The following is a 288,358-nucleotide window of genomic DNA, read 5'->3' as shown; positions in this document are numbered from 1 at the left end:
CATCATCAAGTCAATGCTTTCTTCCCAAAGACTGTAGCGTTGTGGGACTGGCTGCTGGAGATCTTTGGACCTTAGCTGGTCATGTGGCAAGGTACATGGTGCTTCTCCTGGCCTCTCTGTTCTCTCCCAGCCGCTGGGTTCCATTGAATTTCACCTTCTTATTTCTGTGGCATTCTCTATCTGTGTATGAATTTCATTCCACTTATAAAAGGCTCCAGTAATAGGATTAAGACCCATTCTGATTGAGTTGGGTAACACCTTCTTAACTGAAGTAACCTCATCAAAAGGTCTTCCTTACGATGGGTTCACACCCACAGGAATGGATAATTGGAGAACATGATTTTCTGGTATACATAGCTACAAGCCATCACAGGGGGATTCTAGTCATTGGTAATCCTTGAGCTCCCTGGTTTTCCTATCAGATGGCAATGTCTTCTCCTTTCTCTTGCAGGTTCTGTTGACTTCCAGGTTCTGGCTCCTCCCCAAGGCATTCTCTTTATAAGGCCTCCAATTATAGGATTAAGACCCATCCTGATTCAATTGGCCACATCTTAACTAAGAATAACGTCTTCAAAAGGTCCTCTCCACAGTGGGTTCACACCCACAAGAATGGAATTAAGAACATGTTTATTTGGGGGGTATAACAATCTACCATAGGTAGAAAGGGAAAATAATTCCTGGAGTTAAGATCCTAACCCACCAGGAGGTCTATGACATTAGGTGGCAGGGGTTCTACTCTTTCTTTGCACAATCTGCACACTCAGGGTTTCCTTGCACCTGTGTATCGGTTGTATTTTTCATGAAATCACAAACATGATTCACATCATAGACATTTTTATTATTTTGATTTATTTTTGTTATTGCATTTTTATTCCAAAGATGGGAATTTGCATATGTAGTATATTCTTCCAGCAAAAAATGAAAGTAAAGTGTCTTGTATTAACAGGGTAGATATAAATTATGTCACTTTAATTAAGGAGGAGAGACCTTGTTGATTGCTTCGGATTGCTAAAACTGCCGAAATGCAATATACCAAAAATGGATTGACTTTTACAATGGGGATTTATTAACTTATGATTTACAGTTTTAAGGCAATGAAAATGTCCAAATTAAGCATCAATAGGATGATTTGTGGTCTCTGAAGACAGTCTGCCAGCATCTGGGACACCTCTGTCACATGGGAAGGTGCACAGCTGGCATCTGTTCGTCCTTCACTCCCATTTTTCATTGCTTTTGACTTCTGGTTCCAATGGCTTCCTCTGTGAAGTTCTTTGGGTCCTTGCTTGCTTCTCTAGGGCTCTTTCGCTAAACTCTCTCTGGGCTCTTACTGTCTTTTATCCTCTCCTAAAGGATTCCAGTAAAAGGATTAAGACCTACTTTGAATGGGGTGGGTTACATCTCAATTGAAATAACCTAACTAAAAGGTCTCACCCACAATAAGTCTGTACCCACAGGAATGGATTAAAAGAACATGGCATTCTTCTGGTGGCACATAACAACTCTGAAGTTGTTACTTCAAACCAGCACATTGATCAAACAATACTTAAAGTAAGCTGGATTCTAAAGGAGTTGCTCCTTTCCTGAATGATATACTATTCAGTTATAAAATGTATAACAAATAACCTCTTGATATTACTACACTGGTTAGATTTGGTATTTTACATTGTGGTTCATGACACTTGTCATTTGATTATATCAGAATGCTATTGCTGAGTTCATAATTTAAATCCACAATCATTATGTAATAACTAATAGTCATGAACCATTAATAACCCACAAAGTAAGTATATATGGAAATAAATTCAAGATTACTAAGTAATGATAAATTGTTTTATGGAAATTTTTTATTTTAGTTATGAAAATGTCATAAGTACCAAATTTTAACTATTATTAAAATTTAACAGCTGGTTACTATCATTACTTTAAAATGTTATAAATTCTAAGATAAAATACTAAACTTTAAAATTATTTCTCCTCACTGGAGAATTAGCTTCTCTAAATTAAATTTTACTTAAAACCTACTTTAGGATCTACTATATCAAAAGAAAGGATGTCAAATAGAAGACTGTTCCTATAGAAAATAAAATATTAAGGTAAATAGTGAAGTAAAAAGTTTCATTTCTAGAGGGAACAAATGTTAAAATAAATTTAGTTTGAAATGCTAGTGATCAATGAAAGGGTGGGGTAAGGGGTATGGTATGTGTAATTTTTTTTTCTGTTTTCATTTTACTTTTCTGGTGTCTTTTTATTTCTTTTTCTGAATTGATGCAAATGTTCTAAGAAATGATCATGATGATGAATATGCAATTATGTGATGATGTGAATTATGGATTATATATGTAGAACGGAATGATCATATGTTAAGAATGTTTGTTTCTTTCTTGTCATTTTTTAAAATTAATTTAAAATAAATTTTTTAAGTGTCATTTCTATGAAAACCAGACGTAATACTATTTTATACAAATGTATCATGTCCTATTTTATTAATTATCTATCATTGTATGACAAATTTTCCCAAAAACTCAGTGTCTTAAACCAACAAACATTTATCATCTCATGAGGTTTCTTAGAGTCAGGGATCAAGAAGCAGCTTCGTTGGGTGGTTCTGAATTAGGGTTCCATGAAGTCTGTGGTAGACTGAATCACGTACCCCAACTAAGACATCCTCTTAATCTTAATCTGCATCCCTGTAAACCAGACCTTTGAAGATGCATTATCAGTTAAAGTGTGACTCATCTGTGAATAGGCGCTTCTAAGATCCTATTTAGGTGTGTCCAATCCGAATTCACATGGCCTTTAATCCAAAATTCTGAAGCCTTACAACAAGAAGCCAGAAACCAGAGAGAGCCAAAGGGAGAAGCAAGAAGGCAGAGAAACCCACACAACGGGGGACCGAGCAGCATCAGCATCTGACAGAGGATGCCATCTCCAGAATACTGTAGACTTTAGGAAGAAAGTGGGGTCTTGCCAACACCTTGGTTTTGACCTGTTGGCCTTCAAAACCGCGAGGCAATCAATGTATCTTGTCGAGATCAACCCATTGTGTGGTGTCTGTCATAGCTGCCTAGCGAGCTAAGACGAGGTTGCAGTCAGATGTTGGCAGGTCTGATTCACCTGAGGGCTTAAGTGAGGCTGGGTTTGTAAATGGCTCACCCACAAAGCTGTTTTCAGGAGACCCCCAGTCCCCACCATGTGGGCATCTCCATGGGGTTGTTGATGACATGGTAACTGGCTTGCCCCAGAGTAAATGATCCAAGAGAAAGGGAGAAGCTACAGTGTTTTTTATAAACTAATTTGGAAGTAACATACCATTGCTTCTGTCATATTCTATTTGTCACACAGACTAACCCGCTTAGACTGTGGGAAGGCACATATAAGAATATGAGCAGGAGGGACAGCATTGGGGGCTATCTTGAGGCTTGTCCACCACACCTTCCATCTTTCTCTTTTGTTCCCACCTGGGATATGGTCATGATGCCTTGTGGTTCAGCAGTCATTTTGTGACCATGATCCAATAAGCATAAGAATGGAAGCCGCACACCGAGCAGGACACAGCAGAAAGATGGAGGGGGTCTGGGTTCCTTCATTTCCTTTTTGAGCCTTGAATCTGCCCCAAATTGACAACTTCCAATCTGGTTATGTAAGAAAAGTAAACCCCTAATTGTTTGAGCTACTATAGGTCAGGTCTTCTGTTATTTGCAGCCAAAAGCATTTATAAAAGATATACTCCTCTATGAAGGTATAAATCCTTTATTACCTTGAGCTTCTTGGACTCATATGCAATATTAATAATCCATATAGGTGCTTTTTACTGCACATACTGTAGGCCAAGCACAAAGGTAAGTTTCACAATTCACGATCTCATTTAACCCTCACCTAAGAGTCAGATTGTATTATTATTACTGAGTTCTCTTTAAAAATGGTATAATTGGGTACAAGAGAAATGAAGAGTTCACCTTGGTCACACAGTTAGTAAGTGTCCAACTTACTATTAGAATAGCAGAGTCCACCTTGCCATTCTGCAAATAACTCCAGCCATTGATCTTAATTTTTTGGAAGGTAGATGATATGCCAGGCCTAAAGCTTTGATGCTACCTGTGAAATGTCAATTGAACAAGTCTTGGTTCATAATGAGTTTTATATCACCTGCATCACTTAAACTAGCATATGGAAATTTGAGCAGGTTAATCTTTTGGAAAACATCAAAAGTGGCCTTTCGGGCTTTGAAATTCAAAGTAGCCTACGTATTGTCTATTTGGGAAATATCTAGACAAAATACTCTATATGATATAGTTACAAGAAATTGACTATATAATTGTGCATTATAGCATATATGACTATATAACTATATAATTGTGAGTTGTCCGCTGGTGCTACCAGGAGGGAAGTGGATTTTGAAAGAAAGAAGTGAAGGAAGGAAGGGAAAAGCAATACAGAGAGGACTGAGAAATCACCTCTTGTAGGTGAAATCAGGTGGGTTTCTTTGATTTACTAAATATTGTAGAACAGTACTGTTCAGTAGAAATATAGTCTCAAATGCAAGCCACACATGTAATTTTAAGTTTTTGGTAGGCACATGTGAAAAAGTACAAAGAAAGCTGTGAAATTAATTTTAATAATATATTTTATTTTACTCATGATGTCCAAAATTAACATTTTAATGTAACCAATGTTTTAAAAAAATTACAAGATATTTTACATTCTTTTTCTTACCTTGCACTAAGTTTTGAAATCTAGTGTGTATTGTTCACTTACAGTTTATCTCAGTTTCATCTAGCCACACCTGAAGTACTCAGCAGCACTGAATACTTGAGAAATGATCCATACCTGAGGAAATTGAGGGTCTGGATGGAGTCACTTACATAAGCACTTAGAAGATGAAAAATTACTGTATTATAAAAATATATTAATTTTTTAAAAGAAGGAGAGAGAAGCAAATAGAAGATCAAGAAAAACAGATATAGGGTGGGCCATGGTGGCTCAGTAGGCACAAATGCTTGCCTGCCATGCCAGAGGACCCGGGTTCGATTCCCGGTGCCTGCCCATGTTAAAAAAAAAAAAAACCCAGTGCAGAAGAAAATATAATCTAAGGGACCAAAATGTTCTATAATGGCTTCCTTTAAAATAAGTCAATAAAAATATGAATTTGATAAATAAGAACTCAAAGATGAGGTGAAATACAAAACAATGATATGAAAAGAGAGCTACAATTCCAAGAAAACAAACTAAAGACCACAAGACTAGCATAATTAATATGTTTCTCATATATATCTATCAGGTAGGCAAAAGAAACCTCTATGAGGTTTCTTAAGACGATACAGATATCATAAAGACAAAGAAATTAAAGATCACATGGGTAACTACAGTTTTCTGGAGATGCAACCCATAATCCTCAAATTTTCTCTCATTTTTATGTGAGACCTGTTTGTCTTGCCATCTTAACTGCAGATTGAGGGCTCAGTTCTTGTGTTACGTTCACTTTTCTGTAGCCTTAAGTGAGGGCACTGATGGATGAAAGTCTGTAGTACCTTTTCTTGGAGGAGCTTCGCTCTAAGACCTTCTCTGAGATTTCGTTTCAGACTTTGCTTCACCACAATGGGTTGGATGGAGGCAAAGTAGGAGGAGAGATAATGCTATTTCCAACGGAGCAACAAATTTCCCTGGAGTGCATGTTTCTGTTAGAGAGAGTCAACGCTGGATGCGCAAACACCGACACCCCCCCCCACACGCACACACATTACACCTGGAACATCGGAAAATAGCATTTATGGAAGATCTGTCTTGCATCAATACCCAAAACAGAGTGAAATGGAGGAGCGTGGATTCAGAGAGATCAAAAGGCAACTCTATGGTAATGCGGATGAGAAATGAATTAGATTGAAAACATTCAGAAGGAAGGAAAAAAGGAAACCAATCATATGGAAAGGAAAACCCCCAGAAATCTCTGCAGACACAAACAATGAAAGATGGGGAATGGACACACTTTATTTAATTTAGGAGACTGAAAGATGGATAATGTTGTCTGCTGTGTGCTAAAAAGATTATTGATTTCCAGTACGTGCAGGGAAAAGATGAACTCATTTTGGGGCATACAACTTCTTGAAAAAGTGAAAAGTGAAGCAAATAATACTGTTTTTATATCATTAACCACCTCAATTTGTTATATATATTGAAATTTATTATATATGTATGTTATATTTGTTATATATATATTTAAGAAAAACTCTAGAAGCACATGCATTAAAATATTTAACAGTGATATTTCCAAAATGGATTTTATGGGTAGGTTAATTTTTAGCTTGTACTTTCATTTTTCAGCTTTTCTGTAACTGAACAGATATTACTTTTATGCTGGAAAAAGGTTGCAAAAAAAGGATATATCAAAGTATATAGTACCATATTGTAGGCAAAGTGTCATGAAAAAATATTAAATAGATTTTTTTAGGCTTTGAGGGATATGTGTATATATATATACATATACGGTGTTTTTTACTATATCTTTCTATATTATGTATATGGGTTGCTGTACAGATTAAAATACAGGTGTTTAAGTTTTCTAAAGCAACTTAGAACCAGTATTTTGCTACTTCAAATGCAATGTAGAAACCTCACTACCATAGAAATTCCTTTGTCCTTGGTCTTTTGTAGATTTATGTAATACATATATATTTAATGCAATAGGCATTAAAAAAACATTGAAAACTTCATCAGACACTAACATAACCTTTGCTTTCAACTATTAAAAATATTTTAAAGAACTAAAGAGAAGTGAAATAGTCTATTACATTTACTTAGGTTTTTACTATTTTTGATGCTCTTCCTTCATTTCCAATGTTCCTGATATCATTTGCCTTCTATCTGGTGAATTTCCTTTAGCAATTCTTTTAGAGCAAGTCTGCTAGAAACAAATTCTTGTAGCTTTCTGTTATCTGAGAAAGTCTTTATGTGAATTTCATTTCTGAAGGGTATTTTTGCTGGGTATAGACTTGTGGGTTGGGGGGGGGACGGGGAATCAGAAAAGAAAAAATGATAAACTCCACCCTAGCTCAGTCTGTCATCTTCCCTGACCCACCTGCTACTACCTACTTCTGAGCATCCTCAAATAGCTGCTTCATGCATTCTGTCCAAGTCTTATAGCTGCAGTCAGATACAGAAACAGGGTGGGGTGTCCTTACTCCATCTTACCCAGAACCAGAACCCTCTCCCCACCATTTTCAATTAGGGAGAATAATTCATTTGATTAGTGGAAGCTGATATTCCTCTTTAGTGTTTTCCAGTAAGTGGAGTCACTTTTAACTAGTAAGTTAAAGATCACACCCCAGCTGCCCCATTTCCTTTGTTCTTCCTTTTTTGACCAGCTTGCACCACAGATAATGAGCCCTTGCTGTTTCTGTCTCTTCTTGGTGTACACATGTAGGGCAGGCCCAGGGTCTCTTCCAGAGAGCTCTGGCCATCCGCCTTCTCTTCCCTCCTGATGCCCCACAGAGTGTGTGAGGCTGGCCTACAGTTCTCACAGCTAATGGGTTAGGTTAGGGTCTGCTGTGTGAATCCACCTCTGCTCATGGAAGGTCTAGCTTGGGGAAAGGAGGGCCCCACTTTACTGCCACCTACTGTTCTGCAATCCAGCTTTGCCAGAAAGTCCCAAATTCCAGGCTTTGTCACCTGCTTGATGCATTAATTAGTTGATACTTTTTTTCTAGTTGGACACGACATCCCTTATCTAGCTGACTAAGAGACAGAAAGCCTCTTCTAGCTGCTTTAAGCAAAAGTACTTTGCTGTCTTACATAAATTAATAGCTCAATTTCAGGCTAAGCTAGAACCAGGAGCTCAAACAGCTTCATTTCTCTTCACCTCTCCACTGCACTTTTCTGTTGGTGTTCTAGTTTGCTAGCTGCCAGAATGCAACACACCAGAGATGGATTGGCTTTTAATAAAAGGGGATTTATTTTGTTAGTTCTTCAGAGGAAAGGCAGCTAACTTTCATCTGAGGTTCTTTCTTACGTGGGAAGGTTCTGGGTAATCTCTGCTGGCCTTCTCTCCAGGCCTCTGGGTTCCAACAACTCTTCCCCGGGGTGATTCCTTTCTGCATCACCAAAGGCCTGGGCTGAGCTGCGAGTGCTGAGATGAGGTATGCCAAGCTGCTTGGGCTGTGCTACTTTGAGCTCTCTCATTCAAGCACCAGCCAATTAACTCAAACGTAATTCACTGCAGCAGGCACGCCTCCTAGCCGACTGCAGATGTAATCAGCAACAGATGAGGTTCATGTACCATTGGCTCAAGTCCGCAGCAACAAAACAAGGTGCCTTCACCTGGCCAAGTTGACAACTAAATCTAACTACCACAAATGGCTTCAGTCTCAGGCCACATAGCAGCTCCCAGGAGCTCAAAGAGCAAATAGGCAGACTTGGACTAGAGACATGAATGAAGCTGATCTGGATAGGACTAAGGTAAATCAGAATACCTGGTAAAGGACGATAAGGTCCATATTTTAAAACTTCAACTTCTATGAGCCCAGAGGGAAAAATGTTTATTTGGGGCAACATTTGTATCTTGGGTAGTGGATTATCTAATTTAACTTCTATGGTCAGTTTATCTGAACACAATAATTCCATAGAATCTTGAATAGGGCATGAGATCTTGTTAGTTTGTCCAGGTTAGTGTGATACCCTGATATATTCCAGAGAAATTGGGGCAGAGAATAAAAAAGTATTTGCAAAATCCCCCTGGGGGTCTGGGGAGAGAGAAGGAAATATTCAGGTTCCCCATCGAATTTCTAATATTCTCACAAGCAATGGGGACAACCAACTCAATAGGCTGAGCCCTTGATCTTGGTGTTTACCCTTATGAAATTTATTCCTGCAAAGGAGAAGCTAAGCGCACTTATAATTCTGCCTGACAGTCACCCCCAGAGAACCCCTTTTGTGGCTCAGATGTGGCCTCTCTAAGCCAACTCAGCAAGTGAACTCACTGCCCTCCCCCCTACGTGGGACATGACTCCCAGGGGCGTAAATCTCCCTGACAACGTGGGACAGGACTCCTGGCATGAGCCAGGACCTGGCATCATGGGACTGAGGTCTTCATGACCAAAACGGGGAAAGAGAGAAATGAGACAAAATAAAGTTTCAGTGGCTGAAAGATTTCAGAGTTAAGAGGTTATCCTGGAGGTTATTTTTATGAATTGCATTGATATCCCTTTTTAGTTTATGGTGTATTGGAGTGCTGGAGGGAAGTACCTGAAACTGTTAAACTGTATTCCAGTACCCTTGATTCTTAAAGATGATTGTATAACTACATAGCTTTTACAGTATGACTGTGTGATTGTGAAAACCTTGTGTCTGATGCTCCTTTTATCCAGGGTCTGGACAGATGAGTAAAAAAAAAAATGAGGATAAAAACAAATAAGTAATAGGGGAAGATAAAGGACAAAAAATAGGATAGACTGAAATCTTAGTGGTCAATGAGAGGGACGGGTAAGGGGTAATGAGATGCATGAGTTTTTTCTTTTTTCTTTTTATTCCTTTTTCTGGAATGATGTAAATGTTCAAAAAATGATCCTGGTGAGGAATACGCAACTATGTGATGCTATTGTGGGCCATTCATTTTATACTAGGTATGGACTGTATATGTGTGAAGACTTATCAATACAAAATATTTTTTAGAAAAAGAGCAAATCTAATTTGTATAGAAGATCACCTATAGATAGTGAGAGCCAGCATAAAATGCTGGGATGGCAGCAGGTTGACCAACTGCCCCAGGACAAGAGGACCTACAATTACAAAGAAATAGGGTATCCCACAAGGCGAGTACGGAGTTCACATGGCCTGAAAACTCAGCTACAGCTCTATATTAAAAAAAGAGTTCTATAGGCAAAGATCTGCTGCCATGATGTAACCAAGAAATCAGGATTTAAGGGATGATTTTGATGACTGAATCATTACACAGATATTTCCTTTTGTTTTCTGGTATATTGGAGTAGGCAGAGGGAACTTCTTAGAATCCCGAAATTATAACCCAGCTGCCTTGATCTCTGATAATGGTTGTAGAGCCCTTATCTTCTGCCCCTGTGACTGTAAAAACTTCGTGACTAACCTTCATTTGTACCCAGTTTTTCAACATTAGAGTCTCATAATCACTGAAGACGGTCCCTAATGTTCATTAATGGTCTTGGATCAGCCCAGAACTAACCCACCCCAAGCCCAAAGTAACCTGAAAATCAAGACTGGACCTAACCAAAATGGGTCCACCTGACATGAGCAGTAGCTTTAGACTTAAACTTACAAGTCACCTATACCTCATTCGGCCATTTTCTCACACATATTCTGTGACTAAGCATGTTATCAGTCTGGGTATGCTCAGTAATTACATCATCCTAACTACGTCATCTGGGGACTTTGTGCTCATTATCTTAAACCCTGCCCTTTTCTCTAATAAAATTATAAGACTTACTATAGTTCAGACAGACAGATTTTGGGCCACCTGCTGTCTTATTATGCACCAAGTAATACTCTCTCTTTGAAAAAAAAAAAAGTGAATCACTCTGCACCTACAAATCCCAAAGGAATAAGAACTTCCCAATAGTTCCCACAAAAACCTTAGAATTAATTGAAGTTTATTGACTGATTGGGGGGCATGCCTGTACCTGCTTTCCCTACCAATTCTATAAACATATATTCCTAATGATCTTTTATGAGAGTGTTCAACACTTTAAGTTCTTTGTATTTCCACAGCAACTGAATGTCTTCCTCATCTATGGGCACTCCCCTCTCTATTCTTAGCACTCTTTAGCTCTCTTAAGGCTCCTAAGACGTTCTTTTTCCACCATGTATGTGTATACACACCGATGTACAGGAAAAGAACTCTTGGACGACAGCGCAATCTCATGTTTCTTTGTGTCTCCTAGCCTGGTGCCTTGTGCATCTCATTCCTTCAGTTACTCATTCATTCATTCGACAAACATTTACTGAGCCCACCACACAATCGACCAGTAATCGTGACAGGTGCAACAGGCATTCAAAAAACCTACCGAATTGAACAACAGCAGTTTCAAATATCCTTTTATACACCAGTAGGTCTCTTTAACATTCATGCCCCACGTTTTAAATTCCCAGATTGCGACCTTCTCATTTCCAGGGTGCTGTTCCGTAAACAAATGCTCTGACTGTTCACCCTTTAAATCTATTGACCAGCATCCGCAATTCCCGCGGTCCTGTGAATTCCTTAAAATGCACCCCAGCGCTACACTTCACAGGATTCTGGACAGAGTTAGTTAATCTGTGAAGCGCAGGAACTTTTCACAGGACTGGGTAAATAATTTCCTTGTCAAGACAACCACAGTAATGAATATGCAAATCACGGCAGGCAGCAGTAAATTCTTTCCAGTTCCGGGTGCGCCCAGAGACTTCTCCCCGACCATCCTCTCGCCAACCGAGCCGGGCGTGGGCTCGCGTGGGACGCGGAGGGAGTCGCCTCGCCTCACGACTCTCGAAGGTCAGAAAGTCGCGACCCGCAGCCGGGAGCCCCGCCCGCGAGCTCTAGAGCCCGCGCGCGGGGCGGGAAGGGCGGGCCCGGCGCCTCCGCCCACGCCCACTCCAGCCGCCACTCAGGCGCCCGAGCCGCGCGTGACCCGAGCCGGGCGCGAGCCGCATGAGCGCGCGTGTAAACCAGTGACCGCCTCGGGGATGGACGGCGGAGCCCTCGCGGGTGAGAAGCCGAAGCGCCCGCTGAGCTGCCGGCGACTTCTGCTCTTCCTGCCGGCCGGCCGAGGGGGAAGGCCGAGCGGCCCCCGCGCCGCTGCACGCCGCTGCTGGTCCGCGCTCCCGGGCGGTCTGGGGGCGCTGCGTCCCCGCGCCCCGGCAGCTCGCGCCGGCGCGTCACGTGCCTCCCCGCTGCTCCTCCTCCTGCTCCAGCCCTCCCCGCGCCGCCCGCTCGGAGGCTGGCCGCGCTCGCGCCTCGGTGGCCCGGCGGTACCCGCGCGTCCCGGGCCCTCACTGGCCCGGCGCTGCAGCGCGCTGAGGCGTCCCCGGTGCCTCGCTGCGGGCGTCTCCTGTGCCGCCGGCGTCCTTCAACCGGGTCGCGCCCGGGCGGCTGCGCTCGCTTCCTCTAGCAGAGGTGAGGAGCCGGGCGGGGAGAAGCTAAACGGGCTCGCCCGGTGGGGCCGAGGACGGTGGGCCAGGGGACGGGCCGGGTCTGCGGCCTCCGGGCGAGTAGGCCCGGCCGCTCTGCGGCCGAGTCAGCTGAGGTCACTTGGTCGCTTCCATGGGCGGGGATCTTGCCCCGCCCTTTTGGTACGCGGTAACTTCATCACCTGAGAAATCCCAGTTACTCAATGCCACGCAGTAGGTGGGTGGCACAAATCCTAACCGGGTGTTGGGGGAGCCGAGCGTGCTGGGGCGGTGAGGGGGCGCGTGTCTGTTTTCAGAGTGGAGCGCTCCTCATTTTGTTGAGCATCTTGCTAGCTGGCAGCTCAGGTTAGGTGGGTGTCAGTGCAGCACTCAGGAGGTTTGCAAATTTGATGAATGAAATTCTGGGAAATGAAGGTTTTTTTTTTTTACAATTTGATTTCAAACTCTAATGAGTTCCTTAATCCATTCATTAGTAGCGCCCTCTCCCTACACTTTTCTAGGCTCTTGGGTTGTATCAATCAACAGATCTTGCCCTCGTAGAATTTAATCCTAGCAGAGAACTTTTTCGTGTGAAATTTGTGTATACATGTGTAATTTAAACCTATAATTTATGCATGCGTGTCTAATTTTATTTAGACATTTGATAAGTGTAAGAGAAAAACAGAGGGGGTAGGGTAAAGGTTGGGAAGCAGGATGGCCCTCCAGTTGTGAATTTAAATAGCGTGATCAGAAAATCTCTCTTTAAGAAGGTGGCATTTGATTAAAGATGAAGGAGGTGGGGGAGATTGTACCCTACATGAAATTAGGAAAATCTAAACTGATCCAGTTTACCAGTTAGCAAACTGTTGCTTTTTAAAAATCGTTTGGGGTAAGCTTTATTAATTACCAAACGACAAAAATAGCAATTTAGGTAGTCTCTGTATATCCATCAACAGCCATCAGTAATCACGCATTTTATCAACAAATGCCCAATAAGTGTTGAATACATCTAAATTTTAAGAATGCCATTGGCTGAGTGAGAACTGATGAGTAGCACAACAAAAGTGAACAAAGCTTTACAGATAGAGGATTTGAGTAGGGAACTATTAGCAGGAATTACAAGTTGGAGATGGGTTTGGTCTGAACTTTCTCTTTTGTGGCTCTTTTTTTTGACAAGCTGGTAATTTCTGATGTCTCCTCTTAATTCAAGGTTATGGGCCAGCAGGAAAGAGTGGTGTTTGCCAGTTTTGTGTGAGCAGAGTGGTACTGGTTGTATTTGGCTCAAACGATCTCATCTTTCAGAGTCATCTTACAAAATATAGAATACCTGCAGAGACCAAGTTAAGGACCCTTTTAAGTCAGGGATGGTGCCCAATAACCATCAGCAAATGAGGGTTTGGTTGTTTTGTTTCCTGCTTAGTGGTTCTTTTGGTGTCGAAAAGTTTTCAGAAGGGCTGTTTATATTTAAGTATATTATGAACAGGAAAATTTGCATTTGCCAAGGGTGACTTTGAGTGTCTTTTGTGTGTATTTTTAATATGTTGAAAGTCCCCCAAAAGGGGAATTAACATATTATACTTTAATACAGCTTAATCTGCTTGCTTCCTGGTTATTGGTGGGAATTCATAGTTCTTAGGTCTCTCTTTGTTGCCATGATAAAAGAGGAAACATGAGATGGGATATTTTTTTTTTTTTTTTAAAGGAAAGACAGAGAGAAGGAAGGAAGGATAGAAGGAAGGAAGAAAGGGAAACATTTTTAAACATTTTCTTGTTTTATTGTATTTTGTTTCTCCGTTTTTTGTTACATGGGCTGGGGCCGGGAATCGAACCGAGGTCCTCCGGCATAGCAGGCAAGCACTTTGCCCGCTGAGCCACCGCGGCCCGCCCCAAGATGGGATATTTTGAATGCAGAGTATTCTTGGGTTTTCAGGCAGTGCCCTACCTTTTGTCTACATGTTTGGAGTGCCAAGTAGGAAGTGGCCGCCCCTTTTTCCACTTTTCAGAAGGCATTATTTTGTGTTTTGTTTTGTTTCAGTAAGCTTGTTATTTCTGATCCCAGTCAATTTTGGAAAAGAAAAATCTGCAGTATCCAAATAGGCACTGCTTAGAAAATAGTTGCAATAGTTTGTTCTGTTTTGAATATGTGTGGAGGTGTGTTTTGAATGTGTGTGGGGGGGGTGGGTATCTTTGTTTTAGATCACGTGAATGATCATTCTGTTATTAGAAGCAAGGAATTTGGAAGTAGAATAATCTGGTCACTTTTCACAGTTTTGAACTAACTCATAGACCAGTAGGGCTGAGTTCTGAGCTGGGACAGGTGGCTTATGGAGGGTCCCTAAAGAAGTGTTTCATTCATTCATTCATTCACCATTTCTTTAGGTCTGTTTTGTGTCTCACAAACATTCAAGATCTCTTCTTTTGGAGGCCAGTTTAGTCCCAGGGATGGAGGAAAAGAATGGAAAAAGAGGTACCTTAGGTGAAGGGGAGAAAGAAAGAAGTTGATGTCATATTTTCTTTGTAGACAATCTCAAGATCGAGATCTTTAAAAAGTCATAGTTTTTTTTTTAATGTATTCCTTGCTTGCAGTATGTTATACCTTCTGTCTGATGCTAAAGATACAAAAATAACCAAGACTGTTCTTGGGAAGCTTGGATTAACAGGAGATACAAGAAATAATGTAATAATGTCTTAAATGCCCTGATAGAACTATCTGTACTGGGCTCTGAGAACGCAGATAAGGGTGGAGGTAATTGAGAGAACCATGGTGTGCACCATTTTGCTATGCCTGAGCATAATGGGTGCTGAGTGAATTCAGTTTCAGTGAAGAAGGGTAAGAAAAGGATACTTAAATTTTACCCATTGCAAAAGAGGAGCAAATCAAGCCAGAGAAATAAGTCCCAACCCATGAAAATGCAGGGAACAGAAAAATTTAGGTGGCTAGAAAGCAAGCTGTTTAGTAAAGCTGCCGGAATGCAACACACCAGCAGTGGACTGGCTTTTATGAAGGAGATTTATTTAATTACAAATTTGCAGTTCTTCCAAGGAAGGGCAGCTGGCTTTCCCTATCACATGGGAAGGCACATGGCGGTGATGTCTGCTGGCCCTCTCTCCTGGCTTCTTGGTTCAAAAGGCCTTCCTCAAGGTGATTCCTCTCTGTGTCTCCAAACGTCTGGGTCTGAGCTAGCTCTGAGCGACATTGTGCTGGACTGTGCTGAGCTCCTTCTCTCTCTTCTGACCTCTTCTTTTAAGCCTTGCTGACTGTGGAAGGCATTCCCCTTAGCCTGTCATGGATGAAATCAGCCATGGATGAATTTCACATGCTGATAATTTAAGTCCAGCGCAGCAGACCAGCTAGGCATCATCACCTGGGCAAGTTGACACCTGAACCTAACTACTACACAGCAAAAAGTGTTTAAGTGTGGTCTGAATTAGAAAGGCATTGCCAAGGATATTACACTCTAGGCTAGTGGTTTTTGTATCTAAGGACCCCGCTTTTTTTTTTTTTTTTTAACAATTTTTATTGTGAAATACAACGTATCTTTTAAAAAGCAATACATTTCAAAGTACATTTTAACGAATAGTTATAAACAGATTTCAATGTTTGATATGGTTACAGTTCCATAATTTCAGGTTTTTCCTTCTTGCTGCTCCAAGACAATGGAGACCAAAAAGAAATATCGACATAAGGATTCTGTAGTCATACTCATTTGTTAAATTCAAATGTCTCTGTAATAATTCCTCCTCCTTTGATCTTTTTTATACTCTTTAGGGATATTTGGGTTGTGCCCATTCTAATTTTTTTCCTGTTGAAAGAGGGTGTCGACAATATGGGATAGGTGATGGAACTGGTTGATGTTCTTAGAGAGACTGGCACCTCTGGATTTCAGGACTTATCTGGCCTAGAAACCTATCTGAAAGTTTTAGGTTTCTGAAAAGTAAACTTAGTGTGTGAGACATTCATAGGGTCTTAGACAGAACCTTGGGTGTTCTTTAGGGTTAACAGGAATGATATTACTTGGGGTTTGCCAAACCGTAGCAATTGAAGTTTGCAAAAGAGTAGCCTCCAGAATAGCCTCTCAACTCTTAGCCTTATTTTGTTACATTTATTTTCCCCCTTTTGGTCAGGAAGGCATTGTTGATCCCATGGTGCCAGGGCCAGGCTCATCCCTGGGAGTCATGTCCCATGTTGCCAGGGAGACTTTCACCCCTGGATGTCATGCCCCACATAGGCAGGAGGGTAATGATTTTACTTGCAGAATTGGGCTTAGAAAGAGAGAGGCTACATCTGAACAATAAAAGTACTTCTCTAGGCATAGCTCATAGGTGTAATTATAGGTAGGCTTAGCTTCTGCACTACAGAAATAAATTTCATAAAAGTAAGCCTCAAGATCAAGGACTTGGCCTATTAACTTGGGAGTCCCTAGTGTTTGAGAGAGTATCAGGGGTTTCCCAGCTGGGAAAAGTTAATAGTTCCATATGTTTTCTTCACTCCCCAACTATATAATAGTTGTATTTTGTGTTTTGTTGGTCTGCAGAGTGCTTGGTGCAATATGGAGTATTAGATCTCTTGCACCAATCTTCCTGCTGGCTGTTACCACACCCACTGTCCTCTTCCCAAGTTGCCAGTAGGTTGGGACCCAGCTTTGTAAGCTACAGGAAGACATCAGGTGTGTAGGACCAAGTCCATCTCATGTGTTTGTGTACTTGTGATTTTCTTTTTAGGGTTTTTAGAGTGAAGGCTTAGGCATGTTAGTTGATGAGCTGAAGTGTCTTTTTGGTCATTCAGAAGAATTGTTAAAGAAACCCTTGAGTTGCTAAATGACTCTTCTCTCTCCTGCTACTGTTTTACAAAATTTGACCTCAGACTGGGGCCAGTCCATGGCACATTTAGAAAAGTAAGACAAATGTATAGCAAGAATTGTATAGCTATACAAATGTATAGCAAATGACTTTGTGCCAGTGAATGGATATTTTCAATCTCAGATACCTATTTCTTATAATTTTCAGCAGTCAGTTTTTCCACAGTATCTTTCTTATCAACCTTTACAACAAACTGCGTACCCTTACCCTCCTAATCCAGATGTGCTGCCAGAAGTTCCTTGGACTTATGCTCCGTGGCAACAAGAGCCCTTTCAGCCAGGACATTGAAAATAGTCTTTTTCTGTCTACTGAAATAAAGGAAATTTAACAAGTTCTTCCAAAAAAAAAAAGAATCTCATATAGCTGTCTTTATTTTGTGGGGGTGTGTTAGTATTAGGGCAACAGTAAGCAACTATTCTCGATGTCCTTTCTTGACAAAATTAAACATTCGCAACCCAATTGTTCCTCTCTTTTTTTCAGTTTAAAAAGACATCTTGAATTTATTATTTTTCTGTATTTTGCATCTGATTTTTATTCATTCGGCCCTTCTCTGCCTTTTGACTGGAGAGTTCAATCTATTTACACTTAAAATCACTTCTGATAAATGCAGGACTTTCTTACCATTTTGCTATGTTGTTTTTATAAGTCATATATTTTTTGGCCTTCAGTTCTTCTGTTAATGCCTATTTCCATATATATTTGTTGTTTTTTATATTGTACCATTTAAACCCCTTCTCATTTCTTTCTGAATTTATTTCTTATGTCTTTCCTTTGTGGTTACCATGGGGTTGAAATTTAACATCCCAAATCTGTAAATCATGTCTGATTTGATACCAGCTTATTTTTAATAGCATACGCATACATGTTCCTCTACCTCTTCATCACCTCCACCTTTTTGTTGTTGTTAAAAGTTTTATCTTTGTACGTTGTATGTCAAAAACTACTGATTTATAATTACTTTTCAGGTATTTGCATTTCAGGACCGTAAGAAGTAGGTAGTAGAGCTACAAAACAAAAAGTAGTACTGGCATTTTTAATTACACACACCCCCAGTAGATTGGCCCTGGCATCAGGTACCCCAGGATGCACACAGGGGCCATTCATCTCCCTCTCGAGCTGGGCCAGGTGCCCATAATGAGAGCACAAGCTGGCTCCACCATGCATTGTGGAGGGAGTGGGGGGCGGGCCAGCAAGGTTGCCAGGAGCTGCTTCTGTGACTTTTGAAACTACATTTTCTTGATTTAGCATTTGCACAGTTAATGCAGCCTTTTAACTGTTTGTCATAGTTTCAAGGAAGGTTACTGTCTTTAAGATTCCTCTGCCATCTGTGCCCAAGGGCATCGGAAACAGTGGCCACGCTCAGAGCTGGTCCTCCATGATCTGAAGTAGCTAATCAAAGGTAGAGATGTGTGATCAGACCACCCACCCCTGGGTTAGCAAGACTAGGTCTTTATGTTCCACGCTGTTACCAGCAAGCTTATCCAGGGGCTGAAGCTCCAGTACCCACTGCTGCCACAAGGCTGGGGGCTAGGGGGTGGGAGCTGCTGCTGGGAAGGTGGGTATGTATTGAGTTGACCCTCCCTTTCTCCCACTCTTCCCTGTCTGCTGCACAGGGTTCCACTAGGCTGTGCAGTTCCAGAGGAGTTTATTCAAGGCAGTTCCTGCTAGTTTAATAGTTGTTTTGGTGAAGGGACTGGAGCGTCCTACTCTGCCATCTTCCCACAGTCCTCCTGCTCAACCTTTTAAAATTAATTAATTTTTTTTTTTTTTACAATGGGCACTCTTGTCTTGTTGCCAGTGTTAGCTGGAATGCTTCCAATCTCTCACCATTAAGGATGATGCTGGCTGTTGCTTTTTCATATATGCCTTTTTTCATATTGAGGAAGTTTCCTTCTATTCCTGCTTTTTGAAGTTTCTATCAAGAAAGGATGCTGAATTTTGTCCAATGCTTATTCAGCATCAATCGATTTTTCCCTTTCAATTTGTTAATGTTCTGTATTATATTGATTGATTTTGTGTGTGTGTTGAACCACCCTTGCATTCCTGGTACAAACCCTACTTGGTTGTGATGTATAATTCTTTTAATGTGCCATTGGATTCAGTTTGCTAGTTAGTATTTTGTCGAGAATTTTTGCATCTATGTTCACTAGGGAGATTGGTTTGTAGTTTTCCTTTTTTGTAGTATTTTTTTCCAGTTTTGGTATTACAGTGATGTTAGCTTCATTAAATGAGTTAGGGAGCACTTCTTTTCTTCAATTTTTTGCAAGAGTTTGGGAAGGATTGGTGTGTTAGTTCTTCTGGGAATGTTTGATAAAATTCCCCTGAGGAGCTGTATGGCTTGGGCTTCTCTTTGTGGAAAGATTTTTGATAACTGATTGAATCTCTTTACTTATAATTAGTTTGTTGAGATCTTCTATTTCTTCTCAAGTCAGTATAGGCAGTTCGTGTGTTTCTAGGAATTCGTGCATTTCATCTACATTGTCTAGTTTGTTGGCATACAGTTTTTCACAGAGTTCTCTTCTGATTTTTAAAATTTCTTCACAACTCATGGTAACAACCCCCCTCTCATTTCTGATTTTGGCTGTTTGTGTCCTCTTTCTCTTTTTCATTGCCAGTCTTGGTAGGGGTCCATCAATTTTACTGATTTTCTCAAAGAACCAACTTATGGTTTTGTTGCTTTTTTCAATGTTTTTTTTTTCCTTTTCCAAATTGTTTATTTCTGCTCTAATTTTTGTTATTTCTCTTCTTTCACTTACTTTCCAGTTAATTTGCTGTTCTATCCCTAAATTCTATAGGCGAGCAGTTACGTAGTCAATTTTTGCTCATTCTTATTTTTTAATATAGGCACTTAGGGCAATAAATTTCCCTCTCAGCCCTGCCTTTGCCACATCCCATGAGTTCTGATATATTGTTTTCTCATTATCATTTGTCTCCAGATATTTACCAGTTTCTCTGCAATTTCTTCTTGGACCAGTTATTATTTAACAGTGTGTTGTTTAATCTCCATGTATTTGTAAACACTCGGGTTCTTTAGTGATTATTAATTTCCAGCTTCATGAAGTTTTAGTTAGAGAAAGTGCTTTCAATAATTTCAATCTCACTAAATTTATTAAGACTTTTTAAAAATTTTGTGTCTAAGTATGTTATCTATCCTGGAAAGCATTCCATGTGTACTAGAGAAGAATGTATATCCTGGTGTTCTGGGGTGTAACGATCCCTGTGTTCTATTAGATCTCATTCATCACGTTGTTTAGGTCCTCTCTATTCTCACTGATCTTCTGTCTAGTTTTTCTGTTTATAGTGGAGAGTGCTGTATTGACGTCTCCCACTATTATCGTTGAAACATCTATACCTTTCGTTTTGCCAATGTTTGCCTTATGTAATTTGGAGCTTCTTGATAGTGAGCATAAACATCTATGGTTGTTGTTTCTTCTTGGTGAATTCTCCCATTTATTAATCTGTAGTGTTCTTCTTTTTTTTTTTTTTTACATGGACAGGCACCGGGAATCGAACCCAGGTCCTCTGGCATCGCAGGCAAGCATTCCTGCCTGCTGAGCCACCGTGGCCCGCCCTGTAGTGTTCTTCTTTGTCTCCTATGATGTCTTTACATTTAAAATCTATTTTGTCTGTATTTAGTAACATAGTTCACTACTATAGCAAATTTGATATTTGTAATGACTTTTTACTTGTTATTTTGAGAATGCAACCAGTTTTGATAGTTAATCAAATGGTATTTAATGTACTGTTAATATTTAGAATTCAGGTAACTCTGATATTTGTATTTATAGTTTTTTTTCCTTCCTTGCTTTAATTTTAAATTGGTTTATGAAACATATTGTACAAACAGGCTTTGCGATGATTACTTAGATTTTTTTTTTAATTTGCCTATGGATGAGCTAACTAAGCTATCCATTTTAGGTGAATTTCCATATGTTAATTGTAAAAATATTTGTATCTTTATATTTTCCTGAAATCAGGAAAATATTTAGTAGTATAGGTCATATTATAGCAATGCAGATATTTGTAAGAACTACTTGATATTTTGAGAACATTCATAGTTTTAACAGCTGATCAAATGGTATCTAAGTTAGTTTTTAATACTTATAATTTAAGAACTTTGCTATCTGAATATGTAGATTTTTTCCTTGTTGCCTTAATTTTAAATTGGTTTATGAAACTTACTGTACAAACACAGGCTTTACAATGAGTATATGGATACTTTATTTAAATATACCTATGGTGGGCGTGCCACAGTGGCTCAGCAGGTAAGAATGCTTGCCTGCCATGCCAGAGGACCCGGGTTTGATTCCCGGTGCCTGCCCATGTAAAAATAAAAAAAATAAAAAAATATATATATACCTATGGTAAGCTCACTATGATATCCATTTTTGGTTGTTCTAAGTGTATTGTTTGTTTTCTTAAATAAAAAATATGTTAAAAAATCTATTTTGTTTGATATTAGTTTAGCTACTCCCACTTTCTTTTGGTTACAGCTCGCATGGAACATCTTTCTCCATCTTTTCACTTTCAATCTATTAGTGTCTGTGATAGTTAGGTTCTGGTATCAACCTGAGCCAGTGATCATGCCCAGTTGTCTGGCCAGGCATGCACTGGCCTGACTGCCACTGCATGGATATTTCGTGGCTGGTTTCCTCAACCATTTTTGGGGGTGCAGGTGGGGGTGCATGGTCCAGGAATCGAACCCGGATCTCCCACATGGAAGGCAAGCATTCTACAACCAAACCACCCTTGCACCCTCTTCAACCTTTTTTTTTTTTTTAATACGTGGGCAGGTACCAGGAACCAAACCCAGGTCTCTGGCATGACAGGCAAGAACTCTGCTTGCTGAGCCACCATGACCCACTTAACCATTTTTAAATGTGCGTTTCACTAGAATCATTTATAGTCAGTGTTGTGCTACCATCAGTGCCATCCATTACCAAAACTTTTTCATAACTCAGAACAGAAACTCTGTACCTGTTAAGCTATAATTTCTCATTTCCCCCCACCACTCCCTGGACCCTGCTTTTGTCCAATCTACTTTCAATCTGTATTGATTTACTTTTTTAGATATTTTATATAAGTAGAATCATATATTTGTCCTTCCATGTCTGGCTTATTTCACTCAATGTAATGCTTTCATAGTCCATCCATGTTGTCGCTTCCATGTTTTAGGAACTTCATTCCTTTTTTATTGCTGAATGATATTCCATTTTATGTATATACCACATTTTGTTTATCTATTCATCTATCAGTACAACACTTGCATTATTTCCATCTCTTAGTTATTGTGAATAATGCTACTGTGAATACTGGTGTACAAATATCTGTTCAGAATCTCTCTTTTCAGTTCTTTTCAGTTTATAACTAGAGATGAAATTGCCAGGTCATAAGTGTGCTGGTTTGGAAGGATGTGTGTCCCCTAGAAAAGCCATGTTTTAATCTAAATCCCATTTCATAAAGGCAGAATAATCCCTATTCAAAACTGTATGTTTGAAACTGTAATCAGATCATCTCCCTGGAGATGTGATTTAATCAAGAGTGGTTGATAGGCTAGATTAGGTGACGACACATCTCCACCCGTTTGGGTGGATCTTGATAAGTTTCTGGAGTCCTGTAAAAGAGGAAACATTTTGGAGAATGAAAGAGATTCAGAGAGAGCAGAGCAGAATCACATAGCCACAAGAAGCAGAGTCCATCAGCCAGCAATCTTTGGAGATGAAGAAGGAACATGCCTCCTGGAGAGCTTCATGAAACGTGAAGCCAGGAGAAGAGGCTATCAGATGACACCGTGCTTGCCATGTGCCCTACCAGATGAGAGAGAAACCCTGACTGTGTTCGTCATGTGCCTTCTCACTTGAAAGAGAAACCCTGAATTTATCGGCCTTCTTGAACCAAGGTATCTTTTCCTGGATGCCTTTGATTGGACATTTCTATAGATTTGTTTTAATTGGGACACTTGCTCGGCCTTAGAACTGTAAACTAGCACCTTATTAAATTCCCCTTTTAAAAGCCATTCCGTTTCTGGTATATTGCATTCTGGCAGCTAGCAAACTAGAACAATAAGATAATTCTATGCTTAACTTTCTGAGAAACCACCAAACTGTTTTCCACAGTGGCTGCACCATTTTTCACTTCCACCTACAGTGTACAGTGTTCCTCTTTCTGTGCATCCTTGCCAGCATTTTATTTTTTTAATCATAGCCATCCTAGTGGGTGTGGGGGTGGTATTTCATTGTGGTTTTGCTTTGCACTTTCCTGATGGCTCATGATTGTTGAGTATCTTTTCATGTGCTTAATGGTCATTTGTATATCCTCTTTGGAGTAATGTCTATTCAAACCCTTTGCCCATTTTTTAAATGGGTTGTTTGTCTTTTTGTTGTTCAGTTGTAGTGGTTATTTATATATTCTGGATATTAAGCTCTTGATATCAGATACTTGATCAGATACATGATTTGCAGTTATTTTCTGCTGTTCTGTAGTTTGTCTTTTCATTTTCTTATGATGTCCTTTGAGGTACAAAAATTTCATGTTTTGATGAAGTCCACTTTATCTGTTTTTTCTTTTGTTGCTAGTACTTTGGGTATCATATCTAATGTCATGAATGTATTTTCTTCTAAGAGTTTTATGGTTGTAATTCTTATGTTTAGGTCCTTGATCCATTTGAAGTTGATTTTTGTGTATTGTGAGTAGGGGTCTAATTTCATTCTTTTGCATGTGGCTGTCCAGCTTTCCCAGAACTATTTGTTGAAGAGATTGCTCTTTCCCCATTTCATTACTTTGGTACCCTTGTCAAAAGTCAGTTGGCCATAGATGTGAGGGTTCATTTCTGGACTCTCAGTTCTATTCCACTGGCCTGTATGTCTGTCTTGCCAGTACCACACTGTCTCAATTACTGTGGCTTTGTAGTAAATTTTGAGATTGTGAAGTGTGAGACCTCCAACTTTGTTCTTCTGTTTCAAGATTGATTGGGCTATTTAAGGCCTCTTGCAATTCCATATGAATTTGAGAGTCGGCTTTTACATATCAGCAAAAAAAGCTGCTAGAATTTTGATAGGGATTGCAGTGAACATGTAGATCGCTTTGACCAGTTTGTAATGGTGCCAGAAATGCAATATACCCAGAAATGGGTTGACTTTTATAAAGGGAATTTATTAAGTTACAAGTTTACAGTTTTAAGGTCATAAAATATCCAACTAAGGCATCCAAAGTAAGATATCTTGACTCAAGAAAGGCCGATCTGGGAAGGCACATGGCTTGTGTCCCTGGTCCTTTGACTCCTGGTTTCAAACAGCTCCCCAGGGGCATTTTCTTTCTGCATTTCCGAATGTTTCTGCTGTATCAGTTCTGAAGCTTTTTCCAAAATGGTTCCCTCTTAAAGGACTCCAGTAAGCAACCCCACCTTAAATGGATGGAGACATATCTCCACGGAGACCATCTAATCAGAGGGTCCCACTAGCAGTTGGGTGGGTCACATCTCCATGGAAACAACTTAAATCAAAAAGATCTAATCCAACAATATTGAATCAGGATTAAAGAACATGGCTTTTCTGGGGTATACAACAGTTTCAGACTGGCATAGCAGTAGTATTGCCATTTTAAGAGTGTTATATGAAATGTCCAGAATAGGTAAATCCATCAAGATAGAAAGTAGATTAGTGGTTCCCTAGTGCTAGGACACAATGAAGGGATGGGAGTATTTAGGGGTTGGTGCTTAAAAAGTGTGGGATTTCTTTTTGAGGTGACAAAATGTTCTAAAACTGATTGTGGTAGTGGTTGTACGGTTCTAAATAGAGTTTAAAAAATCATTGAATTGTACACTTTAAATGGGCAAATTTTATGGTATGTGAGTTATATCACATTAAAAAAAATAGGCTTTTGATAGATGCCTTTGTTTTTCATGGTGCTGGGTTAATTTTTTTTTTTAACGATTAAGTCTGTTTTAAATGTTTCTGTCCTTTCCATCCTAGAGCTAAGCCTCTCAGCTGGGTCCCTGCAGCTGGAGCATAAAAGAAGAGATTTCACCGCTTCTGGGAGCAGAAGGCTCTACTTTGACACCCACGCTTTAGTGTGTTTACTTGAAGAAAATGGTAATCCTCTATTATTGCTAACTCAGTGCCATAAAAAAGCATAGATTACGACTTCTTTTATGGTTTCATCTCATTTCTCACATTTCTCCTTGACTTTTAGGTCTACAGGTAGCCTTTTGTTCAGCATCCAAAGTACATTCAAATCCTCATTTCTCGTTTGAAATGTATTCCATTGTACTTTTGAGTTTTCTTACACATTCTCTCCTTGTCCAAATAAAGTATATTTTTATAACATCACTGTGGAAGTATAGTAACATAGATAAAAATTGAGGCACAAGTCAGCAGAATGCAGGTTTGGTTCCTATGGCAACTGTGTTTGAAGCATGATGGCAGTAGTTTTATTACTATGAATCTTGTGTGCTTTCAGAAATTTTGTGAAGTCAAAATGTTGCTGAGCAGTGACTATCAATAATTTCAGTTTGTGTTCTTTTTTTCTCTTTTTCATCATCAGGCTAATGTTTTCCCTTACTGCTGTTGAGTTCATTAGCATAAAACATTGTCTAGCATATATGACATTCGTTGATGGTTCGCTTGGTATATACATAATGTTCCCGTACTTCATCTTATTTGCACACATACACAAATTATAATTCTCCATAGTATGACACACATATTCTCAAAGTCAGAATTTCAAATTAACATAGATTATGCCATTGAAATAAAGTATTTTTACTTCATTGTGTAGTTATTTATAGAGCTGTACACATCCATATCTGAAAAGCTGTCCTCTCTAGATGTGCTTTACACGTCCAAGACAGAATGATGGAGTGGATTATTCTGTGCTTATGTGGGAGAGTAAGAAGCACTGGGTTCTAGCAAAACTCTGCTGTTTTTTAGTTGCAAAACTTAAGGAGCCCTTTCATCTTCTCCTTTTCCATTTCCTTGTCTTCAGAACGGATATAATTCCTGAGACCCTTTTGACTGATGAATAGAGTAATGTACGTGAATGCACTTTGGAAAACCTATGAAATGCTGTGTAATAATTTTTACAGCTTTTCTTGTCAAATTTGAAGCAGGAGGCCTTTTGCACCAGAACTTCTCTCAGCTCAGAATTTTGAAAGGTTAATGGAAAGGGGAGAAGTTCATCTAGAATTATCTTCATTAGCAGAAGTCTTCCTACTTTTCTTGATTTCATACCTTGTCCTGTGCATATTTTCCTCTTTCAGAGCCAGTGACTTGTGGGCCCCCACGGAAGTGTGAGTTGTGAAGTGAGCTGTCTGTTCAGCCTGGCCTCGGGACTGGACAGATGTGGGGTCTGAATCCGCTGGGTTAGGATAAGGCGAGGAAGGACAACTTCCCCTCGCCCATTTTTTCCAGAGCTGTGCCTCCTGATAAACATAACTTCCTGTGTCTGTGACCTGACTAACCCTTCCTACATAAAATTAATTCCTACCTGATAACTCAGTAGTTATCTTGCTTTTTATATTCTGCTTTTTTCTGCTTTTTCTTATCCCTTTTCTCCTCCCCCAGGTGGTTATAAATTACAAGGCTTTGGAGTTTGTCTTATAATCAGCGTAAGTTCTTCTTCTGTCTTCAATTTTTCTTTTCCTCATAAATGCTAAGCTTAATTATGTTTAGCTTTCAACTCTTCTTAATAAAGTTTCAAAAATTGCAAAATACACGTTTGTTTTAGAAGAATTTAGAAGACAGAAAAGGAAAACAAGAAAAGCTACTTGCAGTCCCCGTACCCCAGAGTTAAACCATGTTAACATTTTGGTGGGTTACCTTCTGGATGATTTTTTTAGATGTAGATGACACACAGGGAAATAAAGCAAAGGATTTTGAGTAGTTATTGGAGTAGGTCTCTGGATGCCTTTTTCTTCTCCTTTAAATCTGTTTTTTTATTTTGTTTTCATTACAGTCCCAGCTTAACCTCATCCGAACATCATTTTAATTACAATATTATTCAAACAAATATACTAGTAATTAATTACAAAAATCAGTTGACTCTGATGAGGTTCTTCGAGATGGATATGACTAATAGAAAGAATTGTCTTCCAGGAACTTGGTTTTTAAGCATTTTATTAGAATTTCCAATATAAAATAAGTCACTATCTGAAATTATTAAAAACAGTAATATTCATGTTAAATCTTTATGTTATTCAGTTCAACATTACTTATATCAAAGAATACATTTTTTCTCGTCAGGTCCCCCAGACTGAAGAGAATTGTAGAAGAAAAATGAAAGAACTGATTTATTTTTTTAATAGTAAATAAGTTAACTAAGCTAAAATACTATTTGTCTTTATATAGTTGATCATTTTGACTCACTTATGCTGAATGTAAAATAATTTCCCATGAAAGTAAATGATTTTTAAAAATAACATATACATTTCTAATAAAAGAAATCATGTCCATACTAGAAAAATTTAGATTCCACAGAAAAAATTTTAAAAAGAGAAGAAAAATTGCCTAGAATCTTACTAGCCAAAGATTAACCAATTTAATATTTCTATATGTTTCTTAAATTACGAAAACAATTATTACATCTATAGCTTTGAATCTTGATTTTTTTTTCATTTAACATCACATTGCAAGCATTTGATGTTATTTTTTGAAAGCATGATTTTTTAGCAGCTAAGAAGTACATATTAGAGATCATCTGGCAGCCCAGCCACCTCATTTTACAGGAGGAAACAGACTCGCAGGTTTTAGACTTGTCCAGAGTCACGGACTTGGTGTAGCCTGAGACTCCAGAGCATGCTGTGTTTCTACATGTCCCCATGACTTCATAAGCTTACTTCAGATTTTCCCCTTTTCTCTGAAGGACAAAGCTTTTTCTGAGTGTCCTTCTTTGTGCTTGCACAGGGTTCACCAGTCAACAAGCAGAAATCGTCATGTCTGCCTTGGTCAAGGTCATGGCAGCCAACTTGGACATCGTCTACAAGGACATGGTCACCAAGACACAGCAGGTCAGCGTTGGCCGGCGGCACGCTTGAAATCTGAAGGCCAGATACATTGTTTTGTAAAAAATATGGCTATCATTTGTAATGTCATCTTTGGGGGTCATATTCAGTTGAAAAATAAATAGTGATCTTTACCATATTTGAGAGGCAAATGATTACAGTGGTGTACACAAATATTTTCAAAGCAGTTAAATCAACTATAATAGAATCATCATCCCTGAACAGCTCACTCGTCAGTCAAACCTATTTTAATAAGCGGTCATGTGGCCAGAGTTATAGCAGCCCGTTCTTGAGCCACCAGACTCCTAGTGTCATTCTAGTAACTGATTCTCTTGGTGACGATACCTGATGGGTGTTTTCGGAGTAGAGAGTGATTTTTCAAACCTCCTTTTTCTTGCCCGTGTACTTCTAGTGTCTTCAGTAAGTTGATACTAGTTAGAGAATGTAGGAGATGGAATTCCTCGGCTAGACTAGGTTATATGTTGTTTTCTTTCCCTAGGAGATCACTCTTCAGCAAATAATGTCGCAGATTGCTAACGTGAAAAAGGATATGATTATTTTGGAGAAGAGTGAATTTTCAGCCCTCAGAGCCGAAAATGAGGTAATGCTACAGAGCCATTCGTACTTCGTATTAAGACATTGAGATGCAATTGTCCGGCGCCGTCTCGCTCAGCTTCTGGTCCCCGGCCGGCGGAGGGAACAGGAGGGAGAGAGAGACAGACGCAGACAAACCGACTCAAGTGACAGACACGGGTTCGAGACACGCTGCAGTTGTGAGCACAGACCTTTACTGGAGCTAAGCTTGCAAGCTCTGTTACAAATTCCGCGCGGGACAGAATACCCCGCGGGGGAACAACCTCTATGCGGCCGTCAGGTACGGCTCCCTATGGGTCGTCTCCCCCCACCCTGTCCGGGTAACCTCTTATATACTGTGCCCAAACCCAATAGGTTAGTGCCACGTATACAGAGGTGATTGGAAGATAGGGTTGGTGGGCGCGTGCGTCATACGCGGAAACAGGATGCGGGCGCCATCTTGACTCACTCGATGGGCGGGGGGAACTCTAGAGCAGGCCGCAGCGTGTCCACTAGGCCAGACCCAGGAGGCGGCTCTCCACATTCTCCCCTTTTTTTATTTATTTTGACCCAGTGTCTCCATTGATGAGTGTGCTCCCGTGGGCCTGAGTGGCCCACTACATGTTTTGGTGCTTTGGGGAGTCTGGACTAGGCTTGCTAGGCACCAACCAGAATGCCACCTCATATAGAGACCAGAGAGCCCGTGAGCTGGAAACCACGTGACTCTCCCTGCAGTGCTTCGCCTCGCAACTGGGTTATGAGGGGGTTCGGAGAGCGGCGACCAGAGTCGAGGGTGTCGCTAGGTGTCTCTGTGCAATGGCTGGAGTCTAGTCTGGCCAGGACTGCGACTTCGCCTAAGAGATCAGCCTACGACCAAAATTATGACTGCTGGTGCCGCCTTTTATACCCGGGACACAGCCATGGGCCTTGCAGCGGGTCTTGCTTTCGAGCGTCCCGCCCTGAGTGGCCGGGATGGGTCATACGGTGAAATGGGGGACTGGGCAGCAGGGCGGTCGTTGTCAGGAGCACCAGGGGCGAGTGACATAGCCAACATGGTAGTAACACGCAATTGCTGCTGTGTCTGGAACAAGCGTTCTAACAAGCATTTAACAGTGACTAATCCCACTAATAGTCCCACCGCTACGAGAATCCAAGTAGTCAAATTGGGCCAAGAGAACCAAGAGGTGACTCGGTTCCACAGACTTTGTACAGTCTCGCCCAGTTTGGAAAGGTCGAAGGCAACGGGGGTTAACTTGATCTTCCCAAGCACTTTAAGGTCTGATTCCACCTGTTGGGAGAGCGGGGGGTATTAAAACTGGTCCCCCCTTCTAAACAGTCGAAGGGTGACCGGCGTTTTCGTTGCCATCTCGTCAGTCGCCGCCGTCATCAGCAGAGTTGGAGGCCTGATCTGATGGTTCAGGTTGAAGGCTTGTTGGTTTTTTGGGCAACAGCTCCGTGGCCTCCTCGGGCGATGTCACGGTTCTCACCAGTCTTTCCGGAACCCACACTGGTTGACGTCCTGGCTCCTGGGGAAAAACACAAACAGAGCCTCTGGCCCAGCTGAGCACGGGGTCAGGGCCTTGCCACTGTCCCGACAGGACATCCTTCCATCGGACTAGACCTCTATGTGGAGGACTCGGAGTGGTGTGTTGAAGGGCAGGTGTCATTCCCTGTGAATTTTCATTTAAAAAATTGTACGTAAACAAGGCTATAGACAGTTGAGCCTTTGGGGACAGGCCGTGACCTATTCCCCCTTTCTGTTTCTTTAGTAAGTCTTTGATGTCTAAGATGAAAATAGACCAATGCTCTGGCAGAGCTGAGAGAAGGGGCAACCCCATCTGAACAGGTCCTAAGGACTCCATGCAATTATTAATGGCTCTTAAATCATGTAACAATCTCCATCTGCCTGATTTTTTCTTTATGACAAAAATAGGGGTGTTCCAAGGTGATGTGGAGGGAATGATGTGGCCCTTTTTTAGCTGATCTGACACTAGAGTGTGTAATGCTGAGAGTTTTTCCTGTGATAAGGGCCACTGAGGCACCCAGACTGGAGTCTTAGTTTTCCACCTTAGTTTTATAGGTGTGGGTGGGAATCTCTCCTCAGTGGCCCCTAGGAAAAACCCAGGCCTCGTCTGTCAGAATTGGAGACAGCTTGTATAGGCCTTGCGCGCCCGTGCAATGAGGCTCCTAAGCCTTTGCCGGGGACATATCCCATTCCTTTTAACAAGCGCTTAGAAGTTGGAGAGCAGCCACTGGTCAAGGTAACGTCCATCTGGGTTAGAATGTCTCTTCCCCACAGGGAAACGGGCAGGGCTAATACATAAGGCTGAAAACTACCTTGATGTCCTTCCTCATCTGCCCAGTGGAGGGCAGTGGCACTCAGCATGGGTGCTGAGACCTGGCCTATTCCTCTAATGGTGTCCTCCGCCTTGCACGTCGGCCAGGTGGAGGGCCAGTCTTGTTGTCTTATAATTGATCGATCGGCCCCGGTATCTAGCAGGCCCAGGAAGGATCTGCCTTGTACCTTAATAGTCAGCATGGGTCGAGACTCCAGAGACATATGGAGGCCCTCAAAAACTTCTCCAGAAGACCCAAATCCCTTATCTCTTCTCTGTCTGGGTCTACTCGGAAAGAATGTATGTAAGCTGGGTAAGAGCAAGAACTGTGCCAGCTTATCACCTTTTGCAATGACCAGAGTACCTTGCTGAGATTGTACCATAATTTGGGCGTAACCTGTGAAATCTGAATCTACAACGCCTGGTATGACTGTTAGTCCTTTCAGGGCTGTGGATGCCCTCCCTATTATGAGCCCAACAGTCTTCGTTGGTAAGGGCCCTTTAAAGGAGGTCCCTATCAACTGGACACCCATGGAGGGGGTCAGTACGAGTCTGGAGGTGGCACAGAGGTCCAGTCCTGCTGATCCAGGGGATGCGCGAATTTGGACGGGTGTTGTGTCGCCGGATGGCATGCAGGGGGGAAAGAGTAGAACAAGGAGATCAATCTGTAACTGACTGTGAACAATCAATTGAGATAACTCACTACCTTCGGACCAGCCTGCAGGGGGCTCCGGATCTCGCAATGGAGGGCAGACGGAATTACCTGATGCTGCCACTCGAGGGAGCCCTTGCCTACCATCCACCGGAAGGCGCCGCGTCTCTAGGGGCGCAGCGGTAGGCGCGGGCGGGGCGGAGGGCAGCGGGGGCGAGACCGGGAGCCCCCCCAAATCGATCAGCAGAGGTGCGCCTGCACTCTCGGCCTCGTCACCATCTGACTCTGAGTCAGAGTCGTCTGAACTAGCGCCAGACTCTGGCGGCTTACAAGTGGGCGGCTCACTTTCACAGGAGCCGTCCGCTAAAAGGGTCTTTAAGGGAGCTAACAAAGGTAAACTTCCGGACTGCCCCATGTTTGCAGTCGGCACTGTACTTTAATCACTCGGAGAGCTCTTCCGAGTCCCCGGGGCTACCTGAAAGCCCGCGGGCCTTAACTCTCACGTAATAAGAAGTACTCACCTTCTCGCGGTGATCAGGCGCGGGAAGTCCGCTGCGAGCTCAGGATGCACGTCCTTCTCAGTTCAAGAAGAGACAGTACGGCTCTCCTTGCAGAAGAGGTGTCGAGAGAGGAGGGTTCCCCGTACGGGCCACCACTTGTCCGGCGCCGTCTCGCTCAGCTTCTGGTCCCCGGCCGGCGGAGGGAACAGGAGGGAGAGAGAGACAGACGCAGACAAACCGACTCAAGTGACAGACACGGGTTCGAGACACGCTGCAGTTGTGAGCACAGACCTTTACTGGAGCTAAGCTTGCAAGCTCTGTTACAAATTCCGCGCGGGACAGAATACCCCGCGGGGGAACAACCTCTATGCGGCTGTCAGGTACGGCTCCCTATGGGTCGTCTCCCCCCACCCTGTCCGGGTAACCTCTTATATACTGTGCCCAAACCCAATAGGTTAGTGCCACGTATACAGAGGTGATTGGAAGATAGGGTTGGTGGGCGCGTGCGTCATACGCGGAAACAGGATGCGGGCGCCATCTTGACTCACTCGATGGGCGGGGGGAACTCTAGAGCAGGCCGCAGCGTGTCCACTAGGCCAGACCCGGGAGGCGGCTCTCCACATGCAATGTCTTATGTCTGTGTAAATGCAAACACAGAAGGCTCAAATAAGTGTACATCTCAGTGAATTTCTGCCAAGTGAAGAAGTAGAGCACCGTTCACTCCCTGGAAGTCCTCCCCTTGCCCCTTCCAGACCCCTCCCTCAGAGGTAACCGCCACCCTGGCTGATGTTGCCACTTGCTATCTGAGAGCCTCATCTAATGGAATCGCACAGTGGGTCTTCTTTTATTCAACATTCTATTTCATGTAGTGGTATATCACTGTCTAGAGTATTCTTTTTTATAAATCTGCTGCAGCTTATTAATCTCTTCTACTGTTGAGGTACATTTGAATTGCCTCCAGTTTTTATGTTGTAATTAATGCTGCTGCAAATATCCCCTTAGCTTCTTGAAGTGGGGATCAGCATTTAAATAAGTGCTTTGGTTTTCAGTCCTATTTAAAAGTTCCATAAGGTCAAACAGAGATGAGAGGTCATTCTGGAGTTTATTCTTATGCAGTATATAGATATCCCTTTTTAGTTTCTAGTGTATTAGAATAGCTAGAAGGAAATAACTGAAATTGTTGAACTGTAATCCTGTAGCCTGGATTCTTAAAGATGATTGCATAAGCTTTTATAGTGTGACCATGTGATTGTGAAAACCTTGTGACTGACACTCCCTTTATCCAATGTAGGGACAGATGAGTAATAAAACAAAGACAAAAATATAGATAATGGGGGCAGATAAGGGTTATGGGATGTTTTGGGTGTTCTTTTTTTATTTTTTGGAATAATGAAAATGTTCTAAAATTGATTATGGTGATGAATGTGAAACTATATGATGATGCTATGAACCATTGATCGTATACATTGGATGATTATATATGTGAATATGTCAATAAAATTGCATTTAAAAGAAGTTTCACCTGTTTAAAAAAAATAGTTCCATAAGGGAAGATCATTTATTTGCTAATTTTAGCTTCATTAAAAAACCTTCTAGCAAAAATGTAAAGTAATTCTCAAAGTTGCTCTTGAAATCAACTATTTAAAGACAGAATTAGTTAACAGTTGGAAGAGGTATTAAAAGAAAGCAGGGCTTTGAAGGCAAATACATGTGTTAAGAACAAATTGCTTACTTGTTTTACTAATATTATGTAACCTTCCAGATGAATTTAAACTGTGACTTCAAGATACACACACACGTATTGCAGTACCATTTGAACATGACATGTAATCATTTTCTGCTAAAAGAATATTCAGTTAATATTGTGTCCTGAATGTAATCAAGATCTCATTGAACAAGGGAAAAACTTGTGCGTAGATACGTTTAATCATTTTGATTACCAAGTTTTGTGTTTTTCTTCTAACCTTTAAACAATATACAATTATCTTTTACTTGTTTCTTTTTAATACTTTTAGAAAATAAAGCTTGAACTACATCAGATAAAACAACAAGTAATGGTAAGATCCTCTTCTTGACTGTTTGCTTGTTTGTAACTACATAAATTTGTGTCATGTCAAAAATACTTTATGTGTTCTTTCAAACTTAATTCTATGTTAAATATTTGTGTAATATATCAGAAGTACACATTGGAAGATTTAGCAGAGAACACAGCCAGTGAATAAATTATCAAATTGATATCCGTAACCAAATTCATTAAGAAAATTATGTTCTAGGAGAAATTAAGGTTTTTTTTGTTTTTTGTTTTTTGTTTTTTTTTATTACATGGGCAGGATTCGGGAATTGAACCTGGGTCTCTGGCATGACAGGCGAGAATACTGCCACTGAGCCACTGTTGCACCGCCTGAATTAAGTGATTTTTAAATCAAAATTTTTCTAGAGTATCCATGTGGAATCTTCAGAGACTCATAAAAGAGATTGTAGAGAATTATCTGTGATTTTAAAATGCTTACCATGCTAGCTGATTTTTTTAAGTAGAACATTTATGTTAATGAAGAAAAGGTTTTGATGAGTATCCGAAGACATTCGGATATATAAATCAGTGTTTAATATTTTACTTCTTTGAGTCCATCTCTGCCTTCCAAAGTTGTCCAAGGAACAGCTTAATCTATAAATCCCACAAGGAGACTCTGTTGAGAATCTTAAGGTTGAAAGAAACAAAAAACCCACCCCAGGCTGGCTTAATGCAAAGGGTGTTATTTGGTGGATGTGTGCAGTGGAGTCCTAAGGCAGGGTTGGTCAGCACGTGGCTTAATCAGAGTCCTCTTGTCCATAGGTCCATCTGGGCGTCCCTGGGCTCTGCCTCTTCACTGGCTCCCTTGGGATGGGCGCCTGGAGGCAGCAGTTCCAGGCTTCCCAGCCTCAGAAGACTTCAGATTCTTATTTTGTATTTCTTTCTTGTCTGCCCTCCTCCTAGGATGAAGTGACCAAGGTCCGAACAGATACCAAATTAGACTTCAGTCTAGAAAAGAGCAGAGTAAAAGAATTGGTATGTTCTACTATTGAAAATAGCTTATGAATTAGTTAATTTATTCTCAGGATGGAATGCTTGGGCAAGTCTGAGTATATATACCGTTCACAAGTACTGTTAAATATTTACCTGTGTTCACTGTGAGACAGGTTTTTTAAAAAATCAATTCTATTTTAGATTGAGACTTCAAAATTTAATACTTTCAAAATTAACATTAAAATTAAAATTTTGGTCAAACTGAGTTCGAATCTTTTTTGGTTGATGTAGAGATACTGAATTATTAGTGGTTAGTGCATCACTTAGGTATTAGTGAAGAAATAAAACTCAACCTTGATCTATTCAATACTGATTTGAATCTCTACAGGCCCAAATTTGACAGAAATGGTATTTATGATCTCAACCTTGAATCATATTAAATTATCCACTTTAAATAATAATACACTCTACAGTGAAATACCAGATTTAAAAATGTTTCTATATAATCTTTTAGATGCATTGAGGATTTGTATGTTTTTTGTGAAGGCACTTGTTTGGTTGTCTCTAGTGATTTTTAACCCCTTCAGAATGTTTATCTTCATGTGCTCAGGCTTTATTTGTGTTTGATGATGTTAGTGACATACTTTTTTTTTATTCTTGGCACGCTGAGCAATAGACCATATAAATCACTTTTCCCTAATACACACCTGGATATGCATGTAAAAACGAAGTGCTCAATTGGTTCATTTTCTCACTTTTCACAATTTGCTTTTAACCCGAGTGTGCTATAGTGATAAATGAAGCGAGTGTTGAAACTCTAGCAAGTACTTGACTGTGTTTTGGGGTACCTCTGGTTTTCAGTAGCTGTCACACCTCGTTATCTGAAATGATTATCACACCCGTGTTGCCCATCTTTCTAGTCTTAAAGCACTTTTCAACCATGAAGATTAAATCATCAAATCATAGATTAAATAATCAAATCAAAGATTAAATCATCGAATCATATTAATGACCACAAACTCATGGCCAGCCCGTAGAAGAGAAGAAACTCTTTTGGGTACCTTTTTTCTTATGGGTTTGGTACTTGGGGAAAATTCCAAATTTATCTTATTTAGGAAGATGATTTTGTGCCTTTAGCTAACCACACTGGGAAGAAATACATCCAGGAGATTGGGAGGTAAGGGACCTGCGGTGGCTTTATAACCTAGTCGAGTTGTTGCTCTCGGTCATCCTAAACTTAGATGGCTCTGAAGAACAGTGCAGTAGTGTATTATTATGCAGCTACCATGCATTTCACATGGATTGATGAAGATGAATTGTTTGGCCCTCTCATTCCCTTGGCTAATAAAGTTATGCTTCTATCGCAATTGAATTAACTTTGGTGATATTTGCAGCCAGTTTCAAAGGTAGAATGGCCTGTAAACTGTGCTGAGGTATGGGGGAATGGAGCCATGTAGATGTTGTTTTTAAAATCATGACGCTGTCAGGATTTAGGCTTTTCTGCCGTGCAGTCCATATTGCATAATGAAGACTGGAGTTTCTGGTGTGCAGAAAACCCAGCTCCACCCTGCCCTCTGCTGGTCATCTGAGCCATAGCACTCTCCTTGTCTGAAATTCTAGTGTTTCAAGGTAGGGGTGAGCGCTGTTCTTTTTTTTTTTTCTTCCCTTCCTACATCCAAGTTATGTTCCTTTTATCCTCTATGCCCTTGGTGGTCCTGAGGAAACATTTTAAAGCTGGAAAGTTTCAAGATATTCCAAAGGATTAATGTTTTCCCCCTATAATAATGTTTAGGTCTTAAAATTCTTCACTTAAATTACATATTGTCATTTTGCCAATTAAATCGTAATGCACACCACTAAGGAAATATGTATGAATTTAATCGCAGTGTCAACAAAACAGGGCTGAATCTCTTCACAGACATTAATAGCCAGAGGCAAAATGGATTTAGTTCTGCGTGGAACTAGTCCATTCCTGTAGTAACAGTAGGTTGTAACCACATCCTAGTAGGTTTGGTTTATTTTTTTTTAATATTATTATTAAACCAAACATGAGATGGTTTAGTGTACTTTCTTGTATCTTTATATTTATATCATGTTTTACAGTCTCAACCAGTGTCCTTGTCACAGAATAATATTCCTTGAACTTATTTTTTTCTCCAACTATATGTTTCCTATCTTTTATCTAAGCCTCAGGTATAGCCTGCTTTGTTTGTGGTTAGGTGGGGTAGGCTCCTCAATTGAACTGTTGTCTGCCATTTTCAACACTTTCACAGCCACAAAGTATGTGACTCAGCTCCCATCTAGTCGATTGCAGGGAACACAAGTGTAACAGTGGGCGGGACCTAGCAGCTTCACAGCACAGGGGTGAGAAAGAAAAACATGGCAGGGAGAGCAGTGAAGAACGACAAAAGGGACAAAAGAGTGAGTATAAATAAAAAACCTCAACTCAGATATACAAAGAGAAAGACAAGTAGACTACTTTATCCCGGAGATTATTTCCTGGTATTGCATATTCTCGGAAATACTGAGCACTGAGTATTTAAGACGCCAGAAAAGGAGTAAATCAGCATCTGACCCATGTTCCGTGTTTGTTTCAGTATTCATTGAATGAAAGGAAGCTACTTGAAATGAGGACAGAAGTAGTGGCATTGGTAAGCAACGAGTTTTCTTTGACATCTTATTTATCTTTGCTTCATCCCACACCTGGTTACTGTTGTTTGACATGTGTGGTCAGAGTATACGCTCAGATTTTCATGTCGGGATTTTTTTTGTACTTAACTTAAAAACAGTTGATCACCTTAAGAATGTTTTACTCTCAGTCATTGAAGAATGTGAACATAAGGAATATAGACTTTTTATTATTTTTTTAAATTATGATACTCATTCTTTACTGTGTTACCTGGAACCTCTAGAACCTTCAAGAGCTTCTATGACAAAATTGTGATTATAAATGTGTCTGGAATAATTTTCTACTCCTTCACTCATTTCCTTATTTTGTACCTGAATAGGTGGCCATAGGGAACTGATTACTTGCTGTGGGATTTTTAGCAAAACATTTCCAGTGTCTTTGTGCATTAATGCATTCATTATACACCCACTTTGTCACCTCAGCCAAGCTGACTGCCTTTTTGGGGTTAGATATGTACCTGCTTTAACTGATTTATATTTGGGAACAGTCCCAAATTGACTTTTGGTATAGCCAAGTCTCACAATAATGAAACACTCACTGTTTGAAAAGTTTAAAAATATGTGAGTAGAAATGGTGTCAAGGCCAGCACCGTCAACCTTTCAGTTATATGAGACTCCATTCTTTCTTTATTTTTTTAAACCATTGTTGAGTCTACTATACATGTTTCACTAAGGGGAAGTCATAAGTATGGGACAGATGCATTGCCAGTGAGAACAGACTGGCTCAGTAATGTTATTTTGTCGAGCAGTTTATGGTTTATAAAATCTTTTTCTCATAGACCATCACATTTGGTTCTCTCAAGAGCCTGTAAGAGGGGAAGCAAGAGAGGCCTAGAGAGGGTACAGATCCCTGCCAGTGAATGCATCTGAGGATAAGAGGCCCCAGACTAGAAACCTAAGTCTCGGTAGTCTGACATCAGGTTCTCCTTTACCTGTGCCCTGCTGGGAAGGAGCTCCAGGACTGACAGAGAAGAGGGCATCTCAGGCCTGGTCTGATGCGTGAATCTCTCTGTTTTCAAAGCACGCCCAGCAGGACCGAGCTCTTGCCCAGGCAGACCGCAAGATAGACACGGAAGTCGCCGGCCTCAAAACCATGCTCGAATCTCACAAACTTGATAACATTAAGTATTTAGCAGGTAAGCTCTTCTACATCTAGTTATTTAAAGCCACCCGAAAATATCCTGTAAAATAAGTCAATGACAGATAAAGCATTTCATTGATCCTAGCACACACATTTTTTTTTCATGCTTTTAACATCTGTGAAATTGGAAGGAATCTTACAGTGAATGGAGGAGCATACGTTAATTGGCATTTTTTTCTTAGTAGTAAATAAAATGGTGCATTTTGTAACTGATGGGATCTTAAATTTGATAAGATAATTGTAATTGAATGCAAGTTATTTGAGTTCTTAGTGATGTTCAAGACAGGGAATATTTAGCTGATAAAAGGGGAGGCTTTAGCGTTTGTGATCCATGACCTTCAGTTGGTGACACCCTTTTTTAAGGGGTTATTTTGCTTTTGCAATTTTTGAGCCAAAAGAGGGGATGAAAATTCATGTACCCCCCCTAAAAAATCACTTAGCCATTATTTTAAGTCAAAGTGAACATTTTGGATGAATCAAATATTTTAATGATAACATTAAAATATTATTTTTAATAGTAACTCTACTTCTATAGAGTAAATTTTTGCTCTTTCTAGCAAAACTTTCCTTTATGTTACACGCACATATACTCTGTGGCTACAGAATTGTTATGGTTCTAAAATTTCTTTGAAAAGTTTTCTTGAATAATAGGTACATCTGTACTTTGAAATGATGATTTCAGGATGTGGAGTTCGTTTTTATTTTACTGGGCAGGTGTTTCACAAATGGCACATCAGTGAGCAGTCTGATTTTCTTGTTTTGTTTTTGGTGGATGAGTGTCTTATATGTTTTCTTAATAAAAGGAGTTCTCTCAGGTAACTGTTAATGGAACTAATAGTACTTTCCATTTATCTTTACAGGGTCTGTATTTACGTGCCTAACAGTAGCTCTGGGATTTTATCGTCTGTGGATTTAATAAAGTCTATTTAAAGAGATAGCTACTGTTTTTCCTTAAGAGTACCAGATGGATGTGGTTTTTCTCATTTCAAATTTTAGCCCCTGATTTTGTTTTAACACATACCATTTATTTGTATGCAAATTATGGGCCTGCAGCCAAGGTAACAACCTAAACTCTCCTTTCATCTTTCTGTTTGGTTGACTTTCTGTGCTGAATAATGCTGGGCACAAGCACTGAAGAGTCCACTCTGCCAGACCAGTGAGCTTAGTCTAACCTGTTGTACATCCCAGTAGTAAATAGCTTATATCATTTTCTACTATTTTAAGCCTTTTGTCACATAGAGGATTTGGAGTCTCTATTTAAATGGCAGAACAGTTTAATAAGTGCTAAGGGATCATTGAAACTAAACCAAGGCCACTAAATCCTCTTTACCTAATGGGCAAAACCTTAACATCTGTGAAGTCCCCAAACCAATTTTTTTACTTCATAGTATTGTGTTTCAGCTCTCATTGTTGGTTTGTTCATGACACAGCTGTAATTTTACACCCAAAGGGGGTTTATTTGTTTTTTTCAACTTTTCTGTTGTGTTAGTAAGTTATTGATATAGTTTTTTGTGTGTGTGCTTTCCAGTTACAAAATTGTGTTGCCTTATGAAGGATTATAATGTAATAGGAACTCCTTTTTACCCTTAGAATGTTAAATTTCCTTCCTTCCCTCTCTCCAGGTTCCACCTTCCTTCTCTCTTCCTTCCACTCTCCTTATTTCCTTCTTTCCCCCTTCCCTCCTTCTCTCTCTGCCTACCTCATCTCCCTTTCTCCCTTTTCCTCCTTCTCTGTTCTCTACTCCCTCCCTCCTCCTTTCCCTTACCTAACCTCCCTCTCCCCCTTTCCCTTTCCCCTGCTCTCTACTCCCTCTATCCCTTTCCCTCCCTTCTCCTCTCTCTCCCTCTCCCTCCCTCTTCCTCCCCCCCCCCACTGTCTCCCCCCTCTACTTCCATACCTAGAAAAGTTAATAATTCTTGGCATAGAACTCTACTTCAGTTTGTGGGCAGGGTCCCCTCTTCTGGTCCTCATTTACTTTTTATACACCGAAGGCACAGTTTTCCTTCTCTAATGATAAATTGTGCTGGTTTGAAAGGAAGTATGCCCCCTAGAAAAGCCATGTTTTAATCAAAATCCCATTTCATAAAGGCAGAATAATCCCTATTCAATACTGTATGTTTGAAACTGTAATCAGATCATCTCCCTGGATGATGTGATTTAGTCAAGAGTGGTTGTGAAACTGAATTAGTTGATGACATGTCTCCACGCATTTGGGTGGGTCTTGATTAGTTTATTGGAGTCCTATAAAAGAGGAAACGTTTTGGAGAATGGGAGATTCAGAGAGAGCAGAGAATGCTGCAGCACCACCAAGCAGAGAGTCCACAAGCCAGCGACCTTTGGAGATGAAGAAGGAAGATGCCTCCCGGGATGCTTCCTGAAACCGGAAGCCAGGAGAGAAAGCTAGCAGATGATGCTGTGTTCGCCACGTACCCTTCCGGCAGCGGAGGAAGGCCTGACTGTGTTTGCCATGTGCCCTTCTGCTTGATGGGGAGACCCTGAACTTCATTGGCCTTGTTGAACCGGGGTGTCTCTCCCTGGATGCCTTGGATTGGGCATTTTTTAGACTTGTTTTAATTGGGACATTTTCTCGGCCTTAGAACTGTAAACTAGCAACTTATTAAATTCCCCCTTTTTAAAAACCATTCCGTTTCTGGTATATTGCATTCCGGCAGCTAGCAGACTAGAACATAAGTGTACAATGTTCACTTTTTAGAAATGAACCTTATGCCTTTGCCCATTACCAGCTCAGATCATGGGCTTTCAAGGTTATAGAATGGAGGGCAGGCCTCCTCCAAATCCCACCTGTCTCTTTGGCGGTTACTTTACTTCCATGTGTAAAGCAAATACTTTCCTAGATACAACTGTGGACATTTGGAGACACACATTCTCTTCTTACTTAAATGACTGGCAGCTGGAAGAGAATAAGCATTTTAGAAATAACATTGCTAGAACATCTTCTTTCTCCGCATGTACACATGGGTAAAGATTTCCTTATTAAATTGGTAGAATAAGTTACCCATTGTCACTGTCCCAGCCAAACCGGTAAGAAATTTACCTTTTGTCATTTGTCATCTCTAAATTTTGGCAAGTATAAATCGTTACCTTCTTAGAAAACATTTGTGTAGAACTAAGATCCTGCATTCCAAATAAATATGAAAATCAAATATTTTTACATTAGTGATTGTCAATTACAAAGTGACCCATCATCATTTAATCTTCTCAGTGAAGATCCAGCTTTTCTTACCTGCTGAAACATGTTATCGCTGTGCAGGCATACCTTGTTCTATTGTGCTTCGCAGGTACTGTGTTTTGTACAGATTGAAGTTTCGCTGAAGCCCTGCACAAAGCAAATTTATAAGCATCGTTTATCCAACAGCATGTGCTTGCTTCATATCTCTGTGTCACCTTTTGATAATTCTTACAATATTTCAAACTTTTTCATTATTATTATAACTAGTACAGAAATTTGTGGTTAGTGATTGGCGGTGCCAGCCAAGAATCACCCATTTAAGACGTGAACTTAAGAATGTTGAGTGTGTTCTGACAGCTCCACCAGTTGACCGTCCCCCATCTCTCTTCTTCTCCTTGGGCCTCCCTAGTGCCTGAGGCACAACAGTAATTGCAGTTAGGTCAATTACTTGCAGTTATGGCTATTGTAAAACTACAATAGCCTCAAGTGTTCAAGTGAAAGGAGGAGTCTTCAAAAGGCTATAGCTGCCATAGATAGTGATTCCTCTGATGGATCTGGGCAAAGTAAATGGAAAACCTAGAAAGGATTCGCCTTCCTAGATGCCATTAAGAACATCTGTAATCCACGGGAGGACGTCAGAATGTCAGCATCAGCAGGAAGTTGAATCTAACCTCGTGGGTGACTGCAGGACTGAAGACTTCAGTGGAGAAAATAACAGCAGATGTGGTGGAAACAGCAAGAGAACTAGAAATAGACATGGAGCCTGAAGATGTGACTAAATTGTTGCAATCTCATGATAAAACTTGAAGGGATGCAGGGTTGGTTTTACGGATAGAATCAGCTTCAGGTGAAGCCACGAACATTGTTAAAATGACAATAAAGGCCTTAGAGTGATGCATCAACTTAGTTGGTAAAGAAGCAGGAGAGTTTGAGACGATCGACTCCAATTTTGAAATAACTTCTGAGTAGGATGCTTTCAAACAGCACCACATGCTACAGAGAAATCTCCCATGAAAGGAAGAGTCCATCAATGCGGCAAACTTTGTTGCTGTCTTATTTTAAGAAATTGCCAAGCCACCCCAACTTTCAGCAACCACCACCCTGATCAGCCAGCACCATCGGCATGAAGCAAGACCCTCCACCAGCAAAAAAGATTATGACCCACTGAAGGCTTAGATGATGGTTAAGCATTTTTTAGCAGTAAAGGAATTTTTAAATTAAGATCTGTACATTATTTTTTAGATGTAATGCTATTGTATGCTTAATAGACTACAGTATAGTGTAAACACATCTTGCTTTTTTTCTGAGTTCCCTTTATCGTGATGGGCTGGAACCAAACCCACAGTGTCTCCAGAAGACACTACCCATTGAGCAGCTACCCTAAGTATCAAAGGCTTATTTATGTAAGTGTCATCCCATTAGGAACTGGTTTGTAACTCCTTGAATGAAAATGTAACTGTTTCTTAGGAAGAGTGACCAGATAGGGCTTGGGGAACAGAGCACCTCTGCAGTTGCTCCTCCAACACAATCCCCTAGAGGAAAAAGGACCTTACACGAATTATGTTTCAAAGCAAACACTAATTTGTATAGGCTGAAAACACAGCAAAGAACCCTTGTATCCTGATAAAATATATTTTTAAAACAACATGGTAGTGGGACATTCTTTCATCCTCCAAAAGAACCCCCACGACATGGCATTCTTGCTGAAGCTAGTGAGCTGCGGTTCTGTCACTTTTGGGGGGGCTTTGATTTTGCTGTATAGTTCAGAGCAACCTCTTTTTTTTACATTGGGAACAACGCACTCTCCTTTCGATGGGATTGCCTGCAAAAGGCTCAGGACTGTGTCCTGTCTGTTTAATCGAAGGTATTCCATTTGAAAAGCATTAGAGCCAAAAATGCAAGTGTATCCTGCCCCCTGCTGGCTGGGCATCTGTGAACAGTGTACGCAGGCTATTACCTAGACGTAGAATTAAACTTTGCCGAGCTACCCTGCCTTACAAAGATGAGGCTCACCTTAGAAAATTCGGTACTAGCACTGAGGAGGGAGAAGACGCCTACAAAACCTGCAGACTACCTGGTGTCTAGCATCTGGGAAAACTAACCATAGCTAGATCCTGAAACGTCACCCCTAGACACAAGGTTGGCTGTTTCAAGCAGAATGGTAAATAGAATCTCATTCCTCAGTCCCTCTTCATACCCGGGGGGAGGAGGGGGAGTCCCTCTGCAGTCCTACTTTCCTCCCTCCCCTGCCTTTTATCGTTGTTGAAAGAAACTTGGATGCCAGTTTCACCCCTGCTCCGTTAATAAGCAACACCTGTCAGCGTGCACCGTTCTTCACTGAAAGCGCTCATTTTGGTTTCTGTGTTGATTTTTTTGCTTCTCATCTGAGTTTCCAGTTTAATATCTAAAAAAAACTAAATCTGAATATATCTATTTTCCCCTTAAGCATGCCAGGTACTTCAGTCGAGAAGTCACAAGTTCAAGAAGAAAGGCTTGACTCAAACCAAAAGTCTTGCTGGAATTTGTCTCTTAACCAAAACCTAAAATCCTGAGTCCTTTTTCTCTGCTACAGTGAACAAGTCTGTATATGCCAGGATCTTCCATCTCAGCATTTATACTGTACTTTCCCTTCTGTGGCCGTACTTAGTGACATTGTCTTCCCTCTTATTTCCTCGTCTCCTTTCCATCCTCTGCCTGATAGTCAGCACTGGCGAGCATTTCTCTAAGCCTAGTGTGTAGTGGTCTAAGGATTTTGCCTCATTTCTGAACAAATACATAGAGGGCACATATTCAGAAAACTCTGGTGTTTATGTAAGTTTATCAGATTTGCTGTCAAAATTATGCAGATTTTTGACACTAAAAAATGTGTTCACTGAAAATAATTTATTCTTTATGTATATAAAATGAGAATGTTTTATTGGTCTTGTTGGATTTTTTTATTCAGAAAATATCTTTCTGCAGATTCACACTTCTCTTTTTCTGATTAAAACCCAAATCATTTCTTAACCACATCATTATGTAAGCAGAGTTACATTTTATTATATGATAGAGTGAGTGTAATATTTTTATCTAAAATAAAGTATTTATTTCTATGTGACTGATACACTTTTTTTTTTTTTTTTAAACATGGGCAGGCACCGGGAATCGAACCCGGGTCCTCTGGCATGGCAGGCAAACCTTCTTACCTGCTGAGCCACTGTGGCCTGCCCTGATACACTTTTCTTATTGTTCAAATTGAATATGGAAAAGTAGCACCACCTGTGTATGCTGTGTTTCAGTTGTTATCCTGTCCAATTGTATAATGATAATACTGGTGTATAATAAGTAAATGTTGTCTAATTTAGATTACCTACCTAAAAATCTATCTAAAATTTTGGATTTACGTAGAAAATAAATTTTAAAATGTATCATTTATGAAATAAATTTTCATTCTTCAAAACAATTCCATTAGTATGCTCCTTAATTACTAGTTTGAGGAAAGATGATGAGATTTGTACACAAGTTTTTAAAAATTTCTGTAAGGACTCAGATTGCGAGTGATAGAAATCCAAATCAGACTAGCTTTAACAAAGAAGAGTCGGTTTTTGTGGTTTACATGGCCAAAGTTCTGTTCAGTTGCAGCTAATAAAACAGTGGCTTACATCTAGTGCCATTACTTACTTAAGTTTAGACATAGGCGATCCTCAAGGCTCAATAATGCCTTTTAAGGGCCCAGATCTTTTCATCTTTCCACTCTTACTTTCCTCAATGTGTTAGATTTTCATTTCGGACTCAGGATTTACGGGATCACAAAATGATCAAAAGCAGCAAGAAGGGAGTAAGAGAGCTCTTCACAGGCGTCTCTCCTTTTAATCCTTCCCAATATCTCTTCTCCCTTGGAAATCTTGTGTCTCAGAGGCCAGGATCAGGGCACATGGCCACCTGTAGCAAGAGAGGTTGCAGGAGGGGATGTTTTCAGCTTCTCTGGTAGGAAGAAAGAGGTGGTTGTGAAATCGCCCAATAATGTTGGTTGCAGTGTTCATGAAACTAAAGCACAGGCTGTACACTAAATAAAAAGAACCGTAAAATTAGCTTCACATTACCATTATTTAATGGTTAGAAGCACCAGGATGTCCCTTCCTTTTATTTCCAGTGACACATGGATAATTTTATTTTATTCTGTTTCACATAATGTTTTTACTAGTTTTCCGACCAACTCTTCAATTCCATTTTTTTTTTTTTTATTTTATGACTGGTTTACAGGGCCCCACTAAAATTCTGGATTAACTAGGATGCTTGAGGGGAAAAAAGTTGTTCGTTAACAAATTCATATACACACTTAAGTATTTCTCAAACTGCTCCCCTCAATATACAGGGTTATATATCCTTGGCTTTACCACATTATTTTTTTTATTATTTATTGATATATATTACATACCATGTAGTCACCCATGAATACAGTCAAAATGGTTCACAAAATCATCATATAGCTGTGCATTTATCATCACGATCTATTTTTTTCTTTTTTGTGAAAACACAAATTTCAAAGCACATCGCAAGAATTAATTGTAGGACAGATTTCAGAGTTGGTATGGGTTACAATTCCACAATTTTAGGTTTTTACTTCTAGGTGCTCTAAGATACTGGACACTAAAAAATCAGTATAATAATTCAGCAATCATACTCATTTATTAAATCCTACCACCTCTGTATAACTCCACCATCACTTTTGATCTTTTCCCACTCTTGAGGGATATTTGGGCTATGCCCATTCTAATTTTTCATGTTGGAAGGGGCTGTCAATAATACAGGATGGGGGATGGAACAAGTTGATGTTCTAGAGAAGCTGGCTCGTCTGCATTTTAGGACTTACTGGTCCAGGGGCCCATCTGGAGGTTGTAGATTTCTGGAAAGTTACTCTAGTGCATGAAACCTTTGTAGAGTCTTTTATAATGCCCTAAGTGTTCTTGAGGATTAGCAGGAGTGGTTTTGATTGGGGTTTGGCAGTTATGATAGGTAGCAATGTCCTAAGCTTGTGTAAGTGTGACCTCCAGGTTAGCCTCTCAATTCTGTTTGAACTCTCTCAGCCACTGATTTAGGATTTACGTTTCTTTTCCCTCTTTTGGTCAGGATGGCCTCATGGTGTCAGGGCCAGGCTCATCCTTGGGAGTCATCTCCCACACTGCCAGGGAGAATTTCATCCCTGGATGTCATGTCCCACATAGGGGGAGGGCAATGATTTCACTTGCAAAGTTGGATTTAGAGAGAGAAAATTTCCCACATTATTTTAACCAAACATAACATAACTCAGGCACAACTGCCTTCCCCTTAAGAGGGGCAAAAATAGAGTTCCTAGGCCCAAGCTTCTTTTGCATCAGCTTCCCTTCTCTTGCCTGGAAAAGCATTTATACCTGCTGGTTCCCGCTTTTCTTACTATTGCCTACAAGAATAACTCAAATCAGAGATACCTGATCACTCATGGTTGTTGAAAAAGTGTATAAAAGTAAATTTATGTGGAGTTCCAATTATGTGAAATGTCCAGAATAGATAATATGTAGAGATAGAAAGTAGATAGTTTATTGATTGTTGAATGCTGTACCCTGACGGGAACTAAGGAGGTGTGCCTGCACATCAGTATGGGGTTTCGTTTTGTGGTGATAAAAATATTCTGGAATTGGATATGTGTTTATGGTTGTACATCTCTGTGAACATACTAAAAAACACTGAGTTACACACTTGAAAGAGCGAGTCTGTGGTATGTGAGTTATAACTCAATAAAACTGCAATTAAAAAAAAGTAAGTCTGTATTTGGTAGAATTTAGGTTGGGGAGGGATGGTTGGTGCAGGCAGTGGCACTCAGGCGTGTTCAGGGGGTGATGGATTTAGAACTCCTTTTCTGTACAACGTGTTCTTTGTGGGATGCAAATAAGAGGTATCCAATTCCTTCATCCCACTTAGGAACAATCAGACCAGCAGAAAATATGATTGGGTGTATACAATTAAATCACGAGATCAAGTGCTCATGAAAAGAAAAAAAGCCATTGACCCAATCATGATCAGTTATTTCTGAGTTTTCTCTACTAATATTTACGTGAATTCCTTTGGTTGGGGGTGAGCCACCAGTAAGTGCTATTAGAGAAGCAGTAGCAAGTCCCAAAAGTCTAAGAAAACTCTAAGGGAAAAAGTTTAAGGTTGAGAAAACTCAATCAGCTTTTTTTCCTTCAAATTAATAAAAATGTGATTACATTGTTTTAACAGTGCAATATTTGGTACACTTGCTAAATACCAGTTTTAAGATTTTTATTATGTGATTAAATTTATGATTATACCCTGAGTGATTTGATCAGTGAGTGGAAAAGTATTTGCAAAGTCCCCTTCAGGGAATGGTGAGAACGGAGGAAAATTCAACCTCCCCAAGTTGAATTCTTGATATCCTCACAGCAGTGTGGACAACCAGAGCTATAGGCTGAGCCCCCAGTCTTGGGGTTTGTTCATATGAAACTTAACCCCACAAAGGATAGGTCAAGCCTACTTAAAATTAGGCCTAAGAGTCACCCCCAAGAGAACCTCTTTTGTTACTTAGATGTGGCCTCTCTCTCCAGCCAACACAACAAGCAAACTCCCCACCCTCCCCCTGTCTCTGTGGGACATGACTCCCAAGGGTGTGGACCTTCCTGGCAACGTGGGACAGAAATCCTAGAATGAGCTGAGACTCAGCATCAAGGGATTAAGAAAAACTCTAGAATGAGCTGAGACTTAGCATCAAGGGATTGAGAAAACCTTCTCCACCAAAAGGGGGAAGAGTGAAATGAGACAAAGTGTCAATGGCTGAGAGATTCCAGAGTCAAGAGGTTATCCTGGAGGTTATTCTTACACATGAAGTAGATATCACCTTGTTATCCAAGATGTAATGGAGAGGCTGGAGGGAACTGCTTGAAAATGTAGAGTTGTGTTCCAGTAGCCGTGTTGCTTGATGATGACTGAATAATGACATAGTTTTCACAATGTGACTGTATGATTGTGAAAACCTTGTGTCCAATGCTCCTTTTATCTACCTTGTCAACAGATGAGTAGAACGTATGGAATAAAAATAAATAATAGGGGGAACAAATGTTAAAATAAAATAAAATTAAAAATTTATGATTATAAGTAAGTTCTCACATGAACTATTTCAGTGGCTTGATAGTGGACCAGGAGTCAATGGTAGAGGGATATGGGGGAAAACTAAAAATGCATGCTATGGCCAATAGTTAACAGGCAGTTAAGATAGTCCTAATGGTCATAGGTTGCTAAACCCCAATCAACATCACTCCTATGGTCTCTTAAGAGCAACCTGGGGCTCGAACTGAGACTATATAAAGGTTTCATGCACTAGACTTGCCTTCCTGGAACATATAATTCCCAGAGGTTTCCTAGATAATCCTGAAACCCAGAGGGACCAATCTCTCCAGGATTATCAATTGATTGCATCTCCCTGTGCTTCAGTGTGGACAACCCTTCTCAGCATTAAAGAGTTTGGAAATGGTATTCTCAAAAGAGCCCTATGGAGTGGGAGAGGGATTACAGGAGAGGGAGGAAGTACAAGAGAGAAAATGGGATTTAACAAATGAGTATGGTTGCTGAATCATTATCTTAATATTCCTTCTAACTTCCAGTGTTTGGAGCAGCTAGCAGGAAAAATCTGAGATGATGGAATGGTAGCCCATGACAAACCCTGGGATCTGTTCTGTAGGTGCTTATTGAAGTATGCTTTGAAAATTATAGCGTTTTTCTTTCTTTGCTTTGTCTCTGTTATATTTTATAATTTAAAAATTTTTAAGAAAAACTATTTCATTATGATAAAATATATATTATGTAAAATTTGCTAAAGGGTAACGTTCAGTGATATTAAATGTTGTGCAACCATCACCACTGCCCAATTCAAGGATGTTTGTTTTCATTACCCCAAAAAGAAATACCCTATATCTGAATTTTTCCTCCCTACCCCCATTCATTGGCAACCACTAATCTACTCTCTGTCTCTCTGAGTTTGCCTATTCTGGACATTTCATATTAATAGAATCATACACTATGTGACCTTTATCTGGCTTCTTAGCATAATGTTTTCAGGGTTCATCCGTGATATAGCATTTATCAATACTTCATTCCTTTCCCCCCATGGCTGAATGGTATTCCATTTTATAGATATACAACATTTTTTTTATTCATTCATCTGCTGATGGACATTTGGGTTGTTTCCACCTTTGGGCTATTGTGAATAGTGCTGCTATGAACAAGTGTGCAAATTTCTGTTGGAGTCCTTGCTTTCAGTTCTTTGGGATATATACCTGGTAGTGGAATTATTGAGCCATATAGTAATTCTATGTTCAATTTTTTGAATAACCGCCAAACTTTTCCACAATGGCCGCATTTTACATTCCCACCAGCAATTTCTGTGTATCCATGCCAACACTTGTTTTCTGTTTTTTATTGTTGTTGTTGTTATTGTATAGCTGTTCTAATGAGTTGGTATCCTCATTGTGGTTTTGATTTGCATTTCCCTACTGACTAATGATGTTGAGCACCTTTTCATGTGCTTATAGGCCATACGCATATCTTCTTTGAAGAAACATCTATTCAAGTCCTTTACCCTTTAAACACCAGTTTTTACAGGCAAATAATTTGACAACTACTAATATGATGACTCAGGAACCTGGAGTTCTGTTCCAGCCTTGCCAATTACCCTACTCTTAGGAAAATCATTTAGCCTTGCTCAGCTTTATTGCCCACATTTCTAAAATAACAACTGTCATAATACAAGGAATGCCTCCAGAGCATTTGCTGTATGCCACGTTCTGTTCTCAGTTCTTTACATGCTAATTTAATCTTCATCACATCCCTATAAAGGAAGTACTATTAATCATCTCCACTTTACAGATGAGAAAACCGAAGCATAAAGAACTGTAGTAACTTGCCCAGGTAATATGTGGTGACTTCAGATTCACATCCAAGCATGTTGACTCCAGAGAATAGATAACCCTGCCCATCAGATCATACTCCATTGGATCAAATGAGGTCAAATGTGTGACAATGGCTTGGTAACCATAAAGCCCCATGCATTCATAAAAAAATGTAGTCAGCATGCAATAACTGGATTCATTTACTTGTGTTTGCTAGTAGTACTACTTATACCACCACCAAACAAGCAAGTTTTCCTTAGCAACCATCCCAGGGTACAAAGACAGGCAAATATTTTTTAGAAATATTTTCCTTAGCAACCATCCCAGGGTAGAAAGGCAAATATTTTTTTAGAGAGATGCAGTACCCAAGCAAAAGAACATAATCCTTTGAATTTATTGGGTAGAAATTGCCGTAAGTTTGGAGGAATTTAGATAGCCCAACAAGGATTAACATAAATTCTTAAGTGTTATATATCATCAACCCTTCACTTAGGTCTCAGGATGGCTGTGAACTTCCATATTTTTATTTGGGGGTGTTATATAAAGGGATTGATGTTGGCATAAGCCCACTGTTTTGGCCTTTGAGTTGCCCAAAGTTTGTGAATTACTTAAAATAACTCCTTATAGTTTTCAGCCCCCTTCTTTGGTGACATGATCATTAACTAGGGTATTTTATTCTTAAGCTCCATCTGTGCACAACATGAAAAAATAAAAACAAATTTCAGCAGCTTTTCAAAAGTTTCCCAGAAAGCTGGATTACCCAAATCCTGACCAAGTCCTTGGAAGCATTAACCTCTCATCCAAATCCTGTGCTTTATCTGTATAAAACCTTCTCTCCTGCTCTCAGTTTCCCATGTCTGAGTCTCAAGCTAATCAGGATGTCAGATCTCAAGAAGGGTGGGAGGAAGACTGGGCACACTTGCAGAGGACAGCACACTCTTCATCCCAACCTTCTGTAGCTAAAAAATAAAATATACAACTTCGCCAGAACAGGCAAATCCAAAGAGACAGAAAGTAGATTGCTAGTTGCCTGGGCTTAGGTGGGTCGGGGGAAACCCAGTAACTGCTAATGGGTATGGGGGTTTCTTTTTGGGGTAATGAAAATGTGCTAAAATTGATTGTAAGGCTGCAGAACTCTAAATATACTAAAAACATTTAATTATACGCTTTAGTTGGGTGAATTGTATGGTATGTGAATTGTATGGTATGTGAATTGTATTCCAATGAAGCTCTTATTAAGTATATAACTCCAGAAGGCAAATCCCCATATCTTTAAAAAACAAAAACAAAAAACAAGCGTGTGCTGAAAGGAGCCTCAAAAATTACCTGTCCATTCTACCCTTTCGATTATTTACAGATGAAGAATCAAAGACAGAAAATTTTAGCGATTGACTGCAGAGAGTCACACGGCTGGTTACTGATGAACCCAACTAGAATCTGAGTCAGCAGTTCCCCTCCCAGGCTCACCACGTGACTCCCAACTGGTGTCACCGAGGAGACAATGCGTTGGTTGTTGTAAATCCCTAAATTACTTTTTATTAGGGTTCAGTAATAGCTGTGCAATAACCCAGTCACCACCCCTGTATTTTAAATGTTTAACGAGGGGCAGCACAGACTCTAAGTCGGCACAAGGAGGGAACCTGAAATCCTCCATTTAGGGGTGGGGCAGGGGCAGGGGCGTGCATCTCTGTGTCCCAGGGGCTGGCCTCAGGCCAGGCACGTGGGAAGGGCTCCCAAAGGTCTGTGGCAGCCAAGGGGGAGCCGAGGCACCCCCCACTGAGCGCAGGGAGGCTTCTTCATGGGGTGCCACGGTGCGGCCAGAAGGGGGCGCCTTCCGCACAGCTCGCTGACCCCGGCCACACCCGGAGCCCAGCCGCTGGGGCGTGGACCTCAGTCACTCCCTCCCCAGACCCCACCCCTTGGGCTGGCCCAGGCCTACGTAGGCATGTTTGTGCCTCAGAGACCCACAACTGTGGACGCTCCCCGTGGGCTTCCAGTGCTACCTGGGTGAGGCCCGGCCTCTCTGTTTCCCCTCGCTCAGGCCCGCCAGCCTCAGGCTGCTGTGCCTAGAAGGCGGGGTACCCGGTAGCCAAGGGGCCCTGGACTGAGACTCACCAGACTGGAGTGTGCAGTTCTGGGCAGGCCCGAATCATCCAGAGAATCTCTTTGGACCTTAGTTGCCTCCTGTGTAAAATACGGGGTTTGGAGCAAGTGATTTTTGACTCCTTTCTAGCCCACAACTATGATTCCAAAGCACTTTGATCTTGGAAGGCCAATGAACAAAGCCCCCAGACCCAGTACTCACTGAATAATAAAATTTAAGTGTATCAGGAAGAGGCCTTGTGTTAAAGGGTACCCATTACCATCATTAAGAGATACATGGGTGAACAAAGAGGGAACCTGTTGGGGGCTTTTAATCTTTTGTTCTGATTTACTGCCATTTTGCCCTGTATCTCCATCATTCTTTGTCAGAACTTGCCTCATCTGGGAAGCTGTGGGTCAGCCCATTCTTCTCTGGGTCCCTCCTCCCCTTGGGGTACTGTGGGGTGGTTAGGAGCCTGGCCTCCCTTTGAATCCTGTGTCCTTGGGCAAATCACTTAAACTCTCAGCCACTCAGTTTCTTCCTCAGTGAAGTAGGGGTAATAGCAGTAGTACCTGGCTCATAGGGTCATAATGAAGGTTGAATTGGTGTATGTACACAAAACCCTTAGAGCAGCATCTGGAGCATGGGGAGAACTTCCTAAGTGTTAGTGCATTAACAATAAGGGGGTCTGTATTAGGGTTCTCTAGAGAAACAGAACCAATGGGAGATATCTGTATATATAGGATTTATAAAAGTGTCTCACGCAACCGTGGGGACACAAGAGTCCAAAATCCATAGGGCAGGCAGTGAGGCTGGAAACCCAATGAAGGGTCTTGACGAACTCCACAGGAGAGGCTGGATGGCTGAAGAAGCAGTGAAAATTCTCTCTTCTCCCTTCAACGTCTTGCACTGATTGGATCAAATCCAACTGACTGATTCTCTGGTTTGTGGAAGACACGTCCTTAGTTGATCAAGATGTAACCAGTCACAGATGCAACCAACTAACTGATGATTTAACAAACCAGCCTTCTGATTTATCAACCAGCCATGAAATATCCTTCAGTGATGGTTAGTCCAGTGCTTGTCTGACCAGACAACCGGACACCATCACCTGGTCAAGTGGACACCTGAACCCACCCATCACAGTCCACCCCTTGTTGACTTGGCAGTTGTATATACGCATCACCTTAAACCATGCTTAATCTGTAAATAGAACATAATAACAAACATATGTTTTGCCTAACTCAACTGTTAGTGCTTGCTTGACCAAACAACTGGGTACCATCACCTGGCCAAGTTGACATCTGAGCCCAACCATCACAGGGTCCACCCCCTCTTGTTTTTTTGTTTTGTTTTGTTTTTATGTATGTTTTATTTTATTCATTTACTTATTTGAATAAGTAGTACATTCACATGTTCAAAATCCTAAAAGTACAAAAGGATGTATATCTAGTGATGGTTGCACAATTCTGCAAAAATACTAACAGCCATTCAATTGTACACTTTGCACCCCTCTTGTTTTACAGATGAGGCAACTAAGGTCCAAAGAGATTCTCTGGGTGATTTGGGTGTGTGCACAGACCAGCCCTGCTCAGGCCTCCTGAGGCCATCCAGGGCCCCTTGGATGGCTCCCTTACACCCCACCTCCCAGGCACAGAATCCTGAGGGTGCCAGGCCTGGGAGAGGGGAAGCACAGTGCTGTTTTATAGCAGGTTCCAAACATATTGGAAGGACCATCTCTGGTTCACAGGTTTCCCTCCCCAGCACCTAAATAATGCAGGGAGCTCTGGTCTTCGATAAATGCATGTTGTCTATTTCCCACAGCAATCTGTTTCAAATTGGGAGAAAGTCCTTCATCAGAATTGTTATCAAGGTTGCTGTGCCCTTATTTTAAATTCTAGATGATTGCTGAAGAGAGGAGTTGTCGCCTTCTCGATGTGTTTCTTTCTCTGGAGACTTGTTTCCTGTTTTCCCCTAAAGTACCCTTTAGTTTAGGACCTCCCCGTCCTGGGCTTCAGAATACAAGTTTAAATGAGCCCCATTACTCTCTGAGGGAGGTGGCTGGGGAGGCAGGAATGTGTGTGGCGGTGGAAGGGCGGCTGATAGCGGATGTGCAATGGAGATAACAGTACAATGGAAAAAAGGCCAGAGCCCAACCCCCCCCTTAAGTGTTGGTGTCCAGTGAGGGGGCACAAGGCCTGGGAATCCCCAAGGTTATGAAAATCCTGAGTTTATGCCACAGCATATGTCTCTTATGAAAGGTAGGTCTGCTGCTGCTTCATTCTCGCTGCACTGACAACTGGGATCTGACAGATTGTTCCTTTTGTGATTATAAACCGTCTTTGGAGTAGTGTAGTGTAGGTGGATGCAGTTTATAGAACGACTTGGACCCATCAGCTCAGTCCCAAAAGGAACGCTTGCTTTCCACTCTTCCACTGTCGTCCTTGCACAACAACAGAATATGTCAATCTGTTTTGGGGGAAAGGAGAAGAGAAAGCACATCATTCAATGTAAGGACATGAAAAAATACCAGGATGCAGGGCCAGCCCTGAATAGAATTCAGCAGGAATTGTTTGTCTTCTGTGCATCCTGCCACCTCCTTCTAGATCTTTCTTTAACCCCCCACCAACTCCCACGGCACCCTGCCTCCCGTCAGATGCTCACCGCCTTCACGTATTCTCAGTATCCTACCTACCAAAAACAAACACAAGATTATAATAATATAATAATATGTTATATATAGCAATATATAATGTTTGTTCAGTTGTAACAAAGGCACCACACTAATGTAAGATGTTAATAATGGGGAAAGCTGTGGGAATGGGGGGAAGTATATGGTAACTCTGTACTATCTGCATGGTTTTGCTGTAAATCTATAATTGTTCTAATAAGAAAAAAAGGAAAAAACAAGCACAAGACCCTCTCCTCCCACTCATTTATGGCTTCATTATAAAGATGGGTTCCATAGGGTTCAAATCCTAATTCCTCTGCTTTCTAGTTGTCTTCTTTTTTTTTTTTTTTACATGGGCAGGCACCAGGAATTGAACCCGGGTCCTTGGCATGGCAGGCAAGCATTACTTACCTGCTGAGCCACCGTGGCCCACCCTCTAATTGTCTTAATTGGTGCAAATTACCAAATCTCTCTGATGGAAGAGAAATCATAATGCTTACTGTATAGGGCAGAGTGCTTTCAGCTGCAAGTAACTGAAAAGTCTACTCAAATGGTATTAACTAAAAAGGAAATGTATTGACCCGAAGAAATGGAAATTCAAAGGCGGGGCAAGCTGATTGGACCCTGGTGTTAGGGACCCAGTTTTCTTTCTGCATGTATGTCTGCCCTTCCATCCCTTGTGTCCATCTTTAGGCTGCATCAGAATGGCTGCCAGCAAGACCGATGGCCACTCCCTGCACCTGGACTTTTTATAACTGATACCCAAGAAATGCTTTGAGCTGATTAGCTTAGGCCTGGGTTCCTAAACCCATCACTAGCAAGGCTGGCATAGGATTCCCATGATTCCTATGCCAGCTGGCATAGGAACCACAAAAAACGGTGGTTCTCAAACTTGAGCATGCTTCGGAATCATCTGAAAGACTTTAAAGCAGATGACTGGCCTCAGGTCCAGAGTTTCTGATTAAGTAGGTCTGGAGAAGGAGCTGAGAATTTGCCTCTCCAACAAGTTCTCAAGTGTGGTTACTGCTGCTAGAGCTCACTTGGAGAACTACAAGTATAGACTAATCAGGGTTACCCCTAGACTGGAGCCAGGTCCCCAAAGTGCACAATGAGGAAGGGCTGAAATGGATTTTGGGGAATTAACTGTACTGTTCAAAACCTTGCAGAATAATGAATTGAGAGGCTACTCTGGAGGCTACTATTATGCAAGCTTCAGCTAGATATTGCTATTTATCATGGTTTGCCAAACGCCAACCAAAACCGTTCCTGACAACCCCAAAGAATACCTAGGGCTCTATCTGAAATTCTACAAAGGTTCCATGCATTACGATTAACTTTCCAGAAACCTAGAACTTCCAAATGGGTTCCAAGGCCAGACAAGTTCTGAAACCCAGAGGGGCCAGCCTCTCCAGAATGTCAACTAGTTCCATCCCCCAATCCCATATTACCAACAGCCCTTTCCCACACGAAAAAGTTAGAGTGGACATAGCCCAAATACACCTAGAGATTGGGAGAAAGATCAAAGGAAAAGGTGGAGTTAAACAGAGAAGATAGGATTTAACAAAGGAGTATGACTGCTGAATCATTGTATTGATATTTCTTTCAGTCTCCAGTGTCTTGGAGCAATGAGAAGGAAAAATCTAAAATTGTGGAACTGTAACCCATACCATACTCTAAAATCTGTTCTATAACTACTTTTTACAATATACTTAGAAATTTCTTGCTTTTTTGGTATATATGATGTTTTCACAATAAAAAAATAACAGTGATGCTAATAAATTATAATACATTAAAAGGAAAAAACCTTGCCGAGTAACTGTGGAGATTGTTTCAGTAATCAATTTCTGTGTAATGAAATATCCCAAAACTTAGTGGCTTAAACCACCAATGTATTATTATTTCTAATGGCTCTGTTGATTGACTGAGTTCAGCTAGGCAGTTTTCACTTAGGTCTCACATGCAGTTGCAGTGAAATGTTGCCGGAAGCTGGCATCATTCAAAGGCTGGCTCGAGCTCAATTTCTAAGATGGTTTCTTCATTCACATGCTGGGCACTGGGTGTGAGATGTCCAGAATAACTAAGGTCAGGGCAGGAGTCTCATTCTTCTCTCAGCTACTTCACATGGCTAGCTTGGGCTTCCTCACAGCATGGCGGTTTCAAGATAGTTGGATTTTTTTTTACACGACAGTTGACTTTCCCCAGAGCGAGTGTTCCAAAGGACCATGGCAGAAGTAGTAAGGCTTCTTCTGATCAAGCCTTCGAAGTCACACAGCATCACTTTTGCCACATTCTATTGGTTACACGTGAGTCACAGGGCCAGCCCCAATTCAAGAGGAGAGGACCACACAAGGCATGAATTTCCAGAAGCTAGGGTCATTGGAGGTCATCTTGGAACCTGTTAAAGGAGATAATTCATGTAAGGCCCTGAGGATGAAATCTAAGTAAGTGCTCAGGAAATGAACCTGTTTTTTCATTATTATGTTACTGTTCCCATCAGGGGCATTTGCTGATTGTGTTTCACCTGTTATTGAAGAATGCAAGACTTTCTTAACAAATAAGGGATTTTTTTCAAGCATTAGCCAGGAGATGAGGCAGAATTTTTTTTGGAGAGCGATCTCTCCAGGGTCCCCCAAGCCATACAGTGTTTATTTCGCTGACTGTGGATAAGATTGGCACTCTCAGTTTATCTGCTATAGAGTAGAAATGCTCTTTTTCTATTGTTTCTATATAACTTCTATATTAGAATGTTGTCATTTGATGAAAGTTTTTTTTTATTTTGTTTTGTTTTTTTTGCCTGGGTTCCTGCAGATTAGCTGACTTTACTAGGAATCATGAGAGATCTTTTATTTTGTATCCATACTTAGTAAAAGTCCTCAAGGGGTCTTATTCACACTTCGATTATGGAAATCTTTTTGAACAACTGCCTATCAAGTTATTCTATATCGTTCCCATTGAGCCACCTCTTTCGTGATGACAAATACCCCTTTGAACTTTGAACAACCCTAAGAATCAACAGTTGCAGACTGACCTGATAGATGGAATGATTTTTCTTCATTTATTTCTTCCAATCATGTACATATACATCTTAGCTTTATACTTATTTCCTATGTGGTTTGTTTTTTTTTTCCTTTAGAGTGTGAAAGTGTGTTGGCTTTTTATTCAACGGAATCAACAAGAAAAACTTGAGAGCTTTTCCGTTCCTGCTTGTGGTTGGGGGTGGAGGGAGCAGGTGCAGCCTATTAGGAGAAGAATCTACTGGTTCAAAGGAAAAAAGAACAAGGAGAGTCTGAGGAGCTGGAGTATTTAGTCTGTCAGCTAATGCACCCATCCAGCCCTGCCAAGCTACGACGTGTTTAGACTTGAGCTTTAAGGGGAAGGTTGCACAAAAGCAAGTTCCTGGGATTTGTTCTGCAGTCTGAGTAGGCTGGGGCATTCTCACTGGGCTATTTTTGTATGAAAAGCTGTCTGGAACCATCTGAGACTCCACTAACCACTGTGGTTTACTGTAATATGGCTTCTATTCATTCTCTCTTGCATCATTTCCCATCCATTTCATGCTTCAAAGCTTAACTGTTTGTGCACACATATATGTCTGTGTGTTGTGTTCCAGAGTTATGTTACCATGGAGAGTTGTTTGGTAAGGGCTTCTTATGAATTACTAGAGCTGAACATATAAAAATGCATTTAGAAAAATCAAAGTTCTTAAATGCATAAAGTATCTGGGAGGACACACAAAAGTTTTGTAGCAGTAGTTACATCTGGAGGGGGAAAGAAAGGGAGATTTACTCTGTGCTGTATACTATTTATTATTTTTTGCTTTTTACCATGAGCATGTGATACTTTTTTTTTCTGCATAGGCAGGCACCAGAAATTGAACTCGGATCTCCGGCATGGCAGGTGAGAACTCTGCCTGTTGAGCCACCATGGCCCGCCCTGTGATACCTTTTTTAAAAATAAAAATTAAAGTTGAAATTGCCAAAGCGTCTCTTGAGAATTATTCCCTGACTCAAACATCCCGCTTGACTCCTGCACTCAGCAACCCAGGGATGAAATTAGGAATCTCTGAACAATCACAGATTAACTGTGAGGAAGGAATCCGATTTGCTTTGTGGGCACACATACATATCCTCAAGGGCACTATCAGTTGGAATGGACAAAGTATAGTGAGAGGAGATGCCATGTCTTTCAGATTCAATTCAGTTACTAACACAGTGTAGAATAAGTTGTAATCAATATTGACTTTTGTGCTGATTTGAATGTGCTGTGTAACCCCCAAAAGCCTAAGTTCTTTTAATCCAATCCTGGGGTGGAGGGAAAACCTATTGTTGGGAGGGACCTTTTGATTTGGTTGTTTCCGTGGAGATGTGACCCAGGACATTCAAGGTGCATCTTAATCTCCTTGCTGGAGTCCTTTAAGGGCGAGACATTTTGAAGAAAGCTCAGAGCTGAGAGAAGATAAGAGAGAAAGAAAATGCCCAGAGAGACGTTTTAGAGAGAGAGACAAAAATGCCCCTGGAGGAGCACACAAGGACACACAGAGGCCCAGAAACATTTTGGAGAGAAGGGCTAGCAGACATCACCATGCACCTTCCCATGTGACAAAGGAACCCCGGATGCCACCGACTTTCAGTGTCAAGGTATCTTTCTCTCGATGCCTTAACGTGGACATTTTCATGCTCTGAGAAGTGTAAATTTTTAACCTAATAAATCCCCTTTGTAAAAGCCAACCTATTTCTGGTATATTGCATTCCAGCAGCTTTAGCAAATCGAGACAACTTTAAACACATTCTCATCTGCCAGTATTGCAGAGAAAATGCAGCTGGTGGCATAGTAGCAGCTTGCTGATTGCTGGAGGCTAGACGTTTCCATCACATCTTCAGACTCCTGCGGTTACCTTGCTGTCAAGCCAACATGAAACAGCTCACCAAGGTTGGACAAAGAAGCTGCAGACCTGGCCAGGAAGAACATTCAATACTTTCAGAATGTGCCTTAACATGTTGATTCTCTGAGAGATGCATGGCTCAGATTTCAGCATTTTGTGGTGACCTAGCCATGTGTTTTTCTATTTTCCTTGCTGAGCTGGGGGCCTACTTCCAAACCAAGAGCACAAATTACAAATGAACATCCCCCAAAGTATTTCCTTTTCCATCTTTACTATACTGGAATCCGTTAAAATAAAGAGAGTCAACACAGCACATTGCACTGTCATTATTTATTCAATGTGGGCTCACTGGATTGTCCTGGACAGAGTTGTATTCGTTGGACATCCTTTGCCAACTCAAGAGAGAGGAAAATGGGATAAAAAGGCAAAGCATTGCCCATCACCAAAACAACTAGAGAACTGTGCAACCTGCCAACATTGCTCCTGTGTGTTGAACTTGCTTTCAGCACTCTGTTAAATATACCACACCCTATCTCTGAAGCAGTTATTCCCTTCCTTTTGAACAGCAAAGTAATGGGAACTAGAAAAGCTTCTGTGGTCTTGGCAAGGCTTAGTGTAAATGTTTCCGTTAAATCTGGTGAAGATGAAGATGGGAGAGGAAAATCTGTCAATTCATTATGCTTTAGTGCTAGCTCTTCATTAAAGCTGCCTCTTCCAGGTGCAGCCATGCTTTCCTATACATGGGATAGTGCCTCACACCTAGACAACTTACTAAAGATATAATTTTGCTGCGCAGATTATTGTTGCATAATTCAAATATGTTTGAAATTTATGGTGGAGCTTCACTTAATGCCGAATAGTTTCCTATGGGAAATTCTTTCTTTTGCACATAAAGCTCAGCATTTTCTCCTGAAGACATCATGCAACCCCATTTAACAAAATGGGACAAGGTGTTTCAGAGGATTTCAGTACAGTTGAGAGAAATGTGCCAGCTGCCAGCCGTGCCAGACACTTTTCACACATTTTCATATCTCATTGTAAAATCACCCCGTGATGCTAGGTGCCCTTGGCCAAGTCACTCTTTTCCTGTGCCCTGGCTACCTCCCCTGTAAAGCAAGGTCAATAATGTCAGCCTGGCTGTGCAGAAGAAAGAGTCCAGGCTGAGTCAGGGACAGGGCTGGGATTCCCCACAGGCCATTCTTGCCCAAATACAAGCTTTCTCCCCCAACAGCACTGCAGTGCCTTTCAATGCCCTCTTTGATACTGCAGATCAAGCATGGCTCCTAATTTGAACAAGGCTTCCAGAGAGGCTGACCAGACCATGAGAATGGGCACCTGGATTGGGGAGGGGTTCCAGTTACCAACAGTACAAGGGTGTCTGGAGAGCGAGAGGGGTGATCCCCACGGGTTAACAGCTGGTGTGCAGGTACTGGGCTTCATGGGCAGAATTGCAGTCTCTAAAAGGACTGAGGAGGAGATACCAAGACAGACCCTTAGTCGTGGAAGATATAATGTGAGCCATGGAGGCACTGACTCAGAAGCAGTGGGATCCAAGGATCAAGATGGAAAAACAATTGGTAGGGACACAAGGCAGGACTTCTGTCACAGGAAATATAGTGGTGGGCCAACAACTAGAATCAGGTCAGAAGAGCACCAGCACCAGCCTGGCTTGGCACCCTCATCTACCCTCATCTACTAGGTGGCAGACTCTATTCTAGTTGCCATGGAAATAGCAGGGAACAAAATAAGGTCCCTGCCCTTAAGGTGCTAGAGTATAGTGAGAGACCAAGACAAATGAACAAGGAAATATGTCATCTATGCAGAGATGATAAAAATGATAGAGAAAAATTCAGCCGAGCAAGGGGATAAGCAGTGCTGGGATAGAGTTGGTGCTTACTATTTTACATAAGGTAGTCAGGAAAGGCCACACTCTGTGGGACCCTTGAGCAGAGACTTGAAGAAAGGGAGGGAGGGAGCCACATGAATATCTGGGAGAAGAGATTTCCAGGCAGAGGGAACTGCAATTGCAAAGGCCCTGAGGCCCTGTGTGTTTGAGGTGTTCAAGTAACAGCAAAGAGGCCAGTTTCTCAGGTTGCCTCCCCCAGGAAGCAGCATCTGAGATAAGGATTGGCATGCAGAATGCTTATCAGGAGTTCTCTTGGAGCCAATGGAAGGAAGGGGAGAGGAGGGAAGGTGGGGAAGAGAGGAAAGTAGAGGGGAGGAATAAGAGGGGAGGAGAGGAGAGAGCAGGGAAGGAGAAGACTGGGCAGAAGACACTGATGAGCTATGATACAGTCCAAAAAAAAGAGCCTCAGATAGCCCTATGGGAGTTCTAAGCACAGGATGACCCTCCCTTCGGAGCTGTCCTTGGTTGGGGGAAGGGGACGAGACCTTATACCCCAATTAATTCAGCCTCAATCACAGGCTGCCATCAGATGGAAGTTGGGAGGGGATGGTGAGTTAGGCTGCTCTCCTCGGCCCAGCAGCCCTTCCAGCAGCTGAAAGTCTGCTATTCCTGAAGGGTGATCTGGATCCCAGCATCCACCACAGCTAGTGTGACTAGGGCAGAGCAAGCAAGGGGGCAATGATGTAAGACGTGATTCGAGAGGTGTCCAGGGGCTAGATCATGTAGGCCGTTATAGCCCATGGTGAAGACGTGGGCTTTTATCCTGCAGGAGAGGGGAAGCTGCTGGAGCTTTAGAGAGAGGAAAGATAAGCTCTAACTTATGCTTTAACCTGGTGTGCCTGTTTGAAGCTGTTATGTACCCCAGAAAAGCCATGCCTTTTTCCTGTTCCAATCTTGTGGGGGCAGCCATGTTTCTCTTAATCCTGATTCAGTATTGTACGGTGGAAATCCTTTGATTGGATTGTTTCCATGGAGATGTGACACACCAATTGTGGATGTGACCTTTTGATTATGTGGAGGGGTCACTCTGCCCCTTAAAGATGGATTTTCACTAGTTTACTGGAGTCCTTTAAAAGGGGAAACATTTGGAGAAATCTTAGATGTAGATACTTGGAGAACAGTTGCTTCAGAGCTACCATGAGGCCCAGATATTTGGAGATGAAGAAAGAAAACACCCCCAAACCAGAAGCCAAAGGACCAACAGATGCCAGCCATGTGCCTTCCCAGCCAACAGAGGTGTTCTGGACCCGTTGGCCTTTCTTGAGTCAAGGTATCTTTCCCTGGATGCCTTAGTTTAGACATTTTATGGCCTTAGAACTGTAAACTTTTAACCTAATAAATCCCTGTTATAAAAACCAAGCCATGGGCAGGCCACAGTGGCTCAGCAGGCAGAGTTCTCACCTGCCATGCTGGAGACCCAGGTTCAATTCCTGGTGCTTGCCCATGCAAAAAAACAAAACAAAAAAAGCCAACCATTTCTGGTATATTGCATTCTGACTGCATTTAACAAACTAATACACCTGGTCACTCTGATTGCCATACGAGATAGAGTGTAGTGGGACAGGGAGGAGATAAGAAGACCTGTTAGGAGGTACCTGCAATAATCCAGGAAAAGAAGAGGTAATGGTGGCTTAGATTAGAATAATACTGATGATCATTGTGAAAAGTTGTTGCATTCAGGATATGCTTTGAACATAGAGTCAATAGAATTTGCTGATGGATGGTGAGGGGTGTGGGAGAAAGGGAAAAACAGGGATAACTCCATTGTCTTTCTAGAGCAACAAAATGGATAGAATTACCATTTACTGACATGGGGAAGACTGTATGTCTTAGTTTCCTGCTAAGCAAACTGTTCCGCTATAACAAACTATCACAAAGGTAGGGACTTAAAACAGCACATATATTCTCATACAGTTCTGGAGGTCAGAAATCTAAAATTAAGGTGTTGGCAAGGCTGCATTCTTTCTGGAAACTTCGTGGAGTATCCATTTTCTTGACTTTTCCAGCTTCTAGAGTTTGCCTGTACTTCTTGACCCATGGCCCCCACCTCCATCTTCAAAGTTCATCATCCTACCTCGTGTTCTGTTGTCAATCACCTCTTTTTCTCTCTCTGACTCTAATCCCCCTGCCTCTCTCTTATAAGGACCTGTGATTACCTTGGAACCATATAAACAATCCAGGATAATCTCCCCCATTGCAAAATACTTAAATTAATCATATCTGCAAAGTCTCTTTTATTGTATGATATGATATATTCACAGGTTCTGGGGATTAGGATATGGACATCTTGCAGGAGAAGTGGGCTATTTTCAGCCTACCACACGATGGAAGGAGCCAGTTTTGCAAGTTGGAATCAGAGCCCAAGTTTGGACTTATTAAGTTTGAGATGTCTTGTTTAATGTCCAAATGGAGATGTTAAATCAGTAGTTGGATAAATGAGTCATGCTGATAGGAGAGGTTTTGAGCAAAAATACAAATTTGGTACTTTTCACCATTTCAAGCCACCTATCCATATAATATCACCCGGAGGGTGACTGTAGAGAGAGGAGAGAAGAAGCTCAAGGATTGAGCACTAGAATATTCCAGTAGTCAGAGATTAGAGAGAGGGGAGGAACCAGCAAAGGCAAACAGAGGGGGTGATAAGTAAAGTGGCAGGAGAGAGAGTGGTGGTTCCGAGGCCAAATAACAAGAGTTTTAGAGCAGAGGGCAATGTGCTTCTGGAAGGTCAAGGAAGATGAGGTCTGAGAACTGATCATGATATTTAGCTGATATTAGTAACCTTGACAAATGCAGTTTCAAAGGAGCAGTGGGGTGAAAGCCTGATTGGAATGGGTTCAAGAGATAATGGGAGGAGAGGAACCGGAGAGTGGGTATAGACGATTATTGTGTGAAGTGTTTTGTGGAAATGAGGCAGTAGGTGAAGGCTTGGGATCAAGAGAAGACTAGTGAGCCTAGGGTTTCCAGTTCCAGAGTCTGGGCTGAACAAAATCAAAGGACAGGAAAAAGAGACCCAAACAAAAGTTAGAGATTAGAGGAGGAAGCTGAGCAAATCGTGGGGAAAAGAGCAATATAGATGTGTCATTCCTTATACAATTAATATCTTCCTACAGATGCTGAAAAGTTGGCTATTGGTTGAATTTTTTGAAAATGTGATCTTATTTTAACTACACTGGGGAAATTATGTAAAGGAAACTAGTGTGATTTTTCATGTGAAAACTCCTCTCCAAATATAACTGCTTTATGAGAATTTCCATGTATCAGTTTTTCCAAACACTGAGTTCACCTATAATTATACTTTTGGTTTCCCACTGCATCTAGTGTGAAACTAAATCTAATTATATAATATTTTCTTCAAAGGATCTTAAACTTTATATTAAACTCAGGCCTTCAAAATATGACTATGAGATTAAAGAATGGCATGCAGTTAAAAAAAACAAAAACAAAAAAACTAAAGCATGGAGCAGGAAAGTTATTTTCCAGATGTCACTAAGTGCCTGGCCAGGCCTGGCAATAAGACAAAAGAACAGAAATTCTAGTTGCCTCCAGTACCCAAGGGAGAAACATACCAGAGAGAAACAAACCAAGAGCAATAAGGAATAGTTTCAAGGCTTTGGGGAGGACTCTAAGAAAGTAAAGATCCAGCATCTACTATAAACAGGATCCTGGCCATGCTCATAGCATGGAACAGGGGGACAAGGGTGTGTCCACCCCAGAATGCCTGCAGAACACTAAGGAAAAGATGCCTATCTTATGCTTGTAGATTCAAGGCTGTAGGGTATCGCCTTAAAAGTGACATCTTGAAAGTGGGCACCCTACCTCAGGGCCTTTGCACATGCCTCTGCATGGACACCACTAACTCAACTTCAGGTCTCATCTGAAACATCACCTGATCAGGAAAACCTTTTCTGAACACCCAACCGGTATCATTCCATCTGGATCCATTTGTAGTAGTCAAGTAATTTGAAAGCTACAAATAGTTCTTTGGTATAACTTAAGAGTAAAATATAAAATAATGGTACAAATTGTATTTTATTTTAAGTAAATATAAATACATTAAATAACATAATATATTAAAATACTGTTAGTAGCTCATTAAATGAGGTCTCATTGAAGTCATTATAAATACTTTGTGAGCTGTACCACTTGTGAGAATACGGAGGCCCAATGCTGACCTAAGATTTGGGGCACTTCCAGATCCGCTGTGGATAAAAGGCACTATGTATGCCTGGAGGGCACTTTACCTGCAGGAATCTGCAGAGCCCACTCCCTCTTTTCCTCTGGGTGTGTGTACACATCAGAGTTGCTATTCCTAAACATCCAACATTAAGCAGCAGCAACCACCCAGGCTGCACAGTTCTATCCCTCTTACCTTATTTTGTGCTTTTCCATAGTATTTATTATCTGCTGACATTTTATGCATTTGTTTGCTGGCTGTCTCCTCACACTCCATTAGGCAAGGGAGTCTATTTTGTTCACTGTTGTATCCCCAGAAGAATGCTGGTGAGTAGTGGTGCTTGGTAAATATTTGTTAAATAAAACGATGAATCAGCCATCGATCAATGGCAGGCTGTTGGGAAGGTCAAGCTGCCAGGCACCGGTCTGAGAACCCACAGGCCTCCAGAGGAGCCTCCTGCTGCCACTGACCTCCCGCCCCTCTCATTTTGTAGCACAGATGTGGTCTCCTGGCTTCTCTTTGGGTTCTGGGTTTTGGTGCACCTGCCATTGCCCGTTCCTCTCTCACCTTGTCCTGCCTCTGACTTTCTGGTCCCTCTTGGATGAAATCTGGCCCTGTTCACATGCTGCAGCCTCCAGCTGCTTTCTCCCAGCCCTAGCTGCCCATTGGAGCTGTAGTTCCATTACTTTGTGGAATAGAGTGGTTAAGCAGCACTGCATCCAGTTCCTGGAGAGAGGCTCACCTGCTTACTATTCCTGCTCCTTCTCCAAACTAAGTAGACTGCTCAGCACGAACAGTTTTCCTGCAGAGAAGCATCCAAACAATCATTTCTCACTGGGAAACATTATGATTTGTATTGTGGGAACACCCATCAACTTTCCCATTGCTTCATGGAGGCCATCCTCTCTAGGATTTCGTGTACCATATTTCAGCGAGGCTCAACAGAGAATGCATGTATAGGGAGACTTCATAAGATCCTGTATCATTTACTATTTAGGTATTCACCTGAAACGGGAAAGAACACAAGTGACAGAGAGAGAACTGGAGCTTAGTGTCACCTTTTGAGGCTGCTTCACCAATGCTATTTTCTTTCTCTCAAGGCAAGATACATGCCAGACACCTTCATTCAAATGCTCCTACTCCAGAAACAGAGCAAGAACACCCCGCTTCTGTTGGTTTGTCCAGGTTAGAGTGATGCCCCAATAAATCCCAGAGTGATTTGAATAGTGAATAAACAAGTATTTCCAAAGTCCCCTTAGGGGAATGGGGAGAAGGGGGAAATATTTAACTTCCCCATTTGGAGAATTCCTGATATTCTCGCAAGCAGTGGGGACAACCAAATCAATAACCCAATCTTGGAGTTCACCCCTATGAAATTTATCCCTGCAAAGGATAGGCTAAGCCTACTTAAAATTAGGCCTAAGAGTCACCTCCAGAGAACCTCTTTTGTTGCTCAGATGTTGCTTCTCTCTCTCTAAGCCAACCCTGCAAGGGATTCACTGCCCTCCCCCCTATGTGGAACATGACTCCTAGGGGAGTAAACCTCCCTGGTAACATGGAACAGAAATCCTAGAATGAGCTGAGACTCAGCATCAAGGGATTGAGAAAACCTTCTCAACTGAAAGGGGGAAGAGAGAAATGAAACAAAATAAAGAGTCGTTGGCTGAGAGATTTCAAGTAGAGTTGAGATGTTATCCTGGAAGTTATTCTTATGCATTATATAGATATTCCCTTTTTAGTTTATGGTGTGTTAGAGTGGCTAGAGGGAAGTACCTGGCTGTGATCCAGTAGCCATGTTTCTTGAAAATGATTGTATAATGATATAGCTTTCACAATGTGACTGTGTGATTGTGAAAACCTTGTGTCTAATGTTTCTTTATCTAGGGAATGGACACATGAGTAAAAAATATGGATAAAAAATAAACAAAAATAATAGGAGAAACAAAGATTAAAATAAATTGAATAGATTGAAATACTAGTGGTCTATAAAAGGGAGGGGTATGGGGTATGGTATGTATGAGTTTTTTCTTTTTTCTTTCTTTTGCTGGAGAGATGCAAATGTTCAAAACATGATCATCGTGATGAATACACAACTATGTGATGATATTGTGAGCCATTGATTGTACACCATGTATAGAATGTTTGTATGTCAAGATGTTTGTATGTTTGTTTATTAAGGTTTGCAATAAAAATATTTAAAAAGAAAGAAAGAACACCCAGCTTTCCCAGACTGCTGATTTCTATCATGTTCTCAATCTCCCCAAAGATAACCATAGCTGGGATATTTTGGACCTACTAGTGGAGGGCTTCAGATGGCTTTGGATTTGCTGTCCTAATATTGTTTCCTGTAATGCCAGGGAGCCACGGGCTTGGCCGTCACCCTGCAAACACCACACATCACTGTTTTTTACCACTGCATGTACTGGGCTCAGCCATCAAATACCAGTTGCCACCAAATCATCCTACTCCTTGGGAGCAATGCCACCCACAAGTACAAAAACTGGAGAAAACGCCCTTGCAGTTACTAAGGAGCTAAGGATTTCCAGCTTCCATCTGTGGCTATCGTTTTACACTGGTAGATGTCAGCTGTCTCTTTCTAAAGTCTTCCCATACCATGCTGTTTACTCAGTACTAGAAATTTTTCTGGGTGAGACTAATCTTGGGATGCAAAATGTCTTCATGCATCGACATAAGTCCAACACTTAGCATAGTGCCTGGCACAGAAAGACCTAGCAAATATTTGTTGAATGAGTAAATGAATACATGAATGATGTGCTCCGTGAAGGTTTCCTTCCCTCTAAGGCAATATGGCATTAGATTTAGGAATGGTTTTTAGAGACTGGTTGGGCTGTAACTTACTAACTGAATGACTTTAGGATATTTACAGAACCTCCCAACTCTCAGTATCCCTGTTTATAAAACAAGGATGTGAGGATGTCACGGTCATTTGTAGAGAATGAATGAGATTCTAAAACACAGCATGTGACATACTTAGCACAGTATCTGGCACATGGCAAAAGCTAAATATGTTATTATTATTATTATTATTATCATCCTCATCATCATATCACTGTGTCTCTTTCAACCCTATTTTCCTTATAAGGCCTAAAATTCCTCCATCACAGATCCAGGAACCAAAGAGAACAAACTACTATCTTTTGTATGTCTGGGAAATGTAGTTCAATATTATAAAATTATTCCTTTTCAGTTCCAAAATTTAGTAAACTGATTCTGAAGTCTATATAGAGTTGTAAAGGACACAGAAAAGCAATGAATTTTTTAAAAAGAACAAAGTTGGAGGAATTACCCTAACTTGATTTCAAGACTAACTATAAAGCTACAGTAAATAAGACAGTGTGGTACTGGTATAAGAACAGACATATGGATTAATGGAATAGAATGGAGAGTCCAAAAATAAATCATCACAAATACAGTCAAATAAACTTGATTCTTAACAAAGTGCCAAGATGCTTCATTAATCTAAGGATGATCTTTTCAACAAAATGTGCTGAAACAATTGTATATCCATATGGGATACACGAACCTTGACATTTACCTCATACCACACCCAAAATTTAACTTAAGAGGAATCAGAAACCTAAACATAAAAGCTAAAACTGGAATTTTCTAGAATAAAACACTGTAAGAAAATCTTCACAATCTTGGGTTAGGCAAAGATTCCTTAGATGGGACACAATATGCATGAACAATAAAAGAGAAAATTGAAACATACTTCTGATATTCATATATATCTGAAAAAAGACTGTATCCAGAATTTATAAAGAATTATTATGTCCATAAGAAGACAAACGTCCCCCCAAAAATCTGGACAAAAATGTAGACAGACATTTTACAAAAGATATTCAATGGCCAGCAATCATATGAAGGATGCTCAACATTTTGGTCATCAAGGAAATGCAAATGAAAACCACAACAAGATACCACCACATACTCACCAGCATGGCTTAAAAACAGTCAATACCACCAAATGTTGACAAGAATGTGGAGCAACTGGAACTCTCATACATTACTTGTGGAAATCCAAAATGGTACAACCACTTTGGAACACAGTTTGACAGTTTCTTGTAAATATACTAACCCTATGACCTAGTAATATCACTCTTAGGTATTTATCCAAGAGAAATGAAAACACATGTCCACACAAAGACTTGTGCACAAATATTTATTGCGATTTTATACATAATACCAAAAAAAAAAAAAGTCACACACAAACAAAAATGGAGATCACCAAAATGCCTACCTATAAATAGGTTAACAAATTTTGGTATAGCCTTATGATGGAATACTACCCAGTGAGAAAAAGGAGTGAACCTAATATACAGAGAATGGTTGAATTCCAAAAACATTTTGCTGCACAAAGGAAGCCAAACACCAAAGAGTATATATGTATATATACGTATATATATATATACGTATATATACATATATATACTGTGTGATCTCACTTATGTGAAGTTCTAGAGATAGTGAAGATACCTGTAATGACAGGCAGCAGATCAGTGATTGCCTGGGGTCAGAGGTGGCAGACGAGTGGTTGAGTAGAAAGGAGCAGGAGGGAATATTTTGTGGTGACAGAAATGTTCTGTATCTTGATTATGGTAATGGTTTCACAAGAGTATTTATTAGTCAAAAATCCATCAAACTGTACACTTAAAATGGGACATTTCATTGCGTGTGAATTATACCTCAGTAATGTTGATTTCACAAAAATGAAAGGCGGTTTTGAAAATAGAAGATTGAAATAGAATGGAATACAGTGTCTGGAAGTGAAATATATAACTATCTAAAGTATTTGTGGAGGATCAACTAGATGCCAGTGGGGTGTTAGATGCTATTGGGGTGTTAAAGAAGATAAAAATGGCAGCTATTGTGTGGGAAAAAGCTGAGATTAAAAGCAAGAGTTCTAGCATGTGCCCAGTTGACCATGAGACCTGTTCTTGTCACTTTTCTTCTTCAAGTTTCAGCTGCCTCAGTGATCAATGAAGAGGGTGGACTGGCTTGCACCCAAGGTCCTGCCCAGCTCTAATGCTCTCTGCTTTCATGTCCAGTAGGGATTTGCTAATTGTAGAGAGAGAGAGATTGGAAATGGAAAGATCTATCGCTTAGGTCAAACAGACATAAGGTGTACCTTAAAGATGTGAACAATATTCACATTCATCATACTCATTATTTGTCTAAAAGAAACCATGCCAGAGTGGGCCATGGTGGCTCAGCAGGTAGAGTTCTTGCCTGCCACACCGGAGACCCGGGTTCGATTCCTGGTGCCTACCCATGCAAAAAAAAAATTCATGTCAGTTTTTCGCAGTGAACTTTTACTAAGCATTTACATTTTATGTTCAGAGTTAGCTCCCTTTCTGTTTCTCTCTCCTGCTTTCAACCCCTTCCTCCCTCCCTTTCTGTTTTTGTTTTTGTTTTTCTTGTGACTCCAAAACCTGTGCATCAACAGTCCCCCAAAACTGCTCTAGCAAAGGTCAAAGTAACCTACTTTCCAATTAAAAACTCCAAAGCACTCTTTTAAGCCTTCATTTTGAATTCTTGGCCAAACTCAATACTGTTGGCCCCTGTGATCTAATGGAACTTGGGTCCTGAGTCTCTTCTCTTCTGAGCCCCAGTCCATCTGTGCTGCCTCCTGCTTCCTGGGTTGCTTCCTCTCAGCTCCTCTTTCTTGGTTCATCCCTCCCAGTGGTTGGCAGACAGTCGATATCTAAGTCTTTGTGGGCCATATGCTCCCTGTCTCATAGTCTTGTTTTCATTTTGCTTTGTTTTTTTTAAAAAAAAAAAACTTAAAAATGTAAAAACCACTTTTAACTCCCTGGCTACAGGGAGATGAGCACCATTCCTGGGCCATTTCACCCACGGTTGTGGCTCCAACACCCACTGCAATGGAATGGCCTAACCAGGGCCATCCTGGAAGGTCCATCTCTCCATGAGAGGGTGTCAAGGAGGCCATTTGTCTGCATGCCAAGAGAAGTTTCAGCTGAAAAAAAGAAAAAAGGCAAAGTGCATGAACAGATAATTCACAGACACACACAAATGTCAATAGCTCTTAAGTGCATTAAAAGATTCTCAACCTCATACGCAATAAGAAAAAGGCAATGTGGTTTTCTTTTTCTTTAGAGTTTTTATTTTGAAATTATTTCAAATTTATGCAAAAATAATACAAACCCCGAAAAAGAATACCAACATACTCCTAGCCATGCACCCCAGATACCATTTCAACAATCTTAGCATTTTGCCACATTTGGTGTGTCATTCTATCTATTCATCTACACATCTATGGATCCATGTATCTATTTGTCTACCTGTCTATCTATCACCTATTAATCTATCTTCTGAACAACAAAGTGTTTTTTTTGGTCTTGCAGAATAGCAAAAATGAAAGAGATTGATAAAGTGTTGGTAAGGAGTTGGAGAAATAAGCATTTTCCTCCTTGGATAAAATGCACATATCCTCTAACCCAGCAGGTCTACTTCTAGAAAGTTAAATGAAAAAAGGCAGGATGGAGGATATATGTAAATGTACCACGTGACTGTCCAGGCACAGTATATTTCTGATCTATAATAAACTTGAGAATGCTTGGGGGGAGGAAATGGTGACTTGACTTCCGGTAAGATGGCGGACTAGAGGCAGCCGGGGCCGCCCGTCTCCATGTAACGAGAGACACGGTAGAGAAATGACTGGTCAGCAGATCAGGACTGCGAGTGATCATGGAGGGTCTTCTGCCCAGCAGAGAGAGGCCCAGGATGAAAAACTGAGAGATTGGGAAGGAGAGAAAGGGGTGAATGCGCTCAATCACGACTCTGCATACCCCCGCAGCTGATTTTCCTTTTGGCTTCACAAGCTGGCCGTGCCCGTGGCGAATGTGGAAGATGCCTACCCATGTTGGCGCCTGGGTTTTTTTGACGAGGACTGGGGTCGGGGGTGGGGGCTGTTGGGGGCTTCCCCGGGGTGGGGGGAGGGGTGGGAGGAGGAGGGGGAGATGTGGAGTGCGCGGTTCAGACATCCTTCCTGCAAGAGAGATGCGTTTGGGCTTTGGTGCCGCTCCCCTTCCCCCTCGGAGGCCTGAGGACCACAGGTGTGTGAAGCTGAAATCCCGGCCCCACAGCCCAGCGTTCTCCGGACAGGGGGGTCTGGGGGTCCCTAGACCCACCCGCCGTACAGGAGGCGTCTCTGCTGGGGTGCGTGTCATCCAACCCCCAGTCCCAGAGTTGGCAGCCCAGGCTGGAGTCCCGATTCCAAATCTTAGACCTGGGAGGTGAATAAATCTCAAAATAACCCTATTAAGACATTAAAGTGCCTCGTCCACAAGAGGTTATAAAGCAGGTGAAGGCCCAGGCAGACGTGACCCAGACAAACGACCAAATTAAATCAGCTGAGGAGACACAGAATTTGGAGCAGCTGCTTAAGCTTGTCCAGAAAGAAACAAAGGACATCATGAAGGTACTGGGAAAGCATAAAGGAGAGGCGGATATGGCTCAAACAAATGGCCAATTTAAATTATCTGAGGGGACTCAGAATTCAGAACAACTAATTAAGGTTATTCATAATGATTTGAAAGAGGTTATTAGAGGAGCATAAAGAAGAATTTGAAAGAATAAATAGAAAAATATCAGACGTCATGGGATGAAAGATACTGTAGAGCAAATTGAAGACATTTTAGAGACTCACACTAGATTTCAAGGGGCAGAAGAAAGAATAAACAAATTCGAAGACAGGACAAATGAATGTTCAAAAGAACAAGTGGCAAGAAAGATGGGAAAAATGCAGCTTGATTTCAGGGAAATGATAGACAACATGAAGCATACAAATACAAGAAGTATTGGTGTCCCAGAGGGAGAAGAGAAGAGTAAGTAAAGGGATGGGAAGGCTAGTTGAAGATGTAATTGGGAAAAACTTCCCAACCCTTATAAAAGACATAAACAGCCAAACCAAACAAGCCCAACAAATACCAAATAAAATAAATCCAAATAGGCTTACTCCAAGATATACTTATCAGAATGTCAAATCTTGAAGAGAAGCAAAAAATCATGAAAAAAGCAAGAGAGAAGAGATTTATTACATATTAGGGACACTACATAAGACTGAGCTCAGACTACTCGATGGACACCATGGAGGGAAAAAGGCAGTGGTATGATACATTTAAAATTTGGAATGAGAAAGACTTCCAGCCAAGAATTCTTTATCCTGCTAAGCTGTCCTGCAAAATTGAGGGAGAGATTAAAAGTTTCACAGATAAACAATAGCTGCAGGAATTTGCCAGCAAGAGACCTGCCCTACAAAAATTATTAAAGGGAGCTCTGTTGACTGAAAGAAAGACTAGAGAGAAAGGTCTGGAGGAGGGTACAGAATTGAAGAGTATTACCAAGGGTAACTTGAAGGATAAAAAGAGGGAAAAGAATATATAGATCTGATAAATCAAAATACAGGATAAGACACTGGACCCAAGAATTGCTTTTACAGAGGTAAATTTGAATGTTAATGCACTAAACTCACTAATTAAAAGACACAGATTGACAGAATGGATGAAATAATATGATCTATTTATGTGCTGCTCATAAGAGACTTATCTTAGACCCAAGAATACAAACAGATTGTAAGTGTAAGGAGGGAAATAGATGCTCTATGTAAGCCGCACCAAAAGAAAGCACAAGTAGCTAATAATAACGTTAGATAAAATAGATTTTCAATGTTACGGTATCATGCGAGATAAGATTTTCGTGTTAGTTTTAACAGCCTGTGTATCTTTATATTTTCTTGAAATAAAAACCTGAAAATGTTCTGTAAAAAAACAAAAACAAACAAACAAAAATGCTTGGCATGGAGTAGAAACTAAAGGGTTAGCTGTCCAGGGAGGGAAAGAAAATAACTTTTTCACTGTGTATCTTTTTGTATTGTTAGAATATTTTTATCTTATGCATATAATATTTTTACAAAAATTTGTTTAATAAGTAATAAAAATGGATAATCTTATAAGCAAAAGAGAGGAAAGATTGAGTTAGAAGGTACGTTAAAGATTGTCAAATCTAACATCATCATCTGCAGATGATGACATAGTGCCCAGAGAGGTTCCAAGGCTTTCCTAAGATTTCACTCTTGTTGGTAGAGCTGGGAGTTGAATCCTGCCTCCTATTTGTCTGTCCAGCACTTGCCGTTCCCTTACATACTGCTCTTCTTAAGTGGCCTCCTTGAAGCAGGTAGTTCATCTAGATAATTTGGACTTGATGAAGTAAGGGAAATGAAAAGTATTTTTAAGATTAAACATTTGAGATGTATTTTCTTTAGTTAAAAAAAAAAAGCCTGTTCTTGTCATTTAAAATTACCCAAATTCTAAATGCTTTGGTATCTAGAAAATTGGTAGAAAATGTAAATCATGCAAAAGTGTATTGTAGTGTTGTCCCTTTAACAAACATTCTGCCCTCCCCAAGATGTGGCAGCTACGAGTGATTCGCATGGACCTGCCCTCACTCCCAACTCCAGCAGTTACCCTGACTGATCTAAACAGTCATTCTTGCCACAGTGATTTATTTAGGAATATACAGGCCTAAGCCAATCAACCCTTGGCATTCCCCTGGCCACAATAATTCATTCTGAGTTGCTCCAATCAGTGTTGAACCTAAAAATTTGCCGAGAATCATGGGACACAAACCCCATGGCTTCTGGATGCTGCTGAGGCTAGAACCCCTGCAGCCTTTTTGCCACCATGAGGGAATCCTGCCTAAGAATGCAGCTGATGCAATGGAAGGCAAAGTAGAAAGATGGAAAGAAATCAGGTCCTTGCAGGTATTAAGTTGCCAATTCAAACTAATCCTGGCACTGTCAAGCTGCCAATTTACACTATACCTTTAGACCTACTGATTACATGAGCAAAAAATCTTTTTTAATATTTAATCTAATTTGAGTTAGGATTTCTGTCACTTTCTCAGTGAAGAGACTGACATGTACTTAAAGTAAAGAAGTGAAAGTATCCCCCACCCCAGGTAGTAATCACTGTTAGTGAATTGGTATGTGTGCTTTTTTTTACATACATGCATATAGTTTCTTTTAAGTCATAAATTATAATGCTTATATTATTTCACAACTTGCTTTTTTTCCTGATCAATTATATGTCATGGATGGTTTCCCTATCAGTACAAACAGCTCTGTCTACCTGCAACTTAATATACCATGGTATGGCCAGAACAAATTTACCAAACAAAACTCTAATTTTAGAATTTTAGATTGTCTCTAATCTCTGCATTATAAATAATGTTATAATATATACAGTTGATCCTCATTATTCATTGATTATGCTTTCATTCATGGACATTCATGGACAGGCTCAGAGTGGTGACAAATTTGAGTTGCCCGGTATGCACTTTCCTAGCTGAGGTCAAACAAGGTGACCTTGCCTTCTGTTTCAGTGGTCATACAGTAAGCAAGTGTTCTTTATTGCAGTATATTTAGTGCCATGTTTTTCACAGTTTTGTGCTTTCTGTTTGTGATTTTGTTGTTTAAAATGGTCAACAAGTGTGGTGTTGACATGCTGTCCAGCATTCCTAAGCAGAAGGCTGTAATGTGTATTATGGAGAAAATAAGCCTATTTAGATAAGCTTTGTCTAGGCATGAGTCATGGAACTATTGGCCAAGAGTTCAGTGTTAATGAAACAACAGTAAATATTAAATAAAGAAGTCTTTAAACAGAAACACATAAAACAAGGTTAGGTATTGATCAGTTGGCAAAAATGTGACCAGAATCTTGCAAGAACTTAACCCCATATTTCCCTAGGAAATTGCTAATTTGGTTCTTGCAGCAACTTTATAGAACATAATTACCGCAAATAATGAGGATCATCCACATGTATGAGACCTTCTGGTTGGTTAAATGTATGGACTCTGGAACCACACTGCCTGAATTTAAACCCTAGCTTCACAAATTACTTGCCGTGAAGACTTGAGTCAGTTATTTAACCTTCCTAAGCCTCCCTCTGAAAAATGGAGATATTTATAGGCCACCTTGTGAAGCAGCAAATGAGATGTTCCGTGTAAAGCACCCAGCATAGGATCCGGTACATAGGAAGTGTGCAGATAAGTTTAGCTATTATTACCATTGAAATCAATTCCTAAAATTGGACTTTCTAGGCACAAGGGTGTTTGCCTTTTAAACTTTGATAGATGCTACCAACTGCCTCCCAGAAATGAACCAACTGACCTCTCCCCAAGTCCCCTTTTACTCCCACTGTTATTAATAATGGATCGTTTTTATTTTTGCCAATCCAATGGCAAAAAAAAAAGTTATTCCCTGCTCACTGTATTTTTATTGCCTATCAGCCATTATTGCTAATGCATGAGTTGCTATGTGCATTTAGGATATTAAACTATGTCTAATATGCATGATAATAGATAATATTTTATTCTAGTCTGGTAGCCTTCTATACGTCTTTTGACATATAGAGTTTTATGTTTTGTTTTGTTTTTATGCAGTCAAATCAGTCCAATTTTTTCTTGTGGCTCCTGGATTCTATTTTAGAATTTTTGTTGTTGTTCAGGATTTTTAATGCTCATTTAGTTTTTTCTGTTCAGGGCAGGGTCACTTCTGTGCTTGGGGCACACCATGGAGGTTTTGTCTGGTGCAGCCTGGGCCTCCTGGACATTATTATAGCTGCTATAATCATTTCAGCCTTGGTCTGAAAAAAGTTTGTACAGCCCAGCCTGGGGCTGTGAACTGTGTCTGTGTCTACAGTGCCCCCTGCTGGGCACCACAAGACACCCACCCTAGAATGAGTACTTGGGGCTAAGAGAGGGAGAGTCTCTAGTTCTATGTTAACTCAGTCCTTGCTTAGCCCTGGCAGATAGGGAATGAATAAGTCACGGCCCCTGCCCTGGACGTACTTACAGGGCAGTGAAGGAGGCAGGCTCGTAAGCAGATAATTTCAGTTTTTCTCCTATGGCTGATTAGCAGCATGCTCTACCCTCAGAAAACATTTCAAGGTAGTAATGACAATGGCTCCATTTCATTTCATTATTACAGAGCTATAGTTTGCAAAAATGAATCCTGAGAATTATGATCTGAGATTTCACAACAACCAAAGAGTTACCTGCTGTGGTAGCTTGGAGTGAAGTGCTCCAGAAAAGCATGTTCTTAATCTTAATCCATCCCTGTGGGTGCAAAGTCATGGTAGGAACCTTTTGGTGAGGTGACTTCAGCTAAGGTGTGGCCCGCCTGAAGCAGGCTGGGCCTTAATCCTGTTATTGGAGTCCTTTGTAAGCAGTGTGAAATTCAGACACACAGAGGAGAAGCTAGGGAAAGAAGCTGGAAGTCAATGGAATCCACAGAAACTAGGACAGGCTACTATATGCATGGCCATGTGACAGAAAAGCCAAGGACCAAGGATTTCCGGCAGTCAGCCCCAGAATGCCACAGTCTTAAGGGAGAAAGCATCGCCTTGCTGACACCTTGATTTTGGACCTCCTCTAGCCTCAAAACCATGAGCCAATAAATTTCCAATGTTTAAGCCAGGCAGCTAAAACGCCTTCTAAATGAGACAAATAAAAATAGCATGGTATACAGAAGGAAGAGATTGGACAGCAGTCAGTTCCTTGGATTCTAATCTGGGTTGTGCCAGGAACAAGCCATGAGTAGTCACTAAACCTCTGTGCTTGGTTTTTTTCCTCACTGGCTTTCAGGGTTTTGGAGTAAGGGGGATGGTAGGAGGAGGGGAGGGGAGGACAGAGATGCACAGGGCTTTTCTGATGTTTGTTTTCATTTTCAAATGTCACAATGAAAAATACTTTGGATGTTTTACACTTGAGATAAAACCCATATTTGTTTTACAAGGTGCTTTGCAGCCTGCCTCCTGCTCTGGTGCCATTCCCATCTCTCAGCTACTTTAATTCTGTTCCCAGAATGGCTGGCTCTGCGTCCTCTGTTCACTGCAAGGTCTTGGTGTGTTTGCTTCCTTTGTGTGGGGCTTGGCCTTCTCCCCATCACCTCTTCACCCCCTCACCTCCCCTTTCCTGACTCCACTCAAGCCCCACCTGTGCGTTTCTTGGCCCTGCCCCCAGCCTGGATCACTCATCTTTCCCACCTACTAAGACAACCCCAAAGGCTTTTCTTAGACCTCGGTTGGGTCTTTGCTGATACCCTTAGAAGCCCCACCTACGTCCTACTAATTATATTAAAATACATCCCTATTCTAAATTAAATATAATTTTATAGTGCAAATATTTTTGAAAGGATTTGTCCTATATTGGTGCTTCAGAAGTTGATGAGTCATTATATTAATTCACAATTATCCATATCGGCAATAATTGTATTTATCTGGGAACTGTAGGAAAGTGGAAACATCTAGTTTATAAGTAGCTTTCATATGTAGTAAATTTTTATAAATGCTAAAGTTGATTGGATGTGGTTGACCTAATGTGATATTTGTAGACATTTAATTAAACCATTATACAATTGATATTGTCATTTACTTTTCCTATTTTGGACACGATATATATTTTTTTCAGGATTCAAAGTTTATTTTCATAGTTCCTGAGAGATTCTGTGGGCTTAAGCTTCTTTCCATGGCACCTAATGAATCAAACACCCTCACGGCATTCTGAGACTATTTCTGTTGTAGAATTTAGTACCCTCCTCTCTGTGCAACTGTCATTTACTTGTGTCTCTCTCACAAGCCTGAAAATACCTTGAAGACCTAAACTCTGCCTAATCTCTTTCTCTTTGTTTCCTACCCAGAGCACAATGTCTGAAAGACAGCCAATATTCAATAAAAGCTCATCTAATGAACAAAAGAGTGGGGTTTTTGTTTCTTTTTTTACAAATTCAACTTTTAAAAATTACTAAGCATGGTAACAATTAATGTTTATATTTTACATCTTAGATGCCACGAACAGGGAAACACAAAACAAAGAAAACCCCTTGCCGTTTGGATATTCTTAAGGAATGGAAGCAGGCCTTAATTGCCAGTAAGTAACTTAACTGAACTTTATCTCTTTTGCCCTTTCCCCTAGGCCTTTGTGCAAGGAGGGGAGCCTGGATTGGGCTCAGGACAAAGGTTTAGAGTAAATGCTAGAGAGAAAAAGCCAGGGAGGAGAAAAACATCTACATTAGAATGGTGGAAATGTCTGGCCTCTGGAAAGAAGTGGGCATGTCAGTAGATGGAAGGAGAAATGAAAGAAGATACTGCCTATATATAACAATGTAATAATGATGAGATAATAAACAAACAGGCAACCAAGCATGTATTGAGAGTTTACTAGTGCCAAAAGCAATGGTACGTGCTTTGTGTGCATTACCCTCATGTCAGCTCTGGGATGTAGTCATTATCCCCTTTATACTGATAGAGAAACCTGGACTTAAAAAGATTAAGGGAGGGCTGGCCATGGTGGCTCAGCAGGCAAGAATGCTTGCCTGCCATGCCAGAGGACCTGGGTTCGATTCCCGGTGCCTGCCCATGTGAGAAAAAAAAAAAGATTAAGGGAGGTGAGGGTGAAGGTCACATAGCTGGTGATGGCCAAGCTGGGATTTGGGGGGGGGGGGTGGCCCTGGACTCACACCCCTAACATCTACTGCCCCTCTAGCAATTTGGGCTTATGTGTGTCTGTCATCAGATCATGGACCCCTGAAAGGCAGAAATTTTATTTTCATCTTTGTGTTATTGGTAGCTTTGTTTTTAATGGACGGATATGGTAACTGCTTTCTAAATATTTTTCCTTTTGATTGAGGATAGTACATCAGACTTTCCAAATTCATTTCTCTTGACATTCATTACACTATTTATTTGAGGGGAATAACTTCTTGGAGTAAGATATGTTCTGCTAAACTTATCAAATACTTCCATGGTATTTTACTCTGTGCCAGGCAGAATTTAACTTGATCTGTGAATATTAACTCAGCTAATCCTCTCAGGAGCACTTTCAAGAGAGCAGCAGACTACAGCCATTCAGGAAGTGAACGGCGCCACCTAGAGTTGTGCAGTGCTCATCCCATACAACCATATGTGGTGACGCTGCTCAACCCTTAATTATCCCATTTTACAGCTAGAGAAACTGAGGCATAGACATGTTAGGTATGTGAAACTTTCTTAGTTCAGGGTTTAATAAAATCATGATAACTATATCATATTTGCCAAAACGATATAAAATATCATTAATTCAGCTCATTTGCAACGGTGTTTGCAGAGGGATGGAAGAATTTATATTGCTTGAAAAATGTATGAATTGTAGAATTATTCCTGAGAAATTTAGTTCTAGTACATTAAACTGCATTTAACCAATAAGTTAACTACCAAAATTTCTCAGGGGAAACACCATCATACTTTTAATGAATGTTGATGACTCACAGGAACAATTAATGTGTTAAAATCTTTTAAAAAAAAGAAAAAATAAATAAAGCTGGCTTTATTTAGTCAGTTAAACACGCCCCCCATTACAAGTCTGTTGACTAACTTGGCAATTTATTTACTAAGCAATTTCTTCTTAAATAACCCAAGACTTTCTCATGTTCCAAATGAATGTATTATTAATTCAGAATTAAGTGAGTTCAACTTAATAAGGTTTTGCTATAGTGTAAAGGACTACATCAGTCGGAGAAAAATATTTCTTAACTTCTGACTTAGAATAACTCCTAAATCAATGATAAGACTGGATGTGAACCCAGTTTGTGGCTAATTTAATAGACATCTTTTGTCCATTTCTAGATTAAACTGCTCAGTTAAAAAGAATGGACAGACCTTTTGGCTAGTTTCTAGAATATACTACTCCACTAAAAGAGCACAGAATTCCAAGTAAAGTTTTCCTAAGCATATATTAATATTTATTATTATTCTTATACAACTGGAATCATGCTCCACATATGGTTTCAACTGGCTTTTTTTTTTTTTTCACTGATCAATATATCCTGGGCATCTTTCCATGTCAGTATAATAAAATCTACCTCATTCTTTCTAATAGTCTTTGGGGAATAGAGGTATCTTGATTTGCTTCATTTCAATGGATTTTGAAGGACATGCTTTTTCAAAGGGCCATTCCTGCACAGTCTACACTCTGAATCCTGAAATCTCTATGGAGCCGGCTGTTGTCACTCAGCACAGCGTAAATAAGAGCCAGGTCTGAGCTGCTGACCTTCTATGACATGCAACCTCTGCACACTTCTGACTTTGTAAAAAAAAAACAATCACACAAAACAATCATACTTCCATCCCGTTAGTGCCCACCTTGGTACATCACGGTGTCCGCTAAGGTCAAGAAAATGACCACCATTTTACTGCTGCAGAACCTGAAGTTCAGAGAGGCTAAATGACATATCTACTATTATTTAATTAGCTAAGGGCAGAAACAGGTTACAGTTAGGTCTGGCTCCAAAGCCCAGGCTCTTTTCATTGTCTAAGAGTCTAGAAAATAATTTCTAGTATTATTCAACATACTCTGATTAAAACAGGTAGAACTTAAATTGAGCAAACCTGATTACTGAAGATTCAGATATACGGTCTCTAAATAATTAGGGTGTCTGCTAAACCAAGGAATTCATTGCCGAACCTTTTTTGAGCAAAAGCTTCTCATCTGGTGTAGCTTTTACTCAGTTCCCAGATGAAGGATGTTTCCAACCGCTGGTGTTAGAGAGTAGATTCACACTGCCTGCTTTGTTCAGCTTCCTTTTGTTTGTTTTTGTTTTCTTAAACTTTTTATTTTGAAATTCTAATTCCAAAGTCACAGGACTTTTGCCAAAATAATACAAAAAAAAAAAAACCATATGGAGAATTCTAACATAACCCCCTTCTTCAGGTAACCAGATCCACCAATTTTAATATTGTGCCATATTTTCCATATTATTCTTTCTTTCTTTCTTTCTTTCTTTCTTTCTTTCTTTCTTTCTTTCTTTCTTTCTTTCTTTCTTTCTTTCTTTCTTTCTTTCTTTCTTTCTTTCTTTCTTTCTTTCTTTCTCTTTCTTTCTTTCTTTCTTTCTTTCTTTTTCTTTCTTTCTTTCTCTTTCTTTCTTTCTTTCTTTTTTCTTTTTCTTTCTTTCTTTCTTTTTTCTTTTTCTTTCTTTCTTTCTCTCTTTCTCTTTCTTTCTTTCTTTCTCTCTTTCATTCTGTCTTTCTATCAGTCCATCATCTATCTATGTTCTAAGCATTTGAGAATAGGTTATATACATCATGGACCTTTAACAAAGAATACTTCCGTGTGCATTTCCTAAGAACAAGGGCATTCACTTATGTAACCACCTTAAGTGCCGTTGTCAAGTTCAAGAACAACTTCCTTTTTGACAGGGTCTCATCCTCATCATGAGAATATGTTGATTTAAAATAGGAGTTAAGCAAACCAGGAACTAAAAGAACCTCACAAACAGTTCTTTATAGAGCCAACCCGATCCTAAATCAACTACAGCCTCTTCCCCTGTAATTCAGAAGAAGCAAGAACACTGAGAGGGAGCCTCTATAATCCCTGACACACATAACAAAAGTCAGAATGCTGGTTTGATTTCTTAAAATATTCCCTGAGCAAATAAGCAGGCAGGCGTTCCGTGTGTTTGTGTGTCCATGTGTATCCAATTACTTATAGAACTGGACTCAACTACTCAAAAAAAACACACACACATTTAAGACGGAAAAATCCTCGAAAAATGGCTGTAACTAGCATATCTGAGGATTCTGTTCCTTTCTCTTACGAGGTGCCTTTTGTCTCTTGTTTATGCCAAGAAGAAAGGGCGCTGTTTACGTTTTGCATCATCCCCTTCACGTGCTCAAGTCCAGGACCGTCCTCACCGGACTCACATGTTGTTTTGGCAGCCGGTGTGCATTCTTTCTTCTTTCCACTGCTTAAAGGAGCCGCGTTCAGCCAAGCGAAACTGCCGCTGTCATCCTGGCAGCAGCCCGAGGGACAGCCTGCGTGTTTTGTTTGCGTGATGTTCTGCTTGGGTCTGTTTTGAGTAGCTGGACGTTAGATTGGGGTGATTAGAGAAGGCTCGATAATACCATCCAAATACGATGTGCAAACCCAAAGCTATTATCTTGTTATTCGTTGTGAACACCAAGAAGAAAAAAAACAGTGATGATGTCCACTAGGGCTCGAGGAATCTGCCCTGATGGAAAGGTCGAGATTTTCCAGGTCTGATGCTCTTCAGTGACTTGGGTCAAACCATCTAACTTTGCTGTGATGACAATTAATATCAAACACCCTGCACAGTTACTAGGGATTCAGTTATAAACAAACTTCTGTTATTGCTATTATAAATAAGTCTGTAATTCAAATCACATGCAGCTTCATACACTAAATAGTTTTGAAAGTTTGGGAAAAGCAACTCCCTTAAACACCATGGCTGTGATGCAATAAGAGATTGAGGCTGCACAACACACTGGGAAATTGAATTGGCCTTATTTTATTATCGCAGCCAAGCCAGCTGCCTTTTTAAAACTCAGACTCTGATTGGAACCTTTGATCCCTCTCTTTCAATGCTTTGCAAATATAATTGTATATCAGCATTAATGGAGATCTTTCTAAATTATGGGGCTAGTATTATGTACAGGGTCCAGAAAATCAGGGTTACAAATAAAGCTGTCCCTTCAGTTTTACATGCATGTCATTTACCAGCCAATTGGGGTAAGTGAAATGCATTGCATATGGCATTCTGGGGTCTGTGCATTGAGGCAAGATCATGTTGCTGTATGCAGTAAATTATAATTCAACACATAGTTATTGAACATTTGGACACTGTGTTTGCCCTCAGTCTAGAGATTGCCAATTGAAATAAACAATGGAAAAGAGATAAAATCCTACTGGCTATCTTTCTCTCTCTCTGTGTGTGTGTGCTGGTTGGTAGGGTCAAATTTCATTATTTTTCCATGTGAATATCCTGTTGTTGCAGCACTATTTGTTGAATCGTGTTTCTTTTTTGTTTGTTTGTTTCGCTTGTTTGTTTTGTTGGGGAAGTGCATGGACCAGGAATTGAACCTGGGTCTCCCTCATGGCGGGTTAGAATTCTCCCACTGAACTACTCTTGCAGCTCCTGGCTATCCTTTTAAAAGGGTTCCCCTCTTTTTCTCTCCACCCCCATATCATGTCCCTATACTGAGTGGCTGGTCTCAATCACTCAGTGAGCTTGGCAAGATCCAATAAAATATCTCTGTAAGGAATTTATTATCCAGTTCAAGAGAAAAGATATGGATACTTGAAAGAGCTAGAGATCAGTTCGAGACCATATTAAATCAAGTGCTAGAGTGTGAGTGACAAATGAATGGGAAATTTAAAAAGGAAAAAATGACTGGGCTCAGGTTGGTGGGCCACTGAGCTGACCCTTGAATGAAGCAGAGGAGAAAAATGGGCATTTCAGATTGGAAAATAGACAAGCCTGAGCAAAGCATGGCGGTAGCATGAAAAATTTTTGCATTCTTGTTTCTCTTTGTCCTGCCTTCATATTTTTTCTGCTGCTTCACACATTACAGTTCCTTTAACTCCAGCTAATAAACTGCAAATTTATAAAATAGCCACTCACATCTTTCACCATCTGTTCAGGGAATGTTTTGTACCTACTCTCCCTCTTTGGGGGGATGGGGAGAGAAGGGAAATTGTATTTAAGAAGAAAAAAATAGAAACATTAAAAAGAAATGTGTTATTTCCCTTCCCTTTATTCCTGAATAATTCAATCGTAAAGTCATTAGGTGGGTTAGAGTTCAATGGCATCCATGCTGAGGGAAGGATCTTAGTGGTAGGGTGTCAGCACCCAAGCAAGGTGAAGATGTCCTCTATATCTGGGAGGCCTGACCTGGGAAATCAGAGCCCAAGCAACCTAAGGGGCATCCACCCACAGGGAAGGCTGGAGAGTAGGAGGAAGGCAGTCTGGCACAGGGCATCAGAGCCCACGCAGGAGCTAAAAGCATCTTATGAGGCAATGGGTGGCAGTGGAGATAGGGATGGGTCAAATAAACATATTAGGGTTCTTCACTGTTGAAGAAGGATGTTACAAAGATGGAAATGGAGAAAATGAAAATGAATACTGTAGTGTTATTTTGGAATTGGATGTATCAGTATGAACCTTGGTTGTCAAGATAGATAGATCCCAGAGTTGGTGTGTTGGTTTTAAAGGAAGTATGCCCCCTAGAAAAGCCATGTTTTGATCAAAACCCCCTTTCATAAAGGTGGAGTAGTCCCTATTCAATCCTGTATGTTTGAAACTGTAATCAGATCATCTCCCTGAATGATGTGATTTAGTCAAGAGTGGATAAACTGAGTAGGTGACGTCATGTCTCCGCCTATTTGGCTGGGTCTTGGTTGGTTTATTGGAGTCCTATAAAAGAGGAAGCGTTTTGGAGAATGAGAGATTCAGAGAGAGCAGAGAATGCTGCAGCACCACGAAACAGAGAGTCCACCAGCCAGCAACCTTTGGAGATGAAGAAGGAAAATGCCTTCCAGGGAGCTTCATGAAACTGGAAGCCAGGAGAGAAAGCTAGCAGATGATGCCGGGTTTGCCGAGAGAGAAACTGTGTTTGCCATGTGCCTTCTCACTTGAGAGAGAAACCCTGAACTCCATCAGCCTTCTTGAACCAAGGTATCTTTCTCTGGATGCCTTTGATTGTACATTTCTATAGACTTCTTGTAATTGGGACATTTTCTCGGCCTTAGAACTGTAAACTAGCAACTTATTAAATTCCCCCTTTTAAAAGTCATTCCGTTTCTGGTATATTGCATTCCGGCATCTAGCAAACTAGAACAGTTGGGAATAAGATAAATCAGAATACAGAGCAAAAGATGATAGTGTATGTACTCTGAGCTTCACCTCCCATATGGCCCAAAGGCAGAGAGGTTTATTGTGTAGAGTCTAAATTTCCTGTAGCACAATCTAAATCAACCTGTCTGGATAGCTCATTTAAACAGCTCAAACACATGGAGTCCAGAATGGGAACAAGGCCTTGTAATTCTGTATAGTTTAATGTAATAACTGGAGACATCCCAGACTATGGTGGGCTGATAATTAAAAAGTTTTGGTAGAGGGCGGGCCATGGTGGCTCATCAGGCAGAGTTCTTCCCTGCCATGCCGGAGACCTGGGTTCGATTCCTGGTGCCTGCCCATGCAAAAACAAAAACAAAAAAAACAAAAATATATTGGTAGAGTCACTCAAAGGACCAGAGAAAAAATATTTAAGTACTAAATTTTCCTATGTGGGAAACCCTTTATACTCTCTCAAACATTAGGCACTCCCAAGAAAATAGACCAAGCCCTTATTTTGTGGCTTGCCCTTACAAAGCTTATTTCTGTAGCAGAGAAGCTGAGACTAGTTCTATAATTAAGCCTAAGAGTTGCTTCCAGGAAACTTCTTTGGTTGCTCATATGTGGCCTCTCTCTCTCTAAACTCAACTCTGCAAGGAAAATCATTACCCTTCCCCTGACATGGTACATGACATCCAGGGGTGAAGGTCTCCCTGACAACAGGAGACATGACTTCCAAGGTTGAGCCTGGCCCTGGCACCGTGGGATTGACAATGTCTTCCAGACTAAAAGGGGGAAAAGAAATGTGACAACATAAGATACCGGTGGCTAAGAGGGTTCAGATGGAGTCTAGAGGCGATTCTGGAGGCTACTCTTATGCAAGCTTCAGCTAGATAATGCTAATTGCCATGGTTTGCCAACCCCCAACTAACATCATTCCTAGTCACCCTAAAAAAAAAGACCTAGGACTCTAACTGAGACTTTACAAAAATTTCACATACTGAGTTTACTTTCTTGAAATCTATAGCCACCAGAGGGTTCCTAGGGCAGATAAGTCCTGGAATCCAGAGGCCCCAGCCTCTCCAAGAATATCAGCTAATTCCATCCCCTTATCCTATATTGTTGACACCCCATTTTAACATGAAAAAAGTTAGATTGGGCATAGTACAAAGACCTCTGTAGATTAAGAGTAGGATCAAAGGAGGAGGAGGAGTTATAACAGAAAATAGGATAAATCCTATTGGTATTTATTTAACAAATGGTATGACTGCTGAATCACTATAATGATATATTTTTTTTAGCTTTCAGTGTTTTGGAGCAGCTAGAAGGAAAAACGTGAAAATACCAAACTTTGAAACCTATTTTGTAACTACTTGTTATAACGTACTTTGAAAATTATTGCTTCTTTTGTATATATGTTATATTTCACAATAGAAAACATTTTTTAAAAGATAGATAATATAGAGATAGATGATATAGATGACAGATGTAAACAGATAGAAGATTGGTAGAGTCTTAGTTTGCCAGGGCTGCTATGACAATGCCACTAACTTGCTGGCTTAAACAACAGAACGTATTGTCTCACAGTTTAGAAGTTAGAAGTCTAAAACCAAGGAACCAGTGGGCATGCTTTCTCCCGGAATAGTGTTCTGGTGATGGCTTGCTGGCAATCCTCCATCATAGGGCAAATTGTCTCTCCGTCTGCTTCTGTGGCTTCTACTTCTATGCCCAAATTTCCTTCGCTTGTAAGGACTCCAGTCATGCCTGATTAAGGCCCACGCTGATTCTATGTGACCTCATCTTACTAGGTTCTTCAAATCTCATTTATAAGCATGTCCCCAGCCTTGAGACCAGGGGTTAGGACTTGAACATGTCTTATAGGGAGAAAGATTCAATTCCTAACAGATAGATAGGTAGCAGATAAAAGGAAAGAAATAAATAACAAATGTATGCATGTGTGTATTGTGGCAGTCAGACTCTAAGATGGCACCAACGTGTCCTTTGGTATACTTGGCTATCCCTTGCATCTGCCACTTGGTGAGGTGATCGTAGTTGGCAGCTCCCAAGATGGCCCCATGAGTCATCTCTCCTGGGACTCATGCCACTGTAGAATGCTGCCCTCCCCTCAACCCCAAGTATGAGCAGAACCTAAGACTTACTTTTAACCAACATAATATAAGAGTATGGCAAAGGTGATATGATGTCACTTCTGAAGTATGTTACATAAAAATGCCATGTCTTGTTTTGGAGACTCCTTGCCCTTGCTGGCTTTGATGAAGCAAGCTGCTGTGTTGTGAGCTACCTTGTGGTGGGGCCCATGTGGTAAGGAACTGAGAGCAGCCCCCAGTTGATGGCCAGTAAGAAACCAAAGCCCTCAGCCCAACAACCTGCAAGGAACCTAACTCTACCACCATGTGGGCTGGGGAGCAGATCCTTCCCCAGTCAAACCTTGAGATAGGACAACAGCCCCGGCTGACACCTAAAAGCTGGACTCATAAGCCATTCTAGGACTCTGATTCACAAAAATCATAGGATAAAAAATGCATGTTGTTTTATGCTATTTAGTTTGTGATAATTCATTACACAGTATTTCAGTTTGCTAAAGCTGCAGCAATGCAATACAGCAGAAATGAGTTGGCTTTTATGAAGGGGATTTATTAAGTTAAAAATTTTAAGTTCTAAGGCCATTAAAATGTCCAAACTTAGGCATCCAGAGAAAGATACCTTCATTCTGAAGAAAGGCGAGGGTGTCTGGAGTTTTTCTGTTGCATGGGAAGGTACACGGTGATGTCTGCTGTCCTTCTTTCCCAGATTCTGGTTTCAAATGACTCTTTCAGGTCCTGTGGGTCCTTCTGGCATCCCCTGGGATATCCTCCTTCTGCATCTTCAAACCTCTGTGTCTAAGTGTCTGCTCTCTGCATCAGCTCTGACTTTTCTCTCTCTCTCCATGAGTTCTTTTTTTTTTTTAACTTGTGTGTGTGTGTGTGTGTGTGAGTGTGAAATGTAACATATATACAAAAAAGCAATAAATTTCAAAGTGCATTTTTTTTTTTAACATGGGCAGGCACCAGGAATCGAACCCGGGTCCTTGGACATGGCAGGCAAGCACTCTTACCTGCTGAGCCACCGTGGCCCACCCTCAAGGTACATTTTAACAAGTAGTTGTAGAACAGATTTTAAAGTTTGGTATGGGTTACAGATCCATGACTTTTTCGTTTTTTCTTCTAGCTGCTCCAAGACACTGGAGACTAACAGAAATGTCAATATAATGATTCAGCAGTCATACTCATTTGTTAAATCCTATTTTCTCTATTATACTCCTCCTTCTCTTTAAATAATGTGTATACAAAAGAGCAATTAATTTCAAAGTATATCGCAGCAATTAGTTGTAGAACAGATTCTCCATGGGTTCTTTTTAAGGACTCCAGTCAACTAATTAAGACCCACTTTTAATGGATAGGGTCAAATCTCCATGGAATTAATAGAATAAAAAAGTTCCACCCACAATAAGTCTGCACCCACAAGACTGGATTAAAGGAGCATGGCTTTGCCCAACTCTGCAAGTAAAATAATTATCCTCCCCATTATGTGGGACATAACATCCAGGGGTGAAAGTTTTACTGACAATGCGGAAGAAAACTCCCAGGGATGAGCTTGGCCCTGGCACCATGGGATTGAAATGCCTTCCTGACCTAAACTGGGCAAAGAAATGTAGCAAAATAAGGTATCATTGACCCAGAGTTCAGATAGAGTCAAAGGGCTATTCTGGAGGCTACTCTTATGCAAGCTTCAGCTAAATATTGCTAATTGCCGTGGTTTGCCAAACCCCAACCAAAGCCATTCCTGTCCAGCCTAAAGAACACCTAGGGCTCTATCTGAGTTTGTACAAGTTTCATGCACTAAGATTACTTTCCAGAAGGCTACAACTCCAGATGGGTTTCTCGGCCTGATAAATCCTGAAACCTAGAGGGGCCAGCCTCTCCCAAAACACCAACCAGTTCCATCCCCCTATCCTATGTTATCAACACCTCCTTCCAACATAAAAAAGTTAGAATGGGCAGAGCCCAAATACCCCTGGAGATTGGGAGAAGGGTCAAAGGAAAAGGAGGAGTTGTAACAGAGAAGATAGGATTCAACACACAGCAACTGGTAACTAATACATGTATGCATGCATTCCTTTGCGCTCACGGAGAAGGCCTGAAGTAACAATACCACAATACCATTACACACACATTTCAAACGCCACTTTCAACTAAAAGGAACTATGGCCAATTCCAGGGCTGCAGCATAGAAAGTGCAAGATGAACCTGGAACATTTCGTGGTATCAGAAAGTAAAGAGGTTCTCAAAGGGTGATAGGGATATGTCAAAAAGACACAGAAGCCTACTTGAAGGGTCTATCACCAGTTGAGTCAGTATCAATTTGAGCATCAAAATGCATATACAATTTAATAGTAATAATAGGTTATTGTTCTAGTTTGCTAGCTGCCAGAATGCAATATACCAAAAATGGAATGTCTTTCAAAAAGATGAATTTAATAAATTGCTAGTTTACAGTTCTAAGGCCGAGAAAATGTCCCAATTACAACAAGTCTATAGAAATGGCCATTTTAAGCATCCAGGGAAAAATACCTTGGTTCAAGAAGGCCGATGACATTCAACGTTTCTCTCTCAACTGGAAGGGCACGTGGCAAACATGGCAGCGTCTGCTGGCTTTCACGTGGCTCTACCAAAATGGGGACTCTCTCCCAAAATGTTTCCTCTTTTAAAGGATTCCAGCAAGCAACTCCACCTTCAGTGGGTGGAGACACACCTCCATGGAAATCATCTAATCAAAAGTTACCACCCACAATTGGGTGGGTCACATCTTCATAGAAACAATCAAAATGGTCCCACCCAGCAATATTGAATGAAGATCAAAGGGCATGGCTTTTCTGGGGTCCACCACAGATTCAGACCAGCTCTGCTGTCTCTGAATCTCTCATTCTCCAAAATGTTTTCTCTTTTATAGGACTCCAATAAACCAATCAAGACCCACCCAAATGGGTAGAGACATGTCTTCACCTAATCCTGTTTAACAACCACTCTTGACTAAATCACACCATTCAGGGAGATGAGCTGATTACAGTTTCAAACATACAGTATTGAATAGGGATTATTCTACCTCTATGAAATGGGATTTTGATTAAAACATGGCTTTTCTAGGGGGCATGCTTCCTTTCAAATCAGCACAGTTATCAATCTATTGAATAAAATAGGAAACCAGGAGCCATAGAGATATAAATAAATACATACATACATACATTGAAAGTTTGTTGAGGAATGGGATACTTAGATCATTTCAAAGTACCTCTCCACGAAATATTTATTAATTACAGAAAAGAAAAGAGTAACTTAACAGTGGAGAAGTCTGGCAGACACTACCTTTATTAAGTGATCAAAGTTAACATCAATAAGGGGACACATTGAAATCATGTGCCACCTCATAAGAAGCACCAAGAACACAGCAGCATTTATATGGTATTCCTGCCCAAGACTCATAACCTGATTCTAATCATGAGGAAACATCAGACAAACTCAAATTGAGGGATGCTCTAAAAAGCAACTGGTCTACAATATTCAAAAGTGTCAGGGTCATAGAAGTCAGGGAGAGACCGAGGAACTATTCCATGGCTAACAAAATGTGACAACTGTGGTGGGTGGAATTGTGTCACCCAAGAAGTTATGGTTCAAGTCTTAGCTGCTGAATGAGGTAACTTTATTTGGAAATAGGGTCTTTGCAGATGTCCTTAGTTAAGATGAGGCCCTACTGGATTAGGGTGGGTCCTAATCCAATATGACTGGTGTTTCCTTGGGGGTCTGGGGAGAAAGGGGGGAAAATTCAACTTCCCCATTTGGAGAATTTCTGATATTCTTGCAAGCAGTGGGGACAACCAAATCAATAGGCTGAGCCCTCTTGGGATTCACCCCATGAAACTTATTCCTGCAAAGAATAGGCCTAAGCTACTTAAAATTAGGCCTAAGAGTCACCCCCAGAGAACCTCTTTTGTGGCTCAGATTTGGCCTCTCTCTCTCTCTCAGCTGTCATGGCAAATGAACTCACTGCCCTCCCCCTCTACGTGGGACATGACTCCCAGGGATGTAAATCTCCCTGGCAACGTGGGACAGAAATCCAGGGATGAGCTGGGACTTGGCATCAAGGGATTGAGAAAATCTTCTCGACCAAAAGGGGGGAGAGAGAAATGAGACAAAATAAAGTGTTAGTGGCTGAGAGATTTCACAATCAAGAGGATATCCTGAAGGTTATTCTTCAGCATTTTACAGATATCCCCTTTTTAGTGTAAGGTGTATTAGAGTGGCTAGAGGGAAATACCTGAAACTGTAGAGCTGTGTTCCAGTAGCCGTGTTTCTTGAAGATGATTGTATGATGATATAGCTTTTACAATGTGACTACCTGATTGTAAAAATCTTGTGTCTGGTGTTCCTTTTATCTAGGGTACAGACAGATGAGTAAAAGCAAACAAATGATAGGGGGAACAAAGGTTGAAATAAACTGAGTAGATTGAAATACTAGTGGTCAATGAGAGGGAGGGGTAAGGGGTATGGATGTATGAGTTATTTCTTTTTTCCTTTTTCTTTCTTTTGCTAGAGAGATGCAAATGTTCAAAAAAATGATTGTGGTGATGAATACACAACTATGTGATGATGTTGTGAGCCCTTGTGCACGATTGTATAGAATGTTTGTATGTTTGTTTGTTAAGGTTTACAATACAAATATTTAAAGCAAAGAGAGGGACATTTGGGCATACAGACACAGATGCATAGACACAGAGAAACGGCATGTGGCAATGACAGGTGAGTTTGGGGTGATGCTGCCACAGACCAAGGAATGCCTGGAAGGAGCGTGGCCCTGACAACATCTTGGTTGCTGACTTCTGGCCTCCAGAACTGTGAGAGGGTAAATTTAGGTTGTTCTAAGCCACTAAGTTTGTGGTACTCGTTATGGCAACGCTAGGAAACAACACAACAACGAACCACAACATATGATCTTGAACTGGAGCCTTTGGCTGTACAGAATGTCACTGGGGCAAGTGGCAAAGCTGGAAGAGGTTGTAGTAACGTATCAGTCCTCATTTCCGGATCCTGATGTTTGCATTTCAGATTATGGAGGAGAATTCTTAGCAGGAATCCACATTTAAGTATTAGGTGGGTTAGAACATTATGTCTGCAACTTACTTTCAAATGGTTCAGGAAAAATAAAAAAAGTTATTTGTACTGTATTTCCAACTTTTCTGTAACTTTGTGATTGTTTCAAAATAAAAGAAGAAGAAATATGCAATGGGGGGATTAGGGGTAAAAAAATTGGGTAGATTGCAATACTATTGGTCAAGAAGAGAAAAGGATAAAGGGTATGGGATGTAAGGTTTTTATTTTTCTTTTAATTTCTTTTCTGGAGTGATGCAAACATTCTAAAAATGATCATGGTGATGAATCCACAACTATGTGATGATTTTGTGAGCCATTGAATGTACGTTGAATGTACATTCATACAGTACATGGATGGACTGCATGGTGCGAAGATATCTCAATTTAAAAAGAAAAGAAAAGATGAACCAAGGGAGAAGAGAATTGTATAGGTTTTAAAATGTATTTAACCTAAATTATAGGACCATAACCTAGAATCTGATTTCGTTGTTAAAAGGAATCATTAATAGGAATGAGGCAAATGTACGTGTTCTGATAAGGAATAATCTTCAGGGTACATTGTCAAGTGAATAAAGCGAGGCACTGAACAATGGGTGGAGCGTGTGAACATTTGTCTGTGAAGGAAAAAAGGTGTTCATATTTGGAAATAAGCAAAATACCTGAGACAGATCCAAGAAAACTTAATGACACTCTTCTCGGGGAGGGAAATGAATGGCCAGGGAAGGGAGAGAGGAAGACATAATTTTTATTCAGCTTCTTTGTGTTTTTTAACATTTGCTATTCATAATTAAAAGAAAATAAAATTTAAAAATGCACAATTAGAAAAACAGAAGAAAGGAGAAGGAGAAGGAGGAGAACTATGCAGTGGTTTCCAGGACCACAGCAGCACTGTTACTTAGGAACTTGTTGGAACTGCAGATTTGGGGGCTCCAGCCCCAGATCTATCTTTCAGGCAATTCTGATGCACTCTAATGTTGGAAAACCAAAAAGTTTATATTCGAACTAGCCATTTCTTAGCAGAGTTGCGAATGCAGCTATTAAACGCAAATAAGTAGACTGAGCTTTTTGAATTCTGGTCCCAGTATCCATAGATAATCTGTTATAAAGCTGACAAAGTCGATACTAAGTAAAGTAGGTGGAATGATAAATTTTAAAACTCCTTTCGAAACAGAAGGAGCCACTACTTATTGAGAGGATGCCATATGCCAGGTTTCCTGCTAGGTTCTTTCACAAAAGAAAGAAAATCCATAGGTTTCAGGAGAGCCCCCAGAAATTTAGAAAATTTAATTGACCAGAATCTGCCACCCCAGGTCACCGAATATATTCTAATTTTTAAGAAAGCCATTCAGTATTCATTTAATAAAAAATCTATTCATCACCCACTGTGTGCTGCCTAGAAGTTATGGTTTGGTGGATGTACCCATACAATATTAGGTGTATGTAGCCCAAAACCTTCACATTACATGTAATCTTTTTTAAATAACAGCTTTGTAGAGATATAATTCACATACCAGACAATTTGCCCATTCAGAGTATACAATTAAATGGTTTTTAGTATCTAGCTGTGCAACCACTACTACAATCAATTTTAGAATCTTTGTATCACCCCCAAAAGAAACTCTGTACTCTTTAGCCATTATTCCCCATTCTTCCCATCCTCCCCAGCATTACACAAACACTAAGCCCCTCTCTATCTCTATGGATTTGCCTACTCTGGACATTTCATATAAATGGAATCATAGAATATGTGGCCTTTTGTGACTGGCTTCTTTCACTTGGCATAATGTTTTCAAGGTTCATCCATATATCAGTACATCATTCCTTCTTATGACCTAATAATTTTCCATTGTGTGATTACACCACATTTTATTTATCCACTCATCAGTGAGGGACATTTTGGTTTTTTCCACTTTTGGGCTATTGTGAATAATGCTGCTATGAATGTTTTTGTACAAAGTTTTGTGTGGCTGTATATTTTCATTTCACGTGAGTATATATCTAGGAGTAGAATTTCTGAGTCATATGGCAACTATAAACCTTTTAAGGAACTGCCAGACCATTTTCCATTTTACGTTCCCATCAGCAGTGTACAAGGGTTGCAATTTCGCAACATCCTTGCCAACATTTGTTAGTACATGTAATCTTTGCATCAAATTAAAACTGAAAAAGTTCATTCTTAGAAGGAAACTCATGGGCTGAATTATAAAGACCTGGAATTAGGCATTGTGAAACTAGCTTGTTCGAATCATCAGGAAGTAGTTAAGGAGTGTGTACTAGATGTAGGATGCTATAATAGAAAAGGAGCTCTTTCAAGGTGTTTCCAGTAGTTGTGTTAAGTAAATGGGGCATTATGACTCAGATTTCCCTGGCAAGCCAGGAAGTATCTCAAGATCTCTAGGGCTGGTTTAACAGGCAGGACAGCATGACTGAAAAATCTGGTGCTTCAGCTCACCCACAGTGGGCAGAGGCAAATAATGACAGGTTTGGATTCGTCATGAACCAGGAGAATGTAAAACCACAGAGCACATCCGGGGCACCTGTAATTGGCCTGAATTTCTGGCTCTGCCTTCAGACCCAGAGTTTAGGTCACTAACTGGTGCTCTGCTCTGGCCAGACCTGATATGCACAGGTGTGGTTTTTTTCGTTTGTTTGTTCTGTTTTGGTCTGTATGTGCTTTACACATTTTGATTTGAATCCCTGTATGCTCGCCAGTCCGCTACGGCAACCGCAACTCCCTATTGTTTTCCACGTGACCTGGTTTACTATTTTACATTATCTGTCTGGCTCCTGGAGGTATTTAAATTTGAAACTCCCATTTCGGATGGTGCCTTAACTATACGGTTAAAGACTGGGCAATTATCAAAAAGCAAATAGATGATAGACCACCGCATCAACAAGAAGCAGTTATTAAGACATAGTTATGCAATATGCTGCATAGAGAACATCAAACAGATGTGACCTGTGTCTACTGGGACCTTATAACATAAACCCCCCCTGCCCTCAGTGCATATTCATGTGACCAATGGAGAATAGAATAAAGATCAATAAGCATGATGGAGGTCTGTACCAAATCGGGCTCATGCACTAAAACTATAATCTAAAACATGGTTTGTCCACAAAAACCTATCGAGATTAAACCTATTAAGATATGGAAGTATTTGCTGAATATATCTCCCTAATATGATTTGAAAGACTTGTGAAATTCAGACACTCTTTGGTAATACCTGTTTTTTTCTTCTAGAGAGTTCTATCAAGGCAGAAGTACCCAGTGAAATAATCAACTGTGTGATGTGAAATGCATTTTGAAGCAGAGCTCAGGTATCCCTAAATGTTCTTGCGGCCCTAACCAATTCCCATGACTTGCCAGTGCTCTGTCCCCTGGCTGTCCTGAGTGATGGTTGCCAATAACTCACAGCTGCAACTCTTTCCCAGAGCACTGTCCTTGGCTGAAGGGAGCCTCGTAGCCCAGAAATGCCCAGAATGTTATGCTCCCCCAGGAATGGGGACAGTCTTCAGCTAATGACTGATGATTACAGGGTATAAAGTTCTGCGTCCTTGTGATAAAATGGGGCAATTCTGCGGGGCCCATACACTCCAGAGCTCCTTGTGGGATCCAAATGAAGTGAGGCTTCCCTTAACCCACTTCTTTCTTTTGCCTTCTCCCCCTGCTCTATCCTGCTTCCCTTATTCACATATAGATTTACCTTGAAGGCACACCTTCAAAAAAATCACGTGTACCAGAAACCCCATCTCAGGCTTGTCTTCTGGGAAACCTGACCTAAGACTCTTACCTGCCTATAATATTATCATTATGGAGTCAGATTTTTAAATGTTTGTTAAAGCATAATGCACATTACATTAGGCATGGCTAAGTAGAAACATCTTTGAATGGTAGCAGCCAAGGTCACCCTCTCATAGTGTCACTGGGGTGGATTTATGACATGCATGTTTCTACCCCATTGGAAGAGCCACTGCAGCTCATACGCCAATCATGAATTACTTCTTCTACCCAACCAGGGTTCTTATCACCCCTTCCTTTATGGAAATGTGGTCAGAAGCCAGAACACAAAAAGATAGACAAAAGCAAAACAAAATATAGGCTGGGTTACAGTTACTTGCAGCTAGAGATAAATAAGGATCCAGAGTAAGTGTCCTGCATGTCATACCGGACGTCACAAAAGCCCTTAGGAATGCTGTTAATAAATAACGTGCGATTGAAAATAATTTCTGAACAACCACTTCTAAAGACTGAGACATAATGTAATAAAATTGAAAACAGCAACAATGACAAAGGACTGAGCTAATGCTGTAAAAATCTAGCAAAGGCCATCGTGACACTACAACCCATCATCCATGTGCAAAATGATGGGACAAGTATGATGTGGGACAAACCAAGAAGACAAACAGAAGTTGATCAATTCAAGAGAAGAAATTGAAGTCGGACCAAACCTTATGATCCCACTGGGAGATGGGTTTTCACAAATTCCTTTGAGAGGATGAATTGACCATTGATAGCAAATGTCCAGGTATTTAATTGAGATAACACTACTTAATTTTGTATTGAAGAATTCTTTTGGGACATTGCTGTAGATAGATTACCAGGAGCTGATGGGGAGTCAATAATGGGCCAAACTGGTAACAGGAAATTTTACCTATGGACTTGCCTTGGCAAAGCTAACTTATATTTGATATGCTACACATTTCAGAGGCTGCCTCCAGTAGAGATTACTAGTGTCCATCCATAGCTGGATCCCTTCTCCTTCCTGGACACCTGGGAGGACTGCACTTCCCAGGAGCCTTGCACATCGATGGGATTGTGTGAATAGTCTTATCCAATGGAATGTGTCTAGAACTTCTGGACCGGGTCATTTAAGAGCCAGTGGGCTTCCCCTATCCCCTTCTTGTTCCTGAGTGGTGGCGTTGGACGCCATGTGTTGACATGGCAGAGTCAGAAGATAGGAACCTGGGAACTTGAGCCTACAGACAGAAAAAAGCTCCTGCCACCTGCCATGGATTTAGCATGAGTAAGAAATAACTTTTTATTTATTTATGAGACTGCAAGCTTTAATTTATTGAACATAGCCTATTATATCCTAACTAATACACCTTCTAAAGAATATATTGCACTTTTTCTTATTTGGGCCAGTGGGTGAACATTTGTTATAGGTCTTTACCACAATACTGCTAAAGATAAATGTGGGTGAAGAGGAAGGAAGTGAAAATTGTGATCTCTTGTTGTTGACCATTCCTGAAGTTCTGTGTGCTGGTCATGCATTGTCTGTGGTATCCTGGGTGGTTGGAGTAGGATTCTGATTCCTCCAATCTTCCTCTGGTGACCTCATGGTCCTTAGGGGTTCAGGGGACTTCCCAGCAGGATCCCTGGAGACTAGAGTTTCCTGAATCTGAATATCATTTTGGTTTTAGAGGCCTTGGCTATATAAAGGATAGATCTTGACCTTTGGAAGCCAAGGAGGGGCTTGTGTGAACATTAATGCCTGCTCTCTTTTCCCCCTCCATCTTCTGCGCATTTTGTAGCTTATTCCCTTGAACAGATGATTGCCTTTGGGCTTTTGTTCTAACTCTGCCACCAAATGGCGATATCATCTTGGGCAAATTACTTTACTTCATCAGCCCCCAGTTTCCTTGGGGAAGCATGTGGAGACTGGATGAGTTTGCCTGTGAGAACTTTTGTAGTTCATAGTCTACAGAACAAGAAGAAAAGAAGCAGGGAGAGAGGCAGAGAAAGAAAGACAGAGACAGAGATGCTAAGTTACAAAATCAAGAAGATGAGTAGTGAACCTAGATTTGCCTTACTGAGGTATACAAAGTACACTGAGCTCTTTATTTTACAAAAAAAGTTCATTTGACATAAAAAGAGTTGCAATTTTTATGAGGGAATTGTGGTTGATAACACCTCTCTCACTTCCACAATACACCCCATACTTAGTTTATCTGAATACATTTGTACAACTTTTTTTCCCGAAATCTAAAAAGTTTGAGGTGTGGGTGTATATTTGTCTTCTATGGCAGTTGTAACAAACTGCCACAAACTTGGTGGCTTAAAACAACAGAATTTTATTCTCTTGCGGTTACTGAGGTCAGAAGTCCAAGATCAAAGTGTATGGTGCTGGCACAATTCTGCCAGCACCATAGGGAAAATTCCCTTCTTTGCCTCTTCTGGCTTCTGGTGACTGCTGACACTCCTTGGCTTGTGGGCTCATTTCTCTCTGCTGTTTCTTTGTGTATGCCTTTTGCTCTGTGTGTTGGTGTCTTCTCTTCTGTCTGCCTCACTTCTCCCTCTGCCTCTCTCAGATAAGAGGAACTGTTGTTGGATTTAAGAGCTATTTGGATAATACATTATTATTTCCTCATTCAGTATCTTTAATTTAATAACATCTGTAAAGACCTTATTTTCCAAGTAAGGTCACATTTGCAGGTTCCAGTGATTTATCATGGGTATATTTGGCGTACATTTGTGTGTGTGTGTCTGTGTGTGCACATCCATATGAAGATAAAGAGATATTACACAAAGGAAGACTCTGATCAGGGCAGTACCATACACTTATCCTCACTTTGAACATCCACAGTTTTGACTCTTTGGAAACAACCCAGAAGGTCCTTGACATAATTTTGGTTCATAATTTTGTCAAGAACAAATTGCATCACGTGTCCATAAACAGATTGGTATCAAGTAGCGTAGGCAACCACCCAACATCCACAGTAAGCACCGTTCTCTAATCATATGAATTATTCTTGTTCTACTTAGTGAGTTATACTGGGAGATGCACCAGTTTGAAACTGTTATGTACCTCAGAAAAGTCATGTTCTTTTCATTCTAATCCAGCCTTATTGGGGCAGACCTATTGCTTGGGTGGGGTCTTTTTGATTAAGTTATTTCCGTGGAGATATCACCAACCCAGTTGTAGGTGGGACCTTTTGAATAAGTTGTTCCCATGGAGATATGACTCTGCCCATTCAAGGTGGGTCTCAGAGTCCTTAAGAGAGCTCACAGAGAGAGAAAGAGCTCAAAGCTGACACAGATCCAGATGTTTGGAGATGCAGAAAGGAAATGCCCCAGAGAAAGCCATTTGAAGCCAGTATCCAGGAGAGAAGGACAGCAGACGTCGCCATGTGCCTTTCTATGCGACAGAGAAATCCTGAATGCCAGCAGGCTTTTCTTAAGAGTCAAGGTATCTTTTTCTGGATGCCTTAGTTTGCAAATTTTTATGACCGTAGAACTGTAGACTGGTAATTTATTAAATCCCTTTTATAAAAGTCAATCCATCTTTGGTATATTGCACTTTAGGCAGATTTAACAAACTGAAATTGGCAGCATAATGTGTTATAGTGGGATCTGGAATTTAAGAAATCAGAAAGGTATCTGGTTTCTTAAGTATATCAAAGATCTATCATTTATGGGAAGTTTTCATATGAATAGTGGCATAAGGTGCTTATGAGGGAGGGAGACCATTGCTGACATTATGAGACAGACCAGTGATTCCATAGCAAATATCTTCCTCTTTAAGTCATTGATAACTGTTTCCAAGTTAAATATTTGTAGGATAGGTGTTTTAGTTTCCTAGGTTATCTGGATACCATAAAAAAGGTACAGCTTGAACAATGGAATTTATTAGCTTACATTTTGAGGCCAAGAAAATGTCCATATCAAGGCATCCTCAAAGTGATGCTTTCTTCCCAAAGACTGGCTGCTGGTGGTTCTTGGCTCCTTTGCCACATGGCAAGGCACAAGATAGCATCTGCCACTCTTTCCATTCTCTTTGGGGTTTCATTGACTTCAGCTTCTTGCTTCTATAACTTTTTTTCGCTTCTCTTTATTCATTCTGTTTATAAAAGACTCCAGCAGTAGGGTTAAGTTCCCTCCTGAATGAGGTGGGTCACACCTTAACTGAAGTAGCCTTGTCAAAAGATCCTACTTACAATGGGTTCACACCCAGGGGAATGGATTAGATTGAAGAATATGTTTTTCCGGGTACATACAGTTCCAAACCACCCTAATTAGCCTAACCAGGCTAATTGCAGCTGAAGCAGAAATACACTGAAGTCTGAGTTTTACTCTCTGTGCTGTCTTTTAAAACACAGATGTTCTGACATCTTTGAAGTATTATGATTTTGGAAAGTCTCACACATTGCCTAACATGTATTTCCTTGCATAACTTCAAAGGCATTTAGGAAAAACAAACAAAAATGTTTAAAAAATTTATTACCAAGCATAAAATGATAAATCGCCATAATGGAAAAAAAAAAAACCAGTGAATTGTAAAATAAATTGCTTCATTAAATTGCTTTCTTTTTATATTTGCTTAGATTGCAAATTAGACCTTGGGACTTCTTTGAGGGCCATTATGATAAGAAATATTTGTATTAATTCTACCCATGCTGCAACCTAGGTACAAAGAAACTTAAACTGAGGAATGAAATTCATTTCACTTATAACAAGGTGTTAGTCTGGGAAATTACTTTTTGCAGGATATTGAAAAATACCCATGGCACTTTAGGTCTCTGTTGTGGCACTTTTCACACTTTGGCCTGAAAACTTGTTTGTGTAGGCAACTTTCTTTCCAACGAAACTATAAATTCATAGATTCAAGGGCCTTAATGTTTTTGTTTTTAATTTCCACATGCTGCCTAGCACTGTGCATTGCACACAATAGCTGCATAATAAATGCTGAAAGAAATGAAGCCCACATATGAGAAAAATAGGAGGCTGAGCCACAGTGGGCAGGCAAATTGTGGTCCTGAGTGATATCGGGTGCTATTATTATTGTATTTTAAGGGCACATTTCCCCCCCTCTTCCCTCAGTTTTTTCCTATGCTTTCTATTACTGTCTCTATCTCTTTCATTTTCCTGACTCTTCCCTCATAACTAGGTATTTGACTGCCTGCCCTGTAGCATCCACTGAACCCCTTGGTATTTCCTAAGTCTGTGGATGGCATTCACTGGATTCAGAGAAACTTGGGGGCAGTCTTCCCATTCCATGATTCCATCAAGAACTCGATCAAATCTGCCCAACAGCATGAGAGAGATGGCACAGGGAAAGTGAGTTCCTGCTCTTTCTGTTACCTGTTGTCACTCCATTTGGACTGCACTTTTCATGTCAGTTCTCAGAAGAACAAGAAAGAGGGTCATAGAAATCAATATGGGAGGAAGAAAGTGAGTTTTGGCAAATGAAAGAAGAGCTACTGTGGTTGGGAAGGACATCAATACCCGATTAACCTGTTAAATAATTGTTAGCTAGGGTTCTTTAAGCCAAAACTGTAATTTTTGTTCATATTCTTCTAGAATAGATCAATACAACAGCTTCTTCTAAATTTAATGTTTTTTTCACATATATTTCATCTAATGAACATTGAATTGTAATCACTTTATTCAGACCCAACTACGAAGTAGTGCATTTGTGTTACCTCACACAGTTCTGCAGCCCTTTCTCACCCTGAGCCCTGAACCCCCAAAATGCAACTTTTTGGTTTGTGGTTATAACCAGCACCCCTTCCTGCTTTGTACAAAACAGCATGCAAATTCTGATGCAGAGTTTGCATCACTCATTAGATCTTTTCTATCTGCCTTTTGACTCTTTGAAGTCTTTGTTTCCAAAGAGCATCAACTGGTTCTCTAAGTATTTGCTATTTCTGCTTCAGCAGCAGCAGCAATACCTAAGATCTTGTTAGAAATGGAGAATCTCAGGGCCCACTCAGAAACTCCCCACATTAAAGTTGGAGAAACACTGCTCTAATTCACGTGTATTAATGTTGCCTCTCTGACTAGACTCTATTCACGGAAGGTATAGGTTCCATATTACTTGATTCACCTTTGCAATCCCTCTTTCCTCTTTTCGTTACTCCATGCCCAGAGCTTAAAATGGGGTTTCTTACATAAAAGATGCTTAATAAGTGTTGATTGAGAACTCCCCGGTCTCTGACAAGCCAGCGCTCCTTTGGACTGCTTCCTGCTGTAGTTTCCTAGCATTGTTCGGCCAGTTGCCATCCATTTCTACTCGATGCATATTAGCGGCCGAAATATTCCCACACTATTCATAAAGGGCATGGTGGCCCATCCCGTGACGCTAGGGTCAAACACCCATTGTTGGTAATAACTTGAACTTGTTGACTCCTGAGAATACACTGCTGGGGACTTGGTTTTGCCATTTAGTGTTGAAACTGGCTTATAAAAGATGTTGATGTAATGGGTCTAGAACGAGATCTACAAACTATGACCCTCGGGCCAAATGCCACTTACTGCCTATTTTTGTAAATAAAGTTTTATTGGAGCCATAGCCACACCCATTTATTTACATATTGCCTATAGCTACCTTTCCTCCATAATGGCACAGATGAGTAGTTGCTACAAATACCCTAAAGCCCGCAGAGCCTAAACTATTTATTCTCTTGTATTACAGAAAATGTTTGTTAATTTCTAGTCCCTAGAAGATGTATTTGAAATGTGCATAGCCAACTGCAGTTCCCCTCATGCACTAGAAATTGCAACAACCCTAGGATAGGTGGCTTTCAAAAGTAATCATCAGTGAACCCTGCCTCCTGGTATTCATACCTGGTGTAACCCTTTTATGTGGGCTGGACCTAGCAGCTTACTTCCAACAAATAGATTATAGCAAAAGTGATGGGATGTCACTTCTGTGATCAGGTTACAGAAGACTGTGACTTCTCCCTGGACCAGATAAATCCTGAAATACAGAGGGGCCATCCCTTCCAGGACATCAACTGGTTCCGTCTCCCTATCTCATATTATCAACAGCCCTGTGCCGGTTTGAAAGGAAGTATGCCCCCTAGAAAAGCCATGTTTTGATCAAAATCCCATTTCATAAAGGTGGAGTAGTCCCTATTCAACACTGCATGTTTGAAACTGTAATCAGATCATCTCCGTGGATGATGTGATTTAGTCAATAGTGGTTGTTAAACTGGATTAGGTGACGACATGTCTCCACCCATTTGGGTGGGTCTTGATTAGTTTATTGGAGTCCTGTAAAAGAGGAAACATTTAGGAGATTCAGAGAGAGTTGCACCACAAAGTAGACAGTCCACGAGTCAGTGACCTTTGGAGATGAAGAAGGAAAACACCTCCCAGGGAGCTTCATGAAACTAGAAGCCAGGAGAGAAAGCTAGCAGATGATGCCGTGTTCACCATGTGCTCTTCCACTTGAGAAAGAAACCGTGAACTTCACTGGCCTTCTTGAACCAAGGTATCTTTCCCTGGATGCCTTTGATTGGACATTTCTATGGACTTGTTTTAATTGGGACATTTTCTTGGCCTTAGAACTGTAAACTAGCAACTCATTAAATTCCCGTTTTAAAAAGCCATTCTGTTTCTGGTATATTGCATTCCAGCAGCTAGCAAACTAGAACAAGCCCTTTCTAACATGAGAAGGTTGAAATGGGCTATACCCCTAAAGAGTGGGAGAAGGATTTAAGGTGATGGTGGAGTTATACAGAGAAGGTAGGGTTTAACAAGTGAGCATGACTGCTGAAACATTATACTGATATTTCTTTTAGCCGCTAGTACCTTAGAGTAGCTAGAAATAAAAACCTGAAAGTGTAGACTTGTAAACCATACCAAACTCTGAAATCTGTTCTACAACCGATTGTTGCGATGTACTTTGAAATTTATTGCTTTTATTTACATATGTTATTTAAAGAGAAGGAGTATAACAGAGAAGATAAGATTTAACAAATGAGTATGACTGCTGAATCATTATATTGATATTTCTATTGGTCTCCAGTGTCTTGGAGCAGCTAGAAGAAAAATCGAAAAATCGTGGAACTGTTACCCATATCAGACTTTTTTCTGTAACTGCTTGTTAAAATGCACTTGGAAATTTATTGCTCTTTTGTATATATGTTATATTTCCCAATTAAAAAAAAAAGCTAAAAGAAAAAAAGACCGTGACTTCTGTCTTGCTGCTGGTGCCTTCTCAGCTCGCACACTTTGATGGAGAGGCCCATGAGGCAAGGAACTAAGGGCAGCTTGTGGCCAAGCCAACACGGAACTCAGATACTTAGTTCAATAGCTCTTGAGGATCCAAATCTTGCCTAAGACCGAGTGAGTGAACTTGGAGATAGGTACTTTCCCAGTCAATCCTAGAGCTGACCATAGCTGGAGGACCCAGCGAAGTTGTGCCAGATTCCATTCCAATGCACAGAAACTGTGTGATCATAAATATTGCTGTTTTAAGTCACTGAGTTTTGGAGTCATTTGTTATGCAACAATAGATAACTAACACAGACCTTAAAACCACACTCTAGATCTTAATTCATGCTGTCATCACATTTTCCAATACCTAGAGGGTACTGTGATAAGACACTTATGGAAATTGGCTGGCTAGCATCTGCACTGGAAACTCTCCTTCTCTGGGTACGAGTGACCATTCTCTCCCATGGGTAGTGTGTTCTAAACTTTTCCGTATCACAGAAAATGAGAATGTGTATCTATGAATTTATGAGGGATGAGGTGGTGAATGTATGAATGTATAAGGTTGCTCACTGCAGGAAGGGATCATCTCCAGGGACTCCAGCCACCCCAAGCCCACCTTGAGGTGAGGGTATCCACATCTCAGCACCTATTAACCCACCTACAGGATTAATTGAGAATCTCTGCTTGCAGGTAGTTCCTGGTATGGGCCTGCAACCTAGGCTTGGCCAACTCTGAAACTTGAGTGTTTAATGTGAATAAACTGAGGATCAGAGAGATCAGAGTCTAAGTGGTTGTGCTTGTTTGAAAGGATTTCTGTACCCTAGAAAAGCCATGTTTTAATCCTAATCAATCTTGTGGGAGCAATGGTGTCTTTTAATTCCTATTCAGCACCATTGGCTGGAAACTTGATTAGGTTATCTCCACAGAGATGTGACTCAATCAAGTGTGGGTATTAACATTTGATTAGATGGAGGCATATCTCCACCCATTCTACATTGGCCTTGATGAGTTTACTGCATCCTATAAAAGAGGAGACATTTTTGGAGAGAATGCCTTTTGAGAATGACGAGAAAGCCACAGCACAATGCTGCAGAACCACAAAACAGAGAGTCCACCAGCCAGCAACTTTTGGAAATGAAGAAGGAAAATGCCTCTGGAGGAGCTTCATGAAAAAGAAGTTGGAAGAGAAAGCTAGCAGACTTCACCATATACCCTTCCAGCCAAGAGAGAAACCCTGAATGTCACTGGCCTTCTTGAACCTAGGTATCTTTCACTGGATGCCTTAGATTGGACATTTCCTAGACTTGTTTTAATTGGGACATTTTCTTGGCCTTAGAACTGTAAACTAGCAACTTATTAAATTCCCCCTTTTAAAAGCCATTCCGTTTCTGGTATATTTTGCAGCAGCTAGAAAACTAGAACAGTGGTGAAGGTGGCACCCGGCAGTGGACACTGTGGATAGTCTACTTATGCGGCCTGCCCTCCTTTGGTCTTTGTCTATTTTAGGCCTGGTTGTCCAGGCTTCTGGTCAATTCTGAGAACCATTCAATATCTTTCCAATTAGTTCCTTCTCTGCTTAAGAGAGCCCAGTTAACTTCTATTGTTACCGAGAAACCCAACAGACACAGATACTTATCAATATTATGGCAATATATGGTAAGAACTGAAAATATAGGTTCAGGAAGAATGTAGATAAACTCAGCTTATGGCGAATGGATTTTGGCTATTTATAGTTCTATGGACAGTTCTAAAGTTTTCATTAAAAATGTACTTTTACTTATACGTTATAATTGTCCGTTATAGAAACATTTTTAAAATTTATTTTTTTGAACACTAAGTACATTATGTATTGTTTTCTTTTTTGTGAAAAATAACATATAAAAAAGCAATAAATTTCACAGCACAGCACAATAATTAGTTGTAGAACAGATTTCAGAGTTTGGTATGGGTTATAATTCCACAATTTTAGGTTTTTAGTACTAGCTGCTCCAACACCCTGGAGACTAAAAGAAATATCAATATACTGATTCAGCAATCATACTCATTTGTGTTAAACTCTACCTTCTCTGTATAACTCCACCATCACTTTTGATCTTTTTCTCACTCTGTAGGTGGTGGTTGGATTACGCCTATTCTGACTTTTTCATGTTGGAAAGGGCTGTCAATAATGTGGGATGGGGGATGGAACTAGCTGATGTTCTGGAGAGGCTGGGCCCTCTGTATTTTAGGATTTATCTGATCCAGGGGCCCATACAGAAACATTATATGATGTCCCTTCATGTCTCTTTAAACAACTACTTTGGCAGTGTTAAAATGATCATTTAGTTCCAAGAAATGATCATGATGATGAATATGCAACTATGTGATGATATTATGAATTACTGATTCTATATGTAGAATAGAATGATCAAGAGTTAAGAATGTTTGCGTTTGTTTGGTGTTTTTTGGTACTTAAAAAATTACCAAAAAAAGATCATTTAGCCTTTTTATCATCTAGCATCTCATAATCATTTTCCATGCCTTCTAAACCACATTTTTTATGAGGCCTAGTAATATTTGTGCAAGGGGACCTGGATGGAGAGAGGTTAAAATTCCAGCTGAGATCCACTAAGTCAAGAGGAAGGGGTGCCTTTTTGTAATTGTTCACCTTCTTTTGGCAATTCCACTTCCCAGAAGGGATGTCTTGTAAAAAACTAACACAAATGGGTTTATGTACTCCTACAGTCTTCAATTTTGACATATACGAAATTATTGTACATATACGATAATTTACAGCTTCCTTCATGTTGAACATTAATTTTACTTTTGTATTTCAACCTATTTATTACTTCTTGTTGATATTTTGGGGCCTAAATTTCTTCCACATTGTAGTTTTTTTTTTTTTTGAGTTGTGATTTTTTGAATATATAAATTGTGATGGTTAAGTTCATGTGTCAACTTGGGTAGCTTAGGATGTCCAGTTGTTTGGTAAAGCAAGCCGGCCTGATAATTACTGTGAAGGTATTTCGTGGACTTAAATTATCAGTCGGTTGATCGCATCTATGGCTGATTCCATCTACAATCAGCAAAGGAGATTGCCTTCAGCAATGAGAGAACTCATCCAATCAGCTGACGAACTTAAAGGGAAAACTGATATCAGCAGTCAGAAAGAATTTCCATCTTTAGTTCAGTCAGGCAGCTTCTTCTGGGGAATTCATGGAAACCTTTATCAGAATTTCCAGCTTGCAGCCTGCCCCATGCAATTTGGACTTGCATCCCCACAGTCCTGTAAGGCAATTCCCATAATAAATCTCATAATATTTATTATATATATACACAAATATCCTGTTGGTTCTATTTCCCTAGAGAACCCTAACGAATACAAAAGGCATAAACATCTTGATAATTCTTTATAAACATCACCACATATGTGGCATTATAAAACATTATCAGTGTTCTCTGCCACCTTTGTATAAGAAGGTGCTCATTTCCCAGCATCCTCCTCCATAACAGAAATCATTAAGTTTTGGAGGTTGCTTGTTTGGACTGTAACCAGTCCCTCTGATAAAAACTTTCAACTAAATGTCAGACAATTCTGTTCCCTCAACCATTCTTAGGACATGTAAAGTTCTAAATGGTTTCCAAGTGTGGTGACAGGAAAAAAAGTACCTTTTCATAAATAAACCTTGATGACTATTTCAAGAAAGTTTGATGAGGCTTGGAGTCCATCTAGTCTCCCAAGGCCTTACTGCACTTACATAGCACTTGGCTTATATTTAACTCAATGTTATTGTAAAAGAAATGAGAGTTTCAAAACAATTTAAATACAATGAAATCATGTGGCAAAGCGCACTGACTTGAAAAAGTCATTGAACAAGTTAGAACAATGTGATATTTTTATTAAGGAACAACAGATTATCAGGTTGGGTAATTGAGGGAGAAATTAGGCTGACTTTGTTATTAGCTCCAGCCAGAGATTCAGGGCCTACAATTAAATCACCATTTACCTACCCTCTTCAAGAGAAAATAATTCTCCATTCAGCAAAAACTTTTCTTTGCTTATTGGACTAATTACCATTATAACATCTTTGGAAGCAAACAAAATGTCGGCGTTTATATCATGTAGTTCCACCATGTAGTTTACACGTGTAAGGCCAGATTTTACCGGCTAGGAAAGGAAAACGTTATATACGAAAGAAAGTAGTGAAAACAACACAGTAACTTGGATGGGTCAGAAGGAAACACTCCAAGTTGTGTCAAATTTGTCCACGAAGCACTCTACGGGGAATTGCAAAGTAGGAAGTCGTATTTTTTTTACTGTGCTGACCTCGGTGAATATTTCCTTGTCTGAAAAATGGGAAGAATCTTTTGCTACCTAACAAAGAGGCTTGTTATGAAATTAACGAGTCTATAAAACGCTCTGACGTCTGCAGAAGTCCCTCCTAAATACACACTATACCCGTGTATTCAATCAGTTCATGTTCCCGCTCTTTGAAGATTTGCCAGTCTTTATGAGTTTTCATAATGTGATACCTACCACTAAAGTCCACTTTAAGTCCTCGTTAAGTTAATTAATGAAATACTAATTTAAGTGGAAGAATTTGCCTTCAGAAATGGTTTCCACTCCCCATATGGTAAATGTGAAGGTTTTAAATTCCGTGAAGTATGAAAAGCAGCAAGAGGAAAGCAGTGCGTCCTCCAAGCGGGAGGCGGGAAACCGGACCCCCCACCCCCCTTCCCTCCAGGCTGCTAGCCTCGAGGACCCCATCGGACGCCCCGAACCCGAGCGTTCCGGGGGTGCCCGCGGTCCGCCTCGCGGCGGGCCCAGCGGAGCTCGATTACTCTTGTCTGGGCGGGAGCTGTCGTCGCCGCTCCAGCGGTAACCCACGGGGGAGGTGGGGCGACGACAACAAAAAGAAGTAAAGTAGGAGGAGACTCGCCGCGAGGAGGGCCGGACGGTCCGGCGGGGGCTGGCGGGAACCCTCGCAAGGAGGCCCCGGGAGGACGCCGCGCCGCCTGGGCCGAGCGCCCCACCGCACGCACGCGGATTCCACACAGCCTCCTGCGCCTGCGCGCGCTCGCCCGGAACCCCGCGGCCCGCCCCCCGCCCGGCGCCCTCCGTCCCCGCCCCCTCGCCTGGCGCCGCCCGCGCGCAGCGTCTCGCGCCCGCCCGCCCGCCGCGAAACAGCCGCGAGAGCAGCGGTCCGGCGGCCCCAGCGCGCGTCCTCGGCCTGCGCTCCCACGTCGTCTCCAGCCTCCGCGCTTCGTCCCAGGGCCGCGCGTCCGAGCTCCCTTCAACGTTCTGTCGGGGCCGCCCCGGGCCCCCAGCCCGTCCCGGTCTCCAAGCCCTCAACCGTCGCGCTCTGCTCGGCGCGCGGCCCGGCCGCCTGCTTCCGGGGCGGGCGAGTGGGCGCCTGGTGCCGGCGGCCGCCGCGACAGCGCCCCCGGGAAGCGCAGGAGGAAGGAGAGAAGAGGCGGAGGTGGCCGCTGGCCGAGTCGCGGCCGGGATGTCCGGGCAGCAGCAGCCGCCGCCGCAGCAGCAGCAGCAACCACAGCAGCTGCCGCCGCCGCCGCCCGCGGCCGTGGCCCCGGTGTCTGGGGTGGTCCTGCCGGCGCCCGCGGCCGTCAGCGCCGGCTCCTCTCCGGCGGGCTCTCCCGGCGGAGGCGCGGGCAGCGGCTTGGGGGCCGCGGCGGCCGCCCTGCTCCTCCACCCGCCGCCGCCGCCGCCCCCGGCCACCGCGGCCCCTCCTCCGCCGCCGCCGCCGCCTCCCTCCTCGGCGGCCGCCCCCGCACACCCCGCGCCCCCCGGCCTCCCCGCGGGCCCCGCCTCGGCCCCGGGCCTGGTGGCGGGCAGTAGCGCCGCGGCCCCCTTCCCGCACGGGGACTCGGCCCTGAACGAGCAGGAGAAGGAGCTGCAGCGGCGGCTGAAGCGCCTCTACCCGGCCGTGGACGAGCAGGAGACGCCGCTGCCGCGGTCCTGGAGCCCGAAGGACAAGTTCAGCTACATCGGCCTCTCTCAGAACAACCTGCGGGTACACTACAAAGGTACGGGGCGTGTGCGCCGCGGTGGGAGCGGGGCGCTGACCCGGCTCTCGACCCGCCCCCGCCGCCCTCCCTCCGGGTCCCGGGTCCCTCGGAGGTGCCTCTCGCCGCTCCTCCTGCAGCTCGTCCTGCAGCTCGTCCTGCAGCTCCGGGGGTGGGGAGGGGTCCCGGTGAGAGGTCCGAGGGTGAGGGAGAGTCGTGGCGGCGGAAGGTGAGTGGATAATGCTCCTGGGTCTGATGGAGCTGGTAATCCTAGGCCGAGAGTAGGATACGTTGAGTGAATCCAGGATGACAGGACGGAACTCGCTTTCTTCGCTGTAAGATAAATCTTAGGGCTCGGATTGAGGAATCTATGGGCTCGGAGTTGGGTTACATTGTTCTCCAGGTGACGGGTCAGGCGTTCTCTTCTTACGTAGGGGGAGCGGCGCGATCTGGGGTATGATTTCTAATTAAAGGAGAGCAGGGGTATACGGGGGGAGGAATGATCAGCGGAGGATGTGGCCCGAAATTAGGCCAGAGATCGTCTAGGGGGACCAAAGGACAACCGGCCCAAGTTTGCGTCAACGTATCTTACTAAAAACAACTGGGGAAGGGGAAGAGGTGAAACTACAGGAGTACGCGTTTTCTTCGGGGAGCAGAAACCTACCACTGCTGATTGGAAATGCCCTGGATTTACGTTCTGGTGTTGCGTGAAGTCTTGTTGAAAACAAGGCTTTGGTTTTTTCCATTATTTAAAATTTTTTGAAAAAAGGACTCATTTTATACCTGCATTAAAAAAACAATCAGCCACTTTAGGCTTGTGCTTGTCTCCCTCCTCTCCCTCACCTATCTTCCGTTACATTAAAACAAAGCTTTACACATGTCTGTTGTATATAACATTATAAACTGCTATAGCAAGTTTTGAAATATATCGCTAATTAATGTCACGTGTCAAGTTTACTTGTCCGGAAAAGAAAAAAAAAATCGATCTAATGTGCTGGTCTGTCTAGAAACATCCAGTTTTTTAGGCCCCAGACCTGAAGCAGTAGCTTTTGCATTCAAAGCAGCTTCATTTTGATTGGTTACGGGGGGGGGGGGGGGGCGGTTCTTAATCAGATCAGAGTGACATGAATATAGAGGGTAAAAACAATGTCTGGTTAAATTCTTAAACTGTACTAAAGACTGAAATTTGAGAACCTTGATAAAGAAGTTACTATTTAATCTGAAAGGAAAATGGCAACAGAAATCTAAATAAGTTGTCTCCAAAGAATCATGCACAAAAACAGGCCTTGTTGAATATTCCTTTTATCCTTGCCACAGTTCCAGAGAAATAACTTTACATTTTAAATGTTATGTTACTTAATCAAAATGACTTAGTTTTGGACCTTTGTTTATTATTAGGTTAGGATGTTTTGTTTATACCCTGTGAAAGCTGTTATTTAATTTGTTTTTTAATTTGCTTGAACAGTACTGTGTTACAAAGTGTTTACTTCCAATCTGGCTGCTGGAAAGCTTTTGTTGAATTTGATGAAACTTTTTATCATTTTAAATCTGTGATTGATGGTGAATAATTAGCTTATAAAATATCAGGCAGAATAATACATAAGGTTATTGAACAAAGAATCCTAGGCCCTCCGGAGTCCTGCAATCATTTGTGATTTTAGACATGTCACAAGACAGGGCTTGAGTTTCTTCCTGAGTGATGAGGGACTTGAGCTGAATGGTTGGTAAGGAAATTTCCAGCTCTGAATTTCCATGATATCTAAGATTCACAATTACAGTTTATTTAATACTGTAACATGCCTCGATTAGTTTTACTAACTCCTTTTACACAAAATTGATTAGTTGGGGCAGAGGTAAGAGCATAGTTATGTGAAATTAGTTGGAGTTCTGAACATTTATGCCACTGCTGTCTCAATTTTTTTTTGTTAACCTCTTTATTATGTTCTGTTGTGTAATAGTAAGATTCACTTTCTAGAACCATCACCATTTTAAATAAACATAAATCATTATTTTTGGAAGAATAGATAGTACTCGTTCATCCTTTTTTCCTTTCTTTTCTCTCCCTCTTTTCCATCCTTTGTCTCTCTCTCTTTTCCCTTGTTATAAAGTCACTCTCTTTTCCCCTTCTGCCTCTTCCTCTTACTTGTGTGTTTGTGTGTGTGTTGTCGTGTGTGCCTTCCTTTTGAGTGAACCGTGCAGAATGGGGCAACTGTGTCACAGTAGCAAAGTAAGGGAGCAAAGGAGAACCGTTGTGGAAATAGGAAATAAAACTTTGAAGTCACAAAATAAGAAGAGTGAGTTTTATTTAGACTGTTGTGCTGCTTCTGATTTTACCTAAGCATTGTATGACCTCTAGCCTTAAAATCCACTGTTCACTTACTATTTTTGCATATTAGAGAATTTCAAACGATTGATCATAAGTGTTTTCAAGAATGATGAGGGTTCTTCTTAATATTTATACAAAATAGAAGTATCTGGGTTCCTTTTATTCTAAGTATGTTCTGTTTTTAAGATACTCTTCTAAATTGAGATTACTGTTTTTGGAAGTGACATTGTTTCTTAAATGATTCGAAGGGATTAGTGTTAAACAAAGCTAAACATGCAGACAAAGTTGATTAGATTGCAGGAGAATAATAGGATATGTATAATATATGTTAAAATTTTTTTAAAAGGCCTCTTGCTTAGCAGTCACAGAAATGAGTGAAACACCCAGGGATGGCTCCCCTTATTTAAAAACTTACCTGCTTTGATTAAGTACAAGTATGACAAGTTTAGACTTAGCTATTATGATAACTTTATTCCAACTTAATGAATAGGATAGTGAATTTGGTTAGTCTAAATGTTTCCATTATGGATTGTATTTTTCTGTTTTTCAGATTCTTATTAGTATTTGAATACTTCAAAAGACATTTTTATAACACACGTTAGTAATCTAGACAAGATTGAGGAATTGTCATTTCTCATTTCAGATATGAGAAATTGGGAGCACCTGAAAGTTGAATTTTCATAGTCACAAGTAAGCCAGGACTGGAAACCAATTTTTCCCTACTCCAAATTTAGTGCTCTTTCCGCTATACCATTATTGCATGTTTCAATTTGTTTGAGACTGACTTAATTATCTCAAGTAGATGAAGTCCAGTGATCACATTTAGAACTTTTCAAATAATAGTTGAAACTTAAAAAGGTGACTGGAACACACTAATGTCATGGAAAAGTCCAAGCACCTTTATTATACTGATTTGGGACAGCTTATCAGAAACACAAGATAAGTGAAAGGTAGGAATGCTAGGAAGTGATGAAACAGTGCACTACACTGTTAAAGGGTTATTAACAGTATCTAGCCAGGTAGGTTGAATTTTTGGTGTGCTTTACTCCCTCTACCCTTCCCCCCCCCCCAGTATCATTAACCGTTGATCCTTTAACATTTCCTAAATATAATTTCTCATCTAATTTCTTGCACTTCTTAAGGTACAGAAAGTATTGCAACAAATGTTTGCTTGTCAACCAGTACAAATGTCTGTGTTAGGAGTTATAGGAGTGATATAAAAACGTTCCTTAAAATTAGGAAATTTTCTTTTTTTAATTGATGAAACAAAACAACATACAAACATGACCATTCCTTAATGTACGAATATTCCATACTTTGTGTACAATCAGTGGCTCACAATATCATCACATAGTTGTATATTCATCACCATGATCATTTCTCAGAAAGTTTTCATCACTCCAGAAAAAGAAACAAAAGAAAAATCTCATACATACCATACCCCGCACCCCTCTCTCTCATTGACCACCAGTATTTCCATCCACCCAGTACATTTTAACCTTTGTTTTTTTTTCTGTACCCCTTACCACTCCCTTTCATTGATCACTAGTATTTCAATTTACTCAATTTAAAATTAGGGAATTTAAAAACCAAACTGCTTTTCCCAGGGATCCCTTTGCCAAAATTTGGAGGAATTTAGCTTTAAAAATGCCAGTTGATAACTGCAAGAATCAAGTGGTGCTAATGATCATACTTACAAAAAAGTAGACTAATAATTTTTTAGCACTTGCTGTAGGGCAGATATTGTGCTAGACCTTTATCTTGTTCATTGTTTATTCCTTCATTTATTCAATGAATTTTTACTTTGTGCCAGGTTCTGGGCTGTCAAAGGTGAATAAGATGCAGTTTTTTAATTAAAAAAGATCAGAGGACATAAAGCACAGTGTGTGGTAAGGGAAGTACTAATAAGAGTTTTGTGGAAGATAAGAAGATCTAACCCAGGATGACATAGGGAGGGGGTAAGGAACGTGGGAGAGGGACAGTTTCTTGGAAATGATGCCAATGATCAGTCTTAAAAGAGTAGAATATAGGAGATAAAGAGGGGTTGGACATTATAAGTGAAGGAAAGCATGAGTAAAAGAAAATAGAGAAATATTGTATATGTTAGGGTCTATAGTTTGGGGTTTTTGGAATTTTGAGTTTTGACAAGAAACAGCTGGGGTAAAAATCCTTGCGAGGCCTTGTAGAATATTTATTGAGCTGAGATTATTCTGTAAGAGATAGGAAATCATCAAAGGGTTTTAATTAGGAGTGGCACGCTTGCCTTTCTCTTTTGTTAGGTAACACAGCTGATTGGAAGAGAGATTTGAGGGGTGCATGACTGGAAATTGCAATTTTAACTTAAAAAGCTGTTTCAGCAGACCATAAAAGAAATAGGGCCTGAACTTGGTTAGTGGTAGGGGGCAGCGAAAAGCAGATATATTTGTGATATATTTTATCAATAATTGTGATATATTTAAAGGTAATACTGATGGGATATGAAAAATAATGGAGAGAGAAATCAAGGATGATACTTAGGTTTCTAACTTTGTTAGGTTCTTGGAGTTAACCATGAGTCAAACAATGATCATGAGAAAGTCAGTATTAGGATATATTTGAAAACAGGAAGAATGGGAATCTTAGCTATGAGTTCATGGAAACTAGGAGAGAGATCATAGAAAGCCCTACAGGAAGGAAAGTACAGTTCTTCTTGAATAAGGTGACTCTTAAGTTATCTCAGCAGCAGGAGTTCATAATTTTTCACTATTCTACTGTTAAAGTGACTCACCTACAATCTCTTTGTCTCTGGTTGTTTTCTTCTCCTTACCCTGCTGACTGGTTTAGTCTTCCTTTCCCACTTCAAATTCCTGAGAGACTTAGCAGATTGGCCTAACTAATTGCCATCTTTCTTAGTTGGGCGGAGTTTTTCATTATATGCTAAGGCATGGATTGGTGGCCTTCAGAGGCTAATCTGTATTGAATCAGCTGTAGAGAGTGTGGGGGTACTTATGAAATACAAAACATGCTCCTGGCACAGGGATAGTCAGGGCTCCTTTTCTTGCAGTAAGGGACACTGCTTGTTGGCTGGTACCATCATTGCTCTGAAACTAGGGTGAGATCTCTAGGTTGAGGCTAATTTGGGAGTCACTTCTCCTTGGTAATGGAAACATAGAGAGTTCATGAGAAAGATAGTATGTATAGTAGAGAAGAGCACCATTTGTTGAATATACTGTTCTTCCCCCATTGAGTAGACATGGCACCCTTGTCAAAGATCAGTTGGCCATAGATCTGAGTTTTTATTTCTGAACTCTCAGTTTCATTCCATTGATTTATATGTCTATCCTTGTGGCAGTACCATGCTGTTTTGATTCCTGTAGTTTTGTGATAGGCCTTTAAATTGGGAAGAGTGAGTCCTTCAACTTCATTCTTCATTTTCAAGATGGTTTTGGTTGTTTGGGGCCCCTTACCCTTCTTTGTAAAGTTGGTGATGAACTTTTCCATTTCTGCAGAGCAGGCTGTTGGAATATGAATATATGTATATTTGGCTCCTGGAATTTTGATCAGGATTGCATTGAATCTGTAAAACTCTTTGGGTAGAATTGACAGCAATATTTAATCGTTCAGTCCATGAATTGGAGTGTCATTCTATTTATTTAGGTGTTTGATTTCTTTCAACAATATTTTATAGTTTTCCACGTACAAGGCCTTTAAATCGTTGGTTAACTTTACTCCTAGGTGTTTGATTCTTTGAATTGCTATTGCAAATGGAATTTTTTTCTTGATTTCCTCTTCAGATTCTTTGTTGCTTAGTATATAGAATCACTACTGATTTTTGCCTGTTGATCTTGTTACCCCACTATCTTGCTGAATTTATTAGCTCTCTGAGCTTTGTTACCATTTTTCAGGACTATATATATAAATATATAATGTCATCTACAAATAGGGAAAGTTTTACTTCTTCCTTTCCAATTTGGATGCCTTTTATTTCTTACTCTTACCTGATTGCTCTGGCTAGAACTTCTAGTACAGTGTTGAATTAGTGGCATCTTTGCTTGTTCTTTTTTTTTTTTTTTTTTTAATCCATTGTCTTACTTTTTTTATTTTATTCGTCAGATCTGTATGCTCTTTTCCCTTTTTCTGTTTGTATTTAAATTGCTCTTACTGGTACTCTTCAATTCTGTGCCCTCCTCCAGACCTCCCTCTCCTGGCTTTTTTTCTCACCCAGCAAAACTTTTAGTATTTTCTTGTAGGGCTGGTTTCTTGTTGACAAATTCTTTCAGGACTTGTTTGTCTGTGAAAACTTTAATCTGTAACTCAGATTTTGAGGACAATTTGACTGGGTACAGAATTCTTGGCTGGAAGTCTTTCTCTTTCAGGGTCTTAGATATGTTATACCACTGCCTTCTCACCTCCATAGTGCTGGCTGAGTAGTCTGAACTCAGTCTTATGTAGTATTCTTTGTATGTAGTAGGTTGTTTTTCTCTTGCTGCTTTCAGAGTTTTCTGTTTCTCTTCAACATTTGACAGACTGATTAGTATGTGTCTTGAGGAAGGCCTGTTTGAATTTATTCTGTTTAGGGTTCTTTGGGCTTATTTGACTTGTATATTTATGTCCTTTATCAGGGTTGGGAAATTTTCCCCCATTATATCCTCAGCTACTCTTCCTAGCCCTTGACTCTCCCATTCTCCTTCTGAGGCACCAATGATTCTTATATGTGTGTGCTGTGTTTGTCTATCATTTCCCTGAGATCCAATTCAAATTTTTCCATCTTTTTTGCAATTTGGTGTCTTAAGTCTTTGAAGTCAGTTATCCTGACCTCTGTATCACTTATTCTTTCTTCTGTCTCTTCAAATCTCGTGTTGTGTGGCTCTAGTATGTTTTTTTCTAGTATGTTTTGGTCAACAGAGTCTTTAATCTCTGTGATATTGCTGTTTTTCTATCTATTCTTTCAAATTCCTCTTTGTTCTCTTCTACTGTCTTCTTGATCTTTATGTCATTTGCCAGCCCACTTATTTTATTAAGTAGAGTTGTAGGAACATTTTTGATTAGTTTTTCCAATGTCTTTTTTTCCTCTGGTGTTTTAAATATATGGTCATTAAGCAGGGCTGTATCTGCATTGTGAAACACTTAATGATCTTCTGTTGTTTTTGTCGCATCTTGATCGATTTACTTCCAGAGTTGATTTCTTTCAGTAGCCTAAGGCCTTGTGTTTGCGGGATGGATCTGCAGCAGGGTACAGGGCAGGGCACAACTGTGCAGCGATTTGTTTCAGGGCAGGTATAGGTGGAGGTTGGAGATGTTATGCTGGTGCATGTGAATGGGGCACCCAGCGGCCAGGGAGAATGTAGCTTTGCTGGTGCACAGGTCTGGGGGCGTAAGCCTGGTGTGCGCTGGTTTAGGGCGCATGGCCCTTTGTGCACATGCCTAGAGTTGAGGCAGCAGGTTGATGTTACATCTTCGTTTGTTGCGAACAGATGTGGTCCGGCTGTGCAGATCGGCACTTTCTCAGAGCTGGGAAATGTGACCCTTGCTTGTTCTTGATGTTAGGTGGAAAGCTCTCAGTCTTTCATTGAGTACGATGTGAGATGTTGGTTTTTATATGCCCTTTATTGTAATGGAGGAAGATTCCTTCTATTCTTGGTTTTCTGTCTTTACTTGAAAGTGTGCTGGATTTTGTTGAAATTTCTGTGTCAATTGAGGTGAACTTGTGTTTTTTTTCACCTTCATTCTGTTCATGTGGTGTATTTCATTAGTTGGTTTTCTTATGTTGAACCCCCCAGAGATTAACTCCACTTGAACATGGTATATAATTCTTTTGAAATTGTATTTTATATATAATTATGTAATTATATTTTACATATAAATTATATGTTACATTTCATTTGCTAGCATTTTTTGGGGGGGATAATGGAAATATTCTGTAATGTGATTGTGATTATGATTATATCATAGTATACATTTGTAAAAGTCATAGAATTGTACTGTTAAAATAGGAGAATTGCATTATATGACAATTACATCTTAATAAAGTTGACCAAAATTATGGGCCAAAAACTTGAAGAGGTAGTTCATTAAAGGGAATATCCAAAAATATTAAATAAACATATGGAAAGGTACAAATTAAAATCACAGTGAAATACCATTATGCCCTATCGGAATGTTTAAAATCAAGAAGTTTGAAAATACCATATATTGGTGAGGATCTGAAGCAACTGGAATTTGCTAGCATTTTGTTGAGCGTTGTTTGCATCTATATTCATAAGGGAGATTGGTCTGTAATTTTCTTTACTTGTATCTTTTTCCGGCTTTGGTATGAGGATGTTGTCTTCATAGAATGAATTAGGTTGTGTTCCATCCTCTTCAGTTTTTTCAAGCATTTGAGCAGAATTGGTGTTAATTCTTCTAATGTTTGATAAATTTTACCAGTAAAGCTCTCTAGTCCTAACCTTTTTTTTTTTTTTTTTTTTTGCAGAGGAGGGTGGGGGTGGGTGGGGAGGTTTTTGATTACCAGCTCATTATCTTCACTTGTTATTGGTCTGTTTTGTTCTTCTATTTTTTTCTTGTCAGGGTAGGTGGTTTATCTGTTTCTAGGAACTTGTCTATTTCATCTAGTTTATCTAATTTTTGGTGTACAGGTTCATTGTATCTTCTTACAGTTCTTTTTGTTTCTGTCAGATCAGTAGTAATGTCCCCCTTTTCATTTCTGATTTTGGTTATTTACGTCCTCTCCCTTTTTTTTCTTTGACAGTTGAGCTAAAGTGTTGTGAATTTTGTCCTTGAGTTCCCTGATACCCTGTTCAAATTTTTCCATTCTTTTCCCTATAGTTTCTGTTTCTTTTTGGAATTCAGATGTTCCATCCTCCAAATCACTAATTCTATCTTCTGTCTCTTTAAATCTATCATTGTAGCTATCCATTATTTTTTCTATGTTTGCTACTTTATCCTTCACTTCCATAAGTTCTGCGATTTGTTTTTTCAGTTTTTCTATTTCTTCTTTATGTTCAGCCCATGTCCTCTTCATGTCCTCCCTCAATTTATCGATTTCATTTTTGAAGAGGTTTTCCATTTCTGTTCGTATATTCAGCATTAGTTGTCTCAGCTCTTGTGTCTCATTTGAGCTATTGGTTTGTTCCTTTGACTGAGCCATATTCTCAATCTTTTGCGCGTGGACAGTTATCTTCTGCTGCTGGCGTCTGGGCATTTATTCAGATTTCTCTTGGTGTTGGACCCAGCAAGGTTGTAATATTTTTCTGTGAAATCTCTGGGTTCTGTTTTTCTTATCCTGCCCAGTAGGTGGCGCTCGTGGCACCCGTTTGTCTGCGGGTCCCACCAGTAAAAGGTGCTGTGGGACCTTAAACTTTGGAAAACTCTCGCCGTCCTGGGGGTTCGCTAGCCGAAACGGCTTGAGCCGGCCCGGGGTCCGAACACAGGGAGGGTTGCTGGTCGCCGCAGCCAGGGAAAGAGCCCGTCCGAATTTCCTAGTCGGCCCTGGGCAACAAGCGTGGTGGGAGGGCGCCAGCGGCAGCGGCCCGCCCGAGAGAGTGCACGTTCCCTGGGAGTCACGGGTTTGGAAGGGGCCTCCCCCACCCGTCACCGTTCTCCGCGGCCTGGGGGTTTCCGATCCAATTCTCTCAGTTGGTCCGGGGGCTGCGCGTGGTGTGGGCGCCAGCCGTCTTTGTTTCAGGGGACCGCCTCTCCAATTCTCCCAGCCGGCCCGGGAAGGGGGAAGGGAGTAACTCTCGCCGCTTGCCGCCCCGCCCGGTAAGGCCCGCGCGCCTCGGCGATCTCACCCGAGCTGCTTCTCTCAGCCAGCCAGCCGTTCCAGGATGGGGTACGCTGTCTTTTTTATCTCTGTTATGGCTTTGGGCGCTTTCTGTATTGTTTCTACTCCCCTAGTAGGTGTCCTGGAGAAGAAACTAAGATCCGCGCGTCTTACTAAGCCGCCATCTTCCAGGAAGAAGTCCAAGTGTTGTGAATTTTATTGATGTTTACAAAGAATCAGTTTTTGGTGTCTTTGCTTTATTTTATTGTTCTTTTATTCTCTATTTCGTTTATCTTCTCTTCTGATCTTTGTTATTTCCTTCCTTCTGCTCACTTTGGACTTAGTTAGCTCTTCTTTTTTCTAGTTTCTCTAGTTGTGAGGTTAGGTCTTTGATTTGAGATTTTTTTTTTTCAATGTAAACATTTATAGCTCTAAATTTCCCTCTCACCACTGTCTTTGCTACATCCTGTAAGTTTTAGTATATTTTGCTCTCATTTTCATTTACCTCAAGTTAGTTTTTAATTTACTTTGTGATTTCTTTTTTGCTCCATAGTGTTTCTTAAACACTGTTGTTTAATTTCCACATATTTGTGGATTTTCCAATTCTCCCTCTGTTCCTGATTTCTGGCTTCATTCATTATATGATATCAGTATTTTTAAATTTATTGAGACTTATTTTGTGACTTAAGATCTGATCCATCCTGAAGAATGACCCATGTGCACTCAAGAAGAATGTGTATTCTGCTGCTATTGGGTGAAATGTTCTGTATGTGTTCTGTAGGTCTAGTTGGTTTAGAGTTATCCAAGTCTTCTATTTCCTGATTGATATTGTCTCTTGACTTTCTATCCATTATCAAAATTAATACATGTAAGTCTCCTATTATTAATGTATTTCTCCTTTCAAATGTCAATACTTACTTCCTCTGGGTTCATATATGTTAGGTATATGTATATTTAAAATCATTCTGTCTTCTTGTTGAATTGAATCTTTTATCACTATATAGTATTTTATCTGATAATATAGCTACTTAGTTCTCCTTTGGTTACTGTTTGGATGGTATATTTTTTCACCTTTCATTTTCAGCCTACTTGTGTTTGAATTTAAAGTGTGTTTCTTGTAAACAGCATTTAGTTGGGTCATACTTTTTAAAATCTGTTTTGCTAATATCTGCCTTTGATTGGTGAATTTAATCCATTTACATGAAAATAGATAATCTGGAGCTTTCTGCCATTTTGATATTTGGTTTTTGTAAGTCTTACACCTTATTTGTCCCTCATTTTTCCATTGATGTCCATTTTCATATTTATTTGATTTTTTTTGTAGTGTTCAATTTTGAATTCCTTTATATTTCTTTCTGTATTTATTTTTCATATATTTTGTGGTTACTATAGGCCTTAAATTTTTTTTTTTTTTTTTAACGGGGGCAGGCATCTGGAATTGAACCCAGGTCTCCAGCATGGCAGACGAGAACTCTGCCAGTGAGCTACCATGGCCCACCTGAGAATAATTCCAGGCAACTTTTTTTTTTGCATAGGCAGGCACCGGGAATCAAATGTAGGCCTCTAATTTAACATCCTGAATCTGCACCCATAAATGAACACTGTTCCTATGTCCCTGTATCCCTCACCTGTTTGTTGTATTTGTCGCAAACGATATCTTTATGCACTTAATGTCCAGAGCCATAAATTTATCATTACTTTTTGTGCATTTGCATTTTAGAATTTATAAGAAGTTAATAGTGGCATTACATACCAAAAAATACAGCACAACAGTCTTGGCATTTCTAATTATCCATATGGTTACCTTTATTAGATCTGTATTTTTTTATGCTGCTTTAATCCACTGTCTAGTACCTTTTCCTTTCAGTCTGAAGGATTCCTTTCAGCATGTTTTGTAGGGCAGTTGTGGTTGCCATGCACTCCCTCAGCTTTTGTTACTCTCCGAATGTCATAATCTCTTCCTTATTTTTTAAAGAGTGTTGCTGGATATGAAATTGTTTGTTGGTAATTGTTTTCTGTCAGCGCTTTAAATATTTTGTCCCATTGCTTCCTTGCCTTCTTGGTTTCTGATGAAAAATCACCGTTGGAATTATTGGGACTCTCTTGTACATAATACATTGTTTTTCTCTTGTGGCTTTCAGAACTGTTTCTTTGATCCTGATGTTTGAGGGTTCACTTTGACTGTTTGTCTGGGCATGGGTCTCTTCAGGTTTGTCCTGTTTGGAATTTGTTGGGATCTTGAATGTGCATATTCGTTCAAGAATGTGGGATGTTTTCAGCCATTATTTCTTTGAATAGTCTCTGCACTCTCTCTCTCTCCTTCTGGAACTCTCACAGTATGTACATTGGTGTGCTTGATGGCGTCCCACAGGTTCCTCAGGTTTTGTTCATTTTTCTTCATTATTTCTTCTTTCCTGTTCTCAGACTGAAGGATTCGACTACTTTATCTTCAAGTTCTCTCATTCTCTCTTTTGCTATCTCCAGTCTGCTGTTGAATTCCTATAGGAAATTTTTAATTTCTGTTACTGTGGGCCTCATCGCTGTTTGGTTCCTTTTCATAATTTCCATCTCTCTGTTGATTTCTCTTAGTGTTCACCTTTTGTTCTCCTGAATTCCTTTAGTTCTTTGTCCATGTTTTCCTTCAGCTCTTTGAGCATATTTAGGACCATTTTAAAAAGACTTGTCTGACATGTCCCAGGCTTGATCCTGTTCATTGATGGTTTTTAATGCTTAATTGTCTTCTTTTCCTGGACCATTGCTTCCTGTTTCTTTGTATGTTTTGTAATCTTTTGTTGAAACTTGGTATTTTTATATCTTAAATGTGTTATTGCTGGAATTTAGATTATGAGGCATCTGTTCCTTAAGTTTGTATCCACCTGTGTTATGACAGAGCTTTTCTTGAATGCTAGGAGATAAGATAAAAAACAAAACAAGAAAAAAGGAAGGAAAAAAAGAAAACCTCTTTCCCAGTCTTTGCAGATTGACCTGTGTGAGTATACTCCTTCAGGGCTTATGCACAATATGTGTTTAGAAAAGAGCTCCTGGCCAAAGTGTAGGGGCCTCCCTGTACTGTACCTTTTTGTTCCGCATCTTTTTTTTGTTTTTGTTCATGCATCTTGATGTAGGAATTCACCAGTTTATACACATACAGATATCCCCTCTTGCCTGGTAAACAATTTCCTCACCATCATGAGCATTGTGCTCTATGTCCTCCAGCCATTAATCCCTTGTACCAGGAAGCACAACTTCATTGCTCTCCTACAGTATTCTGTTGGAGAGCTCTGTCAACTGCTTTCTACATGCAGGATAAGTTCTGGATTGGTGAGTACCTCAGGCTGCCACCAGACAGGTTTAAATAGACATATGAGCTCCTAGTATGTGCATGAGGGTGAGGGATGTGGACTGGGAGTGTGGGTGGCTCTGTGCAGCATGAAGTGGTGACTGGTGGGGAGGGGCCAGCCAGGGCACCACAGAATCCTGCTGCTTGTAAGTTGCTTCTTTCTTGATTTGGTGTTTGCCTTTTTACTGCAGTTCTTTAACTGTTTTCTGGAGCTTTGAGAAAGATGTTTCTGCCAATTCTTGCTGGTTATTCAAAGCTTCTGGGGAGAAGAGGGCAGAGCCCTGAAGTGTCTCACTTTGCCATCTTAATTGACTTGGGCTCTTTACTGTTTTCAAAGCTGTGTTTACTTGATTTGGCACTTGGCTAGTTACTTAATTGTTTTCTGGAGTTATAAGGAAGATGGCTCGTCTAGTTTTTGCTAGTTCAGAGATTCTGTTTGGGAACGGAACCCAGGAGTGTTTAAAATCCCACATAATCTAAATTATCCTTAAAATTCCCTTAGGAAAGCAATATGTTAGAGACCTGTTTAATATCTCTCAGAAGTCTCTTGTTTTAGTTTGGCTGTGTGGATTAAACTGAAGGGACGTAAATTGAATGAGAACATGTTAATTCAGGGTATAGTGTCCCAATAAATGTATCCAAAATTTTATGTATTTTAACATGTAAAATAGATATGAGCAGTATGTTTTTATTTTCTTATAATTTTTAAAAACAGTTCATTGAACTCACCACAAACCCAAGTGCATTATTGAAAGTGATTGTACAGAGACATAATTTTATGAAGGCTGCCTGTATTTTGGGAGACACTGTACACTTACAGATTGAAGGAAAGTAAAGAGGGAGAGAATGAAAATACAAGCTTACAGAGCCATCTAATGGTTTAAGAGCACAAAATAGTTAGTCTTGAAAAGGACTATATATTCTTCTGATAATGATGGAAAATGTGCAGACTGTGTAGATACAGACCAGTATGCAATATGGGGATGGAGAGTTAAAAATGACCATATCTAATGGCCTCCCATTTTTCTTGATAAAGTAGGTGAGGTAGTTTACTGAATTTGAGTAGAGGCCTAAAGTGAATTTGAAAATGTGGGCTAGCTGCTGAGAGGAATGAGAACAAGTAGACTAAAGATTTCTGAAAATGTTGGTAGAGAGCCCAGCTCACATCATTAGTTCATAACAGTGTCTCTTTCAGGATTGTTGGACTTTATTCAGCAGAGATCAAGTGTCTGCTGCAGGATTAGGGAAGGTAGATTATAATATTCATCTAAGGCTGTGATTTCGCAGGTCGGGTTTAATGGGAGGGTAGAAATATGAGGAAAATTATAAGTACCTGGGAAATTAAGTGATTATCCATGTTGCCCATCCTGAAAAAGAAAAAAAGAAAGGCTTCAGGGAATTGGAGGCTCCATGATACAATACATGATATGAGGAAGAGTAGAAGTGAATGAAGTCTTCAGAAAGGTGAAAGTCTGATAGGAGTGTGCATCCTAGAAGAAGATAATAGGCTTTTCTACCATAATGCCATGAATTCACTGCTGAAAAAACCTCATGTTTTATACAAAATTGTGCAGTAAAGGTAACAGGGCTTATGGGAAAAATAGGGTTGGGTCAGGCCACCTAAAGCCTGTGGGACGTTGTAATAGAGCTCTACAGAAGTAGCAATCCTAGTGAAAGAAAAGTACAGTTAAATTTCCACTGGCGTGTGTGCCCTGTAGCTTAGGCTACTGGTCCTTTGCCATGTTAAACTCTAGGGCTTGGGCTTCCTCCTTCCATATGTACATGATTGAGGCTGCTTAATCAGAATTAAAAATATGATTCAGCGTTTAGCCTTTTTCATCTTTTTTTTTTTTTCACACAAAGATGATATGCACACTTAATTAGCATGGTTAAAATTAAAAAAAAAAAACTTACAATGCCAGTTGTTTCTGAGGATGTGCAGCAAAAGGAACTCTCATTCATTGCTGGAGGAGTTCACAGTGGTATAGGCGCTTTAGAAAGCTGGTTTGGCCTAGCCATGTTTATTTCCTTTTTCCCATGCTCCTCAGTCACTCTAACATGCAACCAGTGTCTTTCTGGAAATATAAATCTGCCTTCCATGAACCACCATCTTGCAGTGCAGCCTGAACATTCTTTCACTAATCACCCATTCTGTCTAGGAAAATAATACATTTTTCAATGCCTTGTTTGTGCTGGCCCTCTACCTGCTTTTTTATCTCATTCTCTCTGCTTTGCTGTGTCAGCCTTATTTCAGAGCTCCATATTCACCATGCCACAGAGTCTTTCTTCTAACTGGAAAGCTCTACCGTTCCTTCTTAGCTTGGTCAGATCTTACATATTCTTTAGAAAAGAAAGAGAAAAGTACAGCTGGAGGCATTAGTATTTTTTTCCCCCTCGAATACTCTTTTTTCCCCTCAAATGCTCTTTCCCTACCCTTTCTGACTTGGTCTAACCTCTTTTTCATATGCCCTGATAGCAACATGTATCTGTCCTATACATACGTGACACTTGTTTGTGATCATTTTATTGTGTTTATATGTTCATTCCTGGACCCCTTTATCTTTAATGACTTCTACTCTTAAGTTCAAGCATTCCTTCCTGGACCCATGTTCTGGAGTCTGATGTCACCTGAAGCTATTTCACCTCAGAAATATTACATTCTAAAAAGTTTGTTCTGTTATGACATACATTTTTTGAATACAAGTTAGCTCACATGCAATTGATAAATACAGGAATGATGACAGTAGTTTAGTTATGGCATTTGGTTCTTAACACAATTTTTCCCAGTGCAGTGATGAATTAAAGAGAAAAATGTAACAATATACTAAGGTCCAAAAAAAAGCAGCAGCAGAGACTCCTACAAAAGTGCATCACTATAGTACAAGTGGTGCTTTGTGGTCAGTGGCTCCAGGAATCATATTTAGTCCTCTAGGGAAACTGCCCAGGGCATACAGATCTAAAGGTGTGGAGATATTTCCTCTGTGTGTATACCAGTACAGACCCATGGACATTTATTTTCTGCTTGTTTTGTAAGCCAGTAGTAATTTATTTTGTTGCTCAATTGTTGCAGCTTTGGCTTTTGGAAGTTTCTTCCCCAAAGCCGTGTGTCTTTGACATTCTCTCATCAGCGTGGGTTTGGCTTTTGTGGTGGTAGTGGTGCTGGTGGTGGTGGTGGTTTGAACACTTCCTTTCTTTCTTTCTGGCACTAGGAGACACTCCAGACACATCGTGCATTATTTTCTGCCCCAGTCCTAAAATTAGCCATTTCTCCAGGTTTTCACTGGTTCCATTCATTAGAAAATGGTACTAGAATCCAAATCTGAGTTCTAGGTGTACTCGTTGCTACTGGGGTGTCATTACTCCTAGGTTCTGTCATAGAAGAAAATATATCTGTGTATACCAACCTGTGTATTTGTGCATATCTATATTTCTTTGTGAATTCATATGTATAGATCAAGCTAAACGTGGATTTCTAGTAATACCTCCAGCTGTAATCCATTACCATATGGATTATTCTAGCCTCTTGCGTTTGCTTATCTGTAACTTCCTATTCCAAACCTGGCTTCTACCATATACTATCCATTTACTTAATTAATTGTTCAGTTTCAGTATACATTTATATCGTTATCAGAATTGTTAACCCATATCCTTTGGAATACAGGTTTAGGAACTAGAGTACATGCTTATGTACCATTTCTTTAACATTTAGTTTTACAGATTCCATTAATTTCCAAGTTAATTAGGACAGTGCCCAAGATTGTTTTGTCATATTCTACATTCTGTTTTGGGATTTCCACTCTCCCTCCTAAATGATTTTTTAAATTCGTATACATTAAGGTTCACTCTTTGTGCTGTAGAGTTCTATGGATTTTAACAAATGCAGATTCGTGTATCCACAGTTATAGTATCATACAGTATAATCCCCTGTGCTTCACCTAATCAACCCTTTCCTACCAAATCCTTGACAAACACTGGTCTTTTCTTTTTACTGTCTCTGTAGTTTTGTCTTCTTGAAAACGTTAGACTCTGAGGTACATACAACCTTTTCAGACAGGCTTCTTTCACTTGTTAAGCTAAATGAACTAATATATATAATGCTCTTGTAACAGTTCTTTTCACATAGTATTTTAAATACATAATTATTTTAATCTTTATTATTAATCAATATACCTTGAGATTTATCCTGGATCTAAAAATTTTGGCTACTTGCCTCAGAAAAAAAAAGGACCCAAGCAAGCAAAATAGTTGATTTAAGAGTCTAGTTAGATTCTGATTAACCAGAGTTTACTTTTAGATGTATTTGTTAACTGTCTAATTTAAAAAAATGTATTTAGTTTATGTGACATTTTCCCAGCCAACTCAATTGTTTGAGCACACTTTTACAAAAAAAAAATGTTGAAACCATAATTTATTAAATGTCTGAAATATTTATTAAAAATGACAAGTATCTTATAGACTAACTTCTCTCATAGCATAATGTGTTTGAGGATTTAGATGTCTCATAATAATTGTTTGATAATGGCCTGGTTCCAAGCTTTTTTTTTTTTAAAGACAGTATATATTTAAAAGTATACATATTTTTTTTCTTTATTAGTTAGCTCAGTGTAAATCTGTTACTTATTTGTTTTAAAGCAGTTTTGAGCTGTGGATACATTAGTGCTTCCATTTTTATCTTTGGTCACCAAGCTGAGAAAGTTTCTGCTCATAACCCATACTTCCTGGCAGTAGAAAGGGGTGGCCAATTTTATTCCATTTCTTTTGGACCATGTGAACATGTGCTGATTTGCCTTGCAAGTGTAAACTTAGCTACTTAGTGTTTGAGTGTGAATTGGTAATTTGGCAAAGTGTGCGGTAAGGGAAGATGTGATTTCATTGGTGTGTGGTAGTTATTGTATATTGTAAGATAACATTTTTTTACTTAGAAAAAGGTATTTGGTTTTAAAACAATCATGATGAATTTGAGAAGGGGCATTCTGCTAAACATGAAGATAATTTTATAGTATGACTGGGAAGTTAAGGACATATATAAGTTGTATCGGGTGAAACATAACTAACTAGAGCACCTAAATAGTGATTTAGAGAATTGTTCCTCATACAGTCCGTTTTGGGGATTGTGAGACTTGACTCACTCACACCCTCAGTACTTTCTGGCATACTACTTCAGCTTCTGTTTTTTTCTTCTGTGGTTTTATGGACATATTTTCTCTTGCTCACTTGATTTTGTTCACATGCTGGATTTCAACATAATTTGCATATTGGGGGTGGGCAGGGAGATGATTGTGAGGGGAGGAAAACCTCTGGGATTAGAATTGAGGAATAACTAATTTTAAAAGTTATTAAGGCCATTATCTAGGAGCATTCCGAAAATATCAGCGATGGTGTGGTGTTATTTCCTTTCTTAAAAAAGAAACAAAATATGATAAACGGTTAGATATATTTCTGAATAGACTGTAACTGAACAAAGAAATTGTATGGAATCAGCCTTTGTGTAAAGAATTACTGAGAACTATATAAAAGAGAAAAATTAAGGGCAGGCCACAGTTGTTCAGCAGGCAGAATTCTCACTTGCCATGCTGGAGACCCGGGTTCAATTCCTGGTGCCTGCACGTGCCAAAAAAAAAGAGCAAAATTATAAATTCTTAAAGTAAGAAAACTGTTTTTCCAATTCAATCTAATGATATAATTTTTTTCTTACAATATATTCTATATTATAGATACTTCTGTTTTAAAAAAGACAGGCCATTTGGTAAAAATAGTGTTTAAGAATTTTATAAATTATATACAGATTTAGTTATGAAAAAGATCTTTTTCTCATCATGTTCTTCCAAGATAGCTTTTTATCTCTAAATATAGTCTACCTGAAATATTTTATTTAATTTGCATAAAGGGTTGCTAGGTTCTGTGTCCAGATTCTGAAATCTATAAGACTAATAATAGTTTAAAGAGTTCTGTGGTTGATCTGGGCTATTTTCCTATTGGATTAATTGTGATGATAAATGTTCCATTAAGTCTTTAATTGTTTGACCTGATAGGAGCATGAATGTACATATAATTATAAAGGCTATATTTATTCCTGAATTGTGTGTTCAGATTTTCATCTGAATATTTTATTTGATACTTTTCCATCCCATTTCCTATGCAGGTCATGGCAAAACCCCAAAAGATGCAGCATCAGTTCGTGCCACACACCCAATACCAGCAGCCTGTGGGATATATTATTTTGAAGTAAAAATTGTCAGTAAGGGAAGAGATGGGTAAGTGTAAATTTTGGTGGGGAATATTTCTTGCTCTTCTTGGATAAATACTTTTACTTTTATTCATACTGTTTATGATTTAATTGAAAAAATGGAAATTTGGGCAATTGGAAAAATTGAATCTGAATATTCCAGTATAGCATATTGAATCTGGTTCTGTTTAAATACTAGTTGAATTTAAAGCTTGAACTGGTGATATTAACTAAAATTTCCTGGTAGGTTTGTTATTAGACTAGAGAATTTGGATTAAAAAATAGAGGGACAGTGACTCATTTTCTTACACTGCCTTTTCTTAAATCATGTTGAGAAGTTAACTCTTTTCATAGTTAATCTAAACCAGTAAATGATTCATAGGTATTTTACAGGGGTTGGGGCTTAGGACTTAAAATTTTAGGCTTGTGCTGGGAAATGTTGGTTTGAATGCCCCTGCTTGGAGGAGATTCCCAAGGGTTAGGATGTGATTTATAATTTTCCAAGTGGAAATTCCGTGCTAGACCCTGGAACCAACTTTAAGATCGTTGCTTTTCACATTGGAATCAAGAGGTTTGGGGAGGACATCAGAATCACTTATGGAACTATTAAAAATAGTAGTTTGGACCCTGTCTCAAAGCACTAAATCACAGTTTTCAGAAGTAGAGCTTGGACAAGTTAGGCATGTTGGTGTATAACCCTAACTTTTTAAGAACCAGTCACCTGGAATCATTGGACTTCTTACCCTATGGTATTTCCACATAACTCCATTGTGGTACCAGGCATCTGTGAAAGCAGTCACGTTTCCAGCCAGCAAGATAAGGCTCTTGGACTGAGTAGATCAGATGGCCATTATGTCTAACTAAATGTTTGTATTTGAAAGTCCCACAGGCTTTCACATTTATCTTCCTTAAAACCCTTTCACTCAAAACCATCCTGGCAAGCAGTTTCACTATTGCTGGAAACTTTTTTCTGTCTGTCTTTATTACTTTAATAAGGTCCTGGTAGTTTATCTTCTGAATTACTGAAGTGTTTGGTTAATTGATCTCCTGACTGCCCCCTGGTTTGTTCTCTCTCTGAAACAGTATGGTCGACATACTGTTGTCTGTATTCTGTCATATACAGAACTGAATTGCCTCTGTCCTCTTCCTGAGATCATTTGTCACACCTGTTGCTTTGAGAATACAGTCTGAAAGTCCTCAGTACGGTTCCTTCATGATGTGACTTATTCCGACATAATTCTTCAGTCTTGTGTTTTTGTTGCTAGGATCCCTCATTCTTTTTTTTCCCCATTTCATTTTTAAAATAAAATTTAAATTTAAAGTGAAATTTAAAATTACTGAGCAAATTTTATCCTTTTTAGTTTACAGTTCTGTTACTGACAAATGCATACAGAGCTGTGACCATCACCAGAGTAAATATACAACAGTTTTATTGCCTTCAAAAATTCCTCCATGTCGCTTTGTAGACAGCCCTTTGCCTATCTAGCTCCTTGCAACCACTGATTTGTTTTGTGTCTCCATATAGTTTTGCCATTTCCAGAATGTCATATAAATGGAATCATAACAGTATGATAAAAGCCATGACTTAACATAATGCATTTAAGATTCATCTGTATTGTTGTGTATGTTGCTAGTGCTGTCCTTTTTATTGCTAATTGTTGAATGGATGACAATTTGCTTATATCCACTCCTTAGTTGAAGGGCATCTGATTTGTTTCCAGGGTTTTGGCAATTACAAATATAGCCATTATAAACATTTATGTACAGATTTTTGAGTGAACATAATTTTTATTTTACTTGGGCAGTTATCTAGGAGTGGGATAATTGGCTTGCATTTCTTTTTCTTTCTTTCTTTCTGTTTTGTTTTTGCATGGGCAGGCACTGGGAATTGAACCCGGGTCTTCTGCATGGCAGGCAAGTACTCTGCCTGCTGAGCCACCATGGCCTGCCCTAGCTTGCATTTTAAGTGTATTGGTAACTTCATATGAAAATGAATTATTTTCCAAAGTAGCTGTTCTAGTTTGCATTCCTGTCAGCATTGTATGAGAGAGTGCTTGTTGCTCTCCTTGTCAGCACTTGGTATTGTCAGCGTTTTATTTTCTTTTGTTTGTTCTTTTAAATTTTTAACCATTCTAATAGGTATCTGGTGGTATTTTGTTTTTGTTTTTTTAATATTTTTATTGATAAAGCCTAGCATACGAACATTCCATACATGGTGTACAGTCAGTGGCTCACAATATCATCACATAATTGTGTATTCATCACCATGAACCATGATCGTTTTTTTTGAACATTTGTATCACTCCAGAAAAAGAAATAAAAAAGAAAAAACTCATACATACCATACCCCTTAACCCTCCCTCTCATTGACCACTGGTATTTGCATCTACCCAATTTATTTTAACCTTTGTCCCCTCTATTATTTATTTTTTAATCCATTTTTTCACTCATCTGTCCATACCCTAGATAAAAGGAGCATCAGACACTAAGGCTTTCACAATCACACAGTCACATTGTAGAAGCTGTATCTAATCATCTTCAAAAGGATGAACACAGCTCTAACAGTTTTAGGTACGTCTCTCTAGCCACTCCAATACACCATAAACTATAAAAGAATATCTGTATAATGTGTAGGAGTAATTTCCTGGATAACCTCAACAATGTTTGAAATTTCTCAGGTACTGAAACTTTATTTTTTCTCATGTCTCTCTTCACCCTTTTGGTCAAGAAAGTCTTCTCAATCATTTGATGCTGGGTCCTGGCTCATCCGGGGATTTCTGTCCCATGTTGCCAGGGAGATTTATACCCCTGGGAGTTATATCCCATGTGGCGGTGGGGAGGGCAGTGAATTCACTTGCCATGTCGGCTTAGAGTAGGAGGCCACATCTGAGCAACAAAAGAGGTTCTTTGGGTGACTCTTAGGTCTAATTTTAGGTAGGCTTAGCCTGTCCTTTGGCGAACCCTGAGATCAGGGGCTTGGCCTGTTGATTTTTGGTTGTCTCTGCTGCTTGCGAGAATATCAGAAATTCTCCAAATGGGGAAGTTGAATATTTCCCCTTTTCTCCCCATTCCCCCAAGGGGGCTTTGCAAATACTTTATTCACTGTCTAGATCACTCTGGAATATATTAGGGCATCACTCTAACCTGGGCCAACTGACAAAATCTCATGCCTATTCAAGATTCCATGTACTTACAGTGTTCAACTAAATTGACTATACTAGTTGAATTAGGAAATATGCTACCCAAAGTATATATTTTGCACCAAATAAACATTTCTCCCTTTAGTCTCATACAGAAGTTGAAGTTTTAAAATATGGATGATAATTATCCTTTATCCAGTCTTCTAATATACGTTAGTCCTATCCAGATAACTACATTCATATCTCTACTTCATGTCTGATCACTTTTTCAACTTTTTAAACATTTTCTGTATGGAGTACCACTGACTTTCATAGCTTCAGAGTTCCAACTCTGAGTTTCAGGTGTCACATAAATACCTAAAGTTTTTGGGAAAGACCATGTTGTATACAACAGCTCTGTATCTCAGAATTTAGAATTAACAGTTATATCTCCTGAATGTTTGTGACTGCTATAAGAGCTTACAATCTAGGACCATTTATAATAAGCCTCAACCTGATTACTCTTGACTTCACTTCACTGAGTTTTTTCTTTTTCTTTTTTTTTTTACATGGGCAGGCACCGGGAATCAAACCCGGGTCCTCTGGCATCGCAGACAAGCATTCCTGCCTGCTGAGCCATGGTAGCCCGCCCTTCACTGAGTTTTTTAAAATTTATTTTTAATTTTTTTTTTATTGTATAGTATAACATATGTACAAAGCAAAGAAATAAAAAGCAGTCGTTTTCAAGCACTGATCAACAAGTGGTTACAGGACAGATCCCAGAGTTTGACATGGGCTACCATATGATCCTCTCAGATTTTTGCTTCTAGCTGCTCCAGAATATAGGAGGCCACAGGGCTTAAATATTTTTTAATCATCACAATCGACATTTTTTCCTTCTTTTTTTGTAAAAATAGCATATATACAAAAAAGCTATAAATTTCAAAACACAGCACTGTAATTAGTTACAGAACATATTTCAGACTTTGACATGGGTTACAATTCCACAATTTTAGGTTTTTACTTCTAGCTGCTCTAAAATACTGGAGACTAAAAGAGATAACAATTTTAAGATTCAGCATTCATTTGTTAAATCCTGTCTTCCCTGTATAACTCCATCATTACCTTTGGTCTTTCCATACCTCTCTTTAGGGGTGTTCGGCTACAGCAGTTCCAAATTTTTTATATTGGAAGGGTCTGTCACTAATACGGGGTAGGGAGATGAAACTAGCTGATGTCCTGAAGAGGCTGGGCTAAGTTTCAGGACTTATCTGGACCAGGGACCCATCTGGAGGTTGTAGGTTTCTGGAAAGTTGCTTTAGTGCATGAACCCTTGTGGAATCTTATATATTGCCCATATTCACCAAATTTTTATATTATAGTTAGTCCGTATGGTTGAAGCATGATAATATTTGTCCTTTTGTTCTATTTCATTCAACATACAGCTTTTTTTTTTAAACATACAGCTCTTAAGGTTCATTCATCTAGTTGCATGCCTCACAACTTCATGCCTTCTTGTGGTCAGTCAGTAGTTCATTATATGTACACACCATAGTTCCCCCTTCCATTCCTCAGTCGTACCTTTAGGTCACTTCCATTCTTTGTGGATCACAAACCCTGCCGAAACACCATTGTGCAAATGTCCATTCGTCTCCCCACAGTCGGCTCCTCCAAATGTATACTGAACAACTGGTTTCAGGATAATATGGCAACCCCACCCCTACCTAGCTTCCTGTGGAACCACCACACTGCCCTCCAAGGGGCTACACCTCTCATTTCCCTACCAACAGTGAATAGGTACATTTCTTTCTCTGCATTTTCTCTAGTACTTATTTCTCTCTGTTCATTTTTAAATAGTTTTATTCACACGTCATGCAGTCCAGCCTAAGTGTATAGACATGTCTTTGCCACCAAACTCTTATCTGAAGACATTTCCTTTTCTTCCACAAAGAATCCATATCCCTTTTCTCATCCCCCTACCTGTTGATATTTAGTTTGGGTAAAATGCCTTTGTTACAGTCACTGGAAGCATATTGCAGTGTAAACTGTTAACTATAGACCTAGCTTACATTGATTGTACTTTTTCCCATATCCATCTATTTTTGAACACCCTGCAATACTGACTGGTGGTATTTTATTGAGGTTTTAATTTGTATTTCCCTGATGACTAATGATGGTGAAGAATGCCTAATTTTTATCTGTGCTTCACCTATAAAGTATTATTTGTAGTTCTCTGATATCAGATACTGGCCCATATTTCTAGTTCCATATGCATGTCCATTCCTTCCTCCTTATAGTCACCTTCTCGTGCCCTTTCCCTCAGTGCCCAGGAAACTAGTATTTTTTAAAATGTTTTTTTCTAATTGTAAAATATAACATACATACAAAGCAAAGGGAATAAAGCAGTAATTTTCAAAGCACACTTCAATAAGTAGTTACAGAACAGATCCCAGAGTTTGTCATGGGCTACCATTCCACCATCTCATATTTTTCCTTCTAGCTATTCCAAAACCGTGGAGGCTAGAAGGAATATTAATATAATAATTCAGTAGTCATACTTGTTTGTTAAATCCTGTTTTCTCTGCTATACGTCTTCCTTCTCCTTTGATCCTTCTCCCAGTCTATAGGATTCTTTAGGCAAAGTCCCTTTTAACTTTTTCATGTTGAGAAGGGTCATTAACACTAATGGATAGGGGGATGTAATTAACTGATAAATCTTGGAGAGGCTAGTCCCCCTGAGTTTCAGGATTTATCTGACCTAGGAACCCTTGTAATTTTAGGTTCCAGGAAGGCAAATTTAGTCCTTTATAGAGACTCAGTTTGAGCCCTTTGTTTTTACATGGGCAGGCACCGGCAACAGAACCTGGGTCTCTGACATGGCAGGCGAAAAGTCTGCCTGCTGAGCCATCATGGCCGGCCTGCCCTGTGTATTCTTAAGAGTCAGTAGCGGTGATGTTGGTTGGGGTTTAGCAAACCATGACAATTAGTAATATATAACTGAAGCTTGCATAAGAGTGGCCTACAGAATAATCTCTTAACTCCATTTGATCTCTCTTGGCCACTGATGGCTTATTTTATTATACCTCTTTTCCCCCTTTTGGTCCAGAAGGTATTGCGGTATTGCGATTCTGGTGCCAGGGCCGGTTCATCCCTGGGAGCTGTGCCCCACATTGTCAGGTAGATTTTTACCCCTGAATGACTTATACCACATACAGGAGAGGGCAATGGATTTCCTTGCAGATTTGGGCGTAGAGAGAGAGAAACCGCATTTGAGCAACAAAGAGGCTTCCTTGATGCAACTCTTAGACCTTGTTATGGATAATCTTAGCTTTTTCCTTACAGAAACATGTTTTGTAAGGGTAAGTCTCAAAAATCCAGGGCTTGGCCTATTTTCAGGGGTGTCCCCAATGGTTGAGAGGGTACCCATGGTTTCCCAGATGGGAAAGTTTAATAGTTCCAAATATGTATATATTTTTTCCATTTGGATCCTCAAGGGACTCTACCAATACTTTTTAATTATCAGCCCACCATAGTTTGAGATGTATCCTGGTATTACATTAAACTATACAGAATTACAAAGCCTCATTCCCATTCTCGACTCCAGGAGTTTGGGTTGTTTAAATGAGCTGTCCAGAGAGGTTGCTTTAGATTATATATTACAGAAAATTTAGGTTCTAGACATTATAAACCTCTCTACCTATAGTCTCTTACAGTAGGTGAAGGTCTAGAGTACATGCACTATCATCCTTTATTTATCTTGCATTCTAATTTACTTTAGGCCCTGCCCAATTGGCTTTGCTTTAAACTCTAATTGGCACCTGATCTCTTTTTCACTTACTTTGACAGTTATTCTATATACCTACTCTCTTTCAGGGCTGTAGCACTCCAATTCTAGGTCTTAGGTATCAGAGTTACTCAGAGTTCCAGGGAAATACCAGCTGATAGACATGTAGCTCAGTGTCTCAGAGTCTAGAAGTACATTTACAGTGTCAGACTAAGTGTGTCTGCTGTAAGGATTTACAATCTAGGCTCCTATTTCCTTGTGATTATTTTCTGAGAGAGACCTTAGCATACTTGTTCCTTTGTTTCTGGCTAATTTTGCACAGCACATTTATTCAGTTCATTGTGTGCTTCTCAACGTTCTTCCTTTTTGTAGTTGTACTGTATTGCATCATATAAAAGCATCAGTTTGCTGTGATGCAATTTGCAGTTCTGTTACTCAGTCATTGTAGCCTTTGGCTCCTTCCATCTATTGGGCATCATGAATGATGTCCAAAATAAATAAACCATGTCTTATAGTATCCTTGATTGGTTGTACAATCAGCAGCACTCTCAGTTTGAGAGTTTTCCTTGGTCCGTAATGACAGAGCACTGGCATACACAGCATCAGCTACTATCAAATTAGACTAACCCTTATCATTTGTCCCTCCCCCCAAATTTGTTGCCCCTGGCAGTGCGTGGTACTGTTGATGTCTTCCTGTTAACTGCTGGCCATGGCATGCATTTTTGGTAGCTAATCATTTTAAGTCCTACTTTATGGGACTTTTTTGTGGCACTTCCCCCCGCCTCCCCTCGCCAATAGAATTGTGTCTTTAACATTTTGGGACAGATTCTGATTATATTATTTATATTGTTTTAATTGTATGCGTACTTGGTGTGTGACCCCACAGACTCAAGGGTAGGGGCTATTTTATATTTTGGTAACTCCACTTAATTTATAAATAGTGTTCAAATGAATGGATAAATTGATAGATAACAGACAGTGTCTGCTTCTTGTATATTGGAGAAAGCTATCATATTTATTTGGACAGATTTCATTTAACCCTTTCATTTCCATAAACCTGTGGAATTGAGTTTCAGGCCCAGTGATTTTGGGAGGGAAGAACAAATCATGTAGGAGAAAAAAGGAAGTCATATTGCTAATTTTGGCCAAGTAATTTCTTTTTGGAGATGTATTGTGCTGTATCAAATGAAATAAAAATTTCTTCCTTAAATCCCAACTTCTTTGTCAAGAATGAACCAGAAAGAGCACCTTTTGTTTGCAGTGATATATATTCATCTGAGTGTTTATTATACTTAATTTAAAATATAATTTTCTTTTAAACACTGTTCAAAATTAGGAGAGGTAGATAAGCATTTGGGTTCAAGATCTCAGGTTTTTAGAAAAATTGTCGTTTGTTGCATGTTTTGTCATGAAATAGACTGTTGAGAATGTTTTGCGTCTTTTAGAAGAGTGAAAGAAAAGAGAACAAACTGGTGTTAATGTGTTCTGTGTTTGAAATGACTATTAAATTGATCTGTGAAATGCATTACTTTTAGGTCTACCTTGAGGTTTTTTTTGTTTTCTTTATTGCCTATGCAGTAAGATTTGAAGGAAGTTCCTTTTATTAGGAACATTGTTTTCTGCCTTGGATTTCCATATAAACTAAACAATTTTATAAAAAATAAACTCAGTTTATTATACGAAATGGCCTAGTCTACTTTGTGGTTTTGTGATTAACTTAAAAATAAGTTTCTAACACATTTGAAAGCAAACAAATAAAAAATAATTCTGTTATTTGCCTGGCTTTTTATTAGTAGATATATTTAAAGGGTATATATTGCTTTGTTCTTAAGTTCACAATTATCAGCTGACCTAGATGAAATTTCTAAAAGACTGTGTCTTGTTGAATGTACTTTCAGTTTAGGAATTTCATTTGTTTCAAATTACTTATATATCAATAGAGCAAGAAGAGGTACACTTAATTCTTAATGTGAGATACTTTTATTTGAAAATTTTAGAAATGTAATTGGATTTTTTTGCTCTAATTTTTAAAAAACTTTATTGTTTATAGTATAACATACATACAAAGCAAAGCAAGAAAAAAACAATAGTTTTCAAAGCGCTCTTCAACAAATAGTTTCAGAACAGATCCCAGAGTTTGTCATGGGGTACCATATGATATTCTAAGATAATTCCTTCTAGCTGTTCCAGAAGATAGGAGTGAGAAGGCTTAAATATTTTTTTAACATCACAGTTGACTTTTTTCCTTCTTTTTCCGTGAAAAATAACATATGTACAAAAAAGCAATAAATTTGAAAGTACAGCACCACAATTAGTTGTAGAACATATTTCAGAGTTTGACATGGGTTATAATTCCGCAATTTTAGGTTTTTACTTCTAGCTGCGCTAAAATACTGGAGACTAAAAGAGGTATCAGTTTAATGATTCAGCATTCATATTCATTTGTTAAGACTTATCTTCACTGTATAACTCCACCACCACCTTTGATCTTTCCATTCCTTTCTTTAGGGGTGTTGGTCTATGGCCATTCTAGCTTTTTCATGTTGTAAGGGTCTGTCAGTAATATGGTATAGGGAGATGAACTATCTGATGTTCTGGAGAGGCTGAGCCCTCTAGGTTTCATGACTTATCTGGACCAGGGATCCATCTAGAGGTTGTAGGTTTCTGGAAGGTTACTCTAGTGCATGAAACCCTTGTGAAATCTCATATATTGCTCTAGGTGTCCTTTAGGATTGGCTGGAATGGTCCTGCTTTGGGGTTGGCAGGTTATGTTAGGTAGCAAGGTCTAACCGAAGCTTGTGTAAGAGCAGCCTCTTGACTCTATTTGAACTCTCTCTGCCACTGATATTTTATTTGTTACACTTCTTTTCCCCCTCTTGGTCAGGATGGAATTGTTGATCCCACAATGCCAGGGCCAGATTCATCCCTGGGAATCATCTCCCACATCTCTAGGGAAACTTTCACCCCTGGATGTCATGTCCGTCATGGGGGGGTGGGGGGTGGGGACAATTCATTCACTTGCAGAGTTGTGCTTAAAAAGAGTGAGACCACATCTGAGCAACAAAAGAGGTCCTCCAGAGGTAACTCATAGGCATGGCTATTGATAGTTTAAGCTTCTCCGCTACCCATATAATTGATTTTGAATGTGGGTATCTTTGGCTTTTCAAGCAGAATAATTGATGCCATTCTATGACAGTGATTCAGACAGAAGAGGCAAGTAATCCATTCTCTGTTCTATTCTAAATTCTTCTGATGATAAAATATGGTCTTTTAGAATGTTTCCTCGTTATCCTTGCTGACTTTTGGATTATTTCTTGGGACATTGAAAGAGAACTAAAAGTCATTCTTCCTCAATTAGTTTGCTAGGGTTGCTGTTAACATATTACCATACATTTGGTGACTTAATAAAGGCAACTATTTATTCCCAAATTGTTATGGAGACTGGAGGTCCTAAATCAAGATGTTGGCAGGGTCTTGTGCTCTCTGATAGCTGTGGGAAAGAATCCTTCCTTGACTTTTCCTAGCTTCTGATGGTGTCCAGCAAGTCTCTGCATTCTGTGGCTTGTAGCTGCATAACTCCAGTCTCTGCCTCCATCAGGAATTCAACTTGGGGAAGTTGAAATTCTCCCTGTTCTCACCATTCCCTGAAGGGGGCTTTGCAAATACTTTTCCGCTCGCTGATCGCATCACTCTGGACAAACCAACAAAAATCTCATGTCTTACCTGAGATTCCAAGTACTTATGGTGTTCAGACTATCTACATAAGTTATATTAGGAAATGCACTGGTCAAAATATAAATTTTGTAACAAGTAAACATTTTTTGCTTTAGGCTCACACATAAGGTGACGTTTTCAAATATTAATTGCCATCTATTTTCAGCACCCTGCAATAATGACATTCCTTTGTTCTTCCTCATGCAAAAATGTGTTTAAAATTTGTACATTTAGTCACTATTATTATACACTCTAGGCATTCCTAGATTATACCATCTCAATCTTTAACATCTATCGTTCTTTCTGATTTCATTTATGTCCCCAGCCCTCCTCTCTCTATCATTCTCATGTGCAGCTTCATTCAGTGTTTTAACGTAAATTGTGTTACAGTTAGGTAGTATTGTGCTGTCCATTTCTGAGTTTTTGTATTCAGCCCTGTTGCACAGTCTGTATCCCTTCAGCTCCAATTACCCAATATCTAACCCTATTTCTATCTCCTGATGGTCTCTGTTACCAACAAAATATTCCAAGTTTATTTGCTAATGTCAGTTCGTTATCAGTGAGACCATGCAGTATTTGTCCTTTTGGTTTTGGCTAGTATCACTCCACATAATGTTCTCAAGGTCCATCCATGTTGTTACATACTTCATAAGTTTATTCTGTCTTGAATTCTTGATATTCTCACAAGCAGTGTGGACAACCAAAGCTATAGGCTGAGGCCCCCAGTCTTGGGGTTTGATCATATGAAGCTTAACCCCACAAAGGATAGATCAAGTCTACTTAAAATTTAGGCCTAAGAGTCACCCCCAAGAGAGCATCTTTTGTTGCTCAGGTGTGGCCTCTCTCTCCAGCCAACACAACAAGCAATCTCACCACCCTCCCCCTGTCTACGTGGGACATGACTCCCAGGGGTGTGGACCTTCCTGGCAACGTGGGACTGAAATCCTAGAATGAGCTGAGACTCAGCATCAAGGGATTGAGAAAACCTTCTCGACCAAAAGAGGGAAGAATGAAATGAGACAAGGTGTCAATGGCTGAGAGATTCCAAACAGAGTCTAGATGTTATCCTGGAGGTTATTCTTACGCATTAAGTAGATATCACCTTGTCGTTTAAGATGTAGTGGAGAGGCTGGAGGGAACTGCCTGAAAATGTAGAGCTGTGTTCCAGTAGCCATGTTTCTTGAGGATGATTGAATAATGATATAGCTTTCACAATGTGACTGTGTGGATTGTGAAAACCTTGTGTCTGATGCTCCTTTTATCTACCTTGTCAACAGACAAGTAGAACATATGGAATAAAAATAGATAATGGGGGAACAAATGCTAAAATAAATTTAGTTTGAAATGCTAGTGATCAATGAAAGCGAGGGGTAAGAGGTATGGTAGGTATAATCTTTTTTTCTTTTCTGTGTTCGTTTTATTTCTTTTTCTATTGTCTTTTTATTTCTTTTTCTGAATTAATGCAAATGTTCTAAGAAATGATGAATATGCAACTAAGTGATGATATTGTGAATTACTGATTATATATGTTGATGTTTTATTTGGCTTATTTTTTTAATTAATAAATTTTAAAAAATAGTGGCAACATATATATAACATAAAATTTGCCATTTTAGGTATAAGATTTAGTGGCATTGATTATATTCACAGTGTTGTGCAACCATAGCCACCGTCTATTACCAGAATTTTTTCATCACCCCAAACAGAAACCTCTTAAGCAATAACTCCCCGTTATCTCTTTCTCCAAGCCCCTGGTAACTTCTAATCTACTTTCTATCTCTACGAATTTACTTGTTCTAGATAATTCATGTAAGTGAAATCATACATCATTTTACCTACTCTGTCTGATGTATTTCACTTGTTGTAGGATGTATCAGAGCTTCATTCCCTTCTAACAATGAATAATATTCTATTGTATGTATATACTCCACTTTCTTGGGTTTAGTTGATATTTATCTAATTCCTCAAGGTGTTAACTTAGGTGATGGATATGAAGGTCTTATTTTTAAATGTAGGCTTTACAGCTGTGAATTGCCCTGTGATTGCTGACTCTGCTACCTCCCATAAGTTTTGGTATCTTTTATTTTTGTTTTCATTCATCTCTAAATACTTTCTAATTTTCCTTGTGATTTTTTTCTTTGAGCCATTGGTTTGTTTAATCATGTGTTGTTTAATTTCCACATACTTGTGAAATTTCTAGTACTTCCTCTATTATCACTTTCTAGCTTCATTCCATTGTGACTAGAGAAGATGTTTTTTGTATTTTAAAATTCGTTGTGGCTTGTTTTGTGGCCTGACCTATGATCTGTATTATAGAATGAGCCATGTGTACTTGAGAAGAATATATGTTCCTCTGTTATCAATTTCTAACTTCATTTCATTGTGATTGGAGAAGATGTTTTTGTATTTTAATGTTCATTGTAGCTTGTTTTGTGGACTAACCTATGATCTATATTATAGAATGAGCCATGTGTACTTGAAAAGAATATATGTTCTGCTGTTGTTGGATAAAGTGTTATAAAAATGCCAGCTAGGTCTGATAGGTTTATAGTATTGTTCAAGTCCTCAACTTCTTTAGTGCTCTTCTAGGTAGATTTTTCTATCCAATGTTAAAAGTAGTATATTGAGAATAAATAGGCAAGAACCATATGGAACAGCTAATGTGGGGACATCAGGGACTGGACACACATTGTACACCAGTCTGGAATGTGTGGAACAGCTGAGATCCCACACGGAACTGTAAGTCTCCCAAGCCATGGAGGTTGGCGCCCCAGCCCCACGGGTATGGCAGGCTGTTTCCCTGAGGGGAAAGGAAACAGAAAAGTTAGTTCAACCAACCTCCAATTGTGGAATTAATTTAAAAATTTGGACTGTTGAAAACAGGCTCCGAGCACAGATAAACCTGAAGTAAGCACTAAAGGAACCAGGAGTTTTTGCCCTGACAATGAGGGGGCAGGGCCGAGAGAAAAAAACAGAAAACTCAGGCTTTTTGAGTTGGACAGCACAAAAATACTCAGGGGCTTGTAAGGGAGTTGTATGGGATTCTTTGTGGAAGAAAAGGAAATGTCTTCACATAGATTTTGGTGACTTAGGCACGGTATGTGATTATACCAGGAACTTTTTTTTTTTTTAACTTAGGTTGGATTGTGATTTAAGAATAAAACTATATAAAAATAAACAGAAATAGGTGCTAGAGAAATTGTGGAGAAAAAGATGTACCTATTCACTGTTGGTAGGGAAGCTGAGAGATGCAGCCCCTCTGGAGGGCAGTGTGGTGGTTCCACAGGAGGCTCAAGGTGGGGTTGTCATTTGACCCTGCAGTCCTGTTGCTAGGTGTATACCTAGTGGAACTGAGAGTGGGGTCATGAATGGACATTCGCATACTGGTTTTTATGGCAGCAGTGTTTGCGATTCACAGTGGATGAAGGTGGCCTAAGGGTACAACGACCAAGGAATGGAAGAGGGAACTGTGGTGTATACACAGAACAAATTGCTGAGCAGCTGCAAGAAGAAATGAAGTTGTGAGGCATGCAACTTGGTGAGTGAACCTTCTGGACAGTATGTTGAATGAAATGTCAGAAACAAAAAGACAAATATTATCATGCCTCTCTCATATGAACTATTGTACACAAAGTCAGAGAATTGATGGTCGAGAGCATGAGTTAACAGGTTGGGGCCTATTGTAAAGGGTCCTAGATTGTAAGCTTTTACAGCAGTCACATCTATTTCCAGAGTTGTAACTGTTATTTCTAAATTCTGAGATACTGAGTGATTTGTGCATAACCTGGTCATTCCCTGAAACTTCGAGTATTTATGTGACACCCGAGACTCAGCGTTCGGTCTCTGAAGCTATGAAAATAAGCATTACAGCAACTGTTGAAAAAGTGATCACACTTTGACTAGAGATATGAATGAAGTGGTATGGATAAGATTAAGGTAAATCAGAATACAGTGTAAAAAAGGATATGGTCTGCATTTAAAGCTTCAAGTTCTGTGTTAGACCAAAGCAAGAGATGTTCATTTGCTGCAAAATTTATATTTTGAATAGTGCCTTATCAAGTTTAACTTGTATGGACAGTTTCTTCAAACACTATAAGTGTGTGGAATCTTGCAAAGAGCAAGTGATCTTGTTGATTTGTCCAGGTTAGTGTGATGCTCCAATATATCCCAGAGTAATTTGGGCAGTGGATAAAAAAGTATTTGCAAAGTTCCCTTGGGGGGAATGTGGGAAAGGAAGAAATATTAAACTTCCCCATCTAGGAATTCCTGTAAGCAGTGGGGACAACCAGTTCAATAGGCTGAGCCCTCTATCTTGGAGCTCCTTTGAAACTTACATCTTCAAAGGAGAAGCTAAATCTACTTATAATTATGCCTAAGAGTCACCCCAGAGATCCTCTTTTGTTACTTATAGGTGGCTTCTCTCTCAGCCAACTTGGCAGGTGAAGTCATTGCCCTCCCTTCACCCCACCCCCCACCCTGACATGGGACATGACTCCCAGGGGTGTAAATCTCCCTGGCAACTTGGGACAGGACTCCGGAGAATGAGCTGGGACCGGGCATCATGGGATTGAGAAACCCTTCTTGACCAAAAGGGTTAAGAGAGAAATGAGACAGAGTTTCAGTGGCTGAGAGATTTCAGAGTTGAGAGGTTGTTCTGGAGGTTTATTATGCGTTATATTGACAGCACCTTTTTAGTTTATTGTGCATAGAGGCGATAAGAGGGAAAGTACCTGAAACGGTTGAACTGTATTCCAGTAGCCTTGATTCTTTTTTTTTTAATCATTACATAGTTGTATATTCATCATCATGATCATTTCTTAGAACATTTGCATCAATTCAGAAAAAGAAATAAAAAGAAAAAAGAAAAAAATTCATACATACCATTCTCCTTACCCCTCCCTTTCATTGATCACTAGCATTTCAATCTACTAAATTTATTTTAACACTTGTTCCCCCATTATTTATTTATTTTTAATCCATGTTTTACTCATCTATCTATAAGGTAAATAAAAGGAGCATCAGATGCAAGGTTTCCACAATCACACAGTCACATTGTGAAAGCTGTATCTTTTTACAATCATCTTCAAGAAACATGGCAGTAGCCTTGATTCTTGAAGATGATTGTATAGCTATATAGCTTTTACAATGTGTCATGTGATTGTGATAAGCTTGTGTCTGGTGCTGCCTTTTTCTAGGGTGTGGACAGATGAGTAAAAAATAAGGACAATAACTATATAAATAATAGGGAGGAAATAAGGGTAAAAAAAATTGAGTAGATTGAAATACTAGTGGTCACTGAGAAGGAAGGGGTAAGGGGTATGGGATATATGAGTTTTTTCTTTTTTCTTTTTTTTTTTTTGTATCCTGTATGGTGGGGGTCACATTTCATTCGTTTTCCATAAGACTCTCCTGTTATTGCAGCACCTTTGTGTGTGTGTGTGTGTGTGTGTGTGTGTGTGAAGTGCATAGACCAGGGATTGAACCCAGGTCTCTTGCATGGCAGGTGAGAATTCTGCCTCTGAATTACCCTGCTCCCTCTCTTTTTTCTTTTTCTTTTTTTATCAGAAGACAGTATAACTCCTCTTGAAACTTCTTAATTGCTTATTTTTGAAGGACAGTTTTGTCAGATAGGGAATTCTTGGTTGCTAGTTTTTTTTTCATTCAAGATTTGAAATATGTCATTTTTCTGCCTTCTGGTCTTCTTGGTTTCTGATGAGAGTTTGGTTGTTAATCTTATTGAGGATCTCTTGCTGATTTCAGTATTCTCTTTTTGTCTTTGATATTGGACAGTTTGGTTATAATGTGTCTTGGTGTTGGTCTCCTTGAATTTATCCTGTTTAGGGTTCATTGGGCTTTTTGGATGTGTATATTCATGTCATTTGTCAAATTTGGGCAGTTTTCAGACAATTAAAATATTCTCTCTCTCTTCCTCTCCCTCCTTCCCTCTCCTTTTGTGCGCTTCTCATAACACATATTTTGATATGGTTGATGTTGCCTAACAGGTCCCTTGGGCTCTTTTTTTTGTTTATTCTTCATTCTTTTTCCTTTCTGCTCTTCAGACATTATAATTTCAATTGTTCTATTTTCAGGTTGCTAATTCTTCTTTCTTCCTGCTCAAATCTGCTATTGAAATCCTCTAGTGATTTCTAAATTCCCGTTATTTATGTTATAACTACGGAATTTCTTCTTGGTTTCCTTTGGTAATTCCTATGTCTATATTGAAATTTTTTTTTTCCGTGTGTCAGTTTACTGATTTCCTTGAGTTCTGTGCCCTGTTTTCCTTTAACTTACTGACCATATTAGGATAGTTGCTTTAATGTCTTGTAATTCCAATATTTGGACTTCCCAGATCATTTGGATGATTTCTGTTGCTTTATTTTGTTCCTTTGAATGGGCCTTCTCTTCCTGTTTGTATACTTTGTGATTTTTTTGTTGTTATTGAGATGTGGACATTTGAATATTTTACTGTGTTAACACTGAGAATTAAATTCTTCTCTTTCCCAGGGTTTGCTGGTTTTATTTTTCCTTGTTGAAAGTTGTAGACATGTATTTTATTAGTGATGTTTGGAAATTTCTCTGTCTTCCACTGTGTTCCTTGTTATGGGTGGTCATGTAGCCTCTTTCCTTTAGCTTATATTCAGGAAGTGTTTTGGCAGGTTACTCTGAATTCTGGGAGCTAAAAATAACCACAAAAACTCAAACCACCTGTCCCAGTCTACAGATTGGCTTCTCTCAGGTCTTACTGAGCACTGTCTTGGCCTTAGACAGTGATTTTCTAAATTCTCCCATATACGTGGACACTCTGTGTCTCACTTTTCCAAGGAAACTCCCCACAGTCTTTCTTTCCAGGCTCCATGTACTCTATTATATGGCTCAACCATAATCTTTCACCTCAGGCAGCTGCAATTTGATCATTTTGTAAGTGTTTTTGCAGTCATACCTGCTGCTTCTCCATCCTGAGTAAGTTCTGAAACAGGCAAGTCAGAGATGAGCACCTTGAGTCATCAGGCAGCCACAAAACTATCTGGAACAGATATATACCCCAATCTGTTAATAACGTGTGTGCTACTCTTTGGAACCAGGAACTAAGGCCTATATTGGGAGTACGGGCTCCTGTCTTACAGACTGCTGGGCCAAGTTGGGGAGGGGATGAGATAGGGCTAGTAAAAGCCCCATCAGGCTTTCCTGCTGTTTTTAAGTTGACTGTTTCTTGATTCAGCATTTGCTTGGTTGCTGTAAACCTTTGACTGATTTTAGAGTTCTGAGAAAGCTGATTCTGACAGTTGCTGCTGCTTTTTTTTTTTTTATTTTTTATTTTTATTGTACACAGCAAACGTACGAACATTCTTTTTTTTAAAGAAAAAAGAAATTAACACAATATTTAGAAATCATTCCAGTCTACATATGTGATGATTAACATCATCACATAGATTCATGATCATCATTTGTTAGTACATTTGCATCGATTTAGGAAAAGAACTAGCAAAACAACAGAAAAAGATATAGAATGTTAATATAGAGAAAAAAATAAAAATAATAATAATAGTAAAAAAAAAGAAAAGGAAAAAGAAAAAAAAGACAAACAAACAGACAGACAAAAAAAAAACACAAAAAAACCTATAGCTCAGATGCAGCTTCATTCAGTGTTTTAACATGATTACTTTACAATTAGGTATTATTGTGCTGTCCATTTTTGAGTTTTTGTATCTAGTTCTGTTGCACAGTCTGTATCCCTTCAGCTCTAATTACCCATTATCTTACCCTGTTTCTAACTCCTGCTGGACTCTGTTACCAATGACATATTCCAAGTTTGTTCTCGAATGTCGATTCACATCAGTGGGACCATACAGTATTTGTCCTTTAGTTTTTGACTAGACTCACTCAGCATAATGTTCTCTAGGTCCATCCATGTTATTACATGCTTCATAAGTTTATCCTGCCTTAAAGCTGCATAATATTCCATCGTATGTATATACCATAGTTTGTTTAGCCACTCGTCTGTTGATGGACATTTTGGCTGTTTCCATCTCTTTGCAATTGTAAATAACGCTGCTATAAACATTGGTGTGCAAATGTCCGTTTGTGTCTTTGCCCTTAAGTCCTTTGAGTAGATACCGAGCAATGGTATTGCTGGGTCATATGGCAATTCTATATTCAGCTTTTTGAGGAACCGCCACACTGCCTTCCACAGTGGTTGCACCATTTGACAATCCCACCAACAGTGGATAAGTGTGCCTCTTTCTCTGCATCCTCTCCAGCACTTGTCATTTTCTGTTTTGTTGATAATGGCCATTCTGGTGGGTGTGAGATGGTATCTCATTGTGGTTTTGATTTGCATTTCTCTAATGGCCAGGGACATTGAGCATCTCTTCATGTGCCTTTTGGCCATTTGTATTTCCTCTTCTGAGAGGTGTCTGTTCAAGTCTTTTTCCCATTTTGTAATTGGGTTGGCTGTCTTTTTGTTGTTGAGTTGGACAATCTCTTTATAAATTCTGGATACTAGACCTTTATCTGATATGTCATTTTCAAATATTGTCTCCCATTGTGCAGGCTGTCTTTCTACTTTCTTGATGAAGTTCTTTGATGCACAGAAGTGTTTAATTTTGAGGTGCTCCCACTTTATATTTCCTTCTTCAGTGCTCTTGCTTTAGGTTTAAGGTCCATAAAACCGCCTCCAGTTTTAAGTTTCATAAGATATCTCCCTACATTTTCCTCTAACTGTTTTATGCTCTTAGCCCTAATGTTTAGATCTTTGATCCATTTTGAGTTAACTTTTGTATAGGGTGTGAGATACGGGTCTTCTTTCATTCTTTTGCCTATGGATATCCAGTTCTCTAGGCACCATTTATTGAAGAGACTGTTCTGTCCCAGGTGAGTTGGCTTGACTGCCTTATCAAAGATCAAATGTCCATAGATGAGAGGGTCTATATCTGAGCACTCTATTCGATTCCATTGGTCGATATATCTATCTTTATGCCAATACCATGCTGTTTTGACCACTGTGGCTTCATAATATGCCTTTAAGTCAGGCAGCGCGAGACCTCCAGCTTCGTTTTTTTTCCTCAAGATGTTTTTAGCAATTCGGGGCACCCTGCCCTTCCAGATAAATTTGCTTATTGGTTTTTCTATTTCTGAAAAATAAGTTGTTGGGATTTTGATTGGTATTGCATTGAATCTGTAAATCAATTTAGGTAGGATTGACATCTTAACTATATTTGGTCTTCCAGTCCATGAACGCAGTATGCCCTTCCATCTATTTAGGTCTTCTGTGATTTCTTTTAACAGTTTTTTGTAGTTTTCTTTATATAGGTTTTTTGTCTCTTTAGTTAAATTTATTCCTAGGTATTTTATTTTTTTAGTTGCAATTGTAAGTGGGATTCGTTTCTTGATTTCCCCCTCAGCTTGTTCATTACTAGTGTATAGAAATGCTACAGATTTTTATGTTGATCTTGTAACCTGCTACTTTGCTGTACTCATTTATTAGGTCTAGTAGTTTTGTTGTGGATTTTTCCGGGTTTTCGAGGTATAGTATCATATCGCCTGCAAACAGTGATAGTTTTACTTCTTCCTTTCCAATTTTGATGCCTTGTGTTTCTTTTTCTTGTCTAATTGCTCTGGCTAGAACCTCCAACACAATGTTGAATAATAGTGGTGATAGTGAACATCCTTGTCTTGTTCCTGATCTTAGGGGGAAAGTTTTCAATTTTTTCCCCATTGAGGATGATATTAGCTGTGGGTTTTTCATATATTCCCTCTATTATTTTGAGGAAGTTCCCTTGTATTCCTATCTTTTGAAGTGTTTTCAACAGAAACGGATGTTGAATCTTGTCAGATGCCTTCTCTACATCAATTGAGATGATCATGTGATTTTTCTGCTTTGATTTGTTGATATGGTATATTACATTAATTGATTTTCTTATGTTGAACCATCCTTGCATACCAAGGATGAATCCTACTTGGTCATGATGTATAATTCTTTTAATGTGTTGTTGGATACGATTTGCTAGAATTTTATTGAGGATTTTTGCATCTATATTCATTAGAGAGATTGGTCTGTAGTTTTCTTTTTTTGTAATATCTTTGCCTGGTTTTGGTATGAGGGTGATGTTGGCTTCATAGAATGAATTAGGTAGTTTTCCCTCCACTTCGATTATTTTGAAGAGTTTGAGGAGAGTTGGTACTAATTCTTTCTGGAATGTTTGATAGAATTCACATGTGAAGCCGTCTGGTCCTGGACTTTTCTTTTTAGGAAGCTTTTGAATGACTGATTCAATTTCTTTACTTGTGATTGTTTTGTTGAGGTCATCTATTTCTTCTTGAGTCAAAGTTGGTTGTTCATGTCTTTCCAGGAACCCATCCATTTCGTCTAAATTGTTGTATTTATTAGCGTAAAGTTGTTCATAGTATCCTGTTATTACCTCCTTTATTTCTGTGAGGTCAGTAGTTACAGTCTCCTCTTCCATTTCTGATCTTGTTTATTTGCATCCTCTCTCTTCTTCTTTTTGTCAATCTTGCTAAGGGCCCATCAATCTTATTAATTTTCTCATAGAACCAACTTCTGGTCTTATTGATTTTCTCTATTGTTTTCATGGTTTCAATTTCATTTATTTCTGCTCTAATCTTTGTTATTTCTTTCCTTTTGCTTGCTTTGGGGTCAGTTTGCTGTTCTTTCTCCAGTTCTCCCAAGTGGACAGTTAATTCCTGCATTTTTGCCTTTTCTTCTTTTCTGATATAGGCATTTAGGGCAATAAATTTCCCTCTTAGCACTGCCTTTGCTGCGTCCCATAAGTTTTGATATGTTGTGTTTTCATTTTCACTTGCCTCGAGGTATTTACTAATTTCTCTTGCAATTTCTTTTTTGACCCACTCATTGTTTAAGAGTGTGTTGTTGAGCCTCCACGTATTTGTGAACTTTCTGGCACTCCGCCTATTATTGATTTCCAACTTCATTCCTTTATGATCCGAGAAAGTGTTGTGTATGATTTCAATCTTTTTAAATTTGTTAAGACTTGCTTTGTGACCCAGCGTATGGTCTATCTTTGAGAATGATCCATGAGCACTTGAGAAAAAGGTGTATCCTGCTGTTGTGGAATGTAATGTCCTATAAATGTCTGTTAAGTCTAACTCATTTATAGTAATATTCAGATTCTCTATTTCTTTATTGATCCTCTGTCTAGATGTTCTGTCCATTGATGAGAGTGTTGAATTGAAGTCTCCAACTATTATGGTATATGTGTCTATTTCCCTTTTCAGTGTTTGCAGTGTATTCCTCACGTATTTAGGGGCATTCCGATTCGGTGCATAAATATTTATGATTGTTATGTCTTATTTAATTGTTCCTTTTATTAGTATATAGTGTCCTTCTTTGTCTCTTTTCACTGTTTTACATTTGAAGTCTAATTTGTTGGATATTAGTATAGCTACTCCTGCTCTTTTCTGGTTGTTATTTGCATGAAATATCTTTTCCCAACCTTTCACTTTCAACCTATGTTTATCTTTGGGTCTACGATGTGTTTCCTGTAGACAGCATATAGAAGGATCCTGTTTTTTAATCCATTCTGCCAGTCTATGTCTTTTGATTGGGAAATTCAGTCCATTAACATTTAGTGTTATTACTGTTTGGATAATATTTTCCTCTACCATTTTGCCTTTTGTATTATGTACATCATGTCTTTCCTTCTTTCTACACTCTTCTCCATACCTCTCTCTTCTGTCTTTTCGTATCTGACTCTAGTGCTCCCTTTAGTATTTCTTGCAGAGCTGGTCTCTTGGTCACAAATTCTCTCAGTGACTTTTTGTCTGAGAATGTTTTAATTTCTCCCTCATTTTTGAAGGACAATTTTGCTGAATATAGAAGTCTTGGTTGGCAGTTTTTCTCTTTTAGTAATTTAAATATATCATCCCACTGTCTTCTAGCTTCCATGGTTTCTGCTGAGAAATCTACACATAGTCTTATTGGGTTTCCCTTGTATGTGATGGATTGTTTTTCTCTTGCTGCTTTCAAGATCCTCTCTTTCTCTTTGACCTCTGACATTCTAACTAGTAAGTGTCTTGGAGAACACCTATTTGGTTCTATTCTATTTGGGGTGCGCTGCACTTCTTGGATCTGTAATTTTAGGTCTTTGATAAGAGTTGGAAAATTTTCAGTGATAATTTCTTCCATTAGTTTTTCTCCTCCTTTTCCCTTCTCTTCTCCTTTTGGGACACCCACAACACGTATATTTGTGCGCTTCATATTGTCCTTCAGTTCCCTGATCCCCTGTCCAAATTTTTCCATTCTTTTCCCTATAGTTTCTGTTTCTTTTTGGAATTCAGATGTTCCATCCTCCAAATCACTAATTCTATCTTCTGTCTCTTTGAATCTATCATTGTAGGTATCTATTGTTTTTTCCATCTTTTCTACTTTGTCCTTCACTTCCATAAGTTCTGTTATTTGTTTTTTCAGTTTTTCTGTTTCTTCTTTTTGTTCAACCCATATCTTCTTCATGTCCTCCCTCAATTTATCGATTTGGTTTTTGAAGAGGTTTTCCATTTCTGTTCGTATATTCAGCATTAGTTTTCTCAGCTCCTGTATCTCATTTGAACTATTGGTTTGTTCCTGTGACTGGGCCATATTTTCAATTTTCTGAGCATGATCCGTTATCTTCTGCTGGCGTCTGGGCATTTAATCAGATTTCCCTGGGTGTTGGACCCAACAGGTTGAAAGAATTTTCTGTGAAATCTCTGGGTTCTGTTTTTCTTATCCTGCCCAGTAGGTGGCGCTCGTGGCACTCGTTTTTCTGCGGGTCCCACCAGTAAAAGGTGCTGTGGGTCCTTTAACTTTGAAAAACTCTCACCGTGGGGGAGGTTCGCCAGCTGAAGCGGCTTGGAGGAGTGCCAATCCGAATCTCCCAGCTGGCCCGGGGATCTGAATGCGGCGAGGGTCGCCGGCCGCCGCAGCCCGGGAGAGCGCCCATCCGAATCTCCCAGCCGTCACGGGGCACCAAACGTGGCGGGAGGGCTCCAGCCACCGTGACCCGGGGGAGTGCACCGTTCCCAGCTGGACCGGGAAGCCACGTGTTTGGAAGGGACCCCGGTCACCGTTCCCCGTCGCCTGGGGATCTCCGATCCAATTCTCCCAGCTGGTCCGGGGGGCCGTGCGTGGGAGGGGCGCCAGCCAATTCTTCCAGCTGGCCCGGGAAGGAGGGAGGGAGGGACTCCGGCCGCCTGCCGCCCTGGCCCAGGGAAGCCCGTGCCCCTCGGCGATCTCACTGGAGCGGGTTCTCCCAGCCAGTCAGCCGTTCCAGAATGGGGTACGCTGTTTTCTTGATCTCTTTCGTGGCTCCGGGAGCTGTTCTGTATCGTTTCTACTCCCCTAGTAGCTGTTCTGGAGGAGGAACTAAGACCCGCGCGTCTTACTAAGCCGCCATCTTCTCCGGAAGTCCCCCGTACAAACATTGTTGACATACAAACGTTCTATACATGGTGTACAATCAGTGGCTCACAATATCACATAGTTGTGTATTCATGATCATGATAATTTTTTTGAACATTTGCATCTCTACAGCCAAAGAAATAAAGAAAAAACAAGAAACTCATAAGTGCCATACCCCCTACTCCTCGCTCTCATTGAACACTAGTATTTCAGCCTACTTAGTTTATTTTGCTTCTTTTTGATGCTTTTTGTAAGAAGACAGTATTTTGAAATTTCCTACTCTTCCATCTTGCTTTAATCAGTCCTCCATGAAGATTTAATTTCATCCTCTAAGCCCAGAGGTTAAATGGGTGTGAGAAAGAAAACAGCTACTCCATGAGCAGGAGGCAAGGCAAGTAGATTTCTCAGGGGAGAGCCAGTTTTTAGTTTGTGTGAGAGGTGAAACCATCGTTCATAGCAGAGAGATTTTTGATGTTTCTAAAGGCTAGAAGTCAACCTAATAGGGCCACCCGCCTCCAAAGGCTCTAGAGAAGAATCTTTCTTGATTCTTCTGTCTTCTGGTGACTCCCCAGGGTTCCTTGGATATTGACTGCATCACTCCAGTTTTGCCTCCTTGGTTACTTTCCTCCTCCTCTTCTCTTTCAAACCACCTTCCCCTTGTTTTCTTTTGAAGATACAAACAAATATGCCAAAAAACACCTCTGAACAGATTTCACAAGTAGGGAAGGAAAAGTGTAGGTAGCTGAGGATAGGAGTGAAAGGGAAACCTTAAAGCTTTCTCCTTCATTTCTTTTTTTTTAATGATGTGATCTGTTTTGTTTGCTCTTTTTTTTGGGGGGGGGGCCAGGGGAGTAATACTCTTTTATATTTAGAAAGCTACCTTTTTTTACTAATACCTCTAGTCCTTTCCTTTTAATATACAATTCTGTTTTAAGCAGTAAAGAAATTAGAGTATAATTTCTTCACCTTTTTTTCCCTCTTCCCCACAATCTTTTTTTTTCGCATTAAAAAGTTATTTTTAATTTACATACCTTAAAATTACTTCATTTTGGTGTTTAGCTGTGAGTTTTGACAAATACATATAATCATGTATCAACCACCACGGTCAGGATACAGAACAGTTCCCTCATTCCCCCAATTTCTGTCTTGTCCTACATAATAAAACTCTCCTCTCACCTCTGACTCCTGGCAGTATGGGAAATTTCAAAACTTTATATATGCAGGAATATAGTAGTGAACCTCCACTATATAACTTTAACAGTTATCAACTCATAGCAGATCTTATTTCATCTAGCACCCCATCCAAAGCCCACCTCAGATATTTTTAAGCAAATCCTAGATTTCATCCATCTTTCTTTAAAGTCTTAACCGTACAATCACGCCTAATATCAGATACACAGTTGGCTGATTTAAATGAAGAATTTAAGTAAGATACATACATTGGATCTTACTTCAGCCGCTTTTATGAAATCTGTGTGGCCACTATTTTTCCTTGCCTTATTATTATTATGTTTTCTTTAGCACACCCTACAGTTGATTCTGATTCACAGCCAGGAATCTTTGCCTTATTTTTGTTAAGGTCCTTGAACATACCTTATTATTATTATTATTTTTTTTGCATGGACTGGCACCAGGAATCGAACCTGGGTCTCCGGCATGGTAGGTGAGAACTCTGCCTGCTGAGCCACCACAGCCTGCCTTCTTTTTTTTATTTTAATTTTTTTGTTTTTTGAACATATCTTTTTCTAAAAGGCAGAGCCCACAGCCTTTCTTGGTGGTTAGGATCTAGGCTGTGTAAAAGAGAATTCAGGGTTGAATCTTAAATTTTGCCTAAGAAATTGGATGGTTGGAATTGTAATCAAATGAGCTGGACAAAGCAGGAAGAGCTGTGGGGTGGCCCGTTGAGTTGTTCTATTAAACCAGTGCTACCCAAAAGGCAGTCCAGCTACCAGTGCCTGACAACAAATTGTTCGACAAATGTTCAGATGCTGTGAGTAAGTATCTTGAGTTGGAAGTAGAAATTTTGTAATAATTAGACAAGATATGACAGCAACATATGGTAAGTAAAATGGAACAGAATAAGATACGGAAGGATTACCAATTTTTAGAAATATTATTGAGAAAATCTTATAATAACAGCCTTATTTATCAGGCACACTGACTGCATCTCTAATTCTCATGAAGGAAGTATATCACCTTTGTTCCGCTTCATAGGTGAGTTTTTACAAAAAGTTCTGATTCACAGACAAGTGATTCAGGCATTAAAGTTCATGGCTCAGCAAAATTACAGACACCTTTATCATCTCCCCAATGTTCCATATCCAACAATAAACAGTCTCATATGTCACCTGTTACTGGTTACTATAATATTCCTTGTCTGAAATATCATCCATTAAGTCTTACTAATCCACTTTAGGAACAGAAAATGTTTTTAAAATAAAAAAAGCCTCAAATTAACAGATGAATTTTAATTTCATTTTTAAAATCACAAATAGGCCTGTATTTTGTTTCCATTGCCACACAACTCTTAGATCTCATTCATCTGTGGGCTGAACTGTTCTTTTTTCAGAGATACCATCCAAATTTTTCTAATAATCTTGGTTTTTAACTGCTGTGGCTAGCTGAATCAAAGCAGCTGAATTTGAAACAAGTTCAATGTCATTTTCTTCAAGAATTAACTCATCTTTCTGGGCTTGAGATAGTGAGCAAAGTAATTAGTACTTGACCTCATCTGAACCTCAAGGATTGATTTTTCACCAAAGAAATTTGGATCTCAACCAGAGATCCACTCTCCTCAGTAATGACGTTGACAGGAAAAGTGGGCACACACGGCCTCTTCTTGTAAGGGGAGCCCAGGGTAACGCCCTCGATCCTGCTCTCTACATGACTGCAGGCAGTGCCAGCTGCGGCCGGCTTCTGTTTCCCCACCATTTGTCAACCCCAAGCCTCTGCTTTTTCTTCCCAAGGAGAACTGAGTTCTGTGTTGATGTGATTGAATTCTCTCCTCAGGGTTCCTCTGGAGCCCGTCACAATAACTCTGCATCCCTTCAGCTTGATGTTGACATCTTTTAAAATGTCGACACCCTGGTTGCCAAAGTGGTCTTCATTCTCGCAGCAGATGCAGCCAAGAGAGCTGTCCCTATGACTTTTGCCTTTTGAAGCCAGAATGTTTTATAAGTGAAAATGTCAAACAAATGTAACCTTTTGAATATGACTTTTTTCACTTTGCATGATGTATTTGCTATTCATCTAGGTAGTTGAGTATATTGACAGTGTATTTCTTCTTATTGCTGAGTAGTGTTTTATTGTATGGATATTCAACAGTTTTATTAATTCACCCATCAAAGGACCTTTGGGTTGTTTCTCGTTTTTGGTAATTATGGATAATCCAGCATTTTAAATGGACTTTTTATTTATGGTGGAACTCAGCGAACATGTTCTGTTTTCTGTGATTTTATTAGTTATATCTATGTTGTAAGTGCACATAACATTTAGGTAGCTGTCATCTCTAACTTCATTATTTAGTGTTAGTTCTACAGTTAAATATGTTGAGTCCTCGCCATCAGACTGTATCCCAAAGCTTCTCTTAAACATTTTTGTGTTTGGATCTCATTTTCTAGTAGAATTCTGGAAGGATTCATAGGAAAAGTATCCCCTAAGTAATCCCTTACCGATTCTTAACTGTTTATTGGTTATTATACCCTTTATATTTGGAGTATGATTGGATGAAATCTCTGGTTTGCATTTTCTTTTAAATTCCATAACCTTGAATTTGATATATTATTGTCAAAATCATATATGCTATTTTTTTTTCTTGTAAGAAAGCTGGTCAGGATATTCAAAAGATACTTATTTTTCTTTAAAGAGCCAGTACTTAGAAATGACCTTCAGATATACTTTTTAAATAGTGGAGTCAAGCTTTCTTTTATTTCAGAAAAGTTTTCTTATAGGGTAGTTCTCAGTGTTTACCTGAGTTTCTTTTTTTGAAAATTCCAGTTATGAATGTGTGTTGGATCTTCTCTGCCTAATTAACTTTGTATCATTTTCTCTGGAAATCTTTTATTCTTTATTGGTTTATTTAGAAATTTTCCTTTATTCTGTTCTTTTTCTTTTGGGTTATATTCACTTTTGTGTTCTATTCAGTTTGTCTCAATTTTGGAAATAATTAAAAAAAAAATTTCCCTTCTACTTTTTATCTAAAGCATATAAAAACACTGTTTTCCAATTAATTTAATTAAAAAATTGGAGATAACTTCTTGTGCAAAACATTGAAAATTCAGTGTAATATATTTTAAATTACACAACTTGTGAAGGGAAAGGTTATTGCTGAAAAAACAAGCAGTAAAATGTATTCCACACTCTAAAACTTATAATAATATGGAAGCACCTCATTTGTTATAATGGAAAATACTTGCAAAATTTATAGAATTGAAATGTAAAATGTTTCTTATTAACTTATTTACATGATTTGTAATTTCTACATTTATTTTTCAGTTTTGCAAGGCCGTACTTGAAAAATGTTTTTGAAATGTGGATTGCAATATAATGGGCTAATTAATTTTATTAACTAAAAAAAGTCACTTTATTAATCATATATAATTTAGTGCTTATCAGGTGAAAAGTAGGGTGTGTTGTTTTAGACATATAATGTGATTCATTTCTTTTCCTTGTCCTACACTGAAAAGTATAACAGGTATTCTAAAAAAGTTATTTGTTTCTTGTTATTTTAATAAACTATAGATGAAATTCTTGAACAAAGAGGAACTTGCAAGGTAGTATTCTGCTTTTGTTGATTTTATATTAGAGTTTTGTTGCCTTAATTATTACTTAAAAGGCAGAATAATGGATAGGTACTTGAAGGCCATCTTAGTAAACATATCTAGGCCTGAATTTAAGATATTGTGTTTTTATGTAGTTCTTTGAGAGGTAATGGGAGAAGGATGCAACTGTAGAGTTGTTGTATATTGTGAACTTTCCAAAGGCAAGAAGTAGAACCTGTTAATTTCTGTTTTCTGTGATCTTTCTACTTTGGGGGAAATGGAATATATCGAGATAAGTAGATGCTTTGCTCTCAGCATAGAATTAGTATTGGAACAAAACTTTTGTATCACAGATGAGAAATGAAAATGTTCTATATTTGAACGGTAATATTGAAGAAAAGGGTTTCCATTTCTATTACTTTGTGAATTTCTCACTTCAGCTCTGTTGGCTTAGATTATTGTTTTTATGATTATTAATTTTGTTATAGTTTGAGAAATGCATATTCTTTAACTTCTTTTGTATATTAATGAAGTTTTAGCTGTTTCTCTGTTTCAACTTCTGACATATATAAGTTAATGATATTTTCATAACTTTAGCTTTCTGAAAAATTGCTTTCTTTTTGTTTGTCGTTTTCAACCAGTGATTGATTTATTTATTTTAACCTTGAAATATACATCCTTTAAAAGCATGATCACTGGAGCATCTGCAATTGTTCTACACACGTAGATGAAATGGTTTTGGTTCAATTTTATAGCTCTGCTTTGTGAATCATCAATTGAGTGTACGTATATCAGCAATTCACTTTTTTTTTTTAAACTTTTTTATTGCATAATATATTTACAAAGCAAAGAAAGAAAAAAGCAATGGTTTTCAAAAGCACTCTTTAACAAGTAGCTACTAGATAGATCCTAGAGTTTGTCATGGGCTACCATACCATCCTCTCAGATCTTTCCTTCTAGCTGCTCCAGAACCAAGAGGCTAGAAGGAATAAATGTTTTTTTTTATCATCACAATTGGCTTTTTTTTCTTTTTTTGTGAAAAACAACATATATGCAAAAAAGCAATAAATTTCAAAGCATAGCACAACAATTAGTTGTAGAACAGATTTCAGAGTTTGATATGAGTTACAGTTGCATAATTTTAGGTTTTTACTTCTAGCTGCTCTAAGATACTGGAGACTAAAAGAAAGATCAATTTAATGATTCAACAGTCATATTCATTGTTAAACCTTGCCTTCTCTATAACTCCACCATCTCCTTTGATCTTCCTATCCCACTCTATAGGGGTATTTGGGCTATGGCCATTCTAACTTTTTTATGTTGGAAGGGGCTATCAGTAATATGGGATAGGAAAATGGAACTAGTTGATGTTTTGGAAAGGCTGGGCCTTCTAGGTTACAAGACTTATCTGGTCCAGGGAGCCATCTGGAGGTTATAGGTTTCTGGAATGTTACCCTAACGCATGGAACCTTTGTAGAATCTTATATAAGCAGTTCGCTTTTAATATTGAACATGGCTGGCGGTTTCTTCTTCCCTGTGAAAAAGAAATGGGTATGCATTCATATCCTTTTTAAATGTTTAAGATTGGTAGGTTGTGAGTTACAGACAAGTGAGTTGAGGTTCTTTATAGATAGATAGATGGGTGGAAGGGTGGATGGGTAGATGGACACCAGTACATCTTGCTGCTATCTATAATACGAAATAATATGTAATATAATGAAGTAATACAAGAATCTTATTTCATTATAATAATGTCGTTTGGGAGAAACAGGGCACTGTGTTTCAGAAGATAACAAGTAACTTTTAAGTTATATGTAAGACAAAAAAGATCTCTTTTGCAGCTTGAATATTTAACTTCTATACATGAGGAAGCTATTCATAATTTGAAATTTAAAAATTGAACATCAAGCAAGGAATTTGATAGATGACAATAATTATGCCCACTAGGTGAATGTTTACTGTGCGGCTAACATTTAATGTAATTTGAAATTTTCTTTATTTCTGAAATTCATAAACAGCTGTGTTTCTTATTTCTTATATCCATAAACAGCTATATTAAGAAATCTCATTTATAAAAATGCTTTTACGTTTTCCTATAAGGCATTGGTTAAATGGATTATCTTGTAAATCAAAAGTTAATTTCAGAACTATAGGGCAAAAATAGTTTTGGCTTGCTAGTCTTTAGAAACTTCGAAAAGTCAAATAAATTTGCTCATAAAGTCCATTCTTACTAAAGCACTGTTACCTTTCATTTCCAACAAAAAGTTAGAGAGCAGTATACAAACTATTTTAGAAGATGTGTCCCCTCTATTGTTTTGTATCTTTTCATTTTATTGAGTGCTTTTATAGCAGCATTTATAATGCTATAAAGCAAAGAAATAAAAAAGCAATCGTTTTGCTCTAATTAAAAAAAATTTTTATAACATAAGGAAAGAAAAAAGTGAACCAAGAATTTTATATCCAATAATGCTGTCTTCCAAATACCTTAATTATAGAAAGACTCCTTGAAATATTCAAGAACCGTGAAATTGGACTATACTTCTGAGCCCTTTTTGATGAATCTGACAGAGAATGAATTTCATCCAACAAAGAGATGACTGAACAAAATTTAGTAAAAGTAGTGATATATTTAGAGCAGTTGTAGGTTTATAGTAAAATCGTTAAAAACTGGAGCATTTCCATATAACCCTCTATTGTTCACACTTTGCATTAGTGTGGTACCTTTTTTACAATTGATGGAAGAATATTAAAAGTTGTACTAACTATAGCCCATAGTTTATGTTAGGGTGTATTTCTCCGCATATACCACCCTATCAGTAACACTCTTCACTAGTGTGGTACATTTGTTATAATTCATGAAAGAACATTTTTATAATTGTATTATTAACTATAGTCCATTGTTTACACTAAGGTCCACTGTGAAGTAGACTCATATGTTTAATCCTTTAATTTTTATTCTAGTAAGATATATACAACCTGAAATTTCTCCTTTTAACCATATTCATGTATATACTTCACTGCCGTTAATTACACTCCCAGTATTGTGCCATCTGTTTCCAAAACTTTATAGCAATGGTTTGTTGATGTACTTGAGTTGTTTCTGTCTTTTGGCTAATGTGAATAATGCTGCTGTGAACATTGTGTACAAGTATCTGTTCAAATTCCTGTATTTAGTTCTTTCGATTATACCTAGGAATGGGATCATTGGGTCCATGGTAGTTCTATATGTAAAATTTTGAAGAACCACCAAGCTGTCTTATACAGTGGCAGTGCCATTTTACCATCAGTAATGCAGAAGGGTTCCATTTCTTCATATCCTCACCAACACTTACTTTCCATTTTCAAAATATTAGCTGTTCTAGTGAGTGTGATGTAGTGTATCAGAATGTTTTTGCTTTGCCTTTCCCTAATGGTTAATTACATTGAGCATCTTTTTGTGTACTTAATGTACACTTAAGTTAGGTTGTTTCACATTTTGTTGTTGAGTTGCAAAACTTTTGCATGTTCTGGATAGTAACCCATTTCAAATATGTAATTTCCAAATATAATCTCTCACTGTATAGATTGTCTTTTCAGTTTATTAATATCTTTTGTGCACAAATTCTTAATTTTAATTTAGTCCAATTTATCTGTTTTGTTGTGGTTGTTGCTCATGCTTTTGGTTTTATACCTAAGAATCCATGGCTAAGCCAAATTCAAGTGTTTTCTTCTAAGAATTTTGAGGTTTTGATAAATTTTGAATGAACTTTTTTGTATAGTATGTAGTATAGTTGTCCAACTTCATTCTTTGCATGTGGGTGTGTAGTCTCTTGGCACCATTTATTGAACAGACTATTCTTTCCCCGTTAAATGGATTTGATTTGGCACTCTTGTGAAAATCAGTTGGCCATGGCTGTGTGGGTATTTCTCAGTTCCTAATTCCTGTTCTGTTGTTCTTTTTGTCCTAATGCCATTACCATCCTGTCTTGGTTATTGTAGCTTTGTAGTAAGTTTTGAAACTGGAAATGTAAGTCCTCCAATTTTATATTTAATTTTCAAGATGGTTTGGCTATTCAGGGCTCCTTGCCATTCTATATGAATTTGATGATTGGCTTTTCCATTTCAGCAAAATAGCTGCTGAAATTTTGACTGGGATTGTGTTGAATCTGTACATCACTTTGGGTAGTATTGATATCTTTTTTTTTTTACATGGGCAGGCACCAGGAATCAAACCCGGGTCCTCTGGCATGGCAGGCAAGCATTCTTGCCTGCTGAGCCACTGTGGCCCGCCCGATATCTTAATAATATTAAGTTGTCCAGTCCATGAACCTGGGAGGTCTTGATGCTTATTTAGGTCTTTAAGTTCTTTGCGCAATGTTTTGTAGTTTTCAGTGTACATATTTTTTATATCCTTGGTTGAATTTATTACTAGGTGTTTTACCCTTTTGATGCTATTGTAAAAGCAGTTGTTTTCTTGATTTCCTTTTTGGGATGCCAATTGCTGGTGTATAGAAACACAACTGATTTCAGCATTTTGATGTACCCTCATATTTGCTGGATTTTCTATATCCTGATGTGCTGCTTTGAAAGTGTTTGTGCCCCAGAAAAGCCATGTTTTAATCCTGATTCAGTCTGTGGAGGCAGCTGTTTCTTTTAATCCTGATTCAAGATTGCAGGGTGGAAACTTTTGATTAGATTATCTCTGTAGAGGTGCAGCTCCACCCATTCAAGATGGATCTTGATTAGTTTACTGGAATCTTATAAAAGATGAAACATTTTGGAAAATGTTCAGAGCCGTTGTAGACGTTTGGAGATTGAGACAGAAATAGCCTGAGTGCTAAGCAAGGACTCACAGAAATAGCCAGAACCTGAAGAGAAGAAGTCTCTGGCCCTGGCAGATGCTAAGATAAGAAATGAAACACAGAGTTTTGTCCCATAGCAGCTAAGTGAATGCCCACAAACACTTAGAGAGAAAAACACTGGCATCAGAAGCTGGAAGCTATGAAACTGAGAACAAAGACTGGGAGATACCAGCCATCAGCAGTCCCAGATCATCCTTCCTTGAGCCAAGATATCTGTTTCTGGATGCTTAGTTAGAAGTTATTTATGGCCTTAGAACTGTGAACTTGTAATATAACAAATTAAAAGCCATTCCATGTCTGGTATATTGCATCCGGCAGTTTAATAAACTAATACAATGGAATAATGTCATCTGCAAATAGTGGTATTTTTACTTCTTCCTTTCCAATTTGGATAACTTCTCTTTGTTTTTCTTGCCTGTCTGCTTTGGCTATATCTTCCAGTACAGTTTTAAATAGCAGTGGTAAAAGCAGACATCCTTATCTTGTTTCTTATCTTAGGGGGAAAAGCTTTATTTACTCTTTTACCAGTGAATGTGATATTAGCTGTCGATTGCCTCATGGTCACAAAATAGCTGCTGCAGCATCAAGCACATCCCCTTTTGTCCTCCATCTTTTACTTAGGTCTCATTGCTTGTAGCTGGAATTTTGATAATCTATGAGTTTCTTTATTGATATATATTAAAAACTGAGATTGTTAATTTTTGTTTGTTTTTTTAATTCTGATTGTCTTTGCTTCATACGTTCTTCATATGTCCTTCATGTGTTCCAGGATATGTCAGGGAGATGCAAAGCCATGTACTTTTATGCAGTAATACCTTTTGCCACAGAGGTAATAATTATTACACCATCTTTCTTTTGCTTAGAATTTATCTGTTATACCTTCTTTTGTCCCTTAATTTTCAGTCTGTCTTTATGGCTTTTTTTAAATATATGGCTGCCAATAAAGATCATGTAGTAGGGTTATAAACATGGTTTTATTATAGATAGATCTTATTTGTATACATTGACTTACTGACCTATATAAACATACATTTACATTTTGTTTTCTGCTTGTTAAACTTTTATATAACTTTTTGTCTGTTTTAATTCCTATGAGATTGATAAAAATTTCCTTATTCCTGTTATTATCTTTGAAATTATTTCCAATTTGGGTGGAAATTTACCCATGTTTTACTTTTTAAAATAAAACAAAATTTACTCTTGTTTCTATTTTTTTTCTCTTCAGTGCTACCACAACCTTAGTATACTTAACTACCCCTTGAACAGTTACCCAATCTTTTGTTCTTATTTTGTTTTCTGAGTGATTTCAAAATATTTGTGCATATTTTAATGAGCACAAGAATAACTTTGGCAGATATAAGTGGGCATTACATAAAGCTCAGAAGATACATTATTAAATGTATTTTATTAAAGGGATCATCCTTTTCAATAGGTTTTGAGCTAATATTTTAATCTTTAAGTAACAGGAAAATTTCCTTATTGTTCCCCATTACAAGAATGCATTAGAAATGGGAAATTCTACCCTCTTTTCTGTTTTATCCAAATCTGTTTTTTTCCTTTTGCATATAAGAAAACTTCAGCTGCCTCCCATTGCTCTCCCCAGCTCAGTCCCAAGTAGTCAGATACTCATCATGCACTTCTTCCACCCCTTGTTCTTGTCCTGACCCAGTCTGGTGAAGCATGAAGATCACAGGAGCCTCAGCCCTCACATCCTGGTCTCTTAGCTGCAAATCTGTCTGCTTCTTGGGCTCTAGCATGACTATCTCAAGGCAATGACCCAGGCCCTCCCAGCTCTGAAGGCACTCTTTCCCTACCTTGGTTTGGCAACCTGATTTTGAGCTTTTGACCCTGAGTTTGATTTGATTTGTCTTCCTGCCATGTGATTCTCCCTAGATCTGCTTATCCAAACCTTTATAGGGGGCAAATCAGCTACTACCCCCATGTCATGAAGTAGTAACTGTTACCTTGTAGAACCTACCCTTGGAGTTCTTTTCTGTTTTTGTGGTTTTTTCCCCCCCAAGATGTCTTGTTTTTTTTTCTAAGAATATTCTGTTTAGGCTATATTCCCAGAAATCTTGTTCTGAAATAGTGTTTTTCCTTACATTCATTTTGTATCGCAGACTTCCCTAATGTAGAAGACATATACGTATACACACACACACACACACACACACACACACACACACACACACACTTTTTTTTTTTTAAGGAAATTTATTAAGTTCGTGAAAATGTCCAGTTAGGGCATCAGCAAGAGGTTCCCTTCTCTCAATAAAGGCGATCCCATTAGAGCACCTCTGTCAGCTGGGAAGGTACGTTGCTGTCATCTGCTGGGGTCTCTTTCTATTAATTTTAAATTTTAACCCTTGACCTTTCATTTTTTAATTTTTAAACATAAATAAAGATGTAGTTATATAACGAACAGCCATGTGCTCACCACATAGATTTTGTAATTAACAGCTTACTCCCCAGTCAGTTCTGGTGTGGCGTTTATTTTGAAAATGTGAGTCTATTCATGCACAAATGATGTGTTAGGGAAGTGTTTGAGCTCCATGCAAATTTTGTGTTTGCTTATATGTGGTTTAGTTCCCAAGAACTGCTTGTACTAGTTGAACTCGGCCTAGTAGGAATACATAAAACATAGCCACATGCACACCCTAAACATCTGCCGGTGATGTATGTTCCTTGTGTATTAGGAGCCACAACTAATCCACGTTTGATGTCACAAATTTCCTTTTGTCAGATAATCATCCTTCCACCGCTTCTAGCATCCACTCTCCCATGCAAATTTCAGGTCATTTTAAAGATAAAGTATCATATTTATTGTAGTATTTATATATTTCTTTACCATTTAACATTCATAAAACTTTGCTATTGGTTTTATGTGTTGCTTTTTTGTGTGTACTGTGCTGTTAACTCTGTTTTCTCGTAAGCTTCATGATTTTTTAAAAAAATTTTTATTAATTAAAAAAAATTACAAGAAACACAAACATTCCCAACACATACACTCAGCAATTCACAGTGTCATCATGTAGTTGCATATTCATCATCATGATCATTTCCCAGAACATTAGTATCAATTCAGAAAAAGAAATAAAAAGACAACAGAAAAATATAACAAACAGAAAAAAGTATTTTACATGCCATAGCCCTTACTGATCCCTTTCATTGATCACTAGCATTTCAAACTAAATTTATTTTAACATTTGTTCCCCCTATTATTTATTTTTGTTCCATATGTTCCTCTCATCTGTTGACAAGGTAGATAAAAGGAGCATCAGACACAGGGTTTTCACAATCACACAGTGACATTGTGAAAGCTATATCATTATACAATCATCATCAGGAAACATGGCTACTGGAACACAGCTCTACATTTTCAGGCAGTTCCCTCCAGCCTCTCCACTACATCTTGAACAACAAGGTGATATCTACTTAATGCATAAGAATAACCTCCAGGATAACCTCTCGACTCTGTTTGGAATCTCTCAGCCATTGACACTTTGTCTCATTTCACTCTTCCCCCTTTTGGTCAAGAAGGTTTTCTCAATCCCTTGATATTAATTCTCAGCTCATTCCAGGGTTTTTCTCAATCCCTTGATGCTGAGTCTCAGCTCATTCCAGGATCTCTGTCCCATGTTGCCAGGAAGGTCCACACCCCTGGGAGTCATGTCCCACGCAGAGACGGGGAGGGTGGTGAGACTGCTCATCATGTTGGCTGGAGAGAGGCCACATCTGAGCAACAAAAGAGGCTCTCTTGGGGGTGACTGTTAGGCCTAAATTTTAAGTAGACTTGACCTATCCTTTGTGGGGTTAGGTTTCATATGAACAAACCCCAAGACTGGGGGCTCAGCCTTTAGCTTTGGTTGTCCACAGTGCTTGTGAGAATATCAAGAATTCAACTTGGAGAAGTTGAGTTTTCCCCCGTTCTCACCATTGCAAATACTTTCCACTCACTGATCACATCATTCTGGAATTCATCAGGGCATCACCTGGACAAACCAACAAAATCTCATATCCTATACAAAGTTCCATGTACTTAAGGTGTTCAATCAACTATCTACATAAGTTATATTAGGAGATGCACTAGTCAAAGTATAGATTTGTACCAAATAAACATTTTTTGCTTTAGTCTCACACATTAGTTGAAATTTTAAAATATTAAGTACCATCTATTTTCAGCACACTGCAGTAATGACATTCTTTTGTTCTTCTTCATGCAAAAACATTTTTTAAATTTGTACATTTAGTCACTATCATTATACACTCTAGGCATTCCTAGATTACACCATCTCAATCTTTATTGTCTATCTTTCTTTGTAATTTCATTTATGCTCCAGCCCTCCTCCCTCTATCATTCTCATATACAGCTTCATTCAGTGTTTTAACATAATTGTATTACAGTTAGGTAATATTGATAGCTGTCCATTTCTGAGTTTTTATGTTCAGTCCTGTTGCACAATCTGTATCCCTTCAGCTCCAATTACCCAATATCTTACCTTATTTCTATCTCCTGATGGTCTCTGTTACCAAGGAAATATTCCAAGTTTATTCACTAATGTTATTTCATATCAGTGAGACCATACAGTATTTGTCCTTTTGTTTCTGGCTAATCACACTCAGCATAAAGTCCATTCATGTTGTTACATACTTCATAACTTTATTCTGTCTTACAGCTGCATAATATTCCATCTTATGTAAATGTCACAGTTTGTTTAGCCAACTGTCTGTTGATGGACATTTTGGCTGTTTCCATCTCTTGGTAATTGTTAATAATGCTGCTATAAACGTTGGTGTGTAAATGTCCATTTGTGCCCTTGGCCTCGTGTCCTTTGAGTAGAGACAGCATATAGATGGGTTCTGTTTTTTAATCCATTCTGCCAGACTGTGTCTTTTGATTGGAGAGTTTAATCCATTAACATTCAGTGTTATTACTGAATGGGTAATACTTTCTTCTACTATTTTGCCTTCTGGATTTTATATGTCATATCTAATTTTCCTTCTTTTTACCTTTACTCATAGTCTTCCTTTCTACACTCTTCTCCACACCTCTCTCTTCTGTCTTCGTATCTGTCTCTAGTGTTCCCTTTAGACCAGTATAGCTGGTCTCTTGGTCACAAATTCTCTCAGTGATTTTTTGTCTGAAAATGTTTTAATTTCTCCCTCATTTTTGAAGGACAATTTTGCTGGATATAGAATTCTTGGTTGGCAGTTTTTCTCTTTTAATAATTTAAATATATTATCCCACTGTCTTCTCACCTCCATGGTTTCTGCTGAGAGATCTGCACATAGTCTTATTGGGCTTCCCTTGTATGTGATGGATTGCTTTTCTCTTGCTGCTTTCAAGGTCCTCTCTTTCTCTTTGACCTCTGACATTCTGATTATTAAATGTCTCGGAGTATGTCTGTTTGGATCTGTTCTCTTTGGGGTATGCTGCACTTCTTGGATCTGTAATTTTAAGTCTTTTGTAAGAGTTGGGAAATTTTCAGTGATAATTTCCTCCATTAGTTTTTCTCCTCCTTTTCCCTTCTCTTCTCCTTCTGGGACACCCACAACACGTATATTCGTGCGCTTCATATTGTCTTTCAATTCCCTGAGTCCCTTCTCATATTTTTCCATTTTTTTCCCTATAGTTTCTGTTTCTTGTTGGATTTCAGATGTTCCATCCTCCGGTTCAGAAATCCTATGTTCTGTCTCTCGAAATCTACCATTGTAGGTTTCCATTGTTTTTTTCATCTCTTCTGCTGTGTCTTTCATTCTCATAAGTTCTGTGATTTGTTTTTTCAGACTTTCAGTTTCTTCTTTTTGTTCTTTCCTTACCTTCTTTATATCCTCCCTCAATTCATTGATTTGGTTTTTGATGAGGTTTTCCATGTCTGTTTGTACATTCTGAATTAATTGTTTCAGCTCCTGTATGTCATTTGAATTGTTGGTTTGTTCCTTTGACTGGGCCATATCTTCAGTTTTCCTAGTGTGATTTGTTATTTTTTGCTGGCGGCTAGGCATTTAATTACCTTAATTAGTTTATTCTGGAGATGCTTTCACTTCTTTTATCTAGGGTTTTCTTGCTGGATGAATTTGTTGTCTATCTGTTCTTTGACATTCCGTTCAGCTTTATCTGGACCTCTAACTTAAGTTTTGTTTAACAGAGGAGAATTTTTCAGTTCTTGTTTTCTTGTTTCTTGCCCTGCTTGTGTGGTGCCTTTCCCCTATACACACTTTGGAGGGTCTACTTAGATATTATATACCCCAGCCAGATTTTCCCAGACCAAACTAGCCTCCTATCAGGAGGAAAGAATCACCTGCGTTCGTTTTCCCTGAGGGTGAGACCCAGCAGGTTGAAAGACTTTCCTGTGAAGTCTCTGGACTCTGTTTTTCTTATCCTGCCCAGTATGTGGTGCTTGTCTGACTGCAGGTCCCATCAGCATAAGATGATGTGGTACCTTTAACTTTGGCAGACTCTCCCTGCTGGGGGTGTGGTGGAGACAGAGGAGAGGTTGTAGGCTGGTTTTAATGGCTTCAAATTACCAAGCCCTGGTGTCTGAATTCCTTGATGGAGGGATTCCACCTGGGTGGGGCTTCACCCCTCCCCTGGGGGAAGGCACAGGCTCCAGATAAGCCCCTAAAAGAGCTCACTCCTGCCTATGCCTGGGGCAGTTGCAGCCTGAGGAGCCCTGCTGCTGTATCCAGAGGCAGTCAAGCCTTTGTAGATACACAGCCACAAAAACCTCTGTTTCCTTCTTCTTTCCCCCCCCCCCCCCCCCATTTTCTGTCAGTCCTACCCCCTTGGCGCTGGGGCAAAAATGAGCAATGTCCGCTTTGATCAGGTTCACCTAAGCTGGAGGCCTATTTTTAGTAGTCAGAATTTGTTAATTAGTCCCACAATTGGCATTTGATTGTGCCTAGTCCCTGCTGCTGGTAAAGTCCTTTCCTTTCCCTCTGGGAGGCGGCCTGTGGGGGAGTGGAGCTGGCCGTTGCAGCTTTGGGAACTCACGGTTCTGGTGGGTGCTCGCAGCCAGTTCAGCTGGTCCAGACTGGGGTACGCTGTGTGTCTGGTCACTGATGTGGCCCCAGGAGCTGTTCTGTACTGTTTCTGGTTATTTAGTAGTTGTTCTGGAGGATGAACTAAAATGCGCACGTTGTTAAGCCGCCATCTTGACCCCTTCATGATTTTTTTATTCACAATTTTTTATAGTCTAAAGATTTTTAGGAATGCGTGTGTCACATTATAGCACAACTATAATTGCTTTATCATGTATCTATCCTTTCCTGTCATCATCCATTAATTTGTCTTATTTTCTAATGTATTTCACAGTAAGTATGCTTCACCCCAAGCCCTTCAGCATGCATGTCATTAACAGGCGTTTGATACTTATTTCTTGTTTTTTTTTTTTGAGGTAGAATTTAAATGTCATCTCATATACAAATCTTTTTTTAAAAATATTTTTATTGAAAAACCTAACATACAAAATAGAAACATTCCTGTTTAAAAAATATTTTATTGATAAAACAACATACAAACACATTCTTTGTTTATTTCTTTTTTAAGCTGTAACTTCTGTAATCTTTTTTTATTTATTTTAGAGAAGTTGTGAGTTTATGGAAAAATGATACATAAAATACAGAGTTCCCCAGCACTATCCTATTGTTACTACCTTGCATTAGTGTGGTATATTTATTACAATTCATGAACAAACATTTTTTAATTAATTAATTAATTTATTAAACATAACGACATACAAACAGAAACATCCTTACCATATGATCATTCCATTCTTGATATATATCAATAACTCACAGTATTATCATATAGTTTTATATGCATCATGATCATTTCTTAGAACATTTGTATCAATTCAGAAAAAGAACACAGAAAAAAATTCATACATACCATACCCCTTACCCCTCCCTTTCATTGCTCACTAACATTTCAGTCTACTAGATTTATTTTAACATTTGTTCCCCCTATTATTTATTTTTAATCCATATGTTTTACTTGTCTGTTGATAAGGTAGATAAAAGGAACATCGGACACAAGGTTTTCACAATCACACATTCACATTGTGAAAGCCATATCGTTATACAATCATCTTCAAGAAACATGGCTACTGAAACATAGCTCTACATTTTCAAGCAGTTCTCTCCAGCCTCTCCATTACACCTTAACTAAAAAGGTGATATCTATATAATGCGTAAGAATAACCTCATGACTCTGGAATCTCTCAACCATTGACACTTTATTTTGTCTCATTTCGCTCTTCCCCCTTTTGATCGACAAGGTTTTCTCAATCCCTTGATGCTGAGTCCCAGCTCCTTTTAGGATTTCTGTCCCATGTTGCCAGGAAGGGTGAAAGAACATTTTAACAATTTTACTGTCAACTTTAGTCCATGAGTTATAATACGGCTTGCTGTTTCTGTTATTTTATTTTCCACAATAACACAGTCCCATTGCAAAAGCTGTATCATTATACAGTCATCTTCGAAAAGCACAGCTACTGGAACACAGCTCTACAGTTTCAGGTACTTCCCTCTAGTCACTCTAAAACACCATAAACTAAAAAACGGAATATCTGTATAATGTATAAGAACAAATTCTCCAAGTTCGCTCATTAATGTGACACACTATGCTTTTTTTATTAGAGAAGTTGTAGGTTTATAGAGAAATCATGCATAAAATATAGGTCTCTCATTTGCCACCCTATTATTAAGACCTTGCATTGATGTGGCACATTTGTTTCAGTTCATGAAAGTATATTTTTACTAACTATAGTTCATCGTCAGACTTAGAGTTCACTGTTTGTGTTGTACGGTTCCATAAATTTCTTTTGTAAATTTTATTCTGGTAACATATATACAACCAATAGTTTCCCCTTTACCACATTCAAATGTGCAATTCAGTACATTTAATTACGTTCACAATGTTGTGCTACCATCACCTCCATCCATTACCCAGACCTTTCTATTGCCCCATCTAGAAACTGCACATTTTAAGCCTCAACTCCACATTCCCTACCTCCACCCTGTCCCCTGGTGACCTATATTCCAAATTCTGACTCTGTGTATTTGTTTATTCTAATTTCATATAAGTGAGATGATACAATATTTGTCCTTTTGTGTCTGGGTTATTTCACTCAACATGATGTCTTCAATGTCCATCCATGTTGTTGTATGTATCAGAACGTCATTCCTTTTTCTGATTGAATAATATTGCATTGTTATGTATATACCACATTTTGTTGTCTATCGATTGATGAACTCTTGGGTTGCATCTGTCTTTTGGCAGCTGTGAATAATGTAAATGTCAGCTGAGTCCCTGCTTTCAGTTCTTTTGCATAAATACCTAAAAGAGATATTGCTGGGTCAAATGGTAATTCTATACTTAACTTTCAAGGAACTACCAAACTGTCTTCCACAGTGACTGCAGTATTTTACATGCCCACCAGCAATGAATGGGTGTTCCTATTTCTCCACATCCTCTCCAACATTTGTAATTTTTCCGTGTTTTAAATAGTAGCCATTCCAGTGGGTGTGAGATGGTGTTTCATTGATTTTTTGTGTGTGTGTGAGTTTGAAAGGGGTTTATTATATAGGGGGGGTGGGGAAAGAGAAAGAGCGTTTTCATTGATGTTTTGATTTGCATTTCCCTAATGGTTAATGATCTTGAACATCTTTTCATGTGCTTTTTAGAAATCCTCTTTGGAGAAATGTCTATTCAAGTCTTTTGCCCACTTTTAAATTGGGTTGTTAGTCTTTTTGTTGTTGATTTGAAGGATTTCTTTATACGTTCTGGGTATTATACCCTTATTGGATATGTGGTTTCCAAATACTTTCTTTTGTTGTGTAGGTGGTTGTTTTACTTTCGTGATAGAGTCCTTTGAGGCATGATACAGTTTTTAATTTTCAGGAGGTCCCATTTATCTACTTTTTCTTTTGTTGCTTATGCTTTATGTGTAAAGGCTAGTATTTTGTTGGAGATTTTTGCATCTATATTCATAAGGAATATTGGTCTGTAGTTTTCATTTCTTTGGTATCTTTATCTGACTTTGTTTTGTTGACCACATGGAATGTAGTAGATGGTGTTCCCTCCTCATTTTTTTTTGAAAGAGTCTGAGCAGGTTTAGTGTTAATTCTTGGAATGTTTGTAAAATTCCTCTGTGAAACCATCTAGCCCTGAGCTTTTCTTTGTTCGGGGGTTTTTTACTGCTAGTCAGCCTCTTTACTAGTTTTTGGTCTGTCAAGATTTTCTGTTTTCTTGAGTCAGTGTAGGTAGTTTGTGTGTTTCTAGAAATTTGTCCATTTCTTTTAGGTTATCTAATTTGTTGCTGTACAGTTGTTCACAGTACCCTGTTAAAAGTCTTTTTATTTCAGTTGGGTCGGTAGTAATGTCCACCCTTTCATTTCTGTTTTTACCTATTTGCATCCTCTTTTGTTCTTTATGTCAACTTTATTGATCTTTTCGAAGAACCAACTTTTTGTTTGTTGATTCTATTGTTTGTTTTTCCTGTATTTCAGTAACCTTCACTATATTATTATTATTTCCTTTCCTCTGCTCGCATTGGGTTTGATTTACTCTTTTTCTAGTTCTTCCAGTTTCATGTTTAGGTCTCTGATTAGAAATCTTTCTTCTTCTTTTTTTTAATGTAAGCACTTAGAGCTATAAGTTTCACTCTCAGTACTGCCTTTATGGCAAGCTGTAAGTTTTGGTATGTTGTATTTTCATTTACCTCAAGATATATCCTGATTTCTCTTGTGATTTCCTATTTAGCCCATTGGTTGTTTAAAAGTATATTGCTCAAGCTCTGGAATCTGTTCTGACACAACTTGTTGAAGAGTGGTTTGAAACTTAGTGTTTTTTTCTTTCTTTGCTTTGTAGATATATTATACAAATAAAATTTTTTTTTAAAGTACATTGTTTAAATTCCACATATTTATGAATTTTCCATTTTCCCTTCTGTTATTGATTTCTTGCTTCATTCTATTGTGGTTTAAGGAGATACAGTGTGTGTTTTCAGTATTTTTTAATTTGTTGAGACTTATTTTGTCTTTCCTCGAGAATGATCCGTGTGTTGTTGTTGGTGAAGTGTTCTGTATATGTTATCTAGGTCTAGGTTGTCTCAGCATCATTTAAGTCATGTATTTCCTTATAGATCTTCTGTCTGGATGATCTGTTCATTACTGAAAGTGGTGTACTCAAGTTTCCTTGTTTTATGTACAGACATCTCTTTATCCCTTCAGATCTGTCAGTATTTGCTTCATTTATTTTGGGGCTCTGCTGTTAGGTGCTGTGCCAGTTTGAAAATAATATGTACCCCAGAAAAGCCATGTTTTCATCCTTGTCCAATTTTGTGGGGGCAGCGTTTCTTTTAATCCTGATTCAATATTGTAGGGCAGAAGCTTTTGATTAGATTATCTCCACAGAGAAGTGGCGTTCCCATTTGTGGGTGTGGCCTTTGATTGGATAGAGAAGTGACTCTACCTATTCAGGGTGGGTCTTGATTAGTTTACTTGAGTCCTTTAAAAGGGGAAACATTTTGAAGAAACCTCAAGATGCAGACATTTGGAAGAGCCAGTGCAGACACTTGGAGAAAAGTTGCTGCAGAGCTGACAGAGACATGGATGTTTGAAGATGCTTGGAGTGCCAAGAGAAAGAGCAGATGACTAGACACTGGTAGAACTTAAAAAATATCACCATGTGCCTTCCTATGAGATACTAAGCAAACCAGAACCCAGAGTTCCTCCTTGTCCTGGAGAAACTAAGGAAGGTCACAGATGCTTAGAGAGGAAACTACTAGCATCAGAAGATAGAAGCAGCAGAACTGGGACAAAGACCAGCAGATGCCAGCTGCTTGTCTTCCCAGCTGACAGCGGTGTTTTGGACAGCATCTGCTGTTCTTGAGTGAAGGAAACCGCTTGTTGGTGCCTTAGTTTGGACATTTTCATGGCCTTAGAACTGTAAACTTGCAACTTACTAAATTTTTTTTTTTTGGTGTGAGCAGGCTCTGGGAATCGAACCTGGGTCTCTGACATGGTAGGCAAGAATTCTCCCACAGAGCCACTGTTGCACCACTTAATTTACTAAGTTCCGTTTTGAAAAGCCGTTCCATTTCTGGTATATTACTTTGTGGCAGCACCAGCAAACCAATAACAGGTACATATGTATTTATAATTGTTGTATCTTCTTGTTGAAAAGACCCTGTGCTGGTTTGAAAGGATGTATGTACCCTAGAAAAGCCATGTTTTAATCAAAATCCTATTTCGTAAAGGCAGAATAATCCCTCTTCAATACTGTATGTTTGAAACTGTAATCAGATCATCTCCCTGGAGATGTGATTTAATCAAGAGTAGTTGTTAAGTTGGGTTAGGTGACATGTCTTCACCCATTTGGGTGGGTCTTGATAAGTTACTGGAGTCCTATAAAAGAGGAAACATTTTGGAGAATTGAGATTCAGAGAGAGGAGAGAAGAATGACATAGCCACGAGAAGCAGAGTCTACCAGCCAGTGACCTTTAGAGATGAAGAAGGAAAACGCCTCCCAGAGAGCTTCATGAAACTGGAATCCAGGAGAGAAAGCTAGCAGGTGACACCTTGCTCGCCATGTGCCCTTCCAACTGAGAAAGAAGCCCTGTGTTCACCATGTGCCTTTTCACTTTTGAGAGCGAAACCCTGAACTTCATCAGCCTTCTTGAACCAAGGTATCTTTCCCTGGATGGATGCCTTTGATTGAACATTTCTATAGACTTGTTTTAATTGGGACATTTTCTCGGCCTTAGAACTGTAATCTGGCAACTTATTTAAATTCCCCTTTTAAAAAGCTATACTATTTCTGGTATATTGCATTCCGGCAGCTAACAAACTAGAACAGACCCCATTATCAGTATATAATGACCGTCTTTGTCCCTTATAACAGTTCTTGACTCAAAGTCTATTTTGTCTGGTATTAGTATAGCTGTCCCCAGCATTCTTTTGGTTACTACTTGCATGGTATATATGTATTTTTTACATCCTTTCACTTTCAGCATACTTATGCCTTTGAATTTAAAGTGAGTCTCTTGTTGGATCTTGCTATTTTATCCATTCTGCCAGTCACTGTCTTTTTTTTTTTTTTTTTTTTTTTAGAGAGAGGGAGGAAAGGAAGGAAAGACAGAGAAGGAAGGAAGGAAGGAAGGGAGGAAGAAAGGGAAACATCTTTAAACATTTTCTTGTTTTATTATATTTTGTTTGTTTGTTTGTTTTTTACATGGGCTGGGGCCGGGAATCGAACCGGGGTCCTCCGGCATGGCAGGCAAGCACTCTTGCCCGCTGAGCCACCGCGGCCCGCCCCCAGTCACTGTCTTTTAAGTAGAGAGTTTAACACATGTACATTTAAAGTCACTATTGATAATGCAGGACATTCTACTGCCATTTTGTTATTTAGTCTTTATAAGTCTTATACCCTTTTTGTTCCTCAGTTCTTCCTGCTTTCATATTTATTTGATTTTTTTGTATTGTATCATATCGAGTCCTTTCTTATTTCTACCTGGATATATTTTTCATGTATTTCCTTGTAGTTACCATGGGATTAAAATTGAACACTTTAAATATATAACCATTATATTTTATTTAATAACTACTTGACTTCAATAACATACACTATTCCTGTATCCCTGTCTTCTCCCACCTTTTTTTGTACTTATTACAAATTATATCTTCATACATTGTATGAGCAACACCATAGGTTTATCTTTACTTTTTATGCATTTGCGTTTTAGAATCTGTTGGAAGTGCTAGTTACATACCATAAGATACAATACAGTGATACTGACATTAATAATTTCCCAAACTAGAAATATTTCCCAAAATAAAGACTTGAGGTCTTTGTTTCTTCATGCCACTTTGAACCACTGTCTGGTGTCCTTTTCTTTTAGTCTGAAGAGCTCTCTTTAACATTACTTGTAGGGCAGGTCTAGTGGTAATGAACTCCTTCATTATCTGTTTATCTTTGTATATCTGTGAACGTCTTAATTTCACCCTCATTTTTGAATGACAGTCTCACTGGGTACAAAATTATTGGTCGGCAATTGGTTACTTTCTTTCAGCACTTGTAAGTATTTCAACCTGGTGCCTTCTTGCCCCCATGGTTTATGATGAGAAGTTGGCACTTAAAGTAATTGTGACTCCCCTATACATAAAACATTGCTTTTCTCTCTCGCAGTTTTCAAGAGCTCTCTCCTTGACTTTTTTATCTGACAATTTGATTAGTAGACAGTAGGGAATTTTTTAAATTCAAGTTTATATTCTGTTTGTTGTTCTCTGGACTTCTTGGATGTGCATATTCATGTCTTTTGCTATGTTTGAGAAGTTTTCTGTTATTATTTCTTTGAATATTCCTTCTGCCCCTTTCTTTCTTCTCCTTCTGAGACTCCTGTACTTCATATATTCGTGTGCTTAAGAGTATCTTTCTGATACTGTCCCAGAGGTTCTTTCTCCCCCCTCCCCCAACTTCCCCCCACGCCATTCTTCAAATTGTCTAAGGCAAATGTCTTCATGTTCACTTCCTCATTTTGTCACCTCAGATCTGCCATTAAGTACGTCCAGTAAATATTTCAGATATTTTTTCATTTCTAGAATTTCTACTTGCTTGTTTTTTTTAGTTTGTATATCTTTACTAAGTTATTTATCTTTTAATTTAATGCACGCATATTTTCCTCTGTATCTTGAACATTGTAACAATAGCTGCTTTAAAATCTCAACTGTTATTACCAACATCTGGATCATTTCAGACTCATCCTCTCTTGTTTTTCTTTTTTCTTGAATATGTCACCTTTTTCTGTTTCTTTATATGCCAGGTAATTTTTAATTTTGCCTTAGACATATTATGAATTATTGGTTCTAGAAACTCTGAGGAATTTTTTATATAATCTGTAATTAATTTTAGTGATATATCTCATCATTTTCTGTACTGTTAATTGTCTCTTTATCTATGCCTTTCTTCCAGTTTATTTTCACTTCCTACTAAGGTATCCTTAAATAGTCTTTTGTGAGAATTATTGGGTGGTAAATTTTTAGTTCTTATGTGTCTTAAAATATCTCATTTTGTCCTTCTTGAGTAATGCTTTAGCTGGGAATTAAATTCTAGATTAACACTTCTTTACCCTCAAAACTTCGAACATATTTCTCCATTGTGTTTTGCTGAAAGCTGTTGATGGGAAGAGGTCTACTATTGGGCTACTTGTCGTTCCTTGGTAGGTAATTTGCCTTTTCTCTCTGGTAACTTTTTTTTTTTTTTAATGCTGTGTGATGGGGTTTCAGCATTTAGTTTCTTCACCTTATTTAAGAATGTTATAGTCTTTATAGTTGCTATAAGTGGTATATGTACATACACCGCTTCCTTCGTCTAGTTGGTTATTAGTAAAAGAGAAGTCAGCATGTTTTTCTTGTATCCAGTCACTTTGCCAGAATACCATATTAATTCTAAAGGGTTTTTAGCAAATTCTATGGTTTTTCTGTGTTATATAGTCATATCACCCATATGAATGTAATTTTATATCTTTTAATATTTATACTTGTTTCTTATTTTATTAAATTGTCTTAAATCTCTAAAACAATATCAAACAATTATAAGTATCTCATAGTTCCTGATTTTAATGGAAATTACTTCAGTATTTCACCATTGAATATCTTGTTTACTATGTAGGATTTGGCTAAAAAAGTAATATTTAAGTAGTTTCCTTTCATTTTTACTTTATTTAGGAGTTTTATTAGGAATGGTAGCTAAAATTTATCATATGCCTTCTTGAATGTTAATGTAATCATGGTGAATTAGCCTCTTAAGTAACTGGATTCAGTTTGCTGTTTTATTTAGTTTTTCTTTTTGCATCCACACATAAGTTGAATTGTTTTTAGTTTTCTCATTTATGAACTCCATTTATCAAGTTTGTTATTCATGTCATCCTTTTGAAAATGAATCGGACACCTTAATAATTACCTTTTCCTCCTATCTTTCATGAAAGTCATTTTGTTCTTCTAATTTCATAATGTTCAACTGCTTTTAATTTATAGAGATGATGAAAAAATAAGGTTTATAAGTTTTAAGTTTGGTTTTAGCTGTCTTCCATAGTGGATAAGGAGTGTTTGTTTTCCTCACTCTCCATATAAATTGTAATTTCAGTTTTCATTTCCTCTCTTTTCAGGGATTTTTTAGAGGAACATGGTTTCCTCACTTTTGAAATATTTAGTTGGTTTTGGTTATCTTTATGTTGATTTCCATTGCCTATACTTTCAATCCATGGTAAGTTTTGTAATGTATTTAGTTTTGCCTTATGTTTATACATCTTTTATCTGTAGATTTGTTTATTTATTTATTTTAAATACACCCACAAACACCCTCATTTATTTATTACAGATCTAGGTCCCCAGTTTTTTTTCATGTACCAGTGTAGTTCTCCTTTATCACTTCATTGTGGTTTGTCTTTTTCATAACACCTACCCAAACGTAATTAGGTCGTTGTTTGTTTGCTTGTTTATTGCTGTCTTTCCCACTGGCATGCATGTTTTATGACGCAGAAGCTTTGCCTTGTTCATGAACTTTATATTTTTAGGCTTCAGGTTAGTGGTTCATATAAAATAGATATGCAATTAGTATTTATTGAGCGAATAAACGAATGCTTGTCTCTAAGAAGACTTAGAATATCTTGTGTTTTGACGTACAGGGAAATGATCTTTTGGGATATTCAGTTACTATTGTTAACAGGCAGTATTTAGTTAACTTAGCAATGTTTTTATGATGACATCTTAATGAGGCACTTCACTACTGAAGTTTTTGGTGCCTGCCAAATAGTAGATGATCACTAAACATTTGAATTGATTATTTTCTTACCTGACTTATAAAGCCAGTACTTGATATGATATTTTGAGTTGCAATAAAAATAGACCATTTACATGCTAAGCTATCTCCTCATTTCATTTATACTTGCTAAAATTAGGAGAATAGCAACTTTGTAGTAATTATCACACACAAACAAGATCATGGGGACTGACTAAAAGGTGAATTTACCAGGCCAGACTGCTGTAGCCCTCTGGGTCTCTAATTTATTTGTGTCTTCAACGTAGGCAACAGTGATAAGACATAAATGCTGAAGGTCTTAGAGGCCATATATCATTAATTCTATTTTTATTTAAATAGACCTTTTATTAACTCTTTCTTGCTTTTTAAACTAGTTTTTCTCTTTTCACTATGATCTCTTCCTCCTGCTCCAATCCGCCCTATTCCTTACTTCCAGTGTTCTTTTTTTGAATAAGTTTTTTTTTTTTTTTTTTTTTTTTTTTACATGGGCAGGCACCAGGAATCGAACCCAGTCCTCTGGCATGGCAGGCTAGCATTCTTACCTGCTGAACCACCGTGGCCCGCCCCAGAGTGTTCTTAAAACCACTATAATGGCTCTTCTTATCTCCAGCATAAAGAGCACCTCTGTTCTGGTCACGCAGTTCTCCCTGTTCTTGGCCCTGCCCACCTCTCCCTGCCTACCACCTGCCTACCTCTGCTTTCCTTCCTGCCCATGCTGTTCTCCCTTGTTCTCTAGAGAGGGCCCCTGCTCTTTCTCAGCTGTCTCTCATTTTATTTTATATTATACCTAACATGCCGCATGTGTCTCTTACTAGCGCTTATTATCCTGTGTTGGTATTATTTTCAACCCTCTCCCTCGGTGCATCTAAGGAATGCTCTTATCACTAATGAGAGCTCTAAGGCAGGTAGGTTCTCGGACTGAAGTGGGTACTGTAGATGGGAGTGTGCATAGCTGAAAGTGTGTGTGTGTGTGTGTGATTGCTTCCATGTGGGTACCTAGAGAATCATTGTTTTATTGTAATTATTAACCCTTACCTTCCTCTGTTCTCTGGACTCATTAAGGATATTAGGTGTTAGCATATAGTGGACTCAAAATAATTCTTCAGATGGAGCTATAAAGAGTCAGTGAAACTGGGTGCACGGGTGGTTCAAGTGGTTGAATGCTTGCCTTCCATGCACAGACCTGGGTTTGATTCCCAGACCATGCATTCCCTACCCCCCCAAAAAAGAGTCAGTGAAACAGCCTGATTATTCTTTTAGAAGCATCTTATTTTGTGTTTACTCATTGATAGAGAAAGAAGAAAGTCTGGAGAACTGAGTCAATTTGATATAAGTTGACTTGAAAAATTTGGAGAGAGCTATATTAGCTCTAGGTAATAAAAGTTTGTTGGTGAGTTGGAGTCATCAGCAGACTATTTATTAGTATAAGTTTTGTTATATCTCTTGTTTCCCTTGAGTTCTGTGGTCCTTATTTTATAGACTTATTTAGTGTTTGGACATTTTATTGCTATTATTACACTTTTATAAAAAATAAAAATGTGGTTGCTCTAGAGTATGATGTTTTACTGTTTGAATCCTGCATGTGTAGAATCTTACTTTTTTTTAAAGTTGAAAGTTTGGTTTTGTTATTTCTCAAATTTAGATACCCTGTTCTTAATGTATGTATGGCAAAAGACTTCAGTGATGTTTTTCAAAAATATGTTATATGCTTATAAATCAAAGTTTGATCATTTTGTTCACCATAATCTTATTTGTAATTTCCATGTAATTTGATACTTTAACTGAAGTTTTTAACATTTATGAAAATAGAAAAAGCTGTAGGGTTGATAGAATTTAATTTATGAAACTGTACTCATCTTTAAATGTTTGAGAAATATAGTGAGATCTCACAATTTTAAGGGTGCTCATAAAGGGCAATTTTGAATCAAAATTAGCAGTGATTAAACTAGTCTTAACGCTGTAATATATACTGCCCTTTCATTTAAGAGTATATATTTTGGAGTCTGAATTGTGGACCTTTCATTTATTAGTGCTGTACTGGGGGAATACAGTTGTTTAATATCACTGTTCTTCTCTAGCTAGGGGAGTTCATATTACCTCTTACAGATATTCAGAAGAGTAAATAAGATGATATAAAGGTGTTTAATTAGCTCTTTATTCAAAGAATGCTTTGAGTAATGTGTTCAACAAATGGTAACTATTTAGGGTGATAATTTTTCAACTTCCTTTTGACTCTGCTTTTGTCTCTAATTTTTGTATTTGAAAACTGTGTATGAATATGATACATGTGACAACATGGGATGAACTTTGAAGACATCCTGTTGAACGAAATAAGCCAGGCACAGAAAGACAGATCTTGTATGATGTCGCTTATATGAAATACCTGAAATTTGCAAATTCATAGACAGATATTAAATTATAGTTTACCATTGACCAGGGCATAGGGAGAAGTGATATTATTGTTTAATGGGTCCAGAGTTTTTGTTTGAGGTGTTGAAAAATTGGGGTAATGAATGTTGTGATTGATAACACAAAATTGTACACTTGAAAGTGGTTAAAATAGAATAATGTGAGTTGTATATATGTTACCATCATAAAAAGTTTAAAAAAAAAAAAACTGCACAGGAAAATGTGGTCCACATAAAGAAGCTTGCTGCCTTACCAGGAAAGTGGTGGCATAGTGGACATTTTTAGAGATAGCCATTGTTCTGTTTTCTAACAAGAACTAAAATTTTTGCTTTTCTCCAGAGAGCCATGTCATTTATAGCTTTAGCATTCTTCTGCAATTTTGGTTTATATTAGTGTGGTTTGAGAAAAAGTGAAACCATCTTACTCGCATATAATCTTGTGAATGGGCAACCAACTTATAAAATAACTTAAGTATACATATGAATATAATCACCTGTCTGTCTTTTTCTCTTTTTACAGTTACATGGGAATTGGTCTTTCTGCTCAAGGTGTGAACATGAATAGACTGCCAGGTATACCTGTAATTGAATTATATAGTATTGTAGTTGTAATCTTACAGCTATGGCTAGCTTTTTCTGGTTAATAATTTCAAATAATAACTTGAAATAGTTAAATATATTGATTTTCTATATTTTTGATTGTGAGTTTAAGTAGAAACTAAATGGTTTTTATAATTATTAATAAATTAAAATTTTATTCTGTTCAGCAAAACATATAGCGGATATACCACATGTTTCTTTTTTTGTTTTGATGTTTTTGGTATTTTTAACTTCTAGTATATTGTCATATGACAGCTTTAAATATTATAATGTAGTAGATTCTGGTTTCTTCCCAACACATTCTTGACTTTTTAAATCTGTCTTCTATTGTTTAATGTTCTGAGAATGTAGGCTAATTTTAAATGTAAACTAAGAAAGGTATGAATTAAGATGGCACAGCTGTTTCCCAGCACTGTTACTCAGAAGAAAGTGATTCTTGGATTATCTTCACTGATATTTTGTTTGCTTATGTTAAAATTTGTATTTGTGATGTCATCAATATGGCGATATAAAGCATCTCCTGGAAAAGTATTCCCTCAGCATCAACTAATAAAAAAACAAATCCCACTTACTTAGAACTCTGGAGTATGATAGAGTCTGAAGGACTCCACAAACACTGTACTGAAGAAAAAGAAAAATAATCTCTAAGATGAGATAGTAGATTTCTGTCTCTGGACACGCCATTCTGGATCTTATACCACCCTGCCACACTCCCCCTACCCCAGTCTGGTGCCCCTTGGAAGTCTTGCAGAGACAGCGTGGGCCAGGTTCCTCCAGCTAGGGATGCAAACTACAAAGCCACTCGGGCGGCAAGTTTGAATCCTAAACATATCCAGGCACAGGGACCCAGGGCAGGACAAGTCAAGTTGTTCTGCATACAAAAGGGACCCCAGGGGAGAGGGTGTGGAAAGAGAGAGAGAGAGACCTTAGCAGATCTGTTGGCAAAAGGTATCCATATTCAGTTTCTGTTGTCTGGACTACCTAAATCCAGAAAGACTTTTCTGGAGTGACCTACCTTTCTATATTGATCCCACCAGGCTCCCTAGGGCAGGATACCCTGTCAGGGAAGAAACCAGAGGTAGAAAAGTGTCACAGAAAAAAAAAGATGGTGATATTAAACTGTACTGCTGTAAGACAGGTTGGGGTCCCATACTGAAAAATGTAAGGGAAAGGTGACACTGGACAAGGGAGAGAATTTACATAAATCATAGGAGCTGTAAAGAAAATTCTGTACAAAAATAAACAGAATAGATCAAGATTCCCAGAGAAGGAATAGAGGAAAGGAAACATTCTCCTAGAGGTGAAACAATAACACAAAAAGTTAAGTCTTAAAAATTGTGCCATATTTCCAGGGCAAGAATCGTTGAAGAAGAGCTGAAAAGATCTGAACAGGTAAACACAGGCTACTCTAAAAGGCCTTGGAAGAAGTTAGATCAAGGGAAAAAGAAGAGCCTTAGCACAGAGCCAATCAACAATGAAGCCCTAGACAAGAGGAAGAAATGGACTTCAGAGTTAATTCATGAAGATAATCATATACCTAGATGTCAGCAAAAACTTAAAAGCTATACTAAGACCCAGTCAAGGGAACAAATTAAACCTTCAGAGGAGACAGAATTTAGAATAGCTGATGAAAGAAGCTCCTACAAATCTCCTAAATCAGTTCGAGGAGATGAAGGAAAATGTGGATTAAGAGCTAAAGGATATTAAGTAGTCAATGTGTGCCCATAAAGAATATGAGAGTATAAAAAGAATCATACCAGTAATTATGAGTATGAAAGGCACAATAATAGAGACTAAAAATACACCAGAGGCATAATACAACAGCATATTTGAACAGGCATAAAAAAAGAAGAAGACAGGACAATCAAAATCATACAGTCAGAAGAGCAGATAGAGAAAAGAAAGGAAGAAAGTTGAGCAGTGCCTCAGGGATTTGAGTGACAGCATGAAGTGTACAGACACAGGCATCATGAGTGTCCCAGAAAGAGAAAAGAAGGGTAAAGGGGCAGAAAGAATGTTTGAGGAAATAATGGCAAAAAAATTTCCTACTCATATAAAAGACATCAATAAATGTCCAAGAAGGGCAGTGTACTCCAAACAAAATAACTAATAGATCTTCTCTGAGACACATATTAATCAGAATGTCAGATGCCAAAGAAAAAGAGAGAAATCTGAAAGCAGCAAGAGAAAAGTGATGTGTCACATACAAGGGATCCTCATTAAGACTAAGTGCTGATTTCTCATCAGAAGCCGTGGAGGTGAGAAGGTAGTGGTATGATATGTTTATGGTACTGAAAGAGAAAAACTGTCAGCTAAAAATTATTTATCTGCTAAAACTCCTTCAGAAATAAGGGACGGTTTAAAATATTCAAAAATAAACAGAAACTGAGAGTTTACAAGAGACCTTGCCCCACAAGAATTATTTAAATGGAGTCCTGTAGGCTGAGGCAAGAAGACAGGAGAGTGGCTTGGAGTTGTGTGAAGAAATGAAGATCTTCAGTAAGGTTAACTAAAAGGATGAACGCAACCCCCAGTAGTACTATGTAATCAATATACAGCTATACTCTTTGATTCCTGTAAGAGCCAGAATATAATTGAATTTTTAAAAGGCATATTTCCTAGCAGTGAAAACACAAAATATAAAAAAGTAGTGTGGGATGAGATCAACATAAAGAGGAGAAACAGGGATATGGGAGCAGAGAAGGTATATGCTAATGAACCTAAGTTGGTACCTGTTCAAATTAGTAGGTCATAGGTATATATTATGTAATATAAACCTCAGGGTAACCACAAAGAAAGTATTTTTACAATATACAGAAATGAGAAAAGGATCAGTCATACATCACAAGAAATCAGCTATACAGAAAAGGAGATTGCAATAAAGGAGAGGAGAAACAACAACAACAAAAGACATGACATAAAAACCAAAGGATATTATGGCTGACCGGGAAGAAACATTCCCTGTCTCATCCTATGAGCCAGCGTCACCCTTATACCAAAGCCAGATAATGGTGTTACTAGAAAAGAAATTACAAATCACTCTACCTTATGATTATGTAAAATCTTCAGAAAAATCCTGACAAAATAAATCCAACAAAAGAATTATATACTACAGTCAATTGGGATTTATCCCAGTATGCAGGAGTGATTCAACATAAAATCAGTTAATGTAATACACCACATTAAGAGAATGAAGAGGGGAAAAAACACAGGCTAATCTCAGTTGACATAGAAAAGGCATTTGACAAAATCCAGCACTCCTTGATAAAACCAAGCTAAAAACTAAGAATAGATGAAAACTTAACCCAACATATCTGAAAAACCCACAGCTAACATTGTACTTGATGGTGAAAGACTGAAAGCATTCCCCCTAAGATCAGGAGCAAGGTAAGGATACTCACTGTCACTACTGTTATTCAACATTGTACTGGAAATTCTAGCCAGAGCAAGTAGGTAAGAGAAAGAAATAAAAGGCATCCAGTTTGGATAGAGAAAAGTAAAACTTTCTCTATTTGTAAGTGGTATAATACTGTGTATTAGAAACTCCTGAAAAATTACAGCAGAGCTCCTAGAGCTAATACATTCAGGAAGGTGTGGGGTAACAAGTATCCATCATCTGATGAATGGATAAACAAATGAGGTATATACATATGGTGGAATATTATTCAACAATAAAAAGAATGAAGTCCTGATATGTGTGACAGCATGGATGTCACATTGCATAAAGTAAGCCAAACACAAAAGAACATATAATGTATGATCTCACTTATATGAAATAATTACAATAAACATAGAGTTACCAGGGCCTGCATTGCGGGTAGAGAATGGGGAGTTAGTGCTTAATTTGTATAGAATTTCCATTTAGGTGGATTGTAAAGTTTTGAAAATGGATTGCATGTATAGTTTACAGCACTGAATTGTATGTGAGAATGTGGATAAAAGTGGAAATTTTAAGTTATATATATGTTACTGGAATAAAAACTAAAAGATAAAAAAGGGAAGGCTTATGTAAAGATCTGTGAAATGATGAGAAAAAGTTAAAATTAAGGAAACAAATGTCAAAAAAATTGATATTTGGGGAAATTTTTTTGAAATCAAAAGCAAAACAGCCAGTATACAAAAAAGGTATAATGCCTTGAAAAAAAAAAAAGAAAGAGAATAAAGAAAAGGCCAGTATGTTTATCATCTAATTGTAATCAGATTTGTTAACTTGGCCATACTTTCAGCATTCCTTTAAGTTATACTTGAAAGAGGGTTTAAATGACGTTTTTAATTAAAATTCTGCTTTAAAAGTAAGTGATAAAATACATGTAATTATAAATTTCTTAATGTACCTGTAATTTAGTGCTGTCGGACGATGACAAACTGAGTTTTATATTTGGATGACAACTTTGAAAACTTGCTATTATTGGACAGGATGTAATCTTCTAACATTAAAATGTGTTTTTGATAAAACTAAATCAAAGCAGAATTCCTTTGGTATATTTGCAAACGAATATGCATGAAAAACTTGTCTTGCTGTGGATGTTGCATGTATATATATATATTTTTTTCTGGTAGGAGTGCTTTCTGTTTAATACATGTTTTAGTGTTGTGTGTGGCAAATTTATTTTCTTTTATGATGTAAACATGATTTTAATAAGTGGAAAATTATGTAATGTGAGTTTTGAAAATTTAAAATGTACGTTTGTAAATTGACCCTCTGTACTGTCTGCTGTACTATTCTGGATTATCTGGTTAAAATCTTAGTGAATAAATCTAGTACACAGGAACCTTACTTTTCATTGTAACTCTACTGTAACTTTCTTTTTAGGTTGGGATAAACATTCATATGGTTACCATGGGGATGATGGACATTCATTTTGTTCTTCTGGAACGGGACAACCTTATGGACCAACCTTTACAACTGGGGATGTCATTGGCTGTTGTGTTAACCTTATCAACAATACCTGCTTCTATACCAAGAATGGACATAGTTTAGGTACTGAGATAATGTACAGCATGCTATAACCAGATATTTGTAATTGTATTATTATGTAATTCTCCTTTATAGCTGGATGCCTCTGGAAATGGTTGCTTTGCTCTTTCTAGGAAGAAGTTGGGGAAATGGTTGTATTACATATAAAAGAATAACTGTAGAAATAATCCCCAGATTCAGATATTTATTCTGTTAACAAATGCTAAAAATTTCCTCTTTGCTTTGAATAAAACACTGTGATCGAGTTCTGTAGGTAACAGATGCTAAGAAAAAAGGGCTGTCAGTTCTAGGATAGAGCAGAGAGCAAAAACAGAGAGAGGAAAAGGTTGATAGTACCAAACAAATAAAGGCGTTTTACACACCAAAATGATAATCCTACAGAAAAAAAAAAATGATAGAGAATGAGGACCACAAGTTAGTGCTGCGAACGTTAGCAGAATTAAAACAAGTGAATAATAGTGAAGTTTACAAGAATAAAAGGCAGGTAGATAATGAGAAATAAATATATTGATGAACATGAAGAAACTTATATTTTGACTAGCAAGAAATTAGGGATTTTAGATGAATTTGCACCAGTAGCACTTCAAATTTAAAATTGCATGTGGTTGTTATATTTTCTTTCCTCAGAAGTTTTGTTTTGTTTGTATTTCTGACAGTATAAGGGACAACAAGACTGATGTAAAAAAGAAAAAAAAGACTTTCTGTTATCTTTAACTGTTTGAAAAGTCCTTGGTTTGTAAGAAGTTATTTCTAATCCAGTAAAGGAAAGAGTTTGCTAGCTGCTGGAATATGATATACCAGAAATAGAATGGCTTTTATAGGGGGAATGTGTTAAGTTGCAAGTTTATAGTTCTAAGTCTGTGAAAATGTCCCAGTTAAAGCAAGTCTGTAAAAATATCCAAATTAAGGCACCAACAGGAGATTACCTTCACTCAAGAAAGGCCGATGAAGTTCAGGGTTTCTCTCTCAACTGGAAGGGCACATGGCAAACATGGTGACATCTTCTAGCTTCCTCTCCAGGCTTCTTGTTTCACGAAACTCCTTTTCTATCACCAAAGGTCTCTGGCTGCCTGGGCTCTCGTGGCTCTGTTGTTCTCAAGCTTTTTCCAAAATGTTTTCTCTTTTAAAGGATTCCAGTAAACTAATCAAGACCTGCCCGAAATGGGTGGAGTCACATCTCCCTCTAATCAAAGGTTAAAACTCACAATTGGGCAAGCCACATCTCTGTGAAGATAATCTAATCAAGCTCCCAATCTATGGTGCTGAATAAGGATTAAAAAGAAACAACTGCTTCCACAAGATGGATCAGGATTAAAATATGGCTTTTCTAGGGCACATAATCCTTTCAAACTAGAACAGGAAGAGAGGCAAAAACTAAGTAGTCTTGGAAGGCAGAAACTCCAAATTTGTTTATAAATTGTATTTTTTGTTTATTTTTACTTTTTGTTTTTATTTAGTTAGTTCCTAAATAGTATTTTTAAATTAGATTATAAATAGTATGATTAAGCATAAATAGATAATGTTACTGTAGTAAATTCTAAATTTCTGGTGCATTGGTAATAGTTATTCTTTTTTGGTGTCTTAACATACTCCTAATATAACTTTTATAAGTTTTTCATAGTCTAATATTTACACTCAGCTTAAAACATTTACCTTTCTTAATTTTGATTCTTAAGTACATCTGTGCTATCTCACTTAATTGTCTCGGATATACAGGAAATACTTATATTTTCATCAGCAGAAGAACTATGACTTGATTTTTGTGGCCAGCAGGTTTCCAGTAGGCTACAGCCTCTTTAATTTATTTGTTGTTGCTCCTCTGGCTTTGACTTGTCACAGCAGTTAACAGGTATAGTCTTAGTCGGTTTGACTGACCAAAACAGTTTCCGGTCTTAAATTAAGACAGGAGAAATCTGCCTTTGGGTGTGACTCTTGGTTCAGAAATGCGAAAGAAGCTTTTTAATTCCAATTAGTCTTTTTGACAACTTTTCAGACTTTCCAGAGAAGTTATTTTAATTTTAGGCGATAGTGAAATCATAGGTGATGTGATGTTATTTTTTCCTATTAGATTTTCATGGACATTTAAATTGTTTATTTTACTTGAGTAAGAGAGGTATTTTTAAAATGTAAGATGCTTCTTAAAAAAAGGGTACCTAATAATGGAAACACTTCCTAATTCTTAAGTTTGCTGTGTATTGAGCATGTAGAGAGGTAGTTTAACTGTATGTTTAGAAGGTGGGTTCTCTAGTCACACTTGCCTGGGTTTGAACCATTTCCTAAACCATTTGACTTCAGGCAAGTTACTCCACATTCGTGTGTCTTTCTCAGTTTGTGAAATAGGATCATTGTGATACCTTCCTTGTGAGGTTGTTGAGCAAACTGAAATGATGCATGCAGAGTTCTTAGATTTTTGTCTGGCATGCAGTGAACACTCACTAAATGTTATTATCACTGTTTGCCAGGCACTTGACTAGATGGTGGGACTGCAGGGATAAAACTTCAGTGAGCAAAAATTATTCCTTTAGAACAAGGGTCAACAAACTAGCCTGTAGGCCAAATCTGCCCTGCTGCTCCCTGTTTTTTTAAATAAAGTTTTGCTGAAAACAAGCCATACCCACTAGTTTAGGTATTAACTGTGGCTGCTTTCTTGCTATAATGACAAAAGTTCAGTAGTTTGTTACCAAGACCATTTGACCTGCAGACCTTAAAATATTTACTATCTGGCTCTTTACAGTGAAAGTTTGTTGATCCTCTAGTCTGTATTCTAGTGTCTAGAAGTAAAATGCCATTCAGTTAGTATTCCTTTGTACCAAATGGATGATTTCTGACCAAAAGCTGATACATCTTTGCTTTCTGTCCTAGGCAGTGTTTTCAAAATATAAATTTACTAACCATAAAAATAGAAATGAAAAGGTTTTTTTGTTTTGGAGGAGATAATTAAGGGAGAAACATTACAGTATATAGATAAACTTAATCTAAAAATATTTGGACTTGGCATTCATTTGAATAGCACTTTTTAGAAAGCTTTTTGACTAAAATGGGGAAATCAGAAATATAGAAAATTATTTTCTGTGTAAAATTTAATTATAACTTTAAATTGTTAAGGTGGCATCTTTTTGAGTATGACTGTTATATAGGTCATGGTACCTGTACTTGGCAGTGTTCAAAGATGGTAATCTGTGGGATTAATTTGGGTTTGTCATTAGTTTTTGGTAGAGTGAGGATTTCAATAATTACTATTAAAAGGATTTTTTTGTTAAGAATATAAATTGAAACAGTCTTAGTTATAATGTTACTATTCAGTGCAAGAAATAGACATCTTTGAGAAAAATAATTGATTAGGCTGCTATTATGAAAATGATAAAATTGTATTGTATTATTTTATTAAAGTGTTTTCTTTCCTTTCTCTGTCCTTTTTAGTTTTCTGAAAATTTTAGAATAAATTTTCATATTTATTTGGCTCACAGTCACTGTACCCTCTGTGTTAGTAATGAAGCTAAAAGTAATCAGTGTTTTACTTGGGAGGGGGAGCCCTCTAGGTTTGCTTTCCTTTTGACAAGCCGACATGAATTTACTTTGTATTTTTGGTGGTGCGTGGTCTGTGAATTGAACCTGGATTTCCCGCTTGGAAGGCAAGCATTCTGCCACTGAACCACCCATGCACCCTAAAATTTACTTGTTTTTAAAAGTCCTAAAATCAGGGCATTACTAAGTACAAAGCACTATTTTTATTCATTTTTTAAAAAATATATAAAGCATGCATGTTGCCTCTTTACTTGTTTTAATGAATTGAACCAGATAGTTCTGCTTTCTGTTGGTATAGCACAACCACAGAGGTATAACACTCAAGTGGAACGAGACCTTAAAGGTAATTTAGTGGAAATTCCCTTGTTTTTCAGATATTGATCAAGACTGTAGAGGTCTTGCATGCTGGTGTGTTTTGTTTATTCTCATGTGAGTTTAGACTGTAAGAATTGAGGTTAACAGACTCACTGGCATCACTCTCCTATTATTTATTCTAAAGCTTTTCATCTTTTTAAACATGTGAGGTTCTACAGAAATTACTTGGTTCATTTATTATATTATTTTCAGCTAAGTAATATATTTGAAAATTTGGAATATTATTGTCATCACTTTGGGATGCTATTAAACTTACTCCAGTGATGTAACCAGTGCTCCAGCATGTTGGGAACAGTAGGGTGTTGAAGTTGCTGTGAAAGAACATACTCTTTTCAGCCGTGTAATCTTTATCTTTTTGAAGAAGGAATCAATTTTTTTTCGGAGTTGCCAAAAACTATTCAAGAATATACTTTTATAGAAAATACTTTTTAAAGCAAAAGTACAATATTTCCCCCCTTTTCACCTTTTACTACTGAAAAATCCCTCTTTTCCATTCACCGACAAATATTTAAAGCTAAATCAAGATGAAAAAGGTTCAGTGGGGGGGTGTGGAAAAAGCAGCTTGGGGGTTATAAATCAGATGTGACTGTTTTGCAACCAGTTTTCTTTATGTGGTTTCTAATGTAGTTTTGAAAATATAACTAAAACCATTTCAGAAATACTTGAAGGCAGCGTAACAGAAATAAAAATTTACGTAAGAGAACCAGATTGTTGATCTTGAGGGAGGACAGTGTCACTCAGACGTAAGTTAGTGTTGTTGAGAAAAAAATTAGTCCTGTTATTTTATATTTAGGTTTTAAATTTTTTTCCTTTTCTTCTTTTGGCGTTCTTTACCTTCCTTTTAGTGAGAAATTCAGCTTGTCACCATAGCCTTTGAAAAACAGCTTCTAATGCCACTTTTTTTTTCCCCCCCAGGTATTGCTTTCACTGACCTACCGGTAAGACATAATTATTTTAAAAGCAGTTTTTCATTTTTTTATTAAAGTATTAAAAAATTAGTATTAAGTAGGTTTAGAATGCAGTTTTATTGATATTTATTAAGTTAATATGCCATGTATTGAATAGAGATCCTTTTTCTAGCCGTCCCTGGTTGTGAACCTTCAAAAATTAAGCTTCATTTTGCACTGGATCCATTGGGACAAGGGAATTTTGTAGCTGCTAAAAACGAATCAGGATGTGTACTTAAAATACACTATTTAATGTCACTATGTATGTACTCATTCAAAATGTGTTTATTTAGCATCTTTGGCCTTTTCCACAACAGACTGTACAATAGTTCTAGTCATTTATGTATTTGTTCAATATATAATGTATGTCTACTATATGGGAGATTCTGTGCTTGGGATATATCATTGAACAAAACAGATAAAGATCTTTATCCTCTTGGAGATTATAGTATTGAAGCTATGGGAGACAGACAATAAAGAATGCATTAAAATAAATAAATTATAACATATTTGAGAAGGTTTTATACACTGGGGGAAAAAAAGAGTAAAAAATAGACCATGGAAGTGCCAAAAGCAGGACATGGTGTTGTACAACTTGCTTACTTTTGAAGGGGAGAGGGCGTTTGCCAAGTGGCCTTGTAAAGAAAGAGTGTACCAGACAGAGGCAACCATTGGAGCAAAAGCACTGAGGAAGGGACCCACCTGGCTTGTGTGAACAATAGCAGGAAGTGTGGCTGGAGAGGAGTAGGGTTGAGTCTAGAGATCACGGGGGTGGGGTGGAGCACCAGTCATCTAGATCTTGTAGGACTTTGTAAGAACTTGGGTATTCAGAAGTATACTTCTGTATGGTGTGTGAGTGTTATCTCGATAAAACTGTATTAAAAGAACTGGGGCATTTTCTCTGTGAAATACAAAGATTTGATGGGTTTTAGTTGTCATGATATGACTTCAGTTTTTAAAAATCACTCTGACTGCTGGTTGAGAAATAATGTGCTGGTAGAATAAGGGGAGAAGCAAGGAGAGCTGTGAGGAGGCTATTGCAGGAATTCAGATGGGAGATGTGGGAAAATGGTCTGATTCTGGATACCTTATTTATCAAATCTAAGACTATCAATTGTAATATGCATGATATATAACACTAGGGGGAAAGAACTAATCAGCTATGGCACAGTGTTTTCTTAACTGAGAATTTTTATGATATACCTACTGAATATCTCTTAGGATTATTTAGACATAGAATTTTTTTTTTAATTGGTATTTGTTGCGCACGAAAAAGGACGAGTTAAACAATATAAATTGGTTAAGGTATTTATTCCTCTAACTTCATATCCAAGTCCAACCTTACAAAGCACTTTTTAGAGTTGATTGTCCATGGTTTTTTACATGGTACTCTCTTCTGTGCCAGTAAGAACACTGGTGAGACAAAATTTCTTGAGAGTTCTCCATTAGACCCCTGGGAATTTTCTTCCAGGCTGTTGATAGAATTATGCACATTTTGATGCTGTCAGTTTCTTAATATTACCAGAAGGTATTAACTAAAGATTTTTTTGACAACAACTAAGATTCTGATATTCCTTTGTCAGTTGGTCCTGTAAGCGGCTCATTGCCAAAATTGTATTGTGGGCTGCAGTTGTCCAGCTATGTCATCAGGAAAACAGTCAAGTCCCAGTGGTTTTCAGTGAGCTCATTCTTTAACAAGTTCATAGATGTGCAGGCAGTGACAGCTGTATCATGGCAGCTGCCTGACCAATAGTGATTTCAAGGTGCCTTCAGTCATGGCAATCCATGTACATTCCAGTTTTGGAGATGTTAAAAAAATTATGTCCTTTGAGAGAGATGATAAAAGATTCAAAGGCAGAGACTAGAAACCTAATATATAAATTATTGTTATTCCTAAATAAAATCCTGGGGGAAAAAATAGGAAAAATCAAAGTTATAATAGGAAATAACTTTGCTAAGCCAAAGAAAGTCTGATATCTGCAGATCAAAATTGCTCACCAAGCATTATTTAATAGGCAGTAATGGAATGAATATCTTTTTGAAAAAAAAAAAAAACGGTAGGGTTTTACCTTAAATTTTATACCAAAGTAAATTCCAGATGGTTTAAAGAGTTAAATGAAAAAAATTTTTAAAAAGTAAAACATAATTTTGAAAAAGCCCGTCTCGTATTTCTCAGAAATATGAGAATCTGCTGAAGGATTGAATGTGGAGTTGTGAGAAAGAAGATCTGCCTTCATATTTTTGACCTCTGAAAAACTGCAAGGGTGGAGATTAAGTTACTATGGAGAAGACTAGAGATAAGCAAGTTTTGAGGACAAAGATGAGTTCAGTTTTGGATATGTTAAATGGAGTTGTCAAGTTGGATGATGGATATATGAGCTGAAATTTAAGAGAGCCTGGGCTGGGAGTCATTAGCATTTAGGTGTTATTTAAAGTCATAAGACTGGAGATCAACAAGGGAGTGGGTATAGTCAGAGAAGAGAAATGGACCAAAGCCTGAGTCCTTGGCCCTGCCAAATTTAGAAGCAAAGAAAAATAGAGAAGAAGCAGTCACTGCGGTGTAGGAGGAAGACCAAGAGTTGGGTGTCCTGAAAGCCAAGCAAAGATAACATATCAAAGAGGAAGGAGTGAATATTTGAGTCAAATGTCAGTGATACAAGGACCAAGAATTGACCATTGTGTTTAGTAGAGTGGGGGTCATTCATGGCCTTGACATGAAAGATTCAGCCGAGTGATGAAGAAACCTTGATTGGAGAAGGTAAGAGAAGATATAAGAAGGAAATTTTATGGTATGGATAACTGTGGAGGACTTTGGCCACTTTGGGGAATAAAATAATGGCAAAGGAAGGGAAGATAGTAGGTTTTTTAAAGGTTAGGAAATGCAGCAGGATATTTGCAGGTTGAAGTGAGTTAGTAGCAAGGAAATGTTACTTTAAAAAAAAATTGGGAAAAAGTAACATAGTGATCATATCCTCCTGTGTTCTAGTTTGCTAGCTGCTGGAATGCAATATACCAGAAATATCCAATCAAAGGCATCCAGGGAAAGACACCTTGGTTCAAGAAGGCGGATGAAGTTCAGGGTTTCTCTCTCAAGTGAGAAGGCACATGGCAAACACAGTCAGGGCTTCTCTTGGCTGGAAGGGCACATGGCGAACACAGCGTCATCTGCTAGTTTTCTCTCCTGGCTTCCTATTTCATGAACCTCCCCGGGAGGCATTTTCCTTCTTCATCTCCAAAGGTCACTGGCTGGTGGACTCTCTGCTTTGTGGTGCTGCAGCATTCTCTGCTCTCTCTGAGTCTCTCTCTCCAAAATGTTTCCTCTTTTATAGGACTTCAGAAACTAATCAAGACCCACTCAAATGGGTGGAGATATGTTGTCCCTTAATCCAGTTTAACAACCACTCTTGACTAAATCACATCAACCAGGGAGATGATCTCATTACAGTTTCAAATATACAGTATTGAATAGGAATTATTCTACCTTTATGAAATGGGATTTATATCAAAACATGGCTTTTCGTAGGGGGCATGCTTCCTTTCAAACCAGCACATCCTGGAATAGGCAAGTGGGGATGGGACCATGCATATAAGTGTGTGTGTGGTGGATGTGTGAGGGGAGCTTCAGCTTGTAGAACATTGTGATGTCAAATGGAGTAAGAGTATACAGATGTAAATGCTGGGAGGTAGGTTGATAAGGTCTGACTGTTTCAGAGGCTTTGTTAAGTAGACACAGTTTTATGTGGAATTGGTTAAAGGGCGTGGTAGCTGATGAGTCTCTCTCTCCCTCCTTTCCTTACTCTCACTCACTCACTAAGCATGTAAAACCACCTTGTCAGAGTGAACAGTTCTTTGTTTTTCATTTGTAGATAGTGATAATCATTTGGAAAAGGCTTATTTGGTTGTAGGCACAATGACTGTTTTTGTGCTACCTTCTAATTTTTTGCCTCACTTTTGAATCACCAGTTATGTTTTTTCCCTTGTCAATAATTAACCAGTGGTGATAATTTAACTTTGCAACAGTGGGTAAGGTAGTTGTCATAGTGGCTGTTGTAGTTCCTTTTCATAGAGTTGTTCTGAGAGTATTTCATTTTTATGACTGAGATCTTCTGGGATGCACATGTGCTATATAGTTCCATCTACTTAAAAAGGAAGGAAAACGTTAGTCATTGCTCCTTAAAGGAAACATCAGACCAGTGTTTGTATGTTATGTACCTGTGATCTCACTAGCCAGATGCAGCATTGAATCCTGGGAGAAAATAGATTTGCAGAAAAACCAGTTTACCTAGACTGTGTTATAGATATCATGAAACAGTCCTAGGATGTGTTTTACAGCTCTGTAAACCTTAGATGTTTTTCAGAATAGTCTTTCTTTCCCAAATGTCTTTATCTACAGACTAATTCGGTTTGGGATTAGGTAAATTCATTTTTAAATATAATAGAACAAAACTGTGTTTTGAGAATATGGATTTTCTTGTATAAATTTCTCTTTTGAACAATGTCTAGATTGGAAATAAATTTAGTATATTTTTATCTTTCACAGGTTAACAGAAATGAGATCTATTATTTTTTTTTTTTTAACACAGGCAGGCATCAGAAATCGAAACTGGGTCCTCTGGCATCGCAGGCAAGCATTCCTGCCTGCTGAGCCACTGTGACCTGCCCGAGATCTATTTTTTAATTCTTCTTTTTAAGTTTTTTATTGTGAAATATAACATGTATACAAAAAAGCAGTAAATTTCCAAGTGTATTTAAAAAAAATAAGTAGTTATAGAACAGATTTTAGTTTTGTGTGGGTTACAGTTCCACGATTTTTTGTTTTTTCCTTCTAGCTGCTCTAAGATACTGGACACCAACAGAAATATCAATATAATGATTCAGCAGTCATATTCATTAGTTAAATCCTATCTTCTCTATTCTATTCCTCCTTCTCTTCGAGTAACATATGCATAAAAGCAATAAATTTCTAAGTATATTGCATCAATTAGTTGTAGAACAAATTTCAGTGAATGGTATGAGTTACAATTCCACAATTTTGGGTTTTCATTTCTAGCTGCTCTAAGGTAATGGAGGCTAAAAGAAATAGCAATATAATGATTCAGCAGTCATACTCATTTGTTAAACCCTTACTTTCCTGTATAACTCTACCATCACCTTTAATCTAAAAGATTAAAAAGAATTTTTTAATTCTTTTCATAAAGATTTACGTTTTCATATTTTGTCTAGATGTACACAAGCAGGAATGATTTTTTTAAGGAACTTTTCCTAGAAAACATTTAATAATAGATCGATAACCTAGATACCTGCAGCTACATGGATGAACTTTGAAAACAGTGTTCTAGGGGGTGAGGGTAGTTCCGTGGTAGAATTCCCGCCTGTCATGTGAGAGACCTGGGTTTGATTCCCGGTCCATGCACTTCCCGAAAACAAACAAGCAAGCAAACAAAACAAAACAAACAAAAATAGTTCAACAAATGGTGCTGCAATAAAGGAAAAAGAATGAAATGTGACCCCTGCCATGCAGCATACAAAGGGAAAAAAAAGAAAACAGTATTCTAAACGAAAGAACCCTGTCACGGAAAACCATGTATTGTATGATTCTACTGATCTGAAACGTCCGGAATGGTCCTACCCATAGGGGCAGAAAGTAGATCAGAGGTTATCAAGCGCGTAGGGGAGGGGGAGAAAGAGGAGTGATGACAAATAATGGGTATGGAGTGTCTGTTTGGGGTGATGAAAATACTCTAAAATTAGTGGTTATGGATGAAACTGTACCCTTTTGAGGGCTGTTATATTTTTAAAAATCTGTAATCTAACAAGTTAAGAACTCTGTCTTTAAATCCTGTTCCCCCAAATTTTTCAGTTTTAAGGCTGAGTAAATGGTATAAAAATTATATTTAGTTTTCAGTGAGCAAAACTTAACACTATTACAAGTTTTTTTAAACTCTTAAACAAGTAATACATAGTGTTAAATATTCAGATAATAAGGGAAATGTTTGTAAATATAGAAATGTACGAAACAGAAGTTCCTCATAATCCCAGCCTCTTTAGATATGATGATTGTTTTAACTTGAGTGAATATCCGTCCAGACTATTTCTAAACATAAGTAAGCAAGCAAACATATATTATTTATATGTCCATTATTTAGATATTTAGAAAAAAGTTAGGATCATAGTATACACACTATTCTTAAAGATTACTTTCTTCATTTATTAATGTGTATTGGACATCTTTCTGTGTCGGTATACAAGTTTTTTACTCTGTTCTTTCTACTTTTATAATATCGTATGAATGTACTACCACAGTTTATCAACTTCAAGACGCACAGTTTTCCATATTTCAACATTTCTGAAATGGGAATGCATCTTGGAATCTATGAGCTATCAGGATTTAATTGGCATTGTTTTTTCTTAAACCTATAATTATTGAAACTTTAGGTTTGCTAAATGTATATCACCTATTTATGTACATTCCTTTTAAATTTTTTTGCCATAACAAATGTATCTTTGTATATGTTTTTTTACCCTGTAGGATTAGATTCCTCCATTGAAATTGCTTTGTCATTTTTAATAGATATTGTCAAAATGTATTTCTTAAAGGTTGTTTTAAATTTCTGTAATTAAATATATGTTTCATGTGGATGAGAAGGTTTATTTCCTTTCTCTTTCCTTTTAAAAGGTATCCCAAAGATAAATGAAAGTTCTGAATGTAAAATAGTACATGTCCAATTAAGATTCTACTCTGTGGTCAATAGCTTTTTTAACAGACACTTTCTAGAAATATATTATACATAAAAGCAGTAGTAGTAAACCTGAATTATGTGTTTATACTTGAATCTCCGTAACTACATTATGACATATTCTTGAAACAGGAATTGTGCCTACTTGTTAGAAATACAATGCCACAACGTATGCTAAATATGATCCCTGAATAAATAAAATAGATGGCATAGGTTGTTTTATATATTTTCTCAATGGTCAGATTCCACGAAGTTTTACTTTTCACCCAGTATATAATGTATTTAAAATCATTTTTTAATGTTTTCCTTTATTAATATTTTGACTGAGATTTTAAAGTAGCATCAAATGAATTTGTAGTCCTGTTCTTATAAAGATAGCATTTGAAAGAAAGAAATGTCTTAATATAAAAGGGATAGCCATTTAATGAAATATATTTATCTTACAGCCAAATTTGTATCCTACTGTGGGGCTTCAGACACCAGGAGAAGTAGTCGATGCCAATTTTGGGCAACATCCATTTGTGTTTGATATCGAAGACTACATGCGAGAGTGGAGAACCAAAATACAGGCACAGATAGACCGGTTTCCTATTGGAGATCGAGAAGGAGAGTGGCAGACCATGATACAAAAGTAAGAATGAAGAAATTTGAATTGACATTATTCAAAAGTTTTTTTGTTAAACATTTTTATTCTTCTGGTATTTGCAGAATAGGTTTTTACTAATTTATACCTAATAATATACCTAAGATTAGATATAAGAGATTATACCTAATCTCTTTACAAACAGTAGTTTCCCCCAAGTGTTTAAACAAAATAAGAAATAATGTTTGATTTGGAAACATACATAAAGAGTTGTAATTTATCTAATATTAATTGGATGAAAGAAATAAAGTGAAACTAGCTTGCTTAGATTAGATTAATCCCTTTGTTATCCTTAGTAATAGGATTTAATGATTTCCATAGGTTACATGATTCAGTTAATGTCAATGCAAAAGGTAAATTCAGAGAGCTATGTAGAGTGTTTAATTTAGGATTTGTGGTTTTTTTGGATAGGAACTTGGCTCTATAGTTCAGTAGTTCACATGTTTATGAGAAAAAAAGAATTATTGCTTGGTAAGAGTAAGCATCAAAATAATGGCATAGCTTATATATTGGAATACAGACTTGATATATGCATTTTGCATTTCAGGATTTGGCTGAATTTTCAGTTACTGGGACCCCCTTTTTTGTTAAATATGTATGTATTTTGCATGTAGATTCAGGAAGATTATAATTAACCCCATTCTAAATAAGAAAATCTGACCAAGCTTCTAGCTTAAAGAATTTTAAAATATCTTACTAATTAATTTTAATGCCACTTACTTGTATATGTTATTATTAGACATTTAAGAGAAGGTAAAGGGAATGAAGGAAGACTAAAGAGCAATGAATATGGAATTAAGATTTCGAAATGCAGGATAAATCAGTAGGATTCAGTAATAACAGTGGTGGAGGATGGCCTGCAGCAGAGCAGAAAATGAGGTCAAATAAAGGTACTATAAAATGAAAAACTTTTATCTCAATTTCTTTTTTTTACCAAAAATTTTCAACCTGTTTTATTAGGGATTTTTTGTTGTTGTTGTTTTGTTTTGTTTTTTAAAAAGGAGAATTTCATTGGAGGTTAATAGAATTCCTATTATCTGCCAACCTTTTAGACTGTAGCTTTGCTGAAAGGCTAGAAATGACACTGTATGTCATTCATACCAAATGGTAGCTCTTAAAGCTTGAAACAGTATAGATGTTAAAATTAAATACCATTTACATTAAAAAAGTCATCTTCACTATTGTAACCTAACTCAAGAAAATAGCACAAGTTCTCAGATACCATCAGTCCAACACAATTCATCTTAAATGTCTGTGTGAATGCTTTTAATATTATTAAATTAAAAAATCTAAGAAAACTGTATATTTTAGAGGGGGTGGTGACTGAAAGACTTGATTCTGAAAATAGTTTCTTCCTTAGAGATATCACCTTGTATTATAGAGCCTTGACACTAGCGTGTTGTCCATCACTGTTGAAAGAATAGAGAACCCTTATTCAAAATCCATACTTGCCATGAGTTTAAAGCTAGGATGGGTTGGTTGCTCTCCTGGGGGTCACATCCCTTTAGCCCTCTAAAAGTGGTTGCCACTGAGCATCATGCCAGGATAGTAGTAGAGGAAATACTGTTTACCATAATCCTATAGAATGGTTCATTGAAGGACTCTACCCCATTCTCCACAAAATTGATACTCATCAGCCTCCTAAGAGTCTTCTTCAATTTAATTTGAGCAATTGGATGAAATAAAGTGAAAAATCGGATTCTTAGAGGTCTTTTCTCCTTTACTCCCCTGCCCGACTCTTCCCCAAGTGAAGCACTGCCCTGGCCGTTTCCTAACCACTACTGCCTTAGGTCTTTAAGTAGTGCTAGGGGAGGCAGGTTTGCAAGCTGAATATTTGGCTTAGATATTGTTGGTTTAATAGTTTAACTACATTTTGTGAGTAGATGTAAATCTGTGTTTTGACCACTTGGTGGCTTTTTAAAAAATGAAGTTGTGCTCTGAAATTGTATAAATCCCATATTTGAAAAAATGAAAAAGTCATCATGTTTGCGTAATTAACCTTCTTGTGTAAGAACATACTGACTGGTTTAGATTAAGAACGCTGATTCCAATCAATTGTTTTTATTACCCCCATAGAATTTGCTCTGGAAGAGTTTGTCTGGGCTCTCATTAGTATTTCTTCTGTTCACACTTTATCTCATCGCATTTAACAAAGTAGGTAAAGAAAGTGATTGAACTCTGAAACACAAAGAATTAATCACTTCTGTTTAGATGTTTTTACTTTACAAAATGCAAATACTTTACTGGGATAAATCATACAATAAGGATGAGACAAGTTGTGGCTGATAGAATGGACTGTAACGATGAAGAATAAACAGGAAAGGACTTAAGGGTAAAGGGGTACAGAGAATCAGAGTCATTTTGTGTCTTTGATTCTTTAATAATGTTTATTTTAGGGAGAGTAGTATCAACAGAGCATTTGCATTATCTTTTTGGAAATTCTACACAAATAGCACAAAATGATTTTTTGGACTTCAAAGCTGAGGTTCTTAGCCTTAATTGTTTCGAGGAAATAGGTGGGTTTTATAACACCAAAACAGATCTTGCTTATATAAACTGTAGTATAAAACATGTATTCGCTTGACTAAAAGATGTGTATTTCTTCTTTTTATTTTAAGAATGGTTTCATCTTATTTAGTCCACCATGGGTACTGTGCCACAGCAGAGGCCTTTGCCAGATCTACAGACCAGACCGTACTAGAAGAATTAGCTTCCATTAAGAATAGACAAAGTAAGGATCCTGTGGTGCATGGCTAACATTTGTTTTCAGATTATAGGTTTGGGCACTTCATTTTTTAGAAATTTCCTTTTTTAAATTAAAAAATTTTCAAGTATATTAATTTTAAAATGATGCCTCTGAAATTTATTTTTATTGTTACCTTTGAAGATCAGTTCTTCAAGAAATCACATAGCTATGCTAGAGTTCTGGGTTTAGAGAGAGATAATTTTGGAGCAGTAGTTGAAAGAAATGTCTTTACCATTTTCCTTATAATTAAAAATGTTTTCTTATGCTTTCAGGAAGTAAACATTTTACAAAAAAGCTTTTCTTCATAGTAAAGTAGTCCTAATTAGAAAAGTGGAGATAATATAAGAATGAAATTTGAGTTTAAATTGTTATCTAAGTTTGAAATAGTATTGATCATAAGTATTTATTGCTCTGTAGTACCAAGTGCTAATGTGGCCAGAGTGAGAGGGCCTGTTCTAACAAGGGCAGGTCAGCATGACAGTTGTTCTGCAGTTTGTTAGCCATCCCAAAATTGGTACCGTTAGTCCATCAGGGTGCGGTGGACTTGGTGAGACTATGGGGACTGAAACAAAGCGTGATGGGTTAAAAGCAATTTTTTAATAGATCAAACTGCTGTGATAACACTTGTTACGTTGTCTTATAGCTAATGATATGCTTGTCTTTGTTGCTGTTTTACAAGCTCTGAAGAATAGAGATGATCACTTACTCATTCTGTATCCTCCTCTAATTTAGCAGATGGTTGACACACCGAATGCTCCGTGAATGTTTAGTTCAAATCTTACTCAAAAGCTAGCATTCTTTTTAATCCTGGTTCAAAATGTCATTATATTTGATAAGACATTTTGCATATTATTTCTTTAATCTGTTGTAGTCTTTTTATATTCATGTTTGAAACTTCAGCACTGCCTTACAGGTTTTTTCTTATGTTACTTGTCTGTTAGTTTGTGGCTTTTTAATAGTTTGTGGAAGTAGTTTTTCTAAATTTTTAGTGTCTGAAATTTTTCCTGGATCCCTCATGGAAACAATGATTTTAGAAAAAGAAATGGAAAACGATTACAATAGTTTATTTGAAGTTATTTTACTAACTCCACCCTTTTTTTTTGAGGATCTACTAGGTTTTATTTTTATTTTCAAAAGATAATTTTTTGCTTTCTTTTTCTGAATAGGAATTCAGAAATTGGTGTTAGCAGGAAGAATGGGAGAAGCCATTGAAACCACACAACAGTTATACCCAAGTTTACTTGAAAGAAACCCTAATCTCCTTTTCACATTAAAGTGAGTTTGTCTAATAAAATGTTATATTTATTATGCATATCATATATATATATCACATATGTATGTTATATACAACCAAAATCATTTTCATAGTTTTAATGTTTGTTTTACCTTGTTTCAGCTATTTACATATAAATTTGTAGTAGGTATATTTAGGTAACTTTTGTGTTGAACACGATAAGCCCCTAGCATCTTTTGCTATGTGTTTGCTCTTTTATCATTCTATCTCTGTGCTTGGAAATGTGAAAATCTTAGTAAGAAGATGAGGTAACAGTTTTTCTTTCTAAAAAATTATATAGTAAGTCTGTCACATTTTTTAATTGGTCTTTAATCTTTGTTATGTTAAAAGTTGTATGTTATTAAGCTTAAGATAACAACTCTTAAAGCAACAGAAACCCTCTGTAAGCCATATGTCAGAATTGTTTTGCTTTAGCGTAAAATTTAAAATGAGGCCTATTTTGGGTAAGAGGTGAGGGGAGGCAATTGCTTTCTATCATATGCACATAAATGTCCATCAGTTCTCATGTACTACTGATTTGCTGCCACATGCAGCCATTAATTTGATTAAGTTATTTTTAGCTGAAATAAAGTCCATTTAAATTTTATTTATTACAACCACAGATAGATGTTTTTCAAGTAAATCTTGATTAAAGGAAACAAAATTATTGGGGTTTCTTTTGCATTATACTCTCATTTTTCTGGGGAAGTTTAAATTTAATGTTAAGGAATACAGTATTTGAAACTGTATTTACTGTATTTAGCTTACTATCTAAATACCAAACTTATTGATAAAAACAAGTTCTTAAAATTTTTCATCTCAGAAATCTGTTACTGTTAAATAAGAGGCCATTTAAAGATTATTTCCAAGCAAATTTTTCTTTTCTCTTTTAGAGTGCGTCAGTTTATAGAAATGGTGAATGGCACAGATAGTGAAGTACGATGTTTGGGAGGCCGAAGTCCAAAATCTCAAGACAGTTATCCTGTTAGTCCTCGACCATTTAGTAGTCCAAGTATGAGCCCCAGCCATGGAATAAATATCCACAATTTAGCATCAGGCAAAGGAAATGCTGCACATTTTTCTGGTGAGATTCAATCTTAGGACAGTATCTTAAAATTTTTATTGTTCTTTATAATTTTAAACAATTTTTTTTTTTAATTTAAAATTTTCTGGGTAGCTTTCTTGCAGATGTGTATGCTTGGTCTCAGAATGTTCTGGATGAAAAATTATAGGTGGATCAGATTCATGTGTCATCAGCTCAAAAGAAACTTCTAAAGAACAGCTGTTTCTGAGAATAAATTATTAGCAGACTTTCATAAATGGTCAACATTCAGAATGTGTTTTCTCTAGAAGTTAAATCAGATAATTTTGTAAAGGTGATGCTCTGGCTGTGCTGTATTATGCCTCTGGTCACCACATCTAGCTGGGCTGCCTGTGTCTCTCCATCCTTTCCCAGCCAGGCTCCTTGCATGAGTCTGCTGTCTGCCCAGTTCATTTTCTCCTATCCTTTTCTCAGTTAACTGGTCTTACTCTCTTTGGCTTTTGGTTTTCTTTCCTAAAATTCTCTCCTTTCGATAGCTTTTATAATAGTGCTTTTTCAGGTTTATGTCCTGTAAATCTTCAGATTTTCTTTCTAGGCTTGTCTCTTAATTCTGTGTTTTACAAGATGCTAACTTTCCTCGGTTGTGTTTAGTTTTCTAAGACAGAAGTCAAATAATGTTTTCTTTCCTTTTATAGAGTAACCCTGTGCTTTTTCTCAATCAGCATTTAGTCTTTCTTCATCAGTGCTTCTCCGTTTACCTCACCACATGGTACATGCAGATGATTCTCAAGTCTGTGTCATTAGCCACCACCCCTCCTAACTAGCATACAAACCTCTTCAGGCTTGGCATGTCTAAAGCAACTCATCTTTCTCCATACCTTTTTCCATGAATTCCCTCCCCATCTTGGTAGTGGCAGTACTGTCCACCCAGTCATCCATAGCAAAAAAGAAAGGAAAGAGTAATTGCAGCATTTTAACTTTAATCTGACTCACCTACATGCTGTCAGTCATGCATCACTCTTTCTTCTTCAATATCATTCATGTCTCTTCTTTCTACTGCCATAACCCAAGATTATCACTACTTGCCTGGGTTATTTGTACTAGCTCCCTAACTGGTCCTCATACTGCTTTTCTCCTTGCTTATGCCCAGGTAAACTTTGAGAAATTCAAATCTGATCATATTATGCTTCTGCTTAATATCTTTTAATGACTTTCCACATGTCTGAGTAAAATTTAGAGTCCTTTACTTGAATATGAAAAAGTATCTCCATCTTATACCTCATTAATGCCAAGCTGTTTTCATTTGGTGGTGTCCTGTTATAATGCTTTTCTGCTTTCATGTATGTTGCTTCTTTTACCGCTTTACCCTTCTCTGCCTCATTTCTTCTTAATAATACCTTAAATATTTGCATCATTGTTATTTGGGGACAGTTTGCTTTCTTTCCAAAAACAACAGTAATGGTTAGTTTTAATTAATTGCAAACCATTGATTGTTAGCCATGTTGGCCATGGGTAAATTAATTCTCTGGGCCTCCATATTGTTATATGTAGAATGGAGGTACTGATAATACTGTCCTCAAAAAGTGGTATTGTGAGGGTTTTATGAGATTCAAGATAAGCCTTCATCCAGTAAATGTTACAGGAGATGTGACATAGTCTATTGAGTCCCCTACATTATAAGACTCTTAAATACAAAATCACAATATGTGGACATTGTTTATAATCTAATCATTAAGTTAATGTTTGTTTCTGTTTCCATGTGGTATCATTTTCTTCTTTTTTAAGGTTTTGAAAGTTGTAGTAATGGTGTAATATCAAATAAAGCACATCAGTCATACTGCCATAGTAAACATCAGTCATCCAATTTGAATATTCCAGAACTGAACAGTATAAATATGTCAAGATCACAGCAAGTAAATTTCACCAGGTAAGTGATTTTCCTAGCTTTTGCATTGGTATAAGTGGCCTAACTGTAGGTATCATTATTGCTGATACTTGTGAAAGAAACTGAATTGTATGGCCCATAGTGAGGGTCTGGGAGTTTCCAAGGTTCCAGAGAATAAAATGGTAGGAAAAAAGTTCTCCAAAGCTTTTCATTTTCCCCAGTATACCTGTGTACCCTCTTCCCTCGAGTGGGACAAATTCAGGGTTCTAGTCTTCCTGACAACCAGAGAACATTTAACATAGAGGTGGCCATAGAAATGCAATTTATGTTTCCAAGTTAAGCCACAGTTCTGTATATAGCCTCTAATGTTAATATGAGATGTTTATAACACTTTTTTTTTACAGCTCTTTTACCCTGTGTACATTTGTGTTTTTTTGTTGTTGCTGTTTAGTGTAAATGTGTAGAATGTTTTACAAAGACATTTTCTTTAAAGTCTGTCTTTAAGTAGTTTGGTTGTAACAGATGGTTAAGCCATTTAGTAAACACACATTGAGGTCCTATTGAGTGCCAGACAGTCCGTTAGGCACTTAGGATACAAAGGTGATTATTACATGGTCTCTGACTGTGAGGAACTTTGAGAGAAGAGATATCTAACTCAGTATACCAAGGTTCTTATCATACGCAGACTTTAATGTTCATGCAGTAGAATAATTTGAATTGACTATTAGGCTCATGAATGAGCCTGTCCAAACCACTAAGCAGCCTTTAATACTTTATCATACTTCATGGTGCTTTATCAGTGATAAAAGAGTTCTGCCAATTGATTGAGTGTAGAACTATGGTCACTTCATGGGTTCTTCTCTTAAATACTCTCTTCATGGTAGGAAGTTGCTAAAGAGACCTATTATTACCTGAGTTCTGGGAAGCATGCTTAACGGAAGGGGTTGATGTCACAGTGTCTTCCTTTGCATGCAGTGTAGAAGGGGAAGAAAGTAAGGTTTTAGGTAACTAACCTTTAAACATTAACAGCTACCTTATAACTGATAATGGCTTTCTTTAAAACAATATTGTGAAGTTAGCAGAGATGGTGTTAACTATTAAAACCATTTTACAGATGTAGAGCTGAACATCAGAAAAGCAGATGACTTTTATTTTTTAGTGAATGAATAGTAGCTAGTAAGCTGCAGTGCTGAAGACTAGTTCCAGGATTTCTGACTTAGTTCTAGACTTGTGCTTTATTCATTATACCTCTCACCACATGAAATGCTCTTCTTCCTGCCTTCCCTCACACCTATCTTCTGTTCAAGCTGCAAAACTCAGTTCAGATACTGCCTCTCCCAGGATGTTTCCCTTGTTCTACCTCTCTTTAAAACAATTGGATCATATGTTGTATCGTTTCTTGTGCTGAACTTTCATCATGGTGCTGATCACTCTGTAATCGAATAACGTAATTTGCTTTTTAATAGTCTGTTGGCTACTGGAGGGCCAGAGGCTGTTGCATTATTATATCTTTAACATCTAGCATGGTATTATGCCTCAGAAGCTCTCAGATATGTGTTGAATGAAAGAATGAATGCTATTCAAATACTCTGTTATCCACAGAAAGTTAAGTAGTTTAAGACCTTTAAAGGCTATGATCTTAAGAATTTCTGTTAAATTAAGTATTTTTTAGAAGTTTAGTTTTTTTAAATCCATTCTCACAGTTTATCAAGATCATAAGCAAACTTCTCTGACTGAAGAAGTCACCCTGTAGTCCTACAGCCACTACCTCTTTCTCCCCCAGAATCTTCAGATTTTACTAAGGGAAGTGGGTATACACATTTCTCACCCCAGTGTGTAACCAAAGTTACCTCTGGTGGCATTTACATAGAGTGGTTTTTTTGCTCATCTGTTTGCAGTGTTGTTGTTGTTTTTCTACAATTAATTTTTATTGCTTGTATAATAAGAAAAGATCATTTTTATTTAAACATTTCCTAAATTTTCATGAAGCATTTGTATAATCATTACTTGGATCTTCACAGAACAAACCTTAAAAGATATTTATCATAGCTTATAAGAGTGTGGTTGGGTCTGAACGGCATACGTTGGACAGCTTAAATATGTTCAGATAAAGTTATTGGCACATAGGTATTCATTCAGTAAATGAAATGAGTGAAAATCGGAAACATCCTAAGTGTCAAAGACCACACTTTAAAAATTAACATTCATCGATATCTGAGAACCGTTAGCTGATAAGGAAGCAGATTAGAAAGAAAAAGTACTGAGTGTTGAAGAGGTAAGAGAAGTTAAGACTGGGCAGTTATAAAATTTGGTTTAAAAAAGATTATTATTTACTTTTGAGAGGGGTATATTTTTAAGTAGTAAGGACAAATACCAAAATGTCAAGAATATTAAAGCCACATAATCTAGAAGCAAGTTCAATATTATGAGGGCTGGAAAGGGGTGAAGTGGATTCCAGATTTATTAAGTTGGCTTTGAGAGTGAGGTTTTCCCTCACATGCTGGAAATGAATGCTGGGGGGAAATGCTCGGCAACAGGGAATTCATCAAGTACAGTTCTAGGTTTGAAATAGTTAGGACACATAGTACAAGGTATGATCTCTTCATATTAAAATAACACTCTATTTTAGCATATGTACTCTATTCTCCCTTATTTTCAAGGGTACAGATTTGTTCAAAGTCAGCTACATATTTGGCTTTGAATACATTTAAGATCTAACTAAATACCTTTTTTGCAGATTGCTATTGCCTTATGAAGTCAGTTTATAAGTAGGCTATGTAGTTGAGTAATAATTTATTTTAAACTAAGCTGCAAGTGTAATATTTCTAAAATTAGGTTTGTTTTTTCATTTTCAGTAATGATGTAGACATGGAAACAGATCACTACTCCAATGGAGTTGGAGAAACTTCATCCAATGGTTTCCTAAATGGTAGCTCTAAACATGACCACGAAATGGAAGATTGTGACACCGAAATGGGTCTGCAGTGATATTTCTTACATTTTTAATTAAAAAAAAAAAATGATGGCTGCAAGGTTATGTTTTTACTTGTACTGATCCACAGCTGATGAGCATAAACCAAATTTAAGATGTATGTGCCATAGGATTTGAGTGCTAAATATTTCTTCTCTTAAACTTTCCTTGAGACAGTGGGTTGCTAGAGAGAATAGAGAAGGGTACTTTTTCAGTACCTTCTAAGTTAAGTGCCAGGGTTTTTCTTTGCTAAATATCTATCTAGGCTCAACTTTAGTGCTTCCATTAATGCAGCAGTACTAACCTATTAGCATTGAGCATTTAGGATATTTGAAGGATATTTCAATATGTTCAGTAAGCCAAATGGGTAGAAATGATTTTATAGATTCTCATCCAACAGAATTTCTTAAATTCGTGTAATGCAAACCGGTGTGATCATGCATAGTCCAGTGCCTGGCACATACTATGTGCCAAAGTATGACCTCTCCCTCCCCCAAAGTTATGTGTCTCAGAGTTATAAGAGCATATGTTTTACTTTGTTGTCAACTTATGCAGTATGTAGTACCATAAAATTAAACCACTGGCAAACTATCCTATCAACTGGAGAGCAAAAATTATTGATGTTTCTGAATTAATTTAGCAAAATACCATGGCAGCATTAGATTTCTTAGTATATTTGAGGTTAAAAGGTATTTATTCAGATCGTTAGAATGTATGAAAGAAATTATGCTTTATAAATGCAAAGTTATTTTATTGTTTATATTGCCATCTTGTTGAGGATTATATGTTCCAATGTATAATCATGCTTTCAGACAAGGAGTTTGAATAAAAAGGCAGTGTAGTTTTACTCTGATACCAGCAGCTATTACTTTAAAAGAGTAATTTAAGCATAGTGGTTGAGAGCAGGGTGTTCTAGAGCTAGATTACCTGGAATTGAATTCTGGTACTGCCACTTACTAGTTGAGTGACCTTGTGGGGTTAGCCTCTCTGTGCCTCACTTTCTTCATCTGTAAAATGGGTGTAATAACTACCTCATAGGTCAGTCGAACTAAATGAATTAATCTGTGGAAAGCTAATAGCACAAAGTTAATTGTTTAATAAATGCTAGCCATTATCATCATCATTATTAGTGATTTATACATCATTATTATTAATGATATATACAGCTACACTGTTGATCAGTAATTGTTGTCAATGAAGGTATATACTATTAAATTATTTTCTAAAAGTTGTTAATCTTTTTACCTACTATATAATATGGTGTCGTCTTTGTTTTTATTGGAATCAATTAGCCTCTGTTAGCTTCCAAGAATTATTTTATTCCCCTCTGTTCTATGCCAGTTAAAGCAATCTAAGAGGCAATTACTTTTTTACTTTTTTTACTGTTCCTTAATGTAGTTAGAGAGTTGGGCTTCTGAAATTTTTCCTGACATATTAGGAACATTTGAACACTCAAAAAGTTGTCACCTCTTGTTTTAGTTGGCTAATGCTCCTGGAATACAATATACCGGAAATGAGTTGGCTTTTCCAAAGGGGATTTATTAATTTACAAGTTTGAAGATCTAAGGCCATAAAAATGTCCAAACTAAGGCATCCACAGAAATACCTTGACTCAAGAAAGGCAGATGGCGTCCGAAACACCACTGTCAGCTGGGAAGGCACGTGGCTGGCTTCTAATGGTCCTTTGGCTTCGGGGTTCAAATTGTTTCCCCAGGGGCATTTTCTTTCTGCATTTCCAAATGTCTCTGTATCAGCTCTGAGCTTTTTCCATAATGGTTCCCTTTTAGAGGACTCCAGGAAGCTGATTAAGACCCACCTTGAATAGAAGAAGAACATCTCCATGGCAAAACACCTAATCAAAAGGTCCCACTCACAACTGGGTGGGGTCACATCTCCATGGAAACAATAAAAAAGATCCCACCCTAAATAATAGGTCTGACTCCACAAGATTGGATTAGGAAAAAAGAGCATGACTTTGGTGGGGGTACATAACAATTTCAAACCAGTACACCTCTTAACTGCATGCTAGATAGATATTAGATTTCTAGACTTTTGAGACTTATATAAAATATACACTTTAACTACAAAGTGTCATTTTTAAATTAAAAACTCTTGCATATTTAGATGAAATGTTTGAAGTGTACAAAATATATTATAAGCAGTTCATGTACATTTCTTCATTGTAGTTCATTCAGTAAGGCAGTAAAACACTTGTTTGTTTTGCTTACAGAAGTTGATTCAAGTCAGTTAAGACGCCAGTTGTGTGGAGGGAGTCAGGCCGCCATTGAAAGAATGATCCACTTTGGAAGAGAGCTGCAAGCGATGAGTGAACAACTGAGGAGAGAATGTGGCAAGAATACAGCAAATAAAAAAATGTTGAAGGTAAACTTGTTTTCCCTTGAAAAAGTATAAATGTAGCAATGGAACTAAAATGTAGTTTTGTAAAAGACTGAGTAGTGTACTAGAAGTTCTTGTTGGGAAACGTGAACATAGAATCTCCCTTTTCTCCTGGCCCAGTTGAGACTGGAAATTATTGGTCAGGTTAAGCAGCTCTGATTTTCTGGAAAGAACCTTGGACTTCAAACTAAAATATGAATTAAACCCCAGTTAAGCCTCTTACCAGCATCAGGTGGCTGTTGTCAAGTTATTTAGGAGAAATAAAATATGGGTATGCTAATAAAACTATATATTTGATATTTTCTTATTTAAGAAAATGTTCATTGCTGCAGCAAACTGAATGTATAATACATGGTTATCATTTTGGTGGGGATTGGTGAAGAATTGGGTCATCTTTCACAGCCAGGATAGTTAAAGTCCATGATGGTTATAAGATGGACAAAATTTAAATAGTTCAATAAATTAGTCACATTTTTGTGTATCAGTTGAAGATGGAGGAATTTCTCCTTAACTTAAGCCAGTGTTGCAGTTAGTTGTAAAGATGATAGGGATCTTTAAGAAGTTTTTTTCTTTTCATTTTCAAAAGCCCCATGAGCTCTCTAAGCCTAAAACATTAGCCTAGCAATTTTAATTTTTTATCCTGCATTAGGTTGAGTTAGTTCCGTATCCATTCGTTATAGAAGCACTTTCTCCTGAATGTTTTTAAATAGTTCCAAACAAACAAACAAAAAGAAGCAAAGGGAGATGCATGTGGTGACCTTGAGACTGATGCTTGGGTATGGCAGGAAAGGAGAGAAGTCTTTTACCATATCTTCCTTACCTGAACTGAGAGCCATGGTACCAATCAGCAAGACTTAATAGCACCTCTTACAGTGCTTAGTTATAAAATTGGTAGAAATAAAACAGCTACCTCCATTATAACCTCAGTACAGCACCTGTGTAGACATAAAATATCTATCCAGTCTAGGATCTATGATACATGTCAAGTTAAAGACCTGCAGTCTTGTGTTTTCAGTAGCTGAGGTGAGAAGAGAGTTGTGTTCACCTTATTTAGTACTTCATCTATTATTTGTGACTAGAGTTATCATTTCTAATTGGTGACCCTGAGCTTTCAAAAAGCGTTAGGTTTTTTTATGCTAGGTAAGAGTAGATTATGAAATTAAAAAAATTTTTTATTTAAAAGGTCAAATTAGACATTTATGTATTTGGAAAGTGTCCACATTTGCCCAGTAAGATAGAGTTCCTTGAGATCAGACTATGTCTTTTTTTCTCTCCACCCCCTTTTAAAAAATACATTTTTCTACTACTTATAGCACATAGGTCTCCAATAAATATTTCTTAAATTGAAATTGAATTCAATTGAAAAACATAACTGATTTTTCCATATTGAGAATTTTCATCACTAGTGCAGCTTTTCTGATATTGGGAGTGCTAAGAAGAAACCTAACACTTAGGTTCTGTTTTTAAGTTACTTTGAGCATCTTACGTTCTCCATATAAGTACAGAGGATATTTTGGACCAATTATCTCAACCTTTTTGATGACTGGGCCCTTTCAAAAGCATTAAAGATCCTAAAGAGCTTGTTTTTATATGTGGTTATACTTATGAATATTTACCATATTAGAAATTAAAACTAAAATAAAAATTAATTCATTTAAAATAATAATAAATCCATTAAATAAATAACATTTTTTTGAGAAATATCTTCCCAAAACAAGACAAAAGTTGAGATGAGCGGCATTGCTTTATTTACATTTTTGGAAATCTCTTTAATATCTAGCTTAATGGAAAACAGGTTGGATCCTCCTATCTTCCTCTGCATTCACTCCGTTTTCATATTACATGTCATGTACCTCTTGTCATCCCCACTGCATATAGTTGTGAGAGAGTGAAAGTGAAGAAGCCAGGTAAAATATCTTAGTTATTTCAAAAGTAATTTTGACCTCATAGACCCCATTGAAAGGGTCTTGGAATAGGCATCCCTCCTTGGATTATACTTGACAATTGCAGTTTTGGGGATATTTGGAAATATGAAATGTTTTTAAGAATTCATAAGTTATTTTTAGACTAGGTCATCTATTGTTTTAACTTTATGTTAATTGGGTGGAATGAAGGAATGTGATTTATTCAGGGCCTCTGAAAATTTATGATTATACTCCATCAGCTTATTGTATTTGATTTTAATTTGGTCAAAGCTCAAAAAATAGCATAACATGACCTATCTCAAAAGAAATTCCTGGTTATGTATTGAATTATGTGAGGTTATGCTTTCCTTTCTTTAGATGGCTTTTGCAACTCTGACTTATAAGCAAATAACCTGATTTGAGAAACGTCCTTAATATTTTGAATGCTTCCCTTTCATTTCCCAAACTTGATCTTTCTGGGAATAAGGTGGGTAATTGATGCACCTTATGAGAAGCAAAAACATGCTGGAAGGAAAAGAGGAGCCCAGATTTAAGGGCAACATGAGGAGAAAAAAATGTATTTTATTTTTTTTTACAGTAGTTGAGGAGGTTTAGAAAGTAATCCTTTGTTTATTCTTTACTTCAGGTCCCATGTGATTGTAGATTCTTTCTTTTTCATTTTTGACATTTTTGGATTTACATAAACCTGTGTGTGTGTGTGTGTGTGATTGTAGTTCTTTCTTTTTAATCTTTGACATTTTTGGATTTACATAAACCTCTAAATGTGTGTGTGTATGTGTGTACACATACAGAGAGAGTGCTTTGGTCAAGGTTGAAGGTAAGATTTGCCTGAATGGCTTTATCATTAGGAAGCGTGCGTTTTGCTTCACCTGTTGAGGAGTAGCAGGCAGTATTACAGTCTGTAAGAGGAGACGGCTAAAGTAGACAGGGTGCTCCTATCCCACTTGATGGCCCATTGTTACCTTTTCTCTTCTATTTTTCTGTCTTCCTTTTCCTTTTTCCTTTTTTCTTTGTTTTTGTTCCCCACCTGCCTAGGTCTGCCAGTGGCTCCCATGAAAATTGCCTGGCTTGGCTTGTTCAGCAGGTATTTATTGAATTTCTGCAGTGTGGCAAGGCACTGCAGTAGGCACTGTGGGAGATTCAAAGATGAATAAGGAGCCCCAGCCTGCAAGGAGTTTTAATCTAGTGACTGAAGCAGAAATAGAACTATTTAGATTCACCTTATTAAGAAACTGCTATAAATTTTAAGTCAAGTATGAGTAGAGTTTGAGGATCCTACCTAAATGATGTCACATTTCCCTCAGAAATTATTCCCACTGAGGTAATGTTTTTTCCTTTAAAATAAAAAGTAACCCACAGTGCCATGGTATTTCACAGATATTTCACTTTTGTGCCATAACACCCATGTGCATGTATTTTACCTAGTTAGTAAATTTGTGTGTTGTTTTTAATGTCATAAAATTTAAATTCTTCCAGTTTCTGTGCATCATTTGCAATTATTTTTAAATGTCTGCAAATGGATTCATATGATATGTTCTGTATCAATTTAACATTTCTCTCTTCGGATTATTTCTTTGCCTTTATGTTAAATGGTTTAGTGAACATCTTTTTACATGTACTTTTATGTTTCTTCCATAAAATCATTCCAATGGGATAAAGTCCTGGTAATAAAATCTTGAGTCAAAATAATATGGTTATTTTACTGTGGCTGTTGCTACATATTGCTATACTGCTTTCCAGATAAATGCCGATTGACCAGCAGTAATGAAGGAATGTACCAGTGTCGCTACCTTAATCCTACCATAGTGAGTTTAACATAGTATATTAAAAATGTTTATTTCCATTTCTTTGGTTACCATCACCAGTCAAGTTTTATGGCAGGTTTAACACATTAATGTTGCTTTACTGATTTCATTCATTTCTTCTTTGTAAAAAGATATAATAATAATAATAATAATATTCTAGATATTTACTGGGAGCTTGATGGTATAAACCCCACCCCACCCCACCCCACCCTGATTTTATTATTTTTTTGCTTTCCAGCTTCACTGTACTTTTTTTTCCCACTATACTTCTAAGCCACATTTCATACTTCATGATGTTGCTGGTATGATCCTTCTGTAGTCAAATTTAACCCATACCATTCCTTTATTTAAAACCCCACAGCCTTACTGAAAAGATTTTGAGCTTTTTAGCATAGTATTTGAGGCATTTTAGGATCTAACCCCTTTATGAGCCTCAATCTGCATGTACCTTGAACCTGTGTTTTGTCACTAGTAATAATGTGTTATTTATTTACATGTCTTCCTGCTTTACCAGATTATGTCAGTTCCTTGAAACTGGGACTAGGTTCTGCATGTCAGTGTCTGGCAGCTATGCTGCAGAAGCACATGTTGAGTTGTTCTGAAAATAAAGTGAGATTTTTTTTTTCTGTTTGGCATGGGCAGGCTCCGGGAATTGAACCCGGGTCTCTGGCAGGCAGGCAAGAATTCTGCTACTGAGCCACCATTGCACCACCCTAAAGTGAGATTTTTTTTCTCTCCATATAGATTGATAATTAAGAGACTGCATCTTACAAAAGTATAATTCTAGCTCTGTAATCTTGCCCTCTCACTGCCTTGGTTTACTTCTCTATAAAATGGATATAACAATAATATCAACCTCATAGGGTGAGTGTAAGGATGAAATGAGATGATCTATGTTATTGCTCGAGACACTGCCTCACACAGTGCAGGAGAAATGACCATCTTTTTTTTTCCCCCTATGAATCTGTATTCCAGGTATTCTTTCAATGACTGAATTTTTACTAGAGGCTGTAAATTTTGGTTTTGATTTTAGATTTGGGTCTACAGCATTTCCCCTTTGGATAGCATATCAGAATGTGGAGCTTTGTACATAGTTTTGTACTTGTTTTACCTATTAGTCCCTGGACAAATTTATTAGAGATGTGTTTTTAAATACATCTGCACTATAGGGATGGTACTTCTCATTAGATGGTTGTGGGGTGAACTAAGTCGTGGGCAAAACTCTGTACTTAGAAGTAATGTGTTTGTTTGGAGTCAGCCTTACAGATTATAGAATAATATTCTCTGTCTTGATAAATTTGGATTGAGAAAAGCCAGTACATGGAACCAACTGGTTGGTCCTACTGGATGCTTGTTTACACTGGATGCATAAAAACATAGTTATTACCCTAAGATGTGGGTTTGACTATCAGCAGGCTACAAAGCTTCTTCCTGTACCCAGCACCTGTGAGTAGCTGCAGGGGATTCAAAATAGTATAATAATTTTTATCTTCAAACAACTTTTATTGTAATTGGGGAGAGAAGTCTAATATGAACGAAATATTCAGCACTGTAAGACAATGCAGGAGCTGCATACATTTGCCTAGAGGCACATGTATTCTCTGTCTTGTAACCTCAGACTATGAAGTCTGCTTTTCTTTATGGAGAATTCTTCTCCATATCCACAACGCGGGGGTCAGTTTGGATGGGGAACATGAAAGTTGACGAGGAATCCTCTTCTCTGTTCCTCTTCTTTCTGAGCACTGGTGAGATGACTACAGGAATCCCCAACAGGGGGACTGGAACCCGATGAGTTGAGCAGCTGTGGCGAGGGGACAGTATTCTTTGGGAATTTCAGTGTTTCGCCTTCCAATTGTCAGCATTTAGAAAGTGTTTTGTTCTTGAGTTCACAGATAAACATTTTCCGTACCACTTCTCCATGTATGCCTTCTGAATCCAGAAGGATCCTGTATTATTGATTTATAACTGTATTCTCTATATGTGCCTTTTATAAAATTAGCTAGGGAGAAACTGGGAGATAAATTTTGAGGTTGCTGTTATAATCCAGTAACCTAATTATCTGGATTGAACCATTAGAATGAACTGTCATTGTGTTATTTTCATTTAGCTCATTTAATCCTCATAGGACTCTGAAATAGAATCTCTTGTAATCCCCATTATACAAATGCTGAAACTGACACCTAGAGAGGTGGTTACTTGCCAAAAGCCACACAGCTACTCAGTGGTGGAGCTTGGACTTGAAGCCAATGTCTGAAATCACCATACTATGCTGCTTCCCATAGAAAGAAGAAAAGATAACTGGAGTAGTCATTTGAAAGGGAGACTATATGTCAGCTCTTTTGAGGTTTTAAGAGGGGTGGGTGGCTTGAGGATGATTGAAACTATTGAATATATAAGAATAGAGACCTTGAAGTTTAGTTTTTTTATTTATTGAGTTTGAGAAGATGGCATCCATTGAGGTGTCCAATGGATTGACCACATGTGCTTGGATTTGTTACCTAAACTGATATTCCCACATCTATTTAAAAAACTAAAGATGTAAGCAGGCCTTATCATTTTAATGTCAAATTCATATCAGCGGTAATAAATGGCAATGTATCGTTTGTTTTTCCCTTCACCTTAACCAGTATTACAAAGGAATTAGTTTGCTTGTTTGTTCTTTTATTCTTTTCTGTGATGTAGGGATGGGGAAGAATGGATATTTACAAGAAAAATTAACAAATTGATCTTTACTGCATAACCTAATTTTAAAATCTACAGCCTCATAGGCATACAGGGGAAATAAAGGAGTGTGTCTAAAGGGTACATTAAGTCCAGCATTTTGAAGTTATATTTTATCTGTCTCTGAATTTGAAATCATTGTGAGCTGAACTATATAAATTAAAAACCAAATTGATGTATTTTCAACAGGATGCATTCAGTTTATTAGCTTATTCAGATCCTTGGAACAGCCCAGTTGGAAATCAGCTTGACCCAATTCAGAGAGAACCTGTGTGCTCAGCTCTTAATAGTGCAATATTAGGTAAGTAAAACCAAAAAGTATAATTTCAGCTAAGGTCTCTGAATATTTTGGAGAGGGTATTGTAAAATAATGGAAATGTTTTCTACATTTTTAAAATCCCAAATTACCTTAAAATTCTAGAACCCTTCCTCCTTTATCTCAATTCCAGGTAAACTGGATTCAGATGGAACAAAAACAGTAGATTGTGATGCATCTTGTTTGCGCACATATGGTGTAAGCATTGCTGATAGCCATACAAGTCTGTTTCTCATTTAGAATGAGATCTTCTTATGGCACATGCATTTAAGGTCACAAAATATTATTCTGTCAAGGAAACCATTTCCCCCCTGTAGCTCTTTTTTTCTGTCCCTCAGTTCTGGGCTGGGAACTGGGGGTTGGCATTACTCTTAATTCTGGCTAGACCATGTGTCTTCCTCAGATAGTAGAGAGAAGGCTGTAGGTGTGAGTGGGAAGGTGGCTAACAGCATTCCGGCCCTGTGGCCTTTTGTTTTTTTAAGTTGAGATATCACCAGGGGCTGAGAGTGGTAAGAATTTGGATTAGAATCAGTGAAGGAATAGAAATATAGTTGAACAAAGGACAAGTAAAAAGTGACATTGACAGTCCAGCTGAGAAACAAAGGTATAATTTATGGTGGCACAAAAGTATTGTATGTAGTTGAATACATTTTGTTTAGTGGCTTGATTAGAAGTGGTGTTCTAGTTTGGCTGCTGTAGAAGGAATTTGGGGATGTTATGAAAATATTCTCATAATTGGTCTGAATTAGGTAGAGAAGATTAGAGTGAGGCTAACCTTAAAGAAATGCAAGAGGCCAGGAAACCCAGGGTCTTGATGATGTAGAGGAGCAGGCATAGTGAAAATGGAAATGAGGGAGTGGAGGAGGTTGAATATTTGAGAAGTTTGAATCTGACCCATTGTGTCATGATTTCTAGCTGGTGACCCCCTACTGCACCATATTCCCCACCTTTTTGCTTGTGCTGTTTACAGAGGGCTGGGGTAGCCTGTGCCAGCCATATTACAGCTCCCACTGTGCTTAAAATACAGGCCGTAAGAACTTCAGATGGCTTGTAGCTTGTCAGCACCAAGTTCTGAAGTCAAATTATAATTGTATTTAACTTAAGCAAATTCAACTATATTTGCTCACCAAATAAAACTTGGAGCGGGCGAGGAACCAGAATTCCACCCGCCATGTCACTCAGTGAGGCTTACTGGGTGAGTGAAACGCTAGATACTTGTTTCCTTGCTTGTTTTTCCATTCTTCTGTGCACTCACTGCAGTATGATAATAGTATTTATATCCTGAACAAAATATGAATTCTGTAAGTACACATTTTTGTACATTGTAACTCTTTAAGGTTGAATGTTTGTTACACTGTAATAATTTCTGGACAATCCAAAGGTAATTTAGATAAGAGTGATAATTCATCTGATTTTAGAATCTCATCTTTCAGGTAAAAGGGGATTCTACTCACTCCAATTTAGAGTGGCTCTTTAAGTATGGGGCTGTTAGGAAGATTAGGGCAGTGTCATCAAGAGTAGATGACAGGTTTTCATATGTGAGCCCTAGTCTGTTTTTTAACCCTTATCTTTGTCAAGGAATAATACTGAGGTGTTGGAATAAGGAGTATGATCTTTCATGCTGTCATTTTCAAATAACTTTAGTGAAATTACTATATATATATATAAAAAATGAAGAACTAATTGCTTTGCATTTAGGTAACTTCAGACTTTTGGCCTATTTTCTGAGGACAGTTTTTTATTTCTTGGCTTAACTTCAAAAGAATTAAATTCCTAAATATTAAATTGCTTTAGGACCATTATCCAGGGTGTTTGTATTCTTACATACTATGGTGTATTACGTAGGTTCATGTATAAATAGTCCTGAAAATTATATTGTATATAATTCCTGCAAGTTTAATATGCCAAAAGTTTTAAAGATGGCTATAACCAGATGCCTGCTTTGGCCAAAATAAAATTGTAATCAAGTATCTAGATGCCTACCTTTGAGCAAGGTTACTTCCCTGTGACTCCTCAAGAGACATTCTGAAAAGATGTTTCTTTTTTCACTGCTTATTCCTTGTTATCACATAAATTTTTCAGTAAAAGTTAAATTGCTCTTCATTCCAATTAAGGCTGAATTAGTTTTAACTTACCAGTAGTTAACCCTGCTTAGAGTGAGCAAAAAAAGTATTTTGTCACCATCAAAATTTAGCTAAAAATGCCATCCGTATTTTAGTAATTGTCACAGACCACTTTTCAAACCATATTTCTTACCCATCTTTGCACCTTTTCTTTCTTAATCCTAATCTATTTTCTCTTGTATCTTTAAATTCTATATACTTTTGTCACATTCCTTCTTTAAATTCTATATACTTTTGTCACATTCCTTCCAGAATTTTTCTCTTTCTCTTTCCACCACTATATTGAAAGCTTTGAATCCAGAGTGGAATTAAACCTTACAGAGCCATACCAGCTACACAGCATCATTTTGCCCTTTGTTGTCAGGGGGCCTATGAAGGACTTAAATTAGCAATTTTATTAATTAGGAACATACATCAATTTAAAGTGCAGACCTTGTCTCCAAAGAAGAAATGACCAGCTTTTAGGAGTTGGGCCACTTTGACCATTAGTTCATTTTTCCATCTCTGTTCTGGCACATAGGACCCTACAAACTTTAGTTTATTGGCAGTTTTTCAAAAGTTAGAACTACAAATTAGAGATTAACTCCTCCAAAATTTAGAGTGGGTTTGCTCCATCACCTCTCACCATCACCAACCACTTGCTACCAACCAACCTGAATAGCATTCACCGGTATGACTTGGAGATGACGATGAAGCAGCTTCATTTGGAGTCTCCCACTTTTGTGGACAGTACCCATCAGTGAAACTTTTAACAGAGAAAAAGGCATCAGGTGTTCAGTAGCTGTCGACTGACCTTGGTCAAGAGAAGAGCTTGTTAGTAGAGGAAATACTCCTACTCTGCACTCTTATTAGATAAGAAGTTACATCTTTCCCATCATAGTTAACATGGAAGTGAAACAGTTGGTGAGTACCTGACACTTATGCCGTTTAATTCTGAAAGAATTTTTTTCTTTTAGTTGAATACCTAGTACCCATACTATCTAGTTAAGAGTATTATGCCTGAGGCATTAATCATTTGCTGAGAAACTCTCTTTGCTAGTGAGGTACTAAGAGTGGCATATGCTTTGCTAATTTTGATAAGCAACATATTTTCCTGATTGGGAGATGTTCTTAAAAATATTTTCTAACTGTTATTCCATTTTTTAATCTTTTATCCTCAGAAACTCACAATCTGCCAAAGCAACCTCCACTTGCCCTAGCAATGGGACAAGCCACACAGTGTCTAGGACTGATGGCTCGATCAGGAATCGGATCCTGTGCATTTGCCACAGTGGAAGACTACCTACATTAGCTATGCATTTAAAGAGCTCACACTTATATTGTGGCATATAGTCAACATGGATGTAGACCAGCTCTGCTGATTTGAAATTTAGATTTTTTTAATTATGTACTGGGGACAGGTTTTTGTCGCTTTACATTGCTTCCTAGTTTACAGCATGATGCAAATGATTTTCTAACTTAGTGTTAGGAGAAGTTATTTTCCATCTCTAACCTCTTAGTTGTCTAAGAGTTAAATATTACTGAATTTCAGACATTCAAATTGATCATTTAAAACAATTATCTAAACAAACCAAAAAGTCCTGCCTTCTTTGTCGGGGGGAGAGGGGGTAAGGAAATGGAACAAGTTGTGTTTGTGTTAGCATGTGGGTGATGTAAACTTCAAATTGGGAGACATTCCGACCCCCACTCCCATATAAGCATTCAATCAGTGTAACTTGAAAAATGCATAAACATCCGACAGTTTGAATTTATAGTGTTGATGGAAGAAATCATTTTTAATGTGTACTGTAAAACTTGAAATACTCAGGAGCTGAGTGAACATGTCTGTTGCTACTTACAATCCCAACCTGTTAGTCCCAGTAGTTTTGTTTTAACATGGTCTTTTTCAACTTTGTTTCCTGTTTAACTACAGATAACTTCTGTTGTAGACTCACAAGTTTAACTGTTGTATTATAACAGTATTACATGTCAACAGTGTGGTTATGACCTTTATTTATATAAAAACCAAATATTTAGTCAATTTACCGTGTCTTAATTTAATCTTTGTACACCTTCCATTTTTAAGTGCTTAAATGAGTACTATATTGCAATAAAAATGTAGTGATATAATTAACCAGCCATTAAAAATTTACTTCTACAGATACTAGAGTGTCAGTTGAGTTTATATATTAGGTACTTGTACATTTCTAATGATTAATATGAATTTTGAGCCATTAAAAATGTTTTCTACTATCAATCTGAGTTCTACAACCTAAGACTACTACCTTCAGTCTACTAGTCACACTGGTTAGGATCTAACATGATTGAGTGGGTGATACAGAAAAACAGGAAATTTGTTTATGCATCTTCTCTTTCTTACTCTGTGAAGCTACCCATTAAGGTTATAACACAATATTCTGCAAACATCCTCATCAATTACACTAAAGCAGCTGAAAAGACTCTTCCTGATGTCTGCTTATCTTATACTCTTCACCCTGCCATCTTTGCCAGGTGCCCACTCCATGGGAGGATGGGGGTAAAAGCCTTACTATTTATTGGTGTGGGTACTTGCTAACATTCAGTTGAATGGATACAATTTCCAAGAAAGGATGACAGAATCCCTTTTAAACTGTTTTTCCTTTCAGGACCCTCAAAGACTACAAGATAGTACTTGAAAGATGAAGAAATATGTACCTCTCCTAAATAGACTTATGATTTTTATGATGCCTTAAAATGATCTGCAAATGTTTTATTAGATTGTTTTTTTTAAAAATTAATCCTCTAAATTAAATAACTTGAATTTCTTTACATACAAAGTACTGATTCTTCATTTAGCTTCGATTTACTCTCCCAGAAGTTGTTTTCATCTTTCTGAACATCCACCGTCTTTTAAACCTCTTGGCATTCTGTTTTCTCTGGGTTCCTAGTATAGAAAAGTTTTGTGCAGTAAGCATATTAAACATACTAAAATTCCCAGGAAACACATAACTCAGTGTTTTTTAAAGATCCTCTTGATTAGAGGAACATAAATACCGGAACATAAATACTAAAACTAGATTTATTAGAAATGTATATATACATGCTACATTGACTGTTTATTCAGAAGCAACTTTAAAATATTAAAATAGCCATTAAAGGACAAAGTTATGATACTTCACAATTATCTGAGCCTTAAAAATAATTACTCTATATCTAAAACTACTAGAACCAAGAGAATAAAAGCTGCATCTTACCCCAAGCATTATTCAAAAACTGAACTGCAGCCTTTTTCAGTGGCAACCTCTTATTGTCAAGAGACAGGAACTTATTTACTAGAAAAGATAACTTTTATCAGGGTTTTTTTTTGTCTCATTTGCAGTAAAAAATGAGAAAAATAGCACATAAGGAAATCACCTGTAGTTCTATTGGTTCCTGGACCATATAAAGAATTGTGTATGAAGGCTTTGGCTGCTTGTTGTCTTGAATCTCTCAGATCTTGGTCTTTTAGTCTTACAGCCAAGTAGGTTTGATTCTGGCTGGTGACAAAAAGTCAGAAATAAGTAAGACTGACAGTTACTTTCAAAATAAAGTTTTTGTTGCATTCAAGGTTTGTTTCATTAAAAACCTAAATACTAATTTGTATATGCACAGATAAAAGTTAACTTAAAGGAACTAGACTAATATTCACATTTTAGCAGAGCGAATGTTTTATTCTTACATAAATAATCAAAGTTGATTTTTCCCAAAGCTGATCTTTCCCAAAGCTCCAATCTAAAATTACTAATTAAACTATTTTCCCACATAAACTTGTATCTTAATGCTTTCAAAATGTCACCTTGCCCCTTTTTTTGGAGCATGCTCTGGGAATCGAACCTGGGTCTCCTGTGTGCAAGGAGCATTCTGTCACTGAACCAACAGTGCACCCTCACCTTGCATTTTATGAAAAAAAAAGACATTACCTGACAGACGGTACTTTTTGTACTTTTTCTTTAGTTTTCTTAGAGTCACTGCCTTTTTCACATTCTTCACTTTTCTTTTGAAAATCACCTAAAAGATGAAGTTATATTTTATAGCTAGCAGTTATGTAAAAACAAATCAAGAACATCTGTTAAGAATTCACTTTAAATATCTGCTATACAACAATTTCTATGCAATTTTTATTTTTCTTAGAAATAAAAATTGCATGGAAACTGAAGCACAGAATAGGCTTCAAGCTAAACCTGGCCAAGCCCATGGCCAAGCCTGTGCCCATGTTCTTCTGAGGGCCAATGAGATTTGACCAAACTTATCTGCAAATGCTCTTAATACTTATTTAAAGAAATAAATGAGAAGTTATTCTTACAAGGATGGCTCATACCTTCTTTGAGCTTTCCTGGTGACTTCTTTATGCTATGAAAGAACAACAACAAAAGACTGATTAGAATGGCAGATAGCAAAGATCACTCAATATATTACACATTTTCAACTTGTTTTGCAAATAAGATATTCCCCCACCCCCCTCCCAGCTATGCATCCTTTCATAACCACCAATTTAAGTTTTACCCAGGATCTTAAATTGGTTTTGGAAAAGCAAAAGTCACTCCCCAGGGTGGGCCACGGTGGCTCAGCAGGCAAGAATGCTTGCCTGCCATGTCAGAGGACCCGGGTTCGATTCCCGGTGCCTGCCCATGTTAAAAAAAAAAAAAAAAAAGCACTCCCCAAAACACGACTCTCTCCCTGCCAGCAGCTCCCAATCACCAAAACAGTATGAGTATCGTCTCAGAATTTAAAATCTGAAAGTATTTTAACATGCTTCCATAGGAGTTAATTGCTGCAGCTGATGGAGTTAAAGCAAAAAGTTTTATGAGTGGGTTATATAATGTGGTATCTGAAATAACAAGTGAAAGGTAAGCCTGCCTCATTTTATTTTGAGAAATCACAAAGGATTAACTCAACAGTTAAGGCATAAGGGACAAAGAAAACACCCTCAAGAATTTGGTGGCCCAATGCATAGACAACTGAAAAGTGATAAAACACAATGTGAGATGCCTACACAGCAGTACCTGAATGATGGAAAAACTGCACAGAGGAGGAAGTAATAATTGGGGGTGAGGGGATGTGAGAAAAGAAAGGTGACACCTAAGGTTGGTTTTGAAGCTAACAGGGAATCTGCCATCAAACTAATTACCTAAATAACTCTTTGGAAAGGTTCTAAAAGTTCTTTTACTGAAAATTTGAAAACCGTTGATGTAGGTAGCAGATAAAGAGCTAAATTTCTGAACTTTAAAGGTTTATGAGGAGACAGGAATAGCAAAAAAAAATCAAGTATCTAGAAAGGAGTCTAAATTTAGACAGTTTTGACTGATTCCCTGGTAAGAATGAGAAAGAGAATGACTAGTTTCTGGCTTGAAACATTTAGTCGAGGGCAATGCTACTACATGGAAAGGGAACAAGCAGGAAGGTCAGATTCCTGGCACTCTGATCAAAGTTATGGACAAGTTGATTAAGGAGCTTAGGAATCCACTGCCCCCACTAAGTGATAAATTTCAGGACAACTGTAATCACTACCATGTGCTCCTATCCCTAGCACAAGGACATAGTCAACAATTTACTGAATGAACACTGGGATGAGGTCTCAAAGGTTAATGAGTTTAAATTTGGGAACAAAGAAGAAATGGCAAAAAAAACAGGAAATAGACTATTTCCCTCCGCATTTCCCACCAAATTCAAACATTCCCTACATGGATGGTGTGCTGGTTTGAAAGAAGTATGCCCCCTAAGAAAAGCCATGTTTTAATATAAATCCCATTCCTTAAAGGTAGAATAATCCCTATTCAATACTGTATATTTGAAACTGTAATGAGATCATCTCCCTGGTTGATGTGATTTAGTCAAGAATGGTTGTTAAACTGGATTAGGGGATGACATGTCTCCACCCATTTGAGTGGGTCTTGATTAGTTTCTAAAGTCCTACAAAAGAGGAAACATTTTGGGGAATGAGAGATTCAAAGAAGGCAGAGAATGCTGCAGCACCACCAGGCAGAGAGTCCACCAGACAGGGACTTTTGGTGATGAAGAAGGAAAACATCTCCCGGGGAGTTTCATGAAACGGGAAGCCAGGAGAGAAAGCTAGCAGATGATGCCGTGTCTGCCATGTGCCTTTCCAGCCGAGAGAGAAACCCTGTGTTCACCATGTGCTTTCTCACTTGAGAGAGAGAGAAACACTGAACTTCATCGGCCTTCTTGAACCAAGGTTATCTTTCCCTGGATGCCTTAGATTGGACATTTCTATAGACTTGTAATTGGGGCATTTTCTCAGCCTTAAAACTGTAAACTAGCAACTCATTAAATTTCCCCTTTTAAAAGCCATTCCGTTTCTGGTATATTGCATTCTGGCAGCTAGCAAACCAGAACAGATGCCTTCTGAATTTGGGATTCATAATTCTCGAATGAATTGATTCAAATAAACGTGCCAGCATCCACTAGCGGCTATTCTGAAGATGGATGATATATGTAAACAAGCATTATAGTAAGATTACTTACTTAGTCTGGGAAGCTGCAGTTAACTTCTCTAGAATAGTATCTGGAAGAAGTTTTCTTTTCTTGGAATAAAGACATTTTTAAAAAATCAATAAAGGTGAATCCCCCCTCCATATTTCAGCCAACCCTCAATTTATTCCACTGTTATATGCTGAAGGCAATTAAGTGATGCCCAGTTAGCTTCAGTGCTCACTGACATTTCGGTGACAGACAGCAAAGCTATCATACCCTATGTATTACCCTTCGTTTACAAGGCACCTCACTTAATTCTCACAGCAACCCAGTTTCAGGAAAATTTACCCAGCGATGCTAAATGACTACGATGTCACCGCCAGATGAGTTATCAGAGCTGAGATTCTAACCCTGTAATTTCAAATTCACAATTCTCCCTACTCCCATTCTCAATCAGGGGTCCACAAGCATCGTTCTTTCCACAGTTCGGAAGAAACCTTGGTAACCCTTTGAAACATTCGTAATCCTTTCCCCAGACCAATATTCTACCAGCCCAAATGGTCCCAAACCTGGGAATTCTAGTCCCGGCCGGGTTTTCTTACCGAGACGCTTCCCTACCTTTTGTTCGATGAACAGCTCCTCGCGTCGCTTCCTCTTTTCCTTTAAGAGCGTTTTATCCCTGGGAGAAAGGGTGACAAGTTAGCGCGGGCAACGACGCTCAGGGCGAGAGGGCGGTCCTCCCTCGGGGGCCCGGCCGCGGGCTCCAGACCTGCGCACGGTCTCCCGCACTCGCCGTTCCTCTTCCCTCGCTTCCGCCTGGGCGCTGGCGAAAGTCAGCTCCTCCGGGGCCTCATCGTCGAACTCATCATCTCCTTCCTCATCCTCCTCCAGCGGCTCCGCGGCCGCGCCGCTGCTCGGCTGCCCCAACAACAGCCCGTGCTCCGCCTCCTCCTCTGAGGCCGGCTGGCCCTCATCCACCATCGCGGATCCCGACGCCGACGCCGGGGCGCGGGAAGCGCGCGGCCGCAGCTGCACCATGGCTCACGCAGCGCCGACCGTCTGACCTCTGACTCGGAAGCAGAGGCGATATGAGCCGACGACGCGACGCGGCCCGTCATCGCCCCCTGCAGGCTCGGAAGTCCGCAGAAGGGCGAAGACGCATGCGCAGAGCGGGGAGGGCGGGGTATAAAGTTAAATGGGGGTTGGGGATCCGGGCTGCTGCGGACGCGCCGGGGCCTACGGAGTTTCTGGACCTAGCGGCGCACCCGGAACCCCCTGCCTGCCAGAGCGGGTGAGAATGGGTTTAGTCTCAAGGCAAGGAAGACCCATCGTGTTGCCCTGCTCAGCTTGGTCTCAGAAACCCCGTCATATCGAGCTCCGGTCGCTATGCCGCCGGATCAGCTCGGCCGACCTAATGCAGCAGTGCTTGTGGATTAGGTTCCCTGCACCCCGCTCCCCAGTCCGCGAAGATGTTGTTTCAGAGGGAGGAAAAGGAGGCTGTAGCCGGCGAGACCCAAACTTGACCCTCAGCACCACACGCGGGCTAGAGGTCGGCGACCTCGGGCCTCGCTGCCCACCCACCTTAAGGTGCCCCCGCGCCATTCCCTGTCCGTTCCCCCCGCGTCGTCACCCTCACCGTTTCCTAATACCGTTTATTGTACGACTTCCCATCACAGTGTAAACTGTGAGAGAAGGGATTTCGCCTGGTTCCCTGCTGTGTCCCCACGACTTTGAACAGTAGGCCCATCCCAGGAAATACCTACTGAAAGAATGAATGACTTCAACCTTACGTACTGACTGGATTTTGTTCCTTAGCATACATGGTTCCTGGCACCCTTGTGTTTACCTTCTCCCACTGCCCTGAACAAACTATGCTGTTTCCCACTTCCCATGCATACGTACAAGCCCTCAACTGACATGCCCCCATGTGAAACTCCTGTTCATACTTCAAAACCTCTCAGACTGACTTCCTTAGAACTTTTCAAATACCTTAACCCCACTCTGCCCCCATCTCTAATTGTGCTCTCCTCTGAACCTCAGACAAATTGCTGTTACTGTGGTTTCCACAAGATATAACAATTGTTTATGTGACAGTTGTTGAAACCATTGTATGTGAACTCCTTGAAGGTAAGGGCCACATCTTACTTAATCATTTTACTTGTAATGTCTGTGCTGTGCTAGATGTTCAGTTAATGTTGAATTGAATAATTCACTTATATTCTGTATTTTTCATTTTCCCTTCATCTACCGATTTAGCAGTTCCTAATTCAGAAACATAAAACCAAAATATGAACAAGATGACAAAACACAACAATAAAAAATCTGCTAGTACCAAGGCCTAATATGAAAGGAGTTGGCAGAGATCAGTTCTGAAACTTCTGGGTCAAATACAAACTACAAATCAAAAATAAAATCAAACTTATTTTATCAAAATAACCCGGAGGGCACACGGGTAGTTGAGTGGTTAGAATGCCTGTCATGTGGGAGACCCAGGTTTGATTCCTGAACCATGCACACCTAAAAAAACATAAACTTCATGAGACAGTGTGTTGAGTTCCATCATTGCTAACACGAGTTAAATGTATCAAGTTAATTTGGAGAAGCCCAATGACAAATTTATTAAAAGTGCAGGATAGTATTTTATGTATAAAAACTGCATTATGTATTACAAACACTGTGTTATGAGTATTTATTATAAGTCCCTTCCCTGTACATCCCTTGACACACCAGGAGGAGATAGAAGGATGTAGTGTGGACTGAACCTGGCTGGGCCTCCCAACTCCCTGTTGGTTATAAATATCCCACTTCCCCCCATAAAGGGCCTTTGGAGTTTCTTAAGTTATGACTTGTTAATGCAGTACAAAATTTCACATGACTTCCTTGGCACTTATTTCTACAAGATTCAAAGGTGTAATGCTGAATGCAATTCTGCAAGGGGCTGGGGAATGTGGCCTAGGTGTATGACCACAGAGAAAGCCACCACCCAAAGATAACAGGGCCTTGTTCTTCATGAAAAGTCACTCCTCCAGCCGGACCTCTGAGGCCTGCCAGACAGTGGGAGTCCAAGGCCCCCAGGTGCAGCATTACATGCTGGGGGCTGAGGAGAAGGCTGGATTCTTTAAAAAGTAGACCTTGAGGTAGGAGGAGCAAAATTGTGTAAAATCCCAGGGGAAAATCTCCCTTCAGAGTTCAGTGGCAGACCCCACAAGAACTCCACACTTCTGCATTTACAAACATTAAGAAATCGAGTCAGCCCCTCACCTCTCTCTTTCCTCCCTAGCTAAGAAGCCCAGAGCTAAACTTTGGACAGCTGTTGTTCATTTTTGGGGTCCATACATCTGCATCCTTCTTTTTGCCTCATTCTGATTTTCTACTTTGTTTCTGCTTTTCATTCCTTGCATGTGTTCTTGTTCAAAGCTATCCCACATCCACCGAGGTAAGGCAGTCTCACAAGGAAAACACTGAAAAGAAATCCCCCAAAAAAGATATCTCTTGGGGGTAACATGCTTTATATAATCAATTACCAGCTATAGAGAGTGACTTTTCACAAAACTCGTGCAAAAATCAGAACTAACAAATACCAAGATTTTACCCCTCTATTTTTATCTTTGCCCTAACAGTACACATCCCAAACAGCAAAAATAGGATTGGAATAAATTCCATTTTTTTAGACATCGTAATCATATACTCCCCTGCCTCTCCCACAACCAACCAAACATGTCAGAGGTAGCTTATGTTTCAGTTCAAACAAAGTGGCATGCATTACACTTCACAGTTCTGACTTCTTCTAAACATTTTGGCTCTCGTTATTTCTAAGCCCCTGTCTTAAGTTTGTCAGAGCTGCTATCACAAATACCACACACAGGGTTCTTAGTAGGAGTTACTGGCTCACGGGTTCAGAAGCCAGAAGTCCTGAAATCGAGGTGTCAGCAAGACCATGCTTGCTCCCCAAAGCCTGCAGCACTCCCGAGACGGCTGGGTGGCAATCCTTGGAGGGCATCGACTTTCCCGTCACATGGCAATGTCCTCATCTTTCCTTTCCAAGTTTGGTTTACTGCCATCTTCTTCCTTGGCCTCCTTTTAAGATTTCCAGTATTCCGGATTAAAACCCATCTCAGTTCAACTCACCACACCTTCACTAAAAAATAACATCTTCAAAAGGTCCGATTTACAATGGGTTCACACCCACAAGAGCGCGGATTAAGATTACGAACATGTCTAAACTGGGGTACATAATTCAGCCTGCATCACTTATTAACAGGTTGGGGATGAGACTATTTTTAGAACTTTCAGTATTCAGTTTACCATCCACAAGACTGTTTCTTCCCTGTTTGTGGCCTATTATTTAGATGTACTATAATTTATTCTTTTCCCACAACAATTAAGAAACACTTTCTGTTTCGTGGCGGGCCAGGGCTTCTGGGAGAGTCGTACCACAGGGCCCCTGGAAATGAAACCTGAAATGAAAGGAACAAATACAGCAGTTATGAACCCGAGGTAGGTGCTGATCCACGAGTAGCTTGTCAAATTGATAACAGTTTCTAGCAGGTGTGTAGGCTGTTTGTGAGAACAGGGACATCACAGGTTTTCACGACGATATAAAACTAATTTATTTGTAGAAGCAGGAGCAGCTAAAGCAGATCTGTGGTTTTAGGAGGGTCAACTTCTGTAATATGTGTTATATGCCACAAATCTCTTAACTTGCAAGAAAAGCTACCGATTTCAATTAATTTCCTATCACATAGGGACATATTCACCATCTGCAAAGGGCACCTAACCTCAGAGGCAGAGCCCAGCTCTATGGTCAGAAATCAACTGACCGTAAATGCAAGGAGCTGTTTCTAGACTCTAAGTTCTATTCTACTCATCTGCATGTCTACCCTTATGCCTGTACCACACTGTCTTAATTACTGTAGCTTTGTGTTAAGTTTTGAAATCAGGAAGTGTGAGTTCTCCAACTTTTATCTTTCTGTTTTGGCTATTCTGGGTCTCTTGCATTTGCAGATGAATTTTAGGATCAGCATGTCGATTCTTACAAAAAAAAAAAAAAAGCCAGTTGGGATTATGATAGGGACTGGATTGAGTCTGGACATTGCTTTGGGAAGTACAGCCATCTTAATAATATTAAGTCTACTGATCCATGAACATGGAATGTCTTTCCATTTATTTAGGTCTCCTTTAATTTCTCTCAATGATGTTTTGTAGTTTCAGAGTACACATTTAGCACAGCAGGCCATTTTTGTAAAATGATATCTTCCTAGTTGCTACTAAATACACACAAAAGAAAATATATGAACAAGAACACAGACTGTAGCTAATTAAAGCAACCCATGGAATGACCAGATCAAAGTCAGTTAACTCATCTTCATTAAAGCTTGTGGCACTTTTTTTTCCAACCCAATGAAGACTTAAAAGCAGCATTTCTGCACCAACACCCAATCAGAACCATTCCAGCCAATCCTAAAGAACACCTAGGGCAATATATAAGATTCCACAAGGGTTCCATGCACTAGAGTAACTTTCCAGAAACCCACAACCTCCAGATGGGTCCCTGGTCCAGATAAGTCTTGAAACCTAGCCCAGCCTCTCCAGAACATCAGATAGTTCCATCTCCCTACCCCATATTAGTGACAGACCTTTCCAATGTCAAAAATTTAGAAGTACCATAGCTCAAACACCCCTAAAGAGAGGAGTGGAAAGATCAAAGGTGATGGTGGAGTTATACAGAGAAGATAGGATATAACAAATGAATATGAATGTTGAATCATTAAATTGCTATCTCTTTTAGTCTCCAGTATTTTAGAGCAGCTAGAAGTAAAAACCTAAGATTGTGGAATTGTAACCCATGTCAAACTCTGAAACATGTTATACAACTAATTGTGGTGCTGTGCTTGGAAATTTATAGCTTTTTTGTATATATTTTATTTTTCACACAAAAAAGGAGGAAAAAAAGTCAATTGTAATGATAAAAAAATATTTAAGCCCTCTAGCCTCCTATCTTCTGGAGCAGCTAGAAGGAAAAATCTGAGAGGATCGTATGGTAGCCCATGACAAACTCTGGGATCTGTCCTGTAACCACTTGTTGAAGAGTGCTTTGAAAACTACTACTTTTTTATTTCTTTGCTTGTGTATATATGTTATAGTATACAATTGAAAAAATTAAAAATAAATAAATAAAAATCATGTCTAGAACAACAACAACAACAAAAAGCAGCATTTCTGATCCTGGCTGCACATTAGAATCACCTAGGAAAATTATAGAAGTCTTGAAGTCCAGGCTGCGCCTCAGACCAATTACATCAGAATCTCATGAGGTGGGACCCAGCCATCATTTTCTTTTTAAAAATATACAACCAAGGTTCAAAAATCATTATTTTATTTATGAGATGTTTTGGTGAAGTTATATTATTTATTTTTATTCATTAGTAATTTATACTACCTTATTTCAGAAATTAGGGAGACTTGCAAGAATATATATATATAAGTGGGGACAAAAAAAAGCAGGGTGAAATAAGAAAGCAAAACAAATGGGAAGCTATAATGTGGAGTCTGGAATGTGACTAAAATATATATACTATGATAATCTGAATTTTCTTCAGTTGGATCACAAATTTGGGAGACAGACTCAATATCATAATAAGGCCACAAGTACAGCATTTTTTGCCAATCAGACCAAAGGTAGCCTCACAAGGAGAACAGAAAGCCGTGAGTCCCGAATGGCTGTCTCCCAGGCTAACCTGCCAAGTACTGGGCTTACCTACATGTACATGCCATGAATAAAACTCGTTTGAAAATACAAAAATGAAAGGAAGATATAAAGATTCAAAGATTTTTTCAAATGTGAACCAAAGCAAAGCCCAATGGCAAGCCAATGTGAAAAAGACACAGCTACCTCAGTCTCTAGTTAGGATATTTTGTTTTCCATAAACATAACTATAGACCAAATAAAAAACAAACCATGTGTGTCTCCTTCTCTTTACACAAGTGAGAACTATAGTAAAATCTACTTAGATGACTACATCTAAACCTGCTCAATACCTCCAACCTCCCACATGGGTCAGCCTTGTACCTGAAGCTGTTTGTGGCTGGTGTGGTTTCCATGTTAAACTCGGCCACTGGCACCCCCCTGGCAGACACCTGGGGGGCAAACATGGCGGCAGGATAAACCACAGAGGAGGTTCCCACCTACAAAGCAAACAAATGGGAATGGGCAACTGACCGCATGATTGGGAAAAGAAACACTTTGTCAGAAACCGTTACACAGGGTTTTCAGGTAGGCGTGTGAGTGCAGGTGTGAGGGCGGCCAAGCTGCATAACCCACAGGGAACAACCAGAGCGTGTCCTGGGGCAGTGCGAAGTGAGGGGGCACCCTTTTGGCTGTTCACTAGAATTCGGAAGATCGCAAGATATAAACGGGAGCTACGCAAATGAAGAGAGAGGCAAAGAAAATGCTCCATAAAAATGTTGTGGGGAGTAGTTTTGGTTTGGTTTCTGCTGTTTAAAGTCATGCAAATAATCCATGCTCATTCTTTTTTAAGTTAGGAAATACAAAGCAAAAGCATATACATATCTTTCATAATCCTACTGACCCCAAGATAACTTGTAAATATTTTGGTATATATCCTTTTGGGGTTTTCTTCTATGAATATATGTTTTAAAACATAAAGACCAAAACAAATTTTGTAAACCAGCTTTTTTCATTTAATCTATCACGAAACTATTACTCAGCACTGGGTAAAGCAGGGCACTCGGGAAACACTGGCTGAATGAATGCACACCCACAGCAGGTGTTTCTGCTTTCAAAGACATGTTAAAGAAATTTTGAAATATGCATAACCCTTTGTCCAATTAATTCCTCTTCTGAGACATTTATCCTAAAGAAATAACCTAAAAAGTCCGCTAAGATTTGGATATATTGACATGGAAGATTCTAAAGTGAATTTCTACATGAAAAAGCAGTTTCAAAGAGGAATATATGGTGATATGAACCCGTTTTTTAATTTTAATCAATATGTGCACATCTGCATAAGAAACAGTCTAAACCAGGGGTGGGCAAACATTTTCTGCAAAGGGCCAGAGAGTAAACACTTTAGACTTTTCAGGCCACATAGTCTCTGCAGCAACTACCTACTTCTTCTGTTGCAGCTCAAAAGCAGCTGTAGACAACTATAAAAGAAGGGTATGGCCGTGTGCCAATAAAATTCCACATCAGGTAGTGGGCAGGAATTGGCCCCCAGGCCACAGTCTGCTCACCCCTCCTGTAGAAGAAAACACACTAAAATGCTAACCAGGGGCTATATCTGGGTGGTAGAATTATGGGTGACTACTTATTTTTTTTCTTTATAATTTCATTCATTTTTAAAATTTTCTCAATTAATAATTTTAATGAGTATTATCTTTAAAAATCAGAACCAATAACAGGTTGTTTTAATTTGGGAGGCTTTGCAAAACCCAAGAAAATAGTACCTGGTCTTGTATAGTGTGCTACTTTGAAACTGTTGTGTATACCCAGAAAAGTCATTTTCTTTAATCCTCATTCAATATTGCTGGGTGGGATCTTTTTTTATTGTTTCCATGGAGATGTGACCCACCTAATTGTGTGTGTTAACTTCTAATTAGGTGGTTTCCATGGAGAGGTGACTCCACCCATTCAAGGTGGGGTTGCTTACTGGAGCCCCTTAAGAGGGAACCATTTTGGAAAATGCTCAGTGCCAACAGAGCCCACACAGCCAGAGACCTGTGGAGATGCAGAAGGAAAACGCCCCCAGGGAAGCCTTATAAAATGAGGTGAGAAAGCTAGCAGATGTCACCATGTACCTTCCCAGTTGAGAGAGAAATCCCGAACTTCATCAGGCTTTTTTTGTAGTTAAAGTATTTTTCTTTGGATGCCTTAATTTGGACATTTTCATGGCCTTAAAACTGTAAACTTGCAATTTAATAAATTCTTTTTTACAGCTGTTCTGTTTCTGGTATATTGTATCCTAACAGCTTACAAACTAAAATACATAGTTTCATATTTTAAGATCAATTCTCAATTATCAGGTCCAGTTTTTCTCCAGAACATCACAAAACCTCCCGACACACATCATAAAGGAAAGGAAGGAGGCTGGGAGGGCAAACAGATTACAAAAGACACCATCCCCATCCTCGGAGGCCCAGAAAATCGCCAGGAATTGGGAAGGGCGTGACGTACCACTAGACATAAGTCACAGAGGGCAAGCTCTCCGTCAACCTTCTCCAGGATGGCGGGATCCAAGTTTTCTCCAAACCACACGACATGTGGCCGCAGCAGGGCCCCACACCCTGCCTCTTCACACCTGCAGGAATGGATGGCATCAACCCAACCCCACGCCCTGAGGAAGGTGGGAGCTACCCCAAATTCCCTCTGTCCAGAGAACTCACCTCTGGCCTGTCTTCCCCCAACCACTTCCCCCTCAGCCCACAGGAACTTGCCCTGGATATGAAGTACAACTTCAGGTGTCCTCATCAAGTTTTTATTCTGTCTACACGCTCTACATCAATTTGCCCACATATGTGTTTTGGCCAAGCTTGATATTCCCTTTCTAAACCGCTCTCTCTTTCCCACTGACACGATACTCACTGGCACCACTGAGCTCCATTATCCAGACACAGAAGAAATTATGTGCTTCTACTTGCCTCCAACACCCCAACAGCACTCTAACTTCATCAATGACCACCCTTCATTTTCTGTCAGATCTTCTTTTTCCTACTGGGTCCGTCTGTAGTGTCAATTACTAAAAATCTTCTCGCATCTTTCGCTCCTTTCTAATTCTAGGTCACCTTACCTAAAGCTTTCTAAAATAATCTGTCCCAAGCACGAAATCCATCATATAATCTCCTACTCAGGACCTCTCACAACTTCTTGTTTGTTCAGACTAAAACTTTAGAAATTAGTAATGAAAATCCTTATTTAAAAAATGAGTGTTTCCAAATTTATTTGAGCATGTAACATCTTTTCTTCGGATAATACTTATCAAACTCACACGGCTCTATGAAATATCTTTAGAAGCACTATTTTTTTTTTGGCATGGGCAGGCACTGGGAATCGAATCCGGGTCTCTGGCATGGCAGGTGAGAACTCTGCCACTGGGCCACTGTGGCCCACCCTAGAAGCACCATTTGAATGTCTGGTTTTGAAAAATCTTTCTAGGGTTTCTTCCTCTTTTTTTTTTTTTTTTTTAAATCTAGTAAAAAAATTGTATTGGGTCCTGTAGTTTTAACTTTGCAAGCTGTTTTACTGCCTTTACAACCCTGCATCAATAAAACAATGACGATGATGACGGTGGCGACAGTGACAATGGTAGCTAACTTTTGACCAGGTGCAGGTGGACAGCCTTTATGCTTTATAGATGCTGGGTAACCACCTGCAGCATAACAACTTCAGAAACTTTCCAGACCTCGAATCACCCCATCACAACACAAAGCAAAAAGGGACTGGAGAAAAACAGCCATCGGAGGCCAGGGCTGCTTGGTTGCTTGTCCTTTGTGGGCCCTGGCCTCACAGGTCAGGGCTGGTGGCTCCATTTGTGCATTTGATTTAAAAGGCCTCTGACCAACTAATCGTTTAGGCTTTGATTCTTAATTTTCCTTTTTTTGCCATTTGGAACATCAAATACAGATCAAAGTTGTTTTTTTTTTACCCACCGGGGAAGTTTTTCAACTGGGATTCTAGCATCTTGGGTTTCAGGGTCTGGAGCACTGAAGGAAATAATAGGAGAAAAAAAAAGAGTATCATTTGTATAAACAAAGAACAGAGAAATAAAAAAGCAGCAGCAAGGTTTGAGAGGACTGACCATTTTGAAAGAAGTTCTACTATGGGTAAAATGCTATGAAACAGCAATGGGCACTACTAAGAAATCTTTCGTGAAAGAGTCAACTGATGCTCAAACTTCATTGTTGTCTTATTTTAAAAAATTGCCCCAGCAACCCCAACCGTCCGCAACCACCACCCAGATGAGTCTCAGCAGACATCAATATCAATGCAAGACCCTCCACCAGCAAAAGGACTACGACCCACTGAAGACTGAGATGATGGTTAGCATTTTTCCACAATTAAGGATTTTTAAGTTATGTACTTCTTTTTCTTTTAGATATAATGCTATGACACATTTAGTAGGCCACAGTATAGTGTAAAAATAACTTTTATATGCACTGGGAAACCAGATATTTGCTTATTGTGGTGGTCTGGAACCAGTATCTCCGAGGTGTGCCTGGTTCTGTATCTAGTCTTATTTGTCATAAATGTTCACTGGAAACAAATTTTCAATTTCCTCACATTTATGTTTATCTTAAAGGAGAAAATACCATACAGTTCTTCTGCAGTGTTGTATATTACCCTTTTCCTGATAAAGCTGGACAAATTGGACTCTTGTAATTCTCAGTCACATTTCCACAAGATGTGCATTGAGTTTTAAATAAGCTACCTGAAAAACACAAGGTGAGCAAGGCCAGGGTTTAGTATAATCAAGAGTGATCATCTCCACATCTAAAAGGGTGCAAAATCATTTAATTTTTATACACCATTTTAGCAAATACACCTACCCTAGATAACATGAGAAATATAAAGGCACGAGGCACCACTCAACAAGCCAGGAGCACAAGCCCTCCAGGAGTATAGTCTAGAGGGGAGAGAGACTGAGGAATAACCATGTGACTTGGGTGCTTTCAAATTCCCTTGGGCCCATGTTTAGGTGGAGCTGAAATGGGCACGAGGGTCGGGGAATCTTAGTCTACAGCTAAGAGCACAATGTACTGACTGTGTGATGGATAAAGGTGCAATAGCTTGGGATGGGTTTATACACTCTTAATTTTGATTTAATAAATCTTGAGTCTTTTATATAAAAGCAGCTCAGCAAATAAATGTCTAATAAATGAGAAAAAAACTTATACTGGCAACCACTTACTGAGCTACAGCAGTAACAGTGACCACAATTATTTAAAAAATATTTACCACATGCCCAGTCTGTATACCATAATGGATATACATATTCTTTATTTCTGTCCAGAATTCCTTCTTTGGGGAACCACCCCTCCTCCATCCCACAGTGGATGGAGCTGTCAGTCACAGCCCAGACACAAGGATGGGCACATGTTCCAGACCGGGCTGATCACAGTACCCCAGGCTCTGGCAGGAGTGTTTGGTCAAAAGGATGGGCATGGGACCTGAGCAAGGCCATCTGGAGGCTCGCTGTCATAAGAGGTACTTAAACTACAGTAATCCTGGAGCTCCCAGAAGCTACTTCTCTGCTCATGGAGAAAGACCACATGCAGAAGGAGGAGAGAGGCCAACCCGAAGAGGAAGGCAAAGTGGAGAAGGAGAGAGAAAGGCAGAGAGGGCAAGAAAGGGAGCATACTAATGGCATCAACTCCACTGTAGCGCCCCTTGGTTTTGTGAGTCACTGGGAAGGCTGTAAAACTGCAATGGGTCTGGGTGAGAACCTGCATTTCTAGCAAGCTTCAAGGGGTGCTGGTGCTGGGGGCTCACTGCCCACACTGAGTAGCAGGGATGTAGAAAATGAGTAGTGACTGATGAGAGTGGGCCAAGATGCTGCTCTCATCACCTGAAGCCACTGTTCAAGGGTCACTTGGCACCAATGAAGCATCACAAGCATCCTAGGGGAAGGGACAGATGCCTGGGAAACAGGGAGTCAAGGAGTCAGGTGTCAGGCTGAAATGGCAAGACGTATGTATTAAAATCTGGTTCCCCTGCCCATGTGAGGCCGAGGGGCCCTCACCGTGGATTTCCAGAAGGTTCTTGGTGCCAGCCTTGCGGTGCAGCTCGTCGATGTTCTGTGTGACAATCACAACCCTTCGGCCCTGCTCACGCAGCCGGGCCTCACACTGGGCGATGGCGAGGTGCCCGGGGTTCGGCTCCTTGCTCTGCATGAGCTCCCGCCGGTAGTGGTAAAACTCCCACACGCGGGACGGGTCTCGGGCAAAGGCCTGTGGGGTAGCCAAGTCCTGCAGCGGGAGAGGACGGAGGTCAGGGCGGGGGGAATAAAGAGCTCAGAGGGGCAGCGGGGTGTGAAGGTGGAGACGCCAGCCAAGTGTGGGAAACACCTGCAGACCCTGTCTTCTAAAACAGCAGCAGGCAGCTTTCGGAGGTACAGCTCGGAACACGGGTCTGTCTGTTTCAGGTTCAGGCCAGGTTGTCCCTGGGCAGAGCAGGTCCTGGGGAGCAGCCTCTGTGCGTGTAACTCCTAGTCCTAGGACCAACCTGGGACTTTGGAAAAATCAGCTTTAATTTCTCTAATTTTAAGGTAGGGATATTGTCACCTGTTCCACTGACCCCTCACTTAAGTTATGAACATCAAGTAGAGTGATATTGGGAAAGTATTTTGGGTTGAATCTACTTCTTCACAGAGCCTCAAAATAAATGAAGTCAATCTCATTTTGAGGTATTTTCAAGGAAGAAAGTGCAATGCAAAATCCCCAATTGAGGTATGCAGGCCATGGTTGATAAACTGTTTTAACTTTTTAAACATTTTTTTGTTGTAAAATACAACATATATACTAAGAGAAGAACGAAAAAGCAATGATTTGCAAAGTACACTTCAACAAGTGGTTACAGAATAGATTTCAGATTTTGTTACAGGTTACCATTTGACTATTTCAGATTTTTTCTTCTAGCTGCTCCAAAACACTGGAGGCTAGAAGCAATATTTTTTTCTTCCTTTTTGTGAAAAGATAACATATATACAAAAAAGCAATAAATTCCAAAGCACAGCACAACAATTGGTTGTAGAACACATTTCAGAGTTTCATAAGGGTTACAATTCCACAATTTTAGGTTATTACTTCTAGTTGCTCTAAGGTACTGGAGACTAAAAGAAAAGAAATATCAATATAATGATTCAGCAATCATACTCATTTGTTAAACCTGACCTTCTCAGTATAACTCCACCATCACCTTTGGTCTTTCTATCCCACTCTTTAAAGGTATTTGGGCTATGGCCATTCTAACTTTTTCATATTGGAAGGATCTGTCAGCAATATGGGGTAGGGGGATGGAACTAGCTGATGTTCTGCAGGGGTTGGCCCCTCTGCATTTTAGGACTTGCCTGGTCCAGGGACCCATTTGGAGGTTGTAGGTTTCTGGAATGTTACCCTAGAGTATGGGACCTTTGTAGAACTTTATATATCGCCCTAGGTGTTCTTTAGGGTTGGCTGGAATGGTTTTGGTTGGGGTTTAGCAAGTTATGGTAGGTAGCAATGTGAGAAATTCTGGTTTAATAACTATATATATATACACACACACACACACACATACATACACAAAAACCCCGTACATATATATTCTGGAATGTAGTACACAGGAGGAGTCCTCTAAGGAGCAGAGCGGGGGTGGCTGCGGCTGGCAGGGAAAAGGCACAGGGACTGTGAGCAATGCCCGAAACGTTCCACCCGTGAGCGAGGTGGTGTCACGTGGGTCACACAGCTGTCAAAACTCAAATGAATACACAAACGCATTTTGCGTCAATTCCACCTCAATGTTGATTTTAAAAAGAAGTATGGTTTCTCTATCACGTTTCCCACATTGAACATCTATGTGTTTTCCCTGATGGAAAAGGGCCCCCTCCTCCCTGGCTGTAATGTCAGCCTTCATGTTGTGAGTGGCTTGCGTGTGCTGTGGATTACTGCCGTCAGCCCTGCCCTTCCACTCCCGCATGTCCTCCACCTGGGACACAAGGAGCCTGAAGCAGATCAGTGGTGGCACATGAATCTGTAATATGGGTACATGTGGGTATACATGGGCTGGTTTGTGTCCCTGGAATGTGGCTGGAGTCAAATACATCCTGCCGACGTCTCTGCTTCCCCACAGCCTCTGAGCAGCTCTCACACTGAGACCGTGTCCTCCTCTAGAGCATCTCTTGCTACCCTCGGGAGCTCCCGTCCCTGTTGCTGCTTCTAATTCGGGGGCTTCTCTCTGCCGGCTCCTCTCTCTCTCCTGCTGGGCCCCAAAGGCCCTCTGCGCCATCTCCTCCTCCTCCTCTCTTTTAACTTGAAGGTGCTGAACCCAAACCTTACCCGGAGGCCGGCCAAGAGGTGACACAGTGCTCCCAACATTCGCCAGCCTGAGACACTTGAAAGGGGAGGGAAAGGGGCAGGTTCATGAACTCTTCGCTCAACAAGAAATAACCTACTAAATTTGGAAGTCATGTATTGAAGTAATTATTTATGATCTCCTTCATTCAATCAACAAAAATGTATTAAGCACCGGCCATGTGCCAGTGACTGTTCTGGGAGCTGGAAATAGAGGAGTGAATAAACAGACAAAAATCTCTGGCCTCTAAAACTCTAGTGTTTGCCCAGACCAGGGGGAGAGGAGGGGCTGACGGGACAGGGCCATGAGGGCACATCCTAGGGGAAGAGAAATGCTCTCTGGCAGGTTTCTGGAGATACCTACACAACTGTATACACCCATCAAAACTCACTGAGTTGCAGACTTAAAATTGGTGACTCTTACTGTGTATAAAATATACCTCAACAAAAATTAGATTTAGGGTAGGTCATGGTGGCTCAGTGGCAGAATTCTCACCTGCCATGCCAGAGACCCAGGTTCAATTCCCAGTGCCTGCCCATGCCAAAAAAAAAAAAATCAAATTTAAAAAAGATCCAAGCCTTCAGAGAATTTACATTCCAAGGCCATCATTTACATTTTTGGACATCAAGCCCTAAGGTTTCAGCAATTCCACTTCAGTTTTTACATGAAAAGATCGTAGAAACTTTAAAAATGTATAGTAGTTAATTTCATTGTCTTTAGAGCAGATATGAATTATGCTAACCAAGATTTTCTCATTCTACATTAATGCAATTACTAGAAGAAATCTGATGCCTGAAGAAATGTAATCTACACATATCTAGAAGGTAGGGAAAGGGCCTGCTTGCCTACAGTTTATGTCTTAATCACAGGGAACTTTATCTATGTTGATGCCAAAATGAACAAGATAAAAGGTTAATTTCAAAATGTCTCCCTCTAGACATCAGTATAAACTCTGGTTTCAGTTGTGCTCTGGTTTCATTCAGATGAGGCTTTTAGTCTTCCGGAAACATGACTAACCTGAGCTTGCCACTTCCTCCAATATCCTCCGGCTCCCCTGAAGGTCGGAACCCCGCTCTCAGCACTAACGCCAGCCCCTGTGATGATGACAATGTGCTTTGCTTTTGCAAACACCTTCCGAAAATCCGCCATACCTAAACGAGAGAATAAAATCTCTATCAATCCAGTGTACCATTGGACATTTACATCTCATACTGATTTCCTATATTTTGAAACTTGACCTTACATGAAATTATACTTTAAGATACCTAAATAAAAATCATCCCCATAGGCCATTGTTTTGGCTTGTTAATGCCACCAGAATGCAATAGGCCAGCGATGGAACAATTTTTTTTTTAATTTATTTATTAATTAAAAAAAATTTTAGCAAACGAAATAAAACATTAACACAGATAATCAGCAATTCACAATATCATCACTTAGCTGCATATTCATCATTTCTTAGAACATTTGCATCCATTCAGAAAAAGAAATAAAAAGACAAACGAAAACAGAAAAAAAAAAATTATACCTACCATACCCCTTATCCCTCACTTTCACTGATCACTAGCATTTCAAACTAAATTTATTTTAACATTTGTTCCCCTTATTACTTATTTTTATTCCACATGTTCTACTCGTCTGTTGACTAGGTTTATAAAAGGAGCATCAGACACAAGGTTTTCACAACCACACAGTCATATTGTGAAAGCTATATCATTATACAATCATCATCAAGAAACATGGCTACTGGAACACAGCTCTACATTTTCAGGCAGTTCCTTCCAGCCTCTCCCTTACAACTTGAATAACAAGGTGATATCTACTCAATGTGTAAGAATAACCTCCAGGATAACCTCTCGACTCTGTTTGGAATCGCTCAGCCATTGACACTTTGTCTCATTTCACTCTTCCCCCTTTTGGTCGAGAAGGTTTTCTCAATCCCTTGATGCTGAGTCTCGGCTCATTCTAGGATTTCTGTCCCACGTTGCCAGGAAGGTCCACACCCCTGGGAGTCATGTCCCACATAGACAGGGGGAGGGTGGTGAGTTTGCTTGTTGTGTTGGCTGGAGAGAGGCCACATCTGAGCAACAAAAGAGGCTCTTGGGGGTGACTCTTAAGCCTAAATTTTAAGTAGACTTGACCTATCGTTTTTGGGGTTAAGTTTCATATGAACAAACCCAAGACTGGGAGTTCAGCCTATAGCTTTGGTTGTCCACACTGCTTGTGAGAATATCAAGAATTCAACTTGGGGAAGCTGAATTTCTCCCCGTTCTTACCATTCCCCTAAGGGGGCTTTGCAAATACTTTTTCAATCACTTTTTTTTTTTTTTAAGGGAATTTAATAAGTTATAAGTTCACAGTTCTAAGGCCATTAAAATGTCCTAAGTGGAGGTGCAAGGGTAGTTCAGCAGTAGACTTCTAGCCTGCCATGCAGGAGACCTGGGTTTGATTCCCCACCTGTGTGCTTCCCAAAATCAAAAAAAAAAAAAATTAAATAAATAGTGCTGCATGGGACAGCCACATGGAAAAAGAATGAAATATGACCCCCTACCACACAGCATACAAAAAAAAGTCTTAATTTAGGCATCCAGGGAAAGATACCTGGACTCAAGAAAGGCCAAGGGTCTAGAACACCTCTGACAGCCAGGAAGGCACGTGGCTGGTGTCTGCTGGTCTTTTGGCTTCTGGGTTCAAACAGCTTCCATGGGGGCATTTTCTTTTTGCATCTCCAAATGTATGGACCTCACGTTGGCTCTGCGCTCTCTCCAAAATGTCTCCCCTTTTAAAGGACCCCAGTAAACTAATCAAGGCCCTCTGTGAATGGACGGAGTCACATTTCCATCTAATCAAAAGGGCCTACCCACAACTGGATGTGTCACATCTCCACGGAAATACTCCAATCAAAGTTTCTACCCCACAATACCGAGTCAGGACTAAAAGAAACATGGCTGCCCCCATAACACTGGATCAGGAAAAAGGACATGGCTTTTCTGGAGAGCTGTTAGAGCTTCAAAGTGGCATAGCCATGACAACGTCTTTTCCTGGGGCCTGATGCCTGAGAGGACAGTAACTTCAAGAAAGGAGAAGGGACCCTGGGCACATGGAACCAGGTTTGAATCTTAGTCCCACTTCCCACCCCCTGTGCCACCTTACGCAAATGGCGCTCCCCTCTCTATCCCCGGTGTGCTTGGCTTTTTGATGTGTACAATGCTGCTTTCCCTGCAGCTGGGTGGCTGTGAAGATTTAAAATGGCCTATAAAGATTAAGTGTAAAGATTTAAAATGGATCTCCTTTCATAAAAGTAACAACAGAAGTATGTGTTTGTGTGAGGTGAGGTCCACTGGACCCCAAAGCCTGTCCTTCCTCCCCAAATTCATCTTCCCTTTGGGTGGGTGGGTGGGGGGCTTGCTGATTCCAATCCCCACCATGGGGACGCATGACCTCCCACTTTTAGTTCAAGTAGGAGTCGAACTTATCAGTGAGACCTCGCAGGAGGGAAGCAAGCCCAGAAAGTAAACTGACCCCAGGTGAGGCGGTCGTAACCGGTGGCTGCCCTCGGGGAGCTCAGGCTCCGGCCTCCATCTCCAGGCAGCCCTCCTACCTGAGCTCAGACCGCAAGGCGAGGCCGTCCCCAACACAAAACCCTCGTCCTGGGACAAGAACAAGGAGCCCGACTCAGAACTGATGGCCAGGACACTGACGCTCTCTCGTCTTGGATGGCAGAGACGGGGGAGAGGCAGGTCGGGGCACAGCGTGGCACGGAGGCCAGTCCCCTCCTCTCACCGGCTGGGGCTGCGTGTGGAGTAACCAGGGGCCGGGGTGGGCCATGCCCGGGGGGGACAGAGCGGGGCATGAGCCGCCTGGACGAGGCCCCCTTCTGCCATCACGCCTGCAGAGGCCACGGCCGTACCACCACTGCCCGGGACAAGCTCTGCTCTGGCTTCTCCAGAAGAGCCTTTTAGTCTTTTGGAAACACGACAAACCTCTGAGCCTGTCATTTCCTACCATAACCTCGAGCTCACTTAAAAGTCAAAATCCCTCTGTCAGCACTAACCAAACTCCTGTGATAAGAGCTAATGTCTTTGGCTTTTTTTAAAAAATATTTTTATTGACAAAAGAACATACAAACACAAAGATTCTTAACATATAAACATTCCATACATGGTGTACAATCAAGGGCTCAAAACATCATCACATAGTAGTATATTCATTGCCATGATCATTTTTTAGAACACTTGCATCTTTCCTAAAAAAGAAAAAGAATAAAGAAAAACTCATACATACCATACCCCTTACCATTCCTTCTCATTGACCACTAGTATTTCCATCTACCCAATATGTATTTTTTTCCTTAACCTTTTTTTATTGTATAGTATACCATATATATAAAGCAAAGCAATAGTTTCCAAAGCACTCTTCAACAAGTGGTTACAGGACAGATCCCAGAGTTTGTCATGGGCTACCATACCATCCTCTCAGATTTTACCTTCTAGCTCCTCCAGAATATATGAGGCTACAGAGCTTAAATATTTCTTTTATCTTCACAATAGCACCCATCTCTAGCTTCTATGTATCTCTAAATCCCCTATATTCTGTATTATAAGCCTCTGCTTCAATTTTACGTAGTTTTCTGTATATAAGCCTTCACATCCCTAGTTAAGTTCATTTCTAAATATTTGGTTCTTTCAGTTGCTATTTTCAATGGAATTTTTTCCTTAACTGACGCCTCAGCTAAGTCATTGCTTGTGTATAGAAATGTTTCTGATTTTTGCACATTAATTTCATATCCTGCCACCTCACTGAATTTGTTTATTAGCTCAAGTAACTTTGCTATAGATTTCTCAAGATCTTCTAAGTATAATATCAAATCATCTGTAAATAATGAGTTTTACTTCTTCCTTTTCAATCTGGATGCCTTTTATTTCTTTGCCCTGCCTGATTGCTCTAGCTAGAACTTCTAGCACAGTGTTGAATAATCGTGGTGACACTGGGCATCCTTGTCTTGTTCCTGATCTTAGGGGAAGGCTTTCAGTCTCTCTCCATTGAGCATGATGCTGGCTATCAGTTTTTCATATATTCCCTTTATCATATCAAGGTAGTTACCTTTGTTTCCTATCTTTTGGAATGTTTTTATTAGAAAAGGGTGCTGAATTTTTTTAATGTTTTTTCAGCATCAATCGAGATGATCATATGATTTTTCCCTTCGATTTGTTAATGTGCTGTATTACATTAATTGATTTTCTTGTGTTGAACCATCCTCGCATTCCTGGTATCAACTCCACTTGGTCACAGTGTATAATTCTTTTAATGTGCTGTTGAATTTGATTTGCTAATATTTTATTAAGAATTTTTGCATCTATGTTCATTAGGGAGATTGGCCTGTAGTTTTCCTTTCTTATAGCATCTTTACCCGGTTTTGGTATTAGAATGATATCAGCTTCATAAAATAAGTTAGGTAGATTTCCTTTTTCCTCAATTTTTTGGAAAAGTTTGAGCAGGATTGGCATTAGTTATTTATGCAATGTCTGATAAAACTCCCCTGTGAAGCCATCTGGCCCTGGGCTTTTCTTTGTAGGAAGATTTTTGATGACTGATTGAATCTCTTTACTTGTGATTGGTTTGTTGAGATCTTCTATTTCTTCCTGAGTCAGTTTGTGTGTCTCCAGGAATTTGTCCATTTCATCTAAGTTGTCTAAGTTGTTCATGGTATCCTCTGGTGATTTCCTTTATTTCTTCAAGGTCTGTGGTAATGCACTCCTTCTGAATTCTGATTTTGTTTATTTGCAACCTCTCTCTTTTTTTCTTTGTAAGTCTTGCTAGTGGCCCATCAATTTTATTGATTTTCTCAAAGAACCGACTTTTGGTTTTATTGATTCTTTCTATTGTTCTTTTGTTCTCCCATTCATTTATCTCTGCTTTACCCTTTGTTATTTCTCTTCTCCTATTTGCTTTGGAGTTAGTTTGCTGTTCTTTCTCAAGTTCCTCCAAGTGTGCTGGTAAGTCCTCAATCTTTTCTCTCTCTTGTTTTTTAATATAGGCACTTAAGGCAATAACTTTCCCTCTCAGCACAGCCTTTGCCACATCCCATAAGTTCTGATCAGTTGTATTCTCATTTCCATTCATCTCCAAATAGCTACTGATTTCTCTAGCAATTTCTTCTTTGACACACTGGTTGTTTAAGAGTGTGTTATTTAATCTCCATATATTTGTGAATGTTCTCATTCTTTGGTGGTTATTGCGATCCAGCTTCATTCCATTTTGATCAGAGAAAGTACTCTCTATAATTTCAATATTTTTAAATTTATAAAGACCTGTTTTGTGCCCCAGCGTATGATCTATCCTGGAGGATGTTCCATGAGCATAGAAAACAATGTAAACCTTGTACTTTGGGGTGCAATGACCTATATATATCGTTAGGTCTAATTCATTTATCAAGTTATTAAACCTCTCTATTTTCTTGTTGATCGGCTATCTAGTTGTTCTATTATAGAGGAGAGCAGTGTATTGAAGTCTCCTATTGTTATTGTTGAAACCTCTATCACTCCCTTCAGTTTTACCAATGTCTGTCTCGTGTACCTTGGAGCTCCTTGATTGGGAGCATAAACATTTATGGCTGTTATATCTTCTTGGTGAATTGACCCTTTAATTAGTATTAGTGTCCTTCTTTGTCTCTTATGATGTCTTTACATTTAAAGTCTGTTCTGTCTGATATTAGCATAGCTACTCCTGCTTTCTTTTGGTTACAATTTGCATGGCGAATCTTTTTCCATCCTTTCACTTTCAATCTATTTGTAATCCTTGTGTCTAAGATGAGTCTCTTATAAACAACATATAACTGGATTATGTTCCTTAATCCATTCTGCCAATATGTATCTTTTAATTGGTTAAGTTTAGCCTGTTAATGTTCAAAGTTATTAATGAAAGTGCATTTCTTTCCACCTTATCTTTTTAATTTTATTTGTCAGATCTATATATTCTTTTCCCTCTTGCTTTTTGTGTTCTTTAAATTACCCTTCGTGGTATTCTTCAATTCTGTGCCCTCCTCCAGACCTCCCTCTCCTATCTTTTTTTTCCAGCCAGCAGAATTCCTTTTAGTATTTCTTATAGCAGCAGTTTCTTGTTGACAAATTCTTTCAGGACTTCTTTGTCTGTGAAAACTTTAATTTCTTCTTCAATTTTGAAGGACATGAATTTTTTTTTATGATACATAACCACAAACAAACACAAACATTCTTACCACGAGATCATTAACTTCTTGTTATATAATCAATAACTCACAATATCATCACATAGTTGTATATTCATCATCATGATCATTTCTTAGAACATTTGCATCAATTCAAAATAGAAATAAAAAGAAAAAAATTCATACATATCATACCCCTTACCCCTCCCTTTCATTGATCACTAGCATTTCAATCTACTAAATTTATTTTAACATTTGTTCCCCCTATTATTTATTTATTTTTAATCCATATGTTTTACTTGTCTGTTGATAAGGTAGAAAAAAGGAGCATCAGACACAAGGTTTTCACAATCACACAGTCACATTGTGAAAGCTTTATCATTATATAATCATCTTCAAGACACATGGCTGCTGGAACACAGTTCTACATTTTCAGGCAGTTTCCTCCAGCCTCTCCATTATACTTTAACTAAAAATGTGATATCTATATTATGCATAAGAATAACCTCCAGAATAATCTCTCAACTCTGTTTGAAATCTCTCAGCCATTGACACTTTATTTTGTCTCATTTCACTCTTCCCCCTTTCGGTCGAGAAGGTTTTCTCAATCCCTTGATGCTGAATCTCAGCTCATTCTCGGATTTCTGTCCCATGTTGCCAGGAAAGTCCACACCCCTGGGAGTCATGTCCCATGTAGAAATCAGGAGGGCAGTGAGTTTGCTTGTCACATTGGTTGAGAAAGAAAGGCCACATCTGAGCAACAAAAGAGGCTCTCTTGGGGGTGACTCTTAGGCCTAATTTTAAGAGGCTTAGCCTATCCCTTGTGGGGTTAAGTTTCATATGAACAAACCCCAAGATTGGGGGCTCAGCCTATTACTTTGGTTGTCCCCACTGCTTATGAGAATATCAAGAATTCTCCATTTAGGAAAGTTGAACTTTCTCCCTTTCTCACCATTCCTGTATAAACATCTTTGATTATTTGTTCCAATGTCTGTCTCCTCTGGTGTTTTAATTTGGTTATTAGGCAGGGCTATACCTGTCTGCATTGTGATATGCTTAGTGACCTTCTGCTGTCTTCGTGACATGTAAATATCTTGAGGGATTTACTTTGGTTGATTTCTTTCAGTAGTCTAAGGCCTTATGTTTGTGAGCTGGTTGTTCAGCAGGGAGCAGGGCATGGGGTGGGCATTCAGTGCATGATTTGTTTCAGGGCAGGTATAGGTGCAGGTTGGGGATGTTACGTGAACGTGGGCACCCAGCTGCCAGGGAGGATGTAGCTGTACGGGTGCACCAGTCTGTGAGCATAACCAGTGCGTGCACTGGTCTAAGGCGTGGAGCCTATTGTGTGCACACATAGGCAGCAGGCTGGCATTATGCCTTCATGGGTTGGGGGCAGATGTGACCCGGCTGTGCAGGTCGGCACTTTCTCAGGGCTGGGAAGTGAGGCTGAGGGCTGTGCGCACATGTGGTTCTAGGACTGCTGTTAAGTGGTTCCCAGAGCTGAACAATGTGACTAGGGGGCCGTGTGCATGCACGGGCCTGGGAGTGCTGTAAACAGATGTGCAGAGCTTAAGCAGGGTGGAGTGAGGCTCTGTGACACTGTAGCAGTGGGGGCGGGGGTAGTCTAGGGATGGAGGTTAGTGTCTGCAGCCTTTATGCGCTGGCAATAGCCTGCAGGGAACAGGCAGGGGGAGGGAGTGCTCAGGAGGGGTGCAGGAGAGGTGAGCTGGGCTGCACTTGGGGTGGGGATGGGGGGCAGGTACATGCACTGGGGGCTGGTGGGGTGGGGGCGCCTGGAGCATGGGGAATGGGAACAGGTGATGGGGTTTGGGTGTGTGGGGTATGGGGTGAGTTGCAGGTCACGGGGCTGCACTGGTGAGGGGAGCACACCCAAGATACACAGCCTGGCTTACTTTCTAGTCCCGGGCTCCCGTCTGCGCACTTCCACAGGCTCCGCAGCTCCGAGCCTCTGTGCCAGGCTCCAGCTTCCTGCCTCTCAGTTCCTCAGCCTCTGCAACCAGGGCTGCTGCATGTGGTGCAGAAGGCTCTCCCAGGTCAGCTGCATTCCCAAATCGCCACCTCAGTCACCCTCCTGCCCCGTCTCTAACTTTTCCATGGAGCAGGGCTAATCTCAAGCAACTCTATTCGGCCATCTTCCCCAAGTCCTTTGGCTTTTTTTCTTTTAAATGCAATTTTCTTGAGACAAGACATATTACATATTCACATACTATATAATCATTCAAATTATACAATCATTGGTTCACAGTATCATCATATAGTGTGCATTTATCATCACAACCAATTTCTGAGCATTTTCATCACTCAAAAAAAAAATAAATAAATAAGAATAAAAGTAAAGGGACACGGTGGCTCAGCAGGCAAGAATGCTTGCCTGCCATGCCAGAGGACCCGAGTTCGATTCCTGGTACCTGCCATGTTAAAAAAAAAAAAAAAGAAGAAGAATAAAAGTAAAAGTAAAAGTAATAAAAGAACACCCCAGAATCCCAAACCTCCATACCACCATTATTCATTTTTTGCCATTTTTTTTTCTTACTCATCTTCCCCTACAATAGATAAAGGGAGTGTCACTTACAGGTTTTCACAGTCAACTGGTCATGCCTTAAAAGCTCTATAGTTATTCAATCATCTTCAAGATTCGAAGTGAAAGGATGGGAAAAATATATCATAAAAATAGTAACCAAAAGAAAGCTAAGGTAACTATATTATCAGAAAAAATAGGCTTTAAATCAAAAACTGTTACAAGGGACAAAGAATGTCACTATATACCGATAAAGGAATCAATTCAACAAGATGACCTAACAATTATAGATATAAATCCACCTAACAGCAGAGCCTCAAATATATGAAACAAATATTGACAAATTTGAAAAGAGAAATAGACAGTTCTACATTAATAGTGGGCTTCAACACATCAATTTCGGTAATGGATATAAAAGTCTAGACAGACTTCAATGACGAAATAGAAGACTTAAATGATACTGTAAATTAGACCTAACAAATATATAGAACATTGTTCCCTCATGCACATGGGTCATTCTCCAAGACAGACCATATATTAGATCACAAAATTTGTCTCAAATTAAAAAATACTGATATCATACACTGTTTCTTATCTGACCACAATGGAAACAAGTTAGAAATCAATAACAGACAGAGAACTGGAAAATTCACAATACGTGGGAAGTAACACACTCAATCAGTGGTAAGAAGAAATCACAAGGCAAATGTAAACAAGAACACAACATACCAAAACTTATAGGATATAGCAAAGTCAAGGCTGAGAAGAAAATTTATGGCTATCAATAAACTACATTAAAAAAGAACAACTTCAAACTAAACTTACAACTGCAGAATCTGAAAAAAAAAAAAGAAGAAAACTAAACCCAAAGTGAGAAGGAAGGAAATAAGGATTAGAGTGGCAATAAATTAAATAGAGATTGAAATAAACAGAGAGAGGACCCCACTCCAATCAAAATGGCAGTGAGATGCGTCAGGGCTCCATACCCTCACAGAAGCTTTTGAACAACCAGCAAAACTGGCAAAAACATCAAAGCTCCAGAAGGTAGTTAAGGATGGCAGTAACGGAGAGAACACCAAATCAAGAAAAAATGGTACTTACAAATAGCAGAATCTCATGGCACATTGGAATAGCTCTCTTCTACCCCTCACTTGGGCTTGGTGTGGAACCGACCTACACTTCCAGCATGGATCCCTGGTCTTGGTTCCTCAGGAAGAGTAATAACCCTCGTGCACATACTAGGAGCATGCACGCCTGCCCCGTCGGTCTGGTGATAGCCATCCCAGAACTTGTCCTGTGTGTAGAAGGCAGCTCGTAGAACATCCTACAGAACGCTGTGGGAGAGAGGTCAAGTGCCTGGGACAAGCTCTAGGACACAAAGTACATGCTTGGGATGAGGAAACTGTTTCTAAGGGAAGAGGGGATATTCATATCTGTGGAAACAGCGGAATTCCGCAGGCCATATGTGCATGTCAAGATAAAACATATGTGCCAGAAGAATCAGGGCAGTCTCTACATTATTGCCTTGAGCTATTCTCTAAACTCACTGTATGCGTAAGCACTGAGGAAGTATGCTTACACAGATCAGCGTGCAAAGACTGGGTAAAAGTGGTTTGTTTGTTTGTTTTCCTTTTTTGGTTACCTACCACAATTCAACAAAACTTCTATCATAACACTAACTGGATACAAGCTTAAAGAACAGAAACATTGGAGTCTAAATTCCAATGATAAATAATACTTTAAAATATCAAAATGTTTAGGTTTCAACAAAAGATTCCAAAACATACAAAGAATCAGGTAGTGATGGCCCAGCAAAGGAGAAGATTAAAACGTTAGAAATTATTAATGAGGATAAGACCTGGAATATACCAAAGACTTTTTAAAAAATCGTCCTAATTATGCTCAAAGAGCAAAGGGAAACATGGACAAACTAAATACAAGAATTCAGGAAAACATCAGATAAACACAAGGAGACTATTAATATAGAGATGGAAATTATGAAAAGGAACAAAAAGAGCAGACAACTAATAACAGAAATTTAAAATTCCCTAGAGGGGTTTAATAGCTTATTGGAGTTAGCAAAAGAAAGAGTCAATGAACTTGAAGATATGACAATTACAATGATCCAGTCTCAAAAGCAGAAAGAAGAAAGAATAAAAATGAACAGAGCCTGAGGAACCTGTGTGGGGGCCACCATCACACATCACAGATCACATACCAAAATACACGCTGAGGGAGTTCCAGGAGGATAAGAGAGAAAGGAGCAGAGAGAATATGCAAAGAAACTATGGCTGAAAACTTTCCAAATTTAACAAACAGGAATACATATATCCAAGATACTTGAAAAACTACAAATAGGACAAACCCAGTGCATATCATAATCAAAATGTAAAATGCCAAAAAAGAAAGAAAGAATTCACATAAAGAATGAAGCAATATGTTACATGCAAGGAAGCCATGGTAAGATTAAATAACAATTTGTCATCAGAAACTATGGAGGCAAGATGGCAGTGGCGTGACATATTTAAAGTGCTGAAAGCAAAAACTGCCATTTAAGAATTCTATATCTGGCAAGACTGTCTTTCAAAATGTAGGGAGAGATTAACAATTGCTAAGGGAGTTTGTTGCAGCTAACCCAAACTTACAAGAGATGATAAAGAGATTTCTACAGGTTAAAATAAAAGGACAAAGGCAATCAGTCAAAGCCATAAGAGGAAATAAGGATCTATAGTAAAGATAATGACAGGAGTAAATACAAATGCTTATACTGTTGTGTTTTCGGTTTGAACTCCACTTTTTACTTACTACAATATCTGTAAGATAAATTGATAAGATGTAATGATGCATCAGTGATTTGGGACACAGAATGTATAAATATGCTATTTGTGACAGGAACTAACCAAAGCTGGAGGGACGGCGGGGTATAGGGACATAGTTTGTGTACATAACAGAAGTGAAGTTGGCATCAGAGCAAACAGGGTCATTACAGGTTTAGGATGTTACATTTCAGCACCATGGCAACTACAAAGAAAATATTACTGAACATGCAAGCTGAGAGAGATAGAAATTGGAATACAGGTTGCCAGGGGCACAGGTAATGGGGAGTCAGTACATTATGAGTGTAGAGTTTCAGTGTGGAGAGAGAAATATTTCAAAATGGAAGAGGTGAGGGTACAAAAAAGTATAAATCTAAGTAATCCCAGTGAATGGTATGCCCAAGAGTGGCTGAGATGGGAAAGTTGTTGTAAATGTTACACACACACACACACACACACACACGAAATGAGCAACCAGGGAGAATGACAGTTAAATGTAATACACGAGCCTGGATGAGATCTAACAATGGAGGAGAAAAGGCCTAAAAGGATGTTTATGGAATGTAAGAAAACTGAATAAAGACTGTAAGCTTTATATCAACGTTAAATTTCTTGAATTTGATAACTGCACTTAAGATGGTTACATAAGTGAATATCCTTGGGAATGTACACAACAGTATTAAGTATTGAAGGAGTATGATATATACAACCTACAATCAAGTGTTCAGCAAATGGATTGAGAAGTGACAAACAGATAGATGAACAGATTGATGGAATGACACAATAAATGTGGTAAAATGCTAAAACTGGTGAACTAGTGAGGATCTAGGGGCAAAGGACATGTTGTAGTTCTTATATGGGGTTTGATTTCTTTTTTATTTTTCCTGAAAGTGTGAAAGTACTCCAAACTAAATTTAAAAAAGAAAATCAATGAATTCAAAAGTTGGTTCTTTGTAAAGATTATAAAAAATCAACAAACCTTTAGATAGACTGATGATGAAAAAAACAGAGGACACAAATAACTAAAATCATAAATGATTGTAGGGAACATTACAACTGACCCCACAGAAATAAAAAAGATGATAAAAAGTACTATTATACTATGAACAGGCATATGACAAGAAATTAGATAATCAGGACAAAACGGGCAAATTTGAGGGAACACACAAACTACCTACATTGACTTAAGAAGAAACAGAAGATCACAGCAGACCAATCACAAATAAGGAGATTGAATCAGTAATTAAAATCTCTCAACAAAGAAAAGCCCACAACCAGATGGCTTTATCGGTAAATTTTACCAAACATGCTGAGAAAAATGAACAGCTGCTCAACTCTTCCAAGAACTTAAAGAGGAGGGAACACTTCCCTCTTTATAAAATGATAAGGCTAGCATCACCCTAATACCAAAATCGCATAAAGATATCACTAGAAAAGAAAATTACAGACCACTCTCCCAAATGATATATAAAATCATCAAAAACATCCTGGCAAACTGAATCCAACAGCACAATAAAAGAATTATATACCACAATCCACTGGGATTTATCCCAGGTATGCAAGAGTGCTTCAACATACAATCACTTGATGTAATACACAACATTAAGAGAATGAAGGGGGAAAAGCACATGCTCATTTCCATTGGCACAGATGAGGCATTTGACAAAATCCAGCACTCCTTCTTGATAAAAACACTCAGGAAAACATGAAAAGAAGGAAACTTACTCAACTTAATAAAGGGCATAACTGAAACTTCATTAAATTATTATATAACTGAAACACAGCTAACATTATACCCAATAGTGAAACACTGAAAGCATTCCCCCTAAGATCAAAAACAAGATAAAGATATCCACTGTCACCACTTTATTCAACATTATACTGGAAATTCTAGCCAGAGCAATTTAGCATGAAAAAGAAATAAAAGGCATCCAGATTGGAAAGGAAGAAACAAAGCTTTCCCTATTTGTAAATGACGTGACCCTACGCACAGAAATTCCTGAAAAACCCACAATGAATTCAGCAAAGTGAATTATAAAAACAACATACAGAAATCAGTGCTTCTACACACTAGTAATGAGCAATCTGAAGAGGAAACAAGAAGAAAATTCCACTAAAAGATTCAAATATGTAGGAATAAATTTAACCAAGGATGTCAAGGACTAGTACACAGAAAACTACAAAACACCGCTGAAAGAAATTAAGACCAAATAAGCTGAAGAACATTCCATGTTCATGGATTGGAAGACTGAGTTTCATTAAGATGTCAATTTTAGCCAAAGCAGCTTACAGATTCAATGTAATCCCAATCAAAATCCCAACAGCCTTCTTTGCAGAAAAGAAAAAGCCAATCATCAAATTCATATGAAAAAACAAGGAGCTCCAAATAGCCAAAATCATCTTGAAAAGGAACAAAACTGGAGGATTCCCACTTCCTGATTTTTAAATCTTATTACAAAGCTACAGTAATCAAAACCTCATGGTGCTGGTGCAAGGGCACAAATACAGACCAATGGAATCAAACTGAGAGCTCAGAAATAAACATCTATGGCCAATTTATTTTGTCAAGGGTGCCAAGTGGCCAGACGGCAGTGCCCAGATATTCTGTTCCTGGGGACTTAAATCATCACAATGTGAATTTCATTTATGGCAGATTACATCTGTGGTAGGTGTGCCAGTTTGAATTTGCTGTGCACCCCAGAAAACCCCAGTTCTTTATTCCACATTCAGTATTGTTGGGTAGGATCTTTTTTGATTGTTTCCGTGGAGATGTAAACCACTCAATTGTGGGTGGTAACTTTTGATTAGGTGGTTTCCATGGAGATGTGTCTCTACCCATTCAAGGTGGGGTTACTTACTGGAGCCCTTTAACAGGGTACCATTTTGAAAAAAGCTTTAGAGCCACCAGAACCAACAGATCCAACAGAAAGGACAGAGTCCCAGGGAAGGCTGCTGAGGATTCCTGGAGAGAAAGCTAGAAGAGGTCGCTATGTGCCTTTCCAGCAGAGAGAGAGAAACCCTAACATCGTTGGCCTTCTTGAACCAAGGTATTTTTCCCTGGATGCCTTAATTAGGACATTTTTACTGCCTTAGAACTGCAAACTTACAACATTTTAAAAGTCATTCCAATTCTGGTATATTGCATTCCAGCAGCTTGCAAACTAAACAGTTGGCTAAGGGGAGTGTGGCATAAAAGGAGAAATCAGAAGAGAGAAAAGCAGCCCAGCACACCTCAGCTCAGCACTCAAGACCCAGACATTTGGAGAGGCAGAAAGGAATCACCCTGGGAAAGCCATTCGAACCCAGAAGCTGTGAGGAAGGCCAGCAGATGTTGCCATGTGCCTTCCCATGGGATGTGAACACCAGAGAAAAGCCAGCTGACTTGCCTCTGAAGAACTGTAGATTTGTAACTAAATAAATCCCCTTTGTGAAAGCCAGTTCATTTCTGGTGTATCGCATTCAGGCAGTGTTAGCGAACTGAAACATAAAGGAAAACCACCATTGTGTTTTATGGTTCCCAACTCAGGAGGCCTATGTTTGGCCAAGGTCAGGTGTATACTTTTCAATTCCTGCACAGACTCTAGTAGCCAACCCTGCACGGCTATGAGCAAGAGATTGGGTAGTTGTGTGGAACTGGGTTCTTTGGGTTCTTTCCATTTCTTGACTTTGGGCTAAATGGAAGGAGAGGTTTTTAGGTTTGAGCAGACTCAATATATTAGGAAAAGTTACCCAAAACTTAGAAAGAAGACAAAAAGAGTTCAGCGTGTCCTTTCAATGCCATACTGGAGCACTTTTAATATCTACCTAAGGATCATTTAATTATATAAATTTGTCAGAGCCTATACACACTATAGACTATGGGTCTAGGCATGTTAACTTGGAAGATTTTTGTCAGCTACAGAAAACAAATTATTTCTATCCAGAAAAAAATTTAACTCACATTGCCCTGTAGGATAATCAATCACCAGATTAGAGGTAAGGGGTTAAAAATACAAATTATATATGAAAAACTTAAGTGCAAATATTCTAGGAGAAGTAATAAAATGTCTTAAGCGGACTGGACTAGACCACTGAGACAAGCTCTGAGCCTGCCCTAGAAAGGAGCTTGTCTATGAAGAAGCGCTCATCTGGCTTCTTACCCAGCATCAACTCACTACAGACATTTCTTTCAAAGCATGAGAAATTTCAGATGTTGTACTTCAAATTCTGCTGAGGATAAGGAAATGTCAGATGAAGCATGACTTACTTGAACTTGGACGAGCCATTGTTAAGCAAATGTTGGTCTGTGCAGAGGCTGGAGACTTCAGGCCACGATATGGCTGGGAAGTTAGTCTGCTCAGGATAATCTGGAGTGGCCGCATCAGCTTCCCTTTTAGTACTAATTCCTGATATGGGCTTTAAAAAAAATCACAAAATAACAGAGCAATCAGAATTTATGTTATGAATATGTTTATATTCCTAGGCTTTTTTTTTTAATATAAGAATGTCCTTTCAGCATCACCTGAAATGCAAATCCAGGTGCTCACCCCACACTACCGAATCAGCAACTCTGAGCAACCTGAGTTTTAGCAAACCCTTCAGGTGATTCTGATGTACTACTCAAGTTTGAGAACCACAGCCCTAGAGTCCTGGGAAAGGCGCTAGATGCAAGTGCTTATTTGAAAAAGGAGTTCTGTTGCTTTTAAAATGTAGAAGAGACCTCTGGGAAGACAGTGGAGTAGGGAGCTACAGGGCTCACTCCTCTTCCAAAAGCAGCCAGTGGACAGGCAGAAACTGTCCAAAACAACTGTTCTAGGGCTCCAGACACATGGGGAGTACTGTGAAGTATCCAGGGATGAGAAGGACAAAGAAACTGAAAAACTGCAGTGAAGAGCTGAGAGTAACTCACCTGGCCACAGCTCCTATTGCCCATCTCCCACCCTTGAGGCAAGCAGTGCTTGGTCAGTTTAGTCCCTACCGGGTAGGCTACTATGGGTGGGAGGACCATGGAAGCCCTTCTCCTGAGGAATAGAGGGGTCATAGCCCAGTAATGATTCAGTTATTGGCCAGCAAATTTAGACTGCTGGGACCTGCTGCTTTAGCCCATCCTGGACAGGTACTACTGCACCATGTCAAACGTAGGGCCCAGAGATGGGGCCAGCAGAGGGCTAAAAATATACCCTGCCTTTTTAGGGCTCTGGGGAATAGACTGCCAAAGAGCACCATCTGCTAGGCAGGCCAGGACAGGGCACTTTTGGGGAGCCATCAAAAAAGCTTCTTAGCAAAGACTGCCATCTGCTGGGCAGGCCAGGAAAGTGCAGACTTAGGGAGTTGAAAAAAGGGCTTTTGGGGGCATCTTTTGTGCCCTCTCCTCAGGGCCCTTTGGAACTGGTCTATGACCTCTGCATGGTTCCCTGGCTGTGTTTTGGCTAGGAAATACTCATGAACCAAGTGTCAAAGAAGAACACTGACACAAACCCTGTTAACAACAGAATTCTAGAGGAGAAAAACAATCTTCAGAATAAACTCATCAAGATAATCATATGTCCAGATATCAGTAAAAACAAGCCATACTAGGTAACAGGAAGTTATGGCCCAGTCAAAGGAACAAATTAAAAAGTCTGAGGAGATACAGAATTTGGAACAACTAATCAAAGACTTTCATATAAGTCTCCCAAATCAATTCAAGGAAGTGCAGGAAAATATGATTAGAGAGGGAAAGGATATTAAAGAATATATATGACCTTCTGATTAGATTAAATTCAGGGAGGTGAGGCCACTACTCATTCAAGGTGGATATTACTTAGTTTACTGGAATACTTAAAAGTGCTCAGAGAGAGAGCAGAGTTCAGATGTCCAAACGCCCAAAACAGAGAGCAGATGCCTAGACAAAGATGTTTGGAGAAACAGAAACACCCTAGGAGCGAAGGAAAGACTCACAGAAATAGCCACAACCTGAAAAGAGCCAACAAAAAGGACCAAAAGATGAAATGGAGAGACACAGATGTTAACAGATCCTAAGCTCAGAGATGAAATCCAGAGTTTGCCCCAGATAAGCTAAGTGACACCCCCAGACACTTGGAGGGCCACTGGAATCAGAAGCTGAGAGCAATGGAACCCAGGAGCAAAGGACCAGAAGACATTCTCCATGTGCCTTTCCATGTGACAGAGGAACTCCAGAATCAGCTTTTCTTCAGAGAAGGTATCCTCATGTTGGTGCCTTAATTTGGACATTTTTACAGCCTTAGAATGGTAACCTGTAACTTAATAAATCCTTTGTAAAAGCCAATTCATTTCTGGCATATTGCATTCTGGCAGCTTTAGTGAACTGAAACATGCATATAACAGCAGACTTAAACAGGCAGAAGAAAGGATCAGTAAACTAGAAGACAGGATACTGGAAATTAAACAGAAGAAAAGAGAAAAGTATGGGAATTGAATGACAGCACAGAGCACACAAACATACACATCATAGTTGTCCCAGAAGGAACAGAGAAAGGGAAAGGGGCAGAATGCTTGAAGAAATCACAGCCAAAAATTTCCCTACTCCTATGAAAGGCATAAATACACATGTCTGAGAAGCACAACATACTCCAAATAGTATAAATCCTAATAGGCCAACTCTGAGACACATACTAATCAGAGAGTCAAGTGCCAAAGATAAAGAGAGAATCGTGAAAGCAGAAGGAGAGAAACGATCCACCAAATAAAAGCAATGCTCAGTAAGACTAAGTGCTGATTTCCCATCCGAAACCACTGAGGTGAGAAGATAGTTGTATGATATATTTAAACTGAAAGAGAAAAAAACTGCCAGCTAAGAATTCTTTTATTCTTTAATTTTTTTTAATTTTTATTAATAAAACCAATCAACATACAGCACAAACATTCTTAGCGTATGAACATTCCATACTTGGTGTGCAATCAATGGTTCACAATATCATCACATAGTTGTATATTCATCACCATGATCATTTCTCAGAACATTTACATCACTTCAGAAAAAGAAATAAAAAGAAAAAATTAAAAATTCATACATGCCATACGCTTTACCCCTCCCTCCCATTGACCACTAGTATTTCCCTCTACCCAATTTATTTTAACATTCATTCCCCCTATTATTTATTTTTTTATTTTATTTTTTTGCATGGGTAGGCACCGGGAAGCGAACCCAGGACTCTGGCATGGCAGGCGAGAACTCTACCTGCTGAGCCACCATGGCCCGCCCTATTTATGTATTTTTAATCCATATTTTCTACTCATCTATCCATACTGTAGATAAAAGGAACATCAGAACAAGGTTTTCACAATCACATAGTGACTTTGTGAAAGCTATATCATTATACAATCATCTTAAAGAAACATCAGCCAAGAATTCTTTGTCTGGCCAAAGTGTCCTTCAAAAACGAAGGAATGTTTAAGAATACGTAGGGCATTATACAAGATCCTGCAATGGTTCCATGCACTAGGGTAACCCTCCAAAACCTACAACCTTCAGATGGGTCCCCGGCCCAGATGAGTCCTGAAATGCAGAGGGGCCAGCCCTTCCAGATCATCAACTGGTTCCATCCCCCATCCCATATTATCGACAGCCCCTTCCAACATGAAAAAGTTAGAATGGGCATAGCCCAACTACCCCTAAAGAGTGGGAGAAAGATCAAAGGTGATAGTGGAGTTGTACAGAGAAGGTCGGGTTTAAGAAATGAGTATGAGTGCTGAATCGTTATACTGATATTTCTTTTAGCTTCAAGTACCTTAGAGTAGTTAGAAATAAAATCCCAAAGTTATGGAATTGAATTCATACCAAACTCTGAAATCTGTTCTACACTTAATTGTTGCGATCTACTTTGAAATTTATTGCTTTATATATATGTTACTTAAAGAGAAGGAAGAGTATAACAGCGAAGATAGGATTTAATAGATGAATGTGACTGCCGACTCATTATATTGATACGTCTGTTAGTCTCCAGTGGCTTGGAGCAGCTAGAAGAATGAACAAACAATTATGGAACAGTAATCTGTACCACACTTTAAAATTTGTTCTATAACTACTTGTTAAAATGTACTTGGTAGTTTATTGCTTTTTTGTATATATGTTACATTTCACACAAAAAAAAAAGCTTAAAAAAAATGAGGGACAGTTTAAATTATTTACAGATAAACAGAAGCTGACAGAGCTTGTTACTAAGAGACCAGCTTTACAAGAACCACAAAAGGAGTGCTGCTGGCGGAAAAGAGAGGAGAGAGAGGTCTGGAGAAGGGTACAGAATTTAAAATTATAAGTAAGGATAACATAAAGGATAAAAAAAGCAGAGAAAAAAATAGATCTGACCAAAAAAAAGCCCAGTTAAGATGGTTGAATTAAGAATAGTCTTTACAGTAATAAATTTGAATGTTAATGGATTAAACTCCCCAAAAGAAAGATTGGCAGCATAGATTTTAAAATATGATCCATCTATATGCTGTTTACAAGTGACTCATTTTAGACCCAAAGATACGGTGCTGATTTGAAGCTGTTATGTACCCCAGAAAAGCCATGTCTTTTTTCCTGATCCAGTCTTGTGGGGGCAGCTATGTTTCTTTTAATCTTGATTCAGTATTGTGGGGTGGAAACTTTGGATTGTTTCCATGAAGATGACACACCTACCTGTGAATGTGACCTTTTGATGGAGACGTGACTCCACCCATTTAAGGTGTGTCTGGATTATTTACTGGAGTCCTTTAAAAGGGAGCCATTTCGGAGAAAACACAGTTGCTCAGGACCAACAAAGACAGAGACTTTGGAGATGCAGAAAGAAAATGCCCCTGGGGAAGCTATTTGAAATCAGAAGCCAAAAGATCATCAGATGCCAGACATGCACCTACCTTCCCAGCTGACAGAAGATTCCAGACCCATAGGCCTTTATTTTTTTTAATTTATTTATTAATTTAAAAATAAAGAAATAAAATAAAACAACACACATAATCAGTAATTCACAATATCATCACTTAGTTGCATATTCATCATTTCTTAGAACATTTGCATTAATTCAGAAAAAGAAATAAAAAGACAATAGAAAAAGAAATAAAACGAACACAGGAAAGAAAAAAAAAAAGATTATACCTACCATACCCCTTATACCCCTCATTTTCATTGATCACTAGCATTTCAAACTAAATTTATTTTAGCATTTGTTCCCCCTATTATTTATTTTTATTCCATATGTTCTACTCCTTTGTTGACAAGGTAGATAAAAGGAGTATCGACACAAGGTTTTCACAATCACACAGTCACATTGTGACAGCTGTATCATTATTCAATCATCCTCAAGGAACATGGCTACTGGAACACAGCTCTACATTTTCAGGCAGTTCCCTCCAGCCTCTCCATTACATCTTGAATAACAAGATGATATCTACTTGATGCATAAGAATAACTTCCAGGATAACCTCTCAACTCTGTTTGGACCATAGGCCTTTCTTAAATCAATGTGTTTCTTTCCCTGGATACCTTAGTTTGGACATTTTTATGTCTTAGAACTGTAAACCTGTAACTTATTAAATTCCCTTTATAAAAGCCAATCCATTTCTGATGTATTGCATTTCTGACAGCATCAACAAACTAAAACAGATATAAATACGTTGAAAATGAAAGGATGGAAAAAGATATTCCACACAGTTAGTAACCAAAAAAAAAAAAAAAAACTGGGGTAGCTATACTAACATCGGACAAAATAGACTTTAAATGAAAAAAAATGTTATGAGAGATAAAGGACACTATATTAATAAAAGGGACAATCCACCAAGAAGAAATAACAATCATGAATATTTAATACAAAGTACTGTCTCTGAGCATAATGGAATGAGGCTAGAAATCAATAACAGGCAGAAAAGTGAAAAATTCACAAATATATGGAGATTAAACAATACACTCATAAACAATCAGTGGGTCAAAGAATAAAGTACAAGAGAAATCCGTAAATATGAGACAAATGAAAATGAGAACACAAAATATCAAAATTTATGGGATGCAGCAAAGGCAATGCTGAGAGGGAAATTTATAGTCTTAAATACCTCCATTAAAAATGAAAAAAGAGGGAGAAGATGGCGGCTTAGTAAGACACACGGATCTTAAGTTTCTTCTCCAGGACAGCTACTAAGGGAGTAGAAATGACACAGAACAGCTCCCAAAGCCACAACAGAGATAAAAAAGACAGCGTACCCCATCCTGGAACGGCTGGCTGGCTGAGAGAAGCCGCTCGGGTGAGATCGCCGAGGCGCGCGGGCTTCACCGGGCGGGGCGGCAAGCGGCCGGAGTCACTCCCTTCCCCCTTCCCGTGCCGGCTGGGAGAATTGGACAGGCGGTCCCCTGAAACCGCGGCGGCTGGCACCCACACCACGCGCGGCCCCCCCGGACCAACTGAGAGAATTGGATTGGAAATCCCCAGGCTGCGGAGAACGGTGACGGGTGGGGGAGGCCCCTTCCAAACCCGTGACTCCCCGGGAACGTGAACTCTCCCGGGCGGGCCGCTACCGCTGGCGCCCTCCCGCCACGCTTGTCGCCCCGGGCGGACTAGGAAATTCGGACGAGCGCTTTCCCGGGCTGCGGCGGCCAGCAACCCTCCCCGCGTTCAGACCCCGGGCCGGCTCAAGCCGCTTCGGCTAGCGAACCTCCCGGACGGTGAGAGTTTTCCAAAGTTAAAGGTCCCACAGCACCTTTTACTGGTGGGACCCGCAGACAAACGTGTGCCATGAGCGCCACCTACTGGGCAGGATAAGAAAAACAGAACCCAGAGATTTCACAGAAAAATATTCCAAACTTTTGGATCCAATACCCAGGAAAATCTGTCTAAATGCGCAGACGCCAACAGAAGATAACGGACCACGCTCAAATAATTGAAAATATGGCCCTGTCAAAGGAACAAACCAATAGTTCAAATGAGATACAGGAGCTGAGACAACTAATGCTGAATATACGAACAGAAATGGAAAACCTCTTCAAAAATGAAATCGATAAATTGAGGGAGGACATGAAGAAGACATGGGCTGAACATAAAGAAGAAATAGAAAAACTGAAAAAACAAATCACAGTACTTATGGAAGTGAAGGACAAAGTAGAAAAGATAGAAAAAACAATGGATACCTACAATGATAGATTCAAAGAGACAGAAGATAGAATTAGTGATTTGGAGGATGGAACATCTGAATTCCAAAAAGAAACAGAAACTATAGGGAAAAGAATGGAAAAATTTGAACAGGGTATCAGGGAACTCAAGGACAATATGAACCGTACAAATATACGTGTTGTGGGTGTCCCAGAAGGAGAAGAGAAGGGAAAAGGAGGAGAAAAACTAATGGAAGAAATTTTCACTGAAAATTTCCCAACTCTTATGAAAGACCTAAAATTACAGATCCAAGAAGTGCAGCGCACCCCAAAGAGATTAGACCCAAATAGGCGTTCTCCAAGACACTTACTAGTTAGAATGTCAGAGGTCAAAGAGAAAGAGAGGATCTTGAAAGCAGCAAGAGAAAAACAATCCATCACATACAAAGGAAACCCAATAAGACTATGTGTAGATTTCTCAGCAGAAACCATGGAAGCTAGAAGACAGTGGGATGATATATTTAAATTACTAAAAGAGAAAAACTGCCAACCAAGACTCCTATATCCAGCAAAATTGTCCTTCAAAAATGAGGGAGAAATTAAAACATTCTCAGACAAAAAGTCACTGAGAGAATTTGTGACCAAGAGACCAGCTCTGCAAGAAATACTAAAGGGAGCACTAGAGTCAGAACCGAAAAGACAGAAGAGAGAGGTATGGAGAAGAGTGTAGAAAGAAGGAAAGTCAGATATGATATATATAATACAAAAGGCAAAATGGTAGAGGAAAATATTATCCAAACAGTAATAACACTAAATGTTAATGGACTGAATTCCCCAATCAAAAGACATAGAATGGCAGAATGGATTAAAAAGCAGGATCCTTCTATATGCTGTCTACAGGAAACACATCTTAGACCCAAAGATAAACATAGGTTGAAAGTGAAAGGTTGGGAAAAGATATTTCATGCAAATAACAACCAGAAAATAGCAGGAGTGGCTATACTAATATCTAACAAGTTAGACTTCAAATGTAAAACAGTTAAAAGAGACAAAGAAGGACACTATATACTAATAAAAGGAACAATTAAACAAGAAGACATAACAATCATAAATATTTACGCACCGAACCAGAATGCCCCAAAATACGTGAGGAATACACTGCAAACACTGAAAAGGGAAATAGACACAAATACCATAATAGTTGGAGACTTCAATTCCCCACTCTCATCAATGGACAGAACATCTAGACAGAGGATCAATAAAGAAATAGAAAATCTGAATATTACTATAAAGGAGCTAGACTTAACAGACATTTATAGGACATTAAATCCCACAACAGCAGGATACACCTTTTTCTCAAGTGCTCATGGATCATTCTCAAAGATAGACCATATGCTGGGTCACAAAGCAAGTCTTAACAAATTTAAAAAGATTGAAATCATACACAACACTTTCTCAGATCATAAAGGAATGAAGTTGGAAATCAATAATAGGCGGAATGCCAGAAAATTCACAAATACGTGGAGGCTCAACAACACACTCTTAAGCAACGAGTGGGTAAAGAAGAAATTGCAAGAGAAATTAGGCAATGAAAACACAAATGAAAATGAAAACACAACATATCAAAACTTATGGGATGCAGCAAAGGCAGTGCTAAGAGGGAAATTTATTGCCCTAAATGCCTATATCAGAAAAGAAGAAAAGGCAAAAATGCAGGAATTAACTGTCCACTTGGAAGAACTGGAGAAAGAACAGCAAACTAATCCCAAAGCAAGCAAAAGGAAAGAAATAACAAAGATCAGAGCAGAAATAAATGAAATTGAAAACATGAAAACAATAGAGAAAATCAATAAGACCAGAAGTTGGTTCTATGAGAAAATCAATAAGATTGATGGGCCCTTAGCAAGATTGACAAAAAGAAGAAGAGAGAGGATGCAAATAAATAAGATCAGAAATGGAAGAGGAGACATAACTACTGACCTCACAGAAATAAAGGAGGTAATAACAGGATACTATGAACAACTTTATGCTAATAAATACAACAATTTAGATGAAATGGACGGGTTCCTGGAAAGACATGAACAACCAACTTTGACTCAAGAAGACATAGATGACCTCAACAAACCAATCACAAGTAAAGAAATTGAATTAGTCATTCAAAAGCTTCCTAAAAAGAAAAGTCCAGGACCAGATGGCTTCACATGTGAATTCTACCAAACGTTCCAGAAAGAATTAGTACCAATTCTCCTCAAACTCTTCAAAAAAATCGAAGTGGAGGGAAAACTACCTAATTCATTCTATGAAGCCAACATCACCCTCATACCAAAACCAGGCAAAGATATTACAAAAAAAGAAAACTACAGACCGATCTCTCTAATGAATATAGATGCAAAAATCCTCAATAAAATTCTAGCAAATCGTATCCAACAACACATTAAAAGAATTATACATCATGACCAAGTAGGATTCATCCCAGGTATGCAAGGATGGTTCAACATAAGAAAATCAATTAATGTAATACACCATATCAACAAATCAAAGCAGAAAAATCACATGATCATCTCAATTGATGCAGAGAAGGCATTTGACAAGATTCAACATCCTTTCCTGTTGAAAACACTTCAAAAGATAGGAATACAAGGGAACTTCCTTAAAATGATAGAGGGAATATATGAAAAACCCACAGCTAATATCATCTTCAATGGGGAAAAATTGAAAACTTTCCCCCTAAGATCAGGAACAAGACAAGGATGTCCACTATCACCACTATTATTCAACATTGTGTTGGAGGTTCTAGCCAGAGCAATTAGACAAGAAAAAGAAACACAAGGCATCAAAATTGGAAAGGAAGAAGTAAAACTATCACTGTTTGCAGGCGATATGATACTATACCTCGAAAACCCAGAAAAATCCACAACAAAACTACTAGAGCTAATAAATGAGTACAGCAAAGTAGCAGGTTACAAGATCAACATTCAAAAATCTGTAGCATTTCTATACACTAGTAATGAACAAGCTGAGGGGGAAATCAAGAAACGAATCCCATTTACAATTGCAATTAAAAGAATAAAATACCTAGGAATAAATTTAACTAAAGAGACAAAAAAACCTATATAAAGAAAACTACAAAAAACTGTTAAAAGAAATCACAGAAGACCTAAATAGATGGAAGGGCATACCGTGTTCATGGATTGGAAGACTAAATATATAGTTAAGATGTCAATCCTACCTAAATTGATTTACAGATTCAATGCAATACCAATCAAAATCCCAATTTTATTTTTCAGAAAATAAAATACCAATCAAAATCCCAAACTTATTTTTCAGAAATAGAAAAACCAATAAGCAAATTTATCTGGAAGGGCAGGGTGCCCCGAATTGCTAAAAACATCTTGAGGAAAAAAAACGAAGCTGGAGGTCTCGCGCTGCCTGACTTAAAGGCATATTATGAAGCCACAGTGGTCAAAACAGCATGGTATTGGCATAAAGATAGATATCTCGACCAATGGAATCGAATAGAGTGCTCAGATATAGACCCTCTCATCTATGGACATTTGATCTTTGATAAGGCAGTCAAGCCAACTCACCTGGGACAGAACAGTCTCTTCAATAAAGGGTGCCTAGAGAACTGGATATCCATATGCAAAAGAATGAAAGAAGACCCATCTCTCACACCCTATACAAAAGTTAACTCAAAATGGATCAAAGATCTAAACGTTAGGTCTAAGACCATAAAACAGTTAGAGGAAAATGTTGGGAGATATCTTATGGATCTTACAACTGGAGGCGGTTTTATGGACCTTAAACCTAAAGCAAGAACACTGAAGAAGGAAATAAATAAATGGGAGCTCCTCAAAATTAAACACTTTTGTGCATCAAAGAACTTCATCAAGAAAGTAGAAAGACAGCCTACACAATGGGAGACAATATTTGGAAATGATATATCAGATAAAGGTCTAGTATCCAGAATTTATAAAGAGATTGTTCATCTCAACAACAAAAAGACAGCCAACCCAATTACAAAATGGGAAAAAGACTTGAACAGACACCTATCAGAAGAGGAAATACAAATGGCCAAAAGGCACATGAAGAGATGCTCAATGTCCCTGGCCATTAGAGAAATGCAAATCAAAACCACAATGAGATATCATCTCACACCCACCAGAATGGCCATTATCAACAAAACAGAAAATGACAAGTGCTGGAGAGGATGCGGAGAAAAAGGCACACTTATCCACTGTTGGTGGGAATGTCAAATGGTGCAACCACTGTGGAAGGCAGTTTGGCAGTTCCTCAAAAAGCTGAATATAGAATTGCCATACGACCCAGCAATACCATTGCTGGGAATCTACTCAAAGGACTTAAGGGCAAAGACAAACGGACATTTGCACACCAATGTTTATAGCAGCATTATTTACAATTGCAAAGAGATGGAAACAGCCGAAATCTCCATCAACAGAAGAGTGGCTAAACAAACTGTGGTATATACATACGATGGAATACTATGCAGCTTTAAGACAGGATAAACTTATGAAGCATGTAATAACATGGATGGACCTAGAGAACATTATGCTGAGTGAGTCTAGCCAAAAACTAAAGGACAAATACTGTATGGTCCCACTGATGTGAACAGACATTCGAGAATAAATTTGGAATATGTCATTGGTAACAGAGTCCAGCAGGAGGTAGAAACAGGGTAAGATAATGGCCAATTGGAGTTGAAGGGATACAGACGGTATAACAGGACTAGATACAAAAACTCAAAAATGGACAGCACAATAATACCTAATTATAAAGTAATCATGTTAAAACACTGAATGAAGCTGCATCTGAGCTATAGGTTTTTGTTTTGTTTTGTTTTGTTTTGTTTTGATTTTACTATTATTACTTTTATTTTTTTCTCTATATCAACATTCTATATCTTTTTCGGTTATATTGCTAGTTCTTCTAAACCGATGCAAATGTACTAAGAAATGATGATCATGCATCTATGTGATGATGTTAAGAATTACTGATTGCATATGTAGAATGGTATGATTTCTAAATGTTGGGTTAATTTCTTTTTTTCCGTTAATTAAAAAAAAAAAAAAGAGAAGGGGTAATTGGAGCTGAAGGGATACAGACTGTACAACGGGACTGGATATAAAAACTCAGAAATGGACAGCACAATACTACCCAATTGTAATGCAATTATGTTAAAACACTGAATGAAGCTGCATGTGAGGTATAGGTTTTTTGTTTTTTTTTTCTTTCTATTATTGTTTTAATTCTTATTCTGTTGTCTTTTTATTTCTTTTTCTAAATCGATGCAAATGTACTAAGAAATGATGAATATGCAACTATGTGATGTTATTAAGAATTATTGATTGTACATGTAGAATGGAATGATTTCTAATTGTTTTGTTAATTCTTTTTTTAATTAATAAAAAAAAAAAATGAAAAAAGAGTTAAAATCACAGACCTAACTACACTCCTGGAGAAACTAGAGAAAGAACAGCAAACTAATCCCAAAGCAAGCAGAAGAAAAGTTAAGAACAAAGATAAGTACAAACATAAATGAAATTGAGAACAAACAAAAAAATGACAGAATCAACAAGACCAAAAAGTGGTTCTTTAGGAAGCTCAATGAAATTGGCAAACCCTTAGCTAAACTGACAAAAAAAAAAAAGAAAGAAGATGCAAACAAAATCAGAAATGAGAGGGGGACATTATTACTCTCACTACCAAAATAAAAAAGATCATAAAAGGATACTATGAACAACTGTATGCCCCCAAAATTAGGCATCTTTGATTAAATGAAAACTTTCTGAGAAACAAACTTCACCAACTCTGGAAGAAAGAGAAGACCTCAAACAAATCACAAGGGATTGAATCAATCATAAAAAACCTCCCAGCAAAGAGAAGCCGAGGACCAGAAGGTTTCACGGTGAATTCTACCTGTCATTCCAAGAAGAATTAATAAGGATTTTACTCAAACTCTTCAAAAAAAAAAAAAAAAAATGAAGAAGGAACATTACCTAACTCATTCTATGAGGTCAAGGTCACTCAAATGCCAAAGTCAAAATAAAGATATTACAAGAATAGATCATTTACAGACCAATCTAACGAATAGAGATGCAAAAATCCTCAAAAAATACTTGCAAATCAAATCCAAAAGCACATTACAAATAATTGTGTACCCTGATCAAGTGGGTTTCATTCCACATACGCAAGGGTGGCACAACACAAGAAAGTCAAAGTAATAAGCCATGTTAACAAATTGAAGGGAGAAAAACCACATGATCGTTTCAACTGATGCAAAAAAACAAAAAGGCATTTGAGAAAATCCAGCATCTATTCTTGATGAAAACACTTCAAAGGATAGGAATAGATGGAAATTTCCTCAACATGATAAAGGAAACATATATGAAAAACCCACAGCTAACATACCCAATGGTGAAAGACTGAAAGTTTTCTCTTTATGACCAGGAGTAAGACAGGGATGGCCACTAGCACCACTGTTATTCAACATTGTTCTAGAAGTTCTAGCTAGAGCTAGTAGGCAAAAAAAAAAAAAAAAAAAAAAAAAAAAAGAAATTAAAGGAATTCAAATCAGAAAGGAAGAAGTAAAACTTCCACTATTTTCAGATATGATCCAATATACAGAAAGTGCAAAAAAAAATCTATAACAAACGAGTTTAGCAAAAGTGGTGGTACACAAGAGCAGCACACAAAAATTAGTAGTGCTTCTATACACTAGTAATGAGCAATCTGAGGAAGAAATCAAGAAAAAAGTCCATTTACAATAGCAACTAAAAGAATCAAATATCTAAGAATAAATTCAACCAATGCTGTAAAGGACCTATACTCAGAAAACTACAAAACATTGATAAAAGAAATCAAAGAAGATCTATACAGATGGAAGTACACTCCATGTCCATGAACTGAAAGATTAAATATTGTTACGATATCATTTCTACCTAACTAATTTACAGATTCAATGCAATCTCAATCAAAATCCCAGCAGACTGCTTTGCAGAAATGGAAAAGACCATTATCAAATTTATTTGGAAGGGTAAGGGACTCCGAATAGGCACAAATATCTTGAAAAAAGAAGACTGAACTTGGCGGACTTGAACCTCCTGACATAGTACTTGCATGAAGACAGTAACAACGTAAGTGCGCATCTACTGATGAATGGATAAATAAAATGTGGTATATACATATGAATATTATTCAGTTTTAAGAAGGAATGAAGTCCTGATGCATGGGAAAACATGGATAGCCTTGAGGGCATTATACTGAGTAAAATAAGCCAAACATGAAAGGACAAATATTGTATGATCTCACTAATATGAACAAAATATAATGAACTCATGAAGTCAGTATTTAGAATATACGTTACTAGAAAATAGAAGAAGGGTAGAAAATAGGAAGCTGATGCTTAATTTGAACAGAGCTTTTATAAGGTTGATTTTGTTTGGAAAAGAACAGAGGTGATGGTAGCACCTTATTTTCAGTGGAACTAACAACACTGAATCATGTGGGTAATTGTGGTTGAAAGGGGAAGTTTTGAGTCCCGTATCTCATTAGAAGGAAAGCTACAGAATGAAACATGGCATTATACAATGTAGTGAAACTTGTGAATGGTGGAAGTGGTTAATAGTACAAATATAAGAATGTTCTTCCAGGAACTAGAGCAAAATATATGTCACATTACAGGTTGTTAAAAGGGTGGGATATGGGGGGGAAATGTACCTAATCCAAACCATGGATTACATAACAAAAATATTTTAATTTTCTTCTGTCAATTGTAACAAAGTTACCATACATGCTAAGCATCAATAATAGGGAGGTGTAAGAGCAACGGGATTTTTCTTTTTGGAGCAATGAAAATGTTCTAAAGATGATTGTGTTGATGAAAGCACAACTCTGTGATTATACTGAGAACCACTGACTGGACACGTTGAATGGATTGTATGATGTGTGAATAAAACTCTTTTGCTTTTTTTTTTTTTTTTTTAAGTACAAAACTTTTGAAACATACTTTCTTCTTTCTAACCTTTGGTCAAAGAACAGTTTCTACGAGAATGTAATTTCTAACTGTGAACAGAACTAGCAGAGAAGCTGTGAACCATTGACAACAAATAGGATTAAGATGTCATCATGTCAAAGAAACTTGTGAATCTTAAGATACATTTAGTTAATCTTTATCTATATGTGAAGGATGTTATAAAAGGAAAACAAGCACAGAGAAAGGCAACATTTGCATCAATGACATCAAAAGGGTAATGGCAGAGGGAATTTCCATTTACTGGGTCAAACTGTTGGAAGAACTGAGAATTAAACCATGGCACATATAGGAAAAATAGAAAAATAGCACTGTCCTCTAAATAATACAATTCCTCAGGAGGGCAACCCGATAATCCCTATCAAAATTACAAATGCATTTCAAAATGTCATGTCTCCATCAGAACATTGTCATTAATTGCAAAAGATTGGAGTCAACCTAAGCATTCATTTGTAGAGAACAAGTTCAACAAATGTTGGTGCATTCACAACATACAATACGGCTGCTATAAAAAAGAATGTAGGAGTGATTTGTATGACATTCTAGAATAGATAAAATCATATCTATGATTGCCAGAGGTTGAGGGTGGTGGTGGGGGGATGGACAGAACACTAAGCAGCATTATAGGGTTTTGGTGCCAGGGAATGGGTGGTGATGGTGATGAAATTGTCTTATGTCTTGATTATGGTGGTGGTGCATGATTGTGTACATTAAAACTCAGAAGAGTACCCTAAAAAAGGGTTAATTTTATTATACTTGAGTTATAACTAAACAAAACAAATACCTAAATAAATGGAGGGACATTCTATGCTCATGGATTGGAAGATTAAATATTATTAAGATGTCAAGCCTACCCAAAGCAATTTACAGATTCAACACAATCCACCCCAAATGCCACCAGCCTCTTTACAGAAATGGAAAAGCCAATTATCAAATTTAGATGGAAGGATAAGGAGCTCCAAATAGCCAAAACTGTATCGAAAAAGAACAAAGTTGGAGGACCCACCCTTCCCGATTTTAAAACTTATTATCAAGCTACAGTAATCTGTGTGGTACTGGCAAAAAGACAGACATACGGACCAATGAAATTGAACTGAAAGTTCAGACATAAACCCACACACCTACAGTCAATTGATTTTTTTTTACAAGGGTGCCAAGTTCACTCAATGGAGAAAGAATAATTCCTTCAATAAATGGTGCTGGGCAAACTAGATATCTACAAAAAAAAAAGAATGAAAGTGGATTCCTACCTTACACCATGCACAAATATAAATAAAAACAGATCAAAGAGAAGAACTAAAACTATAAGACAACTACAAGAAAACATAAGGGAAAGATCTTTAGGATTGTTAGAAAATGGATTCTTAGACTTTACACCAACAAAAGAGAAAAGATTAATTGCACTTCATCAAAATTAAAAACTTTTGTAGAAAGGACATTACCAAGAAAATGAGAAGACCCCCTTCAGAATGGAAGAAGATATTCAGAAAGAATATATCTAATAAAGGTATAAAATTCCAAGTATATAAAGACATCCAGCAACCAAACAACAAAAAGATAAAAACCAACTACAAATGGGCAAAGGACTTGAATACACATTTCTCCCAAGGAGATACAGATGGCAAATAAGCACATGAAAAGATGCTCAACATCAACCACCATCAGGGAAATGCAAATTAAAACCACAATGAGATACTACTTCACACCAACTAGAATGGCTATTCAAAAAATAAAATGGAAAATAAATGTTGGTGAGGATGTGAAGAAATAGAAACCCTCTTACACTGCTGGTGAGAAGGTAAAATGATTCAGCCACTGTGGAAAAGTTTGGTGGTTCTTCAGAATGTTAAAAATAGAATTATCATATGAGCAATCTCACTTCTAGATATATACCCCAAAAGAACTGAAAGCTGGGACTCAAACACATACATTTGCACCCAATATGCGTAATGGCATTATTCACAATAGCCAAAAGGTAGCAGCAACTCAAATGCTCATTGACAGATGAATGAACAAAATGTGGTACAATATATATATAATGGAATACTTTCACCTGTAAAAAGAAATGACTTCTGGTACATCCTACGATGTGGATGAACCCTGAAGACTTCACATTGAGTGAAATAAGCTAAACACAAAAGGAAAAACATATGATCTAGCTCATATAAAATAACTAGAATATCCAAATTCATAGACTCAAAAATTAGAATACAGGTTACCAGGCGCAGGAAGAGGGAGTGAATGCTTAATTGATACAGAGTTTCTGTTTGGCATAATGGAAACGTTTTGGCAATGGATGATAGTAACCATTGTCCAATACTGTGAATGTCATTAACACCACTGAATTGTACAGCTGAAAGTGGTTACAATGGGCAATTTTAAGTTTACCATCATAAATTAAAAAAAAAAAAAAAACCACAGAATTTCATAACACAAAGAGTATGCCCTAAGGTAAACAATTAAATAGCACTGCTTCATCAGTTGTAACAAAGGTATCACACTAATGCAAAATAGGAATAGGAAAAATTGCATATGGGGCATATTTTAGAAGTTTATACTTTCTGGGCGATTCTTTTGTAAACCTACAACTGCTTTAATTACATAATATATATGCACACACACATACATACACACATTTTTTAGAAGGACATTTTGGGACATAAAAAATTGGAACATATATTGGGATTTTTACTTGGCAAAATCAGGAGTTGTATTATCTGGGTAAAATGTTCCTAGTTTGTCACCTGGGTTTTTCTATTTAAGAGTTTTCATTAGTACGTAATAATTACTTTCATCATAACACTTGTACTCAAAGTAATAAAATAGAATAAAATTTTACTTATTAATGTTTCAATATTTCCAGAAACCACTAGATTCTAAATTCTTTGCCTAGGAAATACAATCAAGAAGTACTTTGGGGGAAGATAACTTTAGTTCTCATCTTACGTGAATTGTAATGTCTAATTACATACACACTATATGTGATTACATAAATACTTATGCACATAAATATGTAAAAGGTAGTTCTACCTTCTTCTGCACGCTTACAACCCCGTTGGAGTCTAAAAGCAAATGCTGGACTAGGAGGGAAGGCAGGACACTGAGAAACTGGAAACTCAGATTATCTAATCCAGGAGTCCTCAGGGGTGAAAAGAGCCCTGGACCTCTCCCTCTCTAAGTCAACTCGAGAGATAAACTCACTACCCTCCCCATTACATGGGACATGACTCCTAGGGGTCTGGCATCATAGGACAGAATTCTCAGGACGAGCCGGGACCTGGCATGATGGGATTGAGAAAGCCTTCTTGACCAAATGGGGGAAGAGAGAAATGAGACAAAATAAAGTTTCAGAGGTTGAGAGATTTCAAACAGAGTGGAGAGTTTACCTTGGGGGCTATTCTTATGCATTACATAGATAACTCTTTTTATAGTTTATGGTGTATTGAAGTGGCTGGAGGGAAGTACCTGAAACCATGGAGCTGGGTTCCAACAGCTCTGATTCTCGAGGGCAATCGTATAACTATACAGCCTTTACAATGTGACTGTGTGATTGTGAGAAACCTTATGTCTGATGCTCCTTTTATCAAGGGTATGGACAGATGAATAAATATATATGGATAAAAATAAATAATAGGGGCGATAAGGGGTAAAATAAACTGGGTAGATACAAATACACTAGTGAATGAGAGGGAGGGGTAAGGGGTATGGGATGTATGAGTTTTTTCCTTTTATTTCTTTTACTGGAACGATGCATATGTGCTGAAAAATTATCTTGGTGATTGTGGTAGTTAGATTCAGTTGTCACCTAGTTCTGGTGCTGTGCACATGAGCCAATGGTACGTGAACCTCATCTGCAGCTGATTACATCGGCAGTCGGCTAGGAGGCATGCCTGCTGCAATGAAGGATGTTTGACTTAACTGGCTGGTGCTTAAATGAGAGAGCTCAACACAGCACAGGCCAACCAGCTCAGCCCAGGCCTTTGGAGATGCAGAAAGAAATCACCCCAGGGAAAGTTGTTGGAACCCAGAGGCCTGGAGAGAAGGCCAGCAGAGATCACCCTGTGCATTCCCACGTAAGAACGAACATCAGTTGAAAGTTAGCTGCCTTTTCTCTGAAGAACTAACTAAATAAATCCCCTTTTATTAAAAGTCAATCCATCTCCGATGTGTTGCATTCCGGCAGCTAGCAAACTAGAACAGTGATGAATACACAACTATGTGATGATACTGTGAGCCACTGATTTTTCACCACATATGGACTATATATGTATGAAGATGTGTCAATTATATATATATCTTTAAGTGCCTGGGTAAAGTCACCAGTTACTCTGCCTTGATTTCTTTTTGCATGGGCAGACACCGGGAACCCAACCCGGGTCTCCAGAATGGAAGGCAAGAATTCTGCTTCTGAGCCACCATCAAACTGCCCTCTGCCTTGATTTTATACTCAGGGTAAGAAAAGACGCTTCTAGGGAGGAAATAAACTCATTCACTGTCATTGGGAACTTTCTGGATGCTGGACAGGCACCTGTAAACTGACTCCTCTGTCTTAAGGGCAGTCCCCTTTTTAACGAGGTTTTCTTACACACCTGAACCTCACCTTCCAAATTAGAAGAAAAAAGCCTGTATGCTCCCTGTGTGGGAAAAAAGGGCCACTCTAATTCTGAAAACAAAGCAAAACAAAAAAACAGTAAATCAAAGATCATGTCAGGAATTTGAGAAAAATTTTCCAGAGAACATTAACTTAAACTACATGGTAATTATATTGTAAAGGAAATGCAAAAACTTACACAACTCACAGGTATTCAACAGATACATTTTGCACACCTATGAGCGGAATGCAGCGCTTGGCACCAGCCCCAGGTGTCTACCCTCAGGAACTGACTTCACTCCCTCCCCCGGCCCCCCTACCTGCCTTGGTCAAGGTCACCAGCGACCTCTACGTTACTAAACCCAGTGGTCCATTTCCAGCCTCCGACTTGGTCATGAACAGCCTGTGACCCAGTTGGTCCCTCCTCCGGGAACACTCGCTTCCCCTGGCTGCCAGGCTCCAGCCTCTCCCGGCTTTCCACCTACCTCCCTGGCTGCTCCTTCTCGCGTCCTCGGCTGGTTCATCCCGCCCTCCCCTCGGTCCCTGCGCTCTTCCCACCTGAGGCCCGCACGCCGTGGCCCCTCCTCCAGGGCGCCCAGGGCTCCACGCGGCCACGCCCGCCGCCTTCTCCGCATGCCCCCTCCATCGCCGGGCAGGCCGCTACTGCACGCCCCAGCTGCCCCACTGCACCCCAGCCTCGCCCTGACCTCGGCTCACGGCACATGCTCCCCCTCCACACCGCGGCCCGGGCCCGCCCCCTCTCCCCCGCCGCCCTCTCCAGCGGCCCGGGCTGCTGCAGGGGCCAGAGGGGCTCCCCTCAAAGGGCAGCCTCTGCTCGGCGCTCCCCGGGCTCCCCTGACCCAGCAGCCCCCCACGCCCCCCTGCTCGGGCCCTGCTACGGTCTCAGCTCGCTTCCTGTCCCCCAGCCCCGCCGGCTCGGCGGCCTCCCCTCCCGCGCCTCTGGGCCGCCCGCCGCCTCTGGCCCCTTCCGGGCCCTGCCGGCGGGACCGAGCGGAGGGCCCACCCCGGAGGTCTGCGCGGGCAGCCACGACCCTCCGAGCCCAGCGGCCTGCATGGAGTGAGGAAACACGCAGCCTGCCGAAGCTCGCGGCGGGCTGGGACCCGCGGCCAGGGACCCACGCGGAGACGCACCTGCGTGAGGCGGCAATGGCGGGCCCGAGCCCGGAGGGCCAGGCGGGGGCCGCGGGGCGGAGCGCACCCAGCCCGCCGCCCTCGGCTGCAGCGGCCCCTACCGGCGACCCAGACCGTGTCTGGGCCCGCAAGCCGCGGGAGCGATTCCCGTCCCGTTTTATTGAAAGATCAGTTTTCTTTCTTTCTTTGGGGGACGGGAGGGGTGGGGTGAGCCGTTTCTCGCTTTGTCTTTGAGAGCTCCCAGGTTTCCCTTCTCACCACCGCTTCCCGCGGATGTCGTGAATTACGAATTGCTCCGTTTCCTCCTCAAGCTAGCGACTAGATCACACTCAACTCCGGACAAAGCATTTCAAATGTTGGGGTTATTCCCCCTCATTTCCCCCCCCCCCCCCGTAGAGCTGTTTCAAAGGGTGGTAAGTAAGGTTTCCAGGCTAGCCCAGCAGACCTCTCTAACCTAATGAAGCTCCACGTGTCTGGGTCCCCTTGAAAAGTCGGTCCCCTTTCCTTTGGTGCAGGTCTACCGCCAACACTATTTTTCCTGTAATTGCTTTGGGCCCACCAATGGACCAAAAGGGGAAGTGTCCAGAAATTAGGGTGCCAACAATATTACATTAACTTTTTTTCCCTAACTGTAACCTCAACATTTGCAGCAGTTTGGCTGGAAACCCAACCCGCTTTGGGACTCCGTTCGCTCCTCTAGGTTGTACCAGCGCCCCAGAGACTAAGGATATTGGTGGCACTATCATATCTGGCTATTTTCCCTTATACATACAGGTGCTTACTCTGTGTTAGACACTATTCTAAGAACTTGACATGTATTAAGCCATTTAAATCTCCCCTACTACCTTATGAAGTAGTTACTGTTATCTCCGTTTACAGGCCGGGACACTGAAGCCTAAAGAGATCAAGTCCTGCCTAAATCACAAAGCTATTAAGGAGTTAAGCTGGGATTAGAGCCCGAGTGTTTCAGCACCAGCCATAAGGGTCCAAGCCAGCACGTATATTGCCTTTCATTAAAGTGTTGTTCCATTGCTTTCTTTGCTTATGTTATTGGCCATCAAGTGTTCATCCCTTAGCCTAATCACATACTAGCCAGCACCTTTCATTGCAGCCTTCCATAGTCCACAAGACTAAATAGTAGCCCTGTTTACTCATAAGCCCTGCCGTCTCTGAGACATTCTGTCGTAGTCTAGGAGTCCACCACCCAGTCATCACACCATGATTCCACCCCATCCCTTCTCCCAGGCTTGCAAGAGCCAATTCTCCCCAGCGGTGTCAGGCTATTTTCTCTTCTTGAAGCATCAGCCCCCAGCCTTTCCATCTTTCAAGCAATTGCAGCTTAATTTCTTGATGGCCTTGCGTTTTCAAAACAAAGGTTTCAGCCCTGAAATAACCTCTCCCTCTCCCCAAATGCTCTTTTCCCACTCCCTTCTCTTACCCTTCCAGTCTCCGCTCAATGGTCACTTCCTCAGAAAGCCACACGCACCCCTCCACTAAGTAAACTCTCTCACCGCTGGTATAGACTTGTACAGCACCGTAGCAGTTTTCCTAGTCGAGATTTCAAATGTATTTCTCTGATTACGTGTTCCCCATACACACCCCAGGTTGTAAGATCCCTTAAGGAGAACTTCTTGTGCCTTTTTATTTACTATCATATTCTCAGCTCCTCACAATCCATACAGTAGATGGCTCAGTTAGTAAGAATGTATTAAATGAATGAATGAATAAATGAACAGCTTCACAGGAGAAGACACCCAGAACTTAGAGGATAATGATTTGGTTATGTTTACTAAAATGAATAGGCGATTTATCTTTTTTATTTTTATTTTTTTACTTATGAGCCCACAACAATAAATAATAAACAAAGAAAACAGTTTATGGATAATTCATTCTATAAAGGTTTTCCTGGGATATAACAGTAGGTGCTATAACAGTTTGAGGCATGTAAATTGGAAGGTAGAATTACCTCCTTTTAATGAAGTTCAGACGGGCCAAGCTTTATTTCTGCAAAGAGAATCCCCATCCCATCCACCCCCCATCCTTAGTTTTACATTCTCTTTGGGTCACTGGCTTAATGGGTTACCATGCTTCCCCTCAGGGGTGGACTCTAGTGCAAATATAGACCTCTAGTGTAAATATAAAAATGGACATAAGCACCATGCTTGGTGTCTTTTACTGTCTGATTTATTTTGACACATAGGGAGCAAGAAGGTTGAAACTTTCTAAGAGTTTTTGCCTAACACAAAGGAAGAACAGAAAAGAAAATCAACATCTAGATGGCAAAACTACAAGAGACAATTTAGAAATTGTGCAAAAATCCCAGCTCCGTTAGATTCTGTGTCCCGGCTTCATCTTTCCATATGAAGATACCCTGCTCCTCCCACACCCATCCATCACAGGAGAACAGCAAGATAGCAAGGCTCTCTCAGCACACCTTCTCAGATTCCCTAGGCTCCCAAGGGAGGCCTGAGGGCTGGTCAACCCCAGGAATGAGACCTGCCGTAAGATGGGTTCTGGCACACACTATCGAGGGATGGTTGTGCTCGAACCTCTGTTGGCGGATCAGTACGTTTGCATATAATACATACCCAGACTATTCCTCCAGACCTGCTACACACAGCACCAATGTGCTCAGCACGTACTTACATAAAATAGGCATGGATAACCGAACTTAGTGGCGGTGGATAGGAAAATAAAGATTGCAGGTGTTTGCACGCTCTGGGAGGAAAAGGAGGATGTGAAGAAGCAGCTGCATCAGAGTCTGGACCAGGAGCCACCTCGCCTCTCAGTAGTTGGATGGTTGTGAGGGACTGGTGCCCATGCATTTAATGTCCAAGAGCCCTGACCTTCCATTCTCATTGTCTCAGTTTACCAGAGCTGCTATGAAAAATACTATACCATGGGTTGGTTTAAACTGCAAGCATTTGTCTCATGGTTTTGAAGGCTAGAAATCCAAAATCAAGATAATGCCAGGCCAGGAGTGATGCAAATGTTCTAAAAAGGATCATGGTGAAGAATACACAAGTCTATGATGATACTGTGAGCCATTGATTGTATATATTGTTGGACTGTATGTGTGTGGATATTTCTCAATAAAAATATTTTTTAAATAATAGGGGAATATAAGGGAAGGGGTATGGGATTGTTTTGTTTGTTTTCTTGGAAAAAATGGGAATGTTCTCATATTGATTGTACTGATAAATACATAACTGTGATTATACACTTGATTATACACATATAACACTGAGTATACACTTAGGATGGATTATATAGTGTGAATAAAATTTTAAAAAAAAGACAATGCCAGGCCATGTCCTTCCTAGGGTTAGCAGTGTTCTAATGCTGGCAATACTCAGCCATATGGCATGCTCTCTCTCTTCTCTGGCTTATTCTGACTTCAGGTTGCTTCCTCTGGCTTCCCCTGGCTCACTGCATCTGAATTTCCTTTTTTCACAATGGGTTGACACCCTGTTTTGCTAAAGCTGCAGAAATGCAATATACAGAAACAGACTGGCTTTAACAATGGGGATTTATTAACTTACAAATTTACAGTTCTTAGGCCATGAAAATGTCCAAATTAAGGCATCAAGAGGAAGATACCGTCTCTGAAGAAAGGCTGCTGGCATCCAGGGTTTCTCTGTCACATCGGAAGGAATATGGCCAGCTGGTCTTTTGCTCCGAGTTTCATTGTGTTCAGCTCCTGACTCTGATGGCCTTCTGAGTTTCTGTGGGTCCTCTTTTAGCATCTCCGGGGCTTTTCTCTCTAAGCTCTCTGGGCCTTTTCTGTCTTTTATCCTCTCATAAAGGACTCTAGTAAAGGATTAAGAGCCACCTTGAAAGGGGTGGGTCACATCTCAGTTGAAACCACCTAATCAAATGGTCCCACCCACAACAGGTCTACACCCACAAGAATGGATTAAAACAACATGGCCTTTTGTAGGGCACATAACAGCTCCAAACCAGCACACACTCACAGGTATGTGGATTCAGACTTGAGCACCTCTTTTGTGGGGGATTTGATTCAATCCCTGACATTTATGTTTATAGTATCCAGTATGATGTCATTTGTTTTGTTGGTTATAGTTTATCTTTTTGAAGATATTAAATGGAAGAATAACATGGTACCACTCAAAGACATTTTTCCCAATTGGATCTTTTCACTTCCACCCTGACCAGCAGACAAAGCTTTCCATTTGCATACCCCTCCCCTCCCCACCAAGTACCTACAGTTCTCTATCCTCACTGGTGTTAACCACTGAATGGAAGATTGTCCACAATTGGGTAAAGGGAGGAAAGAGTTAAGTGGCAAAGTTCCTTGCTTGAGGACATTTTTCCTCTGAGTTTCTTCTATCTTGCTCCTTATTCTTCTGGATACTTGAAAGGTAAGGTTCAAATTCTTACCAGGCTCCAAAGACTGACTCTTGTCATTTTATGAGGGGATGGGGTCTTTTAACCATAGCTCCTGTGACAGAATGGAAACCTCCTCAGTTTCTGCATCTTGGTATGTTTGAAACTCCTGCAACCAAAAGAACAGCTTTCCTGGTAGGGTCTTTCCCAAGGCAAAAGAATCGCCAACTCCCCTTGCACAGCACCACGGAGGCCCATGGAAAACCTGCGTGCATCCTTTCCTGCCAAACTCTGGAAATGCAGGCCTTCCCAACACAACCCTGACCCTGTGCTCTGCTCCCACAAGCCCTTCCAGCCATCCTGTCACCTTTGGCCTTTTACAAGCACCTACCAGACACCGGTCCCCGAGTCCCTCCAGCTCCAGCACACACAGTTCCTGCTCTCTGGGTGGTGGTCTTGAAGCCCACCTCACTTGAGAGGAGGGGAAGAGCACCCCATTTCTTTTCCATGAGGAGGTAGGAATCACTCCTTGCACTTTGACAACTGTTCCAAAGAATGTTCTTCCTTTTATTTGGCAGAGGGGGACTCATGAGAATAACAGCAACAAGAGCTGACATTTGACTGAGCTCTTTCCAAATGCTGATCATTGCTCTGCACACTTTCCACCAATTATGATCATTTTTGAGCTCACGACATCTCTGTGTAGTGAGGGCTTCACCTGTCTGCATTTTGTGGATGAGGAAACCGAAGCACAGGAAGATTCAACCATCTTTCCAGGGTCACAAAATAACAGAGTCAGGATTTGGATTCATTTAATCTGGCTTCTATACCCAGGGGTTCACCAGTATGTCCCTCCACACATCAACAGTAGCATAGGTAGGAGTGTTTGCCACCTACTGTTTTGTTTCTCAACCTTCTAAATTTAACCCAAAATTCAAGACAATCAGAAACATTGCATGTATTTATTATAATGTGTAAATCTTTTCCTTCTGTGTCCCGCATGGTCTTTTTCCTATTTCCTTTATTCGTTGTTTGGATCTATAATTGCTCATAAGTAAGACTCCAAAAATGTTACAGGATGCTCTGTA

At 39.0% G+C, this 288,358-nt stretch overlaps 4 protein-coding genes and 1 long non-coding RNA gene across 11 annotated transcripts; 3 read left to right on the top strand and 2 right to left on the bottom strand.

Moving 5' to 3' along the window:
* Nucleotides 1-11,322: 11,322 nt before the first annotated feature.
* On the top strand, nucleotides 11,323-39,789 carry MCUR1 (mitochondrial calcium uniporter regulator 1). Of its 3 annotated transcripts, none has more exons than XM_077143688.1 (9): nucleotides 11,323-11,488; nucleotides 24,933-25,052; nucleotides 27,861-27,964; nucleotides 28,458-28,559; nucleotides 34,035-34,076; nucleotides 34,994-35,065; nucleotides 37,621-37,674; nucleotides 38,733-38,847; nucleotides 39,713-39,789. In XM_077143688.1, the coding sequence occupies exons 1-9, from the start codon at nucleotides 11,338-11,340 to the stop codon at nucleotides 39,766-39,768; spliced, it is 816 nt and encodes a 271-aa protein (XP_076999803.1). In that variant the 5' UTR covers nucleotides 11,323-11,337; the 3' UTR covers nucleotides 39,769-39,789. The 3 variants fall into 3 exon arrangements, with proteins under 3 accessions (XP_076999803.1, XP_076999804.1, XP_076999805.1); XM_077143689.1 differs by lacking the exon at nucleotides 11,323-11,488 and adding an exon at nucleotides 11,610-11,701; XM_077143690.1 differs by lacking the exon at nucleotides 11,323-11,488 and adding an exon at nucleotides 11,630-12,109.
* A 33,529-nt stretch (nucleotides 39,790-73,318) lies between these two features.
* Nucleotides 73,319-85,436, top strand: LOC143668872 (uncharacterized). Its single transcript, XR_013168605.1, has 3 exons — nucleotides 73,319-73,476; nucleotides 80,561-80,645; nucleotides 84,380-85,436. It is a non-coding gene; the product is annotated as an uncharacterized LOC143668872 (long non-coding RNA).
* A 26,477-nt stretch (nucleotides 85,437-111,913) lies between these two features.
* Nucleotides 111,914-225,784, top strand: RANBP9 (RAN binding protein 9). The gene is made up of 14 exons (XM_077143722.1): nucleotides 111,914-112,554; nucleotides 132,083-132,194; nucleotides 185,549-185,601; nucleotides 190,442-190,609; nucleotides 195,422-195,444; nucleotides 202,637-202,821; nucleotides 205,452-205,564; nucleotides 206,746-206,854; nucleotides 207,746-207,936; nucleotides 209,680-209,821; nucleotides 212,635-212,756; nucleotides 214,981-215,132; nucleotides 221,788-221,899; nucleotides 225,198-225,784. The coding sequence occupies exons 1-14, from the start codon at nucleotides 112,017-112,019 to the stop codon at nucleotides 225,326-225,328; spliced, it is 2,151 nt and encodes a 716-aa protein (XP_076999837.1). The 5' UTR covers nucleotides 111,914-112,016; the 3' UTR covers nucleotides 225,329-225,784.
* Nucleotides 224,279-231,520, bottom strand: NOL7 (nucleolar protein 7). 3 transcript variants are annotated; one of them, XM_077143724.1, is made up of 9 exons: nucleotides 231,236-231,520; nucleotides 231,085-231,145; nucleotides 230,518-230,576; nucleotides 228,353-228,384; nucleotides 227,955-228,042; nucleotides 227,410-227,531; nucleotides 227,250-227,327; nucleotides 226,830-226,939; nucleotides 224,279-224,830 (listed from the first exon to the last, which is right to left on the bottom strand). In XM_077143724.1, exons 1-8 carry the CDS (start codon nucleotides 231,502-231,504, stop codon nucleotides 226,848-226,850), a joined length of 801 nt encoding a protein of 266 aa, XP_076999839.1. In that variant the 5' UTR covers nucleotides 231,505-231,520; the 3' UTR covers nucleotides 224,279-224,830; nucleotides 226,830-226,847. The 3 variants fall into 3 exon arrangements, with proteins under 3 accessions (XP_076999839.1, XP_076999840.1, XP_076999838.1); XM_077143725.1 differs by having other exon boundaries at nucleotides 224,280-224,782; XM_077143723.1 differs by lacking the exon at nucleotides 224,279-224,830 and having other exon boundaries at nucleotides 226,751-226,939.
* A 2,438-nt stretch (nucleotides 231,521-233,958) lies between these two features.
* On the bottom strand, nucleotides 233,959-282,992 carry SIRT5 (sirtuin 5). 3 transcript variants are annotated; one of them, XM_077143779.1, is made up of 9 exons: nucleotides 282,924-282,992; nucleotides 262,318-262,466; nucleotides 246,548-246,681; nucleotides 243,222-243,447; nucleotides 241,823-241,910; nucleotides 241,132-241,185; nucleotides 239,660-239,783; nucleotides 237,536-237,651; nucleotides 233,959-234,923 (listed from the first exon to the last, which is right to left on the bottom strand). In XM_077143779.1, exons 2-9 carry the CDS (start codon nucleotides 262,430-262,432, stop codon nucleotides 234,848-234,850), a joined length of 933 nt encoding a protein of 310 aa, XP_076999894.1. In that variant the 5' UTR covers nucleotides 262,433-262,466; nucleotides 282,924-282,992; the 3' UTR covers nucleotides 233,959-234,847. The 3 variants fall into 3 exon arrangements, with proteins under 3 accessions (XP_076999894.1, XP_076999893.1, XP_076999896.1); XM_077143778.1 differs by lacking the exon at nucleotides 282,924-282,992 and adding an exon at nucleotides 282,330-282,427; XM_077143781.1 differs by lacking the exon at nucleotides 282,924-282,992 and adding an exon at nucleotides 282,257-282,284.
* Between the last annotated feature and the right edge of the window lie 5,366 nt (nucleotides 282,993-288,358).

This window comes from Tamandua tetradactyla, chromosome 25, assembly GCF_023851605.1.
Source record: "Tamandua tetradactyla isolate mTamTet1 chromosome 25, mTamTet1.pri, whole genome shotgun sequence".
In the NCBI taxonomy this organism is placed as follows: Eukaryota; Metazoa; Chordata; class Mammalia; order Pilosa; family Myrmecophagidae; genus Tamandua; species Tamandua tetradactyla.
This window is presented reverse-complemented; position numbering and strand designations above follow the sequence as displayed.

Bases quoted from the DNA above. Each gene is read 5' to 3' on its own strand.
- SIRT5 (XM_077143778.1), bottom strand. From the start codon at position 282,406: ATGCGGAGAAGGCGGCGGGCGTGGCCGCGTGGAGCCCTGGGCGCCCTG. The intron at 262,467-282,329 runs GTGGGAAGAGCG...TTTTTTTTAAAG, and splicing joins CCACGGCGTGCGGGCCTCAG to CCCATATCAGGAATTAGTAC. The intron at 241,911-243,221 runs GTGAGGGCCCCT...TGTGTTTTTCAG, and splicing joins GAACCTTCTGGAAATCCACG to GTAGCTTATTTAAAACTCAA.
- NOL7 (XM_077143724.1), bottom strand. From the start codon at position 231,504: ATGGTGCAGCTGCGGCCGCGCGCTTCCCGCGCCCCGGCGTCGGCGTCG. The intron at 230,577-231,084 runs GTAGGGAAGCGT...CTTTATTCCAAG, and splicing joins AGCTGTTCATCGAACAAAAG to AAAAGAAAACTTCTTCCAGA. The intron at 227,328-227,409 runs GTGATTTCCTTA...TATCTTTTCTAG, and splicing joins AGGAACCAATAGAACTACAG to TAAATAAGTTCCTGTCTCTT.
- MCUR1 (XM_077143690.1), top strand. From the start codon at position 11,680: ATGGACGGCGGAGCCCTCGCGGGTGAGAAGCCGAAGCGCCCGCTGAGC. The intron at 27,965-28,457 runs GTCAGCGTTGGC...TTCTTTCCCTAG, and splicing joins TGGTCACCAAGACACAGCAG to GAGATCACTCTTCAGCAAAT. The intron at 38,848-39,712 runs GTAAGCTCTTCT...TTATCTTTACAG, and splicing joins TAACATTAAGTATTTAGCAG to GGTCTGTATTTACGTGCCTA.
- RANBP9 (XM_077143722.1), top strand. From the start codon at position 112,017: ATGTCCGGGCAGCAGCAGCCGCCGCCGCAGCAGCAGCAGCAACCACAG. The intron at 185,602-190,441 runs GTATACCTGTAA...CTTTCTTTTTAG, and splicing joins GAACATGAATAGACTGCCAG to GTTGGGATAAACATTCATAT. The intron at 190,610-195,421 runs GTACTGAGATAA...TTTCCCCCCCAG, and splicing joins CAAGAATGGACATAGTTTAG to GTATTGCTTTCACTGACCTA.